The 248,001-nt window shown below is 47.0% G+C and overlaps 10 protein-coding genes and 1 long non-coding RNA gene across 19 annotated transcripts; 6 read left to right on the top strand and 5 right to left on the bottom strand.

The window, feature by feature from the left end:
* The first annotated feature begins 1,996 nt into the window (after window positions 1–1,996).
* HSD17B7 (hydroxysteroid 17-beta dehydrogenase 7) lies at window positions 1,997–8,617 on the top strand. Its single transcript, XM_072866304.1, has 9 exons — window positions 1,997–2,131; window positions 2,258–2,461; window positions 2,541–2,633; window positions 3,580–3,694; window positions 4,187–4,381; window positions 5,328–5,432; window positions 6,495–6,551; window positions 7,159–7,257; window positions 7,646–8,617. The coding sequence occupies exons 1-9, from the start codon at window positions 2,097–2,099 to the stop codon at window positions 7,739–7,741; spliced, it is 999 nt and encodes a 332-aa protein (XP_072722405.1). The 5' UTR covers window positions 1,997–2,096; the 3' UTR covers window positions 7,742–8,617.
* A 14,165-nt stretch (window positions 8,618–22,782) lies between these two features.
* OLFML2B (olfactomedin like 2B) lies at window positions 22,783–37,946 on the top strand. Its single transcript, XM_072867467.1, has 8 exons — window positions 22,783–23,103; window positions 24,198–24,461; window positions 27,970–28,077; window positions 31,646–31,822; window positions 33,589–33,817; window positions 34,822–35,370; window positions 35,814–35,990; window positions 36,334–37,946. Exons 1-8 carry the CDS (start codon window positions 22,960–22,962, stop codon window positions 36,933–36,935), a joined length of 2,250 nt encoding a protein of 749 aa, XP_072723568.1. The 5' UTR covers window positions 22,783–22,959; the 3' UTR covers window positions 36,936–37,946.
* A 471-nt stretch (window positions 37,947–38,417) lies between these two features.
* On the bottom strand, window positions 38,418–124,332 carry ATF6 (activating transcription factor 6). 2 transcript variants are annotated; one of them, XM_072867505.1, is made up of 16 exons: window positions 124,214–124,332; window positions 124,053–124,129; window positions 122,155–122,242; window positions 121,725–121,819; window positions 121,102–121,231; window positions 120,653–120,859; window positions 117,905–118,125; window positions 111,876–112,061; window positions 111,364–111,455; window positions 96,077–96,220; window positions 94,107–94,226; window positions 93,076–93,178; window positions 91,850–91,914; window positions 87,510–87,624; window positions 58,709–58,793; window positions 38,418–41,009 (listed from the first exon to the last, which is right to left on the bottom strand). In XM_072867505.1, the coding sequence occupies exons 1-16, from the start codon at window positions 124,281–124,283 to the stop codon at window positions 40,801–40,803; spliced, it is 2,007 nt and encodes a 668-aa protein (XP_072723606.1). In that variant the 5' UTR covers window positions 124,284–124,332; the 3' UTR covers window positions 38,418–40,800. The 2 variants fall into 2 exon arrangements, with proteins under 2 accessions (XP_072723606.1, XP_072723607.1); XM_072867506.1 differs by having other exon boundaries at window positions 87,510–87,621.
* Window positions 124,333–124,708: 376 nt separating this feature from the next.
* On the bottom strand, window positions 124,709–135,541 carry LOC140654688 (P-selectin-like). Of its 3 annotated transcripts, none has more exons than XM_072868274.1 (18): window positions 135,414–135,541; window positions 134,351–134,441; window positions 131,650–132,039; window positions 131,445–131,552; window positions 131,150–131,332; window positions 128,659–128,844; window positions 128,338–128,523; window positions 128,019–128,204; window positions 127,700–127,885; window positions 127,379–127,564; window positions 127,056–127,241; window positions 126,733–126,918; window positions 126,419–126,604; window positions 126,050–126,235; window positions 125,779–125,901; window positions 125,344–125,374; window positions 125,085–125,140; window positions 124,709–124,866 (listed from the first exon to the last, which is right to left on the bottom strand). In XM_072868274.1, exons 1-17 carry the CDS (start codon window positions 135,420–135,422, stop codon window positions 125,086–125,088), a joined length of 2,664 nt encoding a protein of 887 aa, XP_072724375.1. In that variant the 5' UTR covers window positions 135,423–135,541; the 3' UTR covers window positions 124,709–124,866; window position 125,085. The 3 variants fall into 3 exon arrangements, with proteins under 3 accessions (XP_072724375.1, XP_072724376.1, XP_072724377.1); XM_072868275.1 differs by lacking the exon at window positions 135,414–135,541 and adding an exon at window positions 134,977–135,080; XM_072868276.1 differs by lacking the exon at window positions 135,414–135,541 and having other exon boundaries at window positions 134,328–134,437.
* Window positions 135,542–140,448: 4,907 nt separating this feature from the next.
* On the bottom strand, window positions 140,449–141,558 carry LOC140654168 (1-phosphatidylinositol phosphodiesterase-like). The gene has a single exon (XM_072867222.1). The coding sequence runs from the start codon at window positions 141,556–141,558 to the stop codon at window positions 140,449–140,451; it is 1,110 nt and encodes a 369-aa protein (XP_072723323.1).
* Window positions 141,559–142,955: 1,397 nt separating this feature from the next.
* Window positions 142,956–145,569, top strand: HTATIP2 (HIV-1 Tat interactive protein 2). The gene is made up of 5 exons (XM_072868277.1): window positions 142,956–143,188; window positions 143,298–143,405; window positions 143,484–143,621; window positions 144,367–144,428; window positions 145,034–145,569. Exons 1-5 carry the CDS (start codon window positions 143,006–143,008, stop codon window positions 145,257–145,259), a joined length of 717 nt encoding a protein of 238 aa, XP_072724378.1. The 5' UTR covers window positions 142,956–143,005; the 3' UTR covers window positions 145,260–145,569.
* A 5,325-nt stretch (window positions 145,570–150,894) lies between these two features.
* On the top strand, window positions 150,895–160,772 carry RGS5 (regulator of G protein signaling 5). 2 transcript variants are annotated; one of them, XM_072868378.1, is made up of 5 exons: window positions 150,895–150,975; window positions 156,781–156,891; window positions 159,758–159,819; window positions 159,920–160,086; window positions 160,611–160,772. In XM_072868378.1, exons 1-5 carry the CDS (start codon window positions 150,932–150,934, stop codon window positions 160,770–160,772), a joined length of 546 nt encoding a protein of 181 aa, XP_072724479.1. In that variant the 5' UTR covers window positions 150,895–150,931. The 2 variants fall into 2 exon arrangements, with proteins under 2 accessions (XP_072724479.1, XP_072724478.1); XM_072868377.1 differs by having other exon boundaries at window positions 159,920–160,101.
* A 4,701-nt stretch (window positions 160,773–165,473) lies between these two features.
* Window positions 165,474–186,257, bottom strand: RGS4 (regulator of G protein signaling 4). 5 transcript variants are annotated; one of them, XM_072868372.1, is made up of 7 exons: window positions 186,121–186,254; window positions 173,415–173,517; window positions 172,525–172,748; window positions 169,508–169,612; window positions 168,828–168,889; window positions 167,909–168,075; window positions 165,474–167,368 (listed from the first exon to the last, which is right to left on the bottom strand). In XM_072868372.1, exons 4-7 carry the CDS (start codon window positions 169,600–169,602, stop codon window positions 167,117–167,119), a joined length of 576 nt encoding a protein of 191 aa, XP_072724473.1. In that variant the 5' UTR covers window positions 169,603–169,612; window positions 172,525–172,748; window positions 173,415–173,517; window positions 186,121–186,254; the 3' UTR covers window positions 165,474–167,116. The 5 variants fall into 5 exon arrangements, with proteins under 5 accessions (XP_072724473.1, XP_072724474.1, XP_072724476.1 ...); XM_072868373.1 differs by having other exon boundaries at window positions 173,415–173,514; window positions 186,121–186,225; XM_072868375.1 differs by lacking the exon at window positions 173,415–173,517 and having other exon boundaries at window positions 186,121–186,257.
* Window positions 186,258–193,285: 7,028 nt separating this feature from the next.
* On the bottom strand, window positions 193,286–211,454 carry LOC140654463 (uncharacterized). Its single transcript, XR_012043422.1, has 6 exons — window positions 211,388–211,454; window positions 210,577–210,634; window positions 199,453–199,537; window positions 197,540–197,696; window positions 193,574–193,708; window positions 193,286–193,470 (listed from the first exon to the last, which is right to left on the bottom strand). It is a non-coding gene; the product is annotated as an uncharacterized lncRNA (long non-coding RNA).
* Window positions 200,409–210,417, top strand: RGS18 (regulator of G protein signaling 18). Its single transcript, XM_072867754.1, has 5 exons — window positions 200,409–200,782; window positions 201,468–201,569; window positions 205,127–205,188; window positions 206,233–206,399; window positions 208,833–210,417. The coding sequence occupies exons 1-5, from the start codon at window positions 200,664–200,666 to the stop codon at window positions 209,085–209,087; spliced, it is 705 nt and encodes a 234-aa protein (XP_072723855.1). The 5' UTR covers window positions 200,409–200,663; the 3' UTR covers window positions 209,088–210,417.
* A 7,114-nt stretch (window positions 211,455–218,568) lies between the features above and the next one.
* RGS21 (regulator of G protein signaling 21) lies at window positions 218,569–224,694 on the top strand. The gene is made up of 4 exons (XM_072867756.1): window positions 218,569–218,579; window positions 222,038–222,114; window positions 223,364–223,530; window positions 224,491–224,694. Exons 1-4 carry the CDS (start codon window positions 218,569–218,571, stop codon window positions 224,692–224,694), a joined length of 459 nt encoding a protein of 152 aa, XP_072723857.1.
* The last annotated feature ends 23,307 nt before the right edge of the window (window positions 224,695–248,001 follow it).

Genomic DNA, 248,001 nt, shown 5'->3' with positions numbered 1-248,001 from the left:
CTCCTCTGTGGGCACCCCTGGGAGCCTGGCTGGTACCCACTTGTGGGGGGCTCTGGGGCTGCGCTGTGTGCCCTGAGATGCTGTGTGGGGAGAGCTCGGGGAAGTGCACACAGGTAATGGTGTAAGAGATGGAGGAAGGGTGCTCAGGAGACCTGCTGGTTGACCCACACCAGTTGCCCATCTCCATGGGTGACAGGGAGGGTGCTCTGAGGCTCAGCATCCACATCAGGAGATGCCCTCAGGCAGGGACCGAGGTGGAACAGCAGGCCTGGGAGAGGGGAGGGCAGGGATAGGGAGCAGTACTCTGCAGAGCGGCCGGCTGGTCTCCCTGCGCCCGGTCCCGCTGGCTGCAGCAGGCGAGGTCTCGTCCCTGCTGCACGTGTAGCCCGCGGCAGCACGGCGCTGTGCAGCTGAACCAGGAGTGAGGACAGGCTTTGTTCATGCCGCGTAATTGGTACCCGTCTGCCTCTGCCCTTGGATCCCCTCTCCCTGCTCAGGGTGCGCCTCGGCCTTTCCCAGCCCTGCCTCAGCAAGCCGGGAGCTGGGAGCACCAGGCTGGGTAGGGGCAGGTCTGCCCCACGGGCACCGCAGCTCCCACCGACCCAAGCCCCGAGCTCTGTGCTGGGGTGCCCTGCACGGGGGGCTGCAGAGCCACAGGTTGGATAGCCTGTTAGGGTGCCATGGGAGCAGCCGCGCTGCCCAGGGAGGTGTGGGCGGCTGGTCTGTCTTTCCCCTGCTCCAGCTGGGATGCTGGCCCCACCAGGAGCAGGGCTGCAGAGAGATCTCCTCGGGCCCTGCACACCCAGACCTCTCTGCCACAGCAGCACCGGGAAAACAGTCACCTGCGGCACCTGTGTTTGGCTGCAAAACGTCTCTCTGTGGCAAAGGATGTGAGGGCACTGTGCCACGGCTGCCTGCAGAGAGCGGGCCTGCCGCAGCTGCGGGGCACAAGGGGCTTGCCTTTCCTTGGCTGGCAGGGCAGGGAGAAGCAAGGCAAGGCAAGGCAAGGGAAAGAAAGGCAAGGGAAAGCAAGGTAAGCAGGGCAAGGCAAGGGAAGGCAAGGCAAAGCAAGGCAAGGCAAGGGAAGGGAAGGGAAGGCAAAGGAAAGCAAGGCAAGGCAAGGCAAGGTAAGGCAAGGCAAGGCAACGGAAAGCAAGGCAAGGCAAGGCAAAGCAAGGCAAGGCAAAGCAAGGCAAGGCAAGGCAAGGCAAGGCAAGGCAAGTGAAGGCAAGGCAAAGCAAGGCAAGGTAAGGGAAAGCAAGGCAAGGCAAGTGAAGGCAAGGCAAGGCAAGGCAAGGGAAGGCAAAGGAAGGCAAAGCAAGGGAAGACAAGGCAAGGCAAGGCAAAGCAAGGCAAGGGAAAGCAAGGCAAAGCAAGGCAAGGCAAAGGAAAGCAAGGCAAGGCAAAGGAAAGCAAGGCAAGGGAAGGCAAGGCAAGGCAAGGGAAGGCAAGGCAAGGCAAAGCAAGGCAAGGCAAAGCAAGGCAAGGCAAAGGAAAGCAAGGCAAGGCAAGGCAAGGCAAAGGAAAGCAAGGCAAGGCAAAGGAAAGCAAGGCAAGGCAAGGGAAGGCAAGGCAAGGCAAAGCAAGGCAAGGCAAAGCAAGGCAAGGCAAGGGAAAGCAAGGCAAGGCAAGGCAAGAGAAAGCAAGGCAAAGCAAGGCAAGGCAAAGGAAAGCAAGGGAAGGGAAGGCAAAGCAAGGCAAGGCAAAGGAAAGCAAGGGAAGGGAAGGCAAAGCAAGGTAAGGCAAGGCAAGGCAAGGCAAGGGAAAGCAAGGCAAGGCAAGGCAAGGCAAAGCAAGGCAAGGCAAGGCAAGGCAAGGACAGCAGGGGGGACCCGAGCAGCTCGGCGCAGTAGGCGGGACCTGCACAGAGGGGGCGTGACCTGCACAGCGGGGGCGTGGCCTGCACGCGGGGGCGGGTCGAAGGGTGCGTATCCCTCCGCGCTCCGCCCCCTCCTCTCGGCCCACCATCACGCCACCGGCGGCGCGGTCCCCGCCCCCTTCGCGTGTACCGATTGGCGGGAGCGGCGGGGCTGGGCGGGGCGTCACGTGCGGACCGCGCTTATACCGGGGGGCGGGGGTGGCCCCGGGAGTGCGCGATGGAGCGAGTGGTGCTGGTGACCGGTGCTAGCGGGTGAGCGGCGGGGACCGGACGGGGAGGAACGGTAATGGAGCGGGCTGGGGCCGGCCGGGCCGGGGCAATCCCGACCCGGCCGGCCCCAGCCCGCTCAGCGCTGTATCTGACGCCGTACCGTTGCAGCGGCGTGGGGCTGGCGCTGTGCCAGCGGCTGCTGGAGGAGGATGGCCGCATCCATCTCTGTATCGCCTGCCGCAACGCCCAGAAGAGCGAAGCCACGCGAGACCTCATCCTGGCCTCCCACCCCGCCGCCCAGGTCTCTACCGTGGAAGTGGACCTGGGTAGCCTGGCTTCCGTCCTGCGTGTTGCCCGTGAGCTCCGCTGCAGGTATCGGATCTCCGTCCTCCGCCCCACCAGACCCCCTGTCCACCCTCTGCCCCTCATCCCTGTGCTCTTCCCCACACAGGTTTCAGCGCCTGGACTTTGTCTACCTCAACGCTGGGATCATGCCCAACCCACACGTGAACTTCAAGGCACTCTGGCATGGTCTTCTCACTGGGTAGGAGATGTTGCGGGGGTCCGGTCCCCGGCTTGTGGGCAGTGTGAGGCGCTAGCGGCATCATCATGGCCAAGGCATGCCCTTGGGTCCAGGGCTGAAGACCCTACCTCCCTTCCCCAGCGTGACACAGGGCACAGCCCAGTGGGATGCGTGGCCTTGCGTGGGGTGGGCTTGGCAGCTGGGTGAAGTGCTGGGGTGCTCCAAGGCACCCAGTGCTGTTTCTGATCCCTGGTGTGAGGTGTGCTGCGTGCAGGGGCAGGGCAAGAGTTCACCCAAAGCCTGCAGCTCCTGGCACTAGGCATTGAGTGAAGAATGCTGGTGTGCTGCTGGGGAGGTGACGTTTGCTCTTACCGGGCCTCCTTACTCTTGTTTTGCTTCCACTGTAGGTTTTTGTAGCTGTTCTCAGCTGTGGATCACAGTATTTTGTGAAGCTAATAGTTGACACTTATTCTATAAGCGCCATGGGGATAAGCATCATTATTCTATAAGCAACATGGGGAAGCTAAGCTAGGGAGCAAAGTGACTTGCACTGAGTCTAATGCAGTTGCTGGGGTCTCAAACATAGATGCTAGACTGCTTTCCTTACCTGAATTAGGCATGGCCCTAGGCCTTAGTTCCACGCTGGAGCTTGATTTTGTTATCTGAATGTGAAATGGAAGAGCAAGACTTTTTTTTTTTTTTAATGGTACTTTCTTGTGGTGAAGTGAAGGAAGGGACGAGTCTTCTCTGGTCTAGTCATTATTGAGACACTTGCAAATAAAGGGGCTGGGATACTCTGTAAACTTTTCCTAGCCATTTTTTCATGTATTAATAGAGCCCTTGAAGGTGAAACTAGAGAGTCTGTGTGGAGCCTGTGAGGTGGGGGATACTTCTGAAGGACTGAAGTGGGGAAGCAGTAGATGCCTCCTGTCAGTGTTCCTCTCTAACTCCTGTCCTTGGCTTCCAGGAAGGTGCTTCACATGCTGACCACTGCGGAAGGCATAATGACCCAGACGGACAGGCTTAATGGAGACGGGCTGCAGGAGGTGTTTGCTACCAACCTCTTCGGACACTTTATCCTGGTGAGGCTGCGTATGGGTAGGGATGGGTACAGGTGGTACTGATGAACCGGTCTGTCTTACAGGTTCGGACGCTGATGCAGGCTGCAGCCTGACGAATAAGGAATGATAGGGCAAAGGTCTCGGGCTTTGTTAAAATAGCAATAAATGGTGATCGTCGTTGTTGCAAGGGTTAATATAATATTGAGGTTACTCTAGTCAGTGGACAGAGGTAAACTATACGCAGTTCTCTCCATCCAAGGTGAATACCAAGACTTGGCTATATTAAATTCTGAGGTACTCAACTGAGCTGTGTAAGAGAATGGTGGCTGCTTGTAAATGCTCCTGGTGGACCTTGGGCTGAAGTTATACCTGAGGAGCGGCTGCTTCTAGCTAGTCTAGTGAAGATTGGCCAAGACTAGGAAAGCTGAGAAGCTCGTGGCTTTTAAGAACTGCAAAGCTATACTGCAAGACTTCAAAATTACTGTGTTAAATAAGTTAACAATTCTTGTGCAGGTTCGTCAACTTGAGTCTCTACTCTGCGGTAACGAAAAGCCCTCGCGACTCATCTGGACCTCTTCCAGCAATGCCAGGGAGTCTGCCTTCAGCCTTTCTGACTATCAGCATGCCAAGGGGCAGGAATCATACAGTTCCTCCAAATATGCTACTGACCTGACAAGTGTGGTTCTGAACAGGAAATTTAATAAGCAGGTGATGATGAGGATTGCATGTCTGAAGAAACCTAACGAGCTCCTACTATTTATAATTATCATTATATTGTTGTTACCTAGCTGCATTCATTCATAGCAATCTGATATGTTCCTTAATGCACATGTAAGAACTAAACACAGCCAAGGTTGAACCGGTGGTGTCGGTAGTGGAGAATCTGCCAGAGAGATTGCTTCTGGGGTTCTTGTCAGAAAAAATTCTGAAAGCAGAAGATTTCAGGAGTGGTCCCTACCTTGCAAGCTCTAGCTGTCTCTCTAGATCAAAGAATTGGTCTTAAAGAGCAAAGAGCTGCTGCTCTTTTCAGGCATACCTGCCTATCAGAACAGGACTGCTCAGGCAGCTTTGCCTGCACGCACTTGAGGTGCAGGCTCTGCTGTCTCTCCTGATGGCTCTGTGCTGCTATTCAAGTTTGTCACACTAAGGTGTATGAGCAACCTGCCTTCCATGTCACGGGAGATGGCTGCATTTTGTTGGCAAGCTGCAGCCCTAGTCCAGTGATAGTGATTGCACTCTTAAAATGCTTCAGGAGAAAATGATTTAGTCCTCGAAGTCTCAACTCTTATCCCTTAAAGGTAAGGTAGCGTTTGATCTGAGCAGGCTGTAATTTGTGGGATGACTGCTGTTGCTGCTGAGCTGCATGTAGACTGCAACATGAGGCTGTGATGTGTTGGGAGGCTGTGCCTTCTGTCTCATGGGCTTGCAATGGGCACAGATTTAACATGAACATCTCCAGTTTGGACCTCTCAGAAATCACTACATCTAATCACTCTCTAGTTCTGGTAACTTTAGAGAGGAGAGCATCTACTATTAACTGGTCTCTATACTCACCTTTATTTTCTTCCTGAGAAGTACTAGGAGGGAAGGAGTATGATCCGTTCTTAAACTAACTGTTGTGTATTTGCATACTGACTCGGTTTCTTCTCTGCAGGGTCTGTATTCCAGTGTTGTTTGTCCTGGTCTCGTTATGTCTAACATGACCTACAGAATTTTGCCAGTTTTTCTGTGGAAGCTGCTAATGCCCATCATGTGGTTGGTAAGTGGATCTCCTGGCTGGTTTTGAGTTGAGGTGGCCCTACTGTGATACACTTCACTGCAAGCGATGTGCAGTGTGCTGCTGGCTCCTTGCTACCCATGCTGCTATACAGCTCTTCCTTCTGTTGGATTGGGCAGGCTGGCCCCTCAGCAAACCTTCCCTTTGGCACCTTGGGGCCCCGATTTCCGAGCTGAGTTTGGAGGTTTGGTGCTGGACAGCACTGTACATGGATCTGGGTTCAGCCCTTCAGCCATAACAGCGTTTGTCAAGGCTCCCCTTGGAAGATTTGCCAGCCTGTTGTGGGCTTGTGAAGCCCTATCATTTTGGTGGCAGCAGAGCTCAGGACAAAACTTGGCCCCTGTGCTTTGAAATACTGTTTGTTTCTATAACAGGCTGTATTTTTCAGTGTTCTTCTTTCCATCCCTCTAGAAGGCAGTGTCTCCTGCTCTCTTCTTTCCATCACTCTGGAAAGCAAAGCCTGCTGCTCTCTGTTGCCTCTTCCCCAAAACTTTCCTTGCCTTTCTTCCTCTGGGCTTCAGCTTTTCAGGTTCACTATAGTTCTGCCCCTGCATGCAGGCTGCCTGCTCTGAGCCTTGGTGCTCTTGCTGCAAGATTGGCCTTTGTGCTTAAGCTGCCTCAGCTGGCAGCAGCTGATCCTGACAGATCACATTTCTCCTGGCAGCGGAGAGGCAATGCCTTCTCGCTTGTCCTCACCACTGGCAGTATCGCAGATCCTCTCTGCCTCCTGCCTCATGTGCTCTTGAGACCATTCAAGAAGAGGTGCCCGCAAGGCATGTGTGTGGCCCATTGCCTCTTGCTCTGGGGCTGAGCTCTGTGTGGGGCACGGAGTGAGGCTTGCTGATCTGGTGGGTGGCTCCAGAGACCAGCGTTTGTGGTGATAAAGGGATGCTTTAGTCATAAGTGTGCAGTGTTACCTGTAGTCAACTTTGAGAAGCATTTCTACCTCTGGTCGATGATCTGGTGTGGCTGGGCAGCAGAGGGCTTGCCAAAGAAACCTTGGGCCAAAATACAGATTCTGTCTTGTACTTCTTCTCCCCTCAGATCCGCTTTTTTGCTAAAACTTATACTCTGACACCGTATAATGGAGCAGAAGCTCATGTAAGTAGTTCACAACTTGGTTTTAATATTCCTCCCTTCTGGGTGGCTCTTCCAGTGTCTGCTGGCTTGAACAAAGAGCCTTTCTGCCAGGCTGGTGGGTGGGTGCTGTATTTCCCCCCTGAACAGCTTACAGCAGTGAGTGCTGGGGGACTGGCTGTGACCAGGGGTGATCCAACAGGTGATGCTTTATGGCCTTCATCAAGTGCCCATAAAATAAATGATTTTGGAAAAACACTATTCCTTCCCTCTTGGTCAGGGGCAATGCTGTTCTGCCTGTTGGCAGTCAAGCAGCCACAGACATGCAGGCCCAGGGGACGGAGGTGGGTAATGCAAGGCACAGTGTGCATCAAGAACAGTAGTGAGCAAGTTTAGCCATGTGAGCTGCTTTAGTGGTTTAGCACTGGGGCATGAACATGGTTCACTGTTGGCTCAGGTAGGTCACAGCTGAGGGGAGCCAGCTCGGAACTACTTCTCTAGATAGAAAGTCTTCCCCTGCTTGGTAAAAGCATCTGTGGTGTGTTCTCCTGTGTCCATTGGCAGTCAGACTGCAGGCTTGGTTGGGACAGTGTATGCTAGACTTGGTACATGCTTGTGCTGCTCTTCCTAGGTGTGGCTGTTCAAACAGAAGCCTGAGTACCTGGATGCACTTGTCAAATACCACAGCTGTACTTCTGGACTGGGGAAGAGCTATGTGGAGCCCAGAAAGGTAAATGGAGCTGCAGGGGACTTGTTAGGGGTCTGCCATCTGCCTTGCATGGAAGGGTTGGTTCCAAGGGTATCCTGTGGTCGGAGTAGAAACAAGATGCATGTTGAGTGCTGACATGGGGTTATCTGTGAGGTTTCCTAGAGTAACTCCTGGCTTCGGCTGGCGTCTGGAAGACAGTGGAGATGATGGTTAGAACAGGATGAGTGTGTAATGATGCTTCCCTGAAATATGTTCTGGCTTGTGCCCTGGTGATAGATGCCTTTAGTTGCCTCTCTGTGAATGTAGAAGCTCTGGAGATGCACCCTGCTATCCCCAGAGCTGCCCTCAGCACCTGTGGTGGCTGCCACTGAGGTGATGGTCTCACGGTGCTGTTCTTATTGTCTTCCAGATTAATGTGGATGAAGAAATTGCTGAGAAATTTTACCAAAAACTGTTGGAACTGGAGAAGGAGGCTCTAGAGAGATACAGTGATCTCCTAGATTAAGTAAAGCCAGTCTCAGTGGGATAATAGTCTCGTATTGGTAACATGGGCTTTCTTTATTCTGGTGCTACTTGTGTTGCCTGCTGTTCTGCAGGCACATGGCTTCAGACCCCATCTTCCTTCTCAAAAGAAGGTGAACAGTTCCTGAAAATGGAAGTGTGAAAACTGAAGAGAAATACTTAGTCTTTCTGGTATGGGATTTTTTTCTGGCATAAAACTGGAGACCTAGAGTAGGTGGAGACTGTCTTAGCACAGTTGCAAAGCAGTGTCTTGCAAAAGCATGACTGAACTGTGCACAGTTTGGGAACAGCTTCAAAACATGTGGTTTAAATCTGGCTTAGTGCAGGAAGGGCAACAGTCTGGGGTGCTGCCCTGCATCTTGGCTCTACCAGTCTTTCTAGATAGCTCGAACACATTACCTGTGGCTGATCCTGAAATACTTGAAGGCCCGTCTTCAGAAGAGCTGCTCTTCATTTGCACACCAAAGCTGGGGCTGGCTTTCCAGAGGTGCGCAACAAGATTGAACCTTACTGGAAATCGGGCTCTGCACAGCATCTGGAGCCAAGCTCCTGAAGAGCTGGCCTGAGAAGCGTACCCTTGCTGCAACTGTGAGGACAGATGCCTTGCTGTCCCCTGGGTATGGGGCCGTACATGTGGTAATCACAACTGGCTGGAAAGACTGAAGATGATGTTAACCTGGGCTCAGGGCTAGTCTCTGTTTGTAGCAAGAGTGAGAGGTTACCATGTTATTTTATCCATTTAACTGTCTTTTTATATAAATTTACTGTACCAAGTATTCTTCCTGCTGTCTATCTGGGGAACTTCACCAAGTACCTGGTGTACTTCAAATGCTGCAATGAATAAATGACTGGAACTGACTTATCCTTGCTGCAGTGGTGTCTTTACTCCAATAACTGGCTGCTTTTGACACGGAGGCCTGGAAGGGAGGTTGGTTTGTTGCCCTGCACAGTAAGCCTGTGCATACCTGGGGAGCGTGGGATCTGTTCTCTCCTGCCATAGGAGAGGTGTTAACCACCTCTTTGGCTTTACTTCTCTTGTTCCTTCTACTTAATGAAAGACATGAGTGACTTCTGAAGACTTCAGTGTGGTTTTGTGTGTTGAGCACCTGTGGGGTGTCTGGGACTATTTCCCAGCCTTAGGTGCTTGGGAGATGTAAGATGCCTCTGGTGCTTGGTCACCCTGATGTGTCATGATTACTGAGTTAATGCTCCCTAGTAAGGGAGTGTTAGAGTGTGCCCAGGTGCTTTCCTGGGGCCTGGCAGGGGCCAGGTGAGGTTAGGAGGGAGGCTGTGCTGCTCAGCCCTGCACTGCCCTGGCTGCAGCAGCGGTGCAGCTGCGCTGCCCAGGCTGGTGCATCCTGCTGGGGGGCTGGAGGGCCCACAGGGGTTGGCTCAGGGGTCTGTGCAGGGAACTGCAGGAGCACAGACCTAGGATCTGGGAGAATCCAGGCTCTGCAGAGGATCTTAATGGAGTTGGCTTGTAGGGATACAGATTTAAAGACTCTTGCTTTTATTTTTTTTCCTTGTTCCCACCCTCCATTGTTTTTGAACATCTCTGCAAAGTAGAGGGGTACTGCTGGCATCGTGTTGTCTGCAGTAGAAATAGCTCAGTCTTGAGTTTGGGCTGAGCAGCACCTCTCAGCTCAGCCCTCGTGTGAATACCTGAGCTACCAGCACTAGTGTGGATGGGAACGTACTCTGTTTTAGCCTGATGTTGGAACAGAATGAGAAGTTGGCCACTGTGGAGTGGTGCTTCCCTTGGCTCTGGCTGTAGCTGTTTGGAGTTGTGAAGCAGATTGGGGTGTGCTTATGTGGACCTTTGTTTAAATGCAATAAAGTCTGTCCCAGCACCAGATATGGGTGCTGTGGCTTTGTTCAGCTGTGTCCTGACCCCCCCTGGGGCCAGAGCCCCCCCCTTTCTGGTGCCACTTCTCCTCCACAGGGAAGGAGTCAGTCACTGGCTGTCTCTTCAACTTGGTGTACTTGATCCCCACAGCATCTTGATTGGTTTTAGATGAGCATCTTGAACTTTGCTGTGCTTCTGCCCTGGGCTGTAGTATCATTCAACACCTCCACCTTTAGGATTCCCCACCTACCCCAAAGCCAGAGGCACTCATTCATTACTTATGCCTGCTCTGTCTGCTCTCTGATACTACCCCTGCCTCATTTTCTCTCTGGGGTGAAGATAAATGAAATAGCAAATGTTATTCAAAACAGTCTGACACAACACTTCATGAAATGAGTGCAACTTACTGGGAAGGACAGGGCTCTTGGGCTGAGCTGGTCACCTGTATCGTCCTCTACCAGCTGCATGCTGGCACTGTAGCTGTGACAGTCCAAGGATTTAAATGCAGTAAGGTCTGGAGGTGCTAGAAGAGGTAGCTTTGAATAAGATAGTATAGTTAGGAAAAATAAATGCTTTCTGGTACGTGAGGGTTGTTTTTTTTTCCTAAAGCCTGGAATGAAGTGGCAAATTTCTGGGGTGGGCAAAGATTGATGACCACAGGTAGGGCCTTTGAGGTTTTTTCTCAAGTGTGTGCCTGTGGGCTGAAGTCGGGCAATTATCAGGGGAAGTCGTACCTGATGGGATGGGGCAAATGCTTTTTGCCTATGGAGCATGCAGAGGCTGGTGAGGGGAGAGGACGTGTGATATACCACCACCAGGCTTTGGGTTATCCGTGACGTTGGTGTCAAAAAGAGCTATGAACAGGTTTCTGGGCTCATCTTAAAAGCACTCTGTAGCTCTCCCTTGAGGATTTGGGGTTCGGGGTTAAAGAAAAATGTGTGTTTCTGTCCTGTTGTGTCTGAGCTCAGCCTGCTGCGTGGTTTAGTTTCACCTTAGTTGCTGTGAAGGCACCTGGTGCACTGCGATGTATGTTACATCCTGGGAGATGCAAGTGTGTGGGATTCAGGAGTTGTGGGGGATCTGCTGCAGCACGCGGCTGTGGTTGGTGTGGACACAAAATGGCCTCTGGAGATCTCTAGCTCTGCTTCCTGCTCAAACAGTTACATGAAGAAGGAACAAAAGGTGCTAAAGCACAAGCTGAGCCCTGGAGAGGTGGGACAACCTGGAAAGATGGGCTAAAGCTTGTGGTTTCCCATGAGTTTGGTGCTGCATGGAGCTGGAGATGCACAATCAGCCCAGGTGTCTTCAGAAGACTGCTCTTCAGTTGGAGGAGGTGCTCTAGTGTCCTACAGCTCTTGTCACAGGACCCCACTGCTCTATAGGGGTTTCTGCCTGCTTTTGTGACCCCAGGCGTCATAGTCCATGCCCTTCTGTAGAAGCAAACCTTACCTTCTGCTCCTCTCCTCCATGTTGTGAGCAGCTGGACATCTTTGCATCCAAAGGGTGGGACTGTTCTGTGGGATGGGAACTGTAACCACCTCTCAAGTTTTGTCTTTCGTCCTGAAAGCCCAGGTAGGACGTGGTGCCTTGAAATGGAGACTGACCAAAGGGCAGGGGGTGGCTCAGTTGTTTGTTGCCCTGTGTGAACTTTGCCTGGTGAATCTGGCCCAAGGGGTACTGTGCCACCTGGTTTGGCTGCCCACCACCCAGGTGACTGTGAGCAGAGCTGGCCGACGCTCTGGAGCTGCCAGTCTGCAGGGAGGGATGGTTCCTCGTGCTCTGCTCTTGGCTAACAGATGCCTATGCATGGAGCTTAATCCCCCAGCTAATCCCTTTGAGCCGGCAGGCACATCCAGGCATGGATGTTTCTGTTTTCCAGGCAGAAACAGCAACTGGGTCAAGGAGAGCAGGCAGGTACGTGCATCTGTCAACCTCTTCCCAATGCACTCCTGTCCCCTCATCGTCGCTTGCTAAGGTAGCAGAGACAGCGCTGATGCCATTGAATGAGTCGGGTGCCTCCGTTGAGGTCGTGCACGTGGAGCTGCCAAGCCCTTTGTGCAATGAAACAGGTCCTGCCTGGAGCATGGGGCCTCGTGGCGGAGCTGGGGGTGATGCAGGGTGGTGAGAAATGCCAGGCGTGGGATGGGGGAAGAGCCGGCAGTGGCAGCTGTGAGTCAGTGCTAAGACAGGAGCTTTCTGTTTGCAATCCTCAGATACGGAGCTTTCCACACATGCTCCAGGGCAGGTCTTGAGTGTGAAAACTCATTGCGCTGGCTCTATGACGTCCTGCACAATCAGGCTGTGCGATCTAATATCTAATCATCATGCCTCGTCCCAAGTCACCGGTTTCTTATCTTCATGGACAAACATGTTTCCTTGCTCCAAACACAGTCCGAGTCCTCCACTGCTTTACAGCTCATCTGGCTTTCAGCTATGTAGGGCACTGATAATAGGAGCATGGGTGGGAACTGCAGCCTAAGCCGCAGCCAAGGGAGGAGGAAGTTTGAGATCGGTATGGCGGGGCTGAAATCCTCGTGGCTGCCTGACCTTTGCCTCTCCAGGAGGAGAAGGCAATGGGATTGAAGGAAACAACAAGGACCAGCATGTGCTTCTGTAAACAGGGGTGGATGCCATACAGCCAGCTTGTGTTGAAACATCCAGGGTTAACCTTTGAACGGCAGCTTTGATGTTGAAAGTGCTCAGGGGGAAGCTGCCCAGAGGGGCTGGGGGGAGAGGAGAGACATAGCTCTGAAGAGCTGGGTGAGAAATAGGAGTGGAAACACCTCTGAGAGTGTTGCAGGAGCATGACAGGTCTGTCTGGCAGGGAAGAGCCCAGGGGGACATGGATCCGTGTGGGTTTTGCTGAGAATGGGCAAATTGTAGAGCCCCGGGAAGTTTTTGGCTGGGAGGGAGCTCTCTCACCTCCAGCCAGCCCCGCTCTGAGCTGGGATGGCCTCACAGCTGGACCAGGCAGCTCAGGGATGTGTCCAGGTGAGTTCTGAAGCCTCCAGGGATGAAGACTCCACAGCCCCCCCAGGCCCCGTCCCAGGGCTGCTCCCACACACCACCCCGCTTTGCAGCTTCCCAGGGGAGAGTAAGGCTGAATTGCTTGAAGGATGAGATGTCGGAGGCTCGGGGCAGACATGTGCCACATGGCCAAGGAAATGGGAAAGCCCAAAGAGAGCCAAGACTGCCTGCAGGGTCAGGGAGGCTTTTCGGTGTTGCTTTGCAAAACACGGAGCTGTGCCCAAAGGAGAAACCTTGAAGGGGAACTGGTGGATGAGTTCAGGAACAGCTTGTGAGAAGAATCAGAATGAGTAGTAAATCCTTTATCTAGCTCATCAATAGATGCTCCTGTGTAAGAGCAGAGCTTGGAGAGGCTGTGGTGCTGTAATTAATGTTTTTGGCATCAGTGCTCGGTGAGAGAAGCCTGGGAAGGCTGCCCTGCCAGAAACCCTCTTGCAGATGCAAGGATTTGTATCAAACCAAAGTGCTAGCAGAGGAGACCACAGGGCAGGCAGATGAACGACCAGGGCTGGATGACATTCATCTTGAGGCAAAGTAGCTGAACTGATCGCTGTGCATTCATTTCTCCCTTAAAACTGCCTCAGGCAAAGCAAACAGGAGGAGGTGGCTGGGAACCCAGCCTGGGCTCAAGCTGTGCAAGGTCTTGCTGCAAGGTAGCGCCGATGCTAAATGCTTATGTAGGACACTCCTTCTCAAAAGAGAAGCTACTGAAGACAAAGATGACCTCAGGGTGCACCGGGGAGGCATGGCTCCAGTCTTGCCCTGCTCTTTGTTTCTGTCTGTCTCAGCAGAAGCTTTGGTCATTTCAGTTTGGTCCAGCGTACATCTGCCTGCGGGAGTCGTGACCCCTGGAAGAACCTGCATCCGCTCCTGCAGGGCAGTGACAGTGGGAGGCACCTGGCAGTCTGGCAGAGAGGAGGTGGCAGGGTGTTCAGGGCCCCCTCCAGGGCTGGCTGCACAGAGAGAGCTCCCGTAACCCTGCTTTGGTACCACAGCACTGAGACAGCACGTAGTGCCACCCCCAGCTGAGCATCGCAGGCTGAACACAGTCCCACCCTCAAGGGACAGCAGTGACCTCGGGGTGCGGGGATCTAGCCAGTCTCTACAAGGCGTTGTGTGGGACAGGGCTGAGAGGACGGCCATGCTTTTGAGCATCATATTCAGCTCTGGAGACTGAGGCATGCTCGCCCACAGCTCAGGTACTCCTGAGATTCACTTCTGAAGTAGCTCCATGAGTCACTGTGGCCTGCACCTCTCTGGGAAGCACAAGGCAGGTGCAGCAATATCTCATGTCCTTGTCATCTGAATAGATGGTGGCTCATCCATGGTGAGCCAGCAAAATCCAGACCTGCTGAGATGGCTTGGATAAGTCATTTCCAAGCAGTGGTGCATGGAGGCCGCAGGGATGCTGCTCTGTGCCTGCCAGCCAGCCCTGCAGAACCCAGGGACATGTGCTACATGGCCTCCAGGCACTGGTGATTTATTAATGGCCTTAAAATGCAGTAACATCACTCAGGAGTGGAGCAGATCCTCATACTACCTACCGATGCTCTGCGTGTCAGCAGCTGCCACAGCTTGAGGGTCAGGAGAGCTGCATCACATCCCTGTCTTAAATTCCCTCAATACCTTTCAGCAGGTCATGGCTTCCTTGGCCTTGGGCAGGAAGCTCTTGGCTTGACTCAGGCTCTTCCTGCTGTGCCCAACAGCTCCCCAGCCAGCTCATGATAGGCATTCTTGTCTGGAGAGGGACATGTTGTCACCTGAGTCTGGGCTGCATGGATGGGAGTGGGCAGAACATGCTGGGGGGGGACCACTCAGGTTCATGTGATAGCAGAGGTGTCAGAGAACAGAAATGGTTGGAGGCCAGCTGTGAGGATGGCTCCATCCCTGGGCTAGCTGCCAGGCAGTGGCAGAGATTGAGGTCAGTGAAGTTAGGGAGAGGAGGCCGTAGGATGTTGATGTAAACATTGCCTCATGTTTAGGCTGGAAGGGAAAACCAGATCTAAGGTTGGAGAAGTTGGATTGGCAGGGGCAATTGGCAGCTTGGGCATTTCTCTGTGTATAGGCAGTGGGTTGTGTCTCCAGACGTTTTATGACAGACTCACTGGAGTGTTGATGACATGGGCTTCTGGAGGTCCCTTGTCGAGGATGTCCTTCTTGGAGCAGGACTAGCACCAGCACTGATAATCCATTTCTCTGTTCACTGCAGGGCCCCACAGTGCTGGTCATGTCCTTGGGCTCTCCTGCTCTCCTGCTCTCCTTTCATGCCCAGAATCATGAGGCTTTTGGATCTAGGGGTCTTATGTGCTGGCCTTGCAGTTCACACCTGAGGTAAGAGGTCCATCCTCGTGCCCAAACACCTCCTGCAGAGTGAGCTCTCTCCAAGGGGAAAGACGTTCCAAGGTAGTGTAGCCCCTGGGGTGCTTGGCCATGGGGACATCCACAGTGGAGCTCCCTGCTCTGCATGGGGTGGGTGCATTGACAGCTGCCCTGCTGCATAGCAGGACTTTTGGGGACCCCTCCACCATTTGCAGGGGGACCAGAAGTCAACAGAGGTCCCCCTGGCTGTGGGGGGACCTGGCCAGTCGCATGAGCAGCGCCCAGTTTGGCTCCCACAGCAGACACTGCGACTGAACTTTTGCCTTGCCGAAATCCAGCCCTTGGGCTGACGAACTGCCTGGCAGTGTGCCAGCCCGGCAGGCAGCTTTCGCTGGATGCCAGAGAGCTGCCTCAGTCCTGCAGGCACCAGCGGCTTCCTCCCACCCACGTGGTGATGGCCCTTGGCACTTCCCTCATCAACAAAGCCCTTGGTGGGTTTGGTGGCTCCTGCTGGGGCTGCTGGGGTCCCGGGCACGGTGTTTAATGAGAAGGGGCTGTGAGCGTGGGACATCTCTTGTGGGAGATGTCGCTTCTCAGTGTGCCCAGTTTTTCTCCGTCCATGCAGGCTGAGAGCTGGGTCCAGCCTCTGCTGTCCTCTCTTTTCCCAAACTCAAGGACAATGCTGTTGGGGTGTAGAGCAGTAGTGTGGGTAACGATATAGGGGAGAAGGGTGGGCATGCAGTCAGGATGGTGGGATTAGAAGCTGGTGGGATGGAGGTGTCTTCCCAAACGTCCCTTGGGTCCCCCATGAGGCTGCAGGATGCTCAGTGGGGTGTGGGCACTGACCACAGTGCAGCAAGCTGCTGTTGTTATCCCAGGGCAAACGGGGAGCATGTTGGGACAGGTTTGGCAGTGCTGGGCATGGTTTGGTGATGCTGGGGCTGGTTCCATCCCCGGATGTCCTGCCAGGGACACCTCACCGGCGCGTGCTGCTGGCATATGGTGGCTGTGTCCTGGAGACACCTGCCCCAGTGCATCCACCCTCCTTGTTCAATCAATCACCTGCCCTGAGTCCTGCAGATAGAGCTGATGCTTGCCACTCACTGCCTGATGAGCTGAGCTTTGTAATTAGTTGCAACAAGACCTGCCAACACCCCTCGTGACCCAGACCTCTGCCAGGGAGAGGTCATGTCTTTCTCAGCCCTTGCTAATCCCCATTTTCTCCCCACCGTTTCCTCTTGACTGCGCCCATGCCTCCCTCTCTGAGGTGCTCAGCAGTGGCATGATTGCTGCAGGACAAAGGTCAGCCTTTGCGGTGTTTAGCAGAGCACCGATATGTGAGCTGTGGGTCCGACCACAGTGTCCTGGACACCATGAAAGTGCGGCTTGGAGGAGGACAGGCAGTCTGTCCTGGACCTCACCCATGCTCGTTTTGCCAGCATTGTGATCACCAGCAGCTTCTGCAGGGGCTGGCTGGGGTGTGCAAAGCTCTGCCCATGTTTCCCTGCACAGCCCATGTCCCCTGACCTCTCAGGTCCACGGTTCAGCTCAGGAGAGAGCAGAGCAGGGTATTAACGAGAGGGACATCGCAAGGCAGGTGCCAGAGCAGCTGGGAGTTGTGCAGGAGAGCCAGGCTGGTTTTCCCGGGGCCAAAAGGACTGAAGCCAACCAGTCCTCAGAGACTCACTTTTGTCCAAGTTGGAGGTTTCCCCAGTAAATTCTAGGGGGGGTTTCTGTCTGGGAGATCACAACAGAATATTTTGCTTCCTTGCTTTGCCCAGGTGTGAGCAGCACCGTGGCCCCTCCCCGAGCCCCTGCTTACCCTGCAGGCCCTGCTTGTCCTGGACTCTGTCTTTGCAGGGCTGCTCTGAGCGCAGCTGGGTCAGCATGGAGGCAGGGGAGCCGGGGAGAGGGTCCGGGGGAGATGGGAAGGTGTGAGCCCAAGATGCTACGGCCAGGGCTGCATGGAAGTATTTCTGTCCTTCCAACTCAGCTTGTTAAATCACAGCTTTTGTCTACAGATCACTCATTTTGTGTTTTCAGCTGAAAGTTCATCTCTAGAGGTGCCGCTTTCTGTGACTGTGCTGGGTTTTAGTGAGAGTTCATGCGATGTGCATGGGTGCAGATGGGTGCTCGTGCAGCCTCCGTGCGAAGGGTGGTGTGAGCACACGTGTGCAGTGCCTGGGGATGCCACTGCTGCAGTGAATCCCCTGCGCATCCCTTCCCATCACAGCCTCCACAGAGGGTGGGACACGCTGATCAGCTCCGGATGGCCCAGAAGTCAAGGGGCAACTCACATATCCCTGCATGTCCAGGTGCTGATGGAGCGGCCAGGGCAGCGTGTGGGTGTGCTGGAAGCATGTTGATGTGGCAGGGCGTTGGCGTTGGCTAAGCAGCCTCAAAACTAGGGATGGTCTTGCACAGCCCCATGCAGCGGAGAGGGCACGTTGTGCTGCTGTGATGTGCGTTGTCAAGGGGATTTATATTTTGAAACACAGCAAGGTGGAACCTTACCTTAATCATAGGGTCTCGGCCAGGTTTAATTACAGTGTGCAGTGGGGATGGATACAAACAGCTGGCATCTCAGGGAGGTAGGATGTGTATAGCTGCATCCCTGTGCCAGGGAAGAAGGCAGTGGGTATGAGCTGGGGGTCAGGGGGGACAGACACTCCCCTCCATTACCCTCTGGGTTTTTTTGTCATCTGTCATGCTGCTCAAAACTGGGCTCCTAGCCAGACCCGTTTTCCCGGCCATGCCATGCATGGGATAACCATGAGGCAGGGGTTCCCATGGGTGACGAGCAGGGCTTCAGGGTCTCTGAGGCTGCCGCAGGAGCCATGCTGCCTGCACCCTGTAGGTACCAGCGCCGGCACAGGACAGGCACCCATGGTGTGCAGGAAACCCCAGATGGGTCCAAAAAGTCTCTGACACTGATGGGAAACTGCCAGGTCCCAGGGTCTGGCACAGCTTGGTGAATGGGAATAGGAAGCCATGAACTTCAGCATAATATGATTATAAGGCAGAACTCGTATGAAGTCTTTTCTCATACTACAGATCTGTCCTGAGCTTTGTACTCAGTGCCTATGCAGCTCAGCTTGGTGCAAGGTCTCCTTAAACCCAGCTTTAAGCTGCTCTCATAAGCTCTTACTAGGTCGAACAGACCTGCCTAGGAAGCCTGGGGCTCATCCCAGCCAGCTAGCCCATCTGACACAGTGCAACTCTCCTGGCCTGCTCCAGGTTTTAAAAAACACTCTTTTAAGGCTTTATTATTATTATTTTTAAGACATATTTTTAAATACGTCTCCTATTCTGGCTTGAACAAACCTCTTCTCTCTGCCCAGGGCTTGCCCAGGGGGGATGAAGGAGGAATGGTCAGGCTTGACTCAGTCGTGCCTCCCGCAGGTGACACGGGTTGGACAACCTCAGAAAGACATGGTTTCTGGGGCATGTGCCTGTTCACCCAGGTCTCGTTTGACTCACAGGCATAAACACAAGTGTCACTGCTGAGGTCAATAGGGAAACCTCTCAAATTGCTGTACAACTCAGGGTCACGGCATGAGCTTTCCTGTCTAGTCACGTTGCTCCATGAGGTGGATTTCCTCCTTCAGCAGATGGAGGTGGGAGGAAGCTTCCCTCACCCTGGGCACCTGCAGCAAAGCTGTGTGGTGGAGCTGATGCACGAGGGACTGTCACTGCTTGCTGTAGCTCCTCCTGCCATCCAACCATGTGCTGTCCCGAGGGGAGTGGAATCTGTTGAGTCCACCTCTCACTTCAAATGCTCAGGTATCTCTCTGCTGGCCCTTGGCAGCTATAGAAGCATTGCCTTCATGAGCCCCTGGCTGCTGTTGGCAGCAGACACTGAGCGGTAGAGCCCAGGGGCATGACAGCATACTCCACCAGCCTCTTTCTGTATGGGGCCTCTGGAAGGCACAGCTGGACTAGCTTATAGTGCCTTGCAAAATCCAGCGTAGGAATGCTAACAAGGAGACCTGCCTCCTGCAAATTTGGTGTCTCTCAACAGGATGTGGTCCTGGCACCAGAGACCATGGGACCAAAAGCCATGGGAGCTGAGGCCACAGGGAGGTGCTGGGAAGAGCTACAGTACGTACCAGGAGTGTGCAAGGATCAACCACAGCCTCTAGCTCACCTTGCTCACCTCCGGGCCAGACAACAAGGAAGATGGCTTGTCCCACCGCTACCTCTCAGCTTTTGGCCCTAAGTTAGCTGGGGTGTGTGTCCTGTGCAGGTGGGTGTCCTTCCCACCCCCACTACTGATACAAGGCTGGGAGGAGTGACTGACACGCCAGAGGGTCGTGCTGCCATCCAGAGACAGGCTGGGGAAATGGGCTGGCAGGGACCTCATGCAGTTCAACACAGGCAAGTGCAAAGTCCTGCACCGGAGAGGAACGACTGGGGGCCACCCAGCTGGCAAGCAGCTTGGCAGAAAATGACCTGAGAGTGCTGGCGGACACCAAGTTGAACGTGAGCCAGCAACTTGCCTTTGCAGCAAAGGCGGCTAATGGTGTCCTGGGGTGCGTTAGCAGGTGGAGGAAGGTGATCCTTCCCCTCTGCTCAGCACTGGTGAGGCCACACCGGAGTGCTGTGTCCAGTTCTGGGCTGCCCAGTACAAGAGAGACATGGACATGCTGGAGAGAGTCCAGCGGAGGGCCACTAAGGTGATGAAGGAACTGGAGCACCTCCCCTGCAAGGAAAGGCTGAGCGAGCTGGGACTGTTCAGCCTGGCGGAGGCTCGGGGAGGGTCTCAGGCAGGCCAGCACTGGCCCTCTGCCCCCAGTATGAAGCATTTTAATTGCAAAGAATTTTAACGAGCGACAGCCCCAAGCACCCGCGTTTTCTCAGCCGGGCCGTGCGCGGGGCTGCGGTGCCACGCGGTGGTGCTGCGTCCCCGCCGAGCGGGACTGCGGCCGGCGGCGGGCACAGCCCGGGAGCGGCGGCGGCGGGACCTGCCCGGGTCCTGCCCGGGGACCTGCCCGGGACCTGCCCGGGTCCTGCCCGGGTCCTGCCAGGGGACCTGCCCGGGACCTGCCCGGGTCCTGCCCGGGTCCTGCCAGGGGACCTGCCCGGGTCCTGCCCGGGTCCTGCCCGGGTCCTGCCAGGGGACCTGCCCGGGACCTGCCCGGGTCCTGCCCGGGGCCTGCCCGGGGCCACCCGCCCTCGGCACTGAGCATCCCCCGGGGAGCGGTGCCCGGGCCAGGGGAGCGCCCGGCCGCCCCGGTGCTGAGGATGGCGGCGGTTGCCTCAAAGGGCACGGTGTGCCCCTGCGTGCGCTGCCTCCCGCGCTCCTGCCAAGCTCAGCATCCCCTAAAACCAAAATGAATGACTCCCTAGACCTAGCATCGGGGTCAGCCCAGATCTTAAGCCTCCCACTATCGTATCCGTGGCCTGACCTGACCCATAACAGCACAGTCTCCCTGTGGCCAGCGCCTCTGACAAGGCTGCCCAGACCTCGTGGGGGCCCAGATCAGCACAGGGAGCTGCAAGGTGCACAAGGGCATGCTTTCCAGGGGGCTTGGCGGGGGCAGGTTCTTTGCACGCACACCTCCCAGCACAGAGATGCTCTGTTGCCTGTCATGGGGCTGTTTGTTAGATTCCCTTTTTCCCAGACCGGGTGATGTTTTCACTTATGGCACTTGAAGAGCACCAGCTACCTGCTTCCTTGGGCAGCCCTGGCTTTGCACGAGACCAGTCGCACAGGATGGGGTCAGGCATGGGGACACTGGGTCCTCCTGCTCGGGCCAAGGTTTGGGCCAGCCTTCTTCAGCAAGACAGAAAAGCCAGAGCCACACTTGCTTGCTCTGCTGTCCTCCTCTGTCTGTGGGTTTGTCTTGTATTTTTCTTGAAGGGGGAATGTTCAGACTTCAGAGATGACCACAGTGAACCCAAAGTGTCTGTTGCTGTCTCCTCTTGCCCCCAAAGGACAGGCTTAAACTTGTCTTTAACCCAAGCTAAATACCACCAGAAAGGCTTTCTTCCCCCTGTAAAGAAAATAAATCAACAAAGGATGTCGGTAATATGTGAAATCCTTCCTTTTAGTTTTGAAATACTGTGGTTGATTTGTTTTCCTTCTTTTTCCAGCCTTTGAAGGTGACTGTTAGGAATAGGCTTAAAAAGTTTTAGGGGCTGTTTGCTATGGGACCTCTCGGGGCTGCTCTCAGCTGCTAGCCCTGACGGTGACATGACTGCATGGGGGTCCGGTGCCCTGAGCCAGCTGGAGGCCCCGCTGCACATGAGCTGGGGCGCTCCAGAAGCCCCAGTCTCGCCGCCTCAGGGCAGTCTGTGCTGACAGATGGACAAGCTGCCCTCAGGGAAGCTCAGCTGTTGTCAGCATGGAGCAATGGAAAGAGAAGTGGAGGAGCTGGTGCCCAAGGGATGTTTTATCCTTGAGAGAGGCTGGTGGGGGAGGCTTTTAGAAATGCCTTTCCCCTCCTACTGCTCTCCAGTTGCCCAAAGGTTGGCTGTCCTTGTACTCCTGTCCTCCCTGGCTGCTTCCTCTCCTGCTTGTTCTGCTCAGCCTTGCTGCAGGGACCCGCACGTCCCTGCCCCCTTCTCCACAGGCTTCACTTCCCAGGGAGGCTGGAGGACAAGGAGGCACAGCGCCATGCCACATGAATCCTGCGGTCCTGGCCCTGGAGTCAGCAGCTTCTGCTGTCCCCAGTGCCACAGCCGCTTCCTCTCTCACATGAGATGTTTTCTTTGTGTCTGGCAGCTCCATCCCTGCAGACCGTCCCTGGGAGAGAGCAATGGGATGGGAGAGCTGGAGCCCCCCCAGAGAGGTGCCTGGTCCCAGGGCTGCAGGCACCAAGTTTGGGGTGGTTTTGGGACACATGTGCGTTAAGGACTGGGAGTGCTTCGCTGGTGCACAGCCTTGCTTCAGTGAGAGCTTTGCGTGGCCTCTTGTGCCACCCGCTGTGCGTGTGGCTTCTCCCTCTGCCCTGTGGGCAGGTTTTGAGGGAAACGCGAGCCTGTGCCATACCTGGGGCGCAGTGCTGGTGTGTGTTTGAATCTCATCTGTACATTTATAAGGGCATCTCGGGTTTCCTCACGTGCCAGCAAGGCCCAGACATTGCCACGGCAGTGCAGACACCTACGCAGCGGAGGATGCTGCGCCTGTGCTTTCCCTGGGAACAGTGCGTCCAGGACGTTTCCGTTTGGCAGGAGGCGCAGAAGGATACAGGACTGCCAGAGCGCGGCCGCTTCCCGGCAGCATCAGCCTAGATTTCAGCAAGCACATGGAGGTCTGCACTCATGGCTAGGAGCCTGTCTTCGAAACACGAACTGCTTGCGTGACCCCAGCGCATGCAGTGCTACTAGAGAGCCGCAGGCGTGGTGTGCCGTGCTGTGCCATCAGGACGGCTTCCCCGTGACCCAAAGCAGGCGGAGGATGAGAGCCAGGCTGGCACTGGAGATGGAAGAGGAGCCGGGCAGGCTGTAAGGATGGCTTGCCGTCCCCCACCGGCTCCCTGGCGCAGCGCAGGGGTGGGATGCGCAGGTTTGCCTGATGCAGGCGGGCAGTGGGGGTATCTTGGGAAGGTGGGCTGCAGCCCACCAGAGAAGCCCCACGCGCGGGAGCTCACCGCAACTTGCTGTGGGCGGACGACGTCCAAGTCCCCCCGCCCTCCCGCTGCCTCCTGGCCCCGGCCTTCCCCCCGGGGCAGGGCTCGCCCTATCCCACGGAGGCAGCTTGAGCACCGGGCCCACACGCCGCCGCTCCGCCGGGCTGGGGCCGGGGCCGGGGCAGGGCCAGGGCCGCGGGGAGCCCCCGCCGCAGGTGGGAAGCACCGCCCGGGGCGGCCCCGGTCCCGCCCCGCCCCGCCGCCCGCCCGGCCCCGCCCGGGGGCCCGTCCCGCTGCGGAGGGAGGGAGGGAGGACCGGGGCGGGAGCCCTGCCCGGCCCCGCCCGCCCCCGCCGCGCCGCACCTGAGCGAGCAGCGGCGGCTCCGCGCCGGCCCCGGCCCCGGCCCCGGCCCCGGCCCTCTCCGCCGCCCGCCCATGGCTCGGCCGCTGCCGCTGCTGCTCTGCCTGGCCGCGCTGGGCGCCGTCTGCCGGGCAGGGTCCCCCCCCGCCGGCACGGCCGGGCCTTCCGCCGAGCCGCTGCAGGACGAGGCGGACAACCAGGAGAACATCCTCTCCCAGGTACCTGCGGGGGAGCGGGGCACCTCGGGGGTGCGGGGCACCCGCGGCGTGGGACTGGGTAGTGCCGGGGGACGCTGTGCGCAGCCTGGGTGATCCTGGATGGAGGTGCTGGGCGGACCCCGGGTGATGCTGGATGGAGGTGCTGGGCGGTGCTGGGTGATGCTGTGCGCACCCCGGGTGATGCTGGATGGAGGTGCTGGGCGGTGCTGGGCGGTGCTGGGCGCTCACTCAGTGCTCACCGGCGGTGCTGGGTGAGCGCGGGCTGCAGGGAGTTTTATCGCCCAGGGTACGCTGAGCTCACTGAAGCCCATCGAGGAGCGGTTCCCAGCCTCCCTCCTATCATTTCCCTGGGGAGACTCGGAAAATGGGGAGCTCCTTGGGAGGGGAATTGGTGGAGCCTCTTTGTTGCAGAGGGGAGGGATCCAGAGTCTTTCCCCGCCAGTGGGATGCGGTGGAGGTTTCTGTTAGATTTGGCCGATCAGACTGTGTGCTATTATCTGCCCTCGGAAATGGCTAACGTGGAGACTATTGGAAACATACCGTCAAAGTTATTTTTGTGCTCGGGCTCTCAGAAGCGCTGTCTGCAAACCTCCGTAAAGGAAATTCCTGGCATTGTATGGGGCTAATCAGAACTACTATTTCACCACCAGGTTATGCTGCTTATAGGGTGGCTTTCAGTCGCCCTTCCAGTACACCTTTACCCTGTTTGCCCGTGTAAACAGATCTTGCTCAGGGTAGCAGGTGACTTATTGGGTCTACTGGACATGGAGCATTAAAAGACAGCAGGATGGGGTTTGTATTTAAAATTCTCATATTGAAAATTCAAAGCACTTAGGCCCATTTTATGCGAAGTGTAATAAAAAATACGCTGTTGGAAGAAGCCAGTTTTTATTCCCCTTGTGGGTAGGGATCAAAAAGCTCTGCGCTCTCTAGAAAACTTCTTGGTCAGCAGATTTTGGAAGAGCCATCCACTTTCCTTGAGGTTCAGGGTGTCCAAACTGTCCTTGTCTGGACCTCGAGGTTCAGGGTGTCCTTGTCCCTTGCTGGGCAAGCAAGGACGAGAAGCTTGCTAACTGCCAGTGACCTGTGCTCAGCTGTTAGGTGACTACGACAAGGTGAAGGCGGTGTCCGAAGGCTCCGACTGTCGGTGCAAATGCCTGGTCAGACCCCTGGGCCGTGGTGCCTGCCAAAGGATTAACGAAGGTGCTTTCAAAGCGGAGGACTTTTACACGGTAGAAACCATCACGTCAGGACCCAGCTGCAAGTGTGCGTGTGTGGCCCCCCCCTCGGCGCTCAATCCTTGCGAGGGGGACTTCAGGCTGAAGAAGCTGCGGGAGGCGGAGAGCAGCAACTTGAAGGTAGGAGAGCAGCTTGAATTCAGGGCTCTTTTGGGAGGGGGAGATCTTCTGAAGCCTTTTCTTTCTGAGCTTTTTCTATAAAACTTTTCCTAAACGTTTTTCTAAAAAAATCCCGTAGTTACTTTTATATTTGCATGTTTTATGTAAACACCAAGCTCAGCTTAAGGGATTGATTCAAGCAGCTGCAGTAGATGATTCACTCAGCAGCACGCTGCCTGATTTATCCCGTGCTGCCTGGGGTCTGCTGTGGCTGCCTGCGCTGGAAGCCCAGGAGGGACTGGGCTGCTCCCTGCCCTTTGTCCAGCACTAAGTGTCCCCACGGGGACAGCTCTGCTCCGCTCGGCAGCTGACAGGTCTCGTTCCCATTGCAGAAAGGGGCTCCCGAGGACCCACGCAAAAAGCTATTTTGGCTTCCATTGGCCAAAAGCCACTGATGCGTCAGTGTGAGGGTGTGTTACACAGCTGGCTGATAGCAGGATGGGTTTTGTTGTTTTAAATGTTGATGCTTCTATACTGCTTAGCCTGTATCTCTTTAGTAATATGTACCTATTTTCCAAATGCGATGGTGTTTGTTCTAAGTACTTGTGACTTTTCTTGGATGCTTACTTTTGCTGGCCTAGCAGCTGGCATCAGACCCTACTGAGTTTTCCAGTTTGTTACCTGGATAGGGCAGCAGAAATCCTCCCCAAAGGGTCACTGGCTTGGTCCGGCCTTGGGGAGTCCCCAGAGCAGAAGGTCGTGTGCTGGTGGCACTCGTGTGGGTGGTGACAGGACGTACCCTGTGGCAGTGCTGCTCGTCCCAGCCCAGGTGGGAAGGCAGGCATCGTGCGAGGTGCTGCGGGGCAGCCTCCCGCCAGGGCCATCACGAAGGGTTTGTTCTAATTAATTTGGAGCTCGAGGATGTGTTTCATCTTGTCCGACTGCAGCCAGTTAGGAGCTTCTTGTCCAAGCTCCCCTGCAGCTAGGGAAGATAAACAGGCACAGGCAGACAATCCATCATTTCAGGGAAGGAGGAGTCCCGGTCTGGAGTTGTTTGGTGGTCCCTTGTCTGCAGGAGAAGACTTGGCCTTAGATGAGGAGCTGTGGCTAGGGGAGGGGACACCCTCCGGGATGACAGAGCGACCCCTGAAGTCCCTCACCCGGAGGCAGGCAGAGCTCTCCCACCAGCAGCTCGCACCTCTCTCCCCATCCTCTCCGGAGCCGGTCAGCCTCCAGGAGGAGCAGAGTGGCGGAGGTGGCTGCGCCCTTGGCTCCGGCTGCCTCTCCCCACCGGGGAGCTGCTCACAGCCAGCTGTGGTGTGAAAGCTTGTCCTCTAGGAACTGGCCCAGGCTCCCCGGCTCATTCTGCAAGGATCCACGGCCAAACGGTTTCACAAGGTTTATCCAAATATACACACGTGGGGTTTTTCTTTGCTGCAAAATTCAAACCCTGGGAGCTGTGAAAACAGGCTTGCTTTCTCGCCGAGCGCAGAGTCCCTCCTGGGGCCGAGCGCGCTGGGAACAGCAGCCTCTCACAGGAGAAGCCGGGAGGCAGAAGAGGACGCAGCTCCGGTTCTTGCGTGACTCATGAGGAGCAGCTCCCACGCTTTTCAGCGGGGGGGCCGGGAGGGACAGGCCAGGCCACCTCATTGCTCCTAACAGCCCCGGGGGTTTTGCTCTCCTTGCTGGCCTGATGAGTATTGTTCTTGCCTGGTCCAGCAGCGGGACGCGCGTAGTTGTGTTCTGTGTCTGTTGTGTTTTAACAGGCTTTCTTATGCTCTGACTCAAAAGCCCTGAGTACTCTGTTTGTGGGAAAGCCATGGGAAGTTCCCCAAAACAAGAGCCCTCCCTTACAACAGGGGGGATGCGTCCCCAAGGGAACGGCAAAGAAGGCAGTAGATAAGCCCAGGGAGCAGGGGTACCCCTGGGGCACCCCAACACAGTGCCGCATGGCTGCACTGGGCAGCCCAGCTGAAGGTTTGAATCCCATCTGTGCCTTTAATAAGGCCCCATGGGAATGCATGGACCATCAGACAGTGAGAGCCAAAGTCTGCTGTGGGTGAAGGGAAGGAAATAGTCAGTTGACACGGGCATCAATACGGTGTTTTGGGGAGGGTCAGCTTGGTGTTGGCAGGGGTAGCTGACTCTAAGATTTATTTTTGTGAAATTACAGCTTGCTGCTCCTCTGCTTGTAGGCGCCATGTGCATTTTGGGGGTCTCAGATGCATAGTCTGTGCAAGGAGTCTGCGTCCAGGAAGATTTGGAAGGTGGTTAATAAAGTCTGCAACCTTTGTGCGTTGATGGAAATTATCCAGCCTGGAGGGAAAGCACATGTCTCTAGCGGCTGTCTGGCAGGTTGCGTGCATTGTATCGGTCGTCTCCATTCTGTTCTTGGTGGAAAGTGGATGCATAGCCATAAAACAGTCCTTGTCTCTTAATGCTGCCATTTTATCTGGCCCAAAAAATCTTTCCTTTGCTGTCAGCTCCACAGGGAGACTGCAGAGGCCGGGGTGGAAACTCAGAATGCTGCCAGCAGTGCTGCCTGTACTTCTCCCATGTTTATGGAGCTCTGTCGACCAGTTTGTAGCTGCTGGGAGAAAGTGTCACTGTCTTGTAGTAATTCCCATGCACTGAAAATACTTCTCAGCTGTCGAGGCTGTAAGGTCTGCAGTGCCACGCTGTACATGTGGGGACACGTGGGACTGGAGGGACAGGCACATGCGGGAGCGGCGGCAGGGAATGACCCGGGAGATCTCCCCACCAGCCCATGCCTCACTCAGCACTGTCCTCTGCGGAGCGAGCACCAGGAACCGTATGAAGTGCAGAACGAGGGTTTTGCTGTCTGGAGCCCCAGGACTGGTGAGCGAGGGCTGGTGCTGGGCAGGACGCGGGGATGCAACCCTTCCCTCTGCGGGAAGGGGGTGAGTTAAGTGCAGTGCATCTCTGAAGTGAGTGGTCGAAGGAGAAGGCAGCATCCCTCTGATAAAGTTGTTCTCCAGGGAAGCAAACTGTTACCAGGCTGGCACTGGAGTTGCTTCACTCTTGCATTTGTGAACATTTTTACATTTTTTTAACAAGTTTCTTGTTGTTCCAGGAAAAAAAGCATGGGATGGCACGAACTCAGAGGCTGATCTCAAACTCACTTTTATTTGAGCTGCCATTTGTTTTGTTGCCTCTTTCATTGCCAGTCATGTCACTGGTGGGGTAGTTAAGCCTTTGGGCTTGTGAGAGAGCTTGCCTAGACCTGGCAAGGAGGGCCGTGCTTCTCCTTGCTCTGCTTACTAATCCCCAGCACCCAAAACACGCTCCCAAATCCCTGAAGCTCTGCAGAGGTCGCGTGCATTGCTCTGCATGCTGCGCTCTGACCGCGGCAGCAATGCAGCAGGGCTGTATAAGGAAAAACTTGCACTTTAATAAACTCCTTTCGCTCTGATGCGTGCATTGCCCTTGACTTTTCAGCTGTAGAAACCATGCGGGGTACTTTATAGCAAGTGCCTCTGACTGATGGTGTGCTCCCTTTGCCTTGCAGCTGTCCTCCATCGTCGAGATGCTGGAAAGTGCCTTTTACGGCTTGGACCTCCTGAAGCTGCACTCGGTCACAACCAAGCTGGTGGGTCGGGTGGAAAAGCTCGAGGAGGTAAGATGAGTCCTGCTCTCCTTCGAGGCTGTTGCCTTCAGTGGGACTTGCCTCAGATCAGGTGCTTGGTACCTTTGCTGCGTTCAGAGCCCCGTTCTTTTTGGAAGAAATGTTAATTATCTCTTTGACTGAAACTAAACTAGACCAGACTAGACCCTCCAAACGAGACCAGAACAGACTCTCCACTGCTTCTCACAGGCAGTGCCCAGGGCATCACCACCCCATCAGAGCCCCCTGAGCCCCTCCAGTTTCCCCCATCCCTCATGGCCCAAACTGTGTGCGGGATCCCAGCTGTGGCCACACCACCAGGACCAGCATCTCCTCGGGGTCCAAAGGGCCTGCTGTTAAGTTTTTCCTCTTCTCAATTTTATGTCTGTGCTGGCGTTGATAGTTGCTCTCAACCAGGTGCTTTTGTGCGGTTCAGGGCCGGTGCCGGGACACGCTCACCGGGACAGCTGGTAGCCAAGGAGGTCAAATTCCTTAAGGACCAAGTTACATCTTGGCCTGGGTTTAAAAAGAGCTGAACCCTCAGCACTGCTAAAAACATAGATAAAGTACCTTCTATTTTTTTTAAAGCAGACTTCCAGTGAAATCACTTTCACTTCTATACAGTTTAATATTTCTTTGGCTAGCATAACGTAGGGTTTGCAGTTTGTTAAGCTGCGCTCAGCTATGTAGCAACAGGTTGCCAGATTAAATACTGGAGTTTTCTCCCGTGGTCCGTATCTGGGACAGTAATTCCACATTCTTGTCGGAGCAGAGCAGTCCCATTTGTCTGCAGCCAGGAGCCGAGAGCTGATGATTTATAAAGCCAAAATTCCACTTGCAAAGTGTTTCGGGAAGGCATGGTGTGCTCCATCCTGGGGTCAGGAAGGAGACAGCCGAGAGGAGCGCGCTTGCCTGGGGGCCTCTGGGTTTCCAAGCACAGTGATTGACCCAAAAGGGGGAAGAGGGGTTTTGAGGTCTAAAAATAACAAAGCACCAATGTTTTTGTTTGCAGTCCCACCCTCTTCCTGTGGTTTAGCTTATTCTCCAGTTGTTACTTGGGTTTGCTGCTGAGTCTTTGCTAATTAGAGGAGAGGAGCGAGGGAAGTGGGAGCTGTGTCGCCAGCCCCATGCCGCGCGTCCCCGTTGGGGAAGTTTGCTGCCACGGCACTGGTAGCCACGGGTCTGGCGGCAGGGTGAGCCCTGCCCCGCAGCACGGTTAGCTGGGCTTATCAGGACTGACCGATTCCTATTTAACATCCACAGTTGCTGGATTAGGGCTGATGGGGGGGAAAAACCCTTTTTTGGTATCCTTTATGGATCTGTGGTCCATGAATTTGTCTCACCCTGAAACTTGTTGACTGAAAATGATGCTGTTAGACATTGTCACCTTTAAACGGGTCGGAGCAGAGTGACACAGCCCATCAGGTCAGTGAGTGGGGAGTGCAGGTTCCTCAAAGACCTTGCCGATGGTCGAGTTGGAGGCTCAGGTAAGGTAAGCGTTAGGAGTTTGGTTACTGACAAATGACACAAGTGATTGCTTCTTCATATATGCAGGTACCACTGCGCTGCTCTTCGGTACCAGAGTGGCCCTGTCTACCAGCCGATTCCTGCACAGGGGGTTCAGCATGAGCCGTGCTAGTGGCACTTCTCTGGGCACATTGGGGTGACCTTGCAGCGTGGCTGCTCTGCTCGCAGCCTGTCACAGTGAGGCAGATGGGCAGAAAGGTCGGTCTGTCTGAAGCAGTTTGGTCAGAGATGGAGCAGTGAAGGTGTAGGAGGGGAGAATTCACAGCTTTGGGTCTCTAATTTTGCAGAAGCAGGGCTGCAGGATCATGTAACAAGCAGCTGAAACCGCCTGCAGGCAGTCAGACAGGATGGAGAAGGACAGGAGAGGTCTGGGTTAGATGGAGATTCCTCAGTGCCGCTGGGGCAGGGCAGTGCAGGCAGCAGGTGCGAAACGCTTCCTGCTGCTGGCTTAGCACGTAAATTCCTGTCGAGAAGAGGAGGAGGATCACATCCTGCATCGGCTATGGGGTCTGATACAACAGACAGCTGAGATGCTGAACAAGAGCCTGGCATGGCTTCAAAGCATCGGCCTCGCAGGCGGGTGTGCTTTTTGCAGCTGCTCCCCAGCAAAGCAGCTGAGCGGCCTCAAGCAGCATCACAGGCCAGGCTTTGGTGGTGCCTCCCCACTCAAGGGGAGGCATATTTTATCCCTAAGCAGGTCGTAAGCCAAACATTACACAGAATAAGTGATAAGGGCACAAGGCTGTCAGAATCAGCCATCCTCCCAAAAGGAGGAGGGTGTCGAAGCTGCTTCTGCTCCTGCGCTGCTCCTAGGAGAGCATCATGAGATCCCCTGCTCCTTTTCTTACTACAGCAAAATACTTGCTGAAAAGTCCCTGCATTTTTGGAGTCAGCCTTAAAATTGCATGATAAAGTTCAGACATCCATGGAGGGGGCTAGGGGTTAACTGAGCTCAGGATGGTATTTTTGCAGAGATGAGAAGGTATTGAGAGATGTTTCCAGTATAACAAGGTATTTGACACAAATGGTGTTGGTCAAGGGAATGAACCCCCAAATACTTGGTCCGCAGAGCTAGCACCTTCTCTAGCAAGGCAGCTCCTCTGCTTTGTCTTTAGCTTGCAGCTGCTGCATCAGCTGGTGATTTTGAGGTCACAGATGGAGGTCACAGTGGGTTTTAGGAGAAATTAATGGCAGGACAGATTGAAAATGAAGGATCGGGGGAACCACCCCCAGTCTCTGTGCAAAAATGCTTTGATTGATGTGCCACCTATTCAAAGCAGTTGCCATTTAAGATGTAAAAGACCAAGGAGTGATGAGCAGAGACTGCAACAACCCCTTGGTGACAAGGTGTTCCTATGGTTGGGGGACTGAGAAGGGCAAAGGGGTTTGCCTGCCCTGGGCTCCCCGATGAGCTGCAGCCAGCCCCAGCTCCCTCCCTGTCCCAGGACACTCTCTGAGGGTCACTGGCTCTCTTCTTCTCCCCAGATTCTCCCTCTCTTGTGTGGGAGCGGAGGGTGGTGGGGAGGAGCAGTCCCTGAGTGCAGGCGCTGCGTGGCTGGGCAGCAGGGCAGGACCAGGAGAACAGAAACCAGACAAGTGGGATGCTGGCCTCAAGGACTTGCCTCAGGGGTCAGGCAGGCAGCGGCCAGCCAGGATGGGACCCTGCTAGGAAATGGGATTAATAAATGGGAGATGAACTTGCTGCCATGGGCAAAGGATGCGAGGCTGGAACTTTAGATGTTTTATCTTGTCTTTTCCTCTTCAGCCATACTCACTGGCTCATGGAAGGAAGACAGGTGTTGAAGAACGTCAAGGCCGCTCTCCCGCTCCATAAGGCCCTGTGGCAAAGAGTGGATCTGGGATGTGCACACCAGGGATGGGGTTTCTGGATCCCGCTGGGGTCAGGGGCACCTTCTGAGCAGCTGAAGTGCCCAACTCCATGGAGAAGTCCAACTGTGAGCCCAGAGCTCGCTGGCTCCTGGGCTGTGGTTTGGGGGCCGTGGAGCATCCCTTGTCTTTACGTGGGGTAAAGTCTCCTCTCTTGCTTTTCTAGGGCATGTCCAGAAACTTCACCCAGGAAGGCCACCGGGCGGGAGCCAAGGTGGAGGAGGGTCTGCAGGATCCCCACCGCAGGGACAGGGAGAACTGCTCCAGCCTCATCACCAACAGCCTTGCCGACATTGAGAGCTCGCTGCAGCGGGACGCCGAGGCTGCCTACACGCACGCAGAGGTATGACTGCCCCAGCGGGCTGCACAGCTCGAGGTCGCTGCCGCTGTGCAAGCCAGCCCAGAGGGTGTCTCCTGGATGTGGCCACCGGCCTGGGGTTATTTTCTTCTCGGCTCGGCCGACCCCGTTTCCGTGCCTCCGGCTCTAGCCTGCTTCTCTCGGCACAGCCCAGCTGCCGCCGGGACGTAGGAGGGACCAGGGGCAGGCTGCTCCCTGGGCCTCCCCCCTTCCCGTGGGGTTGTTGGTTTTCGAGGTCAGTGGCGGCCGTGCTGCTTGGAAAGAGTGATGTCATTGCGGGGCCGGCTGGGAAGCGCTGGGAAACTCGGAGCCTTTGATTAGCAGGGCTTGGGGGCTCGGTAGAGGGACAGCCTGTTGCCCTCCCTCCCAGGGAATTACCCCTCCCCAGCCAGCCGCTGCGCCTGGCAGGCTCCTGGCAGAGATCTGGGCACCGTGCTGGCTCTGGCGCCCGGCCCCAGGCTGTGGGGGTCCCTGCGGGGTCTGCCCAGTGTGGGGACACCCTCTGCCCGGGACAGCGGTTTCTGTGCAGCCCCAGAGAGGGCTGAGAAGGGTATTTTGGGAGAAGGCCTGCCCGGGGTGTCCTGACCCCCTTGCTACTTTGGTGGTGCGTTGTAGGGTGGCCTCGCGCTGCTCTGGTCTGTACTGGGTGTCTCCTGGAGCATCCTGCCTTCACCCCAGGGTCCCCTCTGCCAGGGGCAAAGGAGGTGTCTGGGGAAGGGGAACAGTCGCCGCATCATTTCCAGCTCCAAACAGGGGTGCTCAGCTCCTGGGGGTGAGGACAGCCTGCACGTTGCCCCCCCGGCAGCTGAGAGCAGGCGTTGCAGGTCCTACGTAGGAGTGGGCTCCCTGAGCCCCAGCGGGGAGAAGGGTGGGCTCCCACACACGCGCTGGGGGTCGGCAGGTGAGCAAATGGCACTGACCACAACGTGCCAGCACGGTCTGCTTGGGGGGGCCACACCCTGCGGCAGAGGGTGTCCAGCAGCGCTCCCAGCCTCTCTCCCCCTGCTCCCCAGGCCGTAACCTGAGCAGGGCTCCGCTGCCCGCTGGAGAGGAGCCAGCCCTGGCCAGGCAGGAGAGCGAAGCGTGGGGCTTTTATTACCCCAAGTGACCTCATTTCCCAATGTTCCCCTTTTCTTGCTGTTAATTGCAGCAGGGCTGCGAAGGAACCCGGGGCCCGTCTTCTCAGCCAAATGGGCACCGCTTCAACCTTCGGGCTGTCTTTCCGATTTCCTTTAACGAGATGAAATCCTTCAGGCATGAGCTGTGGCAGCTGGTGGCTGCCTCAGCGCGGTGTTCCCAGTTCCTGTCCCAGGGGGTTCCCAGTCCCGCCGGGAAGGTGCCCTCAGCCTCTCTGCTCTACCAAAGCTTGGCGCACGCTGCGTGCTCGCCCCTGGCATGCAAGGGGGTGTCCGGCAGGTGGACATGCAAGCGGTTGCAGTGAGGGGTGTACCCTGCTAACGGGGTCCCCCTGCTCTGCCCACACCTCCTGCATCCCATAGCCAGTGCCTTACTGAGCACAGAGTCCCAGCTTTGCAGGGTGGCACCAAGGTCAGGCAGAGGCAACGCCTGGTCTGCTGTCCCCGCTGTCTCCTGGGGGGTTTTCTATGGCAGAAGGGACTGAGGCTGACCCTGAGAAAGGAGGGAGGACAGATTGTCCTACCCAGTGCTCGGCTGGCCAGCCCGACCTGCCCCGTCCCCCAAAACACAGCCGCTCTGGCCCATCCCGTAACAACCTCCTGCGTCTCTTCCAGGGCAAATATGAAGAAAGATTCCTGAAAGATGAAACCATCTCCCAGCAGATCAACTCTGTTGAGTCCCTTCCGGAGCTGCACCTCTCTCTGGAGGACGAGAAGCCCAAGCAGCTCTTGCAGAGGAAGCTGCGCGTAAGGAGCCGGCCTCCTTCCAAGCCCACCATCGTCCGAGGGGTCACCTACTACAAAGCCCAGTCCACTGAGTCGGAGAACGACATCGAGGAGCAACGTGAGTTGGGTTTGCAGCTGTGTCCAGCGGGATGGCTGGCTGTGTCCTGTAGCAAAGCCAGCGTCCGTCCCCCAGTCCTGCCTTGTCCCTTGGGAATGTGGGGGCAAAGCGCGTGGGGCTACCATGGAGAGGAGGGCTTGGAGGAGGTGGGACGATTGGTACCTCACTGCTGTGCAGCCTTTGAGCCCTGTGCGGGGGAGCAGTGCAGTGTTGTTATTCCATGGAAAAAATCCCTGGTAGCTAAGGAAATAGGTCACTGCTTTGGTTTAAAACACCCAGCATCAACACCTTTCCAGAAAGTAAATGCAAGTTTATTACATATGTTAGTCCTGCAGATCCGCCTGCCCGATGACATCCCAGGAGGTTTGTGCAGTGGTTGGGGTGGCAGGAGGTGGCTCAGAGCTGTGGCTGGCTGCCCTGCGGCTCAGCAAGGTGCCACTCATGGCTTCAGCCATGGTGAGAGCAGGGGGCCGAGCCCCCAGGGACCAGCAGCGCCTGGCAGCACAGGCAAACAAGGCAGGTGCCCTCTCTGTGCAAAGCTGGCTCAGCAGTGAGGTTGGCCAGCACAGCCGTGCATGGATTTGTGAGATCCCTGAGACGAGGAGGAGCAAAGGTGGTCCCGTGCCCTGGGTGAGGCACCCACTTTGGCGGCCCGGGTTAGGTGAGTGGGATCTGGCTGAGCTCTGCAGCTGTCTCCATCCTGCCCCACCTCTGGGAGCTGGCAGGATTGAGTGGCAGTCCGTCACCGCCTGCTCCGCTCGGCCTGGGGTGGTGGACGTGGATGTGATGGGGTCTCACTGATCTCCTAACGTGGGTACCATCAGTCCCTGCTGATCGTGCAGCCCTTCTCTGGCTGGAAATTAAGAGGAAAATCGGGTGGATTTAGTACAAGAAAGCCCAGAGAAGTGGACAGAGGTGCCAGAACGGTGAGGCAGGTGGAGAGGGGCCGTAGGGGACCTGCTCCTGCTCGCTGCGGGGCTGATGCCCATGCCTGTGTTTGGCAGCGGACGAGCTATTCAGCGGGGACAACACGGTGGACCTGCTGATCGAGGACCAGCTCTTGAGGCCCAGCAGCCGGGCGGGCGAGGGCGTGAGGAAGCCTTCCCCAGTGGGATGGCCGCCCACCCCTGGCAGCAACCCCACCACCCTGCCGGCCGCTGACACTGCTGCGACGGCCACGGTGCCCCTGTCCCCTGCCACGTCCACGGGGCCCACGCCGGACCCCACTGCTGTGAGCCAGCTGACTCCCACCCCAGAGACCACGACTGCCTCGGTGGGGCTGGCAGAGGAGGGGACCCCACAGCTTCCAGCAGCCTTGGCCAGCACAGTGGTGGCCACAGTCATGGAGAGCCTGCCCACAGCCACCAGCCCTGTCCCCACCCCTGCTGTGGCCACCACCACCAGGACCTCGAGTGACGTGGGGACGAGCCCTGCCCTGGAGAGCAGCCCAGGAGCTTGGGGACAGGCAAGCACCCCCGCGACGCCGGTCAGCCCCACCATCCCCGCCACACCGAAGCAGGTGCTGGAGGAGGAGGACATCAGGAACATCATCGGTGAGTGCCTGCAGGTCCTGCACCGATCCAGCTGTGTTCATGGGGGCTGGCTCGTGTCCATAGGGTGTCCTGCTATAAGCACAGCACAGCTGGATTTGGTCATGGGTGGGAGGTGTCATGGAGATGATGGCTGGACAAGCGCTTTACTTGCTTGTTAACTCTGGAACCTTCTGTAGTCCCCTTCCAGTTTGAGGGCTGGACAGGGCAGGAAGAGGCCTCCCTGGAGACAGGCCTGGGACAGGTCTCGGTCAGGGCAGGGACATGGCTGAGGCCATGGGGAGCTCTTTGCAGGATCCGGCTGGTGCTGCTGGGCCTCGTGAGGCTGAGTACCTGCTGGGTGGGCAGGGAGCTGGAGGGGGGTGATGCCCACAGACCCTCAGCATGAGTGGGGAGAGCGTGGCTGCCCTGCCTCGGGCCTCGCAAGCCTCTCTCTGCCCACGCAGGACGCTGCAAGGACACGCTGTCCACCATCTCGGGGCCCACCACCCAGAACACCTACGGGCGCAATGAGGGGGCCTGGATGAAGGACCCCCTGGCCCGGGAGGAGCGGATCTACGTCACCAACTACTACTACGGGAACACGCTGGTGGAGTTCAGGAACCTCGACAACTTCAAGCAAGGTGGGCTTGCGCCATCCTCGATGCTGCGCCGGCCGCCGCTCGGCTGGTCCTTGTAGTGTCCCTGTTCCCTGGGATGCTGCACCATGGGTGATGCTCTGCCCGGGGACCCTCCCCTCTTGGGCACTGGTACCTGGCGTGGGGGGTTCAGAGCACGGGGCAGGTCGGGCTGCCCGTGGTGGCTCTGGACTTGCTTGTCACCATGCCAGGCTGCGGCTGGTGGCCAGGAGGGAGTGCAGGCAGTGCTGGGCAGGAGGGGCAGAGGGTGCTGGGGGCTGCTGCAGCGGGGCCACCAACCCTGAAGTAAAAGGGAGGGTCTTGCCAGCAAGGTGTCTCTGCCCCACAGGGCGCTGGAGCAATTCCTACAAGCTCCCATACAGCTGGATTGGGACGGGACACGTTGTCTACAACGGCTCCTTCTACTACAACCGGGCCTTCACGCGCAACATCATCAAATACGACCTGAAGCAGCGGTACGTGGCCGCCTGGGCCATGCTGCATGACGTGGCCTACGAGGAGTCCACCCCGTGGCGGTGGCGGGGCCACTCGGACGTGGACTTTGCTGTGGATGAGAATGGCCTGTGGGTCATCTACCCGGCCATCAGCTATGAAGGCTTCAACCAGGAGGTGATCGTGCTGAGCAAGCTGAACGCGGCTGACCTCAGCACCCAGAAGGAGACCACATGGCGGACGGGGCTGCGGAAGAACTTCTACGGGAACTGCTTCGTCATCTGCGGGGTCCTGTACGCGGTTGATAGCTACAACAAGAGGAACGCCAACATCTCCTACGCCTTTGACACACACACCAACACGCAGATCATCCCCCGGCTGCTCTTTGAGAACGAGTACGCCTACACCACGCAGATAGACTATAACCCCAAGGACCGCCTGCTCTACGCCTGGGACAATGGGCACCAAGTTACCTACCACGTCATCTTTGCCTACTGAGACCCCCCGCCACAGTGGGGCACTGCGAGCCAGGGGCCACCAGCACCTTTTATTATTATTTTTATTGTTATTATTGTTATTTTGTACAAATCAAAGAGTAAATGATGGGTTTTGTTTCAAGCTTTTTTTTTATGGTGGATTGTAGATCAATCCCCAGGCCAGAACCCCCCCTTTCGTCTTTGCTTGTAACCTTGCTTCTGCTTTTCCTTCCCATGGGGAGGAGGTCCCCCTTCGGGAGGACAGACCCAGCTCTCCTGTCCGCGGAGGAGGAGGTGGCCCAGACATGGTCCTCCTGATGAGGTTTTTAGCTAAAGATGATCAGCAAGAGACCCAGAACCCAGTGCAACGCTAGCCTTCCTGCTGCAGGCACCAGGTCCCAGTGGGATGCTGATGTCTGCCTATCCCAGTGGAAGGGGTGCATGTCCCGTGGGAATGTCCCATCTCTCGGGAGCATATTCCCAGCTGACGGCCAGCAGGCCCTTCGGAGATCCTGCTGTACAGTGGGGCTGCAAGCGCAGCTCCGGCAGCCCCTGGTGCTGGCACTTACGCCGAGGACTGTCCCCTCCGGCGGGGACTCTGCCCTTTGCAACCCGCTCTGGGGAGCGGGGCACATCCCAAGCCCTGACTCACGTCTGGAGCGAGCTGGCGGCAGGAGGGGGACACTGTAAATACCTGTAGATGGCTTTTGTTTGTTCATTTTGTAACCCGAAATAGTCACCTTTGGCATTTGCTGGGTGAAGGCTCTGTTCTGCCGGGCGCTGGTCTGCCTGGGAGGGGAGCTGCGGGGCTGGGGGAGCCCTCGGGGCTGGGGGAGCCCTCGGCTCCCTGTCCCGCTGCCGCTCCGTCTCCCGCAGGCTCTCAGCCTGCGTGCCCTCTCACTGCCACGCTCGCCCTGGTCCCGGCTGTTGGCCACTGGGAGCCCCTCACAGAGGCACAGCCCCTGCCCTTCTAGCCCGGCAGCATCTTGTATTTACCTTACCTGCTGTTAATAATAAAAGATCAAGTACCTTTGCAGCTGTTCGGGGATTTCTTTGGGTGCATGGAAATGCACAGTGGTTTGGTTTTTTTGGGGGGGTTTTGGTTGGTTTGGGGAGTGCCAGTTTACACACCAAGTGGCAGAAAGGGATGGCTGGAGGTGACCTCTGTGGGGGCTCCAGGCTGCTTGGCCTTGGCACCAGGGCAGGACGGCGTGGCCACGTCCAGCGCTGAGAAGAGCTTGGCTCTGCCATGCCTGCAGTTGCCCTCAGGCCACCAGAGACTGTGGTGAGACCCCCATGACCTCCTCTTCCCCAGGCTCTGTGTGAGGAGCTCGCGGGGGGCTGGTGCAGGAGCGGTGGTGTCTGGGTGCATGTGCCTCGGGCAGTGCCAGTGCTGGGCCGAGCACAGCCACGCTGCAGCCCAAGACAGCACAGATGGTGCTGGCCTTCCAGTCATTTACTTCAGTAAAACAGTGTTAACAAGCAAAATAATAATAATAATAAATAAAAGAACCATTTTATTGCCTTCAGTGCTAGGGACACAGATAACAGAACTACACAGGATGAGAGGTGCTGTCCACCACTGGAGCCCACGGGTGCTGGCTGAGGCTACGGTGCTGCAGCAGTCCCCGGCCCCCAGCAGCAGCCCTCTCCAACGCGCCGGGCTGATGCTAAGCTCAGCCACCACCGCCGTGCCCCCTCCCCAGCTCCCCTACAGCAAACACCCCCCAGAGCAGCCGGCCACCCCTGCCCGGGGCTGCGGGGGAGCTGCGTGCCTCTGGCTGGGGCACTGCCGGGGTTTTTATTTTTGACTATTGTGTGAGCTGGCCCACAGTCAGGTGGGGCCAGGGCCAGGAAAACAGAACTGGTGCAAGGAGCGCAGCCAAACCCCTCACCGAGCCCGGCTGCTTCCCAGCAGCGCGAGCACCGAGGGGACAGGGGGCCTGTGCAGCTCGCGCTGACTACGTGGCAAAGGGCAAAGCTTTTCCATAGTGTTGCAAGGCACATACTTTACAGGGGTGTATTGCTCTTCACCCTCCTCCTCACCTCTTCCGAGCTGTTTGTCTTGCTGCAGGATCAACCTTTATTTCCTAACAGCCACACACACAAATAATAATAACAATAATAATAAAAAAACCACATCAGTCAGTCAGCGGTTCAGACAATGAAGGAAAGGCGGTTGGCAGGCAAACTGAAGCCCAGCATCTTCTGTGCTAACTGCAAAGGGGAAAAAAAAATAATGTAACATGCTGAAGTCATTACGAAAGGCCAATGCTCTGCTGGCGTCTCATCCCAGCTGAGCACTGCAGTGCACCGTGCGCTGGAGCCCCTTGGCCCAGCTCCGGCCCAGGGCTTGGCTGACAACCTTGGGACCAGTTAATAGAGCTCTGCAGCAGGCTTTGTAATGGCAGCAGTTGACTGAGCAAGAGCCCTGTCTGGTAGTTCAGTGCTCGGCAGCAAGGGCATGCTCCCCTGCTGCGTGATGGGCGGCCGTCAGTGCTGGCAAGGCAGAGACCGGGGTGTGGGTGTGAGTGAGTGCGTGCATCTGTGTGTGTCTGTGTTTCAGGAGGAAGGTGCTGTGGCTGTGTCCCACTGAACTGAAGCAGCTCTTCTGCCCTGGCAGGGCCAGTGCTGCTCCTTAGGCTGTTAGCTGTGAAAAGCATTAAATACCATTAAAAAAAAAAAAAAAAGAAAAGCCCCAAACAAAAACCAAAAAACAAAACCCAAACAAAAAAATGGGGTGGGGGGAGGAGGAAAAAAAAGAATATCCATGGTACAATCTTTAGAAATGCATGTGCTGCACTAAATCACCACCCTTGGGCCAAGCCCCAGTCTTTTTGCCATGTGGCCGCATGGGCTAGGGAAGACAGCAGCAGTGGGCACGCAGGTGGGGGGCGTGGGGGTGTGTGTGTGGGGGGAGTGTGCATGTGTACACACACACTGCCTGGGAGGGCAGCCCAGGCCCTGTACCACCCAGGCGCCCTGCTCGTGGGGTCCAACCCAGGGACTCCCCAGCAGGGTGACCTCTGGGAGCGGGGCCACGCTTCGTGGCAGTGGGGGTCGTTCTGCTTGTAGTGCTTTGGCTGTAAGTGCTGGTTCCCACCACCCCGATGGGGGGCTGGGGCTGGGCTGCCCCAAGGCACCACTGCAACCCTGGGCAGTAGCCCAGTGCTTCCGGGCAAGGAGGCTGCATGGGCAGGGATTTGGGGCAGGCGTGTGGATGTGCACAGGGGTGACCCGGAGCGGGACTGTCCGGCCAGGCCCAGCACAGCCACTGTGGCAGAGGAGGGATGCTCCTGCTCCTGGGATGCAGCGCCAGGGCTGGGGTGGGGTGCAGGGCTGTGGCTCCCTGCACCTGCAGCTGGGAGACAGATACTGCTGCCTCCTGCTGCCTCAAGCGCACTGGGGGGAAAGCCTGATCTCAAGCAAGGGCTTCCGCAGTGGTGTTTCTGGGCAGGACCCCCAGCACTCAGCACCCCACCTCAGGAGACGGTTTAACAGGGACAACCCACCCCCCCGGCCCAATTTTGGACATTGCATAAGTAGCAAGGCTGGCCCGTGCCCCTCTGGTGCCAGGCCCAGGCACCAGCTGCTGAAGCTGACACCAGGACTGCAGCAGCATGCATCACCCCCACCTCTGGCACCGGGCATCGCATGCTGCATGGGTCCCCCAGAACTGTCCCTGGTGAGGGGCCAGCTGAGCTGCATAATCCCTGGGCAGGATGCAGCCGTTGGGTAGGGTCAGGCACAGGAATGGGCTAAGTGGGGTCTGCCCACTTATGGGGAATGTGCCAGGAGCCCCGGGGACCTGCCAGCGAAGGGGCTCAGTCTGGCAGCAGGACCTGCTGCGTGACGGGTGCACGGGCTGTGCAGCTATGCCACAGGAGCTACTGCAGGGATTTGACAATAGCTCTCAGGGCATGGGGCGTCTCCGGGACGGAGGGAGACGCGCTGTAGAAGGTGTTGGTGTGATTTCTGCGCTGCTCTCGGAGGTATGGAGGGACGGATGAACTTTTGATGTGGAGGATCCTGGTGTCCATCACTTCGCAATCGATCTGCATCATTACCTCATAGTCCTGCCCATTGATCACATTCTCTGCAAAAGAAAGGGGAAAAAAAAAGTCAGTTAGCCCTGCAAGCTAGTGAACTAATGCCACCAAAAGCAGAGCTTTCTGGACCTTTTTTTTTTCTGGAGCAGGAGCTGGAGGGGGCGACCCCTTCCTTTTTGCAGCTCCACACACAGAGCTCCATCTCACACAGCGCAGCCCCAGCCTGCCCATGACACCTCAAAGGGCCCAGGCCACGCTTAGCATGTGCAGTCACACCTAGAATTAATCTAAGTCAGTCTTTTCTTTTCCACTTCTTCATCTGCACATAATTACCGATAGAGCTTGCCTTGTATAACATTTATTACCGAACTGTTGTTCTTGAGCCACTAAAGCGTAGGGGTGATTGAAGATAGGCCTTATTTAAGAAAGCTGAATGTTTCACTTTCTTTTTTATTGGTTTAAGAATACTGTAATCCTCTTGACACTGAGGATCTAGAGGAATTTCTTCACCAGATTATTAATAAAAAAGGTCAAAATGCTATCTCTTGAAAGAATTAACTGTACCTCATTACCGTGCTGACCTGGCTGTTGTACTTGCATGACATTGTGGTGTGACATTGGACAAGGACATTACCCTTGAGAGGCCTCCAGACACAGGGAGCCCCAGGCCAGCACATGGGACCCCAGCGCAAGGGCATGCCAGGCTGCACCACCCCAGCGCAGCCCCAGGCTGGGCACGTCTGCTGCCACAGAAGCTCCTGGGCTTGCAGGCAGGGGCTGTGCACATGGCCAGCATCTGCTGCCTGGATTTAAAGGTGGGAGACTATTCTCTGCATAGACAGTGTGTCCAGGAATGCGAGAGCTGAGATCGGATTTCCAGGCACGAGCAATCCTTGCCTTTCAGAGTCAGAAACACTGACTGCCATCGGCAGGGTTTTCTTTCTGTGCTAAGGAAGATGGAAGATCACCTAATGGAAAGCGTATGGATTGGAGGAATGCAATATACGTTACTAATTTTTAGTGTTTTCCTGGATTAACTCTGACTCTGGATGACAGCTGACAACTGCAGCCGGACCCTCTTGTACCCCACGCCACCTGTAGAAGCCATTAGATCAAGCATGTCTGGTATAGTAATGAAAAGCAGGAGCAAACTCTTGCTAAGGGGGCTGAGAGCCTGCAAGGGAAATCAAAGCTTCCACCTGCAGAAATGAAATGGAAAAAGCTCCGTATGTGCCACCGAGTGACCGAGGCCAGGAGCAGCTGTGCATGTCTCTGTGCTGCTGATCCAAACACCCCAACAAGGGCCTCGTCCCTCCTGGCCGCGGTGCTGCTGATAAAGCCCTGCCATAGCTTCGGGTGCTGTGTCCCCAGTTGGGATCCTTTTTGAGGCCATCCCTCCAGGTCACTCCTTCTCTCATCCTTTGGATGTGCTCTTGGTCTTCACCCAACAGGCTCAGGACTGGACAGCAGAGAGGGCTGGGCTGTGGTGCTGCTCAGGATAGGGGCTGCACGGGGCAGCTGGGGGTGCAAGGAGAAGCTGGGGCGGGGTAAGAGCCTGGCCTTTGGGCTGGAGAGAGCAAACGGGAACAGATCGGCTCCCTGTGACACAGCAAGCTGAAAATACAGCTCCTCAGCTCTCACGTTGCAGACAACAGCTCGATAGGACACTCGCTATGTGAGAAAATGTGCTCCAAAGCCACAAGTGGGTGAGGTGGGATGGGACGGTGGCGAGGGCCAGGAAAACCTCTCGGTAAGGCAGTAAGACTTTCCCGCGTCTGCCCGCAGCAGCCAGCACAGCGGGCTATCATTAGGGTCCCTGGCATTGCACAACACGGACAACAGCAATCCCAGCAAGCAGCCCATGCGAGGGAGGCAGCTGCACTGCGTGGGTGGCAGCAGGGAGCATGGGAACCAGATCAGCCCATCTCAGCCAGCCAGGATCCCGCTTCCCCCACTGCTGACACAGGCTCCCCCCACAACTAAGAAGTGGACCGCGATTAAGTAAGCCACAGCTCTGCTACCCTGTGCAAGAGGTGCTGTGTCTTCTGAGCCCACCACAGCTGAGATAGCTGGGAGGAATCACGCTCACAGCAAGCCTCTCTGGCCAGCAGGCATGGAGGGGACACACACCCAACCCAGACATTCGCAAAGTGCCTGAATCCTGCCCTGTGCATGTGGATTAGCACAGGAGTGACACTTGGGTATAAAGCCAGGTATCTCATTCTTTCCCCTTTTGGGTTGAAGGCACTGTCGATGAAGAACTGGTGTAGGAAGCCTCTGCAGAGAGTCTCGTCTCAGAGGGACGAAGACAGTAGTGGGAATGGCTCAATTCCCACTACAGACATTTCTAGCAGCCTTTCTCATTACCACTAGCACCAAAATGCTGAAGAAGAGGAGGTGGGATTTTCCGCAGAGACAGCAGTTGCTGCTTGGTGATGCTGCTGGGTGCCTGGACCAGCTGTGTTCAAAGGAGCAATCTGAAAGTCGTGCCAGCCCTGGGACACCCAGCCACCGTCGGAGAGCCCTGCCCGGTCCACCCCAGCCCAGAGGGTGGAGGGGCTGGTGCTCTGTGTCAGCCCATGTGATGCTCTCAGCAAAATAGGCAAACGTGACCTGAATGCAGCCGGCGCAACCCAATGTTTGGAAAGACTAGCTCACTGTCAAAGGGGCAGGCATTGCAAAAATGATTCCACATGACTCCATCCTGAGCTTGATGCCATTAAACTGTTTCACGATCTGGATGAGGAATAGAGAGCATATTTATAAGATTTCTGGAAGATGCTAAACTGGAGAAATTTAAACCACCTTGGAGTATTGGATTAGACTGCAGTTTCGATAAAAGAGAGAAGCTGTCCAAAATCTTCAGCATACATTTAAACCAAGGCCAGAGCAAAGTACAACGCTCAGGAGAATTGGAAAACACGACTACAAAATGGGGCCAGGCAGAAGCACTGCAGAAAAAGCTTGAGGACTGCAGAGGATTACTGTGCATAAGCCAACAGCATGACAGGACTAGAAATGATCAGGTTGATTTCAAGAGAAACAGATCTATCTTTGACCAAGTTTCTAATGATAATGAAATATAAAGCCTGGATGAAGCTACCTTGGGAGACCAGAGGGTCTTCATGACTGGCAGTTTTTAAGGAAAGGCTGGATGACCGCCTGTCAGACAAGACCTGGGGCACCTGACCCTCCCTCGGCACAGGCGCAGGCGTGGTGATCCCTCTAGCCCTGCCCTTCTGTGAACTGCAGGTGCCTATTCAGGACTGAAGTCCCTCAGGGTAGACTGCAACCGATCATTACAGAGCCCAGGTCCATAAAGAAGCCAACATATGTCAACTGAGTTGTGACGACTGTCGGTCTGCTCTTTGCTCGTGACAAAGACAAGGCAGCGCAACTTGGGCGAAGCCCTTTCAGTGAGATTTGAGCTGACGTTTGCCACAGCCAGCCAGCACCCACACTTCAGATGGCTGTGAGAACACTGCTGTGCCACATTTCCTTGACGGTCAGTTTAAATCCAATGGCTACGTAGTTGGACATTTTCAGCTGTGCTATTCTTAATCTCTTGTCAGCAAGCGGGCAAGATCTGGAGTAGAGCTGTGGGTTCTCCAGCAGACCCTGTGGTCTGACCTCAACCACAGAACAGGACAACAATTTTGCCTTGTGATTCCCGCATCAGATCTTTTAAAAATAGCCCGGTCAGGCCTTCTTTCCTTCCCCTTCCATGGGGCCATCCAGCAGTACCAACACCTGGCAGACACCAATGGAGCACAAGGTGGGTTTTCTAGAGAGGCCATGATGAGCGTTGAGCTTGGCAGTTGCGTGTGGCTGATCCCTGGAGGGGTCAGTGTATGTACCCAGTGCTTTCTCTCAATGCTCAGGTCAGCCGTGTACTGCAATGCCTGAACACACACCCATCGCACCTCACAGCCCTCTGCAGGGAGACGGACACGGGCAGGGGTGTCTGTGGAGGCAGGACCGACAGCTCAAAGTTGCTGCCTGCTGCTGCTGCTTGTTTGTGGGCTGGCAGGTCAGCGTTGCCAACCTGTGTTACACGGGGCTGCTTAATAGCCCAGAGCAACACCAACACTAAATTATTTCTAAAGTTTATTGTGTGGAATTACCTATGACTGATGTTTTGTGGGATTACATAAGCGAAAACACAGGAACGGATCTCCTGTAGAGGTGTTTGGATTTATAAATAAATTTATTGCTCCTCTTTGAACTTCAGAACATACAGCCATTCATATGGCCTCAGGCTTAAGAAGCTATCCTTCCCAGGCCAAAAGGCTGTGTTGCACTTAATTATTTGTTAACAGGTTTAAAAGCCATGCTTCAGATGATAGACTATTTCAAATTAACAGCAGAGGTAGTTGTGCCAAGTATTGCTGTTCTCTGACTGCACCTTCTCAAAGAGGCTCGCTGGCTCTCGCAGACTGTACCAAACTCCCAGCACGAGCTTGGTCTAGGGAACAGAAATCTAATTCCCCAGTGCTGCTCTCCAGGGTTTATGGCAGCTCCTCTTAAAAACAAACATGTTGCAAGACCTAACTGATGAAAGCTGAAGTCAGCAGTCCAAACCAAAAACGTTTAGCAAATAAGGCTGAGGGTAATAACTACTGTTACAAATTACTGAAGATGATGGAAGATTGTCTTCTTATTTGAAGTACTAGATTTTCAAAACTGGCTCATTAGAAAGACCATAAAACCAAAGTCCTCCTTCTCCCCTTAGTAGTACTGACATGTATCCATCAGTTGAATGTTCAAATGTCCGTCTTTGAGATCAAGCACCTACTTCTATAAGAGATGCTGTCTTAGAGAAAGGCAGAAGACAGGCAGAGGGCTTGAGAGGCAGGCAATGAAAATCTTAGTGTCTGTTCTGCAGTAAGTCAGAACAAATGGTGACATGAATTGCCTCTATACTCAAACTCTATACATGTCAGTGGGCTGTTTGGCCCTATGGATGCAGTCATAGGACAGGAACAAGTTATTCTGGTAATTTACCCTTTCCCACTTACATGCACCCTCCCGCCAAAGCTTTGCTGCAGGAAAATGCTTGTCTTGAAAACTGCACTACTTGCAGAGAGGCTGCAACAGAGGTCCCCTGAAATACCACCTGACCTTGTGAAGTGTTTCAAGGCTGTAACCAACCACCATGGAAGAGCTTTGCAGCTTTCTGAAGATGTGCTCACGCCTTAGGTACATTGATAGAGCCTTGTTCTACCAAATCAACCACGAATTTCACCTTACCCCGGCAGTCCCACAGTGGACTACCCAAAAAATACTCTGTGAGACCAATACTGTATAATTCAGGGCCTGGGCCACTGATTTGACATCCCCCAATCCTAAGACTCTTCTCTAAGGCCCCAACTGCCTTTGCAGTAGATAACCCATGTACCTACTGGCTGGTTTCTTAGTAGGTGACTTGTAAAAGTGGTCAGAACCTGCCCGGCTCTACTCCCACACTGTGCTCACTGAATATGCAGTTAAGCCAGTGTCGACCACATAGATCTGGACTACATGTCCTTGCTTCTGCTGGTAATATACAGGAAGGGAAATCACTCACCCCATCTTTAACTACCTGTCTTTGTCAGCAAGGCTAGAGAATCATCCCCTCCTCATGGACAACAGCATAGAGTGAATTTGCTATCCATGAAACCAGTTTAGTTGATGTCAAAGTTAGGTGCCAGGGAATTATCTCTGCATAAGGTGATACAAAACCACCAACTCTTTTAAAACTGTCTTTGCTGAACAGCTACTCACACCCTTTATACTTTCCACATTTCCTTCTAATGAGAAAGCTTGCTCCGCCACACCAGATTCCAAAGACAGTCAATATCAGTGTTAATTTACACTTGGAGCCCCTTCTGCAGCCCCATCTATCACACTGACAGGAATCCAGGCAGCTTTCAAAGAGCCACCAGAAGTGTTCCAGTACCTGGTTGCTTTGTGCTAGCTGCACCAAGCTGATGATGCTAAAGTTTGGTTTAAATAATGATTTAGTACCAAACTACCCAAACAATTTATAGTGCAACCTGCCCTGGCCCAAAACAGAGCTTATGTCTATGGCAGCACAGAGTTCAGAAAGCGCAAGCTTCAGAAGAAGATGAGGGCACCAGCTGCACGCAGCTCTGGGGCTGGCCTGTTGAAGGGCTGCAGCTGTCTCCAGAAATAATTCAGGAGGCTTCCTCCACTCTGTCACTTCTGCAATCTTCCATCTCATCACCACTGAGCAGCCCCGACTGTCCTACCCAGCACATCTGGACAATGTTTCCATCTGAAGGGTTGGTATACACTACCAAATAAGTATATAAATGAAGCAGTGTTACTGTAACAGCTACAAAGACTAAAAATACACTCACTGCAACAATGCAGCAGGGTTCCTAAAACATTTACAGATTTGCTTGTTAGACAGGATTATTTGAGGCAAGGGAGAAAGTTACATTGTGACCCAAATAATAACTTGTCTTTTTAAAAGCAAATTCCTGCTCGGAAGTATTCCCAAACAAAACAGTTGCAATGGTCTCACCTCTGTGGACTCAGCTGTCCCCAGTCCCTGACACAGGTTAATTGAAATCCTGGGCATTTCAGTTCTCCAGGTCTACTAGCACCTCTCAAACAGTGAGCCAGGCTGCTGGGTCTATATGCATACAGGAACAGGGGCCATGGTCAGAAACACTGGATCCACATAATCAAAGTCACTTTGACGAGCCATGCGCTGACAGCATGGAGACAGGGTCTCTTCCCATGCTGAAGCACTGGTGCCAGGGGCTATCCAAGGGGGATATATACAGGCACAAGGGATAAGCAAGAAAACTGGAGGAAACAAGCTCTCTGTGGCCTCCTAAGTAAATAACGGAGCCACAGGAGAGATCGGCACTGGCTGTGGATGAGGAGCACAACATGCCCTTAGCTTACACCACTATGTGATTTTTGGAAAAGGCCAGCGCCTGTGGGCAACGTGGTCAGTGGCAGATCTGTGCCAGATGTGCTTTACTGTACCTGGTCCAGACTGGGAGGTCTCAGGGAGAGGAAGGAAAGTTGGCTCTTCCCAGGGACCATTTCCCACCTGATCTCCCACCTCCCCTTCCAATCTTCTTTCATGCCGCAGTCACTTCCCTCTAGGAGAACGAGCATGAGCTACAGAGGAGAGGGCCCAGTGTGGATCTACTGTGATTGCTCTTGTTGTTTTGGAGAAGGAGCCAATGGCCATCGCAAGAAGAGAAGATCAGAACTACCAGTGTTTGACCCTCCCAGGCACATCATTTAAAGCTCCCTCAGGTACAGTATTTCTTGGAAATACTGAGACATTTTTGACAGCACTGGCTGTGCTTATGTGTGTTGTTGGCAGGATATCATTGCTGCAGGATGGCCATATTTGAAACCTAACCAGCTGTGGCAATGCTAATGACAAGAGAAAAAAAAGAAAGAAAACAAAGACAAGGGGCAAAGCAGTTCTGCTGCATGGAAAGCTCTTTCAGGGGGTGAAGGACAGAGGCTGAAGAGAGAGCAACTCTGCTAGGCAGAACCATCCCATGCCTGCTTGGGAGGCACAAAAAGTATAAGCAAGTAGTATAAACAAACTCCCCACACAGCCTGCAAATCCAGACATACCCACTCACAAGACAAATAACTGTACACAGAAGAGTAGCCTAAAAAGGCATTCTGGTAGGGGCTTCTTTCAAGAACAAGGGCTGGAGGGCTCGTCCCAGGACAGCACGTAGGGGACTGCTCCCTCTGAGTGCAGCAGGGAGGGACTGGGAGGCATGGGCATGTTCCCTTTGGTCCCCACCATGGGTCTAGCACCCTACAGATGCTGTTAGAGCTGGAAAACCTTTCTGGCCCAATGCTACCTTTGGTTTTAAATGCTAGCAAGCTCCTCCTTTCCCCGCTGTGCTGGTGGACTGGCCACTCTCCTTTTCTAGCCTTGGTACTGCCTAAGGACAGCTGTTCTGCACAGGCAGGAGAGCAAAGTCCTGGCAGCAAAGTCCCATCCAACCTGTGCTTCTGCCTCTAACAGTGACCTGTAGCAGAAGCAAAATTCAGGGCATGTACTTTTTCTGATATATGAAATAGTAAGTGACTGCTTCCCAGAAACCTTATCTACACCATTCACGGGGTTCCCTCAGCCACTGCTGTCAAATTCAATAGTCGCTGGGGTAGGGAAGCTGTTACACTTAATGTTCATTCTTGTTGCTTTTTCTCCTGCATCTTTTATTGTTTTATATATCTATAAACAACTATGACCAAAAATGCAGAGTATTGAAGATGGGGATTCAGTAGGGCTGTAAAGATGGTTCATGTCTTGTTTTCTACTCCCTCTCTAAAAAATTATATTGCTTTTCTTTCTTGTCTAAGCTGACATGTCGGGGAAGGATGTGCAGTGGCTCCTCCGAGAAGTAACAGCTCAGTCATCTGCCCCTGTATGTTTGCTCAGGAACATTTTTCCCATGTAAATTCTTTTGCATTTTTTCACACCAAGTTTCACCTGCTGAACAGAATTTCACTCCTTCCCAAGATCTTCCAGCCTGCGCCTGGAGATGCAGGGGCAGTGACCCCAGCACAGACCTGTGTGGGAGTCTACTGCTAACATCCTCTTCATTGCAAAATGGGACCATCTGTTTCCACCTTTCATTTACAGCTTTTAGGGAGATTCCAATCCACAAGTGAGCCTTCCCTCTTGCCTCACAAAAACTTGCTTTCTTTTAGCAGTTTCTGAAGAACTACTTTTTTCCAAGTTTTTTGAACACTCAGGTATGTTATTGTGCTGAAGAGACCACCCTTATCCTCACACTCACTAGCTCTCCGAGGCCTGTGATGGAGCACTAAGGTAGGACTTTCCTCTAAAGAAGCTGTGCTAGCTCTTCCCAACCTATTGTACGTCCCCAGGCATGCTCAACTCTCACAGATTCACCCAGCTTGTGCAAAAGTGAGACTTGATTTTTACAGTTCCTGAGGCCATTTAAAAAAAATTTGCCTCATTTGACACTTGCTATTCTCCTGATAATTATTTAGCCTCAGTGGTTAACACCAGCACAAGAACTTTTTGCTCTTTCCTTCAACAGTGCTGACTTCAACTTTAAGTGCTCTTTTACATCTTGGTCCTCTACAGGCACTAGAGATTCCCTGGCAGGCGTCCTCTGAAAAATGTTTTTATTATTTTTTTATGCCTCAGGCACACTGTTCCTCAATATCTTCTTCTGGCTCGACTTCTTATGGTTTGACATTTAGTCTGCCAGAAATCGTGCTCTTTTTTCTATTCCCTCACTTGGCTACAATGTCTATTGTTTAAAAGATATCTTCTTACTTCTATGAATCTACTTTAATGTGTTGCTTAAGCCTGTTAGATTTTTTAGGGTCCTTTTAAAGACTTTCACACTGAGCTTTGAATCTTTAATCAATCTTCATACCATTTGCCAGCATTTTACCCTATTGGTTTTTCTTTTAATATGTTTTCCTATTCTTATTTAGCTCTTACCTTTGAACTGTAGTACGTACTTCATCATTTCAGTTTGTATAAAATTTACTTACTGATAAAATTAATTTAACTATTTGACCTAATTTTTTTTTCAAGAGGCAGCATCACTTTTTCATTGACATGCACCTTCTCTATCACCCAATATCATTTGTATCCTAGTGTTAGCGTCTCACTGATTTAAGAGAGAAGGCTGGTGTGAACCTGTATTCACTTACGGTTGAAATGTCTTTATAGGTTGGATGGTATCCAAAGAGTGAGCTGAATTTTCCACCTGTCTCACTTGGATACATAAAATTACCTCATTTATTTAGATACTGTGATCAGCTCTTGCTCGTAGAAGAGTATTTTTAACACCATCTCTGTGAAGCTTCTGTCTGCGTGGGGCGAGCACTTTCCTCCATGTGAGCTTCTCTGATTCAACGCATTTGCCAGTTAATTAAAAAAAAAATCATATATGCATGCTGCAGAGTGCCTATCTGAACATGGCACACTAATAAAAGTGAGAGGTCCGTTTCAAAGATTTCTGTTTCCCAGCTACAGAAACAGGAGATTTACAGCATTAATGTATGAATCCTGCTCTGAAACAGAGGTGCCTCCTTCCTCATGGTGAGGGGCAGCTTGGGCTGGCAATCATTTCTTCATCCACATTTACCCAGAAGGTATTTGTGCTGTACTGGGATATGCCATAGTCTTTTCACCTGGGGCTACTACAGAGTAGGACAGGATGGAGGCAGATGATTTACAATGAAGTGGCAGATGACTGAAATTGAAAATGTTCTTCAGATGCTCAGGACGTATTTTTCAAGCGCTTTCCTACAGCAACCCTGCTACAAAGGATCAAGCCTGGAGGACACCCAGGAAGCACACCAGGAAGCGCCAGAGGTAAGGTGGACTGGACAAAGTGGGCAAGGAAAGCTGCAGCGTGGAGGACTAGACCTGCATATGAGAAGACGGCAAAGGCCTCCTGGCCCCGCTGGCAGCAGTCTCCTTAGAGACCGCAATCCAAACACTGAAAAGGACTGTCTTGGACTGCTGTGTTTTTACTAATCTCTAGGTTTACTCCAGTGATGTTCTCAAGACAGAACTCATAAATGTGAACCTCCTCTACCAGCTCTGTTGCAGTTTTTTATGTTTTTACAGGGTGAGCTCATTATGGATAATTATGTTTCAGATCACTGTAGAAATAAAGAACTACCAGTAATCAGAGTTGGCCTGTGTATCACAAACATAAAACTGTGTTTGCCACCTATAATTTAACACCAGGAGGAATTATGTAATCTTGAATTTACAACATTTGAACATGTATTAAGGCAGATCAGCTGGGCTTGAGGCTAGAATTACGATGTGCTGCACAAACACTGTTCACTGTAGCCAAGATGGCGACGGTAATCTCACAGATCGCTATGAAAATTTTCTCTTTGCTTTGCAGCACAGCTCTCTGCACAGTGCTCTCTGTGAAGCTTGGTGGGAGAGCATACCTACATGGCAGTATCAGCATCCAGGGTTAACAAACATCTAAAAGATAGGGTCTCTGCAGCAACACGCATACTCATTCAGTTCTAAACAGAAATTGGCTCCTTCTGCAACTCCAAACTGGCATCCACACTGGCAGCTAATGCCATGGGTGTCTTTTTTCTTCTACTTTGTGGATTTTATACAAGTGTGCCTTTTATATGGAAAAAACAATCTGGTGTAATAACTCGACACTGGCGTTGGAAATTCTAAGTACAAAGTCCAATGAATTTATGACTCATTCTCTATCCCCTTCGTGAACAGTGCGTTCCCAAGAAAATGCCATCTGTAGCATTTATCCTGCCTATACAGGGAAGACCAGTCACACTGGGGCTTGGCCTGCTCTATCACACAAAACCCAAGAGACAGTCTTTTTCAAATTAACAAAGGGGCAAAAAGGCACAGAAGATCCTCTGAAATAATCTTCCTGTTCTTTTGACTACATAAAAATTGGCTACTCATTTAGCAATTTAGGTAAACAGCTCATTATGAAAAGTCACTGAGGAATAAGCCTTTATGATTTCATTTCTTGATCGTTTCCTGTCTAACTAAATAAACATGAACTCAAGTGACACAGATTCCATTATTTTTGTGTGCAGATTCTTGAATGATTTCTTTCATAATTTTTTGAATAATTTAATCTTCTCCTTCCTGTCAAAGACAACATATATCAACAGACAATGGTTGGGAAGAGCAAAATCTCTCAAAGACAACCAAATCTGTTGAAAACTTCTATTTAATGTTGAATCCAGGCAATGATCAATTCTGATGTTCAAAGAAATGTAGGAAAGTTTGGGGGGGTTATTCTGTTTTGATAAACTGTGCTTTTATATCACTTTGAAAAGAGAACAAGAGTGAGAATAGCAACATCTTACAGTATGGGTAAAATTCATGGTTAAAATTCCTTGATAAAATCTGTTCTGCCACAATTTCAATCGTGACCTCTACAGCGCAGCTTTACATGAGCATAAGAGCTGAAGTACATCTGTGACATTAGCAAATCATCCTAATTACAGCAGAACCACAGTAACGCAACATGATGCTTGTCCATGACTACACACAGAAGAGAGCAGACTCTCCCCGTTTCTCAGTCCAGGCTCAGTAATCGGCTATTGCAGTGAGGTCTAACTGAGAGCTAACCACGGGTCTGATTTTTCCCTGGTCAGGCTTCACCAAAGTACTTTTATTCCTCAACTGGCAGCTCAAGAATCAGAAGGGTGGCATTTTCAAAATGGCCTGTAGACTTACAGCATGGAGACACTCTCAGGTATATTTTCTTACATCCTGGTTTAGAGGTCTTGATGCTTTGAAGGATTCTCAGTGACCTTCTTAAAAAACCTTAGCAGCCACCCTTCTTTCATCTCACAGATAGGTTGTAATCCTACATACACAACTTCCAGAGCGTTACGCTTATATTCTATAGCTTGTAAGGCTGTGCTGAGTTCTCAGCAATTTCTGCTAAATCCAGAGATAAAAAGCAGAAACAATGAGAGAAGTATCTCTACAGATCATGCTTGTGAAGTCAAGAGAGGAGTCCTCTGTACCTGCTGAAGTGGCATGAGCTTCTCAGCGTGGGGCCAAGGACAGCAGCTGTGAGAGGGAGCCACAGGGACTAAGATTTGGCTTCTAACCTGAAGAGAAGAATGAACCAACAACAGCTAGAGATAGCTGGGGCCATTAGCCTCCTGGAAATCGTTCTGAAGCTATTCAAAGTGAGAGAGAAGGCTACCCAAAACGTTAAGCAGCAACCTTCAGGGAAGTCAGCTGCCGTAAGTGGTAAGTGGTATGTATTGTTTTAGACCTTCCTCATTCGATGACTGACTGGGAATTCTGCTTCTTGCTCCGAAAGATGGAAGGAGCATCTTTTGTTTGCTTGACCCTGAAAGGCAGAGGAAGTTGAAGACTTTATTTATTCAACCCCAAGACATGGGAACTTACAGAACATTGTCACTTCCCAAAGAGCTTTTGTTTTTATTTTCCTTCTCAGCCTGTATGGGTTCTGTTTGCCTTATGGATTTTTCACAGACAGTTTGCTACCAGCCTTGGACATCTGTGAGTGGCTTTTGCACGTGGCTGTCAGTTGAAAGAACATTCTTTGTAGCTGCATGCAAATAATCATGCTGCTTGATGGAAGAAATCCCTCTAGTTTTGATCAAAAAGCCTTACCACTAGATTTGTTATTGACCATTTTAATTAGAATGTGTATTATTTCAGAGCACTTTTGAAGTCTGTTACATCAGTATGATGATGGATGCTAGGAAAGAAGGCTGAGGCAAGTGGCAGCAATCAGAAGCTGGCCAACACAACAGAGCACACAGACTTTGCAAAACTCACCATCCCGTTCACAATAAATTTCTGCCTTTTAAGAGCCTGTTTTACTGTTGTGTTTCATGAAAAAAACAACCCTTAAGAGACCAGGATTCCTTAAGAACCAGGAACATGCAAGTTGTAGAGAGTCAGGCACACAAAAAACTATCTCAAAGGCAGACCGAAGACAAGTCCCATTGTGTGACATTGGACTAAGGACCTATCCAGAATATTTGTATAAAATTCAAAACTCTCTCTGTCACGGCTGCCAATTCCCAGAAAATGAGCCTTGGATCTACCAGCGGCTTTCCCATCAGGTCTCTCACTTTTTTTTGGCCCAGAGTGCAGACACCAACCCTCAATTTAGAGAGAGCAAATGATGGAAGGACTTTCACGTATGGGGAACTGTTTTGCACAGGGATCCTAAGAATAAAAAAGGCCTTTTTGGTGTTTGTGCTGCTGCTAAGACCACCAGTACTCATGGTGAGTACACACCTGCACAGACATTTACAGCTGCTCCTACCAAGAGAAAGTGCAAGCTGTGAGAGTATCTAACTTAATCCTAGGGAGAAATGCATTAATGAAAGTGGCTTCTTGGGCTAAACATTAAATACTACCTCCTGTACTGAATGACTGTACATATGTTCTCACGTTTGTGTGCTGCAAGGAGAGGACTACTGGTGGTGTGCGCTGCACTGCAGAGCTGCAGGCATCCTGCAGAGAAAAAAGGCTTGTGCTTGGGGTAGGAAGAGTGGCTTCGCTATGCTGTACTCTATAGATTATTTTGATCCAAAGATCAATGTTATAACCCACTGCATTTTTTTCAGCAGTTAAGTAAATACACGGCTAATGGCAGATGTTTTCATTTAAACTTCAAGAAAGGCACCGCCTATATGTCAATTTGGAATTGGTGTAATGAGCCAACAAGACTCTGAATTACAATAAGAGCAACTTTAGGAATGAAATCTACTGGAGACTTAACTGGTCTCAAGTGCATAGTTAGATTTCTAAAATAATAGCTTCAATCCAGCATAACAAACATGACTTGCTTAAAAACAAAAGCTGGAGTTTAACTGTAAACTGCAGTTGGCTTTCATTCCCATGAGAAACTACAAGATATTTCTTCTTGGAATAACTTTTCAATAAAGCCACACCAATGGTGCCCCCAAAACTATGTACAGTGGGTCTAGGACTAACAAGTTCTGCATTTTTCCCTCCAGGCTTACCAACCCTAAGGTCCTTAGGTCCCATCAAATTTTCTGTGAGTACTACTTGTGTCTGCAAATGGTGAGGCTTTGTCATTGGGCAGAGGCAGGTCAAAACGTGGGCACGGCTGGCTGCAGGGGCCAAGGAGAGAGCTGTACTGAGGGACAGCAGCCAGCAGGGAAATGGGAGAATGGTAAAGGGGTGCAAGAGCATTTAGGGAGGCAGAAATGGAGGAGCTGACAGGAAGTGCTGGCTGTGAATTGAGGGGTGGCCCAGCAAGCTTGGAAAGGGGCTTAGAACAGGGTGGGGGAGAAGGAATTGGTAGGAGGGTAAGAGGGGAGGGATCAACATGTACCAACATGTAACAAGTTACTATACTTCAAAAAAAATGCTTAAACATATTTAACATATATTAACATATTAAACATACCTAAATAATTAAATATATTTCTGTGCACCTGCACAGAAGCCCTCAGTGCGGACTTTGCTGGTTTATCCTCAGGCTTGTAGAGGGGCATGGGCAATTCAGGTTGACCAGGAGAAGGAGCACGTAGGAGAAAGTTACAAGATAATAGCCATTTTTACTCTTTTCCAACATCCAACAACTGAATAGTTTTTATCAAGTTTTTATCTTGAAAACGAGTAATGTACTGTTATTGCTTTGTACAATATTGTTCTCTTAAAATTCCATTGTACTGAATGCACACATGCGCACATACATGCACCAATCTACTACAAAATTTTCTGTTGAGATTTGCCATTGGCTGCAAAGTACTAGCATTGCCACTGGCCAGATTTACCCCAAGTCTTCCCTCCAAGAAAAACTCTTCAAACTATAAACTTGATTCTGCTTTGTACACTGGTGAAAACTGCCAGATCAATCTTGCAGAACCATGTCATTAACCTCCATGCAGAGTCACATAGGACAGTGACTGAACTCATCTTACTTCCTAATCTTTGTCTGTACCTGTTCTCTGTCCCTGCAGCTGGTGGTGGGAATGCCTCAAGCCAGCTAAAGGCAGTCTCTAGCAGAGCTCAGAAGGCACTCAAGCAATCGAAGTGCATTCAGAAAAGGATGACGGTCCTGCTGGGAAAAGACTGTCCAAGCAGTTCAAAGGGTTCTCGACTGAACTGCAAGCTGTTTCATGTTTGGAAACCGTGTCATGGGTAAACTTTAGTACACAGACAAATAAAGATTCTGCAGAAGAAAGCACGTGAAGAAGTTCCGAAAAAGTTTCAAAGCAAAGGCCACTTCACTTGCATTCCCTTCATCTCCTCTGCCAGGGTTGTGGCAGCAAAAAGGAAAGGCAAGTAAGTGGCAGTGGAAAAGGTTTCCCTTCTTCCACAGAGATCTGGCTGAGGCATGAGAAAAGGCAGGAGGGGACAAGTTCTTTCACTGAAAGTTTTGCCAATTCCCCCCAGGGAGACCCAGCCTCTTCTAGCAGCCAATTCTCTGCAGGTGGACAAAGAATTAAGGTGGGCTTAAAAGAACAGAAGAGAGCTGGGAGGAAAGCTTTGTTGTCAGCTAACTTCCAGATGCTTGTTCAGGGCATGCTCAGTCCTCACAGAGGCAGAATAGGGTGCAGGAGCAATGTTCTCAAAGAAGAGAAGTGGGTTCTTCTCCAGGCAGAAATTTTTAGGGAATAATCTCCTCCAGGTAACCTACTAATAATTAAATTAAAAATCAAGCCAAGTTACCTACTGGTTCTTGTGTATCTTGTAATCTTTTTTCCTAATATCTGTCTGAGTGTCACAGAGGAAGCAGCGTTTGATGCCCTTGTTTACTTAATGCTATGCTTGTATCTCATCTGTTTCAACATCTCTGCCCAAATCCCTGGACATTTTTTTTATTTCCTGGATGATGCTGATGTTCTGAAGAAAAATCCCAAAGAACTCAAGTAACTATAATTTCACAATGTTTCACTATTAATGAAGGATAAGATTTGTCACTGGATTCTGATGTGTATTTTCCAAATTATATTTACTCCACCAACTGAAAAGTTATTTCAAGTAAAACAAGACTCAGTAACAGGTTAAGAAGAAATACTTTGTAATTTAGATATAGTGTTTGTTCTTCAAGTGATAAAGTACCCATTTGCACGTGATAATTCAGCTCAGCCAGAAAAGGATCTTTGTAACAGACATGAAAAGGGATTTTCAGGCAGATAAATGCCAAAAATATTTCTGATACATCTAATAAAAATTCCCCTAAGTTAGCTGGTTATAGATTATCACACTCGACTTACTGTACTGCATGGGAAAATGTAATTATCAAAATGTTGAAAGCCTAAGCTGATTTATTTTCCTTAGTTTATGGAAATTTGCATCATCAGATAATGTTTTTGGCATGCTTGAATTTAACAAAAACATTTGGGTTTATGATTCACTTGTACTGTAAAACACGTAAGTTTTAAAAAAGCATTATGTTCATAGATATTCAGAAAGTAAAGTTTATACTGTCACAGGGTTCACGATGCATTTGATAACTGTGACAGTGACCCTGTGCCCCAAACATGTCCTAACTTGGCAGTTCCTCACCATATGAATTAATGATATATTTATACAGTTCATGTTCTGTCTCTCATGTGGGACTAAGATGCAGATCGAGAACATTCCTGTTCGCTAATAGGCCTGTGCCCCTGGTGCAAAGCTGTTTTCTCTGCTGTCCTGCAGCACTGTAACATGATTATTATTAATCCTGACCATGCAGTGCTGAGAGGTCCCACTCACACTGAGTGTTGTATAACAGAGTGGTAAACAGCTGAGGAAGCTGATGGAAGGCAGTCAGCATCCTAACAAACCAGTAAGGCCAAGGAATTTGCCGTGCTAAGCAGGCATAGGAGGAACCCAAATGAGAGGACGAGGACAGTCTCCACACTCGATGGGATCTTTGTAGCTACCAAGTTAGAGAAGCTAGATCACATTCAAGTAACCATTAATCAGCTCTGTATAAATCATTGGGACTGGATGGCACCACCCCTGTCCTTGAAGGAGCTAGAATGAGATACTGCAGAACTGCTGGCCAAGCCACGCAGACTCTCATTACAGCCTCGGTGATCAGGCACTGGTGATTTGCCAGCACCCCAGCTCCAGCGGGGACCCTGGCAACTAAGGCCCAGTAATGACCAGTCTGACTTCTTTTTCAACAACAGACATTTGGTATAAGTTTGGTTTCCACATACAAGTCAGGCACATCCCTTTGAAATTATTCTCCTATCGTTCTCTTTCATGTTTTGGACTTACCATTGATGTTTACAGCTGGCAACACTATAGACATCTTTGGTCTTCTGGTCTTGTTATGTGTGGTGGCTGGCAATAACAGGTGGTCCTGGAAAATAGGGGAAAAGATGTGTTAAATCTACCCTGGAAGTACAGAGCTGGGAAAATTCCTTTCCATTCTGTCTTACAGGCATTCCACATAAAACTATTTACGACAGCTTAGCAAATTCAAATTGTTGAGGGAGTCTTCCAAAAGTCACAGCAATTGCTCATGCTGTGTAACCAAGAAGAAATCCCTATCGCATGCAGCAGAATATGAAAAGGCCTTGATCATGTGGAAAGAGATGGAAACTACTATTAGGCCCTCATTCAACAGAGTACTTATGTATATGATTAAAGTAATTTAACTTGACTTCAATGATATTTAAACATGTGGTTAAGGGCTTTGCTGAATTGGAGACTTTACTTGCAGTGCTGTCTGCTTTATATATAAATGTCATCTTGCTATATCTATGTCAAGCTCTACACCACATGCCTCGTGCAGCAGGACTGTATCAGTCAGGGTTGTGATGGAGTGTGAAATATGAGCTCTGCCGACAAAACCTACCGGGGAAGTTTGATGGCAAAGCTGTGCTTTAGTAGCTTATCTCAACTGTGAGGTGGCTGGGTGCTGCTGTAAGAGAGCAGTGATCAAACTAACTACCCTGGGTTTTAGCTGAGGAAGCTGCATCTGCAGGAGATGCTCTGGATATGGACCTGACCTGCAAGGAAAAATGCAGCCTTTCTTCAGTTTTTTTGCTGTTGCTGAACTCAAATTGCTCAACTTGCAGCCTGGGAAAATATGGTTCCTCCCTTATCAACAGAAGTAACAGAACATAAAGTGCCAGTCCAGGCATCTCCCATACTGTTGTACTATGCTGATCTTGATGGACCAAAGAAAGACCACTAAGGCTGAGGGAAGCTTCCCATGCCTTTCAAAGCTTAGCTTCCCTGACAGAAGCTTGCTTCACTGCACCATCTCAGTACACAGCGGGCATTGTCAGGGAAGCATATTTGCTCTCTCTTAGTAATTAGAAGCAAAAGACTGTGCTTATATAATTGACAAATTGACTTTAAATTTCTAACTCAGGCTCTAAGTGAAACAAAAACCTGACAATCACTAAGTATCTTTTACAGGCCCCAGAGAATTAATGGAAAGGTTTATTTTCCCAGCCATTGTGTTTGCCCCTCTCCCAGTCCCAGCAATGCTAAGTTCACTCCCAGTGTCTCTGAGAAGAACAAAAGCCAGCAGGTACCACCATGTCACACACGTGGTGACGAACTCGTTAAGAAGTTTTTGCAGCTGTCCTAAAACCAGATCCAAACGTCTGCCTTTCACTTTTCAAGATCCAGACATCTATCTCACACAGTTAAAAAGCAGAAACAAGTTTGATGCTCTCATTTTATGCTTTCCCATTTGTAAAACTCCCATGATATTTTACAAACCCGGCACTCAGAAACTTTTCAAGCAGCTCTTCGGCTCCCTAGTTAAGGGTAAGAACAGACACACAAATACCCTATGCTTTTGGCGAAGGTTATCTTTTTGGCAGACTGAATTAGACTTCCTTCAGGACACAGCTGTTAACTTCTTAATGTCAGGGTATCTGTATTTTCCCCATTTTAATATCTAAACACTACATTGTTATGTCTAAGATTCAGGGAACTGAGTTACACACAAAGTTAAGTGTTAAATATATTAAGATATTCTGTAGATATATTGCAGAAATATCACTCTCTTTTTTTCCCACCAGAGAATTCCCCAAAAACCCAAATGACTGACCATGAGAAGAAAACATTACTTCAATAAATGACTGTAATTAAAAACATCTTGGTACCAAAATTATAAAACCACTCTGGTATAATTCTCAGACTACATATGTAATTCCCATTTCATTTTTGAACCACTGAGATTAAGACAACACTCGGTAAGACAATCAACTTCACAGAAAAACTGTTCTTGAAATTCAATGTTCCCAAGGGAACAGGCCAAAGATAAGATGTCCATTAAAACCACATTTTGTAACAATGTCCTTGTCATGATTTGATGACTATTTTTAACATCACTTAAAAAATGCTTATCCTGGTTTTCTTTTTCAATGCTTCTGAGAGTCTACAACATCATTACCTAGCAAAACACAAGTACAGCATAGATGATCACTGGTGAATTACTAGAAGTGATTACTAATTTTTGCTAACATATCTGAAGATTGGTACATTAATTGATGCTGGCTTAGTTTTGCTTATAATGGCACCTTTATTCACTGTTTGTATAAAATGTATTAAGAACTATCACAAAGACTTTACAATCAGAGTACCTCTATAGAAATAAACAGCAGTGACATTACAGAAATGCCAATTTTCTGGATAGCAACAAAATAAGGAAAATTCCTCAGATACCTCCTGTATCATTACCTTCTTGGCTGCACCATGGGGGGTTCAGGTTAGACATTCAGAAACAGTTTTTCACCCAGAGCATGGTGCAATCCTGGAACAGGTCAGCAGAGAGCTAGGGGATCTTGGAGGTTTCCAAGACCCAGCTATACAAAGCCATGTCTACCCTTCTCTACTATCAGCAACAGTTCCACTTCAAGAAGAAGGCTGGGCTAGGCACCACCAGAGGTTTTCTCTACCCATTTCAGTGATCCTATGATTCTCTTTTTGCAGTCCACAGGACAGACACTGGCAGTACCAACTTCTCATAAGAGTCCTATGGTAACTACAGAGGCAGTGCAAACACCTCAGACTTGGCCTTTACAAGCTCTGCATCTCCTCCATCATGGTTAAATTCAAAGACTTGGCTCAGACTGACTCTGCAGTTAACAAATTTCATTTCCATGACTACAACACAGCCAAACTATGCATTAATACTGCTGGGCAGGTTCAGATTCCACCAAACTGATCTGCTGGAAAACAATACTTTATTCCAAACCCTGCATTGAAAATGAGATGTAAAATTCACTTTTCTTAGTTCTGCCTCACCTAGAAGCCATTTTTTTTTAATACCAGGAGTTAGATTTAATTGCAACTAATTTTAGACTTCTGTGAATGATGTTTCAAGAGCTGCAAAGACGAAATGAGCAGTTCGCCACTAACTGCTCTCCTTCCTCGGAATTCTGGCTTAAAACAAAAACACCAAGTCATTTTCTGGTAGATCAGTCAATTGAAGTGGACAACTCCAGCAGGTATTTCGCTCTACACTAAGATAGCACTGGAGATGACAGGAGCTCCAGAGAAGCCTGCTGCTCTCCAGTGAATACCATGAGAATGAGGTCTAGTTCAGACTGGTCAACCAACATCCAAACACCTGCAGCTGTATTAAATGAATCCCACCCAGACAGCCTTCTCTCCCTAACTCACAGAAACAAAAGGAGTATTATTTCCTAGATCACAATTACAGTCACTCAAAATCAAAGGAATATAAGAAGAAAAACAGATAGACAAAATGCTAACATTATAATTCAATCTAACCTAATGAAGTGACTTTATTTTACAGAAATCATGGCAGGCTCAAACACATCCTGCTCAGCCACACAGAACCCTGTTAGAGACAGAAACTGGTATGATAAAAACTTTGATACCTATTATACACGTTACTAGCACTGTTACATGCACTGTTACTAGCAATCCCTCCAAATACAACCTGACAAGATCAACTCACTGGATCTGAAACAAGCTGCATAGGGAACCATTTTCGATGAAGCTGCTCTGCTACCTGAGACATTAAAATTAACTCTCCCTTAGTTTCCAGACTCTGAAATGTCTCCTAAAACTACACAGCGAAGTAGTACATTCAAGTATCAATTCACCTGCTACTCCTCTGTTTTACTGGAGCAGTCTGAATAGTGTCAGAAGGAAGACCCAGAGCCTTCTGCTCCCACAGCATAGTGAGACAATGAAGTAGTTTCCATTTGCATTTGTGTATCCAAACATGCTTTGGAGTTGCTGCACAGCTCCTCAGTGTTTCAACACCAATTTTGGAGAAGACAGACATATAAAAAGCCAGTTAGCTGTAAGTTCAACCTGGTACCAGGAGCTAATGCGCAAGATGCACAGATTGTCTGGAAGTTGGATACTGCCCATCTCTACTACAAAGAGACATTTTTAAAAATCTGGAATTAGGGAAATTTATCCATCTCCCTAATAATCTTTATCTTTTATACTGAGGAGTGTCTCTCTGACAATCAGTCCTAACTTGCAAAGTTTCATAATTACCCTCATTCCACATTGAAGGCAAAGGTAGCAGCAGGTATGCTGCAGAGTACCATAAATATTTTGCCTGCAGTTTAGCTACCTACAACATTCTCATACCTAATTATTTATATGCAACATAAAGATTAGTGATTAGGAAGAAATTAGACACTTAGAAACATTGTTTGAATGCATTTCTAAAATGTAAAATATTTTCTCCTGACCTATCCTGTTCTGAAGCATGCTGAATTGCATCCCAGAGGAGTGTGTAATGCTATTACTCATCCCTAATTTTAAACACTAGACAAAAAAATCTAAAATTAAAATGCTGTTTGTGATATTAACACATGGTATAAAACTGAAAATGAATAAAAGCAAATCTTGCAAGTCAGCATCTGGCCCATGAGCATGAATGTCAACCAGAGGCAGAATAAATTGCAACTATTACCCAACAACAGATGGCCTTGGCTTGGGCCAAGATTTGCACTTAGATGAGATGACAATTTAAATAGATGATGCAGACCTGAGACTGCTGGCAGAACGACTGGAAAAATATCAGCCTGGAAAGACAATATTTCAAATGAGACCCTAGCTTCAGCATTCTCATTTTGCTTTTGATCATCTCTATAGTTCAGTGATATTGAAGCCAGATGAGATGGACAGATAGATAAATATAGATACAGATACTAAAAATCCAGCCACAAATGCATTACCTTAATTTAATAAGTTGGGATACAGAAACACATTTTTTCCTGGGAATAGAGTCTGAAGCTGTTACTTGTTAAACTTTGATTAATAATCACATTTATTAAGTTCTTGCCACCACAAAACATTCAGGACACTATATTATTAGAATATAACTAACCCGAGCTGTAAACACTTAGAAATTAGGCACCCCTATAGAATGAATTTCCTCACTGAATCTTTTTACTCTGCTGGCTTATTCAGTGCCTGCTGATCTGCTTCTGGTCTCAGCAACACATGGAACTGCAATAAAGATTTTTAGGCTTTTTACATAAGATCAGTGTTGTCAGGGCTCTAACAGGGATTAAGGTTTGGCGCCTCATGTATCTCTAACCCCCACAGTCAACTGGCAATGGAAATCTTGTTCTGCTGTTCTAGAATATTCCAAAACTGGCTGCTCCTGCAGCTTCAGCGTGAGTCTCATGACATGTAGTTTGGTTCTCAAAGTCCCCACTACCTAGATGCATGAAAACTTGTGGGCATCTTAGCTTTCATTTAAAAAAAAAATTTAAAAAAATTGTTTCTAACTCTCATAGTTAAAGGACTTAAAGAAAACATCATCACTGCATACCATGAAGTTTCATTAAACAGAGAGAAAACACGCTAGTCAAGGGTATTTTTTATTTTTGGGGGGTTTTTTTGTTTTTTAAACTACCATCATTTCATAAGCTGGACTCGTGGCTTTTAAATTATTAGAATTGGCAATATTGCTTGTTTTGGCTTTTGCAACGCATGTCCCACCAGCAACACTGCACCCAGCAACAGCCACCTCCCTGGGAAGCAGTATGCCACCTCACTACAGGCAATCTGTGGAGCTCCTCCTCCATTTCTGTGTGTTTGAAACAAACACAAAGGAATTAATCCTTGCAGCATGCCCATGATGGAGGAAAATATTACCAGTGCTATGGGGAATGTTTAGAGGAGTTGTGCATGCATTTGAGGGATACACAAGTGACACGGGACACAAAGGAACAGACTTCCAAACCCGCCAAGGCTCTGCACTCTCAGCATGAGCTGTCTTTCCTCCTATCCCTGAGGTTACTTATCTGTCAAATCAATTCCCCTAGATTTTTCTTGCCTTCTTAGGTACGGATAAGTATTTTTCAAAAGCCTTTTCTAGTGTCTTGAGCAAAAGCATTACCTACTAGAAAATAATTAATGTAACTTGATTTAAATGTGCTTTGTTACAGTGTATTTAGCACATCTGCCTACGCGAACAGTGTTTGTCATGCTATTGAAGGGCAAGCCGTGCCTCTGACCCCTCCCAGTGGTTTGGAGCATGTACCCTGCTAAGTACAGATGTGATCCATGTGGGAGCCATGACTCCACTCCTGCAAGACAGGCCCTACCTCACTTCTCACAAAGACTTTGTCAAGATGTCCGAATGAGCCCCGCTCTTCGTTAAAAGATCCATCTCTGACAAACTAAGGATGATCTTTTCGAAAACAGGTGACATTTGTTACTTTCCAGGAATAAAAGCTCCAAGGAGACTGGATTAAAATACCAAAGGAAAACCTTAATGTGCTGTTCTCATAATTTGCCTTGATGAGGAGATTTGATCTTTACCATTGCCTTGGAGACCAGCTATGCGCTAGAATATTGCAATGATCAAAGACAGCTGCCAGAGCGGAGGGGGCAAATAGAGCCAGGCACCTCGGACTGCTAAAGGTTACTCTGACCAGGCAGCTTCAGAAGACTTCTTACAGTAAACAAACACTGTAGCTGGGCATTTTTTCATCTCTGTTTATGACTAAGAGGTCTCCCAGGGAATTGTGCCTCAACCTCTTCCAGCCTGAATCTTCACGCTATGATTCTAGGACCACATTACAACCACTGCTGATACAGGCTGAGGAGCTTCCCACATCCCACTGAAGTGCTGGCAGCTTCCCAAAGCTGCTGGGGATACCATTTTTCTTTAACGGCACTACTTTTGGTAGTGTTCAACATGTCCTGACAGCTCAAAAGCTTATCTATTAACTATCTGACCACACCTAGTGATATCAAGATGAAGCAGATAGAAAGCAAGTGAGTTTTTGACCATAAAAAATTGTGCATCAAATCCATGTATTGTCTTTCAAACCTATCTTTTCTGAACATCTTCAGGGATTTAAGGTCAATGAGATGACATTGGACCTTCTTTAGAGGTATGCTTTTGGCTATACAAAGAGTGTGAAATAAAAATGTGCTTTCACAGGCCCAAAAAGCTGCATGCAACTTCAGAGACTGCCCTGTACAGGTCCTCTGAGGAGCGGGACTTTTTAAAACCCTGGGCTGACAGAGCCAATGATCCAGCTTTTCTTTCATAAACCACATATTTCACACTTTTTGTAAATTTCAAAATAATTGTTTCAGGCTGTCTGGCTGTTGCCAGAGATGTGATATTTCTGTCCTGATCTCCTACAAAGGCCATCAAACCTGCACTGAGGCAGCATCACGGCCTTTGGCATGTGACTCCTAACCGGGAAACAGTACCTATGAAGCTCAAACTTCATTCTCAGGACAGCCAGACTGAACTTCAGCAGCTCTCTGGACCCAAAAGGAGGCTGTTGTCCAGGGAAGAGAACTTACTGCAATGCACTCAGGGCCTAGGGGCTGATTCTCATTTACCCCAGCAGTTCCTGACACTGCAAAGCACATAGCCCACATCATGGTGTAAATGAGAATCAGGTCTTGGCATATCTGTTTCTGGTTTCCTCTGTCAGTTTGAAGAGGACATGTACGAAAATTTACAAATTTGTAGAGGAAATGGCTGTATAATTTCACTATTGATTCGGTTGGGTGATGGCAACCATATGGTGCCCTGAGAATACAACGCACTGGATACAGCACTGGTCCATCTGAAAATGCCAGAAGTTCCTGCAACATTGCTTTCACTATCAGTGGATGTTAAACAGGGCAGTAACTGTAGAGGGGAGGGTGCCTCTGAAGTTACCGCTATCCTACCATTTCAGTCTGACCCTTATATCTGAAAAGCATGGGGATGGTTTTAAGACCAAAAAAAAAGAGAGGAAACCAGTTAAAACCCCTACACAAACTGTGACTCATAGCCACAATACTTGCTCATTATACCATGAACTGTAAAGCTGCCTTGTTTTTAAAGTTGATGTGTCTTTTTTTCTTTTTTTTTTTTTCTTAAAGGTAGACCTTATAAATCCAAGCGGATTTACTCACCCCATTATGGATCCTTGCAGGGAATCCATGGCATGCAAAGATGAGTATGGGAGTGAGTGAAAGATGGGATAATGACTGCAAGGAATTGACAGAAAACCCGCAATAAAAATTCACAAGGTCTCAGCGTCTCTGCACCAGCTCTTGACAGCCCACCCTGGGAGGTCCCAGTAGTGGCCTCCAAAGTAGTAGTTTACTACTTTGGCTTTAACAATAACCATTTAACTTAATTTGAAAGAGTACCAGTTCTGCATATATTAAAGTTGAGGTTAGCTAGCATATATTAACACAGTATGATTTTGCAGCATACTAAAGAAGAGAGTTTGTAATCGAGAATTCAAGTCCCAATCCCTAATCGTAGAATTTAATTACTTTTCTAAGTTTTAAGCCTATTGGGGGGGGGGGGGGCGACGACACACAGGGACACGATACGACACGGGACTGTCCCATAGCAGAAAAGCTCCCAGAAGTGGTAGGAATAGACCTTCTTCTTCTGCTTTTATTTTTGCCAAAAGTGCTCCTATTCACACCAATGCTGTTCCAATCCCAATGTTTCTGTGCACAGGTGGTTTTTACAGCCTATACTTTGCACACAGCAATGAAGTGATGAGATATCCTTTTTATTTAAGCGTTTTACCAGAAATAGCTCAATCCCATAGTCAATAAAATGTTCTGTAGTGTAAGATTACACCTTTCTGACATTCCCAGACAAATTTTTATAAATAACACCTAACTGCACTCTGGAACACTTTCTGGTCACTGTCCCTGCAGAAGAGGGAGTTGCTATCCAGTTTAGTTCCCAGGAGAGACCTTTTCATGAAGAAGTCTTTAGTGGCTTTTATTGTCAACTGTGCTACTGCCAGATGCGATATGGCCTGGGCTCCAAAACTAACCTATCTAGAATGCATCTCACTGTGAGTCAGAGAGCCTTGTGAAAATCCCAGAGACCTCAGAGGAATGGAAAATTCACTCTGTCACAAGGCTCCTTTGGAGGAGTTTCCTCCACTCTCTTCAATGGCAGCGCTGCAGCATGTCTCTGAGCAGGGCTCAGCTTTGGAGGTCAGCATTAAGTGTTTTCTCAGTGTAAAGGAGAACCAGTGGCAAAGGACAAGAGCTGGATTGAGAACTAAAAAAGTTATGGAGACTACTAAAGATATATGGAGACCTACTGTGAACTGTGTCCTCTTTGCAGTTCACAAATGGAGAAAGCAAACGTAAGTAAAGCAAGAATTACTACTTTGTTTTATCCCTTCTCCTTTTGGATTGAATTTATGTTACGTTACCTTAAAGACCAAAAGGAACCTAAAAAACAGAGGCCAAATTAAAGCAACCTAATTTAGATTTTTAAATGGACTGCAAGTATCTTGGGTTTAGATGTCTATTCAGATCATCTCTCCAGTACCTTGTAACTCCCAAAAGATCCAAGACATAATAGCAGTCACCATATGATTCTATTTTAGAACAAAAAAAGTCTTTCCAGGTGTAAAAGCAGAGGAACCAGTTTCACAATGACTTGAGGCAAATTAAGCTTTCCTGCTGCTGAAGCTGTTCCTGATTTCCTCTTCCTGCCTGTCCTGGGCTGGGCATTCTTGCTGCTGCCCGAGAGCTGATGCTGTCCCCCTCTGACTCCAAGGAAAGCCAACTCACCTTGCTGAGATGGAAACAAGCAGTGTGTACAGATATGACACTTTCCCCTACCTGTCTTCCAGCCAGCAACCATTTTCAGTAACTGTTTTAGGGATTTTCTAACAAAGATGTGACTCCTATATGTTTAGTAGCTATTAACAGATTTCTCATCCATGAACTTTCCCAGTCCTCCCTTGAATACATGTAAACTTACAGCATCTATAATGCATTTTGGCAAGAAGATCCACAAGTCTACTTCTATTGTATGAATCACTTCCTTTCCTTGGTTTGAACCCACATCCTCCTCGCTTAATTTGCTGCCCTTTGTTTCATTTGGTATCCTACTCAGTTCCCTCTAGGTAGAAGATCAAGGTTACAATTGAGAAAGCAAGAATAAAAATGTAAGAGAATCTCATTACTCCATCAAGGTTTGCGAAGACCAACACAACAACTTTCTAATACGCAACAGACTATAACACAAAGTATTACTTAGATGCACCAAAGGCAGCTGTAAAGCAGATGTCATACAAAGGTGGAAAAAATTGATATAATATTCAGTTTTTCTATTTTCATGGTTTATAATCCCTTTATTCAACTTCCAAGGCCAAAGAGGAGGAATTATGCCTTAAGATAACACTGAAATATGCTGGTAATTAGGTATCTATTAGTCAAACAGTAGAATCCACCCAGTGGCCTCTGAGAAGGAATCTTGTTTCCCTTCAGGAATCAGAATACAAGCACAATTCCAGAAGACTGGCCCTCTAACCTTCCATCCTACTGAAACATCTATCTTCATCCTGTTGACAAAGTGACACCAGCTGCCAAATGACCGGCTACTCTTAAGCTCCCCATTCCTCTGCAAATCTCTCATTCTGGAATTACCCAAGATGAACCTGCCTCACTTCCATCCGAGCTTTTTGAATCTCACTTTTGACTTGCAACACAACCTAAATAAGAGGCACTAAATACCATCCCCTGTGAACAGGGAATACTCCAGGAAATCACAGTTAGCAGAAGCTTGCGTATACATATGTTAATTAGGCACACTATGAGGCACAGCAAAGCGAGTCCAATTACAGTGGAGAGTGAGGTGAAGGCACCCCATTTGGATTTTATTTCTATCATAAATGTATTCTTCCTTGTAGTTTTGTCTTTTTCCCTTTGTATAGGAAAAAAAAAAGAAAGGCCATGTGAACAAGGAGGGCACAGGACAGAGACTGGACAGAAATCCAGCCAATTAAACTTGTCTGCAGAACTGCTTTGCAAGGCCCGAAAGTAAAGAACAATGCATGCATTTGCTATGATGTAATTTTGGTTTGGCAGCAGATTAAAAAAAAATTCCTAAACACAAAGTAAGAGGATGTGAAGAACAGAATTCTATGTTTAAGCAAACAGTTTTGGTTAAAATTGTATAGGAAGATTTTTAAGCACTTGAAAATGCTTTGATAATTTGTGTGTGTGTTATTTGTGGAAATCAGTTGAATTTCAAGATAAACTGGAAAAGATATGTGTATATGAATAGTTGACTCAGTTCTGCACTGTGAAGATAAAAAAAATCCCAGCTTGTACTGGTGGAAAAGTTCCTCCTATTATGTTTGATAAGGATCGGATTTTCTTCTAAAGGCTCTCTCAATCAAACTAGCATCATAAAATTTAAAAAAGTTTGCTCCAAATTATTTGAAAATTATGTTTCTCTGCCATTTTCTGTCCTTCCCATGGGCTATATAAGCACAGAAATGCAGTTCATCTGCAACTCCCAGTTGAGTCTGTCAATTATCTTTGTAGATTTTACAAAGTTGTAAGACCCAAAAGGAATTAATTGTTTTATTACTACTACCCATAAAAAGAAATTCCCCTCCTTCTCTAATTCACTGCAGCAGAGCTCTACTTTTGCATAGCATCTGCAGGCTATTAGTTTTGCAATTGCAATCTGTAATTGCAAAAACATGTAATTTAGGTAGGGCATGTGAATAAGGTCCAGGAAAACCAGAAAGGATATAATCCAGATTCTTTGCTTCTCAGCAAAAGAGAAAAAATGTTAACTGAAAGTTTCTATATTTGCTTGCAAGACCTCAGGTCTTCTACATAAGACAAATTCTGGATTTCCAGAATTACTGCTCAACTGGAGACTGCCCCAAAAGAGCACACACAAAACAAACTGGAGTGGGGAATGTTATTACCAACAAACACCTTTTTTCCACTGTTCTGCCTTCGCAGCCCTGCCACATAAGCAGAGAGCCAACTGATGAACAAAAATGATGTGGTTTCATGGGCATGCTCCTTGGATCCAGTATCATGACATGGACTAGACTGTAAATCCTTATTTCTCTCTCGGTCAGATTCCCCATGAAACAGAAGCTGGATTGGGTAAAAAGAAATTTATGTCAGGCTTTCTCCAAATGCTGCATCAACCTAACACTGTGGTTCAAAATCCATTTGCTAATGAGGCTGTGCTCTGCTTTCTCTTCCGACTGAGTTCAAAGGACAGTGAAGTACTAGAACACTTTGATCTCACTTTGTGGTGAGATCTCATCCTTAGAGGTCTTCAGAGGCCACTTGACAATGCTATGGCCAACCTCATGCAGTATCAGCAACAGCCTTCCTTCACACAGGAGAGGTGGTTAGAAACCACCATTTCTAAGATCCGTAAGGACCTTTCTCAAATTTGGAAGGGTCTGTCAAGATTATGCTTCTACCTTACCCTTTCCCTGTCTTACTAACTTGCAGGCCACTCATGAAAAGATTGTATGAGAAAGATGTTGATAGCAATCAGGGCTACACACACAGGAGAAATGTTTAGGAATAGCTACAGAAGTCCATGAAAGGCCACACAGTCTGTGACTGAATATTCTTCTGACAAAACAATTTCCTTTTAAAGCAGAAGAAAGCATCCTTTCTTACAGAGCAAAAATGCCCACATGTGCAGGTAGTCGGGAACACAAGAGAACTTTAAAATCCTAACCAGAAACAACTGTCATGTAGAGTCCAGACTTTAACCTTTTTTAAATCAAGGCAATTAATTTGATCACAGTGTGTTCAATCCTACAACACATGGCACAAGATCCAGCTCTGGTTTGAAGTTACTGTCTTCTTGCCTTCTGCAGCAACAGAAATCGTTTATTTAAATCTCCCATTGAATCGCCACACTACGTAAGATAGCTGCAAGGCAAGAAGTAGATCACCTGCAGTTGTCAGTGCAACAAACCCATCGTCTTTGATGGCTCAGTGAGAGAGCCAAACAGCCAGAATTTGAACACAGATGCAGGATTCAGTCTGAAGGGCAACTTTTAGAAAATGGATCCAAAAGATGTTCTCATGAAAAGAGCAATTATATTTATTACTGGTGCACAGGTGAACATACATTTAAAGTTTTGGATAAAAGTACTGCCAGACTGCAAAACTCCATTTTATGGAAGCTGCTAATTATTCTAAAAAGTATGCACCCAGTCTGCCATATTGTACAAAAGGACCAGACTCTTCATTAGCCCAAATACTGAACGTGAATAGATGCATTCTTGAGCTGAACACCTAGCATGGGCTTTATCTTAAAATGTATTTTAGTGCCTGCAAAAAGAACATACATGTCCTTTGCAGCCAGGATATCAGGTACTGGATTCAAATCTGGTTTGAGGGAATAAAATGACATTTGGCCAACAGCAACTTACACCTCACTGTCACTGTGACTTTCTCCCTTTTCCTGATCCATCCGCTGATCTGTGATTGTGGCTAACTTGCTGGCAATATATTCACTGGGGAGGGTAAGGCATATGGAGAAGGGAATGAAAAAACTGAAAGCAATGAGTGGCAAAAACCAGGAATAGTTTTCAAGGCTAATGACAGGAGAGAACAAAGTAATAGTCTGAATTAAATTCTAGGCGAAAATCATTGTTAAATAGATGCAATTAAAGTTATCTAAAAATTATCCCAGTTCTGCAAATTAAACTTCTGCTCTGTAGAAGGTTCCAGTCAACAGTGAAACCCAAAGCCCAGTAGCAGAGGGCGCTCCTCTCTGCTTTCCCTGCCGGGACAGCCGCAGCTTGCCACTGTTTGCCCTTGACTGCCCAAGAGCAGACAGTGGCAGCCTGATTCTAATCTGCAGCCAGAGAGATGCTGCTTCTGAGAGAGCAGCAGATGTACAGGAAATTAGCAGCAACAAATCCTTCCTAATTGTGGAAGTTGAATCAGCTACACAGACATACATCACAGGGACTGGAAAGTCTCTGTTAGAAATGGTTGTTATCCCTCAACTTTCTGGAGAAAGCAACTGACCATGAGATAAGTCTCTGGGGACCTTCTCCTGCCCCCCCCCATCCTTTAGCCTCATACGCTCAAGGTACCTGAATGTACCTTTTAACCTCTCCGAGGGTAATTCCTCTTCACTGAGATGGAGTATCACCCCCCAGCAGTGGCAAGAAATGACGTTTTAGGTCAGAGGCAGAAAGGTGTTTTATAAATACAGGCAGTACAGTTCAGTAGACTGCCTTTGACCTGGTTTTAAAAATTTAGGTCTCATTTGCATTGTCAGTATCTGCTGGGTAAAGTGGCTTTAGGAACATGTCTCTGAGGAACCTAAAGAAAAGGGTGCTCTTCCTTCTCTACTGATCTATCATTTTCCCTCCTCTGATTTCACTACAGAAAATGGTGGTTTCCCCCTCTTTCCACATTCTGACGAAGTTGAATAAAAGTGTGCCTTTATATAATTTCCCAGAATGCAAATGCCACTGTGAAAACCACAAAAATAAGGCAACATGAGATACAGGAAGAAACACAACCAGATAACAAGGAAACAAACGCTCTTCTCAGTCAGCAGCGAGACTGCATTTTTGCTTGAATCCCTTAGATTTACCCAGAGCTCAGCAATGACTTCAGCTCAGACTTGGGTGGGTCTCTGTACATCTTGGCAGCAGGGACAGGCAAAGCGCCTAGGTCGCCGGTGGCTGGACGGTGGTCTGGCACACTCAGGCCAGGGCTGGTGCTCCAAATCCAAGCGGCCTTTTGTTTTTCCCAAAATGTCAGTTCAGAGACAACAAGGTTTTAATATCAAGATGCAGTGGGCTGAATCCAAATTTGACGGCAGCGTTTTAATCTGTGCAATGTGTACTGCATTATAGATGCGTGTTGGAAAGATGTTTCTCATTCTGCAGATCCCAGGACATCTGTATGGCTAAGGATTCATCCACTATTCATAGTTTCTTCTAATTAAAGAGATATTCAATACACTGATGTTAAAGAAGTTGTCACCTCTGTTACTAATAATCTCAGTTAAAACAAGAGAGTGTGAAGATGAAGTTTGCTTCCATTTTTTTTGCCTGTTGGTTTGCTTAACTCATATTTACCCCAGCCTGATGAGCTTCCTCCTCTTTACATTTGTAGCTAAGTTTCACTTCTAAATCTCAGTTCTGAGTCCAGTTTTGTTGCCAAGCGCCTGCTCTGTTTGAATTTCTAATGTTGCTGAGGAAGGCGTAAATCAGTTCTAGAAACAGACTTCATTTTATAAGGGCAAAAACGTCTATAAACATTTAACGTTTTTTGCCCCAAAAAGAAAACCTCAAACCAAACCAAGAAAATAACCTGATGGAAAATGGCCTTAAAAGGCATAAATAAACTACATGATTAACTCACACTTGGTGGCAAAAAGGATCTCAGATGCCTGACACTGAGGATTCTTCCTTACTCACCCCCAGCCTACCTTACAACACTGCACTTCAGAATGGCTGGGCATATCCTACAGGTGGCTGAGCAATCTGAGCCCCATGGCCACCAGAAATGGGAGGGTTCCTTCTCCCTCCCTCAGCCCTCGCACTCCCTGCCAAACCTCTGGCAATTGTCAGACTCTCCTGCAAGTCCCCTGCACTCTTCAGACTGTTTTTCTGCCAACACGATAAAATGGCTCAAGGACGGATCTGACAAGAGTATGCACAACCAAGGAAACACTGACAACAGGAACTCTCCTTTCTGGTGGTGGTAAACTGCATAATTGGCTCACTGGTCTTTACCCTAAAAAAATCCTGGAAGCTGCTCATGTAGCTAAAGAAATAATCCAATTTTGAATAGTGTGAGAGCACAGCAATTTTTTTTTTTTTTACTACAGTGCTGTGGGAACTCATACAAGCCATCAAAACTTACAGCACTGTGATGGAGGCTAAGCACTATGCACTTGTCATGACCAAAATGGCAGTTTCCTTAGAAAAAGCTTTCTCTTGTGAGAACAATGGTTTACTTGGATCCTGGTCTGAAGCCTGACTGATAAAGGATAAATAGGGGTGTAAACTGGTGCAGAAACATCACACTCCTTGTCCATCTCGTGACTGTGCATGTGAGTAACTGCCTGTTTGCCACAGCAATTGAACTAGCAAGATCACAGGCACCAGATTAGATTAAAGAGAGTGAAAGGTCAGCTTCGGGAAGACAAAAATGTAGAGAGATGCTTGCTTGCACGCTACTCAAAAGACACATCAGGCTACAGCTTTCAGGCTGGGCCTGTCTCTCTTCCTGGAGAGCAGTATGTTTTCTTCTATCAGTACTTGCCAACTCTCAACCACATTTAAAACATAATGGCTCAAGCAAATAGAAGCCTTTCATCTCCCCACTTAGGGTGAGATTAATTTTTTCCAGCTTTAGCTGTCTGACAGAGTTGTCTAGGCTCCCTTTAATATCTATAAGAGAGAGGCACCTCCAGAAGGAAATTCAGTCCATGCAATGGAAGGTGTTTGGGATAGGTGGGAAAAATTGAGAGGGGTTTTTCTGCCTCCATTAAGTGGAGAAGGAGCCTTGCAAGGTGCTTGAGAATTTGTGGTGCTTGGTAGTCTGTAAAGCAGCAACACCAGCCTGTGAAATGATTTAAGAAAAAAAACACAGATGCAAAGAATTTAAGGAAGAAAAATAAAAATATTAGAGGAACACTGCAAATCAAGCAAACCTAAGCCAAATTTGGGGAGTGTGACCAGGGCATTGAGGAAAGTTTTGTCACCTTCTGTTCAGCACTGGTGAGACCATAGCTGGAATACCATGTAAAGTTTTGGGTCCCCTTCTCTTCTCTCAGGCAAAGATGGATGTGGGGAACCTGGAGAGGGGCCAGCAGAGGCTATCACGATGGTCAGGGACTGGGGCACATGGTCTGTGAAGAGAGATGAGGGGAGCTGGGCTAGTTCAGTCCGCTGAAGAGGAGATGAGAGGGCCCATCTAGGAGCAACCTACAACTGCCTGAAGGGAGTTACAGAGACAACGGAGCCAAACTCCGTAGTGCCACATGACATGCCAAGGTGCCACAGCCACGTGCGGTGGTTTGGGACATTCAGATTCTTCCCCTGCCAGACAGTGCAGTCCCATGATGGGTCATCACAGAGGTGGGAGGCCTCCCTATCCTTGGTGGGTCCCAAGACTTGGCTAGACCAAGCCACAGCTGATCTGATCTAGTGCTGACAATAGTCCCACTTTGGACTAGAGACCTGCAGAGGTCCTTCCAGCAAACACCCTTATGATTTTGTGAACATTCACAGTTTGAGTGCAATTGTTAGCAAGTGAAAAACAAAACGGCAATACTGCACAAGACTGTTAGTGGATTTTTACAAAATCCTTTTCATTAAGGATTATTTAGAAACTCTGGTGTACAGGGAGGTGGTGCCAGTGATACCAAACAGAAATGAGTGGGTGCAGTTCTCTGCCTTTATCTGTGCACATCTCACTTGACATGTGCCACTAACTTAAACATCTAGAACCACAACAAATGCTCTTGTCTTCAAGTATTCTAATTATGTACATTTTGCTTGTGAAACAAGAAGTCTCAAGCTAATTTCAACATTTTCTGCCAATATCCTGCAAAGCATGATGCAACCATATCAGAGAACCACAGAAGCCATGTTTTTATAATGTGGGTTTTAAAAATGAAATGCCCCATTGACAATGTTTCACCAAGCCACTGGAGTTTCCAGCTTTTCTAACTATTTCAAAATACAAGGGACTTTCAGGTCAAAGAAAGGCTCTACTGGAATTCTAATCATTGAATAAAGATGTGAAGAATGACGCATGAAGGTTTTTATACAAGTACATCAGTGTACTCTTAGACACTGAGGCTACAAATACTATGGCAAAATAACTGATCTCACTACGTGGATAGCATCAATCGCATGGGCACTTTTTTAATCATCTGAACTATGCCCCCATATGAACCCCCCCCCTCTTTTTCTTACTACTGTAGTGGTTTTAATTCTGCTCAAAAAGATTGGACATCTTGGACTCACAATTTCTGCAAAATATCAGAAAGGTACTGAGCACCCTGAAGGCACTAACTCCTAATCCTCTACTCCAACACAGCTGGAGGGCCACTCAGCTTGTCATTAAGCAATTTAATATGTGTAGTCTCTATTCTCTCTATTACCCCAGCTGATCAATGAAAATACCTAATCAGGCCCTCAATGAGAGGGTATACAGAAGAGCAAGAGCCTGAGGCTACTTCATCCTGGTGGATGTCCTGCCTTTCATTTCCATTCCCTCTTGCCCTCTGAACCTCTCTGGGCTCTGCAGAGCTACCCCCGACCTGCATAAAGGCAACGTGAACTCCAGGCAGTCCCTGAGCTGCAGATCATTTCCCTCTCTCCCTCTGATCACACAGAAATCTGTTTATAAGCATACCAAAAGTGCACACAGCCCTATAACAACTGCACATGCCGTTACTGGGAGGGAAAGGCACACAAGGAGCACAGCAACGCATCGTTTGATGGGTCAGATTCAATACTGTAATTTCATACAAGCCAAAGCAGCTGCATCAAGGCCTTGTCAGGACGTTTTCAAACAGAAAAAGCACTGCAAGCAGATAAAGGTGATTTGTAACAGAATCGGACAAAAGGTGCCATAGCCGAGGTACAGGATTCTGAGTTTATTTTCCTTCTTTTAATCCAGACCAGTCTTGTTCTTAGGCCTCTATTTCCTATGAGAATTAAGTCATTGGAAGTGACTTTTATGAGCAAACAGATAAATTCTTAAATCAACTATCGAGATTTGGAGAGACTATATAAGTCATAAGGGCTGTCAGTTTTGATCCACGTGAAGATGTCCTAATCCACAGAAGGATAAAGGATGGTGATGGTTATAACTGCCAGGAGAGCAGAGGAGGAATAGGAGTGCTGTAGGGAATTAAATGCTAATTATTCGAGAACATACAGGACATCAGGCTGTTCTCCTTGACAAGGTCTGCAGCCGTACTCTCCTGTTTACAGACACATGCGTGCAAGATAATGAGACTGAAGTACATACACACTTTTTCCACGCATTTGTTACATCCTTTTGACAAGTCACATGCTGTGGCTAAAATCCTCATCCTGGACTGCCACACCAAAGCGACACTAACCAACTCTACGCTGAAACGGAATTATCCTGTCACAACATTGCAACAGTTTACCCAGCTGGCATAATACTCCTTTTTTAGTATTTGTAGTATCACCTCTGTGTTTAGCCTGAACCTAAAGAGTTCCTTTCTGCTTCTGTAAATGTAGTTCTTTACACTTTCTCTTATTCTCCTAGAGCCACAATTAACTGCTTTTGTCAAAATTTTACACCAAGAAAACTGCTGCATCTGTCTTTTTTCTCCAAATGACAGCATGTTTATTTTTGTACACATTTCTCTATGTTGGCACTTCGGAAACTGAACTTGAGAAGTTAGGAAACTTCTTGCCTAGATTGTATGCGGCACCTTGGTTGCCTGCTGGAGAGTTACAGCTTACAGCTGGTAAACAAATAGCAAACAAATGGTTTGGCAAAAGCAAAGAGAAACCCACAGTGTATTTCCCTGATGCCAAGGAGATACCCTTCCGGAGATGCTGGCCCCAGACTACCTGAGACAGCAAAACAGTTCCTTTTCAACCTTGTCTGCCAGTAGTCACCTGCCCAGTGATTACCTACCAAGTTCCTGACCCTGGTAAAAAACTCCAGGTCCAAGCACTCAGGGCTGTTCTTAGAAAGGAGGAGAGCTCTGCACGGGTTTCCTGGAAAGGAGATTAAACAAGGGCCTCCCAGAGGCTAACAAGTGACTCAACCCAGGAACCTCCACACTGGCCAAGGCTTCAGGGAAGGAGCCATCAATGAGGAACAGCTTGGGAACATCCGCTTCTATAATCTCAGAAGAGAGTAAACAGTTTAAAACACAGGAGCCTGGCTGGACTTAGGTCAAGAGAAGGCGGCCTGTGTACCTTCCTCGCACAGAGCGAGCTCTCAGTCTGAGCACAGCTTAGACTGTTTTCCTCATATTGGATATCACCTCTCTCTGAGATAGCTGACACTTATTTTGGATAGTCAAGAAACCAAGGAACAGTACTAATCACTTATGCAACGCAATGCTTAGTGGAGCTTTGCTAACCAAACTCCAAGGGCAGCGGCCCATGGGATTTAACAGATAGGCCATTTCTACCTAGGACTCTCGTGGTGCACATGCTGTTCAAGTTGCTCATGTGCCCCTCCCACATAGCTTTGCCTTCTCTTGATGAGAAGTATTTTCTAGTGCCAGAATTATTCACAGGCATATTTTAACATTTGCGATCAAAACAGAAAGAGGATTTCCTGAACAGTGGTTTCCAGCATGAAATATCTCTCAGCTTAGCCCAAGATATTCCAAATTCTGAATCACTGACCCAAAGCCGGACAGTTTCCATCAACCATGCTGGCAAAACTGGAGTTTACCCAACTACATGGTGACGAGCAAGCCATACCAGACACGAAGCAAGATGATCTCATTCTCAGACCCATCTCTCTGCTTTAACTATCAGAAACAATAGTCCACCCTACTGGGAGCTGGTATGAAAGTATATTCTAAAAGAATTAAGTGGTGAGAAGCTGCTATGGACACAGGTGGAACACATCTATATAGGACTCTGTAAAAGAGCGTTAAGCCATAGAGCATACACTTCTGCAACAGACCCATCCCAGTACTGCAATAAAACGCAGTGAAGAAAAAAAGACTGCATTCTGGGGAAAAGGCCCTACTGCTTTCAAGGATTCATAGAAAGCAGATTTAGGTGCCAGAGTCTCCTAACATGTCTTAGCCCTTTATGAGAAGCAAGTGAATTTCTGCAGCTACTACCCTGTCTTTCCATTAGCCATCCCGGTAGACAGGCCACAAGCAACCATGAGCCCCAGAAGCAGAAAACAAGTTTTATGTTGCACTCTCAAACAGTGTTAAAGCCAGTTACAAGATTCAAAGCCAGTTTAAAGATAAAAAAGTACAGTTAATTTTATCACACTTCTTTTCCTAGGAGTGTAAGTGATTTAAAAATAAAACCTGGAAGCCACAAGTGTTCTGTTTGGTCCAGTGGGAGGTGATGATAATCTGTACACGCTCATAACAGCACCTGGGCTCTTACTTCATAAAATAAGCTTTGTGTGCTGTCCAGCTAAAAACCTGGCAAAAGGATTAATTCAAACTGGAAGCAAATAACTTCATCCAACCTAAGATTTTAAATAACACTCTCAAATGTAATACTATAACGATTAACATTAGCTAAAAGTTAGGATTTCTATTGTGGACACAAATACTATATAATGAAATAAAAACCATCTCAATTCTGCACTTTTTACTTTTATAAAGACTCTGTCTAGGGCTGTCAGATATAAAAACTGAAAATGAGCAGAAAAAAATTGGTAGTCTGAAGCTGTGAAAGTGTGAAGTCCAACTAAGAAAATAAGCATAGGTATTTCAAAGTGCTCTCTGCGTATACTATCATTCAAGGCAAATGAAATATCACAAATGTCATTTTTTCATGCAGAAGCTCATTCCTACTCAACACAAGTCAATGCCCTACTGACTACTGCAGCTCCAGAGTTGAAGGTATCATTTATGTCTTTATACAGTTAGGGCTTGGTCAGCATCGATTCCATAATTAAATACTGCTACAGATCGTAAGCAAGAGACCATCATTCCCTCTGGGAACTGTTCAGAATAATCTGAGCCAAATTTTCTTCAATGAATAGCATGCTATCACTAAAGAAAAAAACATTATTATCTGGCATTATTAAAGTATTATTAATGCATTATTAAACTCGGGTTATTTCCTGAAGGAAAGGAACTGCTTCAGAGCTGCATTTCCACTGCCTGCTCTAACTGAATGCACATTATTGGTTTGTGGATAAACTTGTGTTCCTGCTCACTTTGTTGTCAGCAATTGTCTGTTCTCTATTCTTAATAAGTGAGATACTGCTGTCACTTCCTTTACTGAGACAATTCCCACTTTATAATCACATCTTCCTCCCACACTTCCCCATTATACTTCTCTAGCTTATGTCCACACCAATTTCATATGCAGTGGGTCTTTTACAGAGGCTTTCCAAAACCAACAATCTTCCTCTATTTCTTGCCCACAACTCTTTGTGTCAAGCATGCAGCACATTTTAAATACATGTATACTATTACTGGTCACGTCTGTCTGCAACCAGTTTGGGTTTTGGAGACATTTTTTGCAGTATGTTTTATTTTCACTATAATTATCTACAGTGTATGTTGTCCTTCCAAATACTAGTTTAAAAATAACAAAGTATTAGTTAGGCCTGGGACATATAAGGCTGAAAGAAGTTCAGTGACGGCATTAATATGATTCATGAAGTTCCAGCAACCATGCAGAAGACAAATGAATCAAAACTATACACACAAAACTCAAGAGTATCTTTTGCTCCATGCCAGACATATTTGAGTGACTTTTCTGTCTCTGCTTATACATCTGTCGTCAACACCACATTCATTCTCAATTTTATCTGGAGGACAGTGGGGTTCAAAGGGACCCAAGGAGATAAAAATCAGAGTGACTAAGACTTTGCTTCCAAAATGTCTTGGAGAGCTAGGAACAAAACAGACATTTCCAAATGAAACAAAACCCCACTTGATGCGACAGGCATTGCCTCCCTCCTCAGAATAGTGTTTTGCATTCTTGTTCTGTCCATCCTAACCGCTGTTTGCATCTGGCTGAGCCAAACAGCTGCTGCCCGGAAGAGGCTATGCTGCAGCTGGTACTTGCTGGCTGCTATTCTTTGGCTTCCAGTCACTACACATCCAAGGTGTCTCATTGCCTGGCTCCTTCTCTTCCTTCTTCGCTCAGCCTGCTTGCTCTCTACAGCACTCACATGGACTTTTGCTGCTTCACTCTTGAAAGTATGTTCTCACACAGGAACACAGGCGTTGCAGAGTAACAACAGTGAGAAATAATGAAGCAACCAGAGGTTTTGCTGGAAAATACGATAAGGCGTTGATAGAAATGCTTTTTAAAGAATTGCTGGCCTTTATCGCAAACCTAAAATAACTTCTTTTGAGCTTCCTGTTACTTAAACTTGGAGTTGTGTTGTTCTCGTACACATGTACTTTGACAATCCCAGGATTGAGGTAAGGCCATTTGTGCTCTATAGACCAACATACGTTTTTAGACTTAATTTTAGATTATTAAATTTATCTCTGGAAGTTTTTAGACTAAGCTCTAAGATGCTACCAAAAGCAACATCTTCCCCAGCTAAGTATCCAGAAGACCACAGAGAACCCTTCTCCCCACCACCTCCCAGTCCCTCTGATAGTCAGCTCTCCTTGCTCTCCACCTACCAGAAATATTCCACACCAGGAAGGATAACAGTTCGAGAAAGACCAAAAAGAAAGCTTGCCTCACTTTTTTCATAGGGACACCAAGGCTTTGAGAGGAGAAAGTTCTCTCTGACATGGAGAGAATCCACAGGTTAGCCAGAAAAGAGGGAATATGTAACAAAGAATGCAGCAGGCCAGACTTCATTTTCACTAGTGACACTTAGATGGAAACAGGAGGTTTTCATAATGGATAAATGACTTTCAAATTTGAAAGTCAAATGCAACCATAATTTGACAGAGGCTGGCTCACTGGGCTTCAGGGCATGATGAAGCACAGTCACACACACTGTTTGCTTTCTCAAATTTTCCCAGGGAGGCAAGGGTTTGCCTCACAGAGAAGACAGGCTAAAGGGTGACCTCTGCTTTGAAAAGGACAGGCAATTTTATCATGGATACCCTCACCCTCAATTATTCTCAGCACCTGTATACCATATAGGACAAGATCTTAAAATCCTAGGATCCTGGGATAAAGTAATTTTTTCCTCTCAATAGGTACGGTCAGGTTCCCCAAGGAGAAAGGGAAATTTTAAAAATCTTTTGAAAAACTGCATGTTAACTTGCAGCAGTTGCAAACTCACAGGACTCAAACATATACATTAGCCACCGTGTCTTTAGGAGCAGCAGGATTATGTGAGTCTAATCATTGCATTTTATCTGAATGGAAGACCAAATTATACATCCCAGCCCATGGAAATCCACAAACAAAGCCAACAGCAGAAAACTTCATGTTCAGTAAAAACCATGCATTGTCAAGTGTAACAAAATAGGAGAAAAGTATACGTTAGGACTGAATTTCTGGCTATGAAACATCATCTGAAGCCGACTTCTTATAATGCACTTTTGCCTGCAGGATGCAGATGGCATCAAGAGTGCAGTGAATTGGAACCTGCCTCGCTCATGCTCTCTGAATAAATTCAAACTATTGCCAGAACTGTGTGTGCAGCACAGCAGACTACTGCTACACAAGAATGTCAAAGCCAGGCATTAGAATCTTTTGCTGCCTGAAGGTAATATATCAGCCCAAACACAATTAACACAGCACAGGCTTATTACCAACAAAAGCAAAACACAACTTAGATATTTTTATTCCTAGCACACTGAGCGTTCACACAAAAAAAGAACAAAAGTTCTGATTTAAATTTGGCTTAATCACTTCAGTGAAAATTTGTTTGCAGAACTTGAGAAATCCTTAAATGCTCGTTGCAGAAGTTGCCTTGTAGGACCAGAAATTTGCATCCATAATAATACATTTCCCTGAAGCTCTGTGGTTGCAGTGCCAGGGCACTGAAGCAGAAATTTACAAAGTGAAATTCTGGTCCTATTGAAGCTGGTAAAGGCTTTGCCATTGATTTCCATCAGGCCAGCATCACTCTCGCTCTAACAAATAATAACCAGAATCACCTTTTACTATCTATTTTTTTACTGCAATATACTGTAAGATATTGTATGCATGCTGTATGAAATGTAATTGGCGAACTTTGATATCAGGAGACATTTGTGCTTTGAAACAAATAGAGAGACTATTGAGAGGAAATGCTAGTGGCCTTCTAAATTTCCCAAGTGAATAAAATTTTAAACCATGCTTTTCTTAAGAACAGTAATTACATTCTTACCCTAAAAAATGTCACTGTCCTTAATAAGGCTGCAGAGATGTCATCAAAGGGTCACTGTCAGAATCTTCGAGGATGGGGAAATCTACTGCTTGATCACTGCAAGTTGCAGGGACTCTGATCCTAACCACACAAGAGTGGAATGATCTGGAGCGGGATTTACAGGCCAAAGTAAATTGGAATGGATTTGTTTTCTCCAATGAGTTACTTAATTACCTTTCAAATTAAGCTAGCTATTCAAGTAATTCTAGGAACAATCTCAAGGTCTGAATACTCCATGGCAAAACAGATGTGAGCTCCGAGAGAGAACTGTTCCAGTGCCAGGCTTACAGGAGAACTGCAGCAGCAGCCAGGTGTCTATCTTCCTGCCGACAGAGCACGTTATATCAACTAACTTGAATTTTGCAGCCGCGCTCCACTGGGGTTTTAGAACAGATCAAGTAGACTCGGTATCACAGATGTTGAAAGGCAGAAATCGAAGGTGTTGGTAGAGCAACAGACTCTCAATTCTGCCTCTTAGACCTGGGAGAAATGGAAGGAAGGTTCAACTGGAGACTCCAATGTGCTTCAGCAGAGCTCAAACTGCCATACCCTTTTCACAGAAGCATGGCAACTTGTTCTTGGTACCCGCTGCGCAGACCTCTCAGCTCTGAACGTGCTCCCAAAACCAACCCAAACCAGCCCAACTTAGAGGCAGGCTGCAAAGACGTAGCTTCTGAGTGCTGGAGTATTTGGGGACAGCAGAGGGCCTAGGTGTGAATATATACTACTGAGAACGCACATCTTGTTACATTGCCAGATGTCAGTTTCTGCAATGCTAAATGAACACAGAGAACAATGGCTTCCTAAAAGTTAAGCAGCCCTGCCTATGAGGGATGTTGGCTGCTGAGGCCTGGCAGAGCTGGGAGACAACACTGCTTCAGTTCAAGAATTCTTTACTCACTGTCAGTTACATATTTCTTGTTGTTTAAAAATGACATTACAGATTCCCCTGGCAATAGCAGAAAATTAATTTCTCTAGACTCCCAGAGTGAAAGCCCTGCTTCTTGTGTGGACTCAGCTGATCCAAATACTACTTTATTTTCCTCTCTCTTCCTTAAAAAAGAAAAAAAAAATCAAACTCCAACTGTAAATATGCAGACATGCAAGCCTTCCAAGGCAAGGAAAGAAAATATAGTTGAAGAGATCATGAGAAATTCAGTCTTACAGGTACCAAGCATCACCAGAGGATGACACAGTGCACGTGAGCTTTGCTCCCCTATCCTGCACCTTCAGAAGCCCTGGCTGAGTCCTACTATGTCAGAGTGGCACGGGCAGCCCTAGCAAATGCCATTTTCTAGAAAATCCAAGGAACTCAGGGCACAGCTCCTCTAGCACAAGTGAGAAAATGCAGAAAACACAAAAAATGTGTTGCATTTCAGCACATGCACCCAGGAGAGACGCTGGGTGATTTGACACTGCACACAGCAGAAAGCATGTGAACAGAGGATCCCACAGACATGAGGTGGGAGGGATCTCTGGAGATCCATAGTCCCACCTCCCACTTGGAGCAGGACCATCACCAATACCAGAACCATCCACTCTCTGGTACTCTAAACTGGATGATTCCTGTTCTTTTGTATGACTGTTAACAGCTTATTAAGTGCTTGGGAGTGTCTGCATGGCAAGCAGCCAGAGGGAAGAACAAAACCTATCATCTCTAGGCTTTGCCTTCTACCTTGGACAAGCAAGCAAGCAACAGTCCTGTAACACTGAGGAGGAAATCGGTCCCCCTCTCTCAGCTCCTAATCATCAATGAAAAGGGAATTGTGGTCCAAAGCAAATGAAGTCAGCAGTCCTCAGGAGAAGGTGAAAGGGCACCTCCCTGGCTGGGGCCCTGCTGATGGCACCCCTTGGGCTGTGCAGGATCCTTTCTTCCGCGCTCACAAAAGAATCCAAGCAAGTAATTTAAAAGTGCCTGGGGGCAGAGTTTGTCACTAGATCAGGTTTGCCCTGTTAAACTAATAAATGAGGTAACGCATAAAACTGTCTTCGATTTGAGGACATTTCATTCATAAAACAGAAATGTCAACAGCTTTGCTACCAAATAAATTTCATAGATGGTTTAAAAAGGTCCCCGCACCTCTCCTTGCAATAGAGCAGAGCCAAGCAGTAGGGATTCCGGCGCACAAGACACACTTTGTTTCCAAGGACAGCTCTGCAAGTCAAAATGAGAGCTGACAACTTCCAGGTCATTAATCTGACAGCGTAAACAGAACCTATGTACCAGTACATGCATTCAGGTGGACTACAGCAATGGCCGAAAGTGAAGAACTAGACAAATACTATTGTGCTTTTTGATCTGAGTTTCCAGAAAAACTTTTATAATCAATTCTCCACTCTCTTCTACTCATCCTCAGGATATGCGGAGCCTGGTGCTAGCTATATTTGTGTTGCTAGCTGAAAGAACAGCAGAACATGCCAAGCGTTTAATAACAAAATTCCAGCCTTGTGACACAACCCAGTAATCCCAAGACTGGAAACTAACCTCATATTTCTACTCAGCATAAAACCCTAATCCTAACAAGAGCACTGCTATTTTTATTTGCCTGAACCTTTTCTAAAGACATGTATCTCACAAATTAAGAAAGTTACCGCAGACCAGGTTGAACAGGGATGTGTTACCTATGTACATATGGCACCTATAGATTGGTAGAATTATGACAACTCAGAAACTGCTAAAACTAGTTATGCTTATCTGTATGCTCTTACACAGAATTGGTTGTAGCTGGATGAGCTGTTGCAGTGGCAACTACTGGTCCCCCACCACCTTGGGACCCCTCTCAGGATACTCCTGTGATGAGGAAACAAATAGAGAATTGCAGGGTCCTAGGAAAACCACGTCTGGGAGTGAGCACGCATTTAACTATTCTAATCTAATATCACAACCACAAAAGGCAGGAGGCTTAGTAAGCTAAGACCCTAAGTTCAGGCCAGGGACAAATATACATTATAGACACGTCTAAGGACTCATCAAGACCACTGCAAAAGGGAGGGAATAAACTCTCCCAGCCCCCAGTGTTTCAACCACTGTTTGCCTCGATCATTTTAATCACCAGAACCCAGGCAGCTTCTCACTACTGCAGCTGTCCTGGCTTCAATACCACTCAGGCTTGCAGTACAGAAAGTGCCATCAAACACCTGGAATTCCATTTTAAAACAGCTTTTAGTGTCACTAACTGTGCTGCAGATATGCGGATGTGCCTGACAAAGCTGTAGCACAAGCCTATGCTGTATCGCAGCACAGACAGCAAATTGCTCGTCTGTCTCAACTTACAAGTCACAAAACAACAGAAAAATTGTGCCACTGCATGCAGTCCTGTACAGCTGCAATACGCAACACATAAAACAGCAAATGCAATTGTTTTAGGGGAAGATAGAAATAATATTACATTAAGCTAGCAGAAATAACTTGTGCACAGGGTACATTTATTCCTATACCCAGAAGCACAAAAGGTTTATACACCTATTAAATAAATATCCAGTTGACTATTCCGATTATCGGAGTGCTACCGTGCGTAAGTGTTAACCACAGGGTTCATGCATTTTTGTGCTGTCTTGCCCTGGCACTACCATTTTTTCTGCAAAGCTCTCTTTCCATTCCTAACTGTGATGGGCATATTCTGCAAAGACCACGATCTGGCCATATTACTGTAACGGATATGCAGAAGCATCACTTATGAAGAAACAAATTTAGCTTCAACCTTGACTAGGTCATCTTTTGTATTACAAGGAAAGACACTCAGTGTTAGAAACAGTCTTATGGATACACATAAAAGGCCAGTACTGAACAAATACTACTTACTCTGCGAAATGACACCACGTAGAACGTATCTTCCCTTCTGCGAATAGCTTCAAAAAAATCTTGATAGCTCCTTGGAGAGGCGTAATACACTTGTAGCTCATTCCCTGAATTCCTGCTGAAATAAAGAAGGGAAGGTAACTATTTTAGACAAGAAAGTTAACTTCAGCGAGACAATGACTTTAAAGACCTGCTTTTCAAAAGAACAGCAGCTCTTCATCCATTGAGAGAAGCATGAGGAACATTAAACACAAGTGAAGACAGTGAAACCACTGGGTATTTTTTGAAAGTTCAAGGTGCTTTAAAGGTCCTGCTGCAGGAAACTTTTCCAGGCTTGATTTTATTCATGCTTTTGAGACTGGCAAAAACCCGCTTGCTAGCTCAACAGAAAAAAAAAAGTTTCAAGTCAACCTGAAGTATCTGAAAAATTGTGATGACTTCTGAAAATAGATTTTAGCAAATTTTAGAATGAAATGTCATTCTGAAATAAAAAATCAAAATATTTAATAATTTTTAATATTTTTTTTTACTGCTAAGTATCCAAACCACTCAAATTGAAAGATGTGCAAAGTTAAGCATAAACAGAGCTTTTAATTTACTGTCAAATGACAACCCCACCTTCTCTCTCACCCACCTTTTTTTTTTTTTGCATCTCTTTGGTCAACTAAAAGATTTGCTCTTGATCTTCAATTTAGACACTGGAGCAAAAATAAGCTATTCACATAATTCTGGCTTATCTTTTTCACAATTCTCATCTTACATGTATCAGACACGAGGAAAAGACACTCTGTCTAAACTATTTTAAGCAAAAACACTGGCAAGTCATGCAATCATGGTACTTATCCACTGTTTATCTTGGAAAGGTGAGAAATTCCCAGCACATATTGCTATCGTGTATACTTCCCCAATCCCATTCAAAAATAACATATTTAATCAAATTGGAAGGCTGTACTTACACCAACCATTAGCTGGACCCTCAACCAGTCATTTTAGTTCTTTCCCACTCTAATAGCATACTGTCTGTTTGCAGTATTTGTGGCAAAAACACTGATCAGGCTATCCCTTCCAAGCTGTCTTATGCTGACCCAGATTTTAAACTATGGTGACTGACTTAGATTATTTCGGTATGTTTCTAAAATATACATAACTATGCACCCAAAACAAGGCACAAATCTATCATCAAGTGATTTGCTTGAGCAGCAGTAATAGCAGACTGTCATTATCTCCTCTTCTACTGCTAATATAGTCCTGTTGCATTGAAAGACTGCAGCTGCCAAGACAGTTGCCCTTTAACAGAATTGGGGGTGTAAGTCCTGGGGGATCAAGAGCAGGCAGCTCTACCCTATATATCCTCTTTAGCAGAAATATACAAGTGAGGAATCAGATCACATCCTTCACACACAGGAAACAAAAATCATAGCTAATTTGAGCTTGATTACTCATTCATAAAAACACGTAGGCCCACCAAACCACCCCTGAGATTCAGCATTGAAGTTTTACTGTGATAAAAGGCCTCATGCCCACGCATTGCTCAGTAAAACACATCCTGAAAACTGAAACAGGTCCCACAGATCCCTTTGCTCGCCCACACTCCAGAAGATACAGCTAGACCTAAAAACCAGCCTTTTATAACTCTAAATCCAGCCATGGGAGAAAGTTGTTCCAAAGCACTTGGAAACCACTGGGCCTTTACAAAGCTCTCTTGGGTCCATGGAACAAGTCTAACACTAGTCCCAAATTCCAAGTAATACCAGTGGATTAGTGGTATTACACCATACTTACCTTTGGGCATTTAAGGGTACTCACTGTGGACTGCTCCATGAAAGGAAGGGAGGAACTTAAGATCTGAAAACAGCTGCAAAGCTACCAATTGTTTAGTAATACCTTACCATATTACAATAAAGCATCACATTAAATTGTGTATCCAAAACAGTGGTGCTCAGTCTGGCCATTTATTGGGAGATAAATGAGTCTTTTTTGTTTTAAAAGTTCAAAGGGCACTCTGTTATGCACCACGGAGCACTAGGATGTTGCACATATGCTTGTTTTAAGAAGGAATGAGATTGTGGACACAGTGCTTTATGCACCAAGAACCACAATTTTAATAGTGCCAAATTTAGAAACAGGAAAATAATTGGACAGTCCCGGTTTGATATCTGGAGCCCTAAAAACAGACTTGCAGAAACCCTCACCAGAATTACCTCTGAAGAAAGCTAAATAGACTATAGAGAGCTGAGGGGTTTTAACGGTTTTCTTTGGAATCATCTTAATTTTTCTCTTCCTCCTCTGCTTTGACTTCACTGCAATCATTTTCAATTAATCAATTTTCTTTTGGAATCCAGGACCAACGTGACAATGTTGGTACCATCAGTGCTGCAAAGATAAATCTAGATCCTGCTAATGTCCTCCTGTTCATGGATTCAGGTCACCAACAAGGGTATTGTAGAAGGTAAAGGTCACTCAACTTCCAGACACAGCATTGGTATTAAAAATTAAAAGCCTTGACTGTACACTCCAGAAAGATGCACTTGTATCATTAAGAAAAGCTTCAGGGCCATCTACAAACATTTATGTTAGGTATCAGGAAACCTACAAGCAGTTTAGTTTTTGGTTTTACACATTTGCAGAGACACTGCTAGTGCATTAACAGTTCTCCAAGGGCAATGCCTCAGGGGTAGCATCAACGACAGAACTGAATAAACAGCACCTTTCCTGTCTTTCCAATCGATGAGGCACAAGCGCTGCAGAGAAGGACATGGGTTGCTGGCAGGCAAGCTGAATGCGAGCCAGCAGGGTGTCTGGGAGCAACTGCATACTGGGCTGGCATTCTAGTCAGGGCCTGGAGTGTAGGATGTACAACAAGGGTCAGGAGACAGAGGGAACCGGGCTTGTTCATCCTGGAGAAGAGGCTGAGTGGGCTCTAATTGCAATCCTCAGCTTCTTACTGGGGTTTACAATAGAGAGGGAGACAGTATCTTCTGACAGAGACACACAGTAAACCTGAAGTTAAACCTACTTTGATTAGGAGGTTTGACTGGAGATCTCCAGAGGTCCTTTACAACATAAAGTACCCTGTGATTCTATGATTTCATGAAGCACCTAATAGCTGATGGCTCTGGGAGGAACTGGAAGTCTGTTCTATGTTCTTAGCAGTTCCAGGACAGTCACAGCATGCAGCTGCCATGACTCACTAGTCCTGTTCATTTAAACATAATTCATCTGAAAAAAATCCTCACTTCCGTCTGAGCACAGCAGATTATTCCATACAGAGCTGCATGATGTTGCAGACTGTTTCTAATAATCCAGATAATTTTTTTTTAAGAGTAATGCAAGCATGTATATTAAACTTCTTTATGCCATAAGGCTTGTTCGTCCAGTCTTCAGTTAAAACAGACATCCTTCATCTGCCTGTAGAACTAAAAAAGCTTTTTCCTTTTTTCTTAGTAGTCAAGACGTATCAAAATTTGGCAGACTGGTTTCCATAACATTTACCTGCAGCTTGCTATTTTCTCCCAGGCTGATCCTGCTTTCAAAGCCACAATGCAAACAGAAGGGCCACAGCTGTCTTACTTTCAACAGCAACATTTCAGGTGTTCTTCTCAACAAAAAGTCCCCTTTATACTCCATTCTGCTTTTATGCTCCTCTTTGGCACTTCAAAGCAGAGAACCTTTTAAACACTGTCTCAGAGAATTCAGGAGAGAGAATTTTTGTTTCCTTAACCTTTTCTCTCCAGTTCTTCCCGTACCCACGGAAGAGGGACAGGATAGGTATGTGGGAGGGAGGGCAGGGGCAATCAGGAAACTCCGTGTTATTGTGTTCCAATAATCAGCAGGGAAAATCAGGAGATGAAGACAAACCATAGAAATAAGATGTAATAATACTTTAACTTTGTCAAAATAACTTGGTGCTAGCTATAATCACTCTACTCTTGAAGACAGTGAGAGAAACCTTTCTCTTACTGGACTCACAGCCCTTTGAAACCTTCTTATAAACTAATGATGTTCCTCCAGATGATCCCAAGACAATTCCCCCTTTTTTTTTGACGTTAAGATTCAAATCTGTTTAGGAAGGGACCCTGCAGAGTGAAGTAAAGATTTTCTTAAGACTCAGTGGTAGAAAGACCCCAGAAGAGTGGTGCTGTGATACAGGGGTTTCTTTAAGTGTAGTTTGAATCATTAGAAGTAGTTATTTGCTAAGGGGCAGAAATTAGGCCGATAAATGTAGCTAGCACCTGGCTTAAGAATCATGACAACAATGTGAAAACTGGCACTTTTTACCAGCTGTTAGTGAAAAACTAGGTTATTAAGTAGAAAGCAATAACAATGCAGTTGTTCTGCCTTACCTGAGGCTGGTGTCTGTGTAAGGCATAGCCATCAGCTGGGAATCTGCCTTCTCGCTGACGGAGCTCTGGAAAAGGGGGAAAACAAAAAGATGACACAAACTGAAAACAATAAGCATTTTCTTGGTTTGGCACTACATAAAACATGAACCACATCTGTAGCAGAGTGAATATACAATGGGGTGCAGAGGTTAATCAGTGCCCCGAACAACAAATGTACATTTTCTCACTGGTGAAATGTGAATAACTGAAATAGCAACCAGCAATCAAGCGGGAGTCTAAGAAAAAGCAAGTGTTTTAATACAGCCAAATTTAAAGTTGCACATTCAGAGACAAAGAAGTGAAGCTGGCACCAAACACAACAGTTGCACATATTGTGTCATCCACGTGCAAAACTTGCTATCACTGATGTCAGATTTGCAGAATTCTTCTGAAGTCACATCCACTTTGTACTTCTGCCAAAATACACTACCCACAACACACTTCTGCTGTTTGAAACACTAGAAGCACCTCAACTCGCCCTACTTAAATGTTCTCCCTTGGGCAACATTGAGAAGAATCTGAAGTTCAATATTCAATAATTTTTCTCTAGAAAAATGTGGTATTTTGCACATTGTTAAGTTTGATTCCTTTTAAGGCTGTTACTAGATCTTAATCAAGTGAAACACTTTGAAAATTCATGGTCTTAATTTAATCCTCACTATCAGTATGCCATGTAGATGAAAGGGATTTTAAAAAATGGGAAATATGAGCACAAATCTCATAATTCTGTAGTCTTACCAAAAACGTATCCCTCTAGCAAAAATCTGAAAAAATGAAATAGAAATATTTCAACAAAACCAATCAGCTGTGCCCCTTAACCATGAGCCAGATGAATGTGCTGTAGGTTATATTTCTCTCCATTAACCAACTGCTTATCCTTATCCTTACACAGCCTTACAGAGAAGTCATAAAAGTCATTTTAAAAAACACTGAACATATTTTGATGACTGCTAAAAAAATTAAAAACTTTTAGCCTGAATCCAAGAGCAAGAATGGAAGAACTTTGACAACATAATAATCAAACAAACCCAGCAATTTAAAATGGGAAGTGTTGGGTACCCTAATTACAGGCACCATTGCTACTTTTGTCTATAATGACAAGTGCAGAGAAGTAAGAGAGAATACTTTGTTATGTTGTCTGAAATTATCTTGTCATGCTATTGACTTACCAGTATAAACCTGCCTACCTGCATAACCCGTGCTTTCTGCTGTTGGTTATTTGACAACCTTCTGGATCTTGTTCGTTCTACTTCATGTCTATGAACCCATCCTCGAAGTTCGTGATTCAGCCTAGAAAAACCCACAGCATTAACAGAAGTTTGAAAAAACAGTGGCAGAATTTTTTAATTTTGGAAAATGGTTTAACTAGCCACTATAAAGACACTGCAGAATACTACTCTTGTACCTTATGAAAACTTATTTTTAATATCAGAGTAAGAAATATAATTGCATGATTAAATCTATGAGGGAATTCATAAGGAAATATCTATAAAGTATTGGGATCACAGATGTTTCAACATAAAGCAGATACAGTACTTTCTTTTGCCCAGTGAACAGTAATTCTGAAATTACTGGAAGAACTACTGAAATTCAAAATGAAAAGTTGATCAGTTCAAGACAAAATATTGGTTTAGAAGGCTAAAATACGGCAAATAAATTTGAGAGAAAGAATGGACAAAGCAGAATGGAGATAAGGTTAGTGACGCATTCATATCTTTGGAAAAAGTGGAGCTAGGTGTTTTCTAACAGTGAATAAAGCACATCTGCAGTGTCAGGTTAAGTCTGCTTGTATTGGAAGCTGAAGAGTAGGGGACCATCTTTTATGTATTTCAGAAGGAACAGGCTTTCAGCTGGACTTGATTTCCATATTATGAGCATTTCTACATGTGAAGTGATTTCTCTTTCAAGTCGTGAAAAACCTCCAGGCAATCAGAAAATTGTTACTCGGTTATTGCTAAATGATCAGTGTGAAAACAGTGAAAATCATTACTAAAAACATAAAAAGATGACAAAGATCCAAGTCGATCTCTGGTCTCCATGGTAGTAGACAATGGACAGTGCAGACATTTACAGAGGCAATGGTCACATACTGGATGAACACTATGAGTGGACAATAACATCATTCACAGCTGTCTGTCCAGTAGTACTCACCCAACACACAATTTATATCTAAACTCCTAATAAAAGCTTAAATGCTCAGAAAAGGTTGTTTGCTCACCTCAGCGACTCTGTCCGGTTGATCAGGGGCTGACAGGGGGGTGGTGGTGGTGAAATATATAACAGTGGTTCTTCCGAGACTATCATCAGTGCTTTGTTATCAGATACAGAACGATCATACCTGGGGAAGAAAAAAAAAGACATGAAGAAATCCCTTAAAATAGTTTTTCATGAACCTATGACCAAATCCAGAGAATAAGCACTACCATCAGCAAATCCACAAAAGTTACAGCTGCTCCTGTGGGACTTTTGAACAGGTGAATAACAATTTCTACCAAACATCCAATGGCCTCAGTCAATTCCCCAAAGGGGTCTGATAGCACACAACACAGGGAAGACAGATGAACATTAGCAGATGTTGGATCTCTTCCCAAACAGGCCAGATATTGAAAGAAAATGAAGCCTGTAAAATATTCCTCATAATATGTAAACTATCAGATCTCTGCAGAGGCAACTTTCTCTTTCACTCCAGAGCCATGCAAGATTTGCTACAGAAATACTAAATTTATTAGCCACTAAAACCATGCAGATGTAAAGACAAAGAGCTATATGACAATGGAGCAGCCACAAACTATATTACAACTGAGTAGAGAGGATTTACATCTCCAACAGTCTCCAGAAGCTAGCTTGGCTTTGATAAAAAGTGAAAAAGAGCATGTATTTCAATACAAGTCCACAGCACTCTCAGCAACAAAGCAAAGACTAATATTCCATTCTCCTGGTTATCTGTACCTCCTGAGGGGTTAACTACTTATCACCAAATACCTATTATAAGTTCCTCTCTTGGTAGGATATCAACGTAACAGCTTTAGTCCTCTTGGTTTTGACAGAGACTTGTAGCTCCTAAACCTCAACTTCTTTCTGAAAAATCAGGTATAAGAGCTTATGAAAACCTTATTCACGTTCCCCTCCCTTTCCCAGCTTTCTCTCCATCTTCATGTCTGCTTCTCCTGTTTACTGCAGCGAGAACTGATAAAGGAGAATATGCAGCAAAGAACTCACAGCTTGGCAAAAAACAGGGTGAAAGAGTGAAAGAAAAGGAGGCGGTACAGGCACTAGCATATCCTCCTAAGAGAAACACTCTACTACTACGTCGCATAAGTCATAGTCTGAAATGTGCCACATAGAACACAAAGCCCTCACCATGGCTACAGCCTTAAAATGCTCTTGATTTATTGCCTTCTTTCTGCATGGCAAAATACATTAGGGCTTTCCGCACATCTGTGCCTGGCTTTGTTCAACCAGCCAAAACACTCTACTGGAAAGGGACAATCTGATAGGATAAATCTTGTAAGGGGAAAACATGAGCTGGATTAGCCAGACTTCAATCTGGAGACAATTATATGTTCACTTATGCACTGAATGCTAGAGATCTAGAAGCTTGAAAGCAACTATATAATTAAATAATGGGTAAGCACAAGGATAGGCTCAGAGATTTCTAAAAAAGTACAGTGCTAAGTTCAGAGTATGTTCCTTATCATTAACTTCCCCAGTCTTCTCTTGAGCAACTAAGAAAATAAATACTCCAGCTTGAAAAGTAAGAAGAGATAGATAATATGACAAATACCATAACTATGCAAGCTAAGATAAAAATCAGGGAAAAAAGCAGGCAGATGAAGAACTGAAGAAGGCCATGAAAATCTCCATGACATACACTTGTTTATATGCTGTCTTCCCCCACACCGTCCCTAACACCACACAGCATAGCCACATGTACACTTCTGAAGCTCTATGTACTGGGTAATCTCAGAGATGAAACATCATATTCATTTGAAAAGCAACCTGGTAAACTTTGTTAAATAATAAAAAAATAAAAGAGAGAAGCTTTCAAAACACTGTGTTTGTAAACTCAGTTGCTCTATAAAAGCAGCAATAACACTGGTCAAAAAGGTTAGCAAATGGAAGGGCAGTGAGGTCTAAAAGCACCATTGCCCTCTGCCACTTAAAATATGTTAAAGGTTTTCATCTCACCTATTACTCTTCTCTGGAATGATGTCCCCAGGTATTTTCTGAGCTGTGCTAGACTCCTGGCTAGCTGAGAACTCCAGAAGATTTCTGGTCCGGTGGCTGGAACTCACAGTGGAATCAACTCCATTGGGATCCTTTTCGAATACACTGGAAAACATAACCACCATAGCAAAACATATCACATATATAAAGGGCTTACAAGACACTTTACTGTAAGGTGTTAAATACTCAGGTGGGTAAGTTTCTGGCTGCTGCTATATTACATGGATAAGGTTCATGTCATATCTAACATAAAAACATGATGTCTTGTGTCATTATATTACTGTCATTCAAAGCATTAGTAGACAGAAAAGCAATTCTTTTCTCTTCTTCAGTTGTAATTGTTTGAAGGACTTTGATGCTCTGGTTTTCATGTTCCCCCATAAGCTTCACCTGATGAAACTGAGATCAATCTGTTTGTAACCTAGATCTGCAGGCATAAGAAAATTACCTATATTCAAATCAAAGTACCCCCGAACTTTTTCATCAGCCTCTAAGCACAACTGACATAGTTTACATGAATACAACATGTAAGGAAAATTTAGCTACCAAATTCCGAGCAGCTGCAAGCCTGGAATATTATGCCAGACACCTAACAAAACTGTAGACACAAACTTATATATGTTCAATTCTATTTGGATTTAGAAACATTGGCAGGGCTGACAACCCCACCTACATAGCAGCACCAGGCCATGGTCCCAGATACCCTGTCATCCTGGTCTGTGCTTGCACTGGTTGAAGGATCTTCCCCTGGGGGCTGCTCAGCCAGCCAGCCAGCCAGCCATGCAGCATAGGAACATCTGCGCTGCTCTCCATGCAAAGCAAGGTAGCAGCATTTCATACGTGAGCTGGAAAAATGACCAGACAACTGCTATACGAGACCGACTGCGTCCTAGTTCAGAAGGGTGATTTACAAGTGAGAAATCCTGAAAGCACAAAAGCAATACTTCAAGATATCCTCTCCAGAGGCTAGCTTTACTCTTTCGTAAACGTGGTTCCTTCCTGAAATTGTTTACAAAACTAAGTCCTAACTTTCTTAGCTGACAACAGCAGAGCATCGCCAGCAGCAACACAACGAAAATACAAAAATACAAGACTCCAGCATGCCAATGAGATCTTTGCCATGCACGTTGATCACTGAGTACAGAGTACATTTTAATTCATTCCCCACCTCTCCTGTGTAACACAGCATAAACTCTGGAGGGGAAGATCTCATTTTCCTATTTGTTACATGGCATCACTTTGCAACAGGCAACGAATACAAATGGCAATAACAGAGAAAGGCAAGAACTAGCAAGGAGGGCAGATTACTCCACAACTAAGCAGAAGGCACACAGACATAGTTGCCTAGCAATCCCCTTTCTTTTGCCAACACATTTGTGCTCCTATTAGCAGTAACCCAGGTCTCCCCGTGAGTAATTCTGTCACATTCTGCAGAACCACCAGAGCCAGGGCAATCCCAGATGCAGGCTGATGTCGTTTGGACCGCCTCCTCTCCTTCAGGTTTCCAGGCAGCAGCACAGAATCAAGGCAGCAGAAATGCTACAGGCTCTGTTTTCACTAGCACCAGTGGGCAGAAAAGTACTTACAGACAGTTTCCTTACTGTACGTGTACACTAGCATTCCAATGTCTCATTGCTTCTACTGCATAGCATGGAAAGCTGGATGGTTTATTCACAGCCTCATACATCAGGCAACACCAGGCTATCCAATTTTGCAGAAATAATCTCCACTATCTGCTATATTTTTGGAGATCATGTTTCTTCTCTTCCAATGAAAGCATCAGCACAGCTGGCAGCATCTCAAGCCCAGAACCAGAGCTCAAAACTAAGGCCGATGCTTAAAGGGATGCCACATGTTCCTGCTGGAAGTCACTCATCTGTGAAATGTCTCAACTCTACCTAATTTGGAGCCATGACAGCTAAAAGTATATGAAAGTTTATTCATGAAACCAAGAATATCCATCAGAAGATCTGAAAGTTGTAACTCTCCTGCAAACGGTTTCTCCTGAAGTGTATCAGCCGTCCAGTGTGTTGATGGATCTACTGGGTCTGGCATTTTATCCTATTCTGCTTCTCTCCTTTCCTGTTCAAAATGATACATTGAACCAGAGAAACTTTCCAGGTAATTATTTAGTTAAAGCTGACAAAAACCTTATCAGTAGAATTGTAACACATCTGCATTTTTCTATGATGGTTCTTCCTTCCTATTTATCATAGAATCGTAGAATGCTTTGGATTGAAAGGGACCTTTACAGGTCATCTAGTCCAAACCCCTTGCAATGAGCAGGGACATCTTCAACTAGATAAGGTTGCTCAGAGCCCCATCCAGCCTGACCTTGAATGCTTCCAGGGATGGGGCCTCCACTGCCTCTCTGCGCAACCTGTTCCAGTGCCTCACCACCCTCATTGTAAAAAGTTTCTTTCTTAAATCCAGTCTAAATCTGCCCTCTCTTAGTTTAAAACCATTGCTCCTTGTCCTGTCACAACAGGCCTTGCTAAAAAGTCTGTCCCCGTCTTTCCTATAGGCCCCCTTTAAGTACTGGAAGGCTGCTATAAGGTCTCCCTGGAGCCTTCTCTTCTCCAGGCTGAACAACCCCAACTCTCTCAGCCTGTCCTTGTAGGAGAGGTGCTCCAGCCCTCGGATAATTTTTGTGGCCCTCCTCTGGACTTGCTCCAACAGCTCCATGTCCTTCTTGTGCTGAGGGCTCCAGAGCTGGATGCAGTACTCCAGGTGGGGTCTCACCAGAGCAGAGTAGAAGGGCAGAATCACCTCCCTCAACCTGCTGGCCATGCTTCTTTTGATGCAGCCCAGGATACGGTTGGCCTTCTGGGCTGTGAGCGCACATTGTTGGCTCATGTCTAGCTTATTTGCCTCATTCTGCAAAGGCAATTCTTGTTATTTCAGGTTCCAGCTTGGCAAGGTGACTAGTTTGAGGTGAAGTGCCACATGCAACAGGTTGCTACTCCAGTTCACCCTGAACTCTGAACAAAAGTAGAGAAATCCAAACCAAGTCCATCAAGGATAAAGATAAGCACCGCTCTGCAATCACAGCTAATCTTCAGGTTTTGTAATTTAGTTGTTTTAGCTGTACAGCCACTCAAAACCACACACACTTCATTTTATTATATCGACTGTAATAGAGAGGAAATGTTTATTTTTGCTCTTTTCATGCTTAAAACACCTTAATCTTTTCATCAAAATTAAAATTTCACTTTTGGCAGCATCTAGTATGCGATGTTTCAACCTGAAAGAAGATATGTTCAGCAGCAAAAGACAAAGACAGAAGCGAACTGAGTATGTTTTGCCATCCTTACACACATAAACCATGGCTCCCACTTCTGAGAACATGAGCACCAACTTGAGGACAAAATATGGTATTATTTACGGTATTTATTCCAATGCCCTTTCCTTTATCAGGATTGTTATTTTTCCACAAAACGCTCCTTTTGAAGCAGGGCTAGCAGCAATTTCTGCCTTAAGAAATTGTCTCCCATTTCCCATTCATTTTTTTAGGACCTTGAAGATGATCAAAAGGTTCCTTCTCAAAGTCTCAAATATGTCAAAAAAACCCCCAAAACCCTTCCTTGCTCCTTTGGTTTGTGGCAATGACCCAAAACCAAAAGAACCTTCATTTTGGATAAGAAAAAACCCCGCAACTTGAAATACTGCCCTTCTTCCACCTTCTAGTTACCTGGGGAGTTTTGTTAGTTTTTTTCTCCATCTGAATAGATAATGTTGTTCTGTTGTATCTTCTTTCCCCCCTTCCTTTCTCCCACAAGAGGTCACTTGTGGAGTCTGTCTGTGAATAGGGCTCCATCTTCAGGTAACAGACAGGAGAGGACATGTAGGTAACGGTCTATATCCTCTGACTTCTCATTCTCAAAGTGGGTACATGAGGATATGACACAGGATATCAGAAATATTCCTCCTTTGACATCTCACATTGACATGGGAGGAAAAACGTGACTTAGGACCAAGGAATCCCTTTAGCAGCTGGGATGAAGGACAGACCTCTCCTGCAGAGCTACATCTGGAAATACCTGCGGCATACTGAGCTTTATAAGTGCTAGGCAGAACAGCAACAACACAAGCTGTAACAGGAAGGGACTACAGAGCAGGTTCCAACACCATGACACTGAAGATGAAGTCAATATTGAGCATTTAAAAACATCAGGTAGAAGAGGCTAGAAACAGTGAAAAAGAAAGGTAGATGATCCCATTCAGAGGGAAAAAAGCTTCTGAAAAACAGTATTTTCAGCTAAGATATCAATAGTTGCTTAAAAAAAATGTTTTTGGAAAAGGAAGAGCACTTTGGCATACCTGCCCTGAGCAAGTCCTACTATTTGCAGGAACTGGGTTACTGCCCCACATTAAAAGTCAAGGAAGACTGAAGCTGAGAAATGGCTTTACTGAACAAGACGACCAGTTAGAAGTTGGAAGCTAGAACCTTTTCTGTTTGGTCACACTTACACAACTGGGGTGCCTACCAAGGCTTTGCAGCCTGCATTTGGACATCCCAGATACCATGAGCATTAAAGGGTTTTCACACAGCCACAAACACCCTGTCCAAGCTGGCTGAGCTATTGCCTTGTTTAAGATGCAAAACCAGATCCAAGGGAAAAAAGAAAGAAACACTAAATGCTTCATGCAGATGTTTGTTCAGAAGTGTAGATAAATTCGATTATAGGAGGGAAAGAAAAGCAACACTCCTGTCATAGTTTCTCCAGGCATTCAATGGCACCTGATATTTTAGCTGTATTTTTACTTCTTTGGTTTGAATGTCAGTTTGATAAATGTGAAAGCAAGTCTTGCCAGGAGTCCCAACTAAATTTCATTTGTACTTCTGGCTGAACAAACCCTGTGCACTTCAAGTTTTGAATATTGACATTTAAGTAGTACAGTAATTTGTAGACGAAAGCCAATAGTGATATCATAACAAAGAGTTTTCTGGGGACAGAACCATCTCTAAACATGAGCTGGGATGTTTCCAACAGGCTAAAGTTGACATTGCAAGGAGACACCAACTGAGGACCTTGTCCTCTTCCTAAGTGATTCCAGACAAGGCTGCCACAGTGCCAAATGCTCTCTGGAAAGTATTTCTCATTTCTTATTCCCAATGAGGGCACCATCTGCTGACAGTAAGGCACTACCGTCTCCTGCCAGCTTGCTCCAGAGCTACCCTCTGCAAGTGCTGGGCTGGTGAGAGGAGCCCAGCCTCTTTCCTCTGCTGGGAAGGATAAGAAAAGCAACCCAAACTGGAGGGACGATCTGTGTCTTTCTTGTGTTTTGCTTTCTTTAAAAAGCAATTTGTTTTTAATAAAGCTGTTAGAAAAGAAAGGAAGAAAGCAAGTATCAACACCCAGAGCATTTATTTTTGCTTAGAAAACTACATACGGTTATTTGGAAGTGGGCTCGCCTTTATTGCCAAAGCTTGGGCAGGCCTGATGCAAGCAGTCTCAACTGCAATGTTCATTCAGGGCAAAAACTTTCTGTATTTCACTCCCAGCCCGGCAGATGAACACATGGAGAAAAGGGTAAGTTACCAGCGAGTGCATCTGGCAGTCTGTGCAGGCTCTGCAACGGCACCAGCAGCAGCAGGACGAGGCAAGCGAGCACAGCCAGGCCAAGGCACAACTCTGCCAGGATGAACATGTGGCTGTGATCAGTAAAGGAAGGAATCACATCCTGCTCCTGCAGTTGTACTTTGTAAGAAAATCAAGGGTATTCAATTTTATTCAAGCACCAACCCACAAAGACAGGTTCTGAAAGGTCTGGAACTTGAACCCAAGTCCAAATTACTCAACCTGTCCTTTTCCTCTTGATTTCTCTCTCTCTCTTCAAGGAGAAACTGCAAGACCAAAGGTCTGCTACAGAAGTACTTTTCTAGCTTTGGGCCATCTCCAACACAAATGTACACTCAAACTCAGCATTGAAACATATTCTTTCAGTGTCACAAACATGAAAGTAAGTTTCCCGTATTAGAAGTGTTAAGAGCCACAAATGTCTTCCAGAGCTTCTGCTATTTTTGCTAAAACACTCAGAGGGCTCTGTATTTCCTTGGCAGCCAGAAGGACCCTGGCTAACAGGGCACTGTTGCATGCCTCTTGCACTCATCTAATAGTTTTCTCTTCACATTTCACCAGTTCCTCTCTACTAGTGTGTAAGAAATTAATAGCCCTTTGACTGTCATCGTTTTTATGTATGTTTGTTAGCATACTTCAGGTACACACCACATTTAAGTCTATTAACCTCCTGAAGATATATGGAAGGCTATTCAGCCTTCCAAAAAGCAGAGAAACAATCATTTTCTATCCTTCACCGAGCTGCAAAAAAGCCCAGGCTTGGATGAACTGAGAGTAAGAAACTCAACCTGTTGTACAGCGCACAATTTGTGGTTCTCTGTTCTCAGAACATCTTTTAGAGATGCTTCAGCAGTCGGTGCAAGTTTAGACAACACCATCCAACCTGCAGCTGAAGGAAATCATGGGCCACGGGTACAATGTTTAATGCGCACAGTTCAGCACCACTCCCAGATCGGGCACTAGCTCAGCTGGAAGGTGGCAACGGCCAAGCAAGGAGCCTGGCTGGGGAGTTCCTCCTCCATTACACTGCAAGCCATCGGTGGTTTCAACTAACTTGTCCAACTTCGCACCGGAATGGTGTGAGGAAGGAGCATACACACAATCAGGAAGAACTGTTAAGGCAACAGAAAAAAAAAAAAAGCATTCCAGTTGCTAGTCATTGCCCTTCATTTTAGGCAGGTGCCAGACACATGGCTTTAGTCTGCTTAGCACATATTACTCAAGCAGACATTTGGGGTGTTTTCAAACATGCCACGACAGTGCTCAATCTCACGACTGAGCTCACTTCCTGGGGCAGCACAGTGGTGAGATCCAGACCATACTGAGACCTTGGCTCAGGACTGGCTGCTGTGGGTGGGATCTGCACTGACAAACCTGTGGGATGACAAACCTCAGGGTGGGATGTGCACTGAGCACACAACATACAGCTCAAACATCTCTGCAGCAACACAACACTTGCTGCATGTGATGTTATGGTAACAAGATTAGCTCCTTTGCCTGCACAGCTAATGCTCCCTTTAAGGGAACTACAAAATTATTTCTCTAACTTTCCGACATCCTACTGAAGTATCCCTGGGCTCCTGCTTGCCATAAGACAGGTCTGTTTCTTTAATCAAGGAGTCCAGCATTAAGGCTCAAACAATAGCAAACTTGCATGAAAACCCTGCTGAATGCACCAAACCTCAGAATAATCCTGCTCTCCCACACACCAACTCAAGATTGCTCAGCTCGAGTAAGGGCTCTCAACCATACTGATGCCAATACAGGTATGCTCAACAGATGGTGCTCTCAGCAGCCCAAATCATGCATGCTCCAAAAGCTCAACATGCTACATTAGTACTGACTAGCAGCCTGCAGACTAGGTGTGATGCTAATCTGGGTGCTGGTGAGAGACTTGTGTTTTGCTTACTTCATGCTTACAAACGGCAGATCTTGGCAGCATGCAGCTGAACAACCCTTAGGTGATTTGCGTATTTTTAGTAAAAGATGATTAATCTTACCACTTCTGGGTTTTTTTTCCTAACGTTTGTGCTACCAATCTAAGAAATGGGACACACCCCTAAGTCTTTCAAGAGTCAAAAATCACTGCTTCTCCATTTGTTGCAGTCTATGACAACAGCAGAAAAATCACGCTTCTCAGTTACCCAGGCTGGTGTCTTTATTTGCAGATTGCTCAGTGGATCTAAATTGTTAATAGATTATTCAGTTTCCAAGATAGTCCTGGAAAGTGGAGGAAAGCCCATCAGGACACTCCAGAGAGCAGCCGCAATGAAGTCTCTACAGAAGGCCAGCAATTCTAGCACAGCTGCTGTAGGTCAACAGGACACAAGAGATTTTGAAGCACCAGCTTTACTTAGCTCCACCAATCACCACCTCAGTCATCCTCCACCACAAATACAGCTTAAGAATTTTTGGTTACATCACCAAGTCTGTTTTCCAGTTTGAAAGGGGTTCCAGCCATACAGAGATGGCCAACTTGTAAGAAAAAAAACCAAAATTAATTAATTAAAAAAAATCACACCACCTTCTCAAACCCCCCGTTCCAATCTCTTCACAGATCTGCCTTTCCTCTCTCCAACTTCATGTTTTGCTTTGTTTTCTGTCCACTAAATATCTGAAATGGTAGTTAGGACACATTCTGGCTGACATCTTTATAAATGCTCGGAGACTGTTGTTAGATGATGACCACCATGTAAGCTTGAGGAGACTGATTAGGGGGGAAAAAAAAAAAAATTAGTTGAAGATTTTTCATAGCCAAGAAAATAATTCTAGGGCCACTAGCAAGTACCTGGCTTACATGCTTTGCTGCTACTGCCCCAAGAAGCAGAGATGCAGAAAATTTACCTTTCTTCTGTGATCCTTCTCCCTTCCCTACTTTTTATACATTAGTTGGGTTAGCTTCCTGCAAATATTTTACTATCACATGTAGGACTTGCATTAAAAAAAAAACAAATACACAAGCCAATTTATATTCAAATGGGAACAGGGAAGAGAAACATAAGAAAAAGATTCCCAAAATAAATACATAGATTGTTTAGACTAGAACATGTGCTTGGTTTCCATTTGTTTCAACATTGTTTGTGCTTGTTTAACACATTTTCAGATCTGGTTAGTATGCAGGCACAGTCACACAAATAGGGAAATTAAACAAGAAAAAAAGGCATATAGGAATTGTAACAGTCTGGAAATTTTCAGATTTCACGTTGTAGGCGATAAAAAAAATGCAAAGCTAATTAGATGTTTCTTAATGCCAGAAGTCAGCAATCTTTCAGGGGTGCCGTGCCAGCTGAGGACACAGCTGCACTGACCAACACTGGCTCTCACAGAAGAGAAGTGTGAAGGCAGGAGATACTGCCTCCCACAGATAGCTGCCTCCAGATGTCATGGTTCCAGCTCCCAACCCCGCTGCATGCCAAGGTTTGTGTGCTCACTGTCTTTTGTGCAAACACGGTGCGTTGCCAGTTCCTGTCTTGCACCTCATGGTATGTAAGACTGGGGGAAGGGGGTGACCTCTTCAAGGAATTAAATCAAAATGTACCCTTTTCCCTTCATACACCTCACCAATCATCCTTAAATAATAATAAAAGGAAATTTTTATAGATGTTAAATCCAAATCCAAATAATTCACAAAGATTAGAGAACAGTTCATTGACACACAGATGGGAAATTCCTGGATGCCTTTCTTCTAATATAAAGCAAATAGATGAAATAGAAACTTACACTAATAGAATTCCTGCTAAATCACTTCTGCTTTTAATAATTGAAAGTTTCAGTTTTCTATACAAATATCAAACCCAAAAGAGTTTAGTAACACAGTACAATATAATGCAGAGTTACCATTAACTCTATACAAGCCACTTTAACGACCAGAAAGTATTCAATTCACATTTATATTCAATTTATATTTAAATCGACTTACATTTTTTATCCGAGATAACATGGTGCCATTTCCAAGACTGAAGAATGTTCTGAAAAGCTTGTTGGCAATTAAACAGACTGGACTAGACTCTCCCTCCAATATTTGCAAACAGATTCCTTAGGTCAATATGCCAGTTTCCCTACTAGACTTTCAGCCCCACTCCCATATTCCCATGTTCAATGTTACAGATTACCCATACACATAGTATATTTGTCAGCATGAAAAAAATGTGTCAGCAGAATAATTTTATCTGCTAAACTTGTTTGCCAAGGGCTGCCACATCCTGGACTGCTTCTCATAATCTTAAAACAGCAGAACAGCACAGCCTCAGAATCCTCCATGAAACATCACAAACATCTCACCACTTACTTACACAGTCAACAAGACTTAAGATCAGTAAACAAAATCATGTGAACCAGTGCTAGTACAACACATATCCACCAATGCAGAAGAAAACATAGAACTTACTACACAGCTAACCATCCACGTTTTTTTGTGGGATGCCAAGTGCCCCAACACTGCACCTCTACTGACCTGCTGCAGGCCACGGAGCGTTTGCAGGACTGCCTGTCCTTCAGCTTCACATCCCTGTCCCCAGACAACCCGACTGCTTCCCTGCCTTCTCTGATTTGATGGAAATAGGCAGCTAAAGAGAAAACCTATATATCTGTTCTTTTATTTTTTTACCTCTAGCCTTCAAAGAATCCCATCACTTCCAATTAAGAAACTGAGAAGCATCTTACAATAAGGCCAGCTAAGGGAATTTCAAAGTCTGCTACAGAATTTAGGGGGTGAAATTCCCACATTTTTGCCTTTTTTGGATGTCACTCTCTCTTTGCAATGGTTCATTGGTTTTAAATAACAAAATATTCACTGCTAATATGTTTGAATCAAAACATCCTGTGCGTGAATGCTGTCATACCTCCATACAGGTATGCAAGTGAAATGATTTCCTACATAGGAGAAATGGCAACACTGTCACAAAGTTTCAAATCAGCTTTATCTCCAGTTGACCACTGCATAGAAATTAGGTATTCCACAGATAGCTAACCTGGGGGGAAAAAAGTAGTTTTCTTGAACTATCAGCTAGCATGGGTATTTTAAGAAAAAAAAAAATAAAATCCTTATTTCTGTAAGAAGTTGCAGGGACTGAAAAACATCACGTGTATTGGAAACTTCTACTGTTAAGGACTAAGCAGAACCGCAATCATGACTATCACGTTCGTGGAGCTACCATCCAGTGACACCTCTATAAAAGGAAGAAAATGCATATGGGAGGAGTGAAATCTTAAGTAATGGTTTGCATATCCCACATTCTGGGCCTCCCAAAGGGTATTGCACAATCAACATTCACACCACCTTGGTACAGTCTAGTATTTTAATTGCAGTGCAAGCATTTATTCTAGGAAAAAAAAAAGAAAAAAGCAGAAAGATAAGAGGAGTAATTCCTTGCAAATTTGCAATTACATTTCTCCTCACTGCCTAAACCCAGTACTGATGCAGACCACCTAGTTCAGGCACAACAATAACACCGGTGTGCTCAGCCAGACATCCAAGAATTTCTTTTTGCTTTACTTACTTTATTAAACATCAAACAGGCCAAGAAATTAACCCTGTCACATTCTTATAGTTACCAACTGTTGCAAAGATAGGAACACAAACTGACCTTTCAGTCTACTTTGACAGCAGTTTCTTGCCATCGGGCTCAACAACTTACTCATTCCTGGGGGTAGAGAAGCTGACACAGGAACTTTAGAACACTGTGGTAAAAGACTTCCCACTCATCTTCTGTACGTTTCCAAGCCTCTCAAAACTAACAAGAGCTCCATGCATTCCAACTCCTCACTGTAACGTGGAGGCAACTAAAATTTCTTCCAGCTTCAGAAAGATTACTGGTCCTATTAGTTTTCACCAAGTAAGAACAGTGTCTCTTGAGTGAGTGGTAATGTTTGCAAATGCAGATGGGATGTACAAATCAATTGCTTAGTAGCTGGAAGCTGATTTTTCTGCCTAATAGTCAAAAATCCCAATACAAACCCTAAATGCACTAAGAAATGGTCTACCTTAAAATCACCCATATCAAAGTAAAATTATCAGCTGTATTTCACTGCCTGAGATAAACAGTATTTGCAATAAGTGCAAATACTTCAAAAGTAATTTCAGCTTCAGCACATTTTCTAGTATTATTAAAAATACAAACACCATCATTGTAAAAATTTATCATAGTCAGAAACAAAGTCTTCCTCCAGATTTATCCCATCCCATTCCTTTAGTTTGACTGGGGTTTTGAGGACAAATGGATACACTGCTGACTGGGAATCTACTGAAATATCTTCCCCTTTTGAAAAAGTGAACAGCTTCATATAAAAGGTCCTTATGAAATGGATAGAGTGTGAAGAGCTGTCCCTGAAGAATAACCACGAGCAGGTCAAAAGCTTACGGGTAAGAATTAGAGACCGAGGCAAAAAAGGGAACCTTGTGGTTGATGTCTACTACAGGCCGCCTGATCAAGGAGAGCCTACGGATGAAGCCGTCTTCCTCCAGCTACAGGAGGCTTCACACTCGCAAGCTCTCATCCTACTGGGGGACTTCAGCCACCCCGACATCTGCTGGAAAAGTAGCACGGCAAGCTGTAGGCAATCCAGGAGACTCCTGGAGGGCATTGAGGATAACTTCTTAACCCAGGTAATAGACACCCTTACCTGAGGGGATGCAATACTGGACCTGATGGTCACCAATGCAAGCGAGCTCATCAATGACATCAAGATTGGAGGCAGCCTGGGCTGCAGCGATCACTCATTGGTGGAGTTCACAGTCCTGAGGGATATGGGACAGGCGAGGAGTTTAGTCAGGACACTAAATTTTAGGAAAGAAAACTTCCAGCTCTTCAAGGAGTTAGTCAGTAGGACCCCCTGGGAAACAGTCCTCAGGGACAGGGGAGCAGAACAGAGCTGGCAGATCTTTAAGGATGCTTTCCATAAAGCGCAAGAGCTCTCAGTCCCCAGATGTAGGAAATCAGGCACAGAAGGGAAGAGACCAGCATGGCTGAGTCAAGACATGCTGGTCAAACTAAAGAGCAAGAGGGAACTGCACAGGCAGCGGAAGCAGGGACAGGTAACCTGGGAAGAGTATGGGCACGCTGCCTGCTTGCGTAGGGATGGGGTCAGGAAGGCCAAGGCGCAGCTGGAGCTGAACCTGGCGAGGGATGCAAAGAATAACAAGAGGGCTTCTACAGGTATATCAACCAGAAAACGAAAGTTAAAGAAAGTGTACCTCCACTGATGAACAAGAATGGTGACCTAGTATCAACAGACGAGGAGAAGGCTGACATACTCAACAACTTTTTTACTTCCGCCTTCTCTGGCAACCACTCTCCTCACCCCTCTCGAGTCAATGGACAACATGTTGGGGACCAGGGGGGTAAAGCCCCTCCCACTGTAAGGGAAGATCAGGTTCGTGACCACCTGAGGAACCTGAACATCTATAAGTCTATGGGACCTGATGAGATGCATCCCAGAGTCCTGAGGGAATTGGCTGATGTAGCTGCCAAGCCATTCTCCATGATATTTGGAAAGTCATAGCAGTCAGGTGAAGTGCCTGGTGACTGGAAGAAGGGAAACATTGTACCCATCTTTACAAAGGGTAGAAAGGAAGACCCTGGGAACTACTGACCTGTCAGCCTCACCTCTGTGCCTGGGAAGATCATGGAACAGATCCTCCTAGAAACTATGCTAAAGCACATGGGGGACAGGGAGGTGATTCCAGGCACCCAACATGGCTTCACCAAGGACAAGTCCTGCCTGACCAACCTAGTGGCTTTCTACGAGGGAGTTACCACATCAGTAGACAAGGGAAAAGCAATGGATGTCATTTATCTGGACTTCTGTAAAGCCTTTGACATGGTCCCCCACAACATCCTTCTCTCTATATTGGAGAGATACGGATTTGATGGGTGGACTGTTCAGTGGATAAGGAATTGGTTGGATGGTCGCATCCAGAGAGTAGCGGTCAACGGCTCAATGTCCAGATGGAGATCAGTGACAAGTGGTGTCCCTCAGGGATCCGTACTGGGACCAGTGCTGTTCAATATTTTCATCAATGACATTGACAGTGAGATCGAGTGCACCCTCAGCAAGTTTGCAGATGACACCAAGCTGAGTGGTGCAGTTGACACGCCAGAAGGATGGGATGTCATCCAGAGAGACCTGGACAAGCTGGAGAAGTGGGCCTGTGTGAACCTCATGAGGTCCAACAAGGCCAAGTGCAGGGTCCTACACCTGGGTCGGGGCAATCCTCGGTTTCAATACAGGCTGGGGGATGATGTGATTGAGAGCAGCCCTGTGGAAAAGGACTTGGGGGTACTGATGGACGAAAAGCTGGACATGAGCCAACAATGTGCGCTCGCAGCCCAGAAGGCCAACCACATCCTGGGCTGCATCAAAAGAAGCGTGGCCAGCAGGTCGAGCGAGGTGATTCTGCCCTTGACCCCACCTGGAGTACTGCATCCAGCTCTGGAGCCCTCAGCACAAGAAGGACATGGAGCTGTTGGAGCAAGTCCAGAGGAGGGCCACAAAAATTATCCGAGGGCTGGAGCACCTCTCCTACAAGGACAGGCTGAGAGAGTTGGGGTTGTTCAGCCTGGAGAAGAGAAGGCTCCAGGGAGACCTTACAGCAGCCTTCCAGTACTTAAAGGGGGCCTATAGGAAAGACGGGGACAGACTTTTTAGCAAGGCCTGTTGTGACAGGACAAGGAGCAATGGTTTTAAACTAAGAGAGGGCAGATTTAGACTGGATTTAAGAAAGAAACTTTTTACAATGAGGGTGGTGAGGCACTGGAACAGGTTGCGCAGAGAGGTAGTGGAGGCCCCATCCCTGGAAGCATTCAAGGTCAGGCTGGATGGGGCTCTGAGCAACCTTATCTAGTTGAAGATGTCCCTGCTCATTGCAAGGGGTTTGGACTAGATGACCTGTAAAGGTCCCTTTCAATCCAAAGCATTCTATGACTCTATGTTCCAAAGCCAGGTTAAATAGACAGATATGTGCAGGAAGTATCCCTTTTTAGTCTCCTCTCTTCCACAGATTTCTTTTCATAAAGTGTCTGGGAAGTAATGCAGCATTTCCTTCCTGCTCTCTGGTTCCTATGCCCCACTGATACAGTTCGAACAAGAGAGGTTTTTGATTACCACTTCAACTTATTAAGGAGAGGGAACAACCTCTTCACCAGATCTAGAAGACAAGTAATACAGGGCTTACACTGTAATGAGGAAGATTGCGGCTAGACACATCTAATGGTCAGGACTGCAAAGCACTGGAACAAACAGTGGAATTTCCTGCACTGGGTACTAGAAGCAGCTTAAACTCATAGCTATTGAGATTAGCACAGGTATAAACAAGCAGATGAGCTCTCAAAGTCTGTGACTTTTTTTCCTAAAAGGATTCTAAACATGGCTTTTCAATCTCTTCAGGTATAAATGAAGTAGACAAACTGCTGTACGCTGCACTGATTAACAAAATGCCAATCCAAGAGAAATTAAAAGTACAAGATCCATCTCTTGTTGCCAGAAGGATTCCAAAAGAGGAACCATTATACAGGTTTCTCCTTCCCCTATGCAGGAGGAGAGTAAAGGACAGAAGTCAGGTTTCAAGCTCAAGGCTTTAAAAACACAACACAACCTGTATTAAAGATTCAAACAAAAATCGCAGGACAGCAAACTTGCTATGCAAAGAGGAATTCCTAGGCAGCTTACCTCAGTGGACCATAATTCAACATTATGAAAGCCAGTATCACCATCACACACAGGGTCCTTCTCTTGGGAGATGATACTTTGAGCTTCTGGTTCTAGACAGGAAAAAACAGAGAAGACATGCAATAAAAAGGGGGCACAGACATGCAAAGGTATGTTGGGACCTTAATAAACCAAATTATGCTTGCTTTTTAGATTTATGCTTGCCTAATTACGTATGAATACACCCCAGGACTACTTAAATGTACTTGTTTGTACATTATATTCAGCCTCCATCCAGTCTATCTTTCTTCTCAATGAAATCTTCAGAAGCACCATAAACAAGGAAGTAAAAGTCAACTAGATAATGCAACAGCTGTCCTGACCTAGAGTTGGTGAAAGTCCTGCTCCAAGTGGGAGATTGGGCTAGAAACTCCCAAATGTCTTCCAGTCAACATTTCCATGATTCTGTTCAAGTGTCTTCCACCTGAGCAACTGTCTTTACATAAACCCAGATCTTCACAACAATCTCCTACCTCTAATACCACTTCATCCAGCTGCCTCTTCAGCGTGCTGTTTTCTTTCTTGAGTTTCTCGTTCTCCAATAAGGCTGCCTCCAGCCTCGCCTCCAGTCCCAACATGTATTCTTTTTTTTTCTTCCGTGACTGAAACGCTGACTCACGGTTTTTGATCATGCGCTGCTGCCTTCTCAAGACATTGACCTGGACAGACAACATGGAGGCCTGTTAATGATCCACAACTTAAAAGTGCCTTTCTTTCATGCATAATTTCTGCTCCTCTACTTTGTCAGAAGTCTGTATAGATAGCTTCCCACACTCTGCTTCAAATGAGCTCAAATGTTCAGCACTGAGGCAACCAGGAATCATGGTACACCTCCAAGAGTTATAGATCATGGATAATGAAAAAACAGGTCCTGCGTTGTCTCTGTTTTCTCCTGCATTCTCAACCTTCTGTGTGTAGGGGACACAAAATGTATACTTGAGCAGCAGTTTGATTTGATCAATCAAATCACAAAGACAGAAAATACATATCTACAGGTCTGCAAGGTAGCAAGAATGTCTTTCACCTTCACTTCACCATACACCATTTTATAGGCTACAATCAGTCATCTCTCTTCTTAACTGGAAAGTCCTACGGTTTTTTAGTGTCCCCTGTATGGAAGCCATTTCCACACTGATTACACCTGTTTCTGTAACTTTTCCAGCTCTGCTATATAGTTCTTGAGATTTTGAATACTGTTGCTGACCTCAGATTGCACATTCTATGTGTATCAAGCACTTACATGGCAGTTTAAATGCAGTCTCTGGGTGCATCTATACTAGCATTTTAATTCAGATCAGGAGCAGGGCTTTGATGCACATTTCCTGATTATCCCACTTAATATGCTTTGTTTAACATCACAGAACAGTCTTTGATAGAGCACACAAACTGTATTCCTTCTGGATGAAGCTAAACCAGCAAATATACTCCAGGAGGGCACATAATTCACTCCAACCACTAGCAGGCATCCAGTCTGCAAGACCAGACTGGGACAGTTCAAAGTAACCCCGCCCTATCCTCCAACAGTCTTGATGACTGATTTTTTTTTCCCCAAGCAGGAACACTTTATCATCTTTTACCACTTACTCATTTTGTGGTTTGCACGAAGTGGGACGACCTAGACTGAAAGCATCTTGCTGCTGACAAGGATAATGATGATAGACATTGCAGAGCTGTACAAAACTACTGGAAATCCTAAATTTAAACACTACTCTGTTGATTTCCTTTCCCTCACAGATGAGCAACAGCAACTCTGTTTTTATTAAAAACGGAAGACTTCCATCACATTATTAAGCTACAGCAGGATGTGCCTTAATGATATTTACACTGAAAGAGAACTGAATGCTGTTTCTCACACAGAGCTGAATATCCTCCAGTAGCTACCAACTCATGCACTGGAGTAATCTGTATCTATTTGAGCATGAAAGCTAAAGAAAAAAGACAAGAACTATTCCAGAAGTATCAGTCTAGGAAAAAATAAACAAATCACAGAATAGTAATATTAACAAACTCAGACAGTGTGCTCCGGTTAAGGCCTGGCTGCTTAAAGAACCTTAACCATAGCTTTCCAACTCTCTCCCTGTATATACCCGCACACAGACAATATGTTGCTCTAGGGCTTTGGTGTCTGCAAGAAAAATTGGCTACAGGCTGTTTGAAGAAGTCATTCTTCTTCATGATACTGCAGTCTGGTGACAAAGACTAGGAAAACACGTTACAGTGCATTAACATTTTGGGCTGTCTCCATGTTGATCTAATTGCTTTCTGTGAAGATCATTTATTATATGTCTAGTCTGCTGCCACCAACAGAAGTCTGTGAAAGTGAAGCTGTTTGTACTTACTCCAGTTTCTCTCTTTAGCAGAGAATGGAGAAGGAAAAGATTTTAACATATTTTCATTAACACTAAGCTTTGTCTTGAATTTTTTTAAGTACTACAATACTTAACATAAGAAAACTTCTGGAGACATATAAAAACTTTGGAAAAAAAAGAGATTCAGGCTAGCCAAGGACTGCAGTGTATAGAACACACCAATTTGGGGCCAGGATCACTTCAACTGCCCAGAGACGAAATAATAAGGAATTAGTTCATGCAGCAGCTTTGGCTTGAGTTGTGCAATATTCCAAAGAAGTAGTTACATTCCTCTTTTTAAAAATTAGGTTTTGCATCATGAAGTCAAACAGAGAAGACCGAATTGTTTACATCCATTCTTGTTTGCAGACCTGCTCAGGATTATTCACTGCTGGATAGCTTTTGACTAAGTGTCTGGAACCTCTGGCAAATCTACCTGCTTCCCTGGAGAAAACACAATGCTAAAGTACCACTGCAGTGTTTGTACACTAAGAGTACATCCGAAGGTACATCTATCACTGTTTCAGACACTACCAACTACAGTTCAGATGGTATTTATCTAGACTGCCCTCCTTTACTCAGTGTTCTCCAAATGCTGTCAGGAACAGCAGTTCTCCCCAGTCCACTTCAAGGTACTCTGTGCAGTAACTGCATTTCAGTCTATGCCACACCAGTTTCACTTCAACTCATTTCTTAAGCTTGCTTAAATGAAACCAAATTATTCATGTCCTTGAGTTATTTTTTTTTAATTGACAATACCTAAAACAGTTTAATGTCCTTGGCCAACCCTCTAGCACTTGCCTGGCTTTTCTTGGGGAATAAGCCACAACTGCACACCTGATCCTACCTAAACCTGATGCAGAAAACAGAAGTTGTGTGTGTGAAACAGTGTAACAATGCTTACACCTGGAAGCAGTATGGCACTAAGCATTACATAGCTGGCTTAGCATCAAGATAAGCATGCCCCTTGCTTGAGCATTTTGATAATCAGAAGAAAGAGAGGAACTAATTTATAATGTCAGACTGCTTGAGCAACATTACTTTGCACCAGTGCTGAAGAAAGATTAAACATAGCAAACACCTCTGCTAACTTCTTTTGCAGCCTCCCTCTTTGTAGGTTGTATTGTTATTAATTTACCACTCAAGATAGTAACTTCTGGTTCTCAGGAAACACAGACCATAAAGGGAAAACATCGGCATTAAAATCAAACATTAATCAGTGATGCAACTTCTGCTTCCTAGCTTTAAAAACTACACCACCACCACCACCCACACAAAAAAAGATGTAAATATGAAGTGAAATGTTCATTGCAAAACCTTGCTTCAAACAGTACTAACTAGATTCATATTTGTCCTCTTATCTTCAGAGGCATGCACTTTACAAATAAACACTGCTACCTCAATTTAGTCTTCCAAAGAAAACCCAGTTCTGAGCAAAATTTAACCTCTGTTCCAATGCAAGCTGTATTTCTAGCACAAGGCGGTAAGAACGTCTCTCACACTCCACAGTTTCTGGTACACACATTGGGAAAGTTAACAAAGAGCTGAAAGTACAAAGCATTTAAACTTTACATTGGCTGGCTTCTTACCCCAGTTTATGAAAGCTGCTGTCTTCGAAGATGCATCTTAAATGCAGGAATACAAAACCTATGCAAGTGTTTTCTCTGTTCTTATGAAAGATCTGGGTTTTCTTGTCTCTAACTCAACAGAACACAACTTGACTAATGAGTTTACTTCATATGAAAATTACCCGATGTACAGAACGGAAAACAGGAGTCTTTAATAGAAATCCACACTTTTGTTGAAGTAATTTTGTTGAAGTAATTTTGTTGAAGTAATTTTGTTGAAGTAATTTTGTTGAAGTAATTTTGTTGAAGTAATTTTGTTGAAGTAATTTTGTTGAAGTAATTTTGTTGAAGTAATTTTGTTGAAGTAATTAGAAATTAGTCTAATTTCTTCTAAATTTTCAATATTTTTATCAACAGAGCTGGGAGGCAGAATTAAATCCTTTCTCACTACAGAGTGTAAACATGAGAGAAAGGCCCTATAAGGACACAACTAAACTGGATTCCCTCACACACCTACTGTTTATGTCCTCATATCATTTAATTGCAACAGGAAAGGCAATCTGCTTTTTTACTTAAGAGCCTCCTTCCTTCAACCGGAAGAGTGGCTTGCTTAGGCAGTGTTTCTTGTCCAATTTCCTAGTGGAAAGTTCTTCACTGGTTTCCTGTGCCATCAGGACAAGCACAATGTAGGGCCTCACTACAGCTTGCTATCAGCCAATCTCTGTCTAATCCACTGAAAGGGCTGAGTGTTAAGCTAACAGTTTATCCTTCCTAAACCCAAAAGAAAGTCCTGCAGTGTTTCTTTTTATTCTGCAACATCTGCTTAGATTAGCAAACAAAAACATGTGTTACAGAGCTCAAATGACAGCTACATCTGTGCAGCTCTGAGCACCACATATGGCGTCTATGGTACTCGCAAGTTGTTTTAACCCTGCTGGTGCCAGCTGCATCCTGAAACATTTGTTCTTTGTCAAAGTGCTATTTCACAGTATGTGCCAAAGAGCAGTTGCAACTGTATTTTCATGTTTCAATAAACACAGGTAAGATGTGCGGCATTTAGGCTGATACTAAGTCTTAAAACTGCCTCCCTAAAACAGCTTCAGGTGGCAATACCCACACAACCATTGTTCAAAACAAACAGTTATTCATTATCCCAGCTACACATTTGACTTCTGACTGTCACAGATGCATATACGAAGTGTGATAAGAATAAGGGGGTTTTGTCAATTAAACCTTATATTCAGACAATGGAAAGGTGCCATGCTAGTCCTGATTACAGGAAGTCACAAATCTAATGACTGCTGACAGGTCTTTTCAATTCAGCTTTGCATGGCAGGCAATTATCGTTTAAAAATGCAGCGCTCTTAACCGGTCTGTCTACTGACAGAACTTTGTTAGCTTCTTGCAAATTCAAGATTAGGTTTCCATTGCAGTTTGGCTGCTGAATTATTTGTAGCAAATACTTTTTCATTTAAAAATGCAGCCCACACACAAACAGGAATAGTGAGCCAAATTTAACATCAAGCATGAGCAGCAATTCTCAAGACACTAGGAAACTGTACAACAACATCCCTTCAAAGAAGTCAGAAGACACATGCCTTTGAGAAACAGTGTTCTGCACTGCTAATAAGCAGGTGACTATACTGCAAAATTTCATGTGAACGGACACCAGTGTTTTCTCCCTCACACTGAGAGATGTGATAGGACCCTCAGCTCCTGACAACTGCGCTTGGAATACCACACTGGAGAATGACAGCCTGAGAGTTTAAAAGCCACATACAAGAAGCTTTGGTACTTTCCACCATCATGCCTTCCTTTGGACAACAAAATGCAACCAAAGCAGCTCCAAACTACTAGGAACTAAATTAAGTTAACACCCAGCTTGCTAGCTAGTTAAGATGTCAAAGCTGAAGAGGGAAAAAAACCCCACACTGTAAAGGCTATTGCTGTTTACACCTACTGCTTACCGTGAGCTACTGTGGAAAAACTTATTTATTTGCGCAGCGACTGTTGAGAGCTTACCCCTTTTCTACTCATTCAGTATATGATCAAAAGGGAGCCTGAAGAGATTAGGATCATATGAAACTCAATACCTGAAGTTTCTAAAAATCATGAGTAAAATCTGGGGAGATAAAGGGATGGAAAAAGAATCAGGCCTACTGCTGACATTTCCAATTCATCTACTTCCAAAGGGGTGTTTTTATTACATGGATTAGAAAAATGGTTTAGCACTAATCAAAAATCAGATATATCAAATCTTCCTGTATGTAAGAGAGTTCCAGCCATTCGCTTGAGAAGACAAGCGAAGGAAAAAAATATATCAGCACTGCCTTCTGCCACAATGCTTGCATACCTGGCCTGCAACTCCAGGCAGGCCAGCAGATATCAAGCTGTTCCTCCCCATTCTTTGCCAAGCTGTTGAATTCCCTGTTTACTGTTAGAAATCCTATTAGACAAGCCCAACTACAGCTCTGTCTTCCTGAGACTCTAAAGTGACCTGGTTCTCCCATTATATCCCACAGGCAGGTAACTGAAAACTGTTTCCAAGCTTTGGTTATTAGTTATCATCACACAGTCAGAACTTACATCCAGCCCCATTACTGGTGTGGTGCTTTGAAGCAAGGGCTTAGTTGCTGGTATTTTGCCGCTTGTTGAGCCATTTCCAGCAGCTGGAGGCAATGCATTCATTGTCTGATTGTGAAGCTGTGTGGTCCCTCCAGTGACAGCAATGACTGGCTGGGAGGCAGGAAGCACCCCAGAAGCCTGGAGCTGTACCACAGTGGGCTGGGGGAGCACCACTGATTGACCTAGAACACAAGAACAAACAGGAGTGCTCAGCGTATGATATGAAATGGATTTGTACGTGACTCGTTTGTAGGGGAATACTGATATAGGAAGTAGAAAGCCTTGCTTCCTCTCCTGTCCCACACGATTTATCTCAACTCCAATTCTTCAGCATCAGTATATTCCACAGGATAGGAATGAAAAAAAAAAAAAGCTCAAAAGTTTGCAGGGCTCTTAATCCATCCTGCAAACCAAACCTACACATTATTAAAAGGGATCCATTAAATCAAGCTCTCTCCCAAAACCCAATGGCTTTTCAAAGTTAATAAAAGTCAATGAAACGTTACTCATTTCAGTACTGCTAACACTTGATGCAGTTTGAGCAACTTTTTCAAAGAACTTAGCCAGCTTACCTCAATCCTTCTTCTCCCTTTTGTCCATCCCTACTTTACTGCTGTATTCAGTGGAAAATTTGCTACACAGAAGTGACTCATACTATACAAACCAATTCAGAAACAGCAGAGAAAGAAGATAAACGAGAAAGAACAATGCAAGTTACACTTTCAAAACATAAGTTAAAGCCTCAATTCACACTAAGACAAAACCAATTTTTTTGAAAAATGTCTTATGTAAGAAATTTTATGCACAAGCTGAAGAGAGCTTAAAGAAAAGCAAGCAGAAAAAATGAGGTACTTTTGAGAGAGTTTGAAATGGAATTAAAAACAGTCACTTCCAAGAAATTTCAGTCCAACTACATTTAACTCAAGCAAGTGCTCGAGTAATATTTTGTTGTCTGAAAACACAGGAATGTCTCTTTAATCCTTTGTAACAGGATGACCTTGCCAGCTTTCAGAAACAGCACTTTCCAGCTGAACATTCCAACCAAAGTGCACGACAATGTATTACAGCATTTACCCAACCTTCTGGAAGGTGAAAAATGAAGTCATTTACCTAGCACCAAGATCTTTTATGTATGAGGTATAGGATTAGATCTCATTTTTTTGCAGAGATTATCTTGAAGACATCATAAGTTAGTACTACCCTATTTAAGAACCTCAAATGGTGAATTTGAGATTATTTCAACAATTTTTTTAATGCATAAAGTATGTGACAGTGTAAGATCATGATTTCTTCTTTAAGCTTTCATGAAAGGGACTGTAAAAATATCATTCCTCATGCTCCTTTGAAGATAATAGCATATTTCAAACTGGTAGCTCCAACTTGTCATGTGCAGGGGATTTTGATTAATGAAAAAGATCCTTATGGTTTTTGTTATGGAAGTGGCACTATAGAGTTTTTAAACACACCCTCAGTTAAAGTAAATACATGGCATGAAAATACTTTCCCAAGAGTATTTCCTCTATAGTGCCTCACAGAAACTACTCTCCTGACTTTTCTTCAGGGAAAAGGAGAAGCTGATCTTCACAGTACTATACTTATATCCAAAAAATCCATATCCCCAACATTCCTTCTTCCAGATGGTATTTTATCAGCTGGAACATCAGAAGGAATAAGAATTAGGTCATGCTGACTATGCTGACCTGTGTTTTAAGCAGTCCAAAAATCTTAGACATGTTGTAACAAATGTCAGCGTCTCCAGCTTTGGCTTAGCTCCTGATGGAAGAGCAATTAGTAATGAAGACAAATTTTTCACTATTGCAATAATTTCTAGATACATGCCCCTAAGTATTTGTCTCCTTTTCCTTCCTCACCTCAGTGCCTGTACAGTCAACTGCAAGAGACTGCAGCCATCAACTGGTGAAAACGAGCAACTGCATCTGACAATTTCAGCAATGCAAGTAATGTCCCTACTGCCTTAGCTGAAGAGTAAAATAATGCTTGGGATTCAGAAACTAAGGTTCAAGGTACTTCAAAAATCTGTTACAGGGAAACAGGAGGAAGAAAGAATTATCAGTGGACAGGAAATCATTTGCCTTTTGTTAACATCAGCTTGTAGCTGTAAGCAACTATTCTAACCTCTGACATGGCTCTCTTAACTCTTAGCAGATTTCACAACATCCTATTTAATGCTGTTTAGTGAGATAAAAGGCCATAAACTCATGTTCCCACCATCCTGTGGCAGAGTTTCATGTGGGTAAAAAAAGCTTTTATCACTCCTCCCAAGCTTTCAAGCTTCATTCAAGCCATCCTAACTGATTCTGCTGGATCTTCTTTTGGTTATGACAAAATAGCTCTGTAATCACCTTATGCACCACTTGCCATCACAAGTAGAGCAAAGGGTCCCTAGAGATCCTTCCAAATCAGCAGTTTTATCCCCACAACTTTCAGTGCTCAGCATAGTCTCTTTTGCTATACTGTCTTCCATTCCACACAATGTCCAGGTTGAGTGCTCTTTCTCATAGGACTATATGAGAGAGAAATAAGGTCATCTTCTCGGCCTAAAGCTTTTGCAGCAAAATGTGTAGGACCCCTCTTTTAATTCCTACCCCTCCCATTTCACCCACCAAAGCTAACTTCATTTTAATGACCATCCCAAACGGACACAGTGATTACCTCCAAGCCCTGGCTCAGTCATGACAATTTACCTACCTTTAGGAGGTGCTGGCTGGATGTTAACAACTGGCTGATGCTTTGGCAGTGGCACAAGTGTGGGAAGAGTCTGAATAATGATGGTTTTAGCTGGGATGCCAATGTTAGCTTGAGCCTCAGGTACAGCAGGCAAAAGGGGTTTGGGTTGTATCGAAGGCCTGGACGCTGTCTGACCACACCTCTTCAGGGTCCTGGCAGAATTATTTGCTAGGAAAGGAAAAAGAGTCAGAGTTGGACCAGAAGATATAAAATAAAGAATTCAAGCAGTAATAACATGGCTTTTGGAATGTTTTTTTTTACGCATCTATAATATTTGTTAAAAACAGACATATCCAATCACAAATCCAAGTCAGAAATTACAGGATATACTAGTGTCTGTTAGTTAAACATCCATATGCAAGATAACACGCATACTATCTGTGGAATCAAAGTAACTCAATCTTTCATACCAGACCGAGAAGCAATGCTGACAGAAGGCTTCTTCCCTCCATCTCCTTCAGGGGATGCAGGGCTTCTGCAACTCTTGCTGTAGAGAGAGATGGGAGACATCTGGGAGCTACAGCTGAAGTCCACATCATCCTGCAGACAGAAAGTACATGAGATTAATGCTTTAGAAACACGTAAAAGTGTCTACTAGCAGCTCAGAGTAAAACAACCTTTCATCACATCTGTGTTGCTGCTTCAGCAAACAGGAGAAATGTTTTGTTCTGCAGTTTTATTCTGGTCAATACTAAGTACCACTGAAAACCAAGGAAGTACCTCTCCTTATCAGCAGAGTGAAGGGGGCAGAGGCCAGCAACTGTTAGACTCTAGAAGGCATTTTGTTTGGCAATCAGGCCAATATGCACAACTGAGGAAACACAACTGAACATGCTCTTTTTAGAATGGGTCACAGCAGAAGAGGAAGGAAAACATCACTGAAGAGAAGTTGTTTTTGCAAGGATTGGAGAAATAAGCTATTTCCTCTTATGCCATAAAGTTGGTCAGACAAGTAAATCACTGGGCTTTTTGTTTGTCACAGCTGGTTCTGAATGACTGCTGCTATCTGTGTTACATGGAGGTTTTTGCATACAGGCACATTCTGCACCGGAGAGTCCACAGACGATGGAGAAGGGACCGAACAATTTGAAGTGGCTGGTGATAAGGGTTCTGTCTTCACGCTTGCATCTGCAAGAGGCAGATAAAGAAATTTTACTGTAAAGCATTTAACAACGGGAGATCAGTAAGGAACACGCTGCCCTACGCCAGCTATTTAATTCCTGAAGCAAGGCACAGCAGAAAACATAGCAAGATTAAAGATACTAAACAGCTTAGCTTGTAGGGCAGTCCTCGCCAGCTGCATCCATCCTACAGAAACACAGCATGACTTCTCATCACAGAGCTAAATGCTGCAGGACATCAAATAGTTTCACATCAGTTACCACTATTCTAAAGTTACAAGAGCTCACCATTGTGGGGTGAGGGGGAATAGCCACATCTGCAAAATACAAAAGGTAAATTACCTGCATAAGCATGGCCTGTAATATTCCAAAGATCCGAGTCCCAAGACATCAAATCCAAATCAAAATGAAAGTTATAGAGATCATTTTCCTGAAATGACAGTTCAGAAAAAGAAACAATACAAAAAGACAATATACATTGAAACCACCAGCCATTATGCTCCCATTATTACAGCTTTGGAAAACAAACCAAAACTATCACTTCAGTCACCTTGAGGCACGAAGAGATAAAAGCCCTTAAGGGGGCAATTCTCAACTGGAATACGCAAGACAAGGCTTCTTTTAAAACTTAGAGCTGTAGGAAAGGAGCATGCCAGTTTAAGACCATCGCTAATTACTGTACTGTTATCAGTAATTTGTAAAGTGAAAGTTCTAAGTCCAGTCACTGAACCATCTTATATAAAACACAAGTTTTAGCAACTTGTTGAAATTCTCCCCTTCGTCTTAATTGAAAGATTTACTCAATGTCCTTCCCTCATCAGATTTCAAAGCACTTTATAAACAAAAGCAGTATCAGTGTCAGTTTACCAGCAGGAAAAGATACACAAGAACTGATTTGCTGAAGATCTGATGAACAGTATGTATTAGGCCTCTCTATACTTGAATAAACCAACATCATCATCTTCTAAAGCCAGGGACACCAGTTTCCTTTTCCAACAGAAAAAAAAAAGAGACTAAAATCACTTCGTATATATTCTTTATTGTACTACCTTTAAAACAGTGATCAAGTTTTTGCTCCATTTTTTCTGCTGATGCAACTGTAAGTCTCAGGTCTCTACTCAAATGTAACATTTTAATGAGCACTTGCATGAAAAAAATTACATACCCAACTTTTATACAAATATACAGCAAAGATTTTCTTGCCAAAAACTATCCTGCAAACGTACCTCTCCTTACGGTCTCAACTTGCCTCGTAAAGGGAGGCTCAGAAAGTCTGCAGACTGCACGGAAATTAGTATTTGCAGGCTACGATGAAGAAAAAGCTCATCAAAGCATATTTATAGGAATAATGACCAAAATCCACAGCCTGACCTGTGCAATAAGAGCCTCCACACAGGTAACTAATGCTGACATGCTGATGGGCGATACCCTGCTCTCATACAATGCGGCAGTTCCCAAATTTTCTCTGGCACCTGGCTCTACAACACCTGTAGGAATGCTCTTAGTACCCGAGGTTTATGCTGGATAACCCAGGAGTTCTGCTGGAGCTGGGTTAGGACACAGTGAACAGAGAGAAGGCGCGGAAAGAACAGAGAGTGGAGAATCCATGGGGCAAATGCCCTGGGACAGAAAAAGCCGTACGTACGATCGGACCGTGAAAAACGTGGATTAATGCATAAGGTTGCAAGCAAAGGGTTTAGGAGAAAATCCAAAAACAGACAAGAAAACAAGAAGCCATCTTATAGGCAAGGTGATAAAGCACAGCATTGGCAGGCAGAGATGTAACACACCCATGCTTCTCCACACTTCTCCTTTCATGTAACCCAGAAACGTACTCTCCCGTCAGCACTGCCTTGCAGGGGAAGTTTACCTTCATCACGTCAGTGACAACACAGCTTTTCCTGGACGCACCACCTCAAACTTTTACCTGAAACTCTCCCTTTTAACCTTGCCTTTTAAATCTCTAGCTTTGACACCGACAGTTTATTAACAGATTGACAACTCCGCGTCTCAACAGCTAACGCGGAGGTGAACAGGTGAAAGCCTGTAAGCCACCGGCGCTCCAGCCCGGGAGCTCGAGTGTCTCCTGCCACACGACCGCCATGAAACCCACAGCGCTGCTCCCGGGGGATCCCGCCGGCGCCTCCAGCCCCCGAGCCGGGCCGTGGGGGCACACCGCCGGCGGCGGGGGCGGGGAGGGAGCGCGGCCTCCCGCCGCCCCGTCCCCGCCCGGTACTCACGTCGGGCTCGTCCCTCGGGCCCCGCCGCGGCTCCGCGGCGCCCAGCAGCTCGCTCAGCTCCTCGCCCAGCACGGCCTCTGCGGGAGAGACAGCGGCCTCAGCGCCGGCCCGGCCCCGGCGGGGAGCTCCCCACCGCCCGTCCCCCAGCCCCCCGCGCTCACCCCAGTCGAGGCCGCCCCCCGGGGCCGGCAGCAGCCCCGCGGGCTCCCACCCGGCCTCCGCCGCCGCCATCGCTTCCGCCTTCCTCCCGAAACCCACGTCTCCTTCCGCCCAGCGCCCCGCCCCGCCTACGGCGGCCGCCGGCGGACAGACGGTGGGGCGCGGCCTCTCGGGGCGTGCGTGGGCCCCCACGGCCGCTGCCCGCGCCAGGGCTTCGCTCCCAGAGCCCAGGGCCTGAGACGGGGGCCATCCCCACCCGCACGCAGGCACACAGAGCCGGCTCGTTAGACACAGGCGTTTATTCAGGCCCCGCTGACACAAGCCCGTCGCCAGAAGCACGACTGGGAACGTCCAAGGGGAAGGAGGCAGCTCTGTGAGGGGAAGGAGGCAGCTCTGTGAGGGGAAGGGGCTGGCAGCAGGCGATGGAGGCGGCCCACGGCCCCACGCCGGTCTTCAGAGGTCTTCACGCATGGGTGGTGCAGGAAGGCACCCGCAGGGGTGGGTGGGCGAGTGTACACGCAGTGTGGGTGCAGTCTCCACCCGGCAGCACTGGTCCGGACTGCAGCCAGAGGCATGAAGGCCCTCTAGGCCCCAGCAGCAGCTCCTGCTGGGACTGCAGTGCTGGGGGACACGGTCGATTGTGGTCACAGCCAGGCTGAAAGCACAGGAGAGCTGGAGCTAGCGGGACCCCCTTCGGTGCAGCACAGAAATCCCTTCCCAAGGGGTGTCCCCCACCTAGGAGCACCCCAGCCCAGAGGACAGCTGCCCAGGTGAATTTTCCACATGTGGAAACTTCCAGCAGAAGCAGGGGGGAACTTATTTCCAGCACACTGTGAGAGCGCAGGGTGCTGCAAGCACCTCACCAGCGCTCACCTTACAGGTTGGCGTCGTACGCTGCGTTAGTGAAGGTGCCCGGCGATCCTAGGTCACTGGAAAACAGACACAAGGGTGTCACCTTGGGGGAGAGGGCAGGAGCGTTGAAGGGCATGGATTAGCACAGCCCCGTCAGCCTTGAAGATGCTCCCACTGCATATAAAAGCCGCCTTGCACAGGCAGATCTGGTGGCATGGGTGACCACAGGGCTGTGACAGGCACAGGGCAGAGCCACCCCCCTGCACAGCACAGCTCTCACCTGGTGGGGTTCAGGAGCTTCTTCTTCTCCTCTGATAACAGTGTCAAAATGTCCACAGGGATAGAGCAGATAGATAGAAAAGAAATAACCAGATCTGTTTAGTGAGGGATGTGAGAAGCCACAGCAGCAGCGTCCAAAATTGAACTTTGACAAGCATGGGGTGGAGTGGGGGGAGGGGGCTGAAGCATTTGCTTTCTTCCCCTTCACAATGAAGGTGTTTTTCTGGCTCTGCCCTCCAAACCTCTGGCTGCTGACACTTTCAGCTGGCCAAACTGCCAAGGACCCAAGCAAGTCGCAGCAAATAAGACATGTGGATTGAGGCAGTCATACTGTTAAACTCTTCTGATCATCCCACCCTCCCCTGGGACTCTGTAACCACCTTGCCTGAGAGCTCCCATCCAAAGCAACGGTGGGCTGTGGAAAGCGTTTCTGTACCTCTGTTGCTGAGCCGCTTGGCAAGGAGGGCAATGAGCATCCCTGAGAGCACAACGCCGGCTACCGCCAGAGCCGTGCCGCTGCTGTAAGCCAGGACTTGCTTTAAGAAGGGGGCACCGTCCTCTGAAACAGATCCACAGACCCACAGGTTAGAAAGCTGTCAGATGGACTTCACAGCACCCAAGCTGCTGGGGTGCCCCCCACCATGTTCAAGATGTGCTGCAGGAAGCAGGACCCCCCGGTGCTAGAGGAGCAGGGGGTCCCACCGTACCTGCACAAGCAGGGGGATGCCTGGTCCAGTTCCCTGTGGCCGCACACCGGAGCACCTCTGCTCCCATCCGAACAAACCCCTCCTCGCAGGAAAAGGTGCATGTGGAGTTGTATGTGAAGTTCCCGTACACGTGAGAGCAGCTCAGCTGGCCTCTGCTGGGGGGGTTCAGCACCGGGCAGCTGATGGCTGGAGATAAAGCACCGCAGTAGCATCAATAGGACAGGACCGATGGTGGTGGGATGGGGACATGTGGGCTGGGGAGCCAGGGGATGAGCTGCTATGGAGCAGGGGTGCTAAGGGGAAGGGGACGCTGGGGAAAGCAGTCTGCTACAGAGCACTTCCAGGCACGCATGTGATCATGAGATCTACCTTTGCATTGCGGGGTGTCCCCAGTCCACGTCCCTATGGCCGTGCACTGGCGGCTCTCCGGCCCCATCAGCACAAACCCCGTCTGGCAGGAGAAGGCACACGTGGAGCCAAAGGAGAAGTCCCCGTAGAGATGGGAGCAGGCAGCCTGGCCCATCTTGGGGGTGGCCAGTGCAGAGCATTTGATGGCTGCAAGGGGAAAGAGGCACGCTTCAAAAAGGAGCCTGGGAGACGACACTGTTGGGACCAAGAGGCTGGGGAAAATCCTAGTGTTGCCCCAAGATCAGTGACACCCTGAGCTCTATCATCAGCTCTACCTTCACAGTGTGGTGCATCCCCAGTCCATGTCCCTGTGGCCGTGCACTCGCGGCTCTCTGGCCCTGTCAGTGCAAACCCTGTGTGGCAGGAGAAGGCACACGTGGAGCCAAAGGCAAAGTCCCCATGGAGGTGGGAGCAGTTCAGCTGTCCTTGGTCTGGAGCACTGAGCACGGGGCAGGCGATGGCTGCAGGGTAAAGAGGCACACTTCAAGCAGGAGGCTGGGGACTACAAGGCTAAACTGTTAAGATGAGAGGACCAAGACACCCAAGAACATCCCAGGGTCATCCCGAGGCCTGTGACACCTTGAGCAGCAAACTCTACCTTCACATCGTGGGGAGTCCCCAGTCCAGGTCCCCATGGCCGTGCACTCACGGCTCTCCAGCCCCATCAGCGCAAACCCTGTCTGGCAGGAGAATACACACGTGGAGCCGAAGGCAAAGTCCCCGTGGAGGTGGTTGCAGTTCAACTCTCCCCAGACTGGAGCACTGAGCACTGGGCAGGCGATGGCTGCAGGGTAAACAGGCACACTTCAAGTAGGAGACTGTGGACTACAAGGCTAAACTATTGGAATGAGAGGACCAAGACACCCAAGAACATCCTAGGGTCAACCCCAAGGCCTGTGACACCTTGAGCAGCAACTCTACCTTTGCATCGTGGAGCATCCCCAGTCCACGTCCCTGTGGCCGTGCACTCGCGACTCTCTGGCCCTGTCAGTGTAAACCCTGTCTGGCAGGAGAAGGCACATGTGGAGCCAAAGGCAAAGTCCCCATGGAGGTGGGAGCAGTTCAGCTCTCCTCGGTCTGGAGCACTGAGCACCGGGCAGGTGATGGCTGCAGGGATACAGATACAGTTCAAGCAGGAGGCTGGGGACTACGAGGCTAAACTTTTGGAAGGAAAGGGCAAAGACACCCAAGAACATCCCAGGGTCATCCCAAGGCCTGTGACACCTTGAGCAGCAACTCTACCTTCACATCGTGGGACATCCCCAGTCCAGGTCCCCATGGCCATGCACTTGTGGCTCTCCACCCCCATCAGCGCAAACCCCATGTGGCAGGAGAAGGCACACGTGGAGCCGAAGGTGAAGTTCCCGTGGAGGTGGGAGCAGTTCATCTCTCCTCGGTCTGGAGCGCTGAGCACTGGGCAGGTGATGGCTGCAGAGGTAGAGACACAGTCCAAGCAGGAGCCTGGGGACTGCAATGCTAAACTGCTGGGACCAGGAGGCTGGGGAGACACTAGGATGTTCCCCAAGATCAGTGACACCCTGAGCTCTAGCAGCAGCTCTACCTTCACAGTGTGGTGCATCCCCAGTCCATGTCCCTGTGGCCGTGCACTTGCGGCTCTCTGGCCCTGTCAGTGTAAACCCCGTGTGGCAGGAGAAGGAACACGTGGAGCCGAAGGCAAAGTCCCCGTGGAGGTGGGAGCAGTTCAGCTCTCCTTGGTCTGGAGCGTTGAGCACTGGGCAGGTGATGGCTGCAGGGGTAGAGAGACATTTCAAGCAGGAGGCTGGGGACTACAAGGCTAAATTCTTGGGTCCAAGAGGCTGGGGAAAATCCTAGTGTCACCCCAAGACCAGTGACTCCCTGAGCTCTAGCAGCAGTTCTACCTTCACAGCGTGGGGAGTCCCCAGTCCAGGTCCCCGTGGCCGTGCACTCGCGGCTTTCCAGCCCCATCAGCACAAACCCCGTCTGGCAGGAAAAGGCACACGTGGAACCAAAGGCAAAGTCCCCGTGGAGGTGGGAGCAGTTTAACTTTCCTTGGTCTGGAGCGTTGAGCACTGGGCAGGTGATGGCTGCAGGGATACAGATACAGTTCAAGCAGGAGCCTGGGGACTATGAGGCTAAACTGTTGGAATGAAAGGACAAAGACACCCAAGAACATCCCAGGGTCATCCCAAGGCCTGTGACACCTTGAGCAGCAACTCTACCTTCACATTGTGGGGCATCCCCCGTCCAGGTCCCTGTGGCCATGCACTCCTGGCTTTCTGGCCCCATCAGTGCAAACCCTGTCTGGCAGGAGAAGACACATGTGGAGCCAAAGGCAAAGTTCCCGTGGAGATGGGAGCAGTTCAGCTGTCCTCGATCTGGAGCACTGAGCACTGGGCAAGTGACAGCTGCAATGGGAGAGCAGGTCTCAGAGACAGAATAGATGAGGTTCAATCTAGGGATTAGGGCTGAATCCCAATCAAATAAAACCAAGTCTATGGTCATATGTCTTTGATTTACCTTTCTCACCCAGACAAGTCTTACCTCTTCAAAAACCATAGTAAGGTAGTTGGTACAATTATTTTCTGCCACATGAGTGATTTCCTGGTGGGGGGCAGTTGCTGCTCTGCCAGAGCCCTGTTTATCCCCTGCCCTACCCTGGGTTGCAGCCCCCAGGACAAAGGACCACGGCTGCTGCAGTCCTACTTGCCTCCCTCCCTGGAGGGGAGAAGAGACCTGCCTCCATCCTTGTCACAGTGGCAGGGGGAAGGACACCGAGATGGCTGTGAGTCTGTAGGGGACCAGGAGGGGCTGACTGAAATAGCTGTAGGGGTCACGTGCCAGCCTCCCCAGGCTGTGCCCGGTGCGTGCTTTGCTGGATGCCAGGACAGCACCCAACATTTGCTGGGGCGAGCAGCTCCGCTGCCTGTGGGACCACTGCAGGTTAGTGCCAGGAGGACATCTAACACCACCAGCACCCAGCCTGGGTGAGACAGACCCTGTTCCCTGCACTTTCTGCTTTCAGACTGACACCAAACACTTTCCTTGGTAGACTTTTCCTTTCACAGCTATTTTACAGGCAAGCCTGGTTTCCCACAGAATCCCTGGAGCTGTGTATCGGGGCCCCAAAACCCAGCACTGAGGCACCCCCAGCAGGCAGCACAGGCTCTACCTTTGCAGCGCGGGGGGGGGCCCGTCCAGACCCCGCTGGCTGTGCACTGCAGCCTCCGCGCTCCCATCAGCTCAAACCCCTCCTGGCAGGAGAAGGCACACATGAAGTTGAAGGTGAATGTGCCGTGCGGGTGGGAGCAATTGACTTGGCCGTCTTTGGGGGCAGACAGCTGGGGACACGCGACGGCTGCAGACAGACACAGGGCAGGGCGCGTGAGGGCAGGGCAGGCAGCCTTGTCCCTCACGGTGCCCACAGCACCATCAGCCTTGGCACAGCAGGAACCTCTGCTCATTTTCAGAGTAAACCCAACTGGCAATGTTTGCTAACACAACTTCGTTATCAGCAAGAGCGACTGAGTGACTCATCTGATTCTTTGCAAAAAAGAAAAATCAATCATACGTACAGCCATCAGGAAAAAACAATGAGCTGGGAAAGCAAGCCTTTGGGAACTTGAAAAGCCCAGAGCAGGCAGGTCCAGCCCAGCTTGCCTGGGAGGGCTTCCACAAAATTGGGAGCCAGCTCCTGACCCTGCCACTGCTGGGGGCGCTGTCATGGGACAGTCACGTCACATCTCCATGCCCATTCCCCTTCACTGCAGAAAGCTTTGCTGGTCTCAGCTGCCTAAAACAAGTCCCAGGTTGGACCACAGGCCCACCCAGCACAGGTGTCATTGGGCACTAACTTCAAGGCAGGCTTTCTTTTTTTTAAATATATATACAGAGACCCTGTCTGCCCCCTGACCCCTCCTGCTGGGTCTCCTGATACAGAGGGTCCCCACTTGTGTCCCTTGTGTGTTCCAGTCTTCGACTCATCCCATCCTTGTGCAAGGCTGCAGATCCACCACGCAGCAGCACAGGGAAGGTGGAGCAGGGCTCTTGCACCCACCCAAAAAAGCCCAGGACGTCTCTGGGGCACCTGGCTGCAAACCCTTGAGCCACCGATGGGAAGACTTTCCCTGCCCCTGAAGCGTAACGTACCACAGCTTTCTCTCCTTTGTGGCTTCCTGCCCCGCGCTGTCCCTCCCAGCTCCTATCTAACCTCATCTCACCGGTCCTCGCCACACTCGTGGCAGCCCAGCCCTGCCAGGGTACACCCTTCCCCCAGCTGTGGGACGGCAGTCCCACTTTGCTCTTCTCTGAGGATCCCGGAGATGTCGAGCACCCTCCCAAGGTGGATCAGCGTGGGCTTAGGAAGGAGCAGACAGTGCCACCAGGGTGACAGAGGTGCCAAGACACCGTCCTGCCCCCCGCGCGTGGTGCACGCAGAGCGCTGGTGCCTGAGTGTGATTCAGGACAGGGAGCAAGAGCGCAGGGACAGCTGGGGAGAGCAGGGGGCTCATCCGGAGCTCACAGCCACTCTGCCCATCGCAGCCTCATCAGGGAACCTCTCCTTGCATGCAGCACCAGAAGCTGCTTCCCCAAAGGGCAGGGGCACGGCAAGCCCAGCCCATTGCTTGCCTGAGCAACGTGGGGCACGCAGGGCTAGCCCCCCAGAGCATCAGTGCCGCACCCTCAAGACCCCCAGCCCCTGGCAGGCCCTACCTGTGCAGGTGGGGGTCTCTGCTGACCACTGCTGGGAAGGCAGGCACCGCAGCATGCCTGCCCCTCGCCGCTCGAACCCCTCCTGGCACTCAAACGTGCAGGTGGAGTTGTAGCTGAAGTCTCCAAAGGGATGGCTGCAGTTCATACGCATTCCCTTGGGCTCGAGCGTGGCGCACTGCACAACTGGGAGAGACACAATGCCAGCAGCCCATTAGGAGCATAACGAACTTGCCTTCTTTGCCGCCGGGGCTCAGGCTCTCCAGCAGGGAGGGAGGGATGGGGATGGATGGCTCACCGTCCTCACACTCAGGGCCGTGGAAGCCGGGGTAGCACTCGCAGCGGTAGCTCCCGATGGTCTCCACACACTCGCCGCGCTGGCTGCACGGGAAGGGCTGGCAGGAGGCTGCACACACAGAGGATGGTCATCAGGAGCCACTGGCCACCCTGCCGAGGTCCCCAGCCCACCCAGTCCAGGTCTGTGCTGCAGTCCCCCCACTCACCCCGGTAGCACAGCGCCTTTTTCCTCCGGTTGCAGGGCTCGTCGTTCCACTTGCCAGACTCCTGCTGCCGCTTGATGTAGATCTCCACGCAGTCCTGGTTGGAGCGGCGGTTGTTGGGCTCCCCGGCTGCCCAGTTCTCCGCCTCCTTCGTCAGCGCCTTCCTGGTGCCCACCCAGGTCCAGATGCCGCCCAGCTTGCGGATGCCGATCCAGTAGTAGCGCCCGTGGAAGGGCAGGCTCTTGTTGAGGTACTCAATCTCCTGCTTGTTCTGGATCGCCACCAGGTCGGTGAAGAAGGTCTGGCAGTAGTTCCTGGCCTGCTCCCACGTGTAGTCCCCTTGGTCACTGTAGTGGTACGTCCAGGCACCCACCTCCACCCGCATCACCGTGCCTGTGAGAGTGGATGAGGTCCGGGATCAACACAGAAAGGGCGGGAGCCAGGTTCGGGGATGGGGTCTCTTGGGACATGAGGGTGAGCTAGGGCTGGCATCAGGGCCAAGAGATGCTGGCAACCAGCTGGGTGAGGGGACGGAACAAAGGGACAAGTGTGGGTGCGAATGGGGCTCTAAGAGCACACAGAGACCTGGGTGGATCAGGCATGGCAGAAGGAGCTGAGGTGGGACAGAGAGGGACGGCACAGGGGTGAAGGCTGAGACAAAGGGCAGCATAGGATGGGGCAGGCAGAGTGCAGGTGGCAGAAGAGCCCCAAGGGGTGATGCCAACCTGTCCTCCAGCACAAGGGGTGAAACCCCAGCCCCACAGCCCTGCTCCCTTGCCCACAAAGGTTTCCCAAAGAGGAAAACCCAATATCAAGATGGTTCCTTAAACATGGTTCCTTCCTCAAGCGCAGAAGTGTACCACTTCAGTTTTCTTGCTTTACACTTCTACATGAGAGTCAGCTTGGAGCAAGGCAGAGCAACAAGCATGCCCTCAACCCCAAAAGCATTTGGATCCCAAGCTGCTCATCTGAGCCAGAGATGGTCTGAAGAGTCTTGTGAAATTCAGTATTACAAAACAACATCTTGCAAAAGTCAAGTTCACATCCTGGTCATGCCCACCAGGCAGGGCAAAGCCAGAGGTTAACTGGAACCCACACCCAGAAGTGAAGGGCACTTTGCTGAAAACCTGCTCTTATTTACAGCATTTCGCACCACAACTTGATGCAATCAAAGGGTTTTAGCCACAAAAAAAAAGCTTCCTCCCTCCTCCCCAGAAGCAGGTATCTCCACAACTGCAGAAAGTGATACGGGGATCATATCTCCATCTGTGCAGAAAGTGAGATGGGGATCAAAGTTTGCTCCAAACAACTGGCCTGGAGTACTCTGTCTCTTAGGAGAGCATATCACACTGTGGTCATGCAGGCAAAGGTCTGGGCATCACAGATTAAATGCAAATCTAGGGCTTTGCCCTAGAAAATCAGGCTTCCCAAGTCTGATTAGGGCTCTAGTTTGGTCAATAATTATGCATTTCTCTAAGGAAAATTCCCATAATTTGTCTGGTTTTCCTTGTGAAAGAGCAAACTATCCACTTTGTTCAACAAAACTGAAGCTGAGGAAAACATGGCCTTCAACAACAGCCTTCCTCCTCACCCCTTGGGAATTTGGGGGCTGCTCAGGGCACCTCCTGGGAGCCTGCCCCATCCTCAGCTCCCACCACCCACCTCCTGGCCCTCACTAGCTCCCTAGCACAGCTCAGGGCAGCTGCCCTGATACCGTCGCCCACCCCATCCCCAAACCAAGAAGGACCAAGGGAGACCATCCACTATGTGCCCATCCTCCACATGCTCTCTTGCCTCTTTCCTCCAGCTCCACCAGTAGCACCCTCTCTGTAGCACACCTTATCCCCACTCCTTCCCCTTAGCCTTATGCTACCTCTCCCTGCCCCACCTGGAGCTGCACCCCCAGATGGGTGCTCTTTGTCTGCGTTCCCACCCCTCAGCTCCCCTGGCAGCCCCCGAAGCCTCCCCCCAGGGCAGTGCTCAGCACCCGCCGCACTCGGGGTCCCTTTGCATTTTTGTTTTCCCCTCAGAGCTAAATCTCAGCCTCCTCCTGACACTTCTGCATTTGCCTCTGTTCCTTAGCTCAATCATGAAAGGTCCTTTGGAAAATAACCCAGCTCATGGAGGATCTCTAGGGATAGAGCAGGCACCACAGGTTTTGCTCTGTGCAATGCCAACATGTGATGGAAGTATCCTACAGGCAGCAAAACCAAATTAGTCTCTGCTCTGATTTCTTCTCCTGATGTTAGCTAGCAGCTTTAACTCTGCCTGGTGCTGCCCCAGCTGTGCTCCCAACCCCTGCACCTGTGGGTCCTGTGGCTGTGTTCGAGCCCAGCTCTGCAGCACGGGCATGGGCATAGGTAGGGGTTAGAGCTGCTGCTGCCTTTTCTCCAGTTCATGGTACAATGCACCGGCTGCCATGATGCATTTGGGGAACCAGACACCCTGTGGAGACCCCACGCGTGGCCTGGCCCTCCCCGGAGGGAGCACGTTCCTGCGATGGGTCTGGCTGGAGGGAGCTGGCCTGGGCAGACGCAGCCCCCTCCCAGCCCAGAAGGATCCAGCCCTGGGGCTGGCAGCCATGGAGGGTGTGACTGATAAACCCCTGAAATAACAGTGCTGCCCTTCTCCAGTTTCCCGGACCTGCAGGCTCCTTGGCAGCAGGGTCACACTGGGCTTACCGAGCGGGCGGCAGGCGGCTTACCCCATGCGATGGCAGCGATGCCCAGGTAGCAGATGCCAGGAGAGCCCAGAGCCCACGTCCTCCTAGCAGACCGCAGTCCCGCAGCAGTGCCCTGCATGCCAGGGAGGGACGCGTGAGCATGCACATCCCACAGGGGCTCACACACCCCGCCTCGCGCCCACACCGCTGCCAGGCAGTCCTGGTAGCCACAAGGGCACGTTCCTTGTGCCAGCTCACACGCAGGCACGCGTGGTGCTGCCGGCCAGGTACGGCTCTGCTGCAGAAAGGGCCCCTCCAGTGAGGCACTTTGCGGGGGCTGTGCCCGCAGCACAGCTGGGCAGGGGGGGAGGCCGTGCCAGCAGTGCAGTTCACTCCTGGGGAGCCCCGAAGGCCAGGGCATGCCCTGTGCCCCCCACCCCTCTCCCCGCACCCAGGGCTGGCAGCTGCCTCCACAGCAGCAGTGCCCTGTGTGCCTGGCACGGCCTCGCTGCCTGGGGCAGGGTGTCTCCGGGGCAGCCCAGGTCCATCCCGTGGGTCCCCGGCAGCGGCACCGGTTCCTGGCAGCGCCTGCCCACAGCCCTGCCCTTCCCTAACCCTCTTTTCTGGGCAGACCCCGACCTGTCCCCAAGGAAAGGAGCAGGACCTACCATGTCAGCGCCGCAGACGTACCTTGCCCAGCCGCCGGCAGCGCCAGGCACGTCTGGCTCTCGGCGGGCAGCGGTGCTCACACTTCCTCCGAGCGCATAGAGCATCGCTCCCTGCCTTGGCCTCTTCCCCTCCCGCCCCAGTCCCGCTGCCAGCCCGCATCCTGCCCCACGCCTCCGCCTCCCCTGCCATGGGGCTCTCCCACGCCCAGAGACCCTGCTTCCAGCCCGGGGCCAGAGGGGAACAGCGGGGTCAGCCCCGGCCGTGGCCCTGGCAGGACAGCTCATCACCGGCCCCATGGCACGGGAGCTGGGTGCATCCCAACGCTGCCATGGGAGCCAACCTGCAACGAGCCGGGCCTGCCTGAGCCCCTCAGGAGGTGCAGAAGGGTCCAGCCCCAGCCCATGGTGCCCAGGGCACCGAGACCTCCCTGACCCACCGTGTCCATGTCGCAGTGCCCACAGTGGCCCTCAGAGGACGGAGGAGAGATGAGGTGTGATGAGCTCCTGCGCAGGCTGAGCGGGACCGTGGCTCGCAGCCTCCCGGCTCCTGCACCGGCTGCTCTCCTCACTCACAGGCTTTTTGCTCTGGCTGTGAATCTTCATATAGTGTTTATGAACAGTTCCTTACACAACTTATTTTCCTGTCTTTGCCTTTAAGTCTTTATGAGAAAGGTCCAAGAACACGCCAGAGGAACTTCCCCTGAGTTGTTAATATCCTTTATGAACTTCCAGCAATGCTTCAGGAACATGCCTCATTGTGTCCACCTCTCCTTGGATCATTCTTGAATCATCATAAATCTTTCCTTACCCTGTTCTGCTTCTAAGTAAAATTGCCTTGGCAGTTTTTTTCTGCAGGAATTACTCTGCTCACTTCCAGCTAAAGCCAAAATGAGAGCCATGCAGGTCACACGCATTTTACAGTTCCAGAGAAGTTGATGCTGCTCCAGTGGGACTCATGCTAGACAAAAGGAGGAACCCATCCCACAAAAGCTGTAACCCACTACAATGACTTTATACTTGGCCAATGTAAATGAAACTCAGTTCCTGTCTCTGGATATCTTCCTTTGAAAATGTTTTACTGCAATTGTCTATTTTTAGGGAATTGCTGAGGATGACCCTGTATGTCCAGTAATTCAGGAGCGCTCGCTTTCTAGCAGCTCACGTGCAGAGGGTGCACAATTACAACAAGGGAAGAAGCAGCTGGGCAGGCAGGGAGGCTGAGGAGCAGCTGCTGGGGCAGGAGAACATCTCCAAACGCTGAGGGTCACCGAGGCAGGGTGGGAGACCCGCTCGGAGTCAGAGGGGTGCTCACGGGTGCATGGCCCCAGGGGGAGCAGGCTGTGCCCCTGCCAGTTTCACTTCTGCTAAAACCTGACACGGCAGGGCAGAGCAGTAGAAAAAAAAAATTCCCATCTTTATTTTTGTAACTACAAATAGTTTCTGATATTGTTTTAAAAACAGAAGCAAGGTGGCTGAGACCCAGAGGCTACCGCTGCAAAGGGCAGAACGTGGCCAAGTTCAAAGCTGTTTGTGGGGGCAGGTACCCCGTGCCCGTGGGTACCTGGGCTCAGACAGTGGGTCCTGCACGGCAGGATGGGTACTGAGGGTTGCTTTGCAGGTAGTGGACAAAAGTACACGTGGTGGGAGGGAGAGAAGACCCGAATCAGCTCTGCAGCTCTGCTGGGAGCTGGCTAATCACCCAGAGCCCTTTCACATCTCAGGTGGTTCTAAGGCTGGCTCCCCGGGAAGGATTCAGGATGCTGTAGGGTACGTGCTCCCCGCTGGGTCCCTGCTGCCCCGCTTGTGAAGGAAGGGCCCATCGCTGCCTTACGGGCTGAGCAGTGCAGGGATTTCCCAAGTGGCGGGATGGTGCATCCTGTCCCCCTGGCCACCCCTCCAAGGGCACAGTGCAAGCTGTAAGCCAGGGCTTTGCTCGGCACTGGCTCGAGGGAGCAGGTACAAAGACACTTTCCCGTGTCACCTCCTCACTGTCCTTCTGGACTCTGCAGGGATCTGGAATGGAAATGTGCCTCCTTTGCTGTGCCCTGGTCCTGAGCCACAGATGTAGGTGATGCTCTCTCGCCCGTGAGAGCCCTGCCGCAGGCAGGGAAAGGGCACGGGTGCCCCACTCCCACCTACAAACCACTGACAAGGGTGCTGTGCAGCCAGTGGGGTTGGGCAACTCACCCGCAGGCTGTGACCGCAGGGCTCACCGGGGGAAAGTGGCTCGGCTGCTGCAGCCATCAGTACCTGCCGAGGCTGATGCTCGGCTCCCTCTCTGCGTGCTCGGCCGTGCTGCAGGCAGGGAGGGTGTCATGTGCAGGGCAGGGTGCGATGCCTGCACAAGTATCCCGGCAGTGCTGGGAGCACCCAGGTGTGGGTGGGACCCACGGCGCCAGGGGCTGTATGTGCCGCATGGGGAGGTGGGCACTGGCAGAGGTGGGTAGATGCCCCAGGGCTTAGCCTCTGCAGAGCTACAGGGCCAAGTCCAGGCTGCGCGCTGCAATGTGTCCCCAGGGAGTGCCCAGGACCTGGTGGAGTGAGACCCTGGGGCAGGGGGTGCAAGGGGCACCCTCATCACCACCACACCGCATCCTGCCCCCCGCTCCCTGTGCAGAGGCACGCTTGTGTTGTTTTCGGCAGAGGCTCCCGCCCCACGGTGGCACAGCCTGTTCCCCTCCTTGTGCAATGTACCCCAGAAAACTGCAGAGGAACTGAGTCACCCTGACACAGCCCGGCCAGCTTGGCTGCCACCAGTGATACAGCGGGTACCTTCCTGCATAGCCCCTCTTGCCCCTGCCACCGGGGAGGTCTCAGCAGCCCACTGGAGTGAGGAGGAACCTGGTGACACCTCTGCAGGAGCATGGCATGGTGCCAGTGAGGACCCACACCCCACCAGGGTGCAGCCCTGCTGCTGCCATTGCCCCGCTCCACGCTGGGGACCGAGGCGGCTCTCTCTCAGGCTTTAGAGGCACTCCTGAGTGCGGGCAGGGGATGGCTCCCCAACACCGCAGGTCCCCAGGGGCTGTTTGACCCAAAGGGCATCCCTGAGCTCCAGGGTGCCTTTGGGCATGTCTCCCAGTGCAACGCCTGGCCTGCAGCCCGAGCAGCCGGACCCTCCTCCAATGGCCCTGGAGGAAAGCAGCACCTGATAAAATCTTTCTCACAATTTGAAAGTGTTTGGCCACAAGAAGACATGTTATTCGAGTGCTGCCCTGGCCTGGAGGGGGTGAGATGGTTGCAAGGATTAGCCGGGACCAGAAGGACAGAGATGCCTCCAAGACAGCCCAGGGGCCGTGGCACCCTCACACCCCCCACCCACAGGGACCTCGCAGTGGTGGGGCAGCGCTGGCTGCGGGATGCAGGGGTAGTTTCGGGCAAACCATTCCTGCCCACCCCACCCGGTCCCTCACAGAGGCGTTTCGTTGACCTCAGCTGTAGGACAGCTTTCTGCCTCGTGCCTTTCCCCTGTCATGCTGGTGATGGAGAGCCTTTTCACTGGGCACCGCTGCCAGCTGGGTACCCCTGCCCACGCTGCCTGCCAGCTCCCTGGTGCCTGGCAGCAGCAACATGTGCATGGCACAGATAAGGGTTTGCCAAACAGGATGCCAGGGGCGTAGATAACACCAAAGTTATCTCACTGCTTGTGTGGTAGGGAGTAAACAAGTGGCTCTGCCCACCCGGGGAATCCCAGGCAGCGCCTCTGCCCTGCCAGCAAGCCGGGGCACAGGATGGGTACGGGGTGCTGGGGTGCAGCTCTGGGGATGCGCCGCATCCAGGGGCAGCCCCGCAGCCATGCAGGCAGCCCTTGCCCTAAGCCACAGCAGAACCACCCAGCCTGCAGAGCTGCTCCTGGGAACTGCGATTGCTCTGCCTGCGCCCTGCCCGGCTACCCACGCCACTGTGCGTCCCTGGAAGGCCAGGACAGGCCACCGACCCGCCTGGCCCTCCCTTGATGGCACCCGTCTTCCCGGCATGAGAGCGATACCTAGAGCTGTCATGCTGGCTTGGCGTGGGGGCAACCCAGGTGGTGGGGGCGTTGGCAGCTGGTGGAGCAGGCCACTGCCACCCCAGACATCACCAGTGCTTTTGTCACGTGTCTGGTTTCATACAGAGATTTCAATCTTCTCCTGTCTCACAAAGCAAGCCCAGAGACAGATTCCTCTGTTTGTCACCTCCGTCACCCCCTGCACGCTATTGCTTGCTCCCCTCCCTTCCTGTCTGGCTCTTTGCAGCGTGGGCTCTGTCCTCCCCTGTTCCCAAGCAGGGCTGCCGCAGCCCGGCGGGGCCAGCAGATGAACATACTCAGCACCGAGAGCCATGTCTCCAGCCAGGGCCAGCCCCTGCGGAGCAAACAATGTCCTCTCCTCCGGCCAGGAAATCCTGTGGCATCCCCTCTGGCAGGCACTGAGCCCAGCTGTGTTTTCCTCTGAGACAGAAGCATCCTTGAGGCCGTTCTTCACCTTTTGGCAGGCCAGGGCAGAGCTTTCTTCTTCTCTTTCTCACCTCCCTGCTTCAGCGCAGCTGGCAGTTTGATGCTTTCTCCCCTGGGATCTTGGTTATCTCTCTGCTCCAAGGAGCTACTGTGTCCTGCGACTTGCCAGTCTATTTAAACTGCTGATTTGTTTTCTGCAGGTAGGGCAGGTGCTGGCACAACCTGTGTTTTAAGGTCTTTTTTATGTCTCATCCACTTTGCTTTTGTGAATCTACAAACTGCCCTGTCCACGCTACCTGCGCTGTTGCAAACTGCCGGGCTTTGCCCTGTGCAGTGTCCCCGGGGTGTGTGACCCCAGGGATGGGGTAGCCCCATCTGAAATGCCGCTGCTGTGGCCACCCAGCTCTCTGTGCACGGGGTCGGTGGCACCTGCTGAAGTTGCCTCTCTCTAACAGCCCTGACTTTTGGGGCAAGCCCTGCAAGAAAAAAACAAAAGCTAGAATAACAAGGGGAAGGATGTTCCTCACCATTTGTTGTCACCTTTGAAATGAATTCCTTCTCCTCTGACCTCTCGCAGCTCTGCTTTAAGAGCAAGATGGTTACAAACACCAATTTAACTGTGCTTTGGCCACAGGCAGAGGGGTACAGGCTCTTTCACATCTGAGCAGCAAAAAGCAAGAGGTTGTTTCTGCTAGGAAACGGCAAGGCAATGCAGTGAGTACTTCCCTAGCTTCTTTTTATTTTTATTTACCCTTGAAAGGAAAAGGACTGTTTTGCAGAGAGGCATTTCGGGCAGACTCACTGGCCCGAGAGGAGGCAAGGCAGGACCTTCTCCCTCCACCCGTACCTGCTGCTCTGCCAGGGACTCGGCTGGCCCAGCCCCGTGCCGGGACCATACCTGGCTCCTCAGGGGAGAGCGGCATGCAGGGGGCAGCTCCCCAGGCTGCCCGGCTCCAACCGCAGCCACCAACCCTCCTCTGCTGCCTCTGGTGCTGTCACACCATCGTCACACGAAGGCTTCCTGGCGCCCAGCACAGCTAGAAACCTGCTTTTGCTCTACGGGTGCTGACATCCTTCGGCAGAGGCGTGGGGCTGGGAGCAGCATCCGTCCCAAGGGACACCGGCACGGGCCAGTTGTGCCGGCTGCGGCGCCCACCCCCTCTGCCATGGGGGTGCCGCAAGGGTACCGTGGGGGTGCCGGGGGCCGCTGTGATGTGTCCGCTGGCCCACGGGGCATTGCTCTCCACAATGAGCCGGAGGAGCCCTGCCCCGGGGAAGTCCATGATGACCACCCCCCAGCGCACGGGCTGCCCTCTCCGGCGCCGCAGGTGCTGGTAGCAGCGGGGGTTCACAAAGCGGGCCACCTCCTCGGGGCAGGTGAAGAGCCCGTTGCCGGAGCAGAAGGTGAGGTGCATGGTGGCGGGGTCCCCGCTGGCCGCCCTCTCCAGGTGCCGCTGTGCCCGGGCCCACTTGCGCTCCAGTGAGAGCACGTTCCAGGCATCGCTGATGCTCAGCTGCTCGTAGGGGATGCCCAGCACCTCCTGCACCAGCGCCTCCAGCACCACAATCTTCCCCCGCGCCTGGCCCAGTGTCGGCACCTCTTCCTGGCACCACACGCGGCCCTGTCCCTCCTCCAGCAAGCAGCGGTGCAGCCGGGAGGTGAAGCCCGGCCGGGGGAAGATGGGCAGCTCCTCCTTAATGCGCATGAGCACGGCCTCGCTGGGGTGGGCGCGGAGGAAGCGCAGGGTGCGGCGCAGGACCCCCCGCAGGCTGGCCCGCTGGAAGGTGCAGAGGTGGTAGACGTGGAGCTCGCCCCGCGCCAGCTTGCAGCGCACATCCAGGAAGCGGATGCCAGCCGCCAGCTGGGCCTCCAGGCCCCAGCTCTGGCACCGCAGGCGCCGGCCGCCAAACAGGCTGAGGGAGTCGTGGGTGCCGGGGATGGAGAGGTGGGAGAGGGGCACAGCATCGGGGAGCCCGGCCATCCAGTCAGGGCAGCAGGCTGCCGGCTGGGGCATGCAGTCAAACGCTGCGCTGCGCCAGCACCGCACCTCCGTGCCACCAGGAGAGTGGGCGCCCCGGCGCCTGGCCAGCCCCACCGAGCCCTGCCGTGGAGGAGGAGCAGACCATGAGCGGTGGGAGCGCCGCATGGCCCCCACGCGTCCCGATTCCACCCCTTCCCAGAGGTATCCCCACCATCCCATGAAACCGTATAGCATACCATGTGCCCCATACACACATTGCTGCCGATACTCCGCACTGTCGCACCGTACGGTTCCCCTCCCGCTCTCAAGCATTCGTCCCACTACCCCTGAGCCCCAGCGTGTCCCAGCCTCCCCCTCCTGCACCCACCTGGCTTTGCCTGCAGCTGCGGGATGCAGCCTGCCAGACGGGGCACACGGCCATGGGTGCTGGCGGCACACTGGCAGGTGGAGCGGGATGCTGGCCATTAACCTGGTGACGGTCATGACGCGCGTCCTGCCTCGCATGTGGCACGTGCACCAGGGATTCATCCTCAGCCCTCGGCCAAGGGGAGTGCTGGCAGACACGCTGAGCTGCAAAATCACCTGACTGATCCTGAAAGCAGCCATTCAGGCCTCTGCACCTCCCTTCCCAGGAATCAGGACAAACGGGATCGGGGTGCCGTGGGGCGCCTTGACGCTATCCATGGGAGCGGCTGCGCAGAGCCCCCAGGTGCCCACACGCCCACTCCAGAGCCGTGCCCCGGGTTGGCTCCTGGTGGGACCTGCCCCCCCCGGGATGATTGCCATCATCCCCATCAGAGAGACAACGTCCAGGCAGGGATGTGGAGCAGGGAGTCTGTGCTTGCCAGCACGGCCCAGGACCTGCCCGGTGAGGGTCCCGTGGGAACTGGGCTCCATCCCCTCACTCCTCAGGCACTGCGAGGCTGCTCCCAGAGGGCAGGGCTGCTGTCACCACTGCGGTGCGAGCCCTGCGGCTGCGGCCGGGTCCGGAGCTGGTGCCCAGGTCGGGGGGTTGAGTCACCTCGTGCCCAGGGGACACAGCCACAGGGCACCCCGGTTGGCAGCGCACACTAAGCTCAGTGGTTTTTGGGGAGGAGCTGCCTGGCAGGTCACAGACCCCCCTGAGCATCCCCCCTGGGACACATGCCCTCCGTCTGAGCAGGGCAGGCAGAGAGATCCTCCCAGGGACGCTTTCTGCCGTGGGCCGTGCCACCGCAAGGACACCAGGCGGCGGGACAGGAGAGGGGACACCAGCAGACATCTCTCCCTGCGCACTGGGAGCAGCAGCGAGGCCGAGGGGGGTCCCCTGGGGAGAGGCTGAGGGGGGTCCCCTGGGGAAGCCCCCTGCTCGGGGAGACAGAGACCCTGCAGCCTCCCCGGGCACCCTCCCCCAGCCCCTGAAAAATGTCTTGTCTTAACGTTAACTGCAGTGCGCTGCACTGCAACTTGTGCCCGGCGCCTCGGCGCCGCCGACAGCCCCGCCGAGAAGAGTCCAGCGCTCCGGGCGGTAACACCCGGCAGGCCGCACAGAGGCCCGCCCCACCCCCGCCGCTCCCCGCCCGGGCCCGCCCCACCGCCGCGCCGCCTCCAGCCGGGCCGCCGCTCCCTCGACATGGCGGCGGCGGGCGGCGGTGGCGGCGGCGGCAGCAACGGCAGGGCCTGCTTCGTGCTGGGCGCCTCGGGGCAGACGGGCCGGGCGCTGCTGCGGGAGCTGCTGGCCCGGCGGCTCTTCGCCAGGGTGACGCTGGTCGGGCGGCGCCGGCTGAGCCTGAGCGAGGAGGCGGGGGCGGCCGTGGTGCGCGGGGCCGGGGCGGCCGTGGTGCGCGGGGCCGCCGGGGCCGCCGGGGCCGCCGGGCGGCGGGGGCGGGCCAGGGCTGGCGCGCTGACCCTCAGCCTCCCCGCAGGAGCAGGCGGTGGTGGACTTCGAGCGGCTGAGCGAGCACGCCGCCGCCTTCCAGGGGCACGACGTCGGCTTCTGCTGCCTGGGCACCACACGGGCCAAGGCTGGTGCGGTGAGTGGGCCCGCCGGGGCAGGGGTCCTGCCCGCCCTCTCCCCACCGCCCTCACCCTCCCGTCTCCTTTACCCACAGGATGGCTTTGTCCGCGTGGACCGGGACTACGTCGCGCAGGCAGCAGAGCTGGCGCGGGCAGGGGGCTGCAAACACTTCGTCCTGCAGTCCTCCCGGGGGGCAAACCAGCACAGCCCCTTCCTCTACCTCCGCGTGAAGGTGAGGGGGCAGCTGGGGCGGGCTCCTCCTGGGACGCTCGGGAGGTGTCCAGAGATGCAAATGGCTCCAAGGGTCCTCCTGGTGCTGGGGGACAGGGGGGTGAGGGAAGGGGGCTGGCAGGACAGCCACGCGACTGGCTTCATCCAGAGCAGCACAGCACCTGCATGCAGCGTCCATCTCCCTCTTCAAACCACCAGCCGGAGTTGGGGTCTCCAGCCCAGCCCCGGCTCCCCAACCCCAAGCTGGGATGGCGTCACAGCTGGGTGGGGAGGCTCAGGGCAGCGGCCAGGGGAGACGTGAACTATCCAGGGGTGGAGAGCCCACACGCTGCCCAGGTGGGACCTTACCCATCGTGAAAGTTTTTTCCCCGTATGTCGTGTGCTGCAGCCCCCAGCATCTGCTGGACTCACTGTCGTGTGTGCCAGTGTCTTGTGCCGGCATTCCCACGCTGGACGCTGTGTCCAGATGCTGTCTCAGGAGCATCCAGCTGCAGTTAGCATGATGGTTGCAAGGGTGCGCTGCTGACCAACGGTCAACGTGTCCGCCGTGGACACTCGCCCCACTCTGCCTTTTCCTGGAGAGCTGCTCACTGCCCAGGCGGTGCCTGGCCTGTACCAGCTTTGCATCGGCATTAGTGCCTTCCTGCCCACAGCTCAGCAACTCTCTCCTGCCAATTCACGGGGCGGCAGGGATGGTGCTTGCAGTCATCCTTGTCTCCTTTCATCCTGCCTGACTGCTCTGACAGGGAGAAGTGGAGAACCTGGTCCAGGCTGTTGGTTTTGATCGCTGTACCATTCTCCGGCCAGCGTGAGTAGCGGTGAAGGAGGGAGGGCACAGGACTCAGGTAGAGGGTTGCCAGGGCAGTGGGCTGGTAGATGGAGAAAGAGAGAAAGGATACGCAAGGGGAGGGCTGGGGAGGGAAGTGGAGAAAGCCACCAGCTGCAAATGCAGCTCCTGGACAAGCACACTGCTTCCTAATGCTGCAGGGAGCAAGCACAGCAGTTTCCCACAGCTTGTCCCAATGCTGGCGTCATGTGCCATGCAAGGAGAAGAGGCTTGTGTTGAGAGTAGAGGTTGGGGGGACACAGGTTATCGTGATATAATGCACAGACCTTATATCCACACAGACCTTGACCTTAGCAGGGGGGATACTCACCTGTACCCTTTCAGGTGTAACTATGCTCTTGCTGCCTGGGAGAACTGGCATCCTCCTTTTGGCAGCACTGTGGGGAAAGGAGTTTAGTGTCCCAGGGCTCAGCTCAGTCATGTTTCGGGACCCTGCCAAAGCCCCATGGCCCCCATGTGGGTTTAGCAAGCTGGGCTGGGCCTGCAGCACAGCTGGAGGATCCAGCCTCTAGTTTTTCCCCGGGGAATGGTTTCAGCCTGACCCACCTTACCTCCTCGCTCTGCAGGGTGCTACTGTGCAAGCGCCAGGAGTCCCGCCCCGTGGAGTGGATGGCCCAGCAGTTTCTGGGTGTTGTGGCTTGGGTTTTCCCCACCGCTTACTCAGTGCCTGTGGAAACAGTGGCCAGGGCTATGGTGGCCAGTGTGCTGCAGCCAGGCAAGGGGAAGGTGGAGGTGCTGGAGAATGGGGCCATCCACGAGCTGGGAAAGGCAGTGCCACAGCAGGGCACATAGAGCAAAAGGGATTCGCAGGAAAGAGCTTGATTCGCTGTTCAGATGGCCGCCTGGGCCGAGGATGAATGCACATGTGGGAGAGGAGTGGGGTGCTTGCATGTGGGGCTAATGTGGAGATAGAGGTGCACTTCCTTGCATGGCAGCTGATTCTGTCAAGTGATCAAAAAATGCAGGTGCTGGCTGGTGGGCGAGAAGAAACAATGTGCTCTGCTGCCTGGATCCAGCATGCAAATCCAGGTAAAAATTCTGTAATCCAGGCAATTTCTCGAATTCAGGCCTTAAATAAAATCTTATGGCTGCTCTGTTTGTGCCAACTTTGTGTTGAAATTGTGTTTGTCTCCTGCACATTGCCGACCCAACCGCATCTGTTCACAGATTGTGTCTTTTGGTGACACTTCAAGGAATGCACACGGGCAAGTGGCCATGCTGTAGAGGGACACAGGAAAGCAGAGGCTGTGCATCTGCCTGTGCTGAGGCTGCACCCCACAGAGCACACAGTGGCACCAGTGCCACTTGGATAGTGGAGCTCCTGGAAGCTCTGCAGCAGTTGCTGATGAGCCTGGGGCGCTGGCTCCGCTTGCAGTAGGTCTCTGCAAACATGCAGCATGTGCCTCGTCCTTGCCAATCTGCTCCAAGTGCAAAGGGACAGCTACAGGGATGCTGCTGGTCAGATCCAGGCTGTCACTTTAGTACCTATAGTAGTATAAACGCCACGCAAATACTTGCATTGACTTGAAAACGCCTGTCACCGCTGGCTCATCTGGGCTTACCTTATGGACACAAGTGAACCAGAGCTTGGCCCTGTTCCCAAGGGTGCTCTGCATGTGCAAGAGGTGAGGCCAGCCCCACGCATGTCTCAGGGTGGGCTTGCCCCTGCCCCGCGCTGCCCGGGTGCTGGAAGGGGAGCAGGTCCCTGCTACGGACACAGAGCAGGGATGAGGAGCAGCACCGTGTCCTAGCCACGGCCCGGGCCGTTCTCAGGCCTTGTGCTTGGGGTCGAGGAACTTGGCAGCTCCGCAGTTGGGACGCAGGACTTACGTGACTCCCGAATTCCCAGCTGGCCAGGGTCCCAGTGCTCTGGGTAATGCTGCTTTCCAGGGTTTTCTCTTCTTTGACCTCACCCGTGGCTCCTGTGTCAGTGACTTGGATGCAGCAAGCAGGAGGGAGCCAGGATCCCCTTTCTCCTTCCTTCTACACCAGTGTTTTAATCATCGGGCTGGACCTCAGAGGCTTGGTGGAGGCAGTGGATGGTGTAACCCCACACTGTGTTACCCGAGTGACTCCTGAACCATGCACAGGGCTTAGTTCAAAGGTAAAAAAATGAGGGGCCATGGAGCCGTAATTACTGATCAGACTGTCCTGGTGAGAACAAAAGCAGTGACTTTAAAGGTATATTTAATGTCAAAAGGGAAATGAGAGGTAGGCTGGCCTTAAAAAAGGTGACATGCTTATACAGGGGAGTGGAAATGAACACCTGAAGTGGGAAGACCTTAAAAGAAGTGAAAATTGCATACAGATGAGAGAGTAAAAAAAGAATACAAGCTCTGGAAAGTTACAGGTGAAAGGCAGGCCACCGAAGATTTGAAGAAAGCATCCTGAAGGCATAAAAATTAATCATGACTATGTGAGAAGCAGAAAGCTCTCCAAAGAGCCCTGGGGACAGGACATGATCGGGCTCTATGAGAAGGAAGGAGCCACCATGGAAAAGCTTGGTGGGTTACTTGCATTGGCCTTTGCGGTGAAGGAGCTCCCACTAGGTTCATTCCTTAGGGGACACGCATTTGCATGACTGTCCCAAGGCACTGGGGGAAGGATCTTTAACCCCATTTTTAGAACACATGGTTAAAAATCTGCCAGAAGGAACACGCAGATGAACTGCCAAATACTTGCCTGGGTGAGAATTACAGTGAACCCTCTACCAAAAAGCCAATGTTGTTAAACATGATGCTAATTTTTAAAAAGTTCCAGTGGGAACCAGGAAACTGCAAAGCAGTGAGGCTGCCTTCTATAAAAGGCAAGTTGTTAGAAAGGATAATAAAGTCTTGAAATAACAGAGCCCAGGATAAATCTGGTGTAATGGGAGGTTCCATGTGGCTTTTGAGGGGGCAGTTGCAAGGCACAAACCTAGAGCGCTCGCAGGAAACCAGCCATTGTGTACACAAGACAATCTGGTCCTCGAAGTGCACTTCAATCTCCAAAAATCTGTCCCAGAAGGGCTCTTAAAGAAATTAAGCTGTCGTGGGAAGAAAAGGAAGGTCTGGGTAGTTTCTTATTGGAAATATTTTCTTAGCACTCTAAAGCCTTGAAATGCACAAACCAAACATTTCTTACAGGACAAAGGTCTGTGGAAAATACAAGCTATTTCTGTGTAACCCTTGTTTCTGCTCAATGGCAAACGGTTTCTTTTTCAGTGTTTCAGATAAGTCTCTGCTAAAATGCACAACTGCAATCCCAGCGCATGGTATGACCCTCTCGCATGAAGCTTCATCGCTCATTTTGGACCTCAATTTCCCCAACTTGCTCTGTGCTTTCATTAAACCCCACCATTCATTAAGCCCCACCCTGGGGCTGTGGAAGACATTACAGAGCATCGGCCACTGAACTACCGCAGAGCCACAGGACCAGGGGATTTTGCCCACCCAGGACTGGAAGAGGTAAAGTAGGTAAAAGTCTTTAGGGGACAGATCCAATTCCTCCGTGGGGTCTCATGGGGCAAAGCTCTGGGCTCCTCCAAGCAGCAGGAGGTCTGCAGAGCTGGAGCCATGCCGCCGGCACGCCTGGAGAGGCTGTCTGCTTTCCAGGGGCACGCGGCCCCGGCTGCAGCTGGAAGGAGAGCATGTAAGGGTGCTCGGTGTCTGCTGGGTAGCATTCACACAAACCGCCTGATCCCACAGATCTGAGCTCCCCTGGGATTTCCAACGCTGACTTTATTAGTGAAGATTAATGAGAAAAAAATTACTGTGTTCCCGATGGCTCGGCAACCAAGCATGAGGCTGCGGGGGTTTCCCCATGTGGTCCCAAGGCCCCGCTGCCCTTCCCAGCCCGGCAGCTGTGAGAACCGCCAGCACCTCTCGCCCACCCCTCGCTGCCACCTGCTCCTCTCCGTGCCAGGAGGTGCCCAGCCGGCTGGCAAAGCACCCTGCAAACAGCACCTCGGCTTCAAAGGAGCCTTTCGAAGCAGCCACGGGCCTGGCACTTGGGATACTCTGGTGACATCCTTGCTAGCAAACGAATGGCCCTGACACACTCTCTGGCCCCGAGGGCAACTGGCATAGCCCAACAGACCTGCCGAGCTTGCGAGGCTGCAGTCTCTCGGAGAGCGGGGGGGCCGCATCCAGCTGCTGGGAGATGGGGCAACTGGGCTCCGGGCTATCCCCAAACTGGGGTGAGGCACCTCTATGCTAATAACAGAGCCTCCCCCTGACTCCTCTGTGAGAAGGGCAAAATGGTAGCAGCCTGTGAAGGAGTAAAGTACCTCCATCCTCTGCAGCTGCCGTTGTTTCCTTCCCCCCTCTGCGAAGCACAAGGGGGGCTGGTGGGCACGTCAATGCCAGGCAGCAGGAAGGGGCAGCCCCCCAGTCTGGCAGGTCTGGCACCCCTGCTTGGGTGCATCTGGGGGTCTCCAATCAGCACAAACCCAGGGAAAGGTCATCCAAGCATCTCATCCTCTGAAATTTTAGGGTGTACTTTTTTCATTCAATTTCCGTTACAAACCAGTAAAAGGCTAACCCAAGCTCTCCAGGGAGGCACAGTTTCTGGCAGACTTCTAGCTTTCAGTTACTGCACTCACACGCTGAAACGCAGATGTCGTTTGCTGCATAATCCCAGAACAGCAGGAGACAGGATTGCAACGCAGGTCCAAAGTCCATCCAGGAGCCAGAGCCAGGCATACCTCTGGCACCACTCAGAGCAGGAAAGAAGGCCTAGGGCTGAGCTTAAATGTAGGCTCAGGCTGATGGGGCAGGTGGGGCTGGTCAGGGCAATTAAGGCCATTAGTGCCCTTGGAGTCTGGACAGCCAGGTTGGGAGCAAGGTCTGCTATTCCCAGCTCCAAGCTGTGGGTGTTAAACAAAGCACTTGGATGCACATTTTCAAAGTCACCCAGGCAGCTGAGGTCGGGGACAAGCATGTGGCAGATTTTCAGGGTGAACCCTGAGCCCACAGCCCAGGCACGATGCCCAGGGGATGCCCTGGCTGGGGTGGAGCCCCACAGCCTCTGTGTGCCTGTGCCGGAGCGGGTGTAATTGCACAGGTACTGGGGTGGGGTGGGAAGGACCCATGTTGGTGTGATTAAGTCCTACTACACAAGCTGCAAGAGAGTTGGTGCTGAGGCCCCCATAGCCACCCTGCGTGTCTTTGAGGGCTTTCCCCTTGTGCTGGCTCTAGTCTGGTCGTGCAGACTTGGGTGATGAGCCGTGCCCCAGGTGACCCTGCCGAGGATGGGCTATCACATCCCAGCTGGAAGCCAGGAGGGAAGTGTCCAGGATTGCTGCAGTTACCCTCTCCAAGCACTGCTAAGCAGTGTTAGGAGTCACTGTCACAGCTGCAGCTTGTTCTCCCCCTGAGTAGCTGTGGGGAGCCAACAAGTCAGGGCTTTGGCTACAGGGCCCCTCAGAGCCAGGCTGGTCCCTGTCTTTGCCATGATTTGCCTCTCAGCAGGCAGCCTTTCTCTGGGGTTGCACCGACACTGTGCCTGGCTGAGGCCGGGAGGAACTCATGCCGCAGATGTCACGACTGTAGCGAGGCACTGGCTCCGTGATTGCAAGTTTTAGTGGAGCAATCAAAGAGATCTTACCTGAGCAAATAGAATCACCGCAGTGCTGTGCGGCATCCAAGCTTTAGGCGAGTGAGGGGCTGCATCCCGGTGGGGCAGTGATGGGGCAGAGCCATGCAGGGGGAAGCAGGGGCTGGTCCCTGCTCAGGCTCCGCATCCTGCATCACAGGCGGCTCCAGGCTCTGGCATGTGTTTTACTGCTCTGAAAGGGGATGGAAAAGGGTCCAAATTAACAAAATTCTGGGTGGGAATCCTTTTTGGCCTCATCAAAGTGTCACTGCCAGATAAAACCTGAACATTTGCTATGATTAAAAGATTTTTTTTTAAGCTTATATTAAAATGAATTTGTTCTAGAACAAAAGTCACTGTTACCCACCAGCCGATAAGCACTGTTGAAGCTGTGGCTATTTTGACGTTAGCCACAGCCTTTAAATCAACAGCAAGACTTCTCCTAAGCACTTTTATTTTTATGAAAGTGACATTTTTCATTGAGAAAAACCTCACTTGAATGAAGCATTTCTACCTGCCTTTTCTAAATACTGACCTGGATCCTGATATATCATTAAGAGGAAACCCTGTGGGCTTCTTGAAGCCCCCACAACAGCAGCTTGGCCCTTCCAATTTGATTACCTGATCTCACCCTGGGGAAAAAAAAAAAAAAAATCACATTTTTTCCCCCTGTGTGAGCTTAGAGAGGACAAAACAAAATCCAGAAGCCGCTGGGGCCAGGGCCAGCTGCGGCAGGACGGACAGCATTGGTTACGGGGCTGGCGGGGGTCCAGCTCCCAGCGCTATATAGGAGGGAGAGGGGGAGCTGGGCTGCAGACGGAGCTGCTGCCGCCTGCTTTAGCCATCACTCACACTCTTCTCACGGCCGAGGAAAACTACAGCCTGCCAAGATGTGCAAGGGATTAGCCGCGCTGCCCCACACGTGCCTGGAGAGGTGAGAGCGGCCAGCCTGCACGGGATGCCGGGGCACCTGCCTCCCCACAGGGCTCTGCCGGGGCGGCGGGGGCAGAGGGGCTCCTCCTCGGGCACAGCCCCATGATGGACACCTCTTATGGGGACTGGGACCACCCAGCTCTGAACCGGGAGGGAAGGGAGGCTTGCTGGTGGGACTCAGCGGGATGCTGCGAGTGGCTGGGACCCTCGGGGGGGCGAGCGCTGATCCAGTCCCAAACTCTCCCCTCCGGTTTGGGAACCTCTCTGCTGGGCAAGTCCAGGCTACCCCAAACCCACCCCTCGATTCAACCTGCCCCCCTATATGCCTCCAGAGCAGGAGTACGTTGTCCTTGGACCATGTCTGCAAAACATGGGGGGGAAGGAAAAAAGCAGGAAAGTGGTTGCCTTTCTGAGGCAAAAGCAGCCCTGGCTCCAAAGTGCCTCAAAATCCTCTTTAACTGCCTGCATCTCCCTCGCACGCGGATTAGCTGGCCCTGGCCCCTCTCACGAGGCTCAGCTCTGCGCTCTGCTCGTGGCACCCATCCTCATCTTCATCCCCCTCTGCCCTGGCGCTCCCCTTGAAACCTGCCCCGGGGGGTGGTGGTGCTTCCCAGACTGCTCTCACCCCTTGGGAACCCAGGCAGGCTCCAGCCCCCCCCCCATTTCCATGCTGATCGAAACCTGCCCCCTTCTCTGCTCCTGTGGAGCTGGAGGGGCTTTGGAGGGGGTCCAGCGAGAAGCAGAGGTGCAAAGGGGGCCGCGGCACAAGGCTGGGGTCTCTCTGCGGCAGCAGGGCGCTCGAGCCTTCACCTAAGGAGGAAACTTGGTCAAAGGCTTCACACGTGAATTACCTAGTGAGGATTTCCTCGCAGCTGCAGATGCCTTGATACTGGTTGTTAGATGAAAGCGAGGGTGGCGTTCACTGTCCTGGGGGGAGCTTGGGAGAAGTCCCCCTTCGTCAGCTAAAGCTGATGCTGCTTGCCCAAAAGCAAGGCAAAGTCCCATCACAGGCACGAACAGGAGTGTGGGCCTGTGACAATTTCTTTGCTTGAAATGTTTCCTTCGGCCATCCTCACAGCCCCATGCTCGCCTTGCAGCTCTCCTGCAGCCTCCGGCGCTGCGGGCAGCACTCCTGCAGTCGTGGGTGAACCACACGTTTCTGCTTTGCTATCGTCTTTGTCGTCACTCTTCTGCTACTTTACTACATTAGTTTTTTCACTGCTGTTATGCTGATGCTTTCACTGACCTCTGTTACACCTTCCAATCTTCACTCTTGAAAGGCTGCTTCGCTTGCAGCCCACCATTTTATACACAGAGTTCAGACTAGGTTTGTCCCGTGGGCATTGTTTTGTATTGCTCTGTGAGGAATTTCAACAGCCGCTTCACTGCCAGTCTCACGAGGACCCTCCTGCAGGTCCTCACAGCCGGTCCCCACGTGCTGTACCTGGGTAGCGCAGTACCTGCTGCTTGGTCCTTCTCCCCATGCATGTGATGCGTTTCACAGCATGGTCCCAGCCTGCATTCCCCTAGGACTGTCCCCACAGAGGAAAACACACCAGGTCCCCTACGCGTTGTGTGCTACCTTTCCCATGCTGTTCCCCACGCTGTCATCCATGAGGTGACCTTACCCCCCACAGCTGCCTGGGGTCTGGAGAGCCCATCCAAGGTCTCCTGCAGACCCAAGGAGCTGGTACCCCCCGACTCTCCCCGAGGCACATGCTCGCTGGTCTCTTCCGAGAGCGCCGATGGGTTTGAAGGAATCTCTTCCTACTGCCAGAGCTGCCTTGACTCCTCTCCAATAGACCATATTTGTCCATGTGTCCACCATGGCTGTCTGATACAGCTGCTGCTGACATGCCCGTACAGTATCACACTTGCAGCTTTACGGCTCCTCAAATCGCCCCCGGGAGCCTTTTTCCCCTCAAGGGCATTCCCTCCGGCACCTCCCTGCCCTCAGGCACAGCAGCAGCTTTAGCTTTCAGCTATAGCTTTAATTTCTTCGAGCTTCCTTTTTTTTGTTTTGTTTTTAAAGCTGGAGTCTCTCCCGGCCCTCCCCAGCAACCTTCTTGCTCTTGATGTGTTTGACAGAGCCCATATTTTCTTTTAATGCCTCTTGGAAGCTGTTTCTCAGACTTTTTCTTGGCTTGCTCCCATATGTTCTCACACTTAACCTTCCACAGTTTAAGGTCCTCTTGCTTTTTCTCACTCGGACATAGCTGGGGGAGTTTTCGAAGGGTGCCTTTTTGTTTATAACTGCCTTTTTTACCCTGCTGTTTAGCCTTTGCTGAAGTCTTGCTTGAAAGCTTGTAATATATCTGCTGGAGGACGCCAGGATGATGTCTTTAAATAGTCCTTCCCTCCCACCAGCCTGCAAGCACTCAGCCAGAGGGCTGTCCTTTCTCGCTTCCTTTCAACAAGCTTCCTCATCTCTGCAGCCTCCCCATATTTTGTGAAGGCTGCACAGCCAAGGACTTGCTCAGGGTGGGGAGGTTCTTGCTGCTGTCCCCACACTGGGACCTACGGGGCTTCAGCAGCGTGGGCAGCCGCTGATGGTCCATCAACAGCCCCATGGGATGGAGCGGGGCTGGAGCCATCCAGGGAGCCCCCTTGGGAGCAGCAGGCGGTGGAGCTGCCAACATCAGTCCGACATCGAGCCAGGAGACGAGGCTGGGGAGAAGCCCACCTACAGCACAGCCAAAGGGAAGGCAGCCCCAGGGCTGAGCTTAAATGGAGCCCCCAGCCATGGGCAGGGTGTGGGGCTCAGCTGGGGCTGCTCAGGGCCATTAAGGCCCATTAGTGCCCTTTGAGCCTGACAGATGTTGGCCACAAGTCACTGTCAGAGGGTGGGAGTTGGAGAGCAAGATTTTGAACCGGCTCTGAGCATTATCCAGGACAGTGCTTGCTGCTGCGTGAAGCCGCCATCGATTGCAGCCAAATCTTGTGTGTGTTGGCCCCACCTGCACCAGGGTAGTGAGGTCCCCAGGTCCTGCTCAGACAGTCACAGAGTCCTGGTCCTATCTTCCCACCTCCTTAGGCTGTCGTGTGTTAGGTTTGGCTCTCGGTGTCCCTGCTCCCAGCACAGCCCGTGTTTTCCCCCACCTGTTTGGGACTCCCTGGCATCCACTGTCCCCGCTTCAGAGGTGGGCGAGCCTCTTCCCCCTTGCTCTTCACCCCTGCTCCTGCCAGATGAAACCCCCACGATCGGGCGCGTGGTCCGATTGCCTGGAGGGGACCCTCCCGGCTGCACAGCACCCGGCAGCCAGTCAGCCACAGCAGCATCCCTGTCTCTGCCCTCCCAAGCGTAGGGTGGTGGCAGGGAGAGGGAGCAGGTGGCAGCTGGCATTTCTGCTCAGCCCCTCTTTAAGAGATACTCCCCGAGCCCACGTGTCCCCTTCCCTGCAGGGAGCAGTGGCCACAAGCACAGACATCTGGGAAAGCAGAGCCGGGGGCGGCTGTCGTGCCCCATCAGCTTTCCTGGGGCACCCGCTGCACCTACCCGTGCTTTGGTGCTAACGGGGCTGCAGCTCCTGCTGCCTTCGCCTGCTCCTCCTCGCTGCAGCTGTGCCGTCCACACGGGTTGGGGCTGTGCCGTGGGGGTCCTGGCACGGCAGTACCAGCCTGCAGGGTGCCAAGGGGCACCTGAGGCTTGCAGGAGAGCCAGCCCCAGGCTCTGGGCATCAGGAGCCAGCTCTGGCTCAGAGCATTTATCCCCATTTTATTTATTTATTAGAGGGAGTGGGATGAACTGTGCGTGGCAGCATCCCTATCCCAGAGACACCCCAGTGCAGGGAGCGTGGAGACCCCATCACCCTTCACCTAAGGTCCTGGTCTTTCCAGGCAAGGTTCAAGTTTTCTTGGAAGCATGAGCAACGGAAGCTGTCCCCGTAGCTGCTGACATTTCCCACGAAAACAGCTGGATTTCTGGGCCTGCTCTGCCCCACGCTGTACACCTGCTGTGCGCAGTCTGTGCGGACCCAGCCTGGGCTGCTCACTCCGAGTGGCCCTGCTGCCCGCCCCTGCTCCTGGGCCGACCAGCGCTGCCCTTGCCAGCCCCTGTCTGCTCCCGTGCAAGGGCGGCTGTCGGAGGCAGGTTTCTGCAGCAGAAGTGGGGGGCAGCCGGTGGGAGAGCAGAGCCTGCACCGGGTCTCAAAAAGTCATCCATGGGGGCTGGCGGGTGGCAAACCAAAACACGGAGGGAGTTTTAGAGGGAGGGGAAAAAAAATGCAGGAATGGACATGGAAAAGCAGACATAGCAAGGGAGCAATTGTCCACAGAGGGCTTGTGAAAATAAACAGCAGAGAGAAGCGCAATGAGCCCTGAAGCCGGGGAGCTGCAGCCCGGCTTCGACAGCCACGGCGTGGCGAAGGCGCTGAGCCCTGCTAGGGAAGCAGTGTGTCCCCTTGCTCTCACCCACCCCCTGTGCCAGTGAGCCTGGAAGTCACCAAATGTTGCTGTGCCAGGGAAGACTCCTGCCCTGCAAAGATGGGGTTGGTGGGGAGGGGGTCCATTTTCACCCCTTTGTGCAGACTTAGGCAGCGCACCTGAGTTTTCTCTGCAAAAGCTCGGTTTGCTTTTGCTGCCAACACTGAGCTGCAGCAGAGGGGAGCCTCCTCGGTGGCTTTGGATGCTCAGGACCACATCGCAAGTCGTACTGCACAAAAGGGCACATTTTGGGAGACAGCTGAACCTGCTGTCAAGCCCCAGGACCCCTCTTGTCTATGTATCCTCCAAATGGATGAAGGATGGATGGTGAAACTCCTTTGCTAGTCCGACTACTTCACCTCCTGAAACCCTTCTTCCCCCTCTGCCCAGGGAAAGCAGCACTTAGGAGTTACTTGTTTGCAGGACCCTTCCTGTTGCAGACGTAAGGCTTATATATTACTTAGGTGTGAGCAGAGAAACCACAAGCACTAGCAGAAAGCGTGGTGGGTTGCTGGCAGCATGCATTGCTGGTGGTCCCCAAGAAAGCGATAGAAAAATAATATAATCCTAATAAAAGTGTCTAGAAAGGAGGAAGTCCCCAGCTGTGAGTGCTTGGTAGCGTCAGGGGTGGGCACAGAGCACGCCAAGGAGCATTTCGTCGTGATTTTGGCAAGTCTAGAGGTGCGTGATAACCTATGTGTTCGCAATAGCATCCCCCGGGACAGGGAGGATTTTGGCTGCGTGGTGCGAGGGTGCTTGTCAGCAGAGTGCTGGGCGCAGGGGCTGCACTGTGCATCGCTGGAGGGAGAGGCAGCGACCTCAGGGGACATGATGGGAACAGTTTCCCACTCCCTCTGGCTGCAGACCAGGACCTGGGGAGGGCACCCTGCTCCAGAGGCCATCAGCGTCGCGGGGCTGGCGGGTGCAACGCGGGATGGGGCTCAGCGTGGGGCAGGCACCGCCACGCAGCCCGGCACAGTACCCCACACAGCCTCCTCTCTGAAGGGAGCTCCTCAATCTCCTTGCCAGCATTTCCTCAGGGCGCATCACTATAGAAACTGAGTGCTGCACGCATCCCCTAATTCATCCTCAGAGCAGCCCGCCAGCTCCGCTGATACAATTATCCCAGCCACAGATGGGGACAAAGCAAAGAGATCGAGATCAAGAGCTGCCACTAATTCTGAGTGCCTGGCCTGAAATGCCTCAGCCAGGCGCCTTTACAGCATTAGGGTCCATTTGGCCGTGTGTAATTAATTACACAGCTTTGTACCTCACCAGCAGCGGTGCTGGGATCCGTGCCTGGCTCCGTGCGGGCACAGGGCAGACGCCATCCCCGCTGCCCCATCCCTCCGCCTGACCTGCCTCTTCTCGTCCCCTCCTGCAGGGCCAAGGAGATCAAGACCAAGCTGGGCACACTGCTTCAGAAGCCCGACTCAGCCATTGACTTCATCATCCCCTATCCGGAGAAGCCAGAGAAGCCGCCCAAGGCCCAAAAGTGAGTACCGCACCAGGGCGGGCTGCGCTGGTGCCCGTGCCCAGCTGGAGGGGTGAATGCAAGCCCTTTTGGGATGCAGAGGAGCTGAAGCCCCTGCTGCGGGGTCCCGGGTGGGCACAGCGGGCTTTACGTGGCAGGTGGCTTGTGGCACGCTCCTTGTGACCTGCCAACGAGGTGCAGACTCCGAGAATTACGTCAGGGCAGCATAAGACATGCCAGGCAATGCAGCTTTATGGAAACCAGATTTCTCACAGAAACTCAATTTACTTTTGATGAGATTTCACATCCATTTGATAAAGGTTTTGCCAGAGGCATACGGCACTTGGACTTCTCTGAGTCACCTGCCTCAGCCCACAGGTGCCAGCCTTGCACAGCCTGGTAGCTCTGGCGTGGCAGCGTGTCCCTGAGCTGGGTGCATGGCCCCACGGCGCGATGCCTGGCTCTGGGCAGCTCCATGATGATGGCACCGTCTCACTTTATTGCCTTCGTCCTGAGCCTCTGCTCTCCGGCACCAAGCTGGTTTAATGACAAAGCAGAGGAGAAGCTAGGGAGGCTGATGGGCTGTGCCGCAGGAGTAACAGTTCAAAGGAGACAAAATAAACCTTTAAAAGAAATGTTAGCTTAAATCTAAAAGCAGGATAGCTTCCTGGACATAGGCTGGTGGCCTCACCCGGGGTACCTCCAGCCCAGCCTCGGGCAGCTGAGTACCTGAGCCGCTGGCCAGCTGCCGCCCCTCAGCCCTGCTGCCATCAGATGCGGGTGACTCTCCTGGAGACCCCTGCTCCTGCCCCAGGGAGCTGCTCCCTGTTCTTGAGCTGCACCCAGACACGCACAGTGCTGGAGGACCCGGGTCTGACAGCACCCAGACTATCTAACTTGCTGGAGGTAGGCGAGGCTGGCTGGCCTGGCTGGCTGGCTGGCTGGCTCACGGCACTGGGAGCAAGGGCTCATCTCAAAGGGCTTGAGTGGCCACGTCACGACTAAAACCAGGAGAGGTGCATGCCTGCTCTTCACAAGGCCAGGCTTCTATTTCCACTTTAAAATCATGACTTTGTTTTACACCGGTCCCTCTTCCCACATTCCCCTTCAGCCCAGGCAATATTACTCTAAACCGGTAACCCTCCACCAAGAGATTGCTAAAAACCCAAAACAAACCCAAAAGCCAACGCTGACGTGCAGACAAACGCCCCGCTCACCCTGACATGAGCCCACCGCGAGCTGCAGTCACTTTACTGGCTGCGGCATGCGGGGACGCTTGCCGGCGCGGTGCCTGCCCGCTGCAGCACCGCTCTGCGAGAGCTGCCTGCGCCAGGCAGGGCAGGCAGAGCCCCCACGGATGGCGCATTTCGCACTCAGTCGCTGCCGTGCCCCGGATGCCTCTGCGAAGGAGACGCATTTGTCCCCATTAGCTGTCCCCGCCGAAAGCCGGAGAACATCTTCACTCCCTGCTGGCTGGAGGAGTTGTTTTCTCCTGCACTGCACCGATGTGCAGCCTCGGTATCACTCACCTGTCAGCATCTCGCTCGCGGTTAATATCATCCCTGGGACATTCAGCTAATGGAAAAGTGAATTTGGTAGTTTCCAGGAAATCTGGATTGTGTTGGGTTGCTGCAGCAAATGCTCCCCCTGACCGGGGGTGGGGAGACACCTGGGAGGAACACGGGGGCAGGGAGAGCTTTTGATCCTTGGTAGCAAGTGCAAATGCAATTTGAGGTCCAGAAAGCAAATGATCAGAGCCCCCATCATGGTCTTTACTGCTGGGTGCCGGTGGTTTGATGACAAGTGAGGGCTGGATACCCAACCTGAGCAAGCCTTGCGTTTCTGCCATTCTCCTCTCCCCCTGGAGCCACATGGGCAGGGCGGCTGGGTAGGAGCACCTGCACCTTCCACAGACCCAACTCTGAAGCAGCAAGGCCCCCAGGACCAGCAGGTTGTCCTGCTCGCTGCTCCTTCCCCATACCCCGGGATGCTCTGCTCACCCAGAGGGTTTCAGCCCTGACACGTGCCCCTGCGGCTGCAAAACAAGCCTGAGCTGCAGTGCTGCCCGTGGGGAGCAGGGGTGGTCTGCAGAGAGCCCCACGCTCAGCGGCGAGGGGGTCTTCCTTTCCCCTCCAGCACCGGGCATTGGCCGTGGTGGGCAGCAGGGTGGGCAGGAGCCCTGTGCCCCAGGGCAGCTCGGTCAAACTCCTCGGGGCTTAAAAAAACCCTCAAACCACAAACAAAATACCCACAACCCTCTTTAGTCACATCACAAACTTTGCATTAAAAAGAAAAGAAAAGAGGAGAAGCCACGCACGTGAAAAACACGGAAGGTTTTAACTGGGGAGGGAGGGAGCCGAGGCTGGCGTCCTGCCCCGCCGCGGGGCGTGGGAATGGGACGGGCCAGCTGTGGGAGTGGAGGGGCGCTGACCCCAGCCCCGGCAGCGCAGGGCTGGCCGGATCTGGCCCCCTCCACCCCTCCGCAGCGGGGAGCATCCTTCCCACCCCAGTGGAAAAACATAGGGATGCTTCCCAGCTGCCCGCAGAGCCTCTGCTCTGCCCTCCTGTAGACGGGCGCTGGGGCAAGGAGGGGACCCGCGGGTGCAGAGGGGACTCGCTTTGCAGTTCAGCCACGTCTCTGCTCAAAACACGGGAGAATCAACCAGTCCTCACCTCCCCTGGCACTCGGCTCTTGCCGGGAGGAGGGTATTCATGCTGCGATGCAGCGGCATCTCCATTGCTCAACCATCGCCCCCGCTCTGCAACAGCCTCCACAGCTCGTTACTCCATTCCTCCCCATTTTTAAAGGAATTATTTAAAACCCTGGAGCCCAGACCGGGGCTGTGGGGTGAGCATGGACTACCTGGGCTTTCTTTACTCCCTTCAGGCCATCACCAGAGGAGGCTCTGCAGTGGCGTGATTCCCTGGAGAAGCTCCTGCAAAACCCCTGTAAGTTCACATCCCCCCATCCCATGTCCCTCCGGTGTTCAGAGAGAGCTCGGCCCCCTGGGACCCCCAGTGCTCAGCGAGGGCCCTTTCCCCCCCACAGATGGGCTTGCCAGCTTCCGCAGCTTCCTGCGCTCCGAGTTCAGCGAGGAGAACGCTGAGTTTTGGGTGGCCTGCGAGGACTACAAGAAAACCAAGTCCCCTGTGAAGATGGCGGAGAAGGCCAAGAAGATCTACGAGGAGTTCATCCAGACTGAGGCACCCAAAGAGGTCAGTGGCCACAGGGCAGGAGACGGTGCCGGGAGGGATGAGGCTGCTGCCCAGGTGGCCTCCATCCCAAAGGAGAGGGATGGCTGCAGGGCACCCCGTACCACGGCTGAGGGGCTCAGAGGGCTGTACCCTCAGCGAGGGGCAGCCCCATCCCCACGGGCTGCACTCCCACCCTTCGCAGCCCCGGTGCCCCTGTTCACACGCTCAGCCTCTGCTGGGCTGCCTCCTGCCGCAGGCACCTCCAGCACACGCCTGTCCCCCTCTCCGCACAGAGGGCTTATGTTAATCATAAGGGATGACAATCTGTGGTAGCCCTTGCCCCAGCGTTAACTTTGCTGCGGGAGAGAGACCTCATCCTTCATTACAGATTTGCCACCAATAATTCCCCCAGATAAGTGAACCAGCTTCAGTCCCTCCCCGTAACCCCTGCATGGTTGTTGGTGGGACAGAGCAGGCGAGGGGAGATGCCATCACCCCCCCCTTGCAAAGGCAGGGTCCCCATCCCTCTTACACTCCCATCACAGGTGAACATTGACCACTTCACCAAGGCTGTGACCACGAAGAACCTGGTAGAGCCATCACCAAGCAGCTTTGACATGGCCCAGAAGAGGATCTTTGCCCTGATGGAGAAAGACTCCCTGCCCAGATTTGTGCGGTCGGAGTTCTATCAGGAGTTAATCAAGTAGCAATGCAGCAGGGCTGTGCGAGGCGTTCCCCGCGGGTGGTCCCACTGCTTCTGTCTAAACACCTGCCCTTTCTTCTGCAGCCGCTTTGCTTTCTTGATACCACCCTAAAAGAGCACGCGGGGGCGTTGCTAAACATCTCCTCCCGTGCTTTGGACTGTCAGATGGCCCGATGTCTCCTCTCTTACAGTCTCTTTCCTCTCCCACAAAAGACCCATTAGCAGAAACCCCTGATTCTCCCTGGGTTTGGGACCCAGAGGGCAGTGGAGCAGCCCCAGCCCTGCAGCGACCAGGAGCCACTCGGGCAGCTGGCGCGTCGCTGGCACTGTGGGGCTCAGCTTTAGTCAGAGGCTCTGAGGCACTGGCTCTGCATCCTTAGGACTTCTTAGGACATTACAATACTTCTCCCAGTTTTGCCTGCATCGCTGGTTTGCCCCAGGCTCACTCGCTCCTCCCGGCTTCCCAGGGTGTTGCTGAGGCTGCACAGGGTACCCTACGGGTGCTCCTCTCCCCGGCCAAGTCCAGCATGCCTGCAGCCCCGGGGTGCAGGGTAGGGCATGTCCACCACGGGAGCGGCATCACCTTGTCTTCAGAAAGTAGCCGTTCAGCAGGCACAGTGACGGCCGTACAGCGGGGTCGGCTGTACGGCAGTGACGGCTGTACAGCGGGGACGGTGGTACGGCAGATCCAGGAGCGGCACGGCTGTGCGCCGCAGGGTGCACCTGGCTGGCACGAGGGGTGGGCAGAGCGAGCCTGCAGCACCGCTTCCCCAGTGACTCCACTTGGAGTCAGCTGTGAGACAGCCTGTTTGCTTCACACTAAAGACAGTAAAGAGGATAAAACGAGATCTGTTTGTTCAAAACACTGGGACTGTTTAGCAACCCAGACCTCCCGCTCGCTCCAACCACTCGCATGACGTACTGAGCTCACAGTCTGCAGCCAGTGCCCATGTCCCCAGTGCCTACGCACAGCCCTCAGCAGTGCTGGTGGTTGGTGGCGTGCTTGGATTGCAGCTTCGGGTGTTGCTGCAGTGGTTTTCTTGCTCCAGTTACTTCTCTCTGCAGTAGGCACGCCAAAGCGATACTTCTGCACAAATGCAATCGAGGGGCATCGATTAGAGAAGGGAGGAAAATCATGCTGGGGGAAAGAAGGCTGCTAATTGCAACTGTTCAGATCCAATTAAAAAAAAAAACAACCAAACAACCAAAAACCAAAAACCAAACCCCAAACCCAAAGACAAAACCATCACTGGAAATATGAAAATAAACCCCTGTCGTCTTGAACAGACGGCAAACTCTGCTGAGTTTTTGTAGCCTGCATCTCTCTCCCCTGTCTCCTCCTGTCTGCCCAGGACATGTGTTTCCATAAGGCTGTCTCTTAAAAAGACCATCTCTTTTCAAATGATTCAAAGCCAGCCCACTGTTCGCTACCAGAAGAAATCACATCTGAGGATGGGGCAAGGGCATACGTGAAAGGCGGCTGGGGTCTCATTTCAGCCTCGAGACGAATCCGATGAACCCCCACTCTGTGGGACCTGGACGTTTCATCCCTGAGACAGTTTCCTGGTGCAGCATCCGCAGGGCCATGGCTTGCAACGAGCACACTGCAGGGACTGAGCTGCCCAGCCGGCAACCCGACAGATGCTGGCAAAATAACAGGCGACGTGCTCGCAGCAGGCAGCTCGGACCGGCCGCCCCCGCCTGCTCGACCTCAACTGCAAGTCATGAGACTCCATCCGAAATGCAGTAACATAAACAACAGGTTTGCCAGCCTCTTCAAGACTTTCAAAATCTGATCAAAACCCCAATGTTTACACGTTGTCACTATGGTGATGAAGAAAAATACATCCCGAGCTGCAGGAAGTGGGCTGCATTTTCCAGGCAGGGATGGGGAGGCAGGAGAAAGATGGAGGCCATCACAAACGTGACTTTTTTTTTCCTCTGGAGCAAATGGCCTGGGAAGGTCGGTGCTGGAGCGGCAGGGGATGATGCTCGCGGGGCATTCCCCTGGGGTGAGCGCAGGGGGCAGCTTGGGCGGCCCCAAAGAGCCCAAGGGAGCCCACGAGCGGCAGGAAGGTCCCGTAGAAAGGGCGCAGGATCCCCCGGCAGCGCCCGCTGCCCAGAGCTGGTGGGCAGCAAGGGGGAGGCAGGAGCAGGGCTGGGCACGGGAGGGGGGTCTGGGCCAGCCCTTCTGCTGCAGGGTGCTCCCACCACCCCTGCCCAGGCACGCTCCCTGCACCCGCCTAACGTCTCCATGAACTGGTGTCAAGACAAGCGGGTTCAGCATGTTCAAGCTCCCTATTCACAGTGCCATTCATAGAAATGCAAAACCAAACAGGCTTCCCTGCAGAAAGACCCAGATCTTTCATTTTTACTTAATCCTTTGGCAGCTATTTCCAGATACCCTCACACATTTCACAGTTAAATGCCAACACTGGGATGCTGCTGGAGGCTGGCTTGCTGCGCGCCAGCAAAACCTGAGATGTCACTAGCTGCAACAGCGACCTGTGGGGCAGGGAGAAGGTGTCTGGGTACGTACGTGCAGAAAAGAAGGGTGGAGGCTGGATTCAGGAGAGGTGAAACAGCTCTATTGGAAATCCCTCCCCAGCTTGATTTCTGCTAAAATACTGGAAGCCTACTTTAGGGGGTGATTGAACAGGTGTCAGTGAGCTACCGGGTGGCCATGAAATGTGGTCCCTGAAGCGTTTTGGAGCTCTTGGGAAGTTGTGTTTGTGTAGAAGGGTCATTTGGCTAATTACTCGGGCAGGCTCGCCCCGGAAAGTGGCAATGCCTGTACCTACGCCACGGCCGAGCTTTCTGCAGGCCCAGAGGTATTTACTGTCGGGCTGATACCAACCATTTTATTTCTGGTAGGAAATACTTCATGTATTTTATCACTCTTGCTCTCATGAAATTTGGCATATGTATGAGCACTATACACACAACATTGTACATCTATATCCCTATAGACATATACAAGTATTCACACACACATATATACGTACTCCTAACACAGGCATCTGGATCCCCAGTGAGTCAGAGCGCCAAAAAGCAGGGTTTCTGGATATTGTGCTTGGGGTCTGTCACAGAGAACGAGTTTATTGTGGTCCCAGACCCCGTTGAGGGAAACCTTGGCCATCCAGCTGAGAGAATGTGAAGGTGCATCTTCCAAAATGTCCTCCAAAGTCACCCTGCGCCTGTGGCCGCTGGGTGCTCGCGGCCCCGGTGCCCAATCTGGTGCAGGAGGCAGGTCTCATGCTCCCTGAGGGACCCCCATCCCCTGCCGTGGGGCAAGGCAGCCCCACGCTGCAGCCGGGGTCCCCGGGCACCAGGCGCTGCCTCCATGCCTCCCCAGCGCCCACTCCCCACCACGGGGACGTGCAGAGGAGGGCTCCCTGCAGCTGCATCCCTCGGATTAAGGCTGGGGGATCATTTGCTGTGTGTTTTCTGGTTAATTCAGTGATGTGGACCCTTGCACCTCACCAGCCACGGTGTGAATCATGCAGCTCTCCCCCCGCATGCTGAGGCAGGGCTCTGCCGGTGCTGCCCAGTCCCAGCCGTGGGGACTGCCAAAGCCTGCGAGGCAGCGGTGCCCACTGCCCACGGGGGCTGAGAGCGTCCCAGGGCTCGCCCAGGCTCCCCCCAGTCCTTGGTCACTCCTCGGAGGGTGCCGAGTGCTTTGGCCAAGGGCCAGGGCAAGGTCAGGAGTGGGGATCGACTCCTCACACCCACAAGCAGCAGGTTTTCAGGCTGATGTTCTCTGTGTGATTTCCGCTAGAGATCTTCACGCCGGTGTGCGCTGAGGAACTGGTTGTGTTAACCCATATTCTTGTACCACTCAGTAATCCACACATAAACATGCATTTCTGCTACTATCTCGATGGACTATTCGTTTTGTCTCTGCACTGAAGGTGTGGTGTTTCCTTACCCTCTAGAGGACACTCCCAAAACTTGCGCCCAAAAGCCCTGGCAAGACCAAAGGCCTCAGAGCTTTTGCTGCAAAAGATGCGGTGGTTTCTCAGGAAACTGAAAAGGGAATAAAAATATCACCCCAGGAGGCTGGTCCAGAGGAAACTCCCCCGTGCCAGCGCGGCACGGGCACCCCCAGCCCCGCCGCTGCCTCAGTTGGCATGCCCCGAGGGATGCCCCGCTTCGGCCCGCAGTCGGCTCCCGCTCCAGTAGCAGCCGCGGTGCCTGCAGGGGCAGGGGCCGAGCAAGAGCCAGCCCTGCTCACCCCCAGCCACGCCGCCTTCGTGTGGCACCTCTGCGCCCGCAGGGTCTGCGCCCAGGGACAGGTTGAGCTCCGAGATAAAAGGTGTTCCCCTCTGGAGCTCTGGGTGGGAAAACATTTGCAGCGAGGAGGCGCTCCTTTACGTTCCCACCTCCAAGGCTGTCAAGGGGGCCTCACACTCAACGCCAGCCCCTCGGCAAGGATGGGTGCTGAGCTTGCTGTCAGGCACAGCATGGGCCCCAAAAAGCCCAGCATCCCCCAGGCTCGTGGTGCCGAGGGTATCTGAAGGATATAATGGCTGTTTCATCTTTCTGTAATTTAAAACAACCTCCGAGTGAAGCCATTTGTAAAATGACTTTCTAGAGTAACGTTGGCCAATGAATTGCATCTCCATGCATTTTCTTTGGTTCACACAACGGCATTTTACAAGGTACTAATGCAAACATTTTTATTTAGAATGTATTCACCATTATTTAAATATCGATACAGTTTTTGCAATAGTTATCAAGAGTTCCCAGTACCAGGGGAAAATAAAAAATAGCCACGTGCTTGGCTAAATTTCAGAGTTTTAGCAAGCCTCTCCATCTCTTAGCTGAACATGCAGGGGGTGTATGTGTCAGTACAATCTAATAAATACAAAATAAAGCAAATGTCAAAAGAGGTGTTTCTCTGTGGGCCTGGACGTGCCTACTGGAGAACCATGGCCTCCTCCTGCCATGTCAAAACCCCGGTGTGAGAACCGTTGTCTGGACTGGGATGCAGAGCAAGGAATACACGGTTGTCAGAGACTCAATATCCAACTAAGGAGAGACCAAAGGCTGGGGGAGAGAGTCACCGACAGCCACTGGACTGCTCAGAGCAGGCGGTCCCAGCTGCTGGCTGCCGATACCCAGTACTGCCGCCCAAGACAGCAAGCCCTGCATCTATTCCTTGTGCCTCCAACTGCAGGTCAGTGTCAGTCCCAAAGCCCCCAGTGAAGACCACGTCTAACCGCAGTGATTAAAAAGTAAGCTGCCTTCTCGCAAAGCCCAGGAGCAGTAATGAGTGAGACACATTCCTCCTACCATATTCAGGAAAAAGGTGAGTCATGCTACTACTGAATTATAAACTCACACAAATAACATTAAAAAAAAAAAAAAAAGACGTTTTCAAGTACTGCCGGGCAGGGTCTTTTCTCCCCAGCTGTTGTGGTAGTGGTCCTATTCCATTGCAAACTGCTCCATACAAGCCAGGGCAGGCAAACCTGAATTCACATGGCACTCCCAGAGTTAGTAATATATACCTGCCAGTCTGGGAGAGAAGGAACATGTTTCTGTTCTGCTCAGCTATGGTATTTAACACCTGGGAGCATGAAGGACACGATTAATAATATATGAAATAATGAACCTCCCCCAAAATAGTTACTCTGTACAGCCCTAGGAAAGATCCTTGGCCAGAATAAACTAGATACTACAGAGGGAGAAGCGGCCAGAGGGAGAGCTTCCCTGTAACTGCAGCTGTGGTGGAGGCTGTTTGTCTGAAAAGTTTTTGTTTCCCTTCAAGAAAGAGTAGGAGCTCTTCCTATGTCTGACTACTCTAATGCAGCACAGCCTGAGTTCTGAGCAAATACTACTGAAAGCCCAGACATTTGGGAGCTATATGAACAGCTAAGGACCAGAGCAAGTCCTTTTCATCTAAGCTTTTGCCAATTAGAAAGGGGAGATCACAGTCCCCAACGCTTCCTTTGGCTTCCTCTTTCCCCTGCTCCTTGCTAGGTGTCACACCGCAACATTGCAAGTCTGGTCCCTTGGTGGGTAGTGCTGGGTCTGAGCATGTGCTCCCCCACTGCCCTCCTGGGCTTGCAGGGCTTGCCAGAAACACAGCGGACACGCAGTGATTGCACCCAGCTTTCATGTCAGACACAGACTCCAGGGCTCCTACAGCAATGGAGTCACAGGAGGGTTTGCTACACAAACTGAGCCTGGCCTGGGTTACAAATGCTGGCTGTTGCATGACATGGGATACAACTGGGACATTAAGACAGCTATTGGAGACAGCTCTGTTGCTTCATGCCAACGAATGCTTTTGCTGCTGTATATTCTTGCGAGAGCCCAGCCTGCCCCTGCCTTCCTGCAGGTTCAGGCGCACTGAGAGATGATGTTAGAGTTGCAGTCTAAGGTGTGAGTGTGGCTTCTTTTGCAGTTTTCGGGCCCACAGCCAGCACCAGGTGGGCTGACCAAGTCCAGGTAGTAGGGGGACTTGAGGAAACGGCGGTAAGAATCCTTTTCCATGAGGGTGAATATTTTTCTCTGAGCCTCATCAAAGCAGGACAGTGTAGGCTCCAGCATATTGTGGCTCGTCTTCTCCCGTGTGCATGAATCCAGGTTCACCTGTGGGCCAAAGGGAGAGCGTAAGTCAGATCTGTCCCAGAATTGTCTAGCACAGGTAAAGGAAAATCCAAGCGTCTCTTCACCAAGCGTGTTTAAGCTGTCCTTGATAGGCAGTGGTCTGAAATGGCTGCTGGACACCCTGTAGCCTTGGCTGAATCTGTGCGGCTGGATACCAACGCATCTCTGCTGCCAGACGAACCGTCAGGGGAGACTGATACATATCCCTCTGGGATGCAGCCAGCCACAAAACTTGAACAACTGCATGGGAGCACCTGGAACACTGGGAATCATAGTCCTCTTGGGCTTCTCTCATTTGAGTGTGCACATGGGATGGCCACATGGTTGTAACTAAACCCACTTTCTCACTATCCAAGTTTAATATGAAAGCAATAAAAATGACACCATTTGCTTGCTAACTAACAGAGAAGCAGCATCCTTCAACTCTTGTGAAACTACCAGATCTCTACTTCCCTGTGCTGCTGGCCTGGTTCAGGATTTAGGGTGATACCATGTTGCTCAAGAAATGTTCTGGGCACATACCTCTTTTGTTGCCTGCACTGAGATGAACTCATCATAGATCTTTCTGGCCTTGGGGCTGAGCTTGGCTGGCGACTTGGTTTTCTTGTAGTCCTCACAACTGACCCAGAACTCGATGTTTTCCTCACTGTACTCAGATTTGAGAAAAGCACGGAAAGCAGCCAGTCCTCCTACAGATTGTTTAGAAGAAAACCAGATCAGGTAAGAGTGTTGGTTCCTGGATAGTCATACCCATGAACCCCAGCAAACAGCAATTCTGCGTTCCCAGAGCTGAATGAGCAGCTCCCCTGGGGATGACTGCCTGCCTTCACAGCAGTCACTTGTGCATGCCGAGGGAGGCTGGAATTCAGACAGGCCCCATGGGGATGTCACACGTGGGTCCTCAGCTGCCTGCCCTGCCACTGTGACCTTCAGTGGCTAAGCCAGGAGAATACAAGCAACTTGCATGTTCCCAGGAGGCCCCAAGGAGACAGCCAACACATGCTGCAGAGTCTCAGGCCATGGGAACAACACAAAGGAAACATCAAGGACACAGTGTAGCCTGGAACCGACAGGAAGACAAAGTCTCCCATGGGCTCAGCTGCAAACAGTTTCTCCACTTTTTGGTTCTTGTTTAACCCACTGTTAACTGTGTGCTGCAGTCTTGCCCTCCCCTTGCACAGGGCTAAACCAGTTGCCTTCACAAAAGGGACAGCTCAGCAGTAGGTCAAAGCCCCATTCATGATACATTGGGATTGTCCCTTGGATCTGACCAAGAGCACCCTTCACCACCCCTCCCAAAGGCCTGTGTGGCCAAAGGAGCCACTGTGTGCTGCTAAGAGACATAAGATGATGTCCCATGCCCCCTCCAGGGACTGCTCAGCACACACACTTTGCAGGCAGCACCCTCGACGTCTCCAGCAGAAGGGCCCTCTTTACTTACTGTCATGATGGATCAAGTTTTCCAAAGAGTCTGCCCACTTTCTGACTTCCTCTTGGCTAACCCTAAAAGGAACAAAGGGAGAAACATAGGGAAGATTTAAGGGGAGTACAGAAAGGACAAATTTGTTTTTTTGCTCAGCACCATTAGAAAATCTCTTTCCCTGATTGTTGTAAGAGCATACACAAGAGACCAAGGAAATGTCTGCTTGCTTTACAGAGACCCCTGGGGATCCCAGATCTAATCTACAGAAATTCCAGTTTGCAATACCCTGACAGGCTGCTCTCTCTGTTCTCTGTGCCAATACCTCTGTGCAGCTGTGTGGACCACTGCACAAATCCAACTCGAAGAGACAGTGATGCTGATTCTGCAATGTGTCAAGGCACACTGGGTCTTGTGATGGCATTATTCCCCTGCGCAGGAGACTGCACAAGTCTTTCCATGTGCACATGCATATTGAATCACAGAAGTGTTGGCAGACAGGGACCTCTAGTTCAACCTTCTTCATGGAAAGGGACTATCAATACTTGAGGACTATTGCCACACTAGATTCAAACACACAAGGTGTTCAGGAGGTACTGGGAAGCAGCAGCAGAAATGCTAGTGAAGTTCAGCTCAGTGAAGGAGTAAACAACATGTTGCAGCCAGCCTGGGCTTAACTACATGGCAGCATCTGCTCTTACCTCTGGCTTGAAGATATTTTCTCCTTCTTGCCCTGGGAAGAGCTGTAGTCACAGGAGTCTGACTTCTGCAGCAAGAAGCCCAGACGATGCTTCATGTCTTTGGCACTGAAAGAAACAATTCAAGAATGAGATTCAGATAATGCATTACAACTCCCTCTGCAGCCTCCTCACCCACAATAACGTCCTTCAGCATTACTCAGTGACACAAATGCAGGTCACTGCTCATGACTCCAGTGCTGAATTTCCACTCCTCACATAATGCACATTTCTGTTGCTAGACAAATACAACAAAGTCAAAGAAGTAATTTTTCTTGTTCAACAGCACCATTTTCTTGCCGAGAAGGTCATCAGCCTGGAGGCAGGGCTGGCAAAGGGAGAGAAGCTGCTGTTTTCCTACTCTTTGTTTACAGTTAAAATACTGTGATAGAAAGGCATCACCGTGCTGTAAATGTGTCACTTCTCCCTAAGCTACCAGTGTCCAGTTCTTACACGCTTACTAATCCTTTCCGGCAGCCCTTGCCATCTCCCCACCTCATCATCCAGCTACAGGAACAGCGGGGCCATGCCAGGCCACCCCACCAAGCAGCTGCCCATGACACAGAAGGAAGGGAGGAAGCAAAGGGCTAGGAGCAGGACCGTGGGGTGAGATCAGGGGATGAGCCAGGAGCTTACCACAACCAGCCCACGCTGACTGCAAGCTACTCCCTTGCCCCATGGTGAGCTCCTACGAGGATGCATGCTTAATTTTGTCCTGCTTTCCAGCATGTTCAGGACAATCATTGCCTGATGGCAGCATCTATATATGTAGCTGGTATTGGCCTCAGCATCTCTCTGGATTTCCTTCCAGTTTAAAAACAGTGGGGGCAGGTAAATCAGTACTGCTTGCTCAGGGGTGCAAGCCCTAGCCTGCTGCAGAGTGCAATGATAGCATAAGCAGGAAATTCTTCTCCTACTCCTCAGATCAGAGCCTGGAAAAGAGCAAGAGATTGCACCACAGGGCTGAGCTCCAGTAGCTGCTCAGCCTCTCAGCACTGCTCTCTGCTCCAGCCATAGCACCCTGTCAGCAGCCCTGGCCATATCTTATCTCACTGCTTGCTTGTGCTCATAAATGTTTCCTTAACAACTCCAGCACTAGGGTGAGAGCGAAGGAAACTCATAGCTTCTTTAGAGCAGGGTGCGTGTGACCAGGGCCAACATCCAGGCCCTGCCCAGGCAGACATCGGGTACTCTGCGCTGCCAGACTCGGGCTGCGTTGCGCTGCCATGCCACCTGCCCCCAGAAGAAGGAGACCGCTCAGGTCTGCAGGAAGGCGGCAGCAGGAGGGAACAAGACAGTGCTGTTTGCAGCGAGTCCCGCAGCTTTCTGAGAGAGAGGGATTTTCTGGGGAATCCTGGACAGAGGTTGTTAAAAGATATGAACTTATTTTTCTTTGTATTTTTTTCAAATGTTCTTTTTTCCCTCCCCATCAAATGTTCCTGCAAATTGGGGGGGAGGGTGTCAGTGTTTTTTCCTCGCATTTTCAGCACTTACTTTCAAATCCACCATGAGTGGGGAGCTTTTTCTCCCAGATGGGAGCAGGTTGAGTCTCAGTTTGTACTTTTCCAACCCTCTCCCATTGCACAGCCACTGGGAAGCAGCCTCAGGAGCGCTCCTGGGGGCATAAGCCCCCAGGAAAGCCCCCAGAAAGGTAGCGCTGCGCCATCACAGACCCGTGCAAGTTTGCATGGGCTGGAGAGCAGGGAGTTTTGTGGGGCCGTTGCCATTCTGGGGACCTGGGCCCCCCTGCTGGGGGTCTCCAGGCCCCATAGCACCTGGAAGGGAGTGACACCCCTCCAGGAGGGCTCGTGGCCACCTTGCAGGCACAGAGACCCCCTTCCGCTGGGCTGTGGGGCACACCATGCCGCCGAGGGCATGCCTGGGGATGCACAGGCTCCACTCTGCCAGCACTGGGATACCTGGCCAGTACCACACACCGGGATGCAGCCAGATCCTGCACCCACGGCAGGGCTAGAACTCAGCCCATCCTGATCGGCACCGCACAACGGGGGTATGGCCAGCCCCACACTGGCCCCATAGCGCTGTGCACCGGGGCTACAGCCTGACCTGGTCCCTCACCGTCAGGACACACCCGGGGGACACAGGCTGAGCCCCGCCGGCTGGTGCCGCATCCCGCTCTGCGGTGCCCTGGGCTGGGCCGCACCCCCGCCCTGCCCGCTGGCGGCCGGCTCCCTGGTCCTGCCCGGCTGGGTTTCTGCATTTGGGGTGCGTTTTGGGGAATGACCCTCAATTTGAGGTAAAAATGAAAGCAAACCCATCTGCCTTGCCCCCCTCCCCCCCCCCCAAAAAAAAAAGAAAAAATCAAGAAAAGGACATTCAGCAGAGAAAGAGGATTCAAAGGAGAAAAGGGGTGCAAAGCTTGCAGCAGAAGCAGATGACAGGAATCTCAAGACAGCAATGCTAAAAGCTGCTTGTTGTGCTGATGGGAAGGATGGGTTTAGAGTTCCCACAGCTCCGCACAAAACCTTGATGCAATTCTGCTTCTGACTAACAGGAAAAAAAAAGCCTGCAAGCAATCATTTGTATCTAATCTTACAAAAGAATCAGAGCCGAATCTGCCACTTCTGCTTCAGACACAAAGCGCAATACATCAGCGTATCTCCAGACTAACAAGACCATTACCAGATGCTCAGAAATAAACAGTACCTTTTTAAGCAAGTGGCTGGCAGTGCAGCGAGTCCCTTGCACATCTTTCTCCCGGGGTCGGTTCTCTATTCCAGGAAAAACAACAAGGCCGGAGGCGTGCAGGTCCTTCGCTGCCTGCAGAGCTCAGGCTCGTCTCTGAGCCAGCTGCGCTGCCTTGGCTCTGTTTTATAGCCTAGCCCAGACAGCCCAGCAGCACTCGGTGACCCAGTCAGGAGTCAGCACAGCGGCAGCACCCGTCCCTTTTCTGCCCACCCAAGAGGAGGAGGGTGACGTATAAGCCAAGACAGAGGAGTGAGTGGGATTGAAAACCTTACCAGAAATGAAGCTTGGTGTCTGGCTGCAGAGGTGGATTCTTTCAAAAGGGCGGAAAAAGCTTCAGGGTCTTTCCTCTGTTGCAAAAGGTGGAATGGTACAGATAAAAGCTGGAGGAGATTTTCAGAGGGCCACAGACAGTAAAAAGGGTTAGAGAATGAGTTCTGAGAAGTGAGATGAGCTTTGCTGGTTCCTCTGTTCATTTTCCCCTTCTATTTAAAGCAACCTGGGGAAAACAAGGGACAAGAATTTTAAACACAAAAGGTTCCCGTAATCCCAACAAATGCAGAAACCAGAGCTCTAAGGAAAGAATAATGTAAATTCACCAGGGAACTACCCAGGCAGATGAGACTGTCCTGCTTTATTCTAAAGGCACGTGGATATATGCCTTTGATGAGGCTAAAAAAAAAGCTCTGAGGGGCATATCACTATTAGAATATAAAATGTGTGTGTCCCGGCCCACACATGTTTGGGGTCAGCTCATGTACATGTGTAGGAAAAAGAAAGACAGGAGGTTGACAACACGACTGCCTTAGATGTATGGATATCGCTGCAATACCTTACTTCTCCATTTGCATTTGCCCCTAATTAAAAGCCAGACCTTGGGACTCGGGAGTCCCTGAGTCCCCAAGGGAAGATGTTTAATTAAAACAATAGACATAACTGTGCCTGCCCAGAGAGGACTTTGTGGCAGCACTGAGGCTATTCTGTGCTAAAGGATGAACACATGAAACACCTGGCTGTGCAGATGTTTGGCGGTGACTGCACTGCCTGCCTCTGCTGTAGTCCCAAGGGAGAGCAGAATGACTTCAGCTACACCACTTGTCCTCAGCCCTTGGAGGGTGCAGAAGGCAGTTGCCCCTCTGGAAAGAGTGAATTGGCTGATACTTACTGAGTCGCGGCTCAGCACAGCCTGTACCATCGTTATAAAAGAGGGGAAAACTCTGGGCAGACGGACGTGCATATGGTCTGCTGCACTTCAAGTCTTGCTCCTGCTGTGAAATAAAGAAGCTTCAGTTCAGCAGCAGGCTGTCAGCCCACGCTACCCACTGCTGCGCTCACTTTCCCCAAAAACCTTTAAATACTTTGCCCATGACGTGCAGAAGTTGCAGGGTGAGCTTTTCCCTCCTGTGTCTCTAGAGCCTACAGCTAGCAGCACAGACAACCCAAATCCCAGACTAGTTTACCTGCCTTGGCATACTGCATCCTCTCAGATCATTAACTGTGCTGAAAGGCAATGCTCTAATTAACTTTAAAATGCTTTTGTATGAATGTGACTATCCTGTTGCAAACCTGAGGCAACATGCCTGCAAGTCTTGCACTGCTTGGACTAAAAGTCAGCTCCAGCGCAGGGCAATGTAAAACTTTAACTGAGTGAATCCCCTTGTGTTTTTAGTGTTGGTGAGTTGACAGCACTTGGGTGGATCTGTAGGAAGCGACTGAGCACTGTCAGAGTTGATGTCAAAGCTCTCTGATGTCTTCTGTTTGGGGAGGAGAGAAGCCAAAGGGCAGAATGTGGCTAATGGGAAAAAACTAATTAATTAATTGACCCTGGCAGCCAGAGCCTGCCCTCCTGGCTCAGGAAGCTCCAAAAGGCTGCGAGCTAGGGCAGGGAACCTCTGTGCAGAACACAGAAATTCTGCAGTTTGCTTGCAAATTGGTGCGTAACCAGATTTAGGAATGTCACACTTCTCTGTGGATTGTAAGCACATTCGCTGTGTGGCTCTAATGACACTCGAACACTGGTGTTGTCAACATCAAGTCACCTTCTACATTCCCCAACTTCTATGTGAGCAGGCTTTAATAAGAAATTTCTAACACTGCCATCACAACAGCCAGCCCAAAGGGCTTTGCAGTTAAGACCGTCCTCCCTGGGCTGAGTATGCAGACTCCTAGAACTGCTACAGTTGAAATTTCCCTTCTTCCAGTTCATTAACACAGACTGGTTCAGTCTGGCTCCCATGCGAGGAGTTTGGGTTTGCATACTGTTTCTCCTCTAAGCTGTGTTTCCCAGCTGTTGCAGTTTAATATCCTCTTAGCTGCTCCAGCTGATCCCTAATCAAAAGTACCCCCTTCCATCTCTTACCCTTCATAGTCAGGCCTCTTCTCTCAGGGTACAGACTGTGCTGTGCTCAACACCAAAATCTCCTCCTCCCTGCCAGATAGAGAAGCAGCAGCTCCTGCCACTTTTTACACCTGCCACATCACCTCTGGCTCACTTCACCTGCGGCACGGAGAAATCAGCAGGGAGAATGGGCTGGGGGGTGCAAGGCTGGGGATGGGGCTCCCTGGCCAATACATCTCTTGGTTGTGCGGTGCTTTGGAGGCACCCAGGGGCTCACAGGAGACAGCACAATAGTAAAAGTCTGCTGTTCCCACTGTGACATCCCTCATCCTCCACCCACTCGTCCCTGCTGCATTCCCTGCCCTGCCTCCCCAAGCAGCTAGAGACAAGGCTATGAAACGGAGCTTTCCCTCCCACCATCACTGCTAGGGAAAAACGTCACACACGTGTGCTCACCCCCGTACACAAGTGGATGTGGGATGTGTCCCTCGGCTCAGCTGCAGCCAAGTGGCAGGCCGTGGGAGGAGGCAGGGAGCACGGGGAACGCTGCTTCAGTGGTCACTGCCCAGAGCCAAGCTACAGCCAAGGGCTGTTGCCCTCCCGACAGCATGGGGCTCTCCGCTTCAGTCCCTTCCCATCTCAGAGCAGCGTGCTGTAGGATGCATGAGCACGCAAAGAAGACGGCTACTTTGAGTCACCGTAAACAGAGAAGGGGCATGACATGGGAGCTCTGAGGATGTGCTGCTGGGCCAGAGCCTCTCCTGTCACTGCTGCCTTCCCCAGTCCGCCTTGCAGAGGCTAACAGTGGCCCACTCTTCCTCCTCTTCGTGTCTCACAAAGCCAGCCAGGCACCTTGGGATTGGGCTAGCAGATCACCTGGGTGCACACAGGGACACTGGGCAGAGCATTGCCCATCTTTCTCCTGGTCATCCCCATCCCAATACATGTCTGGCTCCTGATCTGCTCTGAAGACAGCATTGGTGAGGAGCCAGAGCAGCTCCCAGACCCCCGAGAAGCACTAACCAGGGTGGCACTGGTCCCCAAGGCCCCAGGCTGCAGAACCCCTGTGTGAGCAGCTGCCCCAGTGACACTTCTGCGACATGAGCAGCCCCAGCGCCAAGCCCTGCTGCAGGGAGGGGGCCTGGAGCTCTGCTGAACTCCCCGATTTGCTTCTCCCATACTCCAGCCTCAAGCACTCTGCACAAAATCCCTTCCAGTGCAACTCCCCACCATTGATTTCTTTTCCAGTACACCCATTAGTGGGTAAGAGTTCCTTCCAGTAACGAGGGCTGCACCTTCTCCACATACATGTGCGCTTTGATTGAATTACAGCTAATGAGCTGGGAGCAGAGCGCCCTGGAAGGACCATTTGGGTCTGAGTTTGGATGAATCAGCTCAGCACGTGCCTGTGTCTGACACTGCATGCAGCCATGTTTCCTGTCCCAGGGCACTGACTATGGCCTGACCTCTCTAGAAGAGACATGGAGAGGCCACACTTGTCCCCATAGGGTCCCCCAGCCAGCACTGGGATTCCCAGAAATGCTGTCCCACAGCATAGTCTGAGGAAATTGTTCTTTCCCATGTCTCTGCAATGCACCGCCTGACTTGGCACGTGACCACAGCCATGGTGCTCGCAACCAGTCCCCAGAGGCAGCCTTTGAGGAGAGAGCATCTCTTCCCAAATTAGCCCTGAGGAGAGGGATGACTCACCATTCTGCCACATGGTTAATTCACTGCTCACATAGAAACCTTCTCAAGTGAATGTACCTCCAGGCTGACCCAGTCACCTTTCTGCTTCTCTTGGACCAGGCAAAGATGAACTTTTAAAGGCAAAGCAGCTTTGGGTTGTTGTCGTAGTTTCTTGCTGAGCCTGCTCCTCTCTGAAGTGATGCTCTCTAAATGTTAGCACGTTCATTCAGCACATTCCTTAGCCCCAACTTCATACAATTCATACAATGAAACGTACAACTCATACAATTTTCCCATGCTCTCAGGTGTTTTCTACTTATACATGCACCTACCAACAGCAGCGGATTTTTGTAATTTCTAAGTGCTTGGAAGTTCCTAATAATTTGGGGGGTTTTGCTTGGGTTTTTCTTTGCTTCAACCCTCAGTTTTTGGGCTGCCTACTTCTCCCATTACTACCCAGAAGAAAATATTTCATCTTGTATCAAAGGAAGGATTTTGTTCAGCCCAAATGGACTTTTTTTTTCTCCTGGTTTGGGTTTGCTAATGAAATAAGTGGGGTTTTTTTTGTCTGGCTATTGTTCTTGGGCATCAGACAACAGAAAAAGCTATAATTTGAGTAATTTGCCTTCCAGTTTCCCAAATCCGTGTCTCGTCATCCATCTTGATTAACAGCTGCTCAAACATTTCCTCTTAATCACTAAGAAAGTTTTGAATAACACTGGACCACAAACCAAGCCAACATATGCCTGTTCACTGATGCTTTCCCAACACTAAAAACACTTTGAAATGTCTCATTGAGCCACTTTTAGTCCATTTAATATGGATTTTATGATATTTTAAGCCAAATATTGATAGCAAGTCATATTCATTTATAAATCTATTTCACCACCACAACTCCCTCATAAAAGCACTATTAAGCTCATTAGAAAAGGTCTATTTTTCCATTAAATCACATCAGCTGGTATCAATTATATCACCACCTTTTCAAATGAGCCTGCTATAGTCCATACTAATAGTGCTCCTGCACTGATCAAAAGGTTAATAGCTCTGTGACTATATAGCTCACCCCCTCGCAGACCATGGCTTTCTTCCCGTCTCTTTTTATTCTAAAATGTATGAAAAAGGACCACTCTTTGTCCTGAGAGCTCTTTAGCCTATTCCTCCACAAATCTTAGTGCAAGGCAGTTGCACTTGGTTGACATAAGACTCTGTAATCATCCTCAGGGCTGCATAGCCCCCAGGCAGGGACACACTCGCTGGTCTTTTGCAAGGGACACTGAACAGATGCTCGCACTGTGTCCCAGCTCTGCCTGCAGCTCCTCTGAAGTCTCCCAGTGCCAGACCCCAATGCTGCCATTGCTTCTTCTGTCCCTGAAACATGCCTGGGGGTGTGAAGCAGCTGGATTTGTCCTGTCTGTGTGCTGCCAGCCCCCCCGCAGCCCACACACCCTGGCTGAAGCACAGCACTCAAGAGCTGGGTGCTGCTCCCGCTGAGCAAAGGCAGCTCTAGTAAGACATGCAACATGGACTGCTCACAGTGAACATTTTCACCCTTGACAGAAACCAGGTCTAAGCATTTCCACTCCATATTTTGACCTGATATAGTGTAACATGAATTTAGCTGCTGTTGATTTAAACACACAATTCTGTGTTCCTTCATGTTCTTCTTCGCAAGCTGTTTGCATTTATTACTTGAGGCTTATTGGGCAATCCCCTATTGAGACAGGAGCTGTGATGGGTGATGGTGGGACAGCTCAGATTGACTGTGTGGGCCCATCACCGCGTTAGCTTACAGTCAGTGGTTTGCGCACACCTCTCCTGGGGACCTCTCACTCGTGGGCTGGGCCAATTGCTTCACCCAAATGTGCCCTAACGTACATGGGAAGAGGAGGCATAAAGGGAGGCAGGAAGAGGGTTGATGCATCAGAAATTAAGACGCCTTTATGTACAGTGTACAACAAAACCACTCCTCATGCCTTCTGCACCTTAGCAACTCAGCTGTGCAGTGAATTCATTTCTACAGCTTTAAAAAACCCAACTTTTTAATGTAATTGAGCTATCTTCTGCCTAGACAATTACTAGAGGATGTGAAGTTACAGGCTGCAAGGCTAAATCTTTTGTCGATGCAAATCTAGTGAGATCTACTGTCTTAACCTTAGATGGACCTTTCTTCTTTCCTTCCCTCCTATCTTTACAGTGGCAGCTGAGCAGGATTAGAGTTGCCCATACCACAAGGCCCCATGCCAGGGAACAAAGGCTAGAGCTTTATTCAGAAGTGCAAAGTCCAGGGGACATTTTACCAGTGGGGTCATGGCTCAGCATCCAAAGCACATTGCTTACTGCTGTGGTCACAGTTTAGTTGTTTAATTCTCTAAGCCCGCTTACAGAAGGCAGCCTGGAAGCAGCAAGCATCTGTCAATGCCTGTCTCAAGGGTATTCCAGTTATTTAAAAGGTGATGTCTGACAAGTCTGCAGATGGGGTTGCAGAGCATCATGATTGCAGGCTAAAGAAACACAAAAGCAAGGACAAGCACCTGCAGCAGAGAAACAGCATCCATTCAAAAGCACTGTGTGATGCCAGCCTGCTGCATACAATGGCTGAGTTGACTTGGGGTAGAAGTAAATGCTCTTGATGTGGCCCCAGCCTGAAGGGCAATTCTAAGAGGTGACAGGTGTTCAACGGATCAGTCAGCCCTGATGTGCAGCTAGTTTAGAAATCACAAAAAGGAAGCAGCAAAATGAAACTGTACTGAAAACAGTTGATCCTAGCCTGAAGTTCCTTGATCTGTGTCTTGGAGATGAACTGGACAGAATGAAACTGCAAGTGGAAAACATCCAATGTAGCAAAAATGTGGAATTGCTACACTGGGAAAAAGCCACTTGCTGCAGAGGCTGATTGCACAGGAATGCATACAGTATATAATAGACATGCAAAGACTACTGGAAAACAGTCACTGCTTAGTGAGCTCTGTTTTGCCAAGACCTCTTGCTATTTAAAATTTATGTTGCAGCAGTGCTGAAAATCCAAGCAGACCTGAGCTTCACTGTGCCACAGAGAAAAAAACCAAAAAAAAAAACAAAAAAAAAAGAGAAAGAGCTGTGAGCAAAATCTATGGCACATGGTACATAGCTGTGCCCTGCAGCTGATGCTCACAGCATCACGCTGAGAGTGACAACATTTAATGCTTCACCGTTTAGAAATTTGATTTTTCAAAAAAAGAAATAAATGCTCCATGTTGTTACATTTCATCCTTCTGAACTTCTCAGCAGGATGCACGTGGCTGAGATCTTACTGTCTCTTCTGAAACCGTGTTTGCCTGTCTTTCTGGTACTCTGGATGCAGGCTGCATGCTAAAGACTGCAATTACTGGCTCAGCAGGTGAGACTCCTGCAAGCTGCTATCCCAAGGCACATTTGTGCTTTGGTGTTTCAGCTAGAAATAAGTTTCAACACAGAAGGAAAAAATATGGGTTTCTACACCTGTTTTGAATCAAGCCTCCAGTATCCGCAACTGGCTCATCTAACACAGGATCACTTGGATCACACAGGAATCTGACCAAGACCTACTGCAGCAATCCTTAAGCTGTCACCCACAGAGGACTTGTGGTCCCAAGAATATAATGCAAAAATCAAAGGAGATGCTGCCTTGGATAATCTCGGAGATGGAGCCACGAAGGTACATTATGGACCTGGACTTTCTCAGATCAAGTATGTTCAGACCCAGGGTATTGTTTCTGATCACTGGAGAGACAAGCTAGCTCTAAAGACAAGCATGGCTCTGAAAGGAGTTGTACTATTCAGCATTATGACAGTATAAATTGACTGCCACCATGTACAAAGTGCTTTATATTCCATAAGTACAGAATGTTTATCTTATTTGTGCATCATAGGAAATTGCAAGCCTCTGGTGAGGGTAGTACTGACAAATTGTGTTTCCCCATTTTCTGAAATAATGCTGCAGTCCCAGTCAGTCCAGCTAAACTTCACCCACAAAACCCTCACATGAGATTGCCACTCAGCCAAATTTCATGGGCTTGTCCCACCTGGAAAGGATTGCCAGGCACAGACCCTGGTTTGTTACAGAGAGTGCTAGATGCCCATAAAGACATGCCCAATTATCCCATCAGCCAGAAAATCCTCCCTGGGCATTGCTTGTCCTCTCCCTCTGTCACTGAGATAGCCTCACGCTGCTCTGCATTCACCTCTGCTCCATGAGACGTGTCCTACCTCTTTGCCACCAGCAGATCCCAGCTATATTCCTCCCTTGCCACATGAACATCAGCGTCTTGGGGTGCCTGTGGAGGGAAGGCCAGGCTGAGGAATAGGATGGAGCCACACTGGTCAGAAATGGGAAAGGCTGGGGTCATGAGAGCTAGAAAGGAGGAGAGCAGGAGGGGAAGAAGTGGTCACTGATGTACAGAGAGGGCAGAAAGCTACATGAGGAGAGGCCCCAGAGGTGAGCTGTGGGAAGGAGGAGGACATGTCCCATGGCATCTGGACAAGATGATCCTTGGGAACACAATCCAGCAGCCAAGGGTCTGCAGAGAGACTTGGCTGTCTCTGGAGGGAGCATGTGCATGCACTGAGTGGCCTTGCCATCCTGCAAGGGAGGTCACTTAGAGCTGAAACAAGTGCCCCAGTGCTTTGGGACAGTGTGGTAGGATCTCCAGGGGAGCTGTGCTAGGCACAGGCCTCCGGCATGACCCTTCTGCTCAATAACATCCCTAACTATCTTTACTGTTATCTTGTGCTTGAGAATCATAATGGAGAATCATTTATGTTCTGAGTAAGAGCTGCTAAAAATAGTGCTAATATAACAAGGATGAGAGATGAATTTACAAAGTGGAGGAAGAAAGCCCAGAAGCCCCTCACAGTCATTATACGCTCCCACAGTTTTCAGACGTGCTTTCAACAGCAAATGCTCTTGCTATTTGTTAGGCAAAGAAGGAAATTGCCTAAGACAGTGGCAGATGCCTGGAAGGCTTCATATTGGAGTAATTTCTTTTTGCCCCCTCTCCCTTCAACATACCTCACTGCTATCCACCTTGTAACCCTGCTTCCTTCAACCAAAATATGTGGGGCTTAGCAGCCAGCAAGGTATGCACAGAGCATCTGGTAAGGCGTCACACCAAATGTTGTACTGGGCAAGAACAGACTGGTCATCTGCCATTTTCTAAGTCAGCATCAAGCTTCAATGAGGCATTTCTTCCTTGTCAGAGACAGACACTGCCAAAACCACGTATGGCTTTTTCAGGCGCACCCTCAGTTAGAGTGTTGCAATTTCTGCCCTGTGTGGAGGGTCTGTCCCCTCTGATGTGGGCTAGTACCTCTGCAGCTCAAGCTTTGAATAAGCACTATGGATCTGTAGAATTTTTAAGCACATATTGATGAAAGAAAAGCAGAAGCCTCAGGAGAGGAAACAGCCAAGAGCTCAGGCTACCATGATACCTGGATCCCTAGCGCTCATGCCAGGTGTGAGGATGGTGTGACAGGTACTCCTGGTTGCACAGTGGCCCAGCTTCAGAAGGATGGGGAGGGGGCTGGACACAGAAAGAAACCTACTGGCACCACACCAGACCAGCTGCCTAGACACCTCTCCCAAGATGCAGGAGCTCTGAGTTTAAGCCTTATTTTAAGAAAAAAGGCCATTTCCCCCTTAGAGTTTAGCCCTTTGAATCAAAGGGCTAGAGTGACACCCTGGCCCTGGTACTGTCTCTCACCTGTCTTGCATGCATGCTGGCACTAACTGCGCCCTGCTTAGCACGCAGCGCTGCACAGACCCTGAGCAATCCCTGCCCTGCTGTGAGGCTAATGCAAAGGAAGTGGCTAATTTAAACTCTGAATCGTTCTGGAGGCTTTTGGGGGTGCTTACCTCTCCTATTTTAATACACAGCGGCTCCAGGGAAGCTACCTTGCAGTCTGAGCTGTATTTAGAGTGACAGGCAGCTGATACAAAACAGGCTTAAAGGCAGTTTGGGAAAGATAAGTTGGGTAGAGAGACGCCTGGCTCACCTCTCCCCATAGCCACAATAAAGCATTTGATGTGTCCCTTCTCTGCACTTGATCACGTTCCTGCTGCCTCTGTGATTCATATTATGCAACTGATTGACTTTGCAAGATACGAGAACAAAGTGTCTCCTTGCCCTGCTTCCCAATGAGCATTAATTGTGTTAGACTGGAAAGCTGAAGCAGAAATCAAAACAAGCCCTCAAGCCTGGTTTCTCTGCTAATCACTGGTGCTCATATCCTTGTTATGCTGCGGGACTCTGTGCTACAGTAATCTAAAGGCACCATCCTGGACATGCTTCCATTGGTCTGCAGAGCTGTTCCGTTGCAGGTTCCCAGTGAGGACTGTGACACTTTCTGTATCAAGCAAAAATTGTGTTCCAACAGAATTTTTCTCTTCGAGGGTTAATGAGCAACTCTTGAAGCAGCCTCTGATCAATGAGATGTGAAGGAAGTAAGCCAGGAGGCACAGAGGCCAGCTGTCTTGCCAGCTGCATCCCAATCACAGAAAGTAAAAAAAGTCATGGAGAAAGGAGTGGAACCAAGAGCATCACCTGCTCAAGCAGTGCAATAACCCCTGAAAGCATGGCTCAAGGTATTTCTCATGAAAGCTCAGACTGGTCCTGCTCAAGAACTCACTGCCCTAGGGCCAGCATATTCCAGTTTAGTATCTTTGGCCTGGTGCCACATCCCCAGGGCTGGTTTGTCAAAAGGACTTCAAACCATGATGCTCATACTAGGAGGGAACAGGCACTGTCAATAGAAGACACCCACTTCATGTACTTTCATAGCCAAGGTACATCAGCGTGATAGTGCTGAGCTTAACAGTTACTCCACTGCATGAAATCTGGTGTTGACAGGAGAGGTTTTGGCTTCTGTTTTTCTCCATTTTCCTGCATCCAGCTGTGGATTGCCTTTACTTATGGCTCCTGGATAACAGAGGCTGAATCCCTCTGTGCTGCTTTACTGCTTTTTAAATTCTCTAATATATGCGCGCTTGGTCCAAAACCCATCAGTCCAGTAGGGGAGGCAGGTTGGACTCTGTCAGCAGCAGAAACCAAAGTGGGCTCAAATTTTAAAGAAATTAGCTCTAAAATCCTGCTTGTCTTTTTTTCTGTGTGAGTCACACAAGGTAATGTGCAGCAGAGGCTGGAAGGGGAATGGGGACAGCTCTAAGAGCAGAAGGATTATTATTTTTTTTTTTCTCTTCAATTTCCCTTTCATATAGTGTCTGGAGTTGTTCATGAGAGAGTGGGGGGAAGATATGCTACCCCCAGCCTGAGATCAACAGAGCCTTACAGCAAATCCTTCAGTCTAACAGTATCTGCTTGATATCACAACAAAACAGTAACAGACCCTGAACCCCAAAAGCTGACCCACAGTATACACTCAGGTGTTATTATATAGGGACATGGAAGTTACTCCCAGCCAAGACTCCATCCAATTTTTACCCAGTTCTATTTCTGTGTTCTACAGCTGCTAATGTATTTTCAGGAAACCTGTTTCAATACCGGTGCAGAAACATGACTATCTCAACCAGCCTCCACTGATGAACTAACTGGCCCAATTATCCAGAGTTTACAATTCAGTGAAGCAAATACTTTGTGTAGCTGCAAGTACATCAGATCAGACCTCCAAGGGGCTTGGGTGGATACACCCTCCCCCTTCCTAATCAGTCCAGAATCTCCAAATACTCAGCCGTGGAAGAGCAGTGCTGAATCTAGCACGTATAGGGCTCAGAAGCAGTGTAAATACAGACTTGGTAATGAGGAAAAGCATGGAGAATTATAACGTGAGCAATCCTGCAGAGGGAATGAAGGGACGGAGAGCAGACTGTGTTATCCACACAGTCTGCTGAAGGTCAGCACAGGATGAATGGATGAGATACAGAAGCTTTCAACCAACTACATGGCTAAGCAGATAAAGTTTTTCCCAGGAGGTAAAAGGCCATCAGCCTGGGACCACTATGCACTGAGAAGCAGGACTAGGACTGTGCAGCCAAAAGCACAGGACAGCAGGTAGCTGTGAACTTGTGACAGCCAGGGAAAAAACCAGAGGCAGCTGGGATGCAGCAGCAGAATGAAAGGTTTGCAAGACCAACAGGAAAGATGACAGACTGCAGGGGAGGAGCAAGAGAGACCAAAGAACAAAAGACTTGGAAGTACAGACAGGAGAACAGCAAAGGCTGGGGCAGCCTAGTGTTGCTGGAGGAATGGAAGGGAAAGATTGCTGAGGGCAGGGCAAGATGTAGGAGGTGCAGAAAGCCAGGTATGCCAGCTCGAAGCTGTACACAGTGCTCATCTTGCTACCAACAGCATGGGCTAAACTTTTCAGATTTGAGAATTATCTGCTTCTCCTAGTCTGGACATGTTTGTTTTCCTCGTGGTCTGTCAGGAAAAGCAATGGTATGTGAATTGCTGCAACCTCACTGCCATTTTCTGGGCAGGACACGGGGTCTTCTGCAGATGACTTGTCTGTGCTGTAACCTTACCAGAGCACAGGCCTTTTGGTCATGCCATAAACACGTTCTTCAGTTTTACAACCAGGAATGGCATCCTAGGAACCTGGTTCTGGGAGCAGTGCTCTACATTATCAGCACAGGTCATTCTTTTAATCCTCATTCTGTTTTTTTCCCCCCATTGTTTACATACACATTTCAATTCAGACTTCACTTCAACTTTTATATTTCTATTACAAATCTTTTGCACATGTTTATGTGGGATAATCAATATGCTCTCCCTCATTCAGACATTCAGTAAGAGGAAGATGGGTATTGCTCTTCAAGAAGGCTGTAGACCAACTGGAGAGAGTCCAGATCACAGACATATAAGGCAAGATGGAAGAATGAGAGTTTGTTCAATCCAGAAGTGAGCAGACCAAAGTGACACAGGGTAATGATACATGAAGTACCTAAATGTCCCATCTATGAAAGGCTGAAGTTACAGAGAAGAAGATGATAAACTGTTCAGTGTGTCTGTGCTGGTTAAGGACAAGAAATATTTGTCCTGAATTACAGCAATAAGGATTAGATTAGACAGCAGACAAGATTTTTCCAGCTGTAAGATCATTAAATACTAGACTGGATCACCTGGGGAAGGGCTTATAACACCACTTAGAAAAGCTCCTACTACAAATGTAGTTTATTTACCTCTGCCTTGGACCTTGGTGAGGCTCTAGATGGCCTTTCTACATTCCCTCAGCAAGGGCTTATTGAGGAGATGATAAAACAGGAGTCTAAAGTTCAGCTTTGATACCCACATGTAAGGTTTTTGGTTAAATGTTGGGTGCACAGCATGTCCTGCTCTTAACGATCCCACCTGGCTGCCTCAGAGACAAATATGGAACTGCTGTTGAATAGCAGGGACCCACCAGTTCTGTACAACCTATCTTCAACACACAAAGTACAGCTGCCCTTCACAATCCAGGCTTTCCCACTCTTACCAAGCTTTGCTACCCTTTGACTACTGCAGTAAGCCAAGCTAGGCTGCATCATCAAACCTACTCACTTTTTATTTTTTGAGCCAAATGGATTTCCACCTACTCTGCAACCCTGGGGAAAAGGAAGTTGATTTTCTGGCTGGAGAAAGCAGCTCACAGTGACCAGTCCCAAGGGAAAAGATGATATCAGTGTTTCTGAGTTTCCAGTTAATTGTGTTTACTGAAGAATACATAACATTAGAGTGCCTTGAGCCTTGGCCAAGTTTGTAAAAGTAAATAAAGACAATTCCAGTCTAATGTTAGAAAACTGACCCTTGGATTATTTCTGAGCTGACTTCTTCCAGCAGTTAGAACAAACCCTGATGTGTATGATGTGAAATAAGGAGCATCAGACTCATACCTTATTATTTCAACAAATAAACATGTTTGACTGCTGTTGCTAGAAGGCATCTCTCTTCCAGAAGACAGGCCACAAGACAGAGGAGCAGCTCCTTCCTCCTAGGGCTTGTCTGGTGACCCCTCCGCAGCTCCTCAGACTTCCAGTCACCTTCTCAGGAGGACCTACTGCAAAACACGCTGTGTTAGGAAGCAGCAGGAGTGGAGGTGCTCCATAAAGGGGGACAAGCCAGGAGCTGAGGATGACCCCAGCATAGGCTGTGCCCTCACTGAGGGGCACCGTCCCACAGCACCTGAGCAGGGCAGGCTGCACAGGGACCAACTAATGGTCCATCCACAGCCCTAGGATGGATCAGGGCAGGGGACACTTAGGGAGCCCTATCAGGAGGGGCAGGAGAGGGCATTGGAGATAGACTTACCTACAACATAGCTCAGGAGAGGACTGGGGCCCAAGGCCTGTGTTTAAATAGAGCTCCTGGTCCATGAGCAGAGGGTGGGGGCCCAGGTGAGGCTGGCTGGGGCAACTAAGGCCTATTAGTGTCCTCAGGGCTCTAACACTATGTCTGCCCTCTGAGCCTGCTCCTCAGATGGGCAGAGCCATCTTTGACCTCCCCAGGAAGAGCTGTGCAGCACTGCTCATCCCAGAGAGGAAGGCACCCAGCAGGTGCTGCCTAGTTCCTCTCTGATCCTTTCCAGCCTCATCCCTCTACAGCCTCGCTTTCTGCCTGGCCACGCAGTGCGAGCCGGGGTCCTGCTGACTCCTCCTGTGCTCCACAAACACATCTTGCAAATTGCTCACAGCAACCCTAACACAGCCATTTCTGCCCAGTAGAGTCCCATTAGCCAGCAACTTTCTCCTCAGTCTCTAATGATGCAAACCACAAAGCCATTTGTCGTGCTACATCTTCTTTCCCAGTGAGTAAAAGTCAATTAGTGTTTTCAACTTTGCTCTGAAATAGCACTGGCTCACTCTTGCCTCTTTATGCTACCAGGAAACCATCTACAATAATGACTTGTTTGGATGTCTAGTGCTCTGTTGCAGTGAATTTCAAGCTCTCTAAACCTTCCTCTCTGTGTTTCAAACACCTTAAGCAGGAAACACACTTTGTTGCCAGAAATTCCAAGACAAATGAGCTTTTGAACCTGTCATGTGGCCATTTTTTCAGTTTTATTTTTATTTTTTATGCTTAAGAAAATAATGATGATTTTTCCTACCTAGACCTTAGTTCCTATCTTAAACACTTAAATTTTCACCCATCTCTCATTTTCTTAATTCTGTCTTAGTAGATGAATAAACTCTTGAAAAACAAATGCTCCAAAATGTCCGTGGGATGAGACCTGATGACCTACAGAGTCCAAGCATGTGCAGCGAACATAGGTGGTCCTATGGCCATTAGTGAGTTCTGGTGGCCTGCTGTCCCACAGGGGCCCTGGCCAGCAGCGGGTGCTGTCACGCAGTGCTGCCCAGGCTTGACCCAGGCTCCCTGTGAAGTGACTGGCTGCAGAGATGCCCAGAGCCACATTTACGAGGAGCTTGAAGCAAGGGGCTGCTGCACTCAGAAGCAAATAAGCTCTAAACACAAGCTGCTGAGAGACAAGGTGAACTTCTTTTGCATTTGTCAGTGTTAGGATGTAAAAAGGCATTAAAACTTGACTAGCGCGTAATAATTGTATTAGAGCTGCAAGGGTTTTAAGGTTAAAATAGTCATGTTTCTAAAATGAAAAATTCAGAACTAGTGCTTTCTATCCTACTTATATTTTAGTTTGAAGGTACAGCTGTTACTCAGAGCAAATTCAAATGAAATAAGGGTTTTTATTAAATTATTTAATTACCTGGCCATTTTAAATTAAAGAATATGCAATTCAATTATTAAATAAAATCATATGTGCTTAGGTTCATTCCTACTCAATAATGAATCTACACATTTGCTTAAATTTCATTTAAGTGATCATATGTATTTTTGAACCAGAGCCTGAGAGAAAAGGCTTGAGAAGGACACACTTTTAACATGTAGACCATGGGTCTCCTTCAGCGATGGCTGTCAGTCATCTGCTGATAATGGCTTCTATTTCTCAGCAAGACTCTCAGAGAATGGCCAGCCTTTCTTCTGCCAGTGTGATACAACACACATTTTGTTTGGACGTTGCCTCTACACTTGCTCCCGAAAGAAAAAATCCCATCTTTCCTTAAGGCTTGCAGAACCAGCTCCTGGACACAGATGCCCAGCCTGCAGCCAAGTGGTACCTCTCCAGTTAGACAGTGGTGGTCCACATCACACCTCTGTCTCAACCACAGTGACAAGTGCCTGGTCCAGTCGGTTTGTCATACCACCCTCTCGTGAGTAAAACATCTGCAGCAGACAAATGGCATACCTGAGCACTCTGCCTGAATACAGTGGCTGAGATCTCCTACCCTGCCATGGTGTCAGTGTCCGCCCTTCCACGTCCTGTGAATGCCCAGACCTGTGGATATAACAAGTCCTTCCATTTGCAAATATTTCCTCCTGGGCAGCTGGTACTGTATAATCTCCTTCAAAGGACCCATGATCCATGGCTCATCCACAAACAGAGATGTGGGCTGGCCTCTGATTTCCATGGCATCCTTTCTGGTACCTCATGGGGTAAGCTGCATGCAGTGCCAGGCCCCTAGTGCTCCTGTGAGTATGCTCTCTAGCATCCACATCTCCTTACTGTGCAGGGCTTGCCTTGGGAAGCAACACAGTGGGCACAAATAAAAGCCCGAGTCAGTTTTGGGGAGAACAGCTGCTGTTTAGATGCGACTGAACATGTGCACAGTGAAGTGTTTGTGAGGGTTTTGCTCATCTCTTGATTCAGCCTAGGAAGCAGCCAGCAAAAGTCACCCAGCCTGGCTTCAGGCCCAGCTCACACAATTAGAAAAGTATTAGCTGAACTTAATAGAAAAATCAACATTAAGCAGATAGGAGCTGGTGCAGTTGTTAAAGACAATGTAGTGTTTTTCCCTGGCAGAAGCCCAGGCTAATGGAGGGCTTCCAGCATCCAGAGCAGCCTCCAAATGAAGGCTTAATTGGCCTCTGAAGCCACTCATATAATTACAAACACTTGTAATGAAGCATGAAAAATACAAGAGCCCAGGACTGTGACATGGAAGGAAGAAATGATCTCATTTGTCTCAGAAAATAAATCAAAGCTGCTTTACCTTCTTCCCAGCTCCTATTTGGCCTGCAGACTCCACTCGTGTGCTAGTTTCCAGTGCTAAGACCAAGGAAAAATCTAGCTTCTAACACCAGGCAAAACTTCTGCCTTCCCCTGGCTGCTGGGGACACCTCTCCAGCCTCCCACCCCCGGAGCAGGTTGAACACTGGGTGGACACTAGAATGGACTTCGACTGCCCACTGCTGGTGTGCACAGCACAGCCCTGCCAGCAGCAAAACATCTGCTTTGGCAAACGCTTTATATTTTGATTCTGCTTTAACTAAATGACCCTTCGTGATTTCTGTTCAACAGCTGCTCCCTGAAACACATGTCTCTGCCAATTACTCAGACATAGTAGCAGCAGTGGCAGCATCTAGTCCAGGCACAGCCATGTACATTCTCCCTCATACCAGGGACCTGCAGCCCCTGGAAAGTGTGCCCCAGAGCAAACTGGTGGGGAGTCCAAGGTACAACTCCCTCAGTCGCTATGCTGGATTGAGCCAAAGATCAATGGGGTTTGTGCCGTTCATTGCTCTACAATTTTCTGGTTCACTGGGGACAATTTGCTGGCTTGTTTGTGTTGGGGGAGACTCTTGAGTCCTTTTGTGAGTTCAGAATCACAGAGTAACTGAGGCTGGAAGGCAGTCAGGACCCATCTGGTCCAACACTCACGCAAAGCAAGGACAGCTTTGACGTCTTGTATCCTTTCTATGGATCAGGTGGTATCTGGTCCCACCAAAAGGATATCTCAACCAGGCATGTTAGGGACGACCTAGAAGTGGTTTAACTTCAATCAAGAAGGCTTCCTCACTGCACATACCAGCAAAACAGCTGTACCAGCACCACACCCAGCCTTGTCCAATTAGCCATACCATCACCCTGGCTAATTAGCCTACTCACAGCTTTGCAAGGCCACAGCAATATTGCTCATTCTTTCGGTGTCAGTTCAGATGACACTGGACCACTTCATCTTACACTTTTTCACAATGTTGATCACTAAGGCCAGGGACAGGAGCTGTGCGCATCCGTCACCCACACCCCTATTCCCAAAGCTCACAGCTGCTAGTGCAGGGAGAGAAAACTTTCAGGAGAAAAGTTCCAATGTCTCCTAAGGAAGGGGAAGGCATAGCACAGGGACTACCACCCCTACCACAAGGACAGCAAGGAGGCAACAGTCAGCTGGGTGTCTGTCGTGGGGTAGATAGACACTACCAAGCATCACCTTTGTTCACGTTGGTTTTCACCACACACTTGTGATTTGAAGGCTCGCTGCTCTGCCCACACCTTGGCCTTCTCTCCTTGACCCAGTGTCCCTCCATCTTAGGAGCTCTGGTACTCGTTTCTTGTGTGTCCGTATATGCCCAACACAGTGTCCATACAAAGCCACTGGGTCACTCCTAGCGGGGACGAGAGATAAGAAACTTCCGTCCTCTTCAAGAAACTAGCTTTGGCCGGTTTTACTCAGCCTCCTGTTATCACTGTGACATTCAGCTGCAATTAAACACTGAGGGCTGAACACTGGTCACTGGACAACCATTTTTTTCATGTGACTAATATTGTTTGCCAGCAACTTCTGTCCGAGAGTTTGAGTCCTACGTAGGCCAGACTGCGTCAAGAAATACCATAGGACAGTCTCACATCGAGCACTCGTGATCTTAGGATGACCCAGCTGGTCTGCTGAAGCAGGCGGTATTCAAGCAAAGGGGGAGCATCCTATCCCACCTAGGAAGATGGTAATTAACGAACTACAGCTTCCCTGGCACAGTCTGGGCACAGCCAGCCACAAAGCCATGAGTTTTTCCTTGTTTGTACTGGGTTTTGTATCATTTTACAGCTAAAATGTGATCAAATCACACTTAGCTAGAGCAAGACCTGACATGATCTTAACCGCCCTTAACTGATGACAAGCAGAAAGTGCAGATAAAGAAGTCATCTGAAAAGAAGCATGTTTTGCAGGAGCCTCAGTGAGACTTCAGAGAGGCTCGCCTGTGCGCAGGAGGCTTTCCCTCATGTGTCGTAGGCTCAAGCTTGGGGTTTTACTGTGAAGTGTCTGCTCTGGCTCTGCCCCAAGGGCTTGCTGGGTTCCATGTTTTCAGCTCTGCTCAGATAACCATCACAATCACTCCTGCTAAATGAACACAGCATGGCAAGCACAGAGGCAAAGCAGTGACAAATGATTCTTCAGAAGCCAGAAAAGGACCCCAGCTCACAGTCCACCTGTTTTTTTGCAACTGAGATTATGCAGGTTCCTGCACGCACTCAGTTACTAGATAATGATCCCAGGTGCAAACATCGAGAGCGCAGTTGTGTCTTTTGGCACGTCTGCACAGCCCTGCCACGAAAGTAACAGAAACAAAAATAAACAGGATGTGTGCCCTCAACACAAATAGGGATTTCTTATCAATGGGGCTGTCATTGGAAGAGGGTGATCAGGAAACTGGTGCATGATCGCCCAGCTCTAGATACCGGAGATCCATCAGAAGCAACAATGTACAGGTTGAGCAGGTGATAAGAGCATCCTGGTCATTCTTAGGAAGGACAGAAGGGTTCTCTGATACAGATGATCTTTAAACTGAGGGCTGATGGTCTGAGTTTGCAGGGTCAACGGGGCCAACTCTTTCACCCCCCAGGCAGCTGACAAGGAAACTCACATGGTGGCATGTGTCTGGCGTGAGTCGGTGTTAACCAGGTAGCAAAACTGAAGGTACCAACGAGGCCTGGCTCACATATGAGCTCTCCCATAGCTCACAAGGTAGGTCATCAGGGAACAGGGGCTGTAAGCTTGAACCTGAAGCCAGGGCAAGAGTCAACACAGGGCCTGTGCACTCACGCAGGCTGCCCGGCTATGCCGCCAGGAGACACAGCAGGGATCTGCTAGGGGTGTATGACGGACACACGGGGGGCGCAACCTCCTTGGCCCCAGGGTGGCCTGGCTGTATTCAACTCTCACTAGCTTGTCTTTCTGCTGGCTGCAGGTCTGGCCCTGCTCAGAGAGAGAGCTCGAAACCCTGGGGGAAACCTGAACAGGGCTGGATATGACTAAATTACCTCCAGAAAAGAAATACAGTGTGATAAAGAAAACGATGTAGGCTAAAGCAGTAGGATAAGGAGTAGGATAAGCAGAGCCAGGAAGACCAGTTTGCCTGCCCTTGGTCACAGCTAGCCCAACCCAGGCTGTTTACAAGCAGCAACAACTGATGCAGGCCTTTCGGTCACCCGCTCGCTGCAGGAAACCCAGTGGCCAGAACACTATTTTCATAACTACGAGGCGATCCACGGCCTCGCCACCCCCCGAGATGGCCTGTGCCCCGCCGCTGCTCTCTCTGCTCACGTAAGGAAGACGAGAGCGGGGTAAGCCCAGAGGCAGAGCACTGCCGTGCGTTCAGCCACACAGGGCGACGGCTCCGCGGGCCGCCCCGGCTGCGGCAGGAGCCGCCCCGACAGCTGCCGCTGCCGCCGCCGGCCCAGGCCCCGCCGCGCCCGGCCCCTCCGGGCGCTTCCGCACTCCCGGGGCGGGACGGGCAGCTCCGGCGGCGGGCCCTGCCCAGAGGGATGCCGGGAGATGTAGTCCCGGAGCCGTCACGTGGGACAGAGCCGTCCGGGCCGCCATGTCGTGATGGCAGCCCGCCGGGAGGTGGAGCCTCGCTGCCGGCCCTTTCCCGCCCGGCAGAGCTTTCACCCCCGGTCCCCTCAGCAAACGTGACCCGGGAGCCCGAGCCGCTCCGTGTGTCGTGCTCCCAAATGACACCCGGCGGCCCACTGCTGTGGCAGAGGCTAAGGCTCTGCCCCTCGGTCGGCCCCGGCGGGGAGCTGAGGCCGTCGCCCTGCCTCTCTGGGCCCCACACTGGAAGCGGGCCTGGCGAGCCCAGGTGCTGTGTTTCCTGGAAAAAAACACAACTCCTTTCACCGGAGAACCTCCTAGGCAAAATATTTGCAAAAGATCAGGCTATTTTACTGATTTTTCTTCAGTCCTTAAAAATGTATTGCTCTGTATATTGATATTTCAAACGGAACCAAACCAAAGCAAGCGCCCCTCCGCTGGGCCACATCAGACAACCCCAGCGGCAGGCAGGCAGGCGCCAGCAGCAGAGGGGTGCGCGCAGCTCTCGCACACAGCTCTCTCGGATTTGACTGGAAAACCCCTGGGACGTTGATTTCCAAGCAGGGCTGTTGGTGTCCCCTTTTTTGAAGGAAAGGAGAAAGGACATGTCAGAATTTTTCCAATAGAGGGAGCACCGGGACAGCCGTGGCCGTTGCACGGCCAACCCCATCACCTGAGGTACCTTATTTTGGCGCTGGAAGACCTGGACGTCTGTACGGCTGTTCTCGCCTTCCATCCTCTGGGGAAGATCAACACTCTCAGGACTGGGGTGTAATTCGGTCGTTAGAAAGCACAGATTTTAATCTCGGAGACCATTCTGGGGGGAAAAAAAAAGTCTTGGCCTCAGTGACAATCTCTAAAGTTAGGATTTGAAAGGTGCTTGTGGATCAAGCAAGACAGTCTGCAGACCTTCCTTAGGAATTACAAAAAATGGCTTGTGGTCACTGTGAATTGGAATAGAAATTATTTCATACATGCCACAAGGACACATTTCAGACTAACAGTTTCTATCCTCAGGCAATCTAGGCTGATTGGCAACAGATGAAATGCAAAATTTGTATTAGTTTTGGTGACCACAACAATATCAAAATTATTACAAGTTTTATGTCTATCAAATTGACAGTGTAACCTGATAAATGATCACCTGTTTCTACTCAACAGAGAGACTAGAACAGCTTGCTTCCTGGTGTGCATACCAAAAGTGCAAATATCACATTTCCTCTGTTTTGAGGAAGTATTTTTGGCAAGCTTTGCAAAACTTGGTTTTGTGATTCCAGTTATTCTAGCTGTGACAGAGAAACTCAAACGAGAAAGGAGCAGCAGATTGGACCTGATGAGAATCAGGTTTAGATGCTGGTGTGAAAACCAGAGGTCACCAAGGTCAACATTTGCAAAAGTTAAGGACTGTGTCAAATCAAAACTGTACTAATGAAGCACGTCATGACTCGGGCTAAAAGCCAGAGACATTCGAGAAATGGATAGTGCCCAAATGGCAAGGGCTTTTGTCACAAACGTGACAGCAAGGGTGACAGTGAGGAATCCATAAAATCCATACTGCTGCCTAGAGTCCAGAATGAAGAGTGGGTTCAATTCTTTCTTATGTTGCTGCTCACATCTGCTGCATCCCAAAATGTCTCAGATCTTGGCCAGATCACATAGTCTCTAGTCCAACACAGCAAATTCATCAGATAAGATGTCTTGCATGACTGAAATTAAACATATGCATAAGTACTTTACGAGAGCAGAGCTTTATCTCTACTATGCCTGAAGCTTTTCTGAAGGCTAAGATTCACAGCCCTCTGCATATTACTGTGTTAGGTAGCCAGCAAGCTTTTCTTGAGGGTTCTTGCAAATCTGAGGAAGAAATTGGATGGCAGTTTTGGGAAAGCTGGTGTTACCCTGATGCTTGATAACTGAAGACTTTTGTTGGAAATTCTGGTATTAACTAAGAGAAGGAGAGACTATGACTGGCTAGTGAACACTGACAATGAGTGTCCCTGCCTTGAAGCCAGCGTCCTCATAAGAGAAGATTTATAACAGATTGGGAGGAGGAAAAGGAAACTACTACTGCAAAACTTTCATCATCTAGGAAATAAAACTGCCCCAGCTTATATTTTAGAATACAGCTTTTCTTATCCTCAAAAAATAGTTGAACCTTCCTGGAAAACTTTTCAGTCATTCTGAAGATTTCATACTCATTCAAATATGACCTGGCATTATTATTAACTTATATCTAATTTTAGTGGTGAACTTCTTCGGGTAATTACTGAAGAGAAAAATCAAAATAACTAGTAGCTTTAAAATCTTCAATACTGTCTTCTTTTGACAGACTTTGAAGATAATTTAATATATGTATATATTTATATACATATATATTTATATATTTAGTGAGGACTGAGAGACTACTTTTTCAATTTTTTGGTACCAATTTTTTTACTGCTCTGATGAGCAATCCACCATATTACTTTGTAAACCCTAGGACTATTTACATCAGCTACATGAGGACATCAGAACAATGCACTATCAGGAAGAAGAAACAATGTATAAAACATAATAACATATAAGATGAAGAAAGTATTATTGCAGAAATCTTAGCTGTGCTTTAAATAGACAGAATTGGGTATGTCTGTATCAGTGCCATATTATACTGAGGGAGCACCTGATGCAACACTGCAGCCATCAAGGGCAGCTTTACAGGAGTACCTAAGCTCTTAGGTCCTGCCTAATTTAATCCTAAATACTTACGTGTGACCTTCAAAACCTGCTTTGAGTGCTCTCCCAGCCCTGGGGTAGCCCTCTTCCCTGCAGAGCTGCCTTTTTAATATGAAATGCTTCTTTCAGCTTCCCTAGTTCTGCATTATGGAGGTTTGACAATGCCTGCCCTAGTAGTTCAACCTGTGCTGTAGCATCCTCAAGATATTCCTGAATCATCTGACTGGGAAAGCAGAGGGAGGACATGCCTGACATCCAACACAAGGGCTCTGCTTAAACACACAGTAGTTCAGTGATAGCGGACTCAGTTCTGATGTAAAACACATTCCCTTGTCTGCTGTAGGGAATTTGATCTTCTAGCTAATATTCAGCGGACCAGGATTCACACCCCTCTTGCATGAGTAAGCGACAGTCTTTCCATTCTGTTCTCCCACACCTTTCACAGAAGGACCAGAAAATGCTCAGCGTAATACTTGCTGTTGCTTGCACTGTTAGCATGGATTGATAAAATCTTTCTCTTGGAAAAAAAGCAGGTTGTCATGTGAGGAATCCCTCTGGGTTTCTGTAAGATGGAAATAAATCCAGTAGTGCATAACCCCAGTAGGATATTTTGGGCGGGATTTAGAGTACATTCCTGCCTTCAACATTTCCTGTGAATACCATACTAAAAAAACACATTTTAAAATGCGTGTGAGTGTCCTAGGTAAGCACTTCCGGAAGCTGGTCATTAAAATGGAATTGTCTAATGAGCACTGATGTCACTGTGATACACTTGTGGAGAGCTAGTTGTAAACACTGAGTGGTTCAACTGAGAAACCAGCTTCCTGTAGATTAATTGTGACAGTGATGTATGTGATACGTAAATAGAACTAATCAGAGATGCTGGCCATATAACCATGGGGCAGGCAGGAAATGAATACAGCTGAGAACTCTGCAGACTCACTTTCTTATTTTGACCTTTCAAAAGACTAAATAAATGAATCTAGTTTAGCACAGATGTAAACATTTTCCACAGCAGAAGTTCTGCAGAAACTACAGAGATTCCCAAGCCTGCACCAAGCCTGAGTTTTCATCATGGATGCCTTACAAAATTCTTTTGAGATCCCTGACTGACAGGACCTACAGACCCCAAATGCAAAGCGTTTTGTTCCTGTTGTCAGTGATCCATATCTGAAGCAATGCCATTTTGTTTCCTTCCTTTTAAACAGCAGCAACAAAAGAGGGTTTTATAACGTGAACTATGTGTAGGCGTTACAATGCTTCTCTTTCACTAACTCTGAAGTATCCCACATGCCAAGTTCCTCCACTAGGATGAATCTTTTAAGTGCACCACTAAAGGAATTCACTGAATTAGCAGACTGCAAGCTCCTCTACTTGAGATTTCCAATAAAACTATTTTCCTTTTGGTATTGCTTCATGAAGCAAAAATGTTTTTTTATCTGAAGATAAACAAAACAACCATATGTTGGATCATATAATTATTAAATTATAGGTCCAACTATGGTTTCCAATAAGGAATAAACAACATAAATATTGAGGAGTGATAAATTGTTAAGAAGTTACTGAAGAGCAGAATTATTTATTACAGCCAAATTCATTCAAAACATGTAATTTTAATTTTCAACTCCTCAAATCCTTTACAGCAAAAAGAAAAAAAAATATGGAAATACATCTTTTCTGCCCATGCTCTTCAGTGAAGTTTCTTTCCATGCTTATTCTTCACAGGACAGTACAGAGACTGTGTGGCTTTTTTTTTTCTTCCCACAAAGATGAATATCGCTTCCCTTCAGCAGAAACTAAAACAAACATAACCGCACAAAAGCCATACTGGTAAAATTGGATTTGAATAAGAGCAACGGTGGAGCTTGGTTGTGGAGAAGCCCAGGCAGTGCTAGAACATGAGCATGGACATGAAGGAGGCAAAGTTTACTCTTACCTGGCATAACAAAAACAGCTTGAAGAGAGATGCGGCGGGATTACTAACAAAGGAGGACGTCTCCTTGTGCTCTAGGTCTTTGTGCTGAGCTGAACCACTCAATCGGGGCTTCACTTCTATTCAGCTGAATTGAAAGTCTGAATCTTTCAGTGCTTACCTTTAAAAAAGAAATATGACATATTCAGTGTATAGGACAATGTCCTTATTGCTAATAGTATCGGTCAATATTTCTTTCACACAGGGCAGCTATTGGTTCTACACAAGTCAAGCATGACTTGATCATCAGCTGTGACAGAACCTTATCAAACACTAACAGAAGCCAGTGCAGACACTTTTCAGCCGAAGAACAGGCCCAAAGAGATCAGGACATCACCTCAAGGAACCTCCTGCACTTTATGATCTATGCAATTTTGCTTTTTTGTCACATAAAGATTGTTTTGAAAATACATATTCTGTTCATCTAACTACGAAAGCTTTTGAAAAATGTCGTTATTCTTTTCTACAAATAATAAATCATTAAGTCAATATTGCTCTCACTTTGCAGAGATTATCTTGATTTGAGGGCTTAAAAATCCCTAGTCTCCTTCCCAAAAGATTTGTGAATACATTTCAGTGGTTAGAGAAATGGCTGGGAGTCAGGACATTTGGTTCTCATCCCAAATTTCTTTAGAGCTTTCTAGATCTCTAGTCATGTCTTCAACATAATATTCTGGGCCTGCTTTTTCTGGCTTAAAATAACTTATTCATTTTTCTATATCGTCATCTTGCAGTATACAAAAAGGCCTAGAAGCATTCGTAGGGTCATTAATACCGTTGCTATAACTACCGCAGTGCAAAACAGAAATACTTATTAGCACCAGCACCATTGTTGACAAAACACAGACTGACTTTGATGCAATTTGGCTACTTCAGGGCCTGGATTTAATACTAGCTTTCCATTAATGGAAAAAAAAAAGTAAGGGGGAAAAAAAAAAGAGATAGTTTGCAATTATTCCCTTCCTCCCCACTCCCTCCCCCCCCAAATTTCCAAATGAATTCTCTGGAGATGCACAGCACATTGCTGCATTTGGGACTGGTACTATTGTCACAGTATAGTACAGTAATATTTCAAGCATCTGAGACACAACACCCATTGCTTTAGAGTCATTCAAGAGTGGATTGGACAAGCCATTCAGACGTACGCTGAGGAGAGCCCATGGTTGGTGGGTGCTGAAAGAGATGACGTAATGGATCGTTTCCATCTATAAGTTACGTGGTATAGTGGCAAGGCCACCACGATTCACTTCTGAGTGACATTTCATGCTACAAATCTTTCTTAAATCAGCTTATGTGAACTATTGAGGCTACAATTAACATTTTTCAGGAAGTGAAATCACCAGGTAATAAAATTATGGCAGATGAACACAGACAGTATTATATACACATAACAGGTGAAAAAAACCCCTCAAGTGACTACCACTGTTGCAGAAAAGTGAAACAAAATCATGCGTTCTATATTTATTTACTCATTGGTAAAAGGCAGAATATATTATTAAAGACAGCTGTGGTTAAAGTCAGTTTAAAATAAACAAGTTGTAATCTATAAGCCTACTCTAAAACTGAAAATGCAGTTTAAAACCATAACCCTGCTTTCTTAAAGGTCCTTGGGTCACAAAAGGCAGTTTTGCATTGAATATTTCCCATTCAGTCTGATTTTAAAATTTGTATTGCACATGTAATACACGTGAGTTTTCTTTCTTTTTTTCTCTCTTAAAAAAAAAATCACAATAGAGAACATCTTTTTTGTTATGTTTCAGGAATTTTGAGCCCCAGCAGAGTTTGTTTTTTTTAGTTCTTTTGAATATTAGTACCTCCTGTCCTCCTCAGCTTCGCAAGCCATGGTGGGCCATGGTGGGACTCTCACCAGAACTTACCTGTGTTGCAGTAATTGCATAGAATTGGACAAAATTGCAGGAAGGTGATGAGGTCATGTCGTCTCCCCAAGGCTCGGTGTCTTACCTGAATAATCAAAATGAGGCATTGGCATTAAAAAAAGGAGGACTATTTAATTCTTCATCAGTTAACTACTGCATAATTTTCATCTTTTCCAGTCCCTCATTCACCTAACACTGAAGAGGTTTCTTTGGTAGATGTATCGTTCCTATGACATCTCCAACACAAATTGTACTTAAGAATGAGAAACTTAATTGACATCAAGCTTGTATGTGAAGAGGTAATTTGTGCTGATCAGCCTAAAAAATTAATACATTTTTACATTATGCAAACTGAAATGAGAAATTTTTGGTTATTTACTGTCAAAATAAATAAAAAACCCACAAATTTTTGTGCTGAGCTAAAGACTTTTATCCTGGCTGGGAGATTGTAAATGAAAATAAAGCCACAGAGATAAAAGATAAAGAAGGAGCTTTAAGTGGACAAACTTGAAATTAGAAGTAGGTGCTCATCATTTCTGGAAAATGGTGCAAAAACTAAAATCTCCACTTACGAAATATCTGATCAACCACAGCTTCATCTGGCTCTTGCAGGAGACTCTTGGAAACCCCGAGTTTCAAGTTAGCATACTATAGATAGAACTGATTTTGTGTCCAGCATATGGCACCTGAGGCTGTAGAGGGCAGTTTAAGGTTAGTTAGAAGTTCTTCTAAGAGCTTAAGACAACGGTGTACGTTATTTTATACAAAATTATTCTCATTAAAGTTACTTTTAGAGAAACTATGTACACTTCTTGCAGGTGTTTGGAGGAAAATGATGGCGTCATCTTAAGTCTAGTAAAATATCAAGTTCCACAAGCACAAACCCAGGAGTTTCTCTATGCTGATAGCCGTGTTTGTCTGGATGATCAACGGCCATTTTGCAAAGTTGCAATCTCACTTCCCTAAATGACGACTGTAAAACCAGAACTCTACTTAAAGTCCCGTGTACGTGCAGCTGCAGTGGCAGTGAAGGTGGAGAACCTCCTTCTTCCCACTACCTGCTCTGGAAACTGCTCAACAGCCAATTGGGGGCAGCCCAGCTCGATACAGCATGTGAGAGCCCTCCTGAGCACATCAGTTACACCAGATGCCAGTGCTGTAAGGAAGTAAAAGAAACATTTTTTGAAACTGCGAAGATTTTTTAGAGGAAGATGGAGAACCCACTTCTTTTATTCCCCCAACTAAACATTTCTGCTTCAAAGGATAAGTCCTATTACAAAGTCATGAAATCAACAATTAAAGAAGAGCCACATCAAGCAAGCAAGCCTGGGTAAGTTTTAAGGTCAGGCTGACACTTTGAGTGTTCTGTTTACATAGAGGACTCTTCTAACATAGCTGTGGGTATGAATTTTAGGGCACAGATCGTTTTATTTTTGACTTATATATATGAAGACTCATGAACTGCAATCCTAGGAATTGTATACCTAAAATATTAATTAATCGTGGAAATATTTTTTAAGAACAAGAAAAAAGTCAAATAAATAAACTAAGAAAAGAGGAGAGGGAGGTTTCAAGAAGTTCTGAGAAATGCTTCTTTAAAGCCTAAATATGATCCGGGAAAGTTTCTTTTTAAAAATTTCAAATGACAGGAAGCAATACTTCCTTTTTCTTTGTGAAACATTAAAAGTGGAAGATGCTGAGCCAACTATTTATGTTCTCCAATGTGAAATTTCACCCCCTCATCTTTAAAAGAAATTAAAAAGATACTGAAAATGAAAAGATTTCCATTTCTCTTTGCCAGTGCTTCATATGTAAATTTGTGCTAAGCTATAAAGAAAAAAAATCATTAATGTGAATAATATATGTAGGAGAAGTAACATCAACATTACTATAAGTGAACACAGGGGGATCTATGATGCAGAAACAGAGATATTAGTCAAAGGAAATGTTTGAGAAAAAAAAAACAACCAACTTTCAACAAGGTTGCTTGAAAAGCTACCCTAATTCTGTTGTAGAGCTAAGCAGAAGAGAAATAGGCTGAGCCTTCTCCTGCAGAAATCTGAATTCCACGAAGGTGATCATCTTAGTAAACCTGGAAACTTGACAAAAGCAGCAAGGTAAGCATTATAAAAGACTGAGTCGATGGGGATTCCTTTCAGGAAGTGCCTGTGTGACTCAGAATGTTGCCTGCATTTGTGTATGTGCATTCAGACTTGGCAGAGAGTAATGCTTTCAAGATCTATTTAATTTAAAAGTCAGCAATCTAACTGAAGCATACAAACACTACAGAATTAACTGGTATTCATCAAGGTAACTCACCACAAGTGTTTTCACACCACTAAGTGTAGACTGATCCCCAAACACTTGCAGACACATTTAAACCTTTACTCATGCCAACAGCATTTTCATTAGTCCACTGACTATACTGAACAAGCATCAACTCAGAAATGTAGCGGACAAATTACTCCTTACAGGGAAATCATACAGCTCCTTGGAAAGCAGGTTTTCCAAAGAATTCTGTGATGTACAAATGCCAGATACATGTCAAATACTGAATGCATAGTTCCTCAATAATTGCAGTAATTGTTTGAACACTCTTGTCTCCAAAATCCAGATACTGATGTTTAAACACTGTTGTAATATTGTCCCTGTTATACTATTTCTCATAAAGACGCAGGGTGAAATCTTGGATTTGTTGACTTCAATAAGAGCTTAGTTCCTGACTTCAATGGGGTACCAAGATCTCACTGGCATATCAAGAATTGCATTTGTAGGTCTTGACTGGAAAGAAGGAATGTGTAAAGTACTGCAACTCCATGCCCTAAAACATTTGCCGCCCCTTTCTTTCCATCACAGATCACTTCAGAACACTTCAGTGCTTCCCGTGCTTTTGTCTTGTTAAGCTTGATGAACCTTATTTAAGCTGTTACTGTCTTGGGGCCAAGATGCCTGCTTTGACCAGAACTGCTTCTACAAGCCCTTACTAATAGTGAACACATGATAGAAATTGCATAAAGGCCCAAACTCTGTTTCTAGAACCCACGAAATAAAAAGTGGCCGAGAAGTGGGTATCTAAACACTTGCAGCTATGCATCTGGATAATTAGGCAACGTTTGTTGCTCACATGTCCAAATATCACGCCCATCCAAATGATAGGGTGTACTAATGATCTGAAAGACTTTCCACTCCATGCTCATGGGAGGGTTCATTACTTTCTTTTTTCCTCTCTTTCTCTTTCTTGCTTTGCTGCTGGCAGAGGCCTTAATTCAATGGTTTTACAGTTCACTCAGAAATACAAGACATTGCAATGATGAACAAAGGTAAAACAGTGCTGAGAATATGCTTTTTCCGTGTCTCAGTTCCAGACATGTAAAACCATGCTAAGATTGCATCTAAAAAGAGAAAGCTTGGCCTCCATGTCACCTGTACGCAGACAGTATTGGGTGGCTGATTACCCTTGGGTATTTCATACAAAGTACACAGCCATCAATGCATTCTTGTCATCTGTGAAAAGGCACTTTCAGAGGCAGATACAATAGCAATAAATAATTCTCCAAAGAATTTCCCCCTTTTAACAGACTATCACTTCCTCCCTCAGCCAGCTGCCTTCTACCACGTTACTCTCAGCCAGGTGCCTGACTAACAGGGATTCTGCTGTTCTTGTTGTATAGAAGAGAAAGTGGTAGATTTTTGCTGATCTTTCTCAGATATATATAGATTATATCTAGAGAGGTGTAGATTATTTTTGGTAAAAATAAAAAAAGAAGAAAAAAGAAAATTACCCTTTTTCAAACAATAAAGTGAGATAATAGTTTGGGGTTCTTTGATTTACTTAGTTTTTATTATTTCCGTTCTTCACACTGAGATACTAACTAACATAAGTAGAAAGAGAACTTAATGAAACGCTGTAGATGGACAGCATGGTGATACTGGAAATGCCTATGCCCTGTTAACTAGTTTCTTCTCATATTTAGAAAGTGGCAAAGCTGAACAAATGTAGGTTTCTGTCTATTATTGCAGCAACTCATTGCTGCACCCAGCTCTTGGGGATCTATGAGGCTACTGGGTTGATGCAGTTTCTGGAAGAAAATCAGAAATTCACACCAGGAGTTTCCAAACACAGCAAAGAACCTTTCCAGCATTCTGTGCAGTTGTGGACTGTGTATGTTGTCTGAAGCCATCAGGGTTTATCTTTCACTATGACCATATTAATTTCTGTAGCTATAGGAACCCCCTGTTCTCAGACGTACAAGTCCACACAGTTCAGAGAACTGCACTTTTTGTACTTCTCCTAATTTAAAAAACTCTGTAAGGGAGTGAGGTCTCATTTTACCTGACTCCAGAATCCCCCTACTTTAGTAGCCTATGTTCATTTCTTGAATTTCAGTTCTCCAGCAGTTATACCTCTCGAGAACTGTTTGTCTCTCCCTAGTTAAAAATTTAATTCCTATAAACAATGACTTCAGCTAGGAGAGATGTGACATCTATTAAAAAAAAAAAATTAAAAATCCTCCTTTTAGTTTTGTGCAAAAGCAAGATCATGACTGTCTTAAATTCCTTCTTAAAGGGATTGGAATTTCGCTTTATCTAAACTTCACGTGCCTACAGATTTTGCCAACAGAACCCAAACTATGTGAATCAGGCAACAGAATGGTAAGCCTCCACAAGGAAGGGGGAATAATTTTTAAGAAGCGTTCAGTCCATAAGTTGTTTTAACCAACTAACCCTGGACAAGTTGCTTATGATACTTTCAGTGTACTGTGCTTTGCCCTCAAATGAAAATGGTTCTAAATGCTAATATTCAGAAAGCACCTAATAAAAATTGACCTAACCTTCAGGCTTAGAACTTAAGTCCTAGTCCTAGTGTGATACAGTTCATCTCCAGGCTTACTCCAGTTCTGGTCTACAAAAGCAAAGTGCTGTCCAGGGCGTGTTCAGGGTTAGTCTATACAACACCAAAAAAGGGTTTCCCAAAAATTGTATTTGAGTGAACGAAGTAGAGTGTTCTTTTTTCTTTTCTGCATTGTTCTCTAAGGCAGAATATTTGAAATCAAAGTAAAATATGTGCGATGACATATTTGATGACGACTACGTGAATTTTATAAATGGAGCACACTGTCTCAGAATAACATGACATTTGAAACATGTTTGTGGTAAACAAACCAGGCTATGTGTGCTATTACCCTGTAAAACTATCACCTAAACCATATTGCTACAACTTTGTCTTCAGGCTATAGAATTTCCCGTATTTCATTAAAAATAGACTGTGGTAACAGAGCCTCAGACCGAGTGCATTCAAAACCACATCTCTGCAAGAGTATTTTTTAAGTTTAAATAGGTGACTGACCTGATTCCCTTATGAGTTTTATCGTACTGCATGATCTCAGTTCCCTTAAAGATTAGTAGTGCAACACAAACACTGAAGAGAAAAATCTCTGTTCTGATGTCTTTTTAAACAGGGGGGAAAAAAGTACCACTCTGCAGGAAAAATGTCCGAAAAAAATTAAACCAAATGTTTCTGAAGTACCTAAGAGAATAAGCTGCTTTAGTAATGTGATCTAATCAAAGGCTTTGTGAAACAGTCCTGAACAATAATGGTAACAGATAACATATGTTACGACAGCTTCGTAAGTACACAATATGCACAATTCTTCACTTTCTGTTTCTTAAACAGTGTGTCTCCTGAAGCAGCAGTGAAATGGGGAGAATCTTTTGACAAACTGCTTTCTGAGAAAGGTTAGTAGTTTTTTCCTCTCCATGCAGACTGTTAGGATGGAATATTGATGGAAAATGATGGAAAATTATGAAATCCAGTTGTGCACTTAAATAGGCCTGGCAGTTACCTAAACTAAGTCATTTATAGCAGTGTGTGTTTCTGCTCTCCTCATGTGCTTAGGCTATAGCATGCTGTCAACTACTGAAAATAGTTGAAAATAACTTTTAAGTTTCATATTTTATTGAACAAAGTAATGTAACAGACAGCAAAGAGTTCCTTCAATAAACAGTAGAATTTCATTTGAATATTTCTCAAATATTCCTGACTGCAAGACCAAACCTTAAAAAATTAAAACATGTTCTATGTACTTAAGAAAAGACTTTGTCACTTCTGATACAGTTTGTTTCTAAAACAGTGATAGGAGCAAAACTGGGCATAATTTGAAAGGGCCTGTTGCTTACATAATTATCAAATGCACCTATGCCCCTCCTTCCATTTTGGAGGGACACATGTATGATCCAGCTACAGTGCTGGACACTATGTGCTTTTCCTTGAACAGCTGACATCAATACGATTGCATTACTTCCACAGATTAAGCATATTGGGGAAAGAAAGTATCTCAGCATAATAATAATAGGATAAAGCAAATTGTAAAGGTGCTAAAAGCCGTTCACTTTAAATTGTTACTGAAGAACAGTCTACTTATGAGCAAAGATTCAAATAGTATTTCGGTCAACCTAAATTGATATTCAGCCAGAACAAAGTCCATCACTTCCATATACATCCATTTGCTTTCATTGCTTCAATTTCTAAATTCATGAGATCTTGGTAGTGGATTTTTACAGATGCTGAAAATTCTGTAATGGGAGTTACAGCACTCAGGATCATAATGGAAGAACTGCACTTATTTTAAAACCTTTATATATTTTAAAATAATTATCTATAATGGGATGTAATTCAAAGGGAGCACAACCTTTTTTGTTACCTTGCAGAGACTGTGTGACAAGAGTAACTGTCTGTTAAGGATATATTTTTTTAATGCAATTCAACATTTCCTTTTGTAGCTGGATTGGATGCCTTTACAAAGTTTCTGAAAACTGAGTTCAGTGAGGAGAACATCGAGTTCTGGATAGCTTGCGAGGATTACAAGAAAAGCAAAACTGCACATGAACTTTTGCTGAAAGCTAAGACCATTTATGAAACATTCATACAGAAAGATGCTCCAAAAGAGGTACAGTAAAAATGTTCTTCATTATACACAGTATTTGACAAAACTGCATCTGATGAAATCTGCTTTTAAGAAGTGCATGCCCAGAAGCAGGGGCAACAGTTAATCATGTAGTCACTGACATAAGAAGGCTGTAGCTTAAATGTCAAAGCTCTGGAAGGAAATCTGGAAGAAACTCTATAGATTATTCTCATTGTCCTCCATACTCCTTGCAATACCCTCTCCATGTTACTCTTCTAAGTGTAGAGCATGAGTTTAAGTATTATATCATAGGAATCAGAGATTCCTAGTGGTCTGTAAAGCCAGGAGATACATATATAGGGTATATTTAAGAAAAAATAGTGATGTTAAATGTTAAAGCTGCAATGAAATATATCAGCTAGCATTTGCGAAATGTATTATCTGTCTTTGTTTAAAGCTACCTCCAGAACAACAGACTTTTTCTCCCTTTCTCTTAAACCAGTAATTATCTATTTAATTATTACATAACTGAGAATCAGAAGCTTTTATTTTAAATAAGCCAAAAGACTAAAAGAGGTTAGAAGAAACTATTAAATTAAACATATCCTTTAAGATATTAATTATGTTTTAAGCATGGACTTTTCTTCATTGACCCCTTGCCCTTTTCCGCCCCCCAGCTCTAATAGGATATTCTTGGTATGTTACTGTTAACACATACACAAAAATATGTTGATATGTCAATCCTCACCAACACTAAGGCCTTTTCATATTACTATAGCAGTGCAAAAAGTTTTCATATTTACAATTTCTTCATGTTACTGAAGCGTGTTATAAAGGATTCATAAATGAGCAAAAGGAATATTTTTTGCCTGCTCTAGGAAGATGAACAGGTTGGGAGATGATGAACTCTCACTGAAATCACAATCAGCCTCTTCAATGGGTCTTTTTGGACTTACAATTTCCTGTAATTCTATCAAGTTTGAGCAGATCAGATATGTCACTTGCCAATGCTCCTTTTCCCCTGTATTATTTTTTTTTTATTTGTCAGAATACCAGAAGTTAAACACTAACTGCTACATCCCTGTAACAAGGGTGATAAAGGTGTAATTCTCATTTAAGAGAAGGATTGCAAAATGGTGCAATTTCCACCTGTAATTCCCATAGACTATATTTAAGATTCGGATCTGCTTTTCCTAGGAAATGTCCACTTTCAAAGACTTGCATCCCTTTTCATTTATTTCCCTGCTGCATGTCTTTGGGGTGACCCTTACATAAAAAGAACCCCCCTGGGTTGTTTGAGGTAGAACCTGTCATTGCCAATTGATCAATCTATGAGCAGTTATGGTAGGGCATCAAGCGCCGATACTGTCAATGCTTATGAGGTTGACATAAGCGAAAAGATGAGCAGGAGGAAAGCTAGAAAGGGTGTGGAAGGGTGTGGAAGTCATACTTGAACAGTAACATAACAATTTATGTATCTGTCATACTTTTGATTTGGTGCACATAGCGTCGGTGCTGTTGTTCACCTTAAGCAGTTGGCTTTGGTGAGACTTCTTTCCTTGGGTTCAGCTGAGCAGCTGAGACCAGCCAACAGCATCTCATTTCAGACTACACAGCTGTGGAACATGCATCTTCTCTCTGACTAACTTCTTGTCCAGCAGAGCTCTTGTCCAGCTTGGGTTTGATGAGTGGACCATTTTATCATCATTAATTGCTCTTCAGTTCTTAGATCTAAACTATTTGTTTTAACTAGCTTTATGGAAATGACAGGTGTATCTCAGTGAGGGGAAAAAAAGGCATATTATAGAAGTCACTTTTTGACTGGATCAACTTTTTTTTAATATATTATATCTGACTTTTCAAAATAGCGTGCTTAAATCAGTGCCTGACACTTTAATAAAATTCTCATACTAATTAAATCTTCTCAGGATGAATGTAATGGTACGTGGAATAAATGATCATTTTAATATGCTTTTCCCATCTAAAGCCTCCAGAAACCCATTAAAATAATTTTTATATTTTAATTATTAGAGTTTTCTCACCTTCCTACTACCAAAACTGTACACAGAAATCAGAAATTTTAAATATTCACTAACATATTCTAATGAGACAAAGTTCTACATGGATCCTAAATAAGAATGGGGGGAGTTCTGTATTAGTCTGGTGTTGCAAAGCCTGACAGCTGCAACTATACCAAGATCACTATTAGAAAGTTACTTTTAGTCAAACGTCAAACTTGATCTTCTATTTTACCAGTTTTCCATTGTACCAGTAACACATCTGTGAATACTTTCTGACAGCCATTACTGAACATGAACATACTAACTAATTCTGTGGTATTAATAGTTGTATCAGGGATTCAAGGTCCTCTTATCAGAAAAGACTTTCACCAAAGTACAGTATCATTGCTATGGATAGTAACATGGGAAATGCATGAACGTACATTAAAAAAATATACTTTTCCTTGTTCTTCAGGTGAATTTGGACTTTCAAACCAAAGAAGTCACAAGTCAGAATATTGAACAGCCCATCATCACCACCTTTGATGCAGCACAAAACACAGTCTACAGGCTGATGGAGCAAGACAGCTACCCACGCTTTCTAAGATCTGATCCTTATTTAAATTTGATTAAGGGGAGAAATCCCAGTCGTCCTACCCTTAGGAGACGATCACGGTCTTTTACTGTCAGTGATTTCCAGGGTGTACGACCAGACTTTACTGTTTGGTAACAGGCAAACTCAACTCTCATAAATTCTAGCTACTGCAGCAACTCGTATGTGTTTTAAAATCCAAATCCTTAGCAGGTGTAAATGAGTGGAAAGCGAAGTTATATGCATTTATACCAGGCCAGAGTTCTGTAGCCGGTGATTAATCTCATTTCTTATAGAGAAGTAGGCAACACGTTGGCAAGACGTATCATGTAAAGTTTTCATACAGTGTTTTTTTAAACTCAAGCAAGAGCTGTAATCGTATTTGGAGGAAAAATTTGAATTTCCTGCATAAAAATATTGTATAAAATGCCATTTGATAATATGCACCGTGTATCCTGGGCCTGTATTATTTAGGACAGAGTTTCATCACAGTTAGAATCTATATACCTAACCTTTGCACATATTTGTGTTTCTGCAATATTTCCTACACTAAGCACAGAGTATTTGTGGTATTTTCTCATACTGCAAAACGCATAGGAACATTATTAAGTATAATGTAAAGTTAAATGGATTTTAACTACAGCCACTGCATGATTAAAATTTAGCTATTGCATATTTTAAGAGAAAAAGAAGAATACCTATTTAATTTTTGGGGGTACATTTTGTACCGTTTTCTTATTACATGTGTCTGTTCTCTGTATTTAAGTTATGCTGTATAGATTAGCTTTGCCATCAAATATTTGTATTCTAATTTTTTGCAACCAAATGAGCAGCAACAAAGGGCCAAGAATGCTATTTTAACACAAGGTGTGTCATTAAATATCAGGCCATGTGTATGTATATATATATAAAAACATATTTCTACTTTTATTTGTAAACATTCATGGTATACCAACTTTGTTACTAAACTTTGTTCTAAATTTTTTCTGCTTTTTATTTTGAAAAAGAATCTGAAAATTAACAGCTCTTGGACTCAGGTAAAATAACCTTCAGTTCTACTGGTCATTAATATACTCTCTATGGTTATAGAGGAGGAAGAAGAAATCTCCCCTTTTATTTCTTTACTATTGAAGTAACAAATATCCTTTTCAGTCAGTATATGCAGTTATCCTGTACTTTTCTTTCAGAACTCATGCAGACATACCTTGAAGCATGGGGCAACTCTTAAAATCTTAAGCATTGGTTCAGTTTAGCAAGTAGCTGCAGGATTTAGTTGTAACTATGACTTGTATATTCAGTCACTTTGCATGGAATTTAAGCTTTCTCTCTTTTCTTCCCCTTTCTGTAAGTGGTCAAAGTGAAGAGGTGCAGTTCTTGAGGATGGGACTTGATGTTCACTACTAATTCAGTGTATATATGAACTGCTTGAACTGAGGGTTTCCGTGTCTGCTTTACGAACTTTCAATAAATCTGAAGTGATCTACTGAAAAAGTCGTCAGGATTCAGTTTATCACCAGTACATTGATGAGTAAAATGTGAAGACTTCACTTCACTTATAATTCAATACTAGCTGTAATCATTTCCATTTCAATCGAAAGCGTTACTGTGCACAGAGACCCAAACTCACCAGGAAACGCTGCTGAGCCGCAGTGTCCTGGGAACCATCTCCAAGGTCTTGGCTTTACCTGGGGAATAGACAGGAAACACACTTGTAACTATGAGGAGTATGATCCTTGCTGGTTTATTCCATTATCCTTCCCTGATCCCAAAACTCCAGGCACATGCTGTTTCTAACTGCGTAAGCGGTCAGAATCTGGGCACGGTGATTCACGAATAAATCAAATGTTTTTAGTAGTGCTGATACTGTATTTCAGTCTCTTTATCAATATCAAATGCAGTTTTAGAGCTTGTCAGCCTCCTTTTTTTAAGAACTGTTTACACGCCTGTTGTCATTGTCACAGGTGTCACATGAATGAGTGAATGCAGTGAAAGGCAACTTTCTAACCAATTTCATTGCTGAAGTTAGTATATTTTTCTGGATAGATTATTTACCCTCGCTCTTTGACTGTTTGTCCCTTAAACATGAATCAATTCTGCCAGAAACGATCCTGTTTCTGATTATGGAATCTCTAATATCACCAACAATGTCTGCATACCAGAGTTCTCATATTTACAATATGTATGTTCCTATGTTTTGTATTCCTTTGTTAGAGAAAGAGATCAGATTTGAGGACAGACCCGCCTGAGCGTTAACAGTGGGTCTGTTGCAACACAGGCATAAGACCTACACATTTGCAGCTAGATTCTCCCCTGGGGTGATTATGTTCCTTCACACCAGCTGAGAATCCGCACCTTTGCTCTTGCCATGGATGAAATAAATAAAAAAAAGAGTCTATTTAATACTATTCCAAAATCCAAACAAATGACAAATATAGTACCTTGAGTAAGACTTCCTTCTTAGCAAAAAACCAGCTGTTAGTCAAAAGGGTCTGTAATGATAAACACAAGTCAGCAGGCGCCCTTTGTTTCATTTCACAGACACATGGAAAATTTTGCTTATCTCCAGGGAGGCCTTCCTCAAAACCATCAGTCTGTGGTACTGACAGTGCTAGTCTCACTTATAAGTTTTATAATTAAAACAAACAAATAAGATATTCGTGGTAGCTATTTATGCATGTATGTTTTTCAAAGATAATTATGAACAGTAGCTGAATTTGCAGCAGACTAATGCCATGGGAACTACTGTAAAAAGAAAGTCAAGATAAATTCAGAGAAAGGAAGGCAAAGGGCACAAAGATAAACTAAAATGACATAATTATGTGGCAAAGGGTTTTTTCTAGAAGACGATCCTTTTAGTGAGAGAAAATGAGTGCTCTACTCTTTAGTGCTCTACTGTAATTCTGGAAGATGAACTAAGCATAGATTCAGTACAAGTCTGTGATGCTGTTCCAGGATTGAGTTGGACAGGATTGATCAGACTAAGGGCACAGATGTATTTATGCCAGAGAACATAGCTGGGCTTCTCCAGTTTTGGCAGAATCAATGCCATAGTTATGTAAATCCTCTTGTTTAGCTGACCTAGTGCAAATAATACATATACAAAGCCTATTGGGCAAATATTTTTACTGGGGATTACTTTATGTAGCAGCTTTTTAGATTTGTATGTGCCATTCACCATTCAGTAAGAGCTCTTAAAATACTCCTCTTACCAACACAATAATTTACCCTACCTAAAGACTTCACTTTGCTCCTTACAGACGTGAAGTCTCCAGACCCAAAGTAAAGGGAAGTCTCCAGACCCAAGGGAAATAATCTGCTGACTTGTATAGCACAAAGGTTTGTCTCCTGTTTCAATACTTAGGTCTAATTAGATGCTTTAAATTAGCTGAATACTTATCTGCTGTTCTTGTTTAACTTGAGGGAGATGGAAATACATATATACACGTCTCTTCTTCGGCTTTTGGGATTTGTTATTGCGCAAAAGACAACTTCTTTAATTTTTGAACTGACAAGAAACAAGAAGAATGAAATCTAAGATAAAGAATCTCAAATAAAAAGACAGATTTCCATCTTCCACTAAAGTAGGCTATTGGTACTAAGGCTCTTGCATGCCTTTACATGCTACAACTTGTAAGTGACTCACAAAAGGCACATAATTTTTCTCTTCTTTTTGTCCCCAGCTGCTCAGCCTGCCTTAATTAACTACTACTTTGAATGCAGTTCCCTCTCCTTTCCACGCATACTGTCAAAAGACCTCAACTGAGAAAAAAAATTGCATAAAATCATCTTCTTCTCTTCAGTGATTCATATGCTCATAAACTTATGCCTTGCTCTGATGCCTGTCCTAGATCCCACTCTGTTTTTTGCATTTTAGTCAAATGCCTCAATCAAATGCCCTTTAAGCTCCTGTGTGGCTCTCTGCCAAAGATAAAAATGTATTTCCTCTATACACCATCCAGCTTGGTTCCATTCCTACTTTTTTCTTGCTAATGCCTTGTTGACGTCTTCTGTTTTTTGTACTCTGATCATTTAGGGCTGGTCTCATAAAAGCTCCCTCTCGTTTTCTACCAAAGCTTTTCTGTCTCCTTTCCTAAATGGCATCTCTTTGTGTAACCTCCTTATAAGTCTCCTTACAAGAGATTATCTAGAGGCCAAGATTTACAATCTAGCCTCTATCATTGCCTTCTCTATGAAACATAACTAAAATTAACTAGCTTGAAATACAGTCCTATGGAAGTCAATTTAGAGTTTTCAAACAGGACAGAAGATTAAGCTGAAACGTAACATAGGGACAACACTGAACTGTTGTTTCTTCACCATGCAATTTGCTTGTATGTTAGAAACTCTCATTTCTTCCCAACTTTCCAGACTAGTTTTAAATTTCTGCAGTTAACGCTACTCCAGTTTTTCCTCAAGGAAGAGAAGGCTTCTAAGGATTAAATCCTCATGTGGACTGTTCCCCTGTGGGGGAGTCAGTAGGAGCTCTCCTACATCATACACATACTTTGCCCAGATTACTTCTGTATGGGCACACTGGAGTATGTCCATACTCCAAGTCAGAGTCCAGTAGTCATCTACAAAAAGAGGTAACCAAGAACATCGGTATATTGGTTTTCCCTTTCATTCATTCCTAGCACCTAGCACAGCTTGGCTTGGGACAGACCACCCACAAGGCACTACTCAAGAGACAACTGATATGGGAAATTACGGTTCAAGAGCTTTCTGATGCATAATACCTACCTTTCGTATATTCTTGCATTGGTGCAATTTATACCTGTCTCCAAGCACAAGGTCATAATATGATCCTATATGTTTGTGCTATATAGGCTTCTTGTATGAAGTTTTGTGAAGCCTGATGCTATGTAAATAACAGTGTATTCATCCAGGGCATGAGCTGTGCCAAATAATCTGCTAGTTAGTACTAAATAAGAATCTTCAAGGTTGCACATTTTCTTGAGAATTGTTTCCAATTCTCTTCTAATGTATGTTTGTGCTTGTCTAGTACTTGGAAATCCTGTATATGAGGAGCCCAGAATGCTGTAAAACATTTTGACAGATTGTTCTTGAAATCAAAACATTTTACCTGAAGGGCATACTTTGCTTGGGTGGAAAATAACAGCTCATTTTCTTATGCAAAACAACTCTGTGGCATACTGAAGACACACAGAGTTATTCATATGGAAAAAAAAATATTTTTGTGAGTTGGCCATGCTGTGCAGTGCTATTGGAAGGTAGGCATTTACATAGTGCTGTGATTAAAATGTATTTGCATCCCGTATGACAGGCGTTTCCATGTTACTAGGATGCCAGCAGTGCTCAGATCATCTTCGCTTCTCCCAACATAAGAAATGCAGGCAAGTCTCTGTTTGCTTGAATTGCTTGGACCAGCAGAACATTAACTTTTTTTTCTGCTGAGGTTACGCTATACAAGAGAACACTATCCAAGCAAACCTGGGTATGGAATGGATTTAACAGAGGCCAAGTGCTGAAGGGCAATAACATATTGAACCTGATCCAGGGGAAACACCAGCACACCAAAACAGCTATTGGAGAGTGTGACCTTTTCTCACGTTGCACTCAGGTGAGTACAAAGGAACTCTTTTAGGAACATATATAAATGAAAGTGATTTCTTAGGTTAATACACCAATAGTTTGACCATGAAGAGTTGTTTTATACTGTCTATTGAGATTAGCATCTAGCTCAGATGTGGGTCAGAGGAACAAAAAATGACATGCCTTATTCCCCTAAACAGCCAATAGCTTTTCATAAAGGAAGATAACTCAGTGAAACTAATGCCTAAAGATAGCTAAAGAATAGAAGATGAGTATCAGTAAAAAGTTAAGCAGTAAGCCTAAAAGTTCAGGAGATTTAAATATTTAATAAATCAGTAGTCCTTAGCAAGTGATATTGGCAAAGGAGGAAACATTCAATCAATAGATCCACATTCCCTTTCCTACAGTTCTAGCTCTCCTATGGCCTGTCAAAAGGCAGGGGACTCAAACCAAAAATCCGTAGCACAGTCCTCAGAGTTACAGAAATGTTAAGCCAGAGGCCTCACAGATAAAGTTTTTAAGATACACTGAAATTAACTGAGCAGATAAGGGCCTGAGCTACTCTGCAAGTCCAGTCTGGGTTATTAGGGAACTGAAGCTGCAGACATCAGCAGTGTCAGCTGGATCCAGATTTCCAAAAAGTTTAGAAATAATTCTATGTGAAATTTCCAGCCCATCTCTAGTACTTATTCATATTTCTTTTTGTTTGCTTGATACTGTTTATTATGAATAGCCAATACATTTGCATAAGCAGCTGATGCATTTGTTTTAATACTAAAATGACTTTTTCTCCTTATGAAATTTCAGTAAAATATTAGTTTATTTCGACAAATTATTAAGTTCCAAGCAGAGGAAATACGTGACAATACTCCCAGTTATTTTTTATGGGAAGAGGTGACTGTGCCTACATTTGGTTAGTGTACTTGTGATATTTGTACTGGGATAATAATAATAGCAACCCTATTACCTGCTGTGTACCTGAAATACAGTCAGCTTACATAGACTAAGCAGTCACTGAACAGCATGTTACACAATGATGAAAATCCCTCAGAGCTTCTTTGTGTTTTTGTGAACTGTGATCAGTACCCCGTAAAATGCAAGAACAATCAGATTGCATCCATCTAGTTATTCTGCGTGCTAGTCAGAATACTTGTGGGTTTTAGCATCCTTCTGTGGCTGCTAAGACTGACTTAAAAATATCTGTCAGCACTGAAAATCTTCAAGAGATGGTCATGTCTGTATCATTCAGACATCAGGCAATTAGATAGGAATTTTAAAAAATGCATCTGTTGCACTGTTTGGAACTTTTACTTTTTTTCAAAAGTGTATTATCAGATGGTTATTAAAAAAATAGGCACAGATCCTGCAACCCTCCCTCTCATAAATAGTCTCACAGGAGTTAATGGGACTATTATATAACAAGAATAGTATTACCTTCATTCATTCAAAATGTAAAATAAGTCAATTTATAATCACAGTTCTAAGGTGGGTGAAGAGTATAATCATTGGGATTAGACACAGGGTAAACATCAAGAAATGAATGGAATCATCCAAGAATGATGTGTTGCTTAATTTGGTATCATCTGTGTCCTCATAACTGCACTGACTTTACACTGAGGAATCTGGAGGAAAATTGCATCAGGCCTTTATCTAGAATTTTGTTACTTGGATGAAAATTCAACACCTATTTTGAGCTGCTCCTAAGTCTTGGCCACTTCTCAGTGAGAACCTAGGGCCCTTAAAAGCAAAGTCCCTTCCTAAAAAGAAGACATAGTAATGCCTGTAAATGCCTGTACATATTTGCAGAAGAACCTCCTGTTTGCTATGTGAGAAAGGTAGACCAGCAATCACAAAACATAACATTAGGAAAAAAAGTACTGTTTCAACAATAATTGACAAAGAGACAATCTCACTGTTAGAAAATTCAAGTTGTAGCTATTTACAGTCTGCCAGGCCAGAAACTCTACAAATAAATATTGTTTGGATTTTGTATTATGTTTATCCTCTTTTACCAAAGCTCAAACCTGGGACTGAATCAGTCGCAAAGGATTTAAGGCAAATGCAGATGCTGAAGGTTTTCTCTGCACCTGTAAGATGCTGAAGTCAGTCTTACTAGCACAATGCGTGGAAGACTTTTGGTCCTGTCTGGCACAGTGTTACAGTCCGCAGTACATACTCTGTGGAAATAAGAGAAAATAACTGGTTAAGGAAAATAAGAAGCACTGCAGAGAATCAGGATGATAATTCATATTTCTCTCCTTCTGTTATAACTTTCAGAAGCAAGTGGATGCAAAGGTAAGAAATTGCAGAAAGGATTAGTATTTTGCTGCCAGGAATCTTTTTTAGTATTATGGAGGACTGAAAGGGTTATCTTGGGTCATCATTTCTAGTTTCCTATTATCACAGGCAACAATTTAAAATAATCTCTTTCATAAATATATGAAGCTCTATCTTTGAAGTACAGAGGAGTAGAGAGGACAGAAATTCTACTGGGAGACAGTTAAAAACAACACTTTTTCTGAAGCCGCCTTCTGATTTCCAGCCTAATTTTTTTTACTGGCTGTTTATATACATTTTTTCTTTTGCCAGTATGATCATTAAGCTAAAATAATTCTTTTTTCTCTCTGGGTTACCCCTCCGTATTCACAGAGGGCAATCATAGCTCCTCTTTGCTTTCATTTTACAGACAAACTGAAGTCTTTTATTATTCTCCTGTAAGACAGTTCAGTTCTCCCGATCATCCCAGTAACCCACCTCTCTATATCTGTTCCCATATGATTTCAGCTTTCTGGAGCAGTATTGACCAGATTCACTATTTTTTGTCCCATGTGAAGTTCATCAAATAGTTTGACCTGAAACAACTTCTACAGATCCACAAAAAGTGAGCATAAGGGATAACCCCATAACATTGCTAAGGTCAAAATGTGGCATGTGGTGCTTGGGTTTTTCTTTCTTACCTTAGAAGACAGACATAGCTAAAATAAGAAAGACTGTCCTCAGTCAGGCAGAAGGCAGCTTTGTATGTGACTGTACCATATAGGAAAATCAAATAGGACCTGAACTCTTGAGGCTGCTCTACTTGGTGTAAAATATTTTAACTGAGAAGACAAAAATCCCTTATTCTGCAGGTTAGGACAGCTGGATCCCAGTTCCTGAACCACTGGAAGTTTGTTTATATCAAGTGAAGACATTGACAACCAGGAAGCTGGGTAGGGTGAGCAAAGGATTAGGCAGCAGGACAAGATTTGGAGGAAGGCAAGAAGGCAATCAGTAAGCCTGCTTGTTCAGGAGAGCGAGGGACAGCAAAGAACATACAGAGAAAGAAAAGAACTGGGGAGGAAGGAATAATTATCAAGAGCAAAAGACAAAATTGTATGAAAATGTTTTTGGGGCAGAGTGATGCTCCTAGAAGATGGCACATAGAATTAAATATCAATAAGAGCAGAAAAAAATCACTGCATTGAAAGTATCAGATACTGCACGATCCCATTATTTGTAACAGCATCAATGTGCAAACAATGGCCACCCCAACACTCTTTGGTCCCATTGTGATTAGTCTTGTATGAATAAACAAAAAAGACAATGTCTGAAGGGCCTTAGACCTTCAAGACATATAAGGTGATGGATAAGCTTTGCAGATACAATGTAAGAGTAAATAATTATAGAGAAGAATTTTCTAGTTCTGTGCACTGAACCCGTTTTCCTTTTTTCTTTTCCACAGTCAGTAAGCCAAATGGTCAATGAGAAAAATCACAAGATGATTTCTCTGTTAAAGTGTTGTTCAGAACATAAATATGCCTTGAGAGATATTTGCATATAAATTGCTTTTAATTAAAATTGCTTTTGGTAGAATAAGTTAGAATGGCCACTGTTAAAAAATAAGCCATGTTTCTGAAAGAAATAATTTTAAAGGAAGTGTTAAAAACAGTTTGTCAATTTGCATTGTACTGTTTGATTATTCACATGCTAATTGTATTGTTCCTGCTGTCACATTGCCTTCAGCTTGAAGATCAGTCAGAAAAAGAAATTCTGCCCTACCTGTGACAGTCAGACAGTGGAACAAAAAATGCCAGTGAAGTGAGTTGTTGTTTATGGCTATTTTAATCATAGGAGATTTATGGATGGGATGATCAACTTTTGAATAATCTGGACAGCTTTTATTTTCCTTCTCCCTTTAAAGTGGATATGATTATTTTGATTCCCTGCTGTCAGTTCTGCTTGCCATTCCCAGGCAAGTAAATCCCATGAGGTCAGCAAGATAAATCTGAGTGATAAGTAAATATTAAAACAAATAATATTAAGCATAAGGAAGAGAAGCAGAATTAGGTTCACGCTGTCTGTTTTATCCTGGTCTTTCATTTTGCTTTTTTGTTTGACAAGAAAGCGAGTAAATATTTACTGAACAACCTGAAAATTTGTTATATATTTGATAAAAGTTTATTACAGTTACTAAAACAAATTCTCTGCTGATTAATTCCATCAGCACACAATGTCTCACAAAGTACTACATAATGCCACGTTTAGTTTTCATTTGTGTTTTCAACACAGACTGACTATATTTGCACTCCAGTTTCTCGTGTATGTGTACATATATATGTATACATATGCATAATTTTATTCTTTTTGTTTAAGTATAATTTTGTGCAGTCTGGATACAAGTAAACTGACAGCTACAAAAAAAGCTTGCTTGTTAAAGGTGTCAATGCCACAATCTATTGTAATTATTATAACTACAGCTATGTAATATGGTGACACTATCATATAATCTCTTCATAAATTTACAGTTAGAAAATACCATTACTGGTGATGCTGAGAAATGGTTGTGGAATACAAACTAACCTGTATGCTTCAGAGCAGGGTTTTGACAGTTGAGCTCTCACAGTCCCCTTAAGAATATCAAATATTTTTTACAGAATTCTAGGTGGGATATTTTTGTAAATTAAGAAAACCTGTAGTATTTTATACAGAACAAAGTGTTTGGTCCATTTACCAGACTCCAGAGCCTTTTAGCTCCTAAAATACCTATTTTTTTAAGTTAGTATATACAGTGGCAGAAAGTCAATAGTCAGCATAAAGGTCTTTCCATAGGTGATTTCAGACACCAGTGGGTCAGACAGACAAAAGCGTAGTGAACCTCACTTCAAAGGTTACTTTAAAATGCTCTCCTGATGGATGGACATCTTGTCAGCCTTGAGAATACATGCTCTTATAATGCTAGCCTAGAGGAAAGAGCAGCACAGCATGTGCAGGCAGGTACCGTGTTTTAGCAGAGCCTTTTTCACCCTGTTTTCCACTCACCAAAATTTCCCACCCCTCAGTATTGTGGACAGCGTCTGTTGCTTGTGATGCTTTGCTGAGCCAAGGAGGACCTGTTCTACTTTTAGTTAGGATGAACTCCTGTCCTCCCTAAGGGATGTGAATACAAGATCTAGGCATGAGGTAGAATATAATTACACCCCATGAATTTACATGTCTGAAACCAGACAGACCAACTGAGAAAAACCTTTCAGTACAGAATGACTAACCTCCATGAAAATTAAGATGTGAGGTTTTTCGAACGGAAACAGGGTCTAGTCAGAAAATAAGATTTCTATTTCTCTCAAAAATCCTGGAATTTGTTTTGATTTTGCACTGAAACAAAACAAAGTGTTTCCAAATTTTCCAATTTCCCCTTTCTTACCACCAAATGAGAGAGAAGATGCACACAAATCATTTCAGAGCTGCCAAGATGTCAAGTGACTACTACATTCATGTAGAATGTAAATTCAGTTTCAAATCCCCCTGCCTACCATAACCTATACAAGATACGTAACCAGAGGATTAGAAAGTTGGTTTCTTCTCTGTCTGGTTAATGCAGCTCTACCATTTGTATAAAATGTAACAGGTTCAACAAAAGCAACATGAGATACCAATCTATTTAATTATTACCTATCTCTCCAGGTATTCTAGAGTTGACGCATCTCCTTGTCTCCTTATAAAAAAAATCCGTATCCAAAATGGGGGAAAAAACCCCCAACTTACTCTGCTCTGGCCTTGCACTTTGAACTATTTGTTTTATTTCAAGATCTTTCACAAGTGCAAAATGCTAGTAATACATTCTTCATTCCCTTTAAACTTTTATGTTAAAAAAAATTAATATGCATTAATTTTACTAAAATTTAAAATAAGTTGGGATAAAACATTCTACTGAGTCTAAGTAGATAGGAGCTCAATAAAATTCTTCATCTTTTACCACCTGTCTTTAGAGGTTACAAGAAGAATCGATTAACACTTGAAATTTCTAGCTCAAAAATTTTGGCCAAGGACATTTGTAAGATTTGAATTTTTTTTCCAAAATTTTCCTTAAAAGAAACTATTTAAAAAAAAAAATCAGTTACAAACCACTGAACCGAGGTTTATTGAAGAAGTGTGCTCCTTATTCTAAAACAAAATATAAGCTAGATGATGAAACAGATTTATTCCTGCTTATCGCCGAATGGTAGATATGAGACTAATGTTCATTTGGGAATGCCTGAGGCTGCAAACTGACTGACTGCCAAAAAACTGAGAAAATTAAATAGAAAAAATGGCATGCAGAAAAGCAGGTAGGCACATGCTAACATCTCCACATGTGTGTCTGACATTTCCACAAAATGTTTCATTTTCAATAAATTATAATCTTTCAAGGTTTCGTGACAAAAAGTGCAAGCAATAACAATAATGCTAATAAAGGAGGTTCTTTTTCTCTGCTGGATGTTTAAACTAAAACCTCATATAATGGTAATTTTAATCAAAACATAATTTTGCAAAAATAAGAGACAGTTTTCTTTTATCTATACTCACAGACTAAATTGAACACGACCATCCTTCCCAAGTTTTAAGAAAAAAATATTCTATACGCTTAGCATGCACTTCCCTTATCTGACATCTGTTTGCCTGTCAGATTGTGCGGCTGTCTTCTGTTAGCCTGCACGCTAAGCCTTGCTTCTGAACCAGCTTGAACATCTTCAGAGCACCCAGGCTTTATAAGAGCAAGGGTCCATTTAGTTCCATGTCTCATTCCTAACAGAAGCCTACAGCAAGTTACAAAGGAAGAGCCAAAACGATGAATTTTTAATACCACTGAGAAACTGAAATAATGCCCATTTATCCTACCACTGTTAGCATGATAACGTTTTAGATAATTCTACTCATTCCAAGCAAAAAATGTCATATAAATTAATAGTTAATCCATTTGAACTCGAGAAGAAATTCAGTACGCACTCTAGAACATTAATATCCCTCCTATGCTTTTATTACAGTTCAACCAATTGCAAGCATTACTGCTACCTCCTGGATGAATAATCAAGTTGCCAGTGTCAAATAACGCTGTACTTTATGAATCTATATGGTTCTCTACACCCTAAAAAGGTGTGTCAGACTTTCTGTGGACTTTCTGTTATTCAGTGCATAGGGTAACATGAATTACTCACCCTGCTCCCTCAAGGAAATAGCCAAATAGACTAGCTACCACAGACTGCACAGGCAAAAGATCACAATGCTATTTTCAAGGATAGATGTTGTTTCCACAGGTCAAACGCTGGGGAAACAATGGCCTGGCCTGAGTCTGTGGATACACTACTAGCTAATAAAGGTAAGAAGTAAGTGAAAAATATTTTTAAAAAAATGTGTGTCAAGCCAGTTCACAGGTGTTGCTGTCGGGTTTTCACACTGCTCTCCAGTTCAACTCTCCACGTGCTTTGAACCACAGCAGCACTACTTACTGCTGGAGGCATGTGAGCTGCTGTGCTCAAGGGCAGAGGGGGCACGTTTCTCCAAGCTGCAAACACAATATACCTTCTGGCCAATGCTTAAGGGACATTTAAGAAGGCAGAAGTGCTCTGAAAGAGTTTTGTTTTATGAAGATAACAGTTGTTAAACTCTCCGTGCAATGGTTCTTTTTCCTATTTTTTTAAAATAAAAACCCCACAAACCTTTTCATAGGTATTCCTGTTACAAAGAAATATACATGTTGTCCATTGACTTTCAGTCAAACAAAAAGTTATTATTTCTAATATATCCAAAGTCACTTCTCCAAGAGATCTTATTCCTACTGACCTGAAACCCCAAATCCCATGTAACTTAAAAATTTCCTTGCCCCTGCTCCATTTTCCTGCAGTAACTTTGTGGCCTGGACCCTGGGGTGCTTCCACGCTGTTGCTGAGTAGCATTAACTCGACTAACACAACTAAGTTTGGGCGCTGTCAGCTTTCTTTTCTAAGAGCTTGTGATTTGGATTAATTTTAAAACAATTTATTCCAAACAAACCTTTGTTTCATTTTTTCTCTTAAAAGTGAAAAAAAAGCCAAACAAAGAAGTAACGAAGAGTCCATCTCTTCATCCAAGTCTTAATCATTACTTGAAAGGAGTTGGAAATGCTATTTAGGCAGGCTAACCTCAGCCCTGAGAGGAGCACACTACCACAACATGACTTAATTTTCTGCTTGCTTCTTAGACCAGGGGTCAGCCTCAAATCCCTAATTTCCTAGTCACTACAAATCCTCTTGAAGACCAAAATCTCCAGGATCCCCTTTTGACTAGTGTATCAGTGCTAGAGAGACCAAACCGTGGCAGGCAGGTATTGGGAGCATTCCTCAATTAGTAACTCTCTAAAAGAATTCTCTTAATCACCTCATCATCACTATAGTTTCATCTCGTATTTATTTCTCCCACAACAGCCTCTTAAGACTAACTGCTGGCTGGCAGGCAAAACAATATCAGACACATAAGTTACACTATATATACTTCATATATATACACACACACCTGTGTATATACACACACATAATCTGCATTGGTCTTTCAGTTTTCCTCTACCCATCTTCTCATGCATTTTTCCCCAGATGGCTTGGCAGCTTTTCGGACATTTTTGAAGTCAGAGTTCAGTGAGGAGAATGTGGAGTTCTGGCTGGCCTGTGAGGACTTCAAGAAAACCAAGTCCTCCACTAAGATCGCCTCAAAAGCCCAAAAGATTTATTCTGACTTTATACAAGCTGATGCTCCAAAGGAGGTAAATAGTTTTTTGTGTGTACTTTGGGTACTGAGGATGGGAATCAATTGGAAAGTTCTTATCCAAACTTCCAGGAATGACAGAAAATACAATTCAACGTGGCTGTACTTCATGTCAGTTATTTACCAGGTAGAAAATGCTGTGCGGAACTCTGTGAAGCAAAGACCTCTTATGGTTTATACTTTAAATACATTCTTCACATAGGGCATGGGTTTATCTCACTTTCTGAAATTTCTACCTTAAGATTTAAGGAAGTATATGTTCAATATCATTTGTTTTCTCTAACCATTCTTATAATGCAATAAGCACCATTTCCTCCATATTTTAGGGACCAGTATACTGGAATGTTAATGATGATTGTATTTGTTCTTTTGTACAGGTATTTTTGACATGATGAAAATTAAAAATGCAAACTTGCAAAAATTTCCATCACAGCATTCAATTTTATCATTATTTAAAAAATGCTTACTGGGAAGGAACAAATTGCTAATTAATTATTGTTCACATTCTACTCCCTAATAAACTTTTATACTGATGTTTCTGCCTTTGATAATGAGTGTGCTTTGAATGTCCCCATGTACAATTGAAATTCATTTTATTATTATTAAAAACAAAAAAATCCTAACAAAGTACATAGGCCCAAAACCTAAAATTATGCTGAGTACCTTCATCTCTAATTTACTCTTTGGTATTTGGTACTTCACAGGATTTGGTTTGGCAAAAAGATGAGATAATCAGAAGCAAGTTTTTACCTTCTTTTTTCAGTGATGCCATCTTTTTAAGAGCCAAACAAAATTAAGAATTCAGTACGCTAGAAAGTGAAGGGATGACCTTCCTGCTTGTTTGCATCAGCCAGGGTATCTGGGAAGAAATTCAAATGCAGACTCTGTCCTGTACACAAACAGACCTCAGCTTTCCAATCAAACTGACATTGGTTTTATGCCTCCTTTCTTCCTACAGATTAATATTGACTTCCATACCAAAACCCACATCTCTCAGAATATCTCCGAGCCCACCCTCAGCTGCTTTGATGATGCTCAGAGGTTAATCTATAGTCTCATGGCAAAGGACTCTTTTCCCAGGTTTCTAAGGTCAGAAGCGTACAAGGAACTAGTAAAGAAGCAACAGAATGGTAATCAGAAGAGACGGCTCCCATTTTTGTGAGAAAATACCTGAGGGATTATGAATTTGTAAACGTCTCCTGTTGCAACTCAGTACAGATGATATTTTATTAAAGTGATTGTACAAGCCAGATCTAAGAATTGCCTCTGCCAGCTTATTTTTAAGTACAATATGCACATGATACTTTCTAGTAACAGTGGAGAAATAGTCAAGAAACAGGATGGAATATGCTAAGACATTTGAGCTACCTTTTTAGTAAAGAAGTTTGCCATTGATAATTTTTCCAGTGCTTGCTTTATTTGGCAAAGTGTTTTCACATTTTTAAGCAGAATGTTTTGGTTTTCTGGTTTGCCATTGATTTTTCTTTAGAAGTATGGCCTCAAAAATCAATTCCTTTCAGGGGACTTGAATACATTTACTCATTCATTCATCATCTTATTTGTAATTTGCAAAAAGATTTAAAATCCTCTTTTAAACATGTTTCATACCAATTCAAATCAGGAGAAGTAGAAATATGGTAGATAACACACTATGGTAATATTTAATAACTAGGCAGCTGCTTTATAACAAATGTTCCTGGCATTCAGAGCAAATTAATGTTTCATAATACAGCTGTCTTCAATATGACTCTCTTCAATTTTCTTTGTGTTTATTTCATTTATATTTTTATTGAAAAGTCTCATTTATTAATTGTGTAGGCATTTTGGAAAAAAAACAAGTAAATCTTCCTTTGTGTATTTTCAATTAATAATTCATTTTCTTTGCTTTTCCAAATCTATCAGTGATACTGTCCCATGCACTCATCAAGAAGTAATGTCAATATTTATTACCATTTTTCAATGAAATACAGATAAGCAGAAAAGTAGGCATCAGAGAAACAGTTTTAGGCAAGTAAACATGTAAATCAGAATTTAGACATGGTGTTATTTTTCAAACAAGCAAGATATGATGGGATTCTAGTGCAATCTTCAGGTGTCTCCAAATGCACGCACGGATCTCGTTCATTGCTACTAGAGGATTTAGTGCATATAGTTAGGTGAAGGAAGGAGCTGTGGCATAGTATTGAAGGAAAAAATACTTTAAACCATATGGGGCAGGAAGAATCTTCACTATGGAAGATAATTCTAAATACAAGAGACAGCAATAAGATATTTCTAAAAGAAGAAAAATCTTTCATTTGATATGAGTTTGATCCTTTTGATTCTTTTGCTTTTGAGCTGCTCTAGGTCTCCAGGAATCTCTCCCTGTTTGGAACTCTCTTCATGCCTTCTACACACCATCACATCCCCTATGCAAAAGATCCTCTCTATTTTATCAGACTACATTAAGAAGCTAATTCAGTTAGACAATAAAGGATATTAAGGAGTCTGAAAGCCCCAATATGCTGCCTTCAGTTATGTACTTAGGTTAATGTCCTGCCACAGCTTATGCAGGTAGGTAGGTAGGTAGGGTGTAAAGTATCTGTTCTTTGATACCCATCATCTATTCTATCACCTAGTTTTTCTTCTTGCTGTCTGCATTTCGTTTTCTTTTCTTTCTTCCCCAGTACTAGTGGTTAACAGAAATGAACATGATCACTGAGGTTGAGCTACAAGGAGGATGTGGGTTTGTTCTGCAGTCCCACAGCTACCATTCATTTTGCAATACTTCAGTGGAAAATTGCAACTTCCGCCTGCAGCAGAGCCTTGGTATCCTTTCTGCACCAGGGGATTTCTGCTGATTAAAGTCACAGTAAAGACAGCAGTCAGGATTACTAAAATTACATCATTTACTCAAAAATGTAGCAAGTCATTTTCTCTTCTTACAAATCCAATTATCATTTTCAGAAGAGAAAATTCCCACATGTAGGAAGAAGTAGGATCACGTCACCTTTCTTAGTAGGGCAAGTAAAAAGCCAAAAAATTCTGCTCTACCAATCGTTTGGGACCTAAGGATTAAAAAAGCACCCTGAAATAGATGTGTGATCTTGAAATCTCACAACTCTCTCTGTGCTCCTTTAAAACTTGCACGCTTCTGACTTTACCCCATCACAAACAGCTAGAAAGTGGTAGAAAGATGGCTACCAGGGATCTCTAATTCCTGACTGTTTGAAAACACAGCATAAGGAGAAGTTAAAAAAATAAATAAAATAGTCAAACGTGATAAAAATAATGCATGTTATTATTCCGATAACTATATAAAAACAATAGTAGGAAGCATCATGCCCACATGATGTCTGGCTGATTCTCTATGATCAACAGCATAATTATTGTCAAAAGAGTAGATAATTCTTAACATTTAACATTTTGGCATTTGACATTAATTTTAATAATTACATAATAAAGCATCATGAATGGTTTTAACACATTTTTAATTAATTTAGAATGCTTTAAGAGAAATGTATGGTAATTGCACTTTTAGGGGTTATCACAGACTCAAGTGTAGAGTCACAGTACTAATCCTTTCATAACTCCCTAATTAAAACTATGCTAGTTTTAATTAAGTTAATTAAACTTTTGTTGTTGATCAAGCCTTTCAACATTTTTATTAATTAATCTGTTTAAAATGCTTAAATATGAGATGAAACTTTGCAAAGTTTAAATAAATGATCACTATAAATTAATATATATCCAATGATAATTGGATGCACATTCACAATTAATTTTTAAAACCCTCAGAGCACTACCTGGCTATATCATATGCAATTACAATTAAACAGAAGAATCTACAGCATATTGAAGTGTTTTGGAGTTTAACAATCACATTTCTGAAAACTTCTATAATAGAACTTATTATTAAAGATCAATTTCAGAAAGTATCTGAAAACACCCAGATGTGAAAGATAGGACCCAGTAGTCTTTATTTCTCTTTATTTTCTAGGTCTAAAACTGATGCTTCATAATTCTACAGCACCAAAAAAAGGTCACAGCCTAGCATCCAAGCTCTGATAATTTGACATAGGAAAAGGCCAGGCACTGAAGTGTGATTTAGAAGATATAGACTGAACTTTGTCAAAATCCCAGAGCTTTACCAAGGACTTCCAGCATGAGCTTGGCCCAATTGTATAACTTGTTGTGCAGCAGTTATGAAAATGAGAAGTCACCTCCATCTTCCATCAAAATGTAATATATTTATGCCCTTTAATATTTAGGGAGCATGCAAACACTCCAGGAAGGCAGGATCTATGTTCAGGCTTCAGAGCGATCCTTCAGAGCAAAGCCACTTAATATCAGGCTAATATCCTCATTGTCCAAGCCACTAAAGTTTGAAAAACCTGGATATAAATTTTGTGGAGAGGGGTCACAATTATTCTTGTAAGTTTGTACATCACCTATTCCTGTGGAACCTCAAGCGCTAACACGTTACCCAGGATCATTTATCCTAATAACAGCTCTGAGTTATGATGGGAAAAGAAGACTACAGTGTTGTTAATACTGAATACTACGCGTTCAATAATTATCATACAGAAGTTATTGTGGCATTTTTAGGGAGGTTTTATTGTGTTTTTTTTTGCTAGCCCATAATAAAAACAGGAAGAAAATACTGCTGTAGCTAAATAGAAAGCACTTGTAAAAAGCTGCATTAGAAACCATGTTTGCACTCCAAACCTCCCACTTGCTTTCACTGAAAAATAAAAAGTGGCTATTTGGGTTTTTTCCCCCTCTGTTTACAAGTCCAAGCCAGGCAAAAATCTCAATTCTAAGAAGAATTTTTTTTTTAAAGGACTCAATCTCTTTTGGCACTAAAAAAGTAGATTTACAAAAAAATCCTACCAAACAGAAATGGTAGAAATAAATGCAACGTGGACACCACATTTCTTAAAAAAAAAATAAATAAATCTCAATTCCTGCACGCAGTGCCAATCCTAAAGCTCCAACAGCACCTAGACTCACAGAACCCATCAGATCCATCATGCTGACATCATGGCAGGACTGTCCCAGAATTAAAATTAAAGGAATAAGAACATAATAATAAATAAAATACTATATATTTATATACGATATAAATATAAATGTAATAAGAATATACATAAATATAATAAATACATAATTAGTCCTCAACACAAGACCGGTATCAGGATTGTTCTGAAGCACAGGATCCCAAATTATAGGCAGCCAGGTATATTTCCCGGGGCAGACAGGACTTTGAGACTCCTACCTATATCTTGTCAAAGGTTTGTTAAATTCAGCATGCTTCGGTAAGTGTTTGAGATGAAGACTCCATATTTTCTGTTTTGTCAGAAAATTCTCTGCTAACACTATAACGCAAAAATGTACTTGAACAGACACACATAATCACAGGCTTTGCACAAGAACCTCCTCGACTTTTGTTTTGATCTTGATCCAAACAAAAAAGTTCAGAACACAGAATCCCTCAAGCAATGTCTGCTGCTAAATAAGACAACCATCATGCTAAGAACCTACACTATTTGAGAAGAGTTTTGCACCCCTTAACCCATACTGAATAAGAGTTTTGCTCATGTATCCAAATCTGTAAGTCTAATATTCATCACTGGTTACAGAGTTGTCAAAGTGGATCTTAAATTAGCAGTTTTCAGTGCTAGGCTCTCCTAAGGCATTTTGATTGATGTCAGACCTGAGAGACCTGTCCCAATGGCACACTGACACCCTACTCGTCTTCTCCTCCTTGAGCTCTCTCTAGCCACTGGGGCAACAGTGCCCTTCTTAAGCTAGCCTTATTTTCTATACATAAGATCTTGATGAGATATCTATGGGAGATTCCCTTCTTGACCCAGTTCAGCTGTTTTAGAGGATACAGCTTTTGAAATGAAATTCAGTCATGGAAAGAGGTGGTAACAGCTTTAACAATTGCTGCAATTTATCCAAACATGAATGATACCAGTGGGCTCAAATTGTTCCAGCAAGCAGCAGCTAGAAAACATTCAGTTTGACAACTTCCCCACATATGTGTGTCAGAGCTGGCTCATCACATTTTTGATTTTTATCTTTTCTCTATACCACATATCTTTAGGAATGCTCCAGCTTGTGTGGAACCATGTGAATGAAGGCACATAAGCCAGTGGAAGGGCCCCTGCTCACCTATGTGGGTGTTAGATCAGATGCAAGATAATACAATCCACTATCTGAACTAGAAATATAAAATACCCAGAAGTTCTGAAGACTAGAGGACAAAAATAGCTGTTTTTTTACCAGAAAGACTCCCTGAATTTTGGGGAAGACTACCTGCTACATCTAGACTTCACTGCTGTGTCTAAGAAAGAGAAACCTGCCACATATAGTTTGGCTCTTGCGAAGAATGGGCAGGTAGATTAAATTAATGAAATCAGTATAACGTCTTTATTTCTGAATGACAATTACACTTTGTATTGCTGGTGGAACTTTAAAGTATGTTACAGATCTGAAAAATGAAGCATACTTTCTGCCTTTCAGTATACTGAAAAACATGGGAAAAAAAACCCATGAAAAGAGGCATTGTCACATTCGTTGACACTGGTTAAAGGTCTCGTGTAGCTCAAGAAGCAGCCCATGTTTGTTAAGGAAAGATGAAATTGAGTAATGAAAACGAGATCCCCATGCATAGTCACCTTCATTCAGTAAATACAGCATGATATGCTGTCTCTGCACTTCCTAGGAACTGTACTTGGTTTGATATTCTAATTTTGAAATAACTTAATTTGACATACTCATTTAGTAACAAAGTATTTTGAAGAACTGACAAGTGACACTAAAATTGTGACTAAAAGCTCTACTTTAAGTATTCTCAAGCTGTTCATTTTGAGAGAAAACACCTCCCAGAAAAGTTTCTTTTCCATTTTTTCTCAGCTTTTCAACTTCTATAATAATAGGCCTTGGAAATTAGACTCAATGTATTCTTTCACATTTCAGAGGAGGCCCTGGATGCTTTGATCTTTAGTGAGAAAAATGAGACAGTATCTAGAGCAAATGATTCCCTGCCTTTTTTTTTTTTATTGTTGCTATGGTTTCTAGCTGTCATGTTATCATTTCTCTGTCCTAAATGAGACACTGCCTTGTATTTTTTTTTCTATATGGCATGGGTTTAGTTATTTGCATATAAAATGAGTAGAGGTGGATTCGTCTCTCAATCCATATCTGTTTCCATTTAGGTTTGCATGTAGGTTATTTTTAGTTCTATGAATAGTTTCCCTCTCTGCACAACAGTCCTGGAAAGGCAAACAAAAGCGTGTACTCAGTAAAAACTCTAGGGAAACAAGTTTTTTTCTAATACCATGGTTATAACTTAAAGGCTCATAAACCAGAAAAGAAAGGAAAAAAAACCCCTTAAATAAGTTATGTTTCTTGAATAATTTCAAATGTACTGTGCTGTCTTCTAAATACAATGTTTTAGCAGAGAGAAGAGGGCAGAAAGAGAAGAAATCGTGAAGATGTATGATTTAGTATTTTGGATAAAAAACCCTTCTTATTCTTATCTGTGTTGGCAGCAACATCTCCATGCTTGCACAGCATGGGGAATATAGCAAGGCAAGATACAGAGAGATTACCCAACTCAGACTCCCACACTGGTCAATCATCCCTAGGTTGAAGCTTCTTGGATGAGCTGCACTATATTCACCTTTCAATTCTTCACCAAATCCCAGTGGCAAAACCCCCCTCTTATTAAAAATGTATTACCTTTTTCTCCCTCTGGCATATAGAATAACTGTACTATGTTAACTACAGGCTACAGAGCCTCTAGTCTTTACACTACCACCACGCATAAATAATGTTATTAACAGTTCTTCTGATCTAGTTATAGGTAGTTCTGCCACTAACCTAAGCAAATACCCAATATCCAGGGCTCAAGGGGCATTTGCTTCTAAATAGATAAAAGATAAAGAATGTAAAGAAGTATAAATATCGCAAACTCAAGAAAGCTCATTCTTCACATAATATAACAGGGGAAGCTCCTTTGAAAGGTTGAACTAGTTTGTTATTTAAAACATATTCAGTAGAGAAGCTGCATAGGCAAATTCAGGCTGAATGGGCTGACAACAGAAAACCTCTGAAATGCTCTTGACACTGTAAAAAGACACTACATAAACTAGGAGATAGCAGATAAAATGCCATGGACTGACACCATGACACTAATGCTTGTATTGCTAATATTTTTCTAAGCCCTGCACTCTGTCTACCTGGTCTCTTACCCAAGCTCCTCACTGTGAAGGGAATTCACTTGCTTCAAGTCCATTCTAAATTTGTACAGTGCTATCACTTGTCTTGAAGCACCATCAGCAACTATACGATATGAATAGTTCCAAATTGATTTGAATTTAATTTCCAGAACAAATGGACTGGATTTTGATCTAAATACAATCATTTTGCCTGTTGTAATAAGATACAATGGCAGTAGTGAAAAGGCCTTGTATTTATTGAATTTCGTACCAGAGTTGAACCTTTTAGGAGAATAAAATGAAAAATAGGGCTTGTTAAATGGCATAAAAGGGGTTTTTGTGACATGATATCTTTTCAAGTCAAACGGTAAGCGCGACATATTCCAGACTAGACAGACTCATTAATACTGACACCTTTTACAGTCTCAAATGTTTTTCACTGTTGATAGTGAGTCAGTATTGGAAATTCTATATTCTGAGACAGGAATTATTAGAATAAACTGTACTCGGATCATACTTCATACTTTCTGATATTTATGCCATTTTTCAGTTATTCTCACACTTTATGTAGATCTCTCTGCAGTGACAACGACATACCACGTTGGAGCTGAATTCTGTTGCCAGGAATACATTGGTTTTCTTTGCAAAATTGCATTTTTGCATAAATTTTAAAACAGGAAAATTGGATATTTTAAAAATATGCTTGCTGGTTGCAGTCATTTTTTAATGGTAATTCTCCGAGTTTTTTCTAACATTTTTATTAGGGCTAACACTTTTTTTTTTGCCACACATGACTAGGTAGTAAGTCCGTATCTGAACTGAAATTAGAATTGGAGGAATGGTAAAGGGGGACACAAATAGAGGATTCCAGTTTTAAAAAATGTTCATCTGGTCCCCTAAAAATCTCCATAGGTTTCTGTGAAGTGAATTAATAAAAAAGAATGTGTAGCACCATTAAGTACTTTATCCCCTAAAAATGCAGTTTCAGGTCAACTGTACCTATAGATTTAATAATTATGAAAATAAAAACTTTTGTTTCTTTCTTAAACAAAGGGGGTTTTTGTTTGTTTTGTTTCCTTTTAGAATGGGTGAAAATATGAATTAATTCATACTTTACTGTCCTCTGTGAAAACAGGTTTTTATGCATTGGTAATTGAAGTCCATCAGACAATTCCTATGAGTTGTTGCTTACCAAAGTGCTTATGGAAGCATTGCAGTCTATGCCACAAAATTATCTGGTTTTATTTTTAAGAAAATTCTATCTCACATCTTGTTTTTATAGTAAATTTCAATATTATTTTGATGTTATTATTCATTTTTATGTTAATGATATATTTAAAATTATCCCAGGAATTGATCTTTTGTTGGCAATCCATATGAAAAAAGAGAAATGACAAAAGGAATTACAGCCCATTAGAGATCTCCTTTAAGTTCTTCAATTATATAAAAGCCAGGGAAATTCATATGCAAATGAAATCTGCAGGCATTAAAAAGGGAGGTGGTACAACGTAATTGCAGAGAAACTGCACAGAGGCAGCAGAATAATGACAGAAAAAAAAATGTAATGAGATTCAGCTTCATAAATGTTAATCTAATACATTTCAGGGAAGACAGCTTGAAATGCAGCCTACTGGGCAGGCGATATCTAGCAATGTTGTTGAAGGACATTGTGTGCCTTGGTATAAGAGCTTGTTTATTCAGATGTATGTATTAACACGTATCAAAAACACCTTTCAAAGATCTGAACCAATAGATAATGTTTATACAATGCCCCTTTAGACTTTGGCTACAATGGCAAGTATAGAAATTGAATTCCAGGGGCATGGCATTGCATTACGGACAACCCGGTCCACTGAGCTTTGCTTCAAGGATTGAAAGCAGTACATATGGATCTGAATGTACAGGTCCCAAACACAGTCCTAGAATTCAATACACGTCTTGAACGTTACAGTCTGGAACTATTTAAGGCTCATTTATTTTTCAAAATACTATTAGCATTCACAGGGCAGAAAACTGTTCATCTCCAAAATTTTCACACATTGGCATTTTGAAATTGGAGGCACCTCATTCATCCAAAAGATATTAGTGAATCAGCAGGAATTCAGTGACTAGGAAATTAGGGCAACAGGTGTTTGATTTATGAAGGAACATTAAAGAGATGAGCATAAATACAGTGTCTCAGTCAAGGAGATGTGAACCATGTGTGTTAAAGCAGCATAAAAACAGAAGACATGGAGTGTGATTCAAGGAACCAGAGTGATGGGATTACAGCTACACAATATAGATTGAGGCTTTCTTAGGAATTTTTCCTTGTTTATCCTGAGGGCAAGGACAGACTTCCCATGAGATGGGATACTCACTGGAATAATAAATAGATAATGGGCAAGAGAAGAAATCCTCACTAGCACAGCAGATGGGCTTCACCACTAACGATTCTTTTCTGCCCATAATTCACTTGAGCCAGACACTGAACACAAAGTTGGTGCTCAATTCCTATACAGCAAAACTGCCCAGGTTTCTTGTTCCCTTGACTCTTAAGTATCCTGGCAGTTTCAGGGAAATGTCTTTATACAATTCAGGCACAAGTGTCCTTACCAAAGAACTGGAAAATGTTACAGTGGCTAGCATATGGGAGAAGGAAGGTGAAAAATCAAGACAGACATCAAGATTAATTTGCTTATTTAGGCAGTAACTTAGGAAAATACTTAATCTGGTTAACTTTTGGCATCTAAGCAATCTGTCTTGAGTAATTACAGCAGGAAAGCACATTGCAAACGTTAGCGTCCTGTTGAATCAGCGTTGGCAGACAGACAGACCCAACTGTTCTGTGGAGAGTACTTCTGCAGCACTAAGGGGCATTATCTTAAAATAAAGGCATGTTTTGTATCCACATCTATTTTACCTTACAGCTATATTAAGAAAATAGTTGTTTTGATACGGTAATTTCAACATCTTACAAAATACTGTGGTACCACCTTGTGGCAGCTTTTTAGGTAGCACTGTTGTCATTAGGACTGTGAATGATTATTTTTAAAATGAAATTAGAACAACTAGCGTTTGCTCTGATTAGAGTTTTGAGCTACGTTCAGAACCATCTGCATCCTCCTAGCAATTAGAATACTTGATGGATTTATGGGTCTCTGTGTTATAGAAGATTTGAAGTACATTTCAAATGTATTTCAGTGGAAGCTGAATATCAGTGTTCTAACACTATTAGAAAATCACTTTATATATATATATATAAGAACTCACCTGTTGAATCTTCTCAGTCTGGAGTTATGCATGTACTCAAATACTGTCTAACAAAGTCAGGAAGCAAAAAGACACAAACAAGGGAATTCCCTGCCTCCATCAAGGCTGACAGATCAGTGACAGTGTTTCCAACTCTGGGCTCCAGAAACAAAACCAAACCTCTTTTGAGGCACAGCGATGGGAGAAGCCACCAGGTAGATCTGTCAGGTTGGACTGACTGACAGCTCCTGTAACCATATCCCTGTCTGTGCAAGCTCAGGAGGCTGCTGAGAGCAGGTCAGCATCAGCAACACAAGAGGGAACTAACAGATGCACAGGAGCCCAGGTTGTCCCTGTTGTCTCACAGATCTGCAAAGAGAAGGAAGCCAGTAAGAGGTATGGAGAGGTGATGCAGGGAAGACAGCAGCTTCTGCTCTCGTGATGTTAGGATTAGAGGAAGGCATGGCAAACTCCAGAAGGCAAACAGGCGTGTAACTGAGCTGCCATGGTTAATTTGAGCTTTTGGAAAGAAAGACAGAAATCCAGATGCTGCTAAGTGGACTGGAGACATCAGACTGAAAAAGCATTTATTTTAGGTGACCTGGATGGGCCAGTAGCTAATTAGCCCCTCTGTACTCTTCTGGTTTTGAATCTTTTTAGAGACACCGAAGTATAACAAACAGTACTGTTTCAAGGACCTTTTGGTCTGCTTCTCCCACAGCCATCTTCATCCTCCTTTCCACATCACTGCAGAAAATGAGGTTTCTGCTCTTAAACAAGACATACCCTCTGTTTAGACTTTGTGCTTTGGTTTAGGTCCATCTCAGGGTATTGAAGTTTAGGTACAAATTTATCTCTTACAGCTTTGACTGATTTGAAAACACAGAGCAGGAAGGAGAACTTCTCTTGTTTGAAAATGGTAGTTAACAGGTTGTTTATTGTGTGTACAAGGAAGCTCTGGGTTTCTTCAAATTAATGCTTCAAATTTGAAGCAACTTGCCACGTTCCAGCTCGAACTCATATGTGCTCCTGTTTTGTTCACTAACTATAAGCATCAGTTTAGTGTAAAAAAGATTAAAAACTGGCACAGAAATTAGGCATGAATGAGCGAATTTGAAGCAAGGGCTTTTGGCTCTAGTTCTAGTTCTCCTCCAGCATCCTGCTTTCTAGTTTCCAGCTGAACCCCAAAGGCAATATTGTAATACATGTCAAATAATGTAATGCAATAATGCCAAAAAAGCATTGGGATTATGTATTACACCTATTGATTAAGGTTGGCAATGAAATATGAAAATGCCAAAAGATCAGATGTTTGGGTCAAGTTGAAGAGTAAGCATAAGGCTAAAATATAAAGCAATAGAAAATGTAAACCAAAGCTTTTACACCCTCTTGAGAACACACTCTGTTTAGGTATCTTCCTGTCACACTTTCTAATCTCTCCACCCAAATGCCTGTGTTACCTCTCTACCTCAGACTCAGATTGAAAAAAGGTCACAAAAGAGTGCCCACCTTGTGATTAGAGGAGTAAAACCACTGTCTCCTGAAGCAGTCTGATGGCTACTATTTTCTGATAGAATAATCAGATATGTACTTCTTACTATTTTCTTAATTTTTAAAAGCTACCCTTTAAAAGCACACACCACTGTGTTGCCAGCGAGTGTCACAGCTTGTTACTATAGTAAAACATTTTTCCACTAAGTAGGCACTTATGTACCTGGGACATTTGTTTTCCAAACTTTCTCATGCATACTCTATAAGGCAATGTTGATTGTAAACTGTCACAAAATCTTTGCAAATATCCATCATTTATGGTAGCTATAAGCCCATGCCTTGATGTTATATTAAATAAGTCGTAACTCATGACAAGAGAAGCAGCAGAAAGGGAAGATATATCGAGCTAATTAACGGAAGGTTTCTTCAACAGTTTCTTTAACCTTAACACACTAAGCTCCCCTTCATCGTTTTATGCTGTTTACTTGTAATAGACCACATCACATGTCATTTCCTAGAGAAAGAAGGCCAATTCAGAAAGTATTTAAGCACATGCTCACCTCATGTGCTTTTATGTGCATTTATGCTGGTGAGCATAAAGTCAAGTGCCTCACTGTGAAGAAGACCGAGGAAGAGAAGGAACATTATGAGAAAACATGGGTATGACTGCCTAAGGAGAACAGCAACATAATGAAGCACAACAGAAATACAGATTTCTTCTGCAACTGTCTTAGAAATCAGTTTAGATTTATGCAAGGTGAAAACTCCATTTCCTTCATTTGTGCTCCCGCAGTTATAGGATTACTGGTAAGGGTACGATCACAAAGTTGTATGTATTCACTTGCATACACAGAACTGGAATTGAAAACTGTGAAGTCTCAGTGAGAGTCTTCAAACTCTGATATAGTGCTTGTATACTTCCTTGTGTGGTTTTGTTTTGTTTTGTTTTTTCTACAATACAGACTGAATAATGCCCCAGTGGACTGGATAAGGAAGCCGTAAACTGCCATACACAAACCATCTGCAAAACGGAGCATAGAAAGCTGGCAGAGACACAAAGCTGGAGGAGGCTTTCAGATGCACCTGTAACTGGACATTTTTGCTCTCAACTTATTTGAACCTCATTCCTCAGCTTTGTCTGCAGGATCCTTTCAAGTTCAGATCTTGCAATCAATATACAAATCAATAGCCTGCAAATCTCTGTTTCTGTATGTCAAGTGATTAAATCTGGCCAGGATTTTTCAATAAAAGCTTTTTGATGGGAAAATTCGGAGTGAATCCCCAGATCTTCTAAAGAAAAATATATGTTTCAAAAGGGTTGTCAGGAAATTTTCGCAGGGCAAGGTTAGAGGGAAAAGAAGAAAGAAAGGAAAACAAATCTATTTTCCTCATCACCACATTTCTTCTCTCTCTTGAAAATAACCAGTGATTTACAAGCTCAGTTGGGACGTATGGAGGTGCATGCAGAGCACAGGACACGTATCCCAAGTCTCCCTCCCTCTAAATGCTGCTTATCTTGTGACTAAGGGGTGTCTGGCTGACTGGTGTGGGTTCTTCTGTAAAAACAGTAGTTTCAGTTCTTCTATAGTGAAGTTGTTACTGAGGGTTTTTTTTGTTTGGTGGGGGTTTTTTTGTTTGTTTGTTTGTTTTTTTGTTTGGTTGGTTTTTGTTTTTTGTTCTTTTTTTTTTTTTAATCCAGACCCTTTGTCCCCACTTACCATTCCCCCCTCTTGCCTTTTTTCTTGATTTGGGGTATTTTGGTTTTTGAGGTCCCGATGATGTGACCCCCTGCCTGTCTCTCTACCCACAGAAGGCTAAATGCTTCTCAGCATGGGGGTGGACTTTATGGCCTTGTGTGCTTTTTTTGGTTTGTCTGACTTGTGGGAGGAGGATGGAGATAGCACTCTGGCCCACATTTGAGCCTCATCATCTATATATAGATGTGATATTTCCACAACTGCAGGTTTTGAGAGCCGTCTCAAAAACCAGAAAGAAGGTGGCGACTTGCACGGAAAGTATCTGCCAACATGCCCACTTATTAATGCATGCTTGAGTCAGCCCGCTATATACTTCTCCTTGCCGCTTCTGAATTGCCCATCCTGACCAAGTCTGGTACACAATCCCCTTTTCCACTCAAAGACATCTACTTCTTAGACTGAGAAGTAAAAATCTAGCTATGGCATTTGAGACTGCATCTTTTCAACAAGTTGTGGTGAGAACACTGGAACCAGTGAAGCCTGTTTTCCCTATGGAAGCTTGTGTCTTCTACTCTCAGTATCACAAACTCTTGCCTTGCTGTCACCTACCACCTCACCCTTACATAAGACTCCATTTCTTACACCCACAACCCTTAGGTTTCATGCCTTCTCCCTCCCACTGTCTGTAGACCTCTGGCAACACAAGGAACAGCAGAAACAGCACGCAGTTCAGAGACACTGTGTGCTGTTTGCCAGCAGTGTATCAAACCCAACTCTACCCAGTCACTAGTTTCATAAAGCCAGGAGGACCATACCTGCACCTCTCTGTCAAGTTCAGTTACAATCGACTGAAAGCTTAAAGAGTTATTGTGCAAGGTGGCCAGGCAGACAGAAGACAGTGTGATAAGTAGGCTTCATTTCCTTGGGAAACAAGTTTGATAATTCATTAATCTCACTCTTTATGAAGAATAGATCATCCAGGAATAGAACCTGGTTTCAGTCCTGTTTACCTGGTTACATACAGCAGCAGGCACTGGCAGAACCACTGGCTTTGAGGACTCTGCCTCAGTGACCCAAATCACTGAAGCACAGTCACAAAAATAAAACAAACACACACACACTTTACCAAGGTTTAAAGGGACAAAAAGAACAGTAGTCTGTAGGAAAGTGGGCTCAGACAGACTCTGTAAAAGTTGTTTCAAAAAATTGAAGTTTACATTAGTTACCAGCAGGGGACAGCAAGGCTTTATACATACAGAGATTTATCTGCTTTTCTGCTCTGATAAAAGAGACTCTTCATTCTTTAGATACCATTGGGCAAAGGCTTTCAAAAAGGAAGAGTCATGAGTGCTCAAATTCAGCCAGAACTGTAGGATAATAATAGTAAAGACCTGGAGTACTGATCTCAAGGCTCAATATTAGATTAAAAATACAACAACCTATTTTACAACCCTATTTTACTTACCCAGATATCCAGGGAGAGATTTAAAGTGTTAAGTAAAGATATTTAGTGCTATTTTACATGCTGAATGGGATCCTACTTGCCCTTAGTTGCTATTTCAGAAGAGCAGAGATCTGCAGGTTCAGTGTCATAGCGGACAGCCCTACACCTTCAATATTTTAGGGCACCTACAGTGACAGTATACACCTATATTTAGGCAGCTGGCTCACACTCTCTGGTTCTTTGGATGGGGAAGATGTTTTGAAATGTATGTAATCATTTCTGATCATAGCTGTCCTTCCACGATTTCATATTCCATGAGATTTGATGACAGTTTTATCACCAAGGAATGACAGCATTTATGCGGTCCCCCATCACAAACTAACAAAAGCCTGCACTGACGATGTGTCTTAAAAATCAGGACAAGTGAGTTCTTATTTAAAAGACTAGTGAAAATTGAGAAGTCTTCTTTTCAACTTTGGCATGTAAGAAAAAGTGTCCTTTTTGAAAAAATATCAATAAGACATTTTCAGTTTGTTAAAAATGTTTTCAAAAAACATGCACTACCCTGTAAAATCTCCAAATACTAAAAAATGAATGGGACCATCTCCAAATAGCCATCAATGTATGCATGCGCTGTGGAAAATTAAACTGCAGTTTCCTTTGAAAAGAAGTCTGCAGAATTAAAAAAGGAAACCTATTCCTGCTCTTCATGTACAAAACTGCTTTCTTTCTAATTCATGAGCGGTTCACACATTACCCATATCAGACCAACAGACTATAACCCCCAAATCTATATTATATTAAAAATATATATTATATATACACACATGCATATTTTCTGCATTCTAAATGAGATTAGGAAGTTCATTTTTGTATTTTGATTATTCATACAGAGAGATATTAATGTCCTTGCATACAAAGTGGGTCATAAATACCATCCCATACCTAATTTTGATTTCCATGTTTTAAAACTATCATTTCCAAATTTAAAGGGCTTATAAAAAGAACCAGGGTTGAGGTCCAGCAATCTCCTTATTAGTAAAGGAACAAAGAAATTCAATCTGTTTAATTTGTGAAGGAACAAATCAACAAATAACTTCATCACAGCCTATAATTGAAATAAAAATACAAAAGCAAGACAAGTTCAAACCAGAATGAGACATACTTTTTAATGATGCCACCACCTTAAAACATGTTAGACTTATATTGAGACTTTAAATCCAAGTTGGATAGCATTCTAAAGAATGTTTTACACACGATTCTAAAGCCTTTATTTTGCAGCAGGTCAAACTAGGTCATTAAGGTCCTTTTGGAGTTTAAAGTTTCTGAATCTATTTTATGAATTTCTTTTGCAAGTATTTTTTAAGCCCTTTATAATCTTATCATTACCTCTGTGATCTGACATCTGAAATTACTGTAGGGCCTACTATGAACCTCATGAACCTCATAACTACTCACGTAGACTTCAGAATCAGCAGAATCAATTGTTGTTTTACTGCTATTCATGAGGCACATGAAATTGGAGGATTATGCCTGTTATCTGTTTTCCCATCAATAAATCTTTTTTAATGCAAGCTGAGCGTACTAACATTAATCAAATAATGCTCAAAAAGAGAAAACACAGAACACCCTAGCTGTTGGACATTTATTCTATGATATACTTTGGTTGCTATTAACAGCTAGAAACAGTCTTAGGATTCTGGCAGTTGTATTGTTTCATTGTCAACAGGATTTGTAAGAACTTGAAAATCATACCAATGATTAACTAACTTGATTAAGGAGCATTCCTAGAGTTACATTTTTGCAGATCCCAGTGAAGTCAGTTGAAGGTCTGAGGGCTGAACAACTACAGGATCATAACTAAGTCATATTACCGAGGTATTCTATTTGTTAGAGACTTTATCTTTCCCTTATTATATGAAGTGAGAAGTTAAACTATGGGTTTAATATAAAACTATGTAAAGGTGACCAGGTTATGGTGCATTTAATATGGAAGGGAATGCATACGAATGCACACACATAATTTTAAGTTCACCTACAAAAAGAGTGTTAGTTCTATTAACCAGGACAGTCTTTATCCCCATCGTGTCTAATAAAAAAAAAACCCAAACCCACCAATAATGACTGTTTGACATTCTCTTTAAGCCTTTATGTAGTCTTGTCCAAGGCAGAAGTTAGTAAACTTAATAGCGTCTATAGACATATTAGTAAGATTAAAACCCATATCAGTTTAGTATACTAACCATCTTTTTTCTTTTCTTAGCCATTTGTGTTATCAGAGGTAAGTGCTCACAGGTACTTCTGCAAGTCTGCATGTGCAACTGTGCATGTAAGAAATGCTTTATACCCTTTCCCTAGGTAGCATAGAGGTTTGGTACACGGCAAATATTATATTGAGAGAGAAAGGAGAGAAAATCCAAGACCTTTGTAACTTGGTGAAAATCTATTTTTTTAACCTTTCAATACTTCTGTGGAGAGGGAGACAGGAGAAACTTAGGAGGGAGGCATTAACTTTCAAGTGCAAGAATGGATACTGCAGTATATTTGGTGTCTCTTATTTCTCTTTTTCTTGAAATTATTGATTTGTATGGAGACTCAAAATGTATCTGTCAGTCTAAAATCTTTCCTTTTATAGTCTTGTATAAATATCCCCCAAAAGATCTCACCTTTTCCAGAAAAAGTGTAGATGGAAGTCAATGAAGCTCTGTAGATGGAAGGCTTGATGGGGCACTGGCAAACATTTGCTTCATTTTGTGATAGGAGTATAATCCCCTTTATCCTATGTCTTCAGATTTTCTTTGCTTTTTCATTAACTATGTTTATCAAAATATTTCGATCAAAATATTTCATTTAACCAAAACATTTTTCCTACATTGAAGTGGTGTTAGGGGTACTTAATGAATTTTTGCAAATTTTAGTCGGGTAAAAAACCAAAACAAAACAAAAAAACCCAAACCTCCTCACCCTCCCCATGCTCTAAACAGACACAAGTTATGTCTTACTGCACAACTAAATGTCACGTACAAATAATTTCAAACTGGAAAGATAAAAGTTTAAACTAAAAATTGATCAGTTACACTTTCTTTTATATACTACCTTTTGTGTTCATGAATCATGATTACATGATTGAGGTTGGGTTCAATAATAAACCCATAATGGATGCATTTTAAATAAATGCTATTTAAATATATTGAAAATGTTTCTTTCAATGTCAGGCTTAAAATCTATTTCATCCTTAGATCCAAATGCTAGAATAACTGAGTTAAAAATTCATTTGACCAGGTCTTTAATATATGCTAGAGCATTTTTTCTCAGGATTAACTGTTGTAATATTTATTAAAGTCAGTCAAGGAATAGTATTTTCATTAAAAATTGAATTGCATATACTGACAACACACACTCTATTTGCTTTAATATCTAGGATGAACTACAACCTAGCACACTATAAGTAAACAGAAGAATATCCTTCTCTTTTTAGAAAATGACTTATAGTGTAATTGAAAAAAATAGTACCAAAAGATGTAATGGAGGTCTATTAAATATGTTGATTTATTCATGTGAGGAGACAGTGCGTAAGACCAGATTTAGGTCTGTCTGGCAAAAGCATGTGGTTATGTGGGACATATGTCTCGAACGCAGTTTTTCAGACTACTTGTCCCCAGTTTCCTTTTTTATGTTTGGTCTCCTCTGTAGCGTGGTTCTGGGTGGAAGTCTTCTGCTTCCGTTTTAAAAGACTGACTAATCAGTCAGGACTTGTGTTACTCATTTCACTCGATATTTGTAATCTCATGGTGAGATTAAAAAAAAAAGCTGTGTAGGCAGAAGACATTCAGGACCTATCTGATATTCTATTTTAATGATGCGACATTGTATGGAGGAAGCATAGTCTCCCTACATTCACCTTTTAAGTGAAATAGTAGAGAATGTAAATGAGGAAAGCAGTAGATTTAGTCATGTTATATATATCTAAAGCTGTAGAAAAGGAAACAAGGAAGAAAAATGAATACTTTTCTGTTTTTAATTATCTAAGGAGCAATAAAGCAAAAAGAGAAAATACATTTTACAATGTGTCCCCCAAAAGAAAGGTAAACTAATCCATTGTTAAATGTGATGCAGAGTAAGTCTGTCTGAAGCTGCCAAAAATCTACGTGCTTTGGCTATTCGTACTCTGAGCAAACCACTTAGAAAAATCCAGTCAAACCCAGGCCAAGTACCTTTGACAGCTTCATAAAACTTATCAATTCACTTCAGATCCACATTAGGTTGGACTAATAACCTTCTGAGTTCGACTTTCCTGTCCCAGGCTGGACATATCTAAACTGAACAAAACTCCCCTGTAAACTCTAGCTCTTAGATTGGGGCTATGTGAAATGCAGAAATCCTAACATTCTGATAATAAAACTCAAAATTAGTCTTTGCTCACATGGAACTGTGCCAAGGTGCATTTTACATTTTCTCCTTAACAAGTTTATTTTTGGATCTAGGTTGTTCAACTACCTACAGCACATTTGCTAAATCCCATACAAATCCTTTCTTCTAACTTCCATTCTTGCCATTTAGCTTATCAGTGGCCAAACCAGGTGTAAGTACTTTCTACTTTTTCATTAACATATATGAATCATTACAGGTTCTGCCTTCCTTGCTATGATTTACAAGATCTAGGGCTGTGACTCCATTCCCTCACTGTGCCCCAGACTGAAGGTGGGAAGAAAGGTTTCTCTGTGGTTCACAGAAGAGGCGTTCAATACTTGTAAAACGCAGAGCACAGCACTGGAGTCTTCCAGTGTCTAAAGCAGATGGAAACAGGACAAAACCTCTCACCATACTGACCAAGGATGGCAAATTGTGAGTCTCTAAGTTAGAAAAAAAAGGATTTCTTTTTATGCTACTAATAAAGTTTAAATTGATAATTATTAAAGAACGTAAAAAAAAGTATCTCTCCTTTAAGTGAATAAAGTAACAACCCATGTTCACACCCTGCTACTCTAAACTTAATTTTTCTTGAGTATAACATTACTATTCTGTCTGTCAAACCTCTATTAACAATAATAAGGTTGGCAGGTTTGTTATTTCTCTCTGCTATTACTTAAGAGACTGAATTGTTTTTGTGAATACTCAGGAAAAGACTGCTGGAATGTTAAGTTCGCACAGTCTCCTTATACCATGTACAGCCTCTGGAAAACTTATTTTACAGTCTCAGTAGGGAGGACAGAAGTGAAATGGAGCAAGAAGCAACTATTCCTTCCCTCATTTTACAGGTATCAGAAGAGACAGATGATTCAATTCAGCTACCCACACATAGTGATATAATGCCCTCTGACATCGCCATCCCCTCATGTATCACCTGATCTTCATTCATCACCTCAGAAGACCACAGGGCTCCCACAAGTCCTATGTCATACTTGCCAGGGCTGCCTAGACTTTCCAAATACCCTACTATATCTCATATGGGAGTAGACACCTATGCCCGAGTGACTGATATGAACCCAGAAAGACTAAGTTTTGCTTTACTCACAGGAAATCCATGGCAGACCTAGAAATTAGACCCAGTCTTCTTAAGTGTCATCCCATAACCACAAGACCCCTGATACTGCTGGCAATGAAACTTACTTAAACAGATCACCGCTTTTTGGTGGTGGGAAACTGACTTCTTTTTATACATCCTTCAACACAAAAAAACCCTATGCTCTATCTTCCAATCACTCTGACATGACTTCTCAGCTATTTTTGTCCCTAACATTTGATCTACTTCCTTCTCCTGTTCTGTCATGTACTGTTCTCACTGCTGTAGCACTAAATACTGCTGATATGTGACCAACATACAGATTAAGATCCATTGAAGCACTAAGCTGCATATCTGCCAATCCAATATTCTAGTATCATACACGCGGTGTGCTCTTCAGAAGTGAAATTGTGTCTAGCTGATACGATGAAACCTTATCTATAGCACAATAGTTATGAGCCAAATAAAAACAGGCAAAATGTATTTGAATTCAAAATATACAAGTTTGAATTCCTCTAATTGTTTTGAGGTGGCAAGCTGATCTGCTTTCCTCTTTCATGTCTCCACCAGGCCATATTTTCACTAATTCCAAATGTCCTTAATCTGCTTTGATATTTAGTCAGGTGCATGGCTGCATCTACTGATCTGAGAGAAGAGTGAACTCGACAGGTTGTAGAATACCACTGGTTGATGTCTTCTGTAAGTCAAAGGAGAAGCAACAGGAACAACAGACAACAACTCTGTGACAAAGAAAAAAAAAAAAAAAAAAAAGCAGACATATAAAGAAGGAATAAAATTCACATGTTAGAGAGCACATTACCAGATTTCAGAGGCTATTCGATACTAAGAAGTACCACTTAGGATCAAAACCTCATCTTACAAAGGGCAAGTAACATCCTTCAACACTTCTGCTCAAAACTGGAACTAGACAAAGTCAAATATCATATGACGATGTTTTGCAAAGGTTGGCAAGCATCATCTGTAAGTTTCTATAAGTAGGCTTATATCATTTTCCTTTCATTATGTTAATGTTCGATGTTAAAATAATTTCCAGAGAGTCAATAAAGTTTAGAGCTATGCAACACGTTTGACAAAATCTCTTTGAAAGCAGGATGGGATCTAAGATGATATTGCAGCCTCGCATGTGATAACGGGACCAACAAAGCCTAGACAATTTGAGACTGCTACTGTATGTACAATCTATGACCCTGTTTGTGCAAGATTCTCCACTTTTGGCTACTTGTTTCTTCACAAAACTTAAAAGATACTATGATTTAGGGAGAAACTCAATCAAAAAGCAACTGAGTTCAACTTTTGCAGGTCCAAGGCCCAAAGAATATAGCATCATCTAGCATTTTGGTTTTGGGTTGGGTTTTTTTGTTTGGTTGGTTTTGGGTTTTGTTTGTTTGTTTGTTTTTTTAAAACCTGTAGCAGTCACACGAGGAGTGTCCCATGTTATCATGTTGACAGTTGTTCCAGGAATTCACAAACTACCTTTTTGCATTGCAAAGGTAGACTGGTATATGTTGGGACTCAAGGTCAATATGCCCCAGAACAAAATGTCCAAACCTCTTTGTTATGATTCCTTTAATATTGCACTTAAGTTCTACTCAAGAATAAAAAAGATATTTTTCCTCTCTCTTTCCGTTATGTAAAATATACACCTATATAAATCATTGTCAATAGCTAACCAGAACTCTATGTTAAATAAATTACATGAATTGTTTATGGCTACCCAGCACTTACTGCCTCTCCTTCAGCTCTCTAGTGCTGAAACTAACTCCTGTTATTCCCAGACCTTGAGGACCCAGGACTACCCATGACCAGCACCTTGGAACGGAGAAAAAGATCACAAGAGTTTTGTACATCCACCTTTATTTATGTAAGTGTGCTAACAGCAGTAGCCACTATGCCTGATGGTACTGGATCAAAGCCTGTGTCCCAGGTGTTATGACAATAAAGGCAACCAAACTGAGCAAATTTACCTCTTCTCTCACAGATGTTTGCAACTTCCTCGTGCTCATTCTTTGAGCTAAAACAACATGACCATATCAGTGTAGCAAGGAGCTTAAAAAAGCATGTTGTCTCTGCGCTCACACTGACTTCTGAAATTCTTTACTGTCTACAAGTGCTTAGTGAACTTATCCCCTGTAATCAGGAAAGCTTATTGATGTAGTGGGTCTCAGAGGGCATTCTGCCTTTTCTCTGCAAAATAGCTTCCAACTACTTTCCCATTCTACTCAAGGACAAATGTGGTATTATTTGGTGTTCCTTGTGGGGGTGTCTGCATGGCCCACCCTTAGCAAATGGTCTGGATAGCACGTTAAAATAAGAATGCTTGCATAGTATTTGCTCAAAATTGATCATGTTAAAGAGAAAAACAACCACCATCAGCCAGGTTGAACAGTGACTAGGGAATTACAAAGAGACTTTTGAAACAAAGGAGGAGTCACGCTGAAAAAAAAGCATGAAAATTTGTCACTGGGAGGAAAGAGACCTTCAAGTGTAAACAGCAGCAGTCAAAACCTGGTTGACACTGACATCACTCCGCTGACACCATGACCTCTGGCCAAGGCCAGGCAGAGCATCCTCCCTGTTGGTGTCACAAGCAGCCTGCACCCAGCTATGGCAGTGACAGTGCAGGGGGCAGCAGCAGGGACCCACACCTGGGTGTCTGTATGTCTGTTTCTCACTGGCACGTGGAGGTGTAGGGAGGAGCAGGCTTATATGTGAAGCTGGGGCACCCACAGCTCCAAGAGGAGGTGTATGCAAACAGGGAAACCCACACTGGAGAAGGGGGATGCGTGCTTGTAATACACATCTGCATTGTTAAGGGAATTTAAAAAAAAAAAAAAAAAGAAAGAGACAAAAGAGACTTTTCCCAGAACAACTG

The sequence above is a fragment of the Ciconia boyciana genome, chromosome 7 (genome assembly GCF_034638445.1).
Source record: "Ciconia boyciana chromosome 7, ASM3463844v1, whole genome shotgun sequence".
Taxonomy (NCBI): domain Eukaryota; kingdom Metazoa; phylum Chordata; class Aves; order Ciconiiformes; family Ciconiidae; genus Ciconia; species Ciconia boyciana.
This window is presented reverse-complemented; position numbering and strand designations above follow the sequence as displayed.

Bases quoted from the DNA above. Each gene is read 5' to 3' on its own strand.
- ATF6 (XM_072867505.1), bottom strand. From the start codon at position 124,283: ATGGCGGCGGCGGAGGCCGGGTGGGAGCCCGCGGGGCTGCTGCCGGCC. The intron at 122,243-124,052 runs GTGAGTACCGGG...CTGTCATTTCAG, and splicing joins GCCCGAGGGACGAGCCCGAC to GAAAATGATCTCTATAACTT. The intron at 112,062-117,904 runs GTAAGTTCTGAC...TTGTCTGTCCAG, and splicing joins CACCAGTAATGGGGCTGGAT to GTCAATGTCTTGAGAAGGCA.
- HSD17B7 (XM_072866304.1), top strand. From the start codon at position 2,097: ATGGAGCGAGTGGTGCTGGTGACCGGTGCTAGCGG. The intron at 4,382-5,327 runs GTGATGATGAGG...TCTTCTCTGCAG, and splicing joins ACAGGAAATTTAATAAGCAG to GGTCTGTATTCCAGTGTTGT. The intron at 5,433-6,494 runs GTAAGTGGATCT...TTCTCCCCTCAG, and splicing joins TAATGCCCATCATGTGGTTG to ATCCGCTTTTTTGCTAAAAC.
- RGS5 (XM_072868377.1), top strand. From the start codon at position 150,932: ATGTGCAAGGGATTAGCCGCGCTGCCCCACACGTGCCTGGAGAG. The intron at 150,976-156,780 runs GTGAGAGCGGCC...CCCCTCCTGCAG, and splicing joins CCCCACACGTGCCTGGAGAG to GGCCAAGGAGATCAAGACCA. The intron at 160,102-160,610 runs GCAGGAGACGGT...CTCCCATCACAG, and splicing joins AAGAGGTCAGTGGCCACAGG to GTGAACATTGACCACTTCAC.
- RGS4 (XM_072868371.1), bottom strand. From the start codon at position 172,254: ATGTGCAAGGGACTCGCTGCACTGCCAGCCACTTGCTTAAAAAG. The intron at 169,613-172,210 runs GTACTGTTTATT...TGTTTCTTTCAG, and splicing joins CCAGCCACTTGCTTAAAAAG to TGCCAAAGACATGAAGCATC. The intron at 168,890-169,507 runs GTAAGAGCAGAT...TGTTCCTTTTAG, and splicing joins AAAATATCTTCAAGCCAGAG to GGTTAGCCAAGAGGAAGTCA.
- OLFML2B (XM_072867467.1), top strand. From the start codon at position 22,960: ATGGCTCGGCCGCTGCCGCTGCTGCTCTGCCTGGCCGCGCTGGGCGCC. The intron at 23,104-24,197 runs GTACCTGCGGGG...ACCTGTGCTCAG, and splicing joins AGGAGAACATCCTCTCCCAG to CTGTTAGGTGACTACGACAA. The intron at 35,991-36,333 runs GTGGGCTTGCGC...TCTGCCCCACAG, and splicing joins CCTCGACAACTTCAAGCAAG to GGCGCTGGAGCAATTCCTAC.
- RGS18 (XM_072867754.1), top strand. From the start codon at position 200,664: ATGGAGAACCCACTTCTTTTATTCCCCCAACTAAACATTTCTGCTTCA. The intron at 200,783-201,467 runs GTAAGTTTTAAG...ATTCTGTTGTAG, and splicing joins CATCAAGCAAGCAAGCCTGG to AGCTAAGCAGAAGAGAAATA. The intron at 201,570-205,126 runs GTAAGCATTATA...TTTCTTAAACAG, and splicing joins AACTTGACAAAAGCAGCAAG to TGTGTCTCCTGAAGCAGCAG.
- LOC140654168 (XM_072867222.1), bottom strand. From the start codon at position 141,558: ATGCGGCGCTCCCACCGCTCATGGTCTGCTCCTCCTCCACGGCAGGGC.
- RGS21 (XM_072867756.1), top strand. The intron at 222,115-223,363 runs GTAAGAAGTAAG...ATTTTTCCCCAG, and splicing joins TACACTACTAGCTAATAAAG to ATGGCTTGGCAGCTTTTCGG. The intron at 223,531-224,490 runs GTAAATAGTTTT...TTCTTCCTACAG, and splicing joins AAGCTGATGCTCCAAAGGAG to ATTAATATTGACTTCCATAC.
- HTATIP2 (XM_072868277.1), top strand. From the start codon at position 143,006: ATGGCGGCGGCGGGCGGCGGTGGCGGCGGCGGCAGCAACGGCAGGGCC. The intron at 143,622-144,366 runs GTGAGGGGGCAG...CTGCTCTGACAG, and splicing joins TCCTCTACCTCCGCGTGAAG to GGAGAAGTGGAGAACCTGGT. The intron at 144,429-145,033 runs GTGAGTAGCGGT...CTCGCTCTGCAG, and splicing joins TGTACCATTCTCCGGCCAGC to GGTGCTACTGTGCAAGCGCC.
- LOC140654688 (XM_072868274.1), bottom strand. The intron at 128,524-128,658 runs GTAGAGTTGCTG...GTATCCCTGCAG, and splicing joins GGATGCCCCACAATGTGAAG to CCATCACCTGCCCAGTGCTC. The intron at 125,902-126,049 runs GTACGGTGGGAC...GATCTGTTTCAG, and splicing joins GCATCCCCCTGCTTGTGCAG to AGGACGGTGCCCCCTTCTTA.